Source organism: Harpia harpyja, chromosome 1, assembly GCF_026419915.1.
Source record: "Harpia harpyja isolate bHarHar1 chromosome 1, bHarHar1 primary haplotype, whole genome shotgun sequence".
NCBI classification, from domain to species: Eukaryota; Metazoa; Chordata; class Aves; order Accipitriformes; family Accipitridae; genus Harpia; species Harpia harpyja.
In genome coordinates, this window is record NC_068940.1 from 95,841,272 (window position 1) to 96,129,629 (window position 288,358).

Consider the following 288,358-nt stretch of genomic DNA (forward strand, 5'->3'; position numbering starts at 1 on the left):
TTACTGTAAAGACAGGCTGTGCTTTGGCTTTTCATTTTTTTGGGGCAGGGGCAGAAAGTGCTGAGACAAACAAAAATGTAATGAAATGCCAGTGGTTTCTTTGCTAGCCAACTGCACTTATAAGCCTACAAGCTTGCTACAGATGCAGGCCACATATGGACAAATGATTACCTAGTTTGCTTCTTAGTTAATGGTCTGAATTAATTGGTGACATGAAGGAGAATGACTTGAGCGGAGGACTTCCGTGCCAAAAACTTTTATGTGGGGACATAGTTAAACATGGCACTAATGCAAGATTTAAAAAAAAGGGGGGGAGGGGGAAAGCCTAAATGCTTCCAAGCCAATGATCTGGTTTGTGCTGACCTAGCTTTGAACTTCTGAAAGAATGAATGAATTCTGATGAGCCAACCTAGTTTTATCCTTCATCCCTGAAAACAGAGTGGGATAAATAACTATATTGATAGCTCCACAACAGTTGCATCATTACCTGAGCAGGAAAAGTGGAGCAGAATCAGCAGAGGGGGATGAGAGGCTGTTCTGCCGTGTCTAAACTTGCAGTTCCTTCTGCACCTGGAAGATCATCTCCCTCTCACTCTGAACAGAGCCTCCCACATTTTCAAATGCTTTGCCACCAAATTCCTCACCACCCAAAAAGGAGGATGATATGGAAAGATTGAAAACAATGGAAACAAATGAAGCTAGTGAAACAGGCTGTGAGAGGCAGCCCTTGCTGTGGTCTCCTCACTGTTCAGCTTCTCAGTTACATGCTTACTGCAGCCCCGGTGTCTGAGGCACTGGGTCTCAAGGGATCAGATTCTACCCTAGCTACATCCCTGACTTGCTGGATAACACTGGGTAAATCCTTTCCACATTCTCTGCCCCAATTTTCCCAACAGTTAAAAAAGGAAAAAAAACATTCATGCCTCTGGGGTTTTTTGTAAAAGGTACTGTGAGCTTGAGCTAATATGTGCTATATAAAGGCTAGGGATCAGTATTCTTTTTTGTTAGCATCACTGAGAATTTTCCATATAAAGAAACAACCAAGGACACGTTCAAGCTAGCTGAGAAGGCAGTGTTTTGTTCTGCTGAGCTAGAGAGGCAGTCCAGGTGCCAAGTTTTCTCTTTAAGCCAACAGAAAAGTTAATATGGGCATGGCAAAATAAAACCCCGGGGACAGAGGCTGACTTTCTTCTCCACAGCTCGGTTCAGCATGCTACCTGCAGGCTTAGAAAACTTCAGGTCCATATCTTCCAGTCAAGCTGAAAGCTGCTGTGATGAGATCTAAATATAATGTGAGAAAGAGGAAGAACAGTACAGGGAATCCCATGGAAAATTTGAATTCTCTGAAACACATCAAGAAGAACATTTAAGTGCAGCTATCCCTCAAGCAGGGTTATGACGGATTTTAAGGCATGACTTCAGTTTTTTCAGAACTCAGACGTTAAACCACTAACTGTGGGGTAAACTGAGCTTTGCCTTCCTAACTTGCAGACTTGCAGCCTTGAGGCTGGGAGTGGAGGAGCCCTGACGAAGGGCTCAGATTTACAACCTGGAGCTTCCACACAATCTTTGCAGATCACCAGTTCAGGACCCCAGAAAAAGCTCAGCTAGAGAAAAGCAAAGTTTCGCTTTCTGCAGATACATCTGCTTTCAGAGGCAAAGAAATAGGCCTGTCTGGATACAATCTAGTCAAACTGGGAAGCAGGTTACAATAGCCTTGCTGTCAACTCTTTCTCCAAGCAAAGTCAAACTGGCTTCAGTACAACAACAAATCTTTACAAATGTGACTGTAGAAGACATAATATTTTTCTTATTTCCTGCACAACATAAAAATGCAGTCTTTCCAGGTTGGGATCAAGCAGAATTACAGCCTAACGCCTGTCAAGCTGACAAAGTGGACAAAGTGAACATGATATGGTGACATCCTAACAATAGTCATGGAAAACAATGATAATAATATCTCATGCAGAAAGAGCAGTTGTCAGGGAGCTTTAAAATGCCATGCTTCCACTAATCCCTCACCTTTGATTTTGACCACAATGAAATAATATGCAGACTATGACAAGGATAATCTTGACCTTCACCTAACAAACAGTTATCAGCTCTATACCAAAAAAGCAGATCTGACATCTGACTGTAAGCATAGGCATGTTAAGACAAGTAACTTTTGAGATAAATTAATAAATTAATGACTAAAGTAATTAGCAAAATAGAATTATTAACCGGATAAACACCTGAAACTACTATTTCCTCACTGACTCCTTTATCTGGCCCAAATTTAATCCCCACAGCTCCTTTCTGGGCTCCTAAAATAATTTTAAAAAGAAAAAAGAAATCAGCAAGCTGGCTCATAGTTGACATATTCATATACAGCCCAACAGATTGACCTTTAAGATCAAATGTTATGGCTTACAAGGCAGGCTCTACAATTCCTGGATTCATGGTAAAAGGGACACTGTAACCACTGTAAACCGTATGTACCCCTCAGGCAGAGGGTAAATTCATAGTCAGGGCACAGAATTGCAGCTGTGATTAATTTATATTATTTGAGTAAATTACCTGACATCACCATACGTATGTGTGTGTTTATTTCTACTGCATCCTTGCCCACAAGTCAAGGAGATAAATACAAATTATACACATAAAAGATAAGGCACAAGTGCCATAGAGGGAAGAAGAAGTTGCATTTGTAAAATTTAGTTGGATCAGTCCATTTATTAGTCTCAGAGCTCAGCTCTTCTGCCTTGCTGGTGCTGTTTGTTCATGAGAGCTGATGAATCATTGAAAAAGAAGCCCACGTGCCTGTGATAACAAACTACAAGGAAAAAGGCTGAAAAGTTTAATCAAATTATCTCAATATTCAGTCAAAAGATTGTATGTCGATTTGAAAGATCTCAGTAAGAATCTAAGGCCACTGACAAAACAGGAAATATTGAAGGAAATACCCATTTAAATACCAACATCAGCAGAAAATCACTAGGAGCTGCTTGTTAAACTTAGTGTCATTTTAAACTTCAGATTCTTTCACTTGATACCCAGCAGGAGTAAAATTTCTATGTAGTTGTGAAGATACTGGTGTTTAAACAGATGTCAGAAGCTTTTTAGGTATAAATGGAAATTGAGTTACAGATTATGGTGGCTTAGGGATTTGAGTGGTGTATAATATCAAAAACTGTATCTAAGAAAGAATGCAGTGTTGAAAATGGTGATCTTCAAATTCCTGTACACGGCAACTTCTAAGTTGTCTAAAACTAGATTCTTTTACTCATGTTATTAATAATGTAGAAGATTAATAAAATGAACCAAAAAAAATCAAATATTTAATATGACATTTTCAATTTCATCTGCCTGTGTATTTTTTTTCCCATGGCCTTCCAGCATTTTGTATTTCTTTGCATTCCTCTTAATTTATACCCTCCAGAGTGTCTAATGCAATTCCTATATAAACTGAGCCTGATAAAACTTGATCCACAAACATAGCAGATAAATCAGCAGCACCACCAGCTACAAAATTAAAGTCCTATATCCCCCCCAAAAGCTAAGCTACCTGCTGGTCTCCATTCACCCTCCAAAGAATGTGAAAATAAATGACCTCGATGAGTTGTTCTGGTGGTTAATACTTTTGGGCCTTTTCCTGTCAGGGCCTAGGAATTAATTTTTATATCACAATTCCTTCCTGGTAATGGAAGTCAGGAAAGATTGCACATTAGGGCAGAAAAGGGAGCACAGGGATTATACAGTGGACTGCCACAAGGACAAGGAATTCATCTGCAAAAACTCCTATAAAGAATGCTGTGCCATGGCTTGAAACATGCTTTGAAACTTTAACATGGAACTACCTGAACTTCAGAAAGAAACACCTCAAGCAAGTAAAAATTACTAGAGCCACATTCTTTCCACTCTGCACCTGTACCCATAAAGTTCACTTCAGAAAATTCTTAGTATTGTAATATTTTATGCTACATATCATACGTTTTCAGCACCAGTGGCAGATGAAGTCTGTACATAATCAGCAGTTGAGAGGTAAAAAATTGCTTTTGCATCTACAGATTAGTTTAACACACCTCTCTGGAAGTCAGAAGACTCAGTCTGATTCGTGTTTGCACCACTTCCTATTTAGAGCTTCAACATGAATTAATAGTTACACCCTAATTAAAGGTCTTTTCCATTCTCAGACCTAGTTAAATATAAATATAAACCTACCAAATATATACATAATCAAACTTTTCCTCAAATTACTCTAAAAAAACTAAAATGCTACTAAGTATTTGAGCTTCTATTGAGCACTTCTTTGTCAAGCTGGCATGGAAACCAAGGCATTCCCTGGAGTTGAAATAAAAGTTATCAATCCAGTTATGCATCCCTAGGTCATCTTCAGAGAAGTAATTTTTTTGATCATTCTGAATGTAAATAATCTGGACCACGTCTAAAGAGAAAAGTGTCCATTATTACCCTTCATTTCTGACTAGATACGGGGTTGTATCCATCAGTCCTTCAGGAATCTGTGACAAAGGATTCAACAGGCAACAAACACTGCAGCTTTTCCCATGAATAAGATTATTCCCCTCACATAGGTACCTTTGGATCTGTTTTTGCTACTTCTCTATTTTTGCCTTGTATTTGATGCATGCATGGATCCTGTGACTTCAGAGAGAATGCTGCACAAGTGTCACAGCTGAATACAGCCTTTTGTTTAATTTTACCATGGGCCATACCATTTCTCCAGAATGAGCTCTGCTTCTTCACAGTTCTGACTGCGATTTCTGTCTTTTGAATTGTTTCCAAATACATGCCATTAATCTGACATGACTCAGGTAAACCTTCTAAGTAAACAGCCTTCCCTTTTATATGCAATATTCTGCTTTCAGCACACAGCTATACATGAGTGGGCATACTGTGTCAGACAAAAGGTACACCGATCCCAGTTGTCTCCGCTGGTGCTCAAAAGCAGATATCTGAGCAATCATACAGTCCTAGTGGAAGCGCAAACTGTTCACATTCCCAGAAGGCTCTCCTGGCTACTAGCTGAGCACAGATCATGGAACTCTTCAGCTTTGTGTCCAGTAGTCCCAGATTAATTTATTTTCCATTAGCTCATCCACTTACCCTTGTAGCCTATGAAAGCTTTTAACATCCACATCATTCTGTTGCCAGGAATTTCACAGCTTATTTGTATCTGTATGAAGAATCGTTTTCCTTGTTTTGAACCTCATGAATGCTGGTTTCACTCCATGCCACCCAGTTCTTTAAGAAAAGAGTAAACAACTGATCTCTGTTCATCCTGTCCATGCTATATCACAGGCCTTTATCATACCCACCTCAGTCGTCTCCTTTGCAGACTTAGGAGTCACAGCCTACACAGCTGCTCCTCACAGAGAAGCCATTTCACACTTATGATGATCTGTATAGCCCTTTCTGAAGCTGTCCCACAGCCTTTTTGATTTCCTGTATGTTTTATTTCAGACATAGATGGATTCACACAGTGGCGTGTATTGTCAGCATGCTGAAGTAGTTGTGGTTAGACTAAGTCCTGGTTCATTGTGCTGCTGGGGTGGCTCTGAGTTAACAGTCAGAATATGCACCTCACAGTTGAATAAAATATCCTTGTAGATAAAATCTACCCTGACATGTGACTTTGCTCAAGTCACGTTCTTTAACTTCTCAAGAATTGCCCAGCTCAATATACCTGCACGTTTATCCAAACAAATGAACAGAGTGAGAGGCAATGACATTTTGATAACAGCTTCATATCTTTGAAATTACCAGGCCCACAACATTCATAGGAATCAGAGGATCATAGGAAATTCAGGCTGGAAGGGACCTCAGAAGATCTCCAGTCTAATCTCCTCCTCAAAGCAGAGTCAACTACAAAGTCAGACCAGGTTGTTCTGGGATTTATCCAGTCAGGTCTTGAAAACCTACAAGGATGGAGACTGCACACTGGGCTACCTGCTTCACTGCCTGACTGTCCTCATTGGGAAAAGGTTTTCCTCGTACCCAGAATGTCTCTTTTCTCAACTTATGCCCATAGGCTCTCTTCAGCCCATCATGCACCACTGTGCCGAGCCCAACTCTATCTCCTCAAAGGCCTCCCCTAGGTATTGGGGAGCTAATGTTGGGCCTCCCAAAGCCCCCTTCTCCCCTAAAGGTCCTGTCTCCAGGCTGACAAGGCCCAGGTCCCTCAGCCTCTCTGCACATGGCAAGTGCTCCAGCCCCAACTACCTCAATGGCCTCTGCCAAACCTGCTTTAGTTTATCCATGTATTTCCTGCACTGGGGGGTCCAAACTGGACAAGGTATCTAGATATGGTAGAACATGTGCCGAGCAGAGGGGGACGATCCCTTCCCTCCATCTCCTGGCTGTGCCTTGTTCACACAGCTTGGGATGCAGCCATCCCTCATTGCTGCCAGGGTGCACAGCTTGCTCCTGCCCAGTTCACTGCCACCCGGGCTCCATGGCCCTTCCTGCACAGCTGCTCTGCAGCCACCATAGCCTCATCCTGTGTCACTGGAAGGAGCTGCTCCTTTCCTCGTGCATGACTGGGCTTTGGTCCTGGCTGAATTTCACATAGTTCCCATCTGTTGACTTCTCCAGCCTGTCCAGGTCCCTCTGGATGGCAGCTCTCTTCTCAGGCAATGTTCACTCTCTTTCCCTCCCCTAATCCCAGTTTGGTGTCACCTCCAAACTTGATCAGAGTTGCCACCTTCAGATCATAGATAGAGGTGTTAAACACAGTAAGTCTCAGGATAAACCCCTGCAGTACCCAACTTGTTATGGGCCTCCAGGCACAGTATAGCCCATCCAGCCAGTTTTTTACCTATCTGGTTGTCCACTGATCAAGACCAAAACATCCCTACCTGAGTACAAGAATACTGTGGGAGAGTGACAGCAACCTTCTTAAAGCCAAGTAAATCCAGTCATTTTATCTTATCATTTTTTCAAGATAGATGCAATATTTGCCTTCCTCCAACCCTTGCAGACCTCTGCCTACCCTCCATGACCTTTCCTAGATAGAAGACAGCAGCCTTGCATGGAAATTAGCCAGTTCTCTCTGCACCCTTCAATGCAGGTCACTTCAGACATCTCCACCATTTATCTTGGCTTGAAGTGCCACACTGACAGCAGGGGACAGTCAGAACTGCCCTTCCCTTGGACATCTCTCATGCAGCAAGGCTCCCAGGTGTCTCCCTGTTTGCTTTATAACCTTCCTTTTACAAGGCCAGTCAAGCCTGAGTTTGACCCTTCATTATAAACGACTATTCAATCTGAATAGCCATGTCATAAAAACACTGATTCATATCTGCTAACGCTGTGTTAGGGACATGAGCTATATATGTCACATATAGGCAGGTTTAATTCCTTTGAAACTAATGTTTCTTTCTAACAGTGCAGAGAATAAGGCCTGCTATCAGCTTCTCAGTGTACTAAGGTACACTTCTTATTCTGAGTCATTTTTTTGTTCAGGTATGCTGTAAATCACTGTATTTTAATGCAGTAACTTACATTTGCATGCTCCTGTGTATTTAGTACTACAAAAAAGATCTAGGCATCATGGTTTGGAGTTTTGCTGTTTTGGTTTGTTTTTTTTTTAAATAGTAGCAATGCCTGTAAAAATGTTTTCAGAACAATGTACTGTCCCCACAGCCCTGAATATAGATCAGTGTCTCTATGCTTTGCATCTGAGGACCACACCTACAGTCCTCTCACTTTTTCCGATCCTCTCCCAATGGCACTCAAAACAAACAGCCTGCTCAGAGCACAGAGCTCAAGCCCCAGCAAAAGGCAATTGCCTATAGCTGCATGCTAGATTACTGTTTTTCTTACTGAAAATAAAGAAAGCAAGCAATGTATGTTTGTGAGCTGCACTGATTATGCACTCAATAATCAAGTAATTATGTCATGGGATAGCTATATCTTTTATATGTAGAACGGAAGAATGAGACATGCAATGGGTGGTTGAAGGGAAAGTGAGATGTACAAAAGGCGTGATAATGAGAATGGAATCCTGCCATCCTGCTCCTTACAGCATCAGCCCTTAGCAATTATAGGACATATTCAATAGATTTTCATCAGGAAGGAATGTGGCTGTCTATTATAAACACAGTAGCCATAGCAATGTGAGGATCTACTTTCAGTTATTCAACAAATAAAAAATATTTGAAAAAGCATTGTGGCCCCAAATCTGCTCTTGGTAACACACATTCAACCCTCTTGACATTATCTAACTGAGAAAAGAATTTAGTCCAATTAATGTATTTTTTTTCTTTCAAACCTTCTCAGTGTCTACAATAGCGCTAGTGCTCTCCAAGTTGGTCACTTTCTGTCAACTAATGACAGGCCAAGCAGAGGGCTCTCAGCTACTTCTCAGGCACTCATCAGGTCATTAAATGCCAGGAAATGCCTGTTCTATCAGTCATTAATACTGAAATAGCAGTTTCTGTTAATAATAGATGAATACCCTCCTTCCAGAAGTGGTCTTTTTGCCATTTTGTACCGGACTGAACTAGACTTTCCCTTAATCTCATGCAATAATTTAAAGTCACAGACAATAGAATAATTTATGTTGGTAGAGACCTCTGAAGGTCACCTGGTCCAGCCTCGTACTCAAAGCAGAGTTAACTTAAAAGTTAGCCCAGGCTTCTCAAGGCCATGTCCAGCTGAGTTTTTAATATCTCTGAAGATGGAGATCTCACAACCTGTCTGACCAATATGCTTCCAGTGCTTAACCATTCTCACTGTTACTTTCTTTCCTGTATGCCTGGTCAGAATTTCTCTTTGTGTGACCGTTCCCCCTTGTCCTTTTGCTATACACCTCTGCGAAGAGTGAGGCTCTGTCTTGCATATAACCACCCACCAGGACAGTTGAAGACAACAATTACAGCTTTTCCTTCTCCAGCCCGAATAAACTGCACTCCCTTGGCCCCTCTGCCCAGCAAGTGCTCCAACCCCGGGTCCATTGTGGTGGACCTCTGCTGAACTCGCTTCAACATGGCACCCTGCTCCTGAGGTGGCCTTCCAAGTGTTGCGTAGAGGAAAAAAAACCTTTTCCTTCAACCTGCTGGCTACTCTTTTGCTAATACAGCCCAGCGCGCTGTAAGTCTTCATGGTTGCAAGGGCACACTGCTAATTCATGTCCAGGTGGTTGTTTATGAGGACTCCCAGGCCCTTTTTACAATGTACAGTTGCCACCTGGACAGTCAGTTCCCAGCCTGCACTGCTGCATGGGGTTGCTCCATCCCAGGTTCAGGGCTTTGTACTGTTCTTTGTTGGACTTTCTGAATTTTCTATTTACCTATTTCTCCTGCTGCTTGAGAACCCTTTGCTGTACTATCAACTCATCTCCCTGCTTTGGTGCCAATTGAAAACTTGCTGGGGCTATGTTTTGTCCCATTGTTGAGGTCACTGATGAAGATGTTAAACGGTGTTATGTGTTACATGGAAGATACCACAGTTTTCTTGCCCAGACTCTGCCTCACCTCCTCTCCCAACTGCCCACACCTCCCAGTCTGCCCCAGAAAAAAAAAAAAAAAGAAAGAAAATTGGCAGTAGAAACTACAAAAACTCCCCATTTCACATGTGAGCAGCACCAGGTGGGCTATGGCAACAACATATACAAGCGAGGAAGCTTGACTTATTTAGCTCAGCCAAACAAGGATAACTCCAAGTCAACACTAAATAGCTTTTCACAACTTGATTTTCAATTCCTTACTGTGTTTTTGTACAGTGTTCCTAACAGTAAAACATGTAGATGAAACTGTAAAGCCAGTAATAATAACAGGAGAAGGAAAGAAGCTCAGCCAAAAAGCAAGTTGTCCTTAAAAGGAGGTTAAATTCATAAATACGGACCACGTGTTAAGTGGTGAAACAAATCTAATGCTTACTGAATAGTGTCACTGATATAAAAATAGAGCTTGTTGCCTCATGCTTAATGGGCCATATCAGATTTAGAAGAAAGTTACTAGACATTTTTGTTACTTCTAAATAGCCATGTGACATAGAATGCATTCACATTGCCCTGTGTTGTTAAACAATCAGCAAAAATAGGCAGTTTTTAATGAATAACAGCAAAGTGAAATAAATGTGGTTTTAATATCAGGATGGTGATGAACTCAGTACATTTGATCTTCTCTGAGACCACGTAATACGTTCTACGTGGCAGAAAGGAGAAGCAGTACTTTCCTAGAAAGAACAATCCCACCCCAGGCCTGTCACTGACCACAGCTCTGCAGCACAGAAGAAGACAGTCTGTGAATAATTCACCACTGATTTTTAGAAGCTTCTCTGCAAGTTGTGTGAGCACTGTCAGCATCTTACCCCATTCTGCTTAGCCAGAGTGAATTATATGATGAAGCTGGTTGTGTATTCCCATGGTCTTAGCCAAGATGTGTGTCGTTCACTGACTGTTGTCAGTGCTGCTGCTCTGCACCAAATTATTTTTTTGTTAACTGATCTAATCTCTAATTAAAAATTGGTTGATTTTCAGTGAAAATTGGGAAGAAACTCCCACCCACTGACTTAATTTTAGAGGTATGCATAGGATAGGGCTAAGTAAAACTTAAACTGCCGCTCAGCTTTTCACACCACATTGAAGAAATTCTCCAGAGAATGAGTCCAAACACCCAGTATCTAATCCACTCTCCTCTCCCTTCTCCAAGAAGGTATTTAGGGAAAACCCCAACACTACCAGAAAATGCTGCCTTTACAAACCCTGGTGTAGGGCCATGTAGGAAAGATTATTTAGATGATGGGCAGCATAATAATCCACTGATAGCCTTCAGAAGCTACTATAATTTACACAAATACCGAGGTTGCCTGAGGTGTGGCCACTGACTATTTCTACTCAGAATCTCTGTAGTAAATGCTGGGTGGCTTGAACCTGGAAACTTTGCAGATTGTGAGCGATCATTCTCTGGCTTCTAATGAAAAACAAGGTCCAACATAAAATGTGATTAGTGTCAAGCGTGAGAGGTATTGGAGCCTCAGGCTCTGGTTCAGGCCTCTCTGCTACTAGTGTCACACTGTGACTGCTAACACTAGTGCCAAAAGGAGACAACAAAAGCTTGCCCTTTGTCGTAGGCTTTGAAACGGATGGTGGAGGAACATCTACTTGAGCAGTCACAACAACTTGCAGCATCTTTGGTGCAAGGAAGTAGGACTTGGTAAACTCACCAGTGTCCCAGATTTGCTCTTTTAATTCTGTTCATCATCAGTGAAATCTCCTTCATTTCCCTTTTGAAAAGGAATGTAAATCCTAAATACGTCTTCCCAAGGCACAAAGCAGCTCTGAATCTTCAGCTGAGCTATTTTCTTCAAGAAACACTAATACAAGTTGAAACCATTCATCCTGGTTCTGCGCCAGGTCACTTGGCAAATGCATGGACTTAGGCGGTTCCTTTCATCTGATTTGATGCTTTGCCAAGGTGGGTTATTTTTATTATTAACCTTCTGTCATGCCTGCTGTACAACAGTCCAGAAACCTCTTGAGTCTTTGGCAGAGCAGCAAGGGAGACTCTCTGGCAAAGGAAAAACAAGGACTCAAAACCAATGGAATTTAAACAACTATGAAGAACAATAAAACACTAAGTGACCAGATATTGCTTAAAAAATATCTTGAGGACCCTGATGCATCCAGCAGTGAGAGTTAGTGCTTGTTGACAAAGAAAGTATTTTGTTACTGTCAGGGTGGCAATCCAGGGATGAATTTGGTGTCTTGGCATCGGTTCATACAAGACAGGTGTCCCTGCTGAAACAACTACGTTCACAGTTATATTGCATCCTCTTTTTTGATGTTTCAGTAGATATCAACAACTGACTGAGCATAAAATAACTGTGCTTTCACTTAGATGAGAAAGGTCCCAGCCCCCAAATCAGGAATTTTCTGAACTTTAAGAATTCATAATCTTGCTTTTAAATACTTGTGGTCTGTTTTTACAATAGGAAGGTTGATATTATTCTCTATTGCAATTCCAAATTTTTTTTTTTTGGCTTATGTCAAGCCCCTTCTACCATAAATCTCCTCACCTGAAAGACACATAAATAGCTCCTACCTTCAGTCTAAAACACTGCAATTCATTTGTGACCCATTGCTTTGTTTGGAGTTACATAAGGAGTGCTTTTTTTTAACAAAGAAGTTGACCAAATATTTTGGATAAAATACAATTCCTTTGAGGAGATGGAGGGCAACCAATCTTTTGTAGCAAAGCTTTATGAGGATGTATGTTAAGAACTTCCTAGCCAAGCACAGCTCTGCAGAGGTAGACAACTTCCAGTTCAGAATTTGCTTTATAGACTCAAATATTCTTCATATTGTCTTCCAAAGAATCACATGGGCCTGCCCTAGAATTACCTGTCCCATGTCCTACCTTTTTCAAACAGGCAGTTCTTTTTGGCCTTCGAAACCTTGAAACCAATAGAACTACATACGTGAGAAGATCAGGCTGCATACAGTGTTTCTGAGGCACAGTAATGTAATCTGACCAGCACTTTCCCTTTTAACAGTCAGAATTTATGTTTTATTTAAGTAGAAAAATCAGCACAGGATGGTCTCAAAGCTAAAGAACTGCTTTGGCCCTTAGGAATTCAAAGTCCAAATCTTGCTATTTCATAGGAACTCTCTGGGAAGTTGTATATAGGGTGAGTATTTTAAGAGGTATTAGTCAACTAATGCCAAGTTAGGTATCTCATTAATTTTTAGTCTCTATCCTGTTAACTTTTCATAAAACAAAGTACCTGCTCTGCTGGATTAGGCCTCTTCTGTCTTAGGTTACCTTTAAAACAAGGATAATAAAATTTATGGGAAGCAGCTTATTAACAACAATATTAACTGAAAGAGGCTCACAAAGTTCACAGATTTAAAGAGTTAAGGGGAATTTATATAGGCTTCCACTTCTTTCAATTCTTCGTGGATTTTCCTAATATTTCTCTCCAAAAGACAGTCTTTATGGGGGTGGTTACCTCACACACACATTTCTCACTCTCATATTCACTGTAAAATTCAGTCAATCCTTGTCACACCACTTGGCAAATGCATTAACTGACACGACAGCAGATTAAGACCGTTAATAAAATCCGCTGCACAACCAACCTTCCAATGAGAATGTGCCCTGTGGTAATGGGGAAACTGTCAGTAGTAACTAAAAAGGAACAGCAAATCTACAAAAGGAAACTCATAACCATCTAACCTACGTAGCCTGCAGTAATGACCTCACTAAAATGATTTAACTAAACAACATGATGTTTAACTTTCCTCAGTGAGAAGAGGAAAGCAGAAAGGCAGACATGCTAAGGATTTAATTTTGGAAAGCTTGCTCAAGGGAACATGATTGTTTGATACTTTATTCTTAGTATTATGTATGGGGTTGGTAATTTGCCCTTTAACACTTTTACCTAATCGCATATCAAGGTATTTTATTTGGAGGAGGAAACAAATAAAGGTGGGATAGGAATACAGACCTCCTTATTTTTCTATTTGTTTACTAAGATCATGGTCCTTTCATGCTATGTATGCAGCCAGAACAGTTATTTCACTTTTTATCAGACAAATGGGAATGGAAAGATGGAACCAATGTGACAACATTAATTTCTGTCAGGCGGCATTTGATGGCCATCAGGCTAAGAAAAGTTTTGAGGAGAGATTTGAAAGAAGAAAAGAGGTTGAATGAGAGAGGAGGAAACACAAAGGTTTATTGGCCATACAGCCATTATTACATTGGCACTGGAAAGCCTGGACTGCAAATGCTTGAGCAACCCAAATAAAATCAACGGGACCATTTGTATGAATTAAGCTTACATTATGTGGCACAGATACTGTACACAGCTGTATGTTCTTCATGTAAGTAATCTCCTTCCTTGGTATAAATTCATGTTTGAGGAATAAGGGATACTCAATCAACAGTAAAATGGAGATAGTCTCGGTGGCTATTATCATGGAATACCAGAGGATATGGTAGTAGGAAGGAAGGAAGGAGAAAAAAGGAAAAGGAGCAGGGACAAAACATTCTTTTAGATCCCAATTTTCAGCCATAAGTCAACAGTGTTTTGCCATTGACTTTAGCAAGCATCAAATCAGGCTGAAGGATGATTGAAGGATGACGAGGGATGGGGGAGGGGTAAGTGGGCCTCTTTCTCAGAATAATGTTGATTTCTCTGTGTGTTTTTCGACCATCATTATAGTACCTGAGTTAGACACAGTGAGAGGACATAGGTAAAACAAGCATTTATTCACAGTGATATTTGATCAAATCTGTCTTCACTGATCTCCAGTTTCCTGCAACGAAGGACAGTTCTGTGATACTCAGGAAGCTCCCTGTGCAGAAAGTGTTAACCTTCAGCAGTGACCCAAAATGGGGAAATGACTAAGCAAGGTAACGGGTCTTCTCAGAAATTATAAATGTCACTCTTTAATGTGTATAAAGAATCCCTTTCTTTACCTTATTTTGCCTTTCATGATCCATTTTAGCAGCGGGTGATACTGAATTTTTCGGAAAGCAAAGGACTCCGGGGAGAGAGATGTAACAGTAACAAAAACTGCAGATAAGCCTGTGAGTCACATTTTCTGTTGATCCAAATCACTGTCGTTCCAGCTGCCTTCATCAGAGATACCATGATTTACACAGGCTGAGGATCTTGCCCTACATTTCCAGGAATTAAAAAACGGTGGATGATTCAAGATTTTGTATTAGAGTTCTTATGTTGTAGCTCTATTCTATTTTCTTAGGAGGAGGAGTACAGCTTTATGTACAGTCTGTGTATTGATATATGGTTATCATTAATCGTCTTTTGGTACGTGATGCATGTCTTATTAATAGATGAACTTCCCAGCTGTAAATGTCAAGATAAATTGATTGGCCAGCTGGTAGTTTGGAGATACAGTATTTCTCTAAAGTATCCAAAGCTTGAAGTGGGGGAGGGGAATCACTTTGTTTTAACCAGAATTCAGCATTACTTAGTACAAAAAGGACTGATAACAGAACAAATCTGATTAACACATCTAGGTTATGCAAAACAAATCAAAACAAAAAAGGCATTTTCCTTTATTTGTAGATTCTGACTTGCAAAACATTTCCTCTCCTCCTCCTCCCAGTACACACAGAGTAGATGTACTTTTGGTTTAGTTTCCCGTATTTTAGAAGAACCGCACCAGCTGAAGCAGTCCCAGGCAGGATGCCATCTGCTGGCTGCTGCTCCGCAAAATCATCTCATTAGGTCAGGCAATTGCATTAACCTGAGAGAAGTGTGCTCTACGGTGACATCGATTCAGACATTTCAGAGGTTACTATTGCAAATCAAAGTACGTTTGGAAAACCAGAACGAGAAACCAAAATGATCAAAATCTAATCTGGATACAGTCTTTAGGATATGCCCCTATTCACACTGCAATTCCTTGTCAGACTTACAGTAGTCTCAGCGATCCTAATCAAAGAACTTTGGTTTACATGCTGGAAAACAGAGGACTGAACCTGACACCATGTGCCCCTGGCAGGAATCCTTCTAAAAACTGTTTCTTCTTTTTATTTAGAAGCTGGGAGGAGAAGCGATGGGGGAAGGAGAGAGGCTGGATTTCTGAAATTCTTTCTTTGTGAATCAGCAGATAGTGCTTCTGGAGCTGGGAATGTTTCCTCTTGGACTGACTCCATCTCCTTTTTTGGTCCGCAAACCCTTGAGGTTAATGGTTGGGGTTGAAGAAGTTGGAGCACATGGTAGTGCTTTGAATATGAAAAGAGGAATTTGCACAATATGGGTGCATTAGTCATTTGCAGTTCACTAATTATCTGTTTTATGTTAATGCTAATGCTCCATGTAAGTAAAGTAAATTAACACGATAACATAAGAAAAGCAATTAATGGAATATATAACATTTGTAGCTATAATAAAACTGATTTCATTCCACACACAGAGGAAGCATCTATTTAGGTCTCTGAAATAAATGAGGAGCTTGCTGAGACCTTGCTGCTCTAAGTAACACCAAGGACAGACTCACATGACATAATATTGTTGCCATAGTAACAGAGATGTGCACCAGCGGAATCATGCCCATATATCATTAATTTAGTGCTCTGCTAAACACAAAATAATACCTCTCCTAATTATATTGTGCCTTTGATTCTTAAGAATGTAACACCACTATTACCTAGAGTCAACGGTATGAAATTTGAGGTGCGATGGCTATCAGACATACAACTTTATCAGAACATATAGCTTCTTGTACACTTTCTTCAATACGAAAAAGAAAAAAAAAAAAAACAAAAAAAGGAATCCACATCCACAAGTCTCCCGTATCTACAAGTCTCCCCTAATTCTCCTAAATATGCCACTGAGGAAGCTAATTGGATGTGTGCCATTTGGCAACATCCTTCTTTACAGTCTTCCTGAGGCTCTGTGATATCAGCCACTTCCCAAAGCTTGGAGGCTCAGCTTGATTTAGAACCACATCTGGTGCTTTTGGGAAGCACACTTGATATCAGCAATCACACTGCACACGCACAACTTCCCAAATATCACATCCATACCCAGAATACTCATATCAGCAGCCAAAAAAGGGGAAGGAAAAAAAACAAAAACCCCAGCATAAAAAGCTGTGACTAAATTTACTGATGAGAAAATGCTGATGTTGGTGAAGCCACAGGATGATTTGAAATGTTAGTAATGTTATTAAGTCACCTTAGAAGAAATCACCCTGCAGACTAATGTAAATAAAGGCTATTTTTATGACACTGAGCATTTCGTTCAGGTGATTAATAGTTTCCAGAGGATCTGTGAGTTCCAGGAGGTTGTAGGATCTCAGGCTGCTCTCAATCCTGTTACCTTACTTCTGGCACTCGCTCTAATTCAGTCAGGTATTCCAGTGCATGCAGTGGAAACACACCATGTGGTCTTGCTGAAAGCAAAACCACAACCACGTCAGTGTGAAAATGCCTTCCAGATTTGGAGTCACATTATTTTATTTTCCTATACCTTGATCCTCAAGCACATCACACTGCTTCCTTCTAAGTGGATCTGCATGATCAGCTTGCTCATTCTAAATCTTAGCTTCCTTCTGATTCGCAGAAGAAGGCTGGAGAATTGTGCTGAATGACGGGCTAATTTCACAACTCGTTTCTCTGGATGGAAGGGAAATCGCTGAGAACCTGCAACTCCCCAACACCCTCTCTTACTCTCCAGTCTGGCTGACCCATTTTGCAGGACAGCAGTCAGGTGCATCTCTCCCTGTAGCCATCTTCCGATATTCCCCAAGATACATGTATTTACATTTCGTTTGATTTTCTGCTTCTTCCACCAGGAAGGGTGGAAGGATTTTCCCCCTCCCCCTCCCCCTTAATTTCAAGCATCTTATCCTTCAAAAAAATCTAGAGAAATACTGTTTTCTTGTAGTATTCTTTTCTAATCTGAATTCAGTTTCTAGCCTCAGTTAACTGCATGGATCTCCTGAGGTGAGGACATAATAACCAGCGCGTTCCTTATATGTATTCAAGTTCTATTTTTAGTGCATTTTAAACTCACAGGGGATTTTTTTTTCCTGAAAAGACAATGTAATTTGTATGCAGTTTTCCTAGTTATTATTCTGGGGGACATTTTTCTTCAAATGATGATTACAGTCCTAACAAGGTTCAATGCCTCCCATCACTTGGCAGGCGGCAGGAGGGATTCCGAGGACCACACTGTCACCTAGCGGAACGCTGCGGTGGGGAGCCCGACACCAGCAAACGCCGGCCGGTCCGTTCTGCAGCCCCTTCCTTAGTCACCGTGCTGCCCGGGCTCCTTAGTCCCTGCTGCAATGCTGTGCAGGCTTTTGTATAGGACAGAAAATAAAATTAAAAAAAAATCACAGACTAGCTGAAGGAGGCCAGTAGGCAAAGTCTGGGGCTATCTGTTGCTGTTGCTATCTTTAGGCAACCGAAAGCATCGCTTCTGTAGTCACGTTTGGAAAATATGTTCTCTTATGCAGGGACCTGTGTCATTCACAGCACTGTAAAAGACCTATATGCATGAATGGATAGGAGACTACCTCTAGATCTCTAAATGAAAAACCACTGCAGGTAAATGTTAAATAAAATTTAGTGTAGTGTACTCCTAGTTTCGATGCCTGCTTCCATTGTATATAGTATAGAAACAGCATGTGACAGAGCAAAGTAACATGTTTTGTTTTCATCCTATTTTAAATTTGATTACTCCAGCTTTTATATTATTGAGGCATAGCAGGCATCTGATTTATAATATGATATTAAAAGGGAAATTACTCCTACCAGTAGTCTTAAGTAGCACTTACTTCTAGCCTCTGCTTCTTCCAGACAGGAGCCTTCTGACAGATCTAGGATTACAGGATGGATTTCCCTAAAATAACCTCTGATTTAATAAATCAGCAACAAGAACAATCAGCAGCAAGATTAGGACACATACTGTACTTTGGACCAGACTTTCCAATACTTGGCTAATTCCAGTGCTGTCAATAGATATACTTGGTTCCTTTGTCTAAGGATATTTCCTGACTTGGATCTCTGCTACTTTTGGCAAGGGGAGAGGGCAGGGACAGGCTGCGGCTTTATTTTCACTACTCAAATGCAGGGACTGTACATGACTCTGCCTAGCTCTTAGTAGAAGACAGATTTGCTTTCTTTGGTCCTCAAAGAGCACAGAGGAGCTGCGATGTTCAGTGTTCAGCAATGTTCCCCAAACACGCTAAAATCTCCTTAAAGTGCTCCAGCCACGCTGTAAGGCTGTTTGTGCCCAACCTCTCATAAAGTATCCTCTGGGGACCACTTTTGCCTTCTTTAAAGCCTTTTTATACTTCAAGGGTGGCAGAGAGAAGCAGTGTTATGACTGATTGTCTGTCCTTTGTCAGTCTATGCCGAGGTCCTTTGGACGTAACCTGAACAGCAGAGCACTGGGTCTCTCTGTATCTTATGGAGTCTGCTAGGGGTAATTCCGGTACAGCAAGTAAGAAATTAATGCACTGAGAAAGGCCAATATATTGCAAATAGAACAGAGCAGAATTTTATAGACTGTTTTTCATGTTTTAGAAATGCTTTATAAAGTAGTGATTAATAATGGTGTTTATTGCAGTGGTTTAGGCAAATGTGACAGCACTAGGCTCTTAGCAACAGCTCAGCCATAGCATGGAGAAGCTGAACATATTTTTTTTTCCTGGAAGAACGAGGCTAGACAAAATTAAGGGATACAAAGGGACAAGTGCCATAAATTTACAAATCTTCAAATTATGACATCTTGCATAAGTTTTGCCTTGGTGTGTGCCACTGCCAAATTTTTGCTCTCATTCTTTCAGTACACAGCAAGAACCTAACAAGGGATCACTAGGTAAAGATACCTTTCATCCTGGAGTCCAAAGTAGCTTCTGCATCTTATGTACCAGAACACTAAATCCGAAAGACGTGCAGAGTTAATGGTGGCTTTCCACCACCTCCTTTTAACATTGTGATCATCTGGGGGCAGGGGTTGTATTAGGTTAATGGAGAAAGTATGTGTCCCTGAGCATTTTGTTACTGAACAGAAACAGAGTGTTATCATCTGTACTGCTGCCAACTAGGTAACATTTCCTTTCAGAGAACCCCCAGACAGAGCCTGGAAGTGCCTGGAAGAGAGATTCACCAAATGAATTTCAGAGCAGACACTGGAGGACATCGTCATCCACTTGCAAATATTTCTGTCAACAGAAAGAAAAGCTCTATTTTTCAAATCGCATACCCTCTACAAATTACTCCCTCAACTGTAATTAGGAACATGCCCCCAAGTATAAATAAAACACACTGCAAAAAGCAGAATTTCACTCTGACATTTGACAGGGGCATTTTCTGAGAGGTTGATTAGGTTTCTTTGTACTTAAACTAAAAAATGAATTGGATCCACGCTACTACTGACTCACTGTAGCAAATTAGCCATTGGGACCTGAAGGTTTCCTATCATAACCAGCTGAATTACGCCATCATATACTGCATCTTTCCACATGAAAATTAACTGTGTGTCTCTTTTCACAACATAGTGTAGTTAACTTTATTTCACTCTACCTTTAGCCCTTCTACACAGAACACCTTTCAATTGCCATTAAAAACTGAGTATCGCTGACTCAGGACAGATTGTGCATCTCTGCTCTGTTGTGAAACATGATGGCGCTGCATGAATGCCTCTTAATGGCTCTGGTTCCCCAATATTCTTTTTAGGCCAGTTCCAGCATCCTGTAAAGTCAGTGGAAAACCTTCCTTTGATTTCAGTGGGAGTTGGATGAGATCCTTAATTTAAAAATTACAAAAGCAGCTGGAATTTGAGACAAGCCCTCAGATTGAAATCTACAGACGTCTGGGATAACTTACAACTACGGTATCTGTGGAAGGGTAACATGGGATTTTATTGCATAGTATTTCCCCTAGGAACTTACACTGAATTACTGAAATAAGACATCTGGTTTTGAACAGCTTTACATTCAGCTTTTCATATTCTGAATGTTTCTGCGTTTCAAATAAAAACAATGTGACATTAAACAGACATGATGTCTTTTACCGAAGGGTCTTACAGTGCTTTAGAAGCAGCAATTAAGCTTGCAAGGTATTTAAGTGGTGCCACAGATGGTCACTAAGGCACAAAGACATTTCCAAGGTCACTCAATAAATCAGTGACAGCAACAGAGCTAAACCCCAGGAATCCCTCCTGCCCCACTGCTGAAAACGCTGCAGCCAAATGCAGGGCCAGCCTGTGCTTCTGCTCAGTGGTCTCACTGTCCCGTGCATTGATTTTTTTTTTCTTTCTTGGAGGTTTTTGTGAGTGTTGAGTGTTCGGTTATACAAAGCAGGCAAGCTAATCTGCTGATGTAAATTGGCTGGGTTTGACTGACTTCCGTGCACTGTATCATGTGCAAGAGCAGCATTTGCATTTAGCTTTGATACAGAATGATGTGAAGTATGACAGTTTGATGCAGTTGGCTGCAGTCATCCTCGGGCCCTGCAGGTCTAATTTAAAAGACATTGTCACAGACTTCATTGGAGCTATGACAGTTGAAACCAGCTGAGGATCTGACCCAGAAATCTCATAAAACCTTTGAAAAATAAAGAAGAAGCTAGAATTTGATACAACAGGAATGACTGATATATCACAAATCATATTTGGGGACTACATACATTCAACAGGCTTTTTAACTATTTAACTGCAGTTAAAGATTTGGCATGCAAATACCAAAAAAAATTGATTGCTTCCTTTAGTCCAATGTAAATACACAAATAAACAGAAATTGAGACTTGCTGACTTCAAAGAAGCCAGGAGTAAATGATTATTTGGTACTATATGTTCCTTTTTGCTCAGTGAAACAACTGAAACCATTCTCTCAATGCCCTGCTATGAGACAATTATCATTATCCATAATAAAGGTTTAGTTTAGACCATTAGAGAACATTTGGAAGGGGGGAAACTGAGGCTGAGAGCTGATGACCTTATCTCTGGCCACAGAACAGGTCAGTAGCGGAGCAGAGTTTAGACTTTAACATTCCTCAAATCCCCATCCTGTATTCACTCCTCCAGAGCTCAGGCTCCTAATTTAGGAGGCATGTATTTAGTGACACACTGTCAAAACAAGTCATCTTTTTTCAGGGAGAGATAATGTGACTGGAATTTACGAGTACCAGAACCTTTGCCATGTTTGATCATCGGCATAAAACTCTGTCTGCCTCCTACTGCCAGATTTCCTCAAACTTGGAACTTTTCCACTAAGTATAATTGCACAGACCAGTAAGTCACCATTTCCTAGGTCAGCTCATCTGAGGCACTGACTAAACCCTCATCCACCTTCCACTTACAAAGAAGAAAGAAAATGTCTTTCTGAATTTATTACAATCATTACTCAGACATACATGTTTGTCTTTAAAATCAAACCAAAAACATTTAAAGATTGCTATTAAAAAGAGAAAGACTATGGAAAGATTATGGCCTTTCACATTCATTTAAAAGCTATAAAAATACCCTTTGTTTCTGACTCATGACCAGTATACAACATTTGGCCATATTATGAAGGGCAAGAGAGATTGTCTGGATGGTAACCAAATGTTATCTCATTCTCTGACTATTTTAAAATATTCATTAAGGTGAACCTAAGCTTGTAAAATGGAATAATTATTTTAGCACTTTTATCATAATTTATAACATGGCTGTTGCATGCTAATGAGCAAGAAATAGCCTCATTGCTGTAAAATACCTGAGGAAAACTACAGTAACTTCAAACTGAGTCATTTCAATGAAAACTTGTAAGACAGACTGGAATAAAGAAGGCATGTGATGGTTATATAAAAAAAATTCCCTTGTTGAAGATTTATATTCTATTAAAGTCATAGTTATGTTCTTAGCTCATCATTCAGAGAAAAAAGAGTGTGTTCTTCCACTCCAAAGCCCCTTGACCTCACTATAATAGGAAATTGTTTCATGTTAGAAAAACCATAAACATCTTTTAACTAATTAGCTGCTAAGTACATCTGAGCTTCTAGCATCTATAGCTGTAAGGTAGTAGACAGCAGTTAAATCTGGGAGTACATGTAGGGTTAAAAATGAAGAGGTTGTACACTAGAAAAGGATTATCCTTATGCTTATTACCATTTTACTTGAAATGTATCGCCACATTTGTAGACATGGTATGTTTTCCCAGGACAGACATGTTTTCTGAAATCAAACACCCCTTTTAATTCTCCCTTTTCATTACAGTTGTTGATTCTAGATGCTGTGGGCAAGGAATTCTTGCAGCGATTTAAGCAAGCACCCAGCACCCATGTAAACATTTATCCTCCTACAAAGGCTGATACTGGGTTTTTTACAAACATTTCCACCTCTTTTATGTTTCTTGGTGCTAGTTTATTCAGTCCCATTTGATTTTTCCCATTTTCTCTCAGGCTGCAGTCACTTTTTTTTGTAGTCAGAAGCTTCATTTGATTTGTAGGAGAAACGCTCTTAGTATTTGGGGTATCATTCTTGGATTTAGATATCACAAAATATATGCTGAACTAGGCTTATTTTATTGTCTCTGCTACAGAATTTCACCCAGTCTTAAAGGACATAATCTGCTGAAGCACCAGAGCTCCACACGTGAACTCTACCTGGAGACTTGATCTCCAAGAATTTTGGTTAAACAAGGAGTTAATTTATTTGAATAATTAAGGGAAGCTCTCTGGTTAAATCTCAGGAACTGAACTGAGAGGCTTAGCAAGGATTCTGCATATGTTTAGGAATACATTAGTGTGGGAGGAATGAAAGGTTTGAAGACTAATTTTGTTATTTGTAAGAAATATATCCTTCTGTAGAATGACCATCCCTTTAAAAGTCAAGAAGGTTTTTGCTAGGTTCTGAAGTTGAATCGTTGAATTGGGTCTATTTGGAAGATATCAATGGCTTTTCAAAATCAAGAAAAGTTGAGAAAAATCATGAACACAGACACAGACAACTGATGAAAGGCTTTAAACAGTAATTAGTCTGTGTATAATGTCAGACCTGCACTTGTTTTCTTGCAGGTTAGTCAAACAAGGGAGTAATAAATGACAACTAATCCATACCTATAATGTGAATCATGACGAACTGTGTGTTTGAAGAACCTCACTATGTACAACTTGATACTGGGGATTTTTCACTACGTCATGATAAATGTGATGCTTGTTTACCATCCCTGCTGCCTTTCACTCTATATTGACTTCACTCCGCTGGAAGTAAATTTGCATTTCGCACATGGACAATAATGAATGGTCATTAAACCTTAATTATCATCTGAATCTTAATTATCATCTGTTTATAATAAACACTTCGGGACAAGGCAGTGCCTACAGATCAGGATGTGACAATATTTCAAGTCTGACGACTTGGCTTAGATTAACAAGTGGTGATAGCTACTGCTTAGGAAATCACTGTGACAAAGTGAGTGGTAAGCCATTTTAAAGCACAATTGGGTAGCAAGGGGAAGAGAAGAGAAGAGAAGAGAAGAGAAGAGAAGAGAAGAGAAGAGAAGAGAAGAGAAGAGAAGAGAAGAGAAAAGAAAAGAAAAGAAAAGAAAAGAAAAGAAAAGAAAAGAAAAGAAAAGAAAAGAAAAGAAAAGAAAAGAAAAGAAAAGAAAAGAGAAAAGAAAAGAAAAGAAAAGAGAAAAAAGAAACATCATGGAAAGGAAGTTGGTAGTTCAGTATTTAGTAAAGAAAGAGGGACAAAGAGGAAGACACCACAATGTGGAGAAGAGGCATATCACTTCTAAAGTGATTCATGAGCTTCTGAAGGTCTTTCCATCTATTGTTCAAAAGCTTAAGGAAAATTCTGGGCAATAAGGCAAGAAAATGCTTAGAAGTTATTTTATTGCTCTAGGCTAAAGTTATGAATGACTGGTTTGGGAATGGTGCTTGTTCCAAGTGAAGAAATAGCAGACAATGAGCACTTCCCAAAAATGTGTGTCAAAAAGGCCAATGAGTACAGGAGCAGACTCAGACTGAGAAGCTAGGCCTTATGTCCTCTACTTGTCAATATCCATACTGTTTACGTCTAAGGTAGATGCTTACATCTAGTCAGATGAATCCCATCCAAGGTGCTTACTGCATGTGAGCCAAGTGTGTGAGGCCCAAGCACAGCAGTCAGTCAAGTGCCCAGAGGCAAGGGGAATGCTGCCAGGGCTGGAATAGTACAGACTGTCCATTTAAAATGTCATCTAAGTCTTAGTGCTGATAAGAGAGGGAAATAATTCATCTGCTAATTAAAATGAATAAGATCTGACTAATCCCTCTGCACTTCTTTGCAAATTCAAACCTCCATTTCCTCCCACTGTTAAACGTTTATATTATAAATCTATAAGCCATCTTCCTTGATTTTTTTTGTGTAATCCACAGAGGCGAGATTTTTTTATTTGCTCCTATCCTTGAAAATGCATGATTCATGATCTGTGTATTTCAGAATATTTCTCTGAGTTACCACAGTTTACACTCTACATTTCACTCTTTCTCCTTCAAAGGTGCCTAAGTAAATCTATCCTGCTGCTGCCTAGAAGTCCCCATGATCTCAGCTGCACCACAAGCCTCATGATCATGAGTCAGGTTATATCAGCTATAATCACCTCCCTGAGAACAGGGACAAGTGAAGGCTCAGCCCTTTCTAGTTCACTACTCACCCAGGTCCTTAGTGGTGAGGAACAAACATTAGGTATAGAGGTAAGTGCTCCTCTCGAACTTTGTACCCACCTGTAGTCTCAGCCCATGAGTTCTATAAAACTTTACATTTCTATATGAAGCTCTTCTGAGGAATACAAGGAAACACTTTGAATATCAATACTATAAGGAAAGAGCATTTTTTCTCATAGGAACATCAGCCTCATTTGCAGCCCTTTCCCAGGGAATCACCAAAAGTAGGTGATCACGTAACATACAAAAAACATCATAATACCTGCCAGACAGAGTCCAGGGTCATGACAGATAAAGACTGTTATAAACCTGTGGCATGAAGCTTATTAAATCTTTCAGAATTTATATTATCATTCACTATTGTAAATGGGGATATTCTTGGGAACTATATAAATATCCAACTACCTTTTAATCTTACTGTCTTCAGCCTTAACAGCATTCTTTGCAAAAAGTTTTAATATTTACCTGCTCTGTACAACAATATATTTCTTTATACCTACTTTGAATTTACCACCTTTGAATTTCATAAAAGTCCCCACATTCTTGTGTTATGAGACAGGGAAAACAGATGCTCCTGATCTACCTCTTCTATACTGTTTATTATTTTGCATATTTTTATCACATTCCCTTATTTGTTTTTTTTATCCCAGTGTTTTCAATTTCTGTTATGAGTTTCTCCACTGCTTTATTCATTGTATACCTGAAGATGAAAAATGAAATAATTTTAAAATACTTAAATCAGATAAAATGGCTGAAGCCTACAAAAAAATAAAATTATAAACTTTTGTGTTTTTTTTTAAAAAAAAACCTCTTCAGTGAGACCAAGGACAGAAAATATTAGTAACAAAATATGTTCTTCGAGACAAAGGCCCCAGTAAAGAAAATGAATAGGTTAAAAAAAAAATATTGTTGTTATTATGTATATAAATACAGATAAATATACAAAACCACTTACTCACATACACAGATCTAAATATATAAATGTGCATGTGTACATAGAATACATTTGACTTACCTGGGGACATTATGAGTCCTATGGCCATAGGTCAATGAAAGAGTTGAGTTAGAATTGTGGCTACAAAGATTTGCCAGTTCATGCTATACCTCAGCATGTTCCAGACACTTAAATTGATTTGCCAGATTGTTTTAAGAGAACAGACATTAATATGACAGAATTCTAGTTAAAATAAAATGTTCATAGTATTATAGAGCAAGCAACACGGTGCCTATAAACCTGTTCTGTTAGCAGGGAAATTAAAGATGGGTCTTACACCAGCTGCTGAACCCAGTCTTGCAAATATCACAAATAAGTAACTTTACTCAAATGCATTTATCGTGGCTATGTTAGCTTTCTCATCTTTAATCTAGGTCCCTGCTTCATTTGATTTATTGTAATCATTTCCCTCTTAAATCACAGCCTGAGACACCTTTTTGAGCTGAGATAGATAAATATTCTAGTTTCCTACAAGTAACGCCATATATTTATTTATTTTCTTAGTCTGCAGTTGTCCTTTTACATTACAAATGACAGTGAATGCATTGTATTTGAACAGTAAAACTGTAATTCAGTCTAGAATCTCAGCTTCCATATGAAACATGGATTATAATATGGTTTACAGTGACAGCACAATCCTTGGCTGCATTAATGTCTTAAATCACCAATAGCTTCCATCTGTCTATATTTGATCAACGCACACACAAAATGAGAGCCAAGATATAACCAGCATTTGCTGAAACTTTTTATGAACATGTCCAGTTTATTTTACACTTCAAATAGATAGAAGCAAAACCGGGAGTGAGAAACATAATCTCACTCGAGTTACTCTCAGTTTCAATTACCATTCAGGAACACACTCTGTGTCAGACCATCCGCCGCGTTGCATCAAGTTCTTCTTTGCTGAAGCAGAAATGAGCTCGGGAACCACCGTGAGTACACAGCCTGGCATTGATCATGGTGCTTCCACACAAACCTGGGAGAGTTCAGGAGGCACAAAACTCCCTTAAAGAAGACAAGTGAAGACCATATTTGCATTTATTCACCATCTTGTCTAAACCAAAGGACAGATCGATGGCTTCTGCCTGCCCCTGCTCACTTTGGAATCATTTGGGCATCCCCCCCTTGACCCAGGCATGAATACTTATGTAATCTGATGAAGTCAGGGCATCATTTCCCTGAAAAGGAAAGATCTTTTCTCTCCTGCTCTGTTCACCTGCACTACAGTCAGCCCAGTTGGATTAGTTAGCAGTATCTACCCAGCGTCTGTCCAGGCAGTAATGCAGTACAATAGCTTTGACTGGGAAAAGACAAACATGATCTTTTCATGTCCAGTGACAGTGGAGATAGGGCCAATTTCTTAAAACTGCTAGTGAAGAACAGTGGAAAACTGATACCTTTCTGCATTGCAACGGCATTTCCTTGACATATATAGCTCATTTTCCAAAGTCTGATGTAATGCATACTGAGTTTCACTCCATGATTATAGAAGATCTAAGAAGCGAGAGTGCTGAAAGGAAAAAAAAAAAAGTCAATACTATATGAATTCTGAAGACTTCTGATTGAGACCTGAAAATTTTCCTTTCCATGACAGAACAGAAAGTCAAAATTTTGGCAATTTTTAAGAATTGAGCTGTTTCATTTTGTTTTAAAAATATTACAGCAGGATACTTTTATTTTTGAAAGTTCTTCAAAATGGGAAATAGCCTGAAAGTGATTCCTTCTGCAGTTTCAGTTCTAATTCTTTAAAAAATGCTGAAAAATTCAAGTCCAATTCTGGAGATGGGAAGACTGATTTATCCCTTTCAGACAACAATTCAATTCAATTCAAGTGCAGTGTTTCAAATAGACCTTTGTATCATATCAACTTTGATGGGTGTGAATTCTTGAAACTACAGATCTAGCCTATATTTACCTCATCCACTGTTCTTGTAAGGCCAAATACTTCTGCTTGTGCAAGGAAGGGAGATGTTTGTGTGCAAGGAAACAAGTGTATGCACATCCCACAAAGATCAGTTTTCTCTTGAAGCCAGGTTGTGTCAACTTCAGTATGGGAGAAGTTGAAGATAATCAGATGTATCCTTGCTTGTAGATTTGGGGACTGCAAATTCAAGTTATGTTTGGATCCACTGGCAAGGGGATTGCCAGCTGCAACAGCGTAGCAGAAAGCCTATTTTATGACATAACAAAGAAAGCTCAACTCTAAAAAGCCAGTACTTGTGTAGCCATTTCAGATTATTTTTTTCACATGAACAATCTGCAGTAAAATTCCCTCACAGCAAGGAGCTAATTCGAATTTAACTCACCCACTCCCTTCCACAGACGCTCAGCAGAAGGGCTACCCGAAGGTCTGCTGGAAGCTCAGGGTCTGATCCAAAGTGTATTAAAGCCGGGAGGCTGTCAGTCCTCAAACCAGCATGAATCATTCATCCCGCAGCATCTTCACACTTAGGAGTTTGCTCAGTTGGTATCAACTGATCAAGACAAGCAGCCAAATATTTATCACACGTAACTCCACCCAGCCTGACCGCCTGGTTGCATAACATGTCTGTGCTGCATAAAGAAAATGCCAAAGCCTCAGAAGTTATTCGAACTCAGGTTTCCACTAACTCTGAGCTAAAACTGTTGGCAACTGTTATAATAAAACCTGACAAGATGTCACTCTGCCTACAACGAAGAGAGAAAAGCTGTGGTTCTACACAAGGACCTGTCCGAAAGAAAGAAAACAAACGTTGAAACCACACATTTAAGAGGTTGCAACAAAGAGTAACTTGGTAATTAAAAGAAATTTCTCAATTCAACCGATGATATCACTTTGAGTTTTGTCGTCAGCTGTTAAAATTCCTCAGAGGGACATTTTTAACCATGAATTTTAGTGCTTTCTGTAAGTGGCATGGCTGGGTACACAGGAGACCAAAGCACGAGGCCAGCACAAGCGGAATCAGAGCCAGCTCCCTCTAATGCCCTGCTCCCTCTTGACCAGGGCAGACAGATGACCATTAGAGATGAGAGCCTCCATGCCTATCCCACTCCTGGTCTCTCTGTCTGCTGACATTGCCAGGGGGTCGTTTTCAGATAGAGACAAGAGTGCATCACAAATGCATAAACATGTCAAAATGAGACTGTTTAAAACTCTGTTTTATTACACTGGAGCTTGCAGCAGTGATCAGGAATGAGTGATGAGTCTGGGTTTCGGGTTTGAGGATGGCCAAGTTTTCATTAATTTACATCATTTTTGGCCTTGACCATTCACTGTTATGTTTTTTAACTTTTTTGCTGGCACAGGCCTTATTGATCCCCATCCAACTACCCATCTCAAAATAGGTTTACCTCATGCTTTTCAAGGGAGGTTTTATTAGCATTGTCTAGTGGTGAGAGGAAAGCTCAAAGAGCCCAGTTTAGCTTTTAGTCAGAAAATGCCATGCTGATGATGTATTAAAAACCACTGCAGTAAGTCAATGGAACAAAAAGGGAGGAAAATAAGAAATAATAGTGATAAAAATAAGAAATTAAAGATGAGATTCTTCCATAATTAATAGATTACAGAGCTCTTCACTATTAATATAAATTCAGTTCAGATACCTTTGTGTTCTGGACCTTCTTACTCTGAGTATGCAACTGTTTTTAACTATTAGCTGTTCCATCATGTCTTTATATAAATGCTTTCTGTCAGGGACCCATCTTACTCTGTGTCTTATATAAAACACATGCTTATTCTAGGTGCTGAATGGATAATGAAGTCATCCATTACAGGCTTCTGGTCTACTCTGTCACAGAGTTACTGTTTATTTGGCAGAAAAGTGGCTTGTGGTCATAGACATGACACCCTTGCAGCCCTTCCAGTAGGAGATACAGTCCCGGCTGATGATATTTTTGACAATAAACGGCACAAGCCATGTTCCTGTAGGTGCCTCTGCACGCTGCCTGCAGGCTGCCCTCGCTACCGGCCAGCTCAGGCGAAGAATTACGCAGGCACTCCAAGAAACAGCCCCGGTACAGAAACCTGCTTATTTCCCCAGGCTGGATGGCAGTGCTCCCCACCCAGTTCAGAGTTTAGGGTCCTATTCTGTCAATCTTTTTGGAGGTACGTTTCCAGAGTGCTGTGCCCTTAAAGCTTTCCCCTGCTCCTTGCCTGGATCCTATTTAAGCTAATAGCTGGAAAATTTGTTTTGTCACAGAGGAGAGCCGGTTACTCTCCAGAGTTCTTAAAAATTACATATTCTGTGTTACAAAATCCAGACAGGAAGTCCAGCTATGGAAGAAAATGGGAAAAAGAAATTCCAGAAACTCTATAAAACACTCTCCCTTCATTGGCAGATGCAGTTTAATGCTTAGCATCAAACCAAAACTGAATGGACTTATTTTAACTTGGGAATGTCAAGAACGTTTATTTAGAAACTTTTTATTCTGCGGAAAATTTTAAGTATAATAATGGCCAAAAATTCAGATTTAAAATAAGGCTGAAATGCAGGAGCTTCCCAGAAGAAGGAAGATCTAATTTTCATTTTCTTCTAATTTCAAAGTTCACAATTAAATCTCAAGAGATTCCTGTCTGGCATAAAAATCTCCACAAAGTCTACTACAGGATGATGTATCATTGGTTTTTAACTGGTTACAAGAATTAAAAATAGCTGACAAATTCAAAGAGCTTCATAACAGAAACAGTTTCTATCACTGTAGGTTGAGAACATGATTGAAGAAAGCAAGTAAATGCATTTAGAATTTCAATTCATGTTCAGAAAAACACTTAAGTACGTGCTTAGCTTTCAGCAGGGCCAAGCGCGAGTGTTAAGTTAAATTTGGTTAATATGCTTTCTTGAACAGAGATAATTTTCTGCATCAGGTTGTTAATGAACAAATGGTAAGTGAGACTTTTTTTTTCCCTACACATACAAATGTATCATGGTAATTTCAGACCAGCAAGTAATAAAACTATATTGTGAGGAATACCTTACTAAGAAAATCTACTATGAAATGTTATATAAAAATAACAGATTGTTCTGCATTTGATTTCTCCAAATGATCTCATTTAAATGTAAATTTTAACTAAGTTATGCTTCCCTTGGTGGTATTACTGTTTAAACTAATTGCTAGCTGTTAGAACTCAAAATCGTGTGTATGCAGCTGTGAATAATGAATTTCTATCGTCTCACTAAAGAGCACAGGTTTTTCTCTCTTGATATCTCTTTGTCTTCCTGGTATTATCACAACTAGTTTTTACACCAAATAAAGTTCAAGAGAGGTAACATAAGAAATCTTAAAAACAGATTTTGTAAGAGTTTAGGTGGATCTCTTCTGGGGGAAACATCAGTAAGCTTGCACAATTTGACCTAAAAGTCACTGTAAGATCTGTTACTTCTCTCAGCACAAAATGACCTCTTGCAAATCTTTGCTGCCTTGCTTTTAATTTCTGTATACTTTGGGGTTTTTTTCTCTCATCAGAGCAGTTGATTTTTGGCAAAATTTACAATATGAGGAGTAGAATCAGCTCCACGGATTATGGATGAATGGTATTACTATGCTGTATCTCATGACTGTAATTTTTTTTCTCACAGATTCCCTTCACTTTGTAGTTGGGAAAGCTGCACGCTCATGGCCTTGTTTGGATCCCCAGGTCTGTTTGTGCCTTACAGCTGTGACCATGTGCAAAGACCACGATTTGCCCCAGAAAAATACACATGTAAGCACACTCCCTTTTGAGGTTTTGCAAAACTGTGCATATTCCACCTGTCCCCAGGGCTTAGCTTTCTCTCCCAAAGAACCACATAGCATTTCAGTGGCTCCAGTTTATGCATCCTGTCCCTCCTTAGCCATAATATGGTCAGATGAGCATGGCCTCAACCCAGCGTCAGACCCAGATTCACCTGTTTGCTACCCATCAACACATGAGATGAACTGGATGCCTAGAGTCCTGCAAAAGGGGAAAGCATGAATACACATGCTGCAAAATGTTTCCCCCAGGCAGTCTGAATGGATCAGGCAGAGATGGGGCTAAGCACACTGGAGAGATTGGAGAACAGCACAGTGGTTTGTTCCCGAAAGAGTACAGCATCTATTACTGGCATGTAGACTTGACTGGACAGGGCATGTATTCATAACAGCAGTTCGGATCCACTCTTGGGATCCAAAGTACACGCCTTCAGCCCGTACTTATCCTTCTGTATACCAAAAGCACACTGCCATCTAAGCTGATCTTGGAAGCTCTGCTGAACATCTGGGCACAAAGTTGATTCCCCATTGTCTGCCTTCCAGTCCTTTCCTTTTTACTGTGCATCTGAAACCTGCCTTGATCCTTCCCTCCTCTGAGCTTAGAAAACTTGCCAGCAGTCTTCTTGGTTCTGGTATTTTCTGCCCTCTTCTTCTCTCTTCTGCTTATAAGCAAACAGAGCAGGAAAGAGAAGCTGTTGGTCCATCGCTAATTTCTAAAAGGTTTTTAATGTTGCACAGCAGAAAGAATAAAAGAAGAATCACAATCAAGAAATGATTTGATGTAGGAATGACATAGGCAGGGAGTGGCGGGTGATATAATCTCTGATTTGATGTAGGAATGACGTAGGCAGGGAGTGGCAGGTGATATAATCCCTTTGAAATTTATGGTTTCACAACATGGGTGACCTTGGAGAATTTTTATTCTGTATTGAGATAATATATTTGCAAAATTCTGAAAAAAAATCCTAATAGGAGTACTCTAAGTGTAAAATTAAATCCTGTGAGGTGTTTAGAAGGTATGGGCACAAAAAACCCATAAATGCTGGTGTAGAAATGTAGACAGATAATGCTTCAACGAGAGTACACTCAGAAGACAAAGTGTGAATTCTGGCTACTTCTGAGAAATAGGAGACTTTGCAAGAAACCTTGTCACTTGAAAAAACAGGTGAACTGACTGGAACCCAATGTACAGTTTACATGCATTATTTAAAACCCAGACTACTTAAAAACACAGTCTTCCTTTACGAATCTCTTGCCAGCAAAGCTGAAATATTTTACTTTGTCCAGTTCCCATTTTTCTGCCAATGCTACAAAATAAATTAACTCATTCATCGTGCTGCCACTTTTCTTTAAATTAAGTTTCCGAATATTCATTTAACTTAAAATACAAGCTGCTGCTGATAAGTTTAGCCCGGAGGTGGGAGTTTTAATGATTTAGGAAACTAGCAACTGGGCAGAATCTTTCAACTTTGATTACCAGTTAAAACCTAATCAAAGTGTAACCTCTCACGGGCTAGTTATGAAATTCATTGACACCTTGCACCTCATTCCTTGAACAGGAAACCACTTTGTAACTGACACTTACTGTCTGACTTGTTGGCAATCTAAGCAGAACAAGTTAAGATTTAAGAGGTTTGGAAATTGAATCTTTTCCAAGTGTCGATGAGTGCAGAAGGTCCTTCTGCTGCTGTAGATGACGGGCTCAGCTCCCAAGCTGGAATTGCTGGGAGTCCTTCCACTTCCCACACAGGCTTCAGTTCACAAGTTAAGGCTTAACTCTAACTTTTCTCAGCAGTTGCTCTGGGACTGCTAACAACAATAGTGTCATTACTTTACCACTGTAGTTTATTAGCTGGTGGTAGGTGTGTTTTAAGGCTCCTGCACATAGTGCTAGGAAAACACTAACATGTAGTACAGAAATGGACCCTCCCTCAAAGAGCATAAGCTTTATGGTTGCCAAACTTAACACACCTATACTTAACACACCTGTAGATAGCCAAATTACACTACAATAGTTACCAGGTCACCATATAGCATCAACAAACTTAAAGTACTGCACCCTTTTTTACGTAAGTTCATGATCCCCCACATTTAGAAAAAAAAGGATAGCATTCTGCAGTTGCATTTGGAAAATGTTGATTTGTTATACTTACCGTTGGAACATAAACTGCAATCATTTCAATCAATAAAGTTACATCTGATTTAAAGAATGATTCTGTGCTCAAAATAAATGGGAACACTTCAATAACCATACGTTTTGCTCTGTTTTCTAATCTCCTAAAACAAATGGAGCTTACATGAAAGTATATCACAAAGATATAAGACGACTTTGGAAATGAATCAGGAAATATAAAACTATGGTTCTGACCACAGCCATTATATTTTCCACATTGCATAACGTAGTTGCAGCATAACTTATTTTGCTCACTTTAAATCAGGGTTAAGGCAGCTTAGATTGAAATTCTATTCATGTTAACAAAAGATACACATTGAATCTTGAGTAGCTTGGGACAAACCTAAAAGAGATTTTTCTTTTATTTGTTCTTGTTTTTTGGAAGTGAAATAACATAATTCTGACAAAAAATAGGGGCTTTCTCTTTGTCAAAGGAGAAAGACAGCATTTGTCACTTTGCAATATTGTCTCCATTGAATCAGATTTATCAGGAGAGTCAGTAATTGTTATATGATAAAATTAGAAAAAGAATGTAGAAAATCTCTTGAACAGCATAAAGCAGAATTTGTAGTGGGGAAACTGTAAATCTCAGCCCTCCTTTTGGAGAGTTGCTTGAACACTCTCCATAAATTCTAGCTGAATATCTTTTTATTTGCTTTCATGGATTGCCTATGCAGCTATGGAACATTAGTTAAATTGAACCAATACAGATATATCATTTTGTATTATTGAAGGCAATTTTCTTTAATTAGCATAATAAGAGGAAAATTACATATCTTAGTAAGGGCCACTTGTGTCGTTTCCCTGTGTATGCAGGTCTTTCCAGCTGATTGTTTTCAATCAACCCAGAAAGCACTGTGAACAAAGCTGCTGGAGTGTAGCAGTCTTACTTCCAACATTATTCATTTCATACATGACATATTTTCAAACATGGTTTCTGAGATCCAGACCACATGAAAGGATTTCTTTTGACTGTTTCAAAAAGTTTGCGGTCTATCTGTTCACTTACAGTCATCATGGAAAGACTTATTCAATGACTGTATGTTTTTAGTGGTTTGGATTTTTTTTTCCCCCCTTTTCCGTCTTGTGAGTGAAGATAAAAGAAGAACCTAATTACTCTAGGATTAAACTTCTTTATATGAAGGACATTTCGCTGTGACTTTGAACATTAATATCGCTAGAAAACAGAGAGACAATAATTCTCATTTACCATGCAGGTTCAGATGATGCAATGCACTGAATGAAAGGATGTAAAACTATAATTATATACATACGGCTTGTCAGAAAGTAAAAGGAATGTTATAATAGCTGCTAATTAACTTTTACAGAGTGAGTAAAGTTGGTTAGGAATTTTGAATTATGAGAAGGTGAAAAACCGTACTTCTGAACTGTGAAAAATAGTGATATGAGCACTTTTTCCCCAGAGACATCATTGAAAAACCAGATAAACTTGTATTTGAAACTTGGCATGTCAGTAATGACTAGTGATCGTGGTCTTTGATGCACTGTAAAAGATCTGGTTGTCAAATAATATAGGCCAAGTAGCAGCTACGGAGGCATAGCTCTGAACTTTTAAAAATGTGTTGTCATACATACACATTAAAAGTAAATTTAAGGATCTGTGACTGAAAATGCCAGTATCACTTTTCATTTGTTATAGAGTATTTTTCATTTTCATTTTCAAGAGAAAACTTCACTTTTGTTAAACATGAGAAAGGGAGCAATTTAAAGAAAATAAAATTCATTTTTAAAAGATTCCAGAAATTATAAAAATGTTTTTGTTGATATTTTAAGTTTATCATAAGATTATATAAAAAATAAAGTGATTTTTTTTTTCATTTTTGTAGTTCCTTTCTTTTTGTGTAGGTGAAAACAAGTTACATTTCTCAAACAATTACAGTGGAAAATAAAGGAACTTCTGACTTATACAATTTTTATATACATCCAAGCAGCCATGATTCACAAGCTTACAACAGTAGAAAACTAGGACATGCACACTAGGACAAGTAGCTAAACTCTATCTTTGGCTAAATGTTCTCATGTAGATAAGTCCTAATTGCTCACCTACAGCCAGCCTGATAACTTTATCTATGGTGGGCAACACCCAGCCTCACCAGAAATCTTATGAAGACACTGGAGAGATGCTGACTGAAAAGAAAAATATGAAACTCTGCCTTGCAATATGAATTCAATCAAAATCTGTATGTACCACAGACTGCATTCATTTTGAGGAATCTAAATTAGAAGAAAACTGAGAGAAAGTCTTACACGTGTCACAAAGTATTGTCCGGTGCTTCTGAGCAAAATACTGATTTTTATTTTAAAATTACTTTCCTATAAAAAGTCAGACTGTCATTAAAACAAACCAAAAAAAATCTGGTGAAAATTCCATTTGCAGAGAATTTTTGCAGCTGAAGTTTTCTTCTATTCAAGCCAAATTTTCAAATCTCAAAAATCCTTTTTGGTTTTTTTGATCCTTCCTGCCTTCACGTGAAGGACATCACTCATTGACAGTGGGATCATCTAATTTTCCACACTTCAAGCAAATCAGTTTTCTTCTTGGCATAAAAACACGCAGGATTGTCACAGCTTTGCCCTGTACCAAAGCAGTCATGACATAAAGCCCAGCATACCATGTGTCAACCATATTGCTTATGTGCCTGTAATTCTGCGGTATGATGTTTACATTGCAGTTCACAAGCCTTTGAGCCAAACCTTTCTGTTATTCATTACCTGGCTTTCCATTCTTTCCAGTCCATGTGCAAGATTGTAGCATTTGAGGAGACATGTTATTTGCTTTTTATAATAACAGATATCTACATCCCCTCCAGGTTGCATCCTTCTCAAGTAGGAGACTTACAAGGAACAAATAAATACCACTTTATGCTCCATTAATTAGCATTTCTTTTGCAATGACCAAAGGCAAGGTCATAGGGAGTTGGAAAGAAGTTGTTTTTGTAAACTTGTGCAAATTCAGCGCCCATGCTTCTCTGAGCAAATCAAACGTAAACTGCTTTTTGCCTAGAATTTTTAAATGTGAATTACCCACAAAAAGCTTCTCTGGCTTTGATTCTCCATTTGGATTACCTGCAATTGCTTGCAAGTACTTAGATGCAAATAGGCACCATTTCCTTTCAAGATCAAAGATTTATTGGATGTCAGATTTTATCTCTGACAATCACAACACTATATGTATAAGCCTAATGCTGTATGTTCATACATTCAGAGTCCCGCATTCACTGTGTTAAACAGAAAGTAGGTCATTGCCACGTAGTATGTGAATGAGCATAACAGTAAAAGAAATCTATAATTCTCTCTTGAGGGTTCAACAAGGGAAGTAGGGAAAGAGATTGGATTAATTCTACTGAAACAGTGTGGTTGGTCATTATTCTTTATGTGGATCAATATGAATTGAGTCTGGTCTATTCTAAAACGTACTGTTACTTTCCAGAAGGCAGGGAGCTATTTTGGTGGTGTGCTCAAACCATAATAGTTACATTTGTCAGATTATCCATTACACTTCACATCTCCATAAAAATTTTCAGTGCTCTGATGTGCTGTTGGAACCATCTTGGGTACTTTTACTTGGAGGTGAGATAGATAATATATCTGGACCTATTTGGGGCAATTTTTTAACCATCAACCATTCTTTAAAAAAAATTACTGAGGACAATTTGGTTGTAATTATCCCTAGCCATCTTGGCTATTTTAAAAATTCATTTACTAATCTGAGAACATCAGAATATGACAGGATTAGGCCTTCAAATATCAGATGCCACTTTATTATTACTAACAAAGTAGTTACTGCTCAGGTTTTTCTCCCTCTTCGAATTATGCAGCTTGCTTTCTTAGCACCAGAATTCCTACAGATGCCCAAGATGTATGAAATCCCAGCTGTCCCTTGGGAATACGTTTCATGGTGCCGTTGATGTCTGCTGATCTGATCCTGTAAAGGGCTGAACAACTTCTGGTATTGTTAAGTTCTTTCTTCTAAGGCCTAGGATTTTTGCTGGTATAAACTGTTACTGAAATAAGGAGAAAGACTTCAATGGATCTACAATAATTTAAATCAGCTAATATTATGCCACCACTTTCATGATTTCAGAAGGAGTTGCAGCCTTTCAACACCACATTGCAGGAGGGAGCCCTGAGGAATAAAAGTTAAAAATCCCCTTACAACCTCTATCATAAGGACTATGTGCTCAGAATGTATATTCAAGAAAGTGTTTAGAGCTGCATAATGTATGCTGTGCAAATGTCCTTCCTCCTTTTGACATTGACACAGATTGCCTCAACTTGTCGCAGAATTCTTCCTGCTTATAGCTGACTTCTTTTTCGTTTATTATCTTCACTGTATCTAATGATAGTGGGTGCAATGTGCAGTCATTTGGACCAAAGCAGTGTGCTTATATGCATCCCCAGTAAAAGGGAATGAAACAAGGATGTCCAGAAGCAAAGAAGGACTGCAAGAAAGATATGGAGGGGACTGAAAAGTCAGCTTTTTGAAGGGAATGTGTAAGGAGATTATTGTAATCATCTTTATATGAACATAAAGCACTTGACCTTTATCTACAGTGCTGCATTTAAAGGACGGGTGAAGTGTTTTGTTTTTTAATTCAAAAGACAAGAAATAAAATGTGTAAAAAAGCACCTATTTTCAGTGTTAACTATATCAAGAAAGTAAAACCTATTTTCTCATATAACGTTTAGTAGACACTGCTGCTCAATACATGTCAGTCAAAACGAGTGAAAAGAGTGGCTAAAAATCCTTTCTTCTCTCATTTGTTCAGATTTCAGCCTCTTTTCTCTTGAGATGTCATAAATTCATTGTATCTCCAGTTACCATAGCGTCTTTCAGGATGGACAAGAGCTGAATGCACATAAAAGAAGAACAAATGACTAAGTGAACAAAAGAAAACCCCATTTTTTTTCTTTTTCAAGATTACTATTAAATGAGATTTTTGTTCCTGAGAAAATAAATACAATGGATTAAATTAAAGCAATGCTGACATTGTGACATGAAAATGCAAGGTCATTATTCATTTATTACACCCCACTGAGTCACAGAATTTAGAGAACGTGCACTATCTCACAACCTCACCTAAAGTCCTTGATCCTGCTAACATGCACTTTAAACATGGAAGTAATTTCATGTGACTGTAATGGAAAAACTGGCATGCTTAAAGTTAAGAAGCTGCATAAGCCTTGGTGGGATGGAAACCCAGACGTACAAGGCAGCTGATATGAATACAGAAATTAACCCGAATTTCTGTGTATTAGCTATGGAGAAATAAATAATAAATTTACTTCTGCTGGAAATGATAGCTTAATTTTACCTTGTGGATATCATTACACAACAGGAATACAAGGAGATTAAAACAATATATTAAATTTGCAAACTCAAACCCTTTAAAGTATAGAAATTCCAGTAATAATGTTGCCTAAAGGTAACGTTACACACTTCCTCAATCTATTTGCATTCAGTCAACAGGGAGTGCAAACGTGTAAAACCCCTACGAACCAGGTCAGTTACGCAAGTGACTGAATGTGGATTTGGGATTAGGATTTTCAAACAAGTCAGATCACTCCTCTGCAACACTGTCTTCAAACCTAAGTGACTAAATTATTTAAATGTCTGAATCTTACTGGCCTTTCCTTTGATCTCTTGAAAATCCTAGCCTAGTATTGAAATCTGGGTCCCATTAAAGTCAATAACAAACCACTCATTTGATTTCAACAATGTCAGAATTTCACCTGGGACATTTCACCTCACCCACTCCAGAACAAGCATTCTCTAGGAGCTTGTTTCTTCACCCACTAATGATTTCGTTCGGAGCTAGACCAAGCCATAGAGATTAGCTTGACTGCAATTCAATCGACAGTGAACAACCTTTAAGGAAAACGACCATACGGTGACAATAAGGCATGAAAAAAATAGACCCAATAAAAATCACAAATTTCTGCAAGGAGGAGGGGGGGTGTTTATAATCCTTTTAATGGGCAGAAGCCAGTATTGCTGATCTGTGCTGCCACCCTGTGTCATTCAGCACTCTGCCTTGCAATTTCAGTTGCTAACACATGGAGTATTTTCTGTGCAGCTCAAAATCCCTTACAATATTGGCCCCTTTCCCCTTTCCTTTGTATTGCACTTCGCCCACAGAAAACACCCCACACTAGATTTCCATTCAGTGAGTGGGATATATATTCCAGTTGGACGTATTTGGTATCAGCCTGGTTCCAAACATGTACGTGCCTCAACAGTAAAAAAATAAAAGCTTTCATCATACCAAAGTCAAACTGATATTTATTTACCACTAGGGACAGACTTCATTGCATGCTAATTGTCAAAGAGGTTATGCCCTGATTTAATTGGAAAACCACAACTGAAAATGATGGATAACATTTTCATTATGTTTATTTCAAGGCATTTCTTAATCATACTTATAGTTCATGATGGGGAAATATTTTAATTGGATTTCACTCGGCCAGTCTGGGGACAAAGACTGTCCTTTCGTTTTCATGTGAGGTCCTTCAGGCAAGAAGATTTTGATCTTTAATCATGGCCTTTAAACACAACTACAATTAATAAATACGTAGTTTTTATATATATATATATATTTAGCTGTAAATTATAACTTTTAACTCTGTGCAGATGTGCAAGAGCTTGAATGGACATGGGAAAACCTAGCTGGCCATTGCCTCATAGGATAGTTAGTGCTTCCCTCTGTTGAAGGGTGAAAAGGGCAGGAACATTCATTCCTTTCAACCACAATGTTCCAGTTCTTTAAAAAAATATTGTATATAGAGAATCCTACGATCTACTTGTTAAACTTAGCTGCCAGCTCAACCACATGGTGCCCTCTCCCTTTGCAGACAGGAATAGTTTTAATTAAAGAATGATTTTTTGCACTGGGCAGTATTCACTGACCAGTGAGCACCCAAACTTTGTTTTCTTACATCTGAAGTTGAGAGGCCTCCGCTTTTCTGATTTGTTGTTCCCTTCAGATCTGTAACAGCCAGGAAGCTTTACAAAGCCTCCGCAGTCTTGGCTTTGACTCTTCAGGTAGTTTCTTCATAATTCAGTCATTTCCTTTCTGAATTACCCATTTCCCAGACTGCCGAGTAGGGCATTTCTCAGAGGTCCTGTCTCCTTTAGAGAAATACTCACTAGATACCTATCTTTGCATTATATTTCACAAAAGTAAGTTAAGAGATTTTTAACTGGTATGCAAAACCAAGCACACAGAAAATATGAGACTGAAGATCATTAGCTAATTGTTAATTAACGAATACTGTCTTTCATCACATACTATTTTTTCCACAGTGTTGTTCAGTGCCAAGAATGGATAGTACACAGTAAACTGGTATTGCTAGTAATCCTCAGGACACTCAGCGTTGCAATTTTATTTACTGTGTGCCATTGAAAGTCATAAGGGTACATGGGATATTTTACCTCTTCATGGTCCTTTGCATGGTATTCTTCATAGTCATAGCTCGGTTTTTCACAAATATTCATTAACTCTAGGTGTGTCCACAGTGAGTAGTGGAGTGCTGGACAGGCTAGTGACAAAACTAGAAGCATTTTAAATGCATCAGTGTCACATTGCATCTCGTCTGAGGGAGATGTTTTTGCCACGGTATGAGAATTACACTGTTTCTGTAACTCAGACAAGTATCTCTGCACGGGAATGCACTTTGCTGTTTAGCCATACCCAACTACTTGACACTAGCAGAGGAATCTGGAACACGGTGTTGTCTTGTATCACACAAACATGGCCTTACTTTCACTATGCTGTGAAAAAGTAGATATCGTTCTTCCTGTTTTAGGAAAAAGACTATCCACTTTTGTTCCCATCTTGAAATATCTTCAGCTTGATTTTTCAGAGCAGTCAGTGTTTTTATGGCACTTTAATGTATAGTTCCTTTTGGCTCCATTTGCAAACCCGCCAGATTTTGCTTTCAGTTTCAAGTTAAAGTAATCTCATTTCAAAGCTCTGTCATGGCATGGCCAGTTTTGTAGAAAACAATAAAACCCCAGCCTAGACCCCATATTACAAATTTTGCATTATTTCAGTGGAAATCCACATCTCAAGCCAGATGGTTTAAAAAGCAAATTATAAATTGCACATGCAATAACCGCACTCGATTTTCAGAGAAGATAGTGAATAGCATTGGAGGAGTTTTATCATTTTTGCTGCAGTGTCAGATTTTAGCTTTAGAATATAATCCTGCCTATCTAATGAGCTCTAAGTGCACGGCTTGTCTCACTGCCAACTGTGTCAACCAAAAGCTCCTTTTGGCCGGCAGCACAATCAATAAGGTGATCTGAGCGGTGAAAGGAAGGAAGCTAAAACCAGCAGTGTGACCGGCAAGAAAGCAAGGGTTAAGCTGGGGCTTTGCCATAAGAAAGGGTGATAACATCAGTTTTAAATGAGACAAGGGTAGAAGCAAATACCCTAACACAGGACAAAATCCTGCTTCCAGGAGGTTTTAAGATACAACAGGGAGCACTCGCCCTCTAGAGGATTAGTGGCCACCGGCCAGCTCTTGCTCTTCCAACCTCACGGGTCCTTTATTGCAGCTCCTGAGCAGTGCGAAATGGTTCGAGCCACCGAAATTGCCCCCGCAGCCCTTCCTCCCGCCAGCATCAGCCCTGCCGTGCTGCCCAGGCCCTGGAGAAGCCGGAGAGGAGGTGGCTAAACACTGTGCGCTTTCCCAGAAGCTGTCACGGGAAAAACTGCCGTTGGTCTAATCACTAAAGCTATCTGGAAGGCGATTCAGAAGATTCTGGAGCTATAAACTTGCAGATCATGACTTTCCCGGAACAAATCAGAGCAGGTGTCACTTTCCAATACCGTTTCTTGAGCAACAACTCTGCCACGCTCCTCAATCTCACTTAAAAACTGGTGTTATCACCCCTTCCCATGGCATAACCTCAGCTTTCCTCTTCTTCTCTTGCCCCTTCCCTGGCCAGCTTTGACTTCCCCGTGCATGGCACAAGTCTCCACCAGCTTTCTGTTGCGCTCTATAGATTTCCTTCTATCTCCTCCACAGTCTCAAAAGGCATGGAACATGGGGAAGTTTTTTAACTTTTCACTAATCCAACACATACCATCATGCAGACTGAAAATTCTCCGCTGCCAATATTAGTTCCCTAAAAACTGAGCCATTAATACGTGTGAAGAGAGCAAAATTTGCCATCCGAGGAATGCACTGGGTTTTATAAAACCTAAGTTTGGTCATGGAGGACAAAGCATTTTTTGACAGTTCCAAAGTCAGTAATCTAAAACAGTATTCCCAAGATCCTTTAAGCAAGGCTAAATGGATCATTTAAGAGAAAACTCTTAAATATGCATGGCATGTAATGGCACTTTGGAAGCAGTTTGTACTTTTATTTTTTAAATACGTGTAAATTTGACTAGGGTTCCCTAAGGTGTAAATTTTAAGGCTCAGTTGAATTTTAATTGCTTATTAACAACATTATGTAATTCTCCAATTAATCTTCTCTCAAAACAAGCTTACCCATGAGATATTATTCCAAAGCCTATTTGTGTAAAATTGTTATTTTTGAAAATGAAAGTGTATTTGATTTCCTAGCTGGAGTTAATATCTCCTATTTTGAACAATGTGTTAAGCAGGGTCAGAAAATGTAACTGTCCAGTTTTGCAAATAAATGCAGCCCTTCTTGTGATTTAATTACAAAAAGCCTCCCTCTGAAAACTGTCGATGTACCAGAAGAAGGTTTGGGGCCAACATTAGGAGAGCAGAATCTATAATCTCAAACTGGATGTGTTCTTTGCATGTGTGGTATTTTATTTAAATCATTTGCACATGTATGATACATACATGGGTGCTTGATACATTACATAGCACACAGGTAGATATTTTATCTTAGCCAAACACAGTTATTTGAAGGCAAAATGTGTGTTTGGTGAGCTTTATTATTAACAGATAAACTATTGAAAGAAAGGTATCTGTAAGCACGCCTGGGGCATGCACATTCAATGATTTTTGCATGTACAGTGATTTCGCTAATGATTGATGTTGTATCTGACATTCAGCGTATACATTATTCCGTTTATTGAAAGCTTTGTTGGTTCTGTTTTGAATGGCAAACTGCATATGCTTGAGTTATCACAATGGAAAAGCTTATCATAATAATGGCACACAAACTGCAAGAGGGCAAAAGTTTTGGCCCATAGCAGTGCTTCTGTATGCCAAGGTTAGACATTGTCTCATCCGAATGCAATTGCACCCTAAGTTACGTTTAAGAGTTGAATAAGTCAAAGTTATTATCATGTTCACTTTTATGCTCAGCTGTTGCTCTAGGGGTACAGTCTTCCGCCACTTACATGCTGCCTATCTCTAGTGTTTGTATTAGGTATTCATTTTACAGGGTGAATTGGAAAATGGTATTTGATGCTCCAGAAACAGAATGCCTCTTTCAGACTTGCTAAGCACAGAAATGTGAAGTATATACTATGGGTAAAATGAAAAATATTATACATATTTTATTGACAATAAGTGTTGACAGATTCAAGTATTCACTTTTCACAGCTACACATTTTCAATTAGACTTCCAATTTCTTTTTAATTCCCTTTTGTCATAGCCTCACAACTACATGCTGGAATTTTTCTATTTGTGACTACGTACCCCATAGTCATAGTGCAGTCCCATTCTGGGATAAAATGAAAGGACAAGCCCACATACGGAACCTTGCTGTGCTGATCTTATTTGCAGAGTGGTCCTTGATTTGATCAGCAATTTTCACATCCTCTTCATTCTCCGTTTGTTTGTGGAAGACACGTGAAATGACCTTCCAACAGATAAAAAGCTGAGTGACACATACATTCCACATACATATGGATGCAAGCCATACTGAAATATTGTTCGTTCGTTTGTTTTTTAACAGTGTAGGAGACTGAAGCTACAATGCTAATTTCATGAGTTCTTTTTACACTGGTTTTGCTATGATTTTGGTCAAAATGAGCAAAAGCAAGCTTTAGAGAATTTGCTGGTCCTGTGAAAGATTCACCCCTGAATTAGCTTTCATGCTCCCAAGAAAACTAACTTTAAGAAAAAAGAAAAACTGTCAAAATGTATAAAACCACCACAGAGGTGTCTGAGAAGTCTTTGTTCAAACTAGATCCATTTGTTCATAAAATCCATTTATGCAAAACAAGTATTTCTGAAAATTACCTTGTTTTGAAATTCATAATGAAGGATTAAGATAAACACATATTTGAATTTTAAATATATACAAATAAATTTGCACATCTGTAAAAAGCATGCCAATTCTGCAGGAACTCCAGAGGAAGTTTCACCCATATATGTCAACACATAGGTGCTACGTGATTCTGACAAAGAAATGAATCTTGTTCCAGGGTCCCATTGATTAATTAATGAAATTCTATTAGCTTATATGTAAAATAGGTAATAATAGCAATCTTAACTCATGCTTTCCTTGAGAAACTGTGAAACTGAGAGACTTGATGACTGAAGCAGATATTACAGTGATACAGAAGTCACTATTAACCTTAGCAAGGCCAGGGTTTCTTTTTGTAAGTCAGTGGCAGAGTTAAAAGATTCCTGGAGTCATGACATACAGTCTTCAGTTTTAATAACTACTAAAACCATCAAAAATAATAACTCGATTCTTTTTCATATTATTGGTGCAGGCAGCCATCCAACACTAAGCTTCTGTAGTAGGTTGCCTTCAATTATTAAGCAGTAAAAGGTGGCAGGTCTTTATCAGGAACAGAGATGAAAGAGAATACTTTGCTTTAATACAAGAAGGGAGAGACATGTTGCTGAACATAATGAACTGTATACTATGTGGAGTACATCATAATGGGCTCTTTATTTGGGTTACATGTGGAAGATGAAACAAATATGTTCATACATTCCAAAGACATCTTTTCAAAACTTCAAACCATCGCATTTCATTCACTTTGGATAATATTTTACATCTGACAAAGCATGAGATCATTCAGCAGATTAGGTCACGCTGCCTATTTGAAGACTTTATGGATTATTCAAAGGAGAAAGACTTATATGTCCTGAAAACTGTAAGCAAAAGTAAAACGTGCATGATAAAAACCCTGGCTCAGTTCTGCAGTCTGACTTAGGTAGATCTCCCAGTGACACATAGCAGAAAGCCACTGCTGCAGGAATGAGAGCTGCATGTACCCTGGCCGAAATGCAAGGGTTACACAAGCTGCAGCTGTCCATCAGCAGGCATGCTTTTCTGCCTTTCTGTGAGTGCAGGGTGGTGGTAATGGTACTTGTGCACCCCCGCTTCCAGACAGCTATCATTATAGCTACAGATAAGTAGAAAGCACCATAAAGAACAAAAGCCATGGGGCAATACTTCACTGGTGTTTACTTCATGAAATGCTGTTTCCTTCAGTATGACTGACTACACCATATGTAAGTTAGCAGAAATTGCTTGACCCATGAGACTTAAAGATTAACTGAAAAGAAGGTTGTTGAGCAAATTAAAAAATTATGCACTGTCTTCAACATTTCTGAAGTGTTTTGACTCTGAATCTTCAGAACAATGACCCGCGTTTTAAAGTTTAACTTCAGCGGTACAAAATGATGGCACGAAATGCAGACATTTAACAAGACTTACAATTGTGTCTCATGTCTAGAATGTGATTATAAGAGTTGGCCAACTGCAGCACCATGTAGACATTAACAGTGGAAGATACAGATGGTTTCTGCTTAGCATTTGTTTGTAATAATAAAGTGTAAGTCAAGTTGCATTTTGTGCTGCATTTTAAACAGCTGTGTAAGAGCCAGTACAAAATCTAAAACCAAGTATGACTTAAAATATAACACTGCTTTGCTTTTCTCAGAAACAGTCAGTGAACTGGAGAATGTTTTGATTACTTTAACTTGGTATCATGTGTACATCTTTGTTTTCTAAGAAAATTAGATTTGCAGCTCATGCTTTTGCTGTCTATCGAGTTCCCCTCTCCTCCACCAACTGACTAATTGCAATGGAACCTGATGACAGCAGAAGTCCCAGGGATATTAAATTCCATGTTTTGTTAAAAGAGACAGATGAGCAGCAGAAAAACTTAAGTGCTCAGATGAGGGAAAAGCAGGAAAAGCCCATCCATTATATGTTCAGTTTGCTGAGCAATCAGTCCGTGCATCACTCCAAATCAGCTACAGCATATGATTTTACACTGTTGGCAAGGGCAATGCAAAATCATAGTAGGGATGAGAGCATCCTGAGGGCATTGCAATACGGGGACAGATAATGGGGAATTGCTTTACTTCAATGTAATGGATGTAGCCAACAAGAAACAATATTTGGTTACACCTGCTGGTCGTGGAAGAACTTGTCTAAACACCTACCTCTTCACATAAACTTCCGATGCCTGAAGTAGTCACAGATGCAAATATGGCATTTGTACTGTCACTGCTACTTCACCATGTCAGAATACACCCAGCTGAGTACACTAAGTGTTCAAACAAGCATTCAAATAAGGAAAGCTGAAGATTAGTAGAGAATTGCTCCTCTGGCTATTGGAGTACAGACCCTGGCTACACCATCCCCTGATGGTTCAGATCACATAAATATTAATTCACTCTCAGGCTCTCTTTTGGAGTGAATAACCTAGTCCTGAAACAAAATCTGGTAAGATTATGGAGATAGTTTGCTCAAAGACCTCTTCTAAAAGGCAACTCGAACAAGACTTTACTGGGTTAGGCTGCCATCACTTTACACAACCCTCTGACTTAATCCTGGGGCTTTGCACCTCAGATTTCTTCAAGGCCCTCTTCCCACACACGGAGGGATGCTGCACAGTTTCATATCATAAAATCACTGCCCCAGTAAGCTGTATGACAGCTCTCTCACTACTTCAGGTAATTTAAACTGAAATTCCTTTCCCCTCAGCCATGTTTTAGGGCCACATAGGGACCAGAGGAGACCAAGGGCCAAGTGTGGACCTTAATTTTTATGAACCATCTCTTGCTTTGCAGTTAGACGATGCTTTTTATCATAGGGATACCCTGCTACCCTGACACAAGTATGTAAAAAATTGCAAAAAATCTGAGGGTTAAATAATTTTTCTCTCCCTTTCCCCCTCCCCCCAAAATGAAAGGTAAGAGATAACAAAAAAAAATTCTTTCCAGTGTGTAGCAGCTGAAACGTAAACAGATGCACAGCGATTTTCCAACTACTCCAGACAGCATCAGAAATGGAGTAGATCCCACCTCTTCTCAAAATATGTTTCACTTGTACTAAACCAAGGCATACATTCCATGTTTTTTCCATTACTGCAGCTCCATGGGATCTAGCATGTGGTTTTGCAGATATGGGCAGTGAGCTCACTTAAATGAAATTTTTAACTCCACATAAACTCCACAACCCCTTTATGCAGACATTGTTCTTCCCACACACAAACAGTACGCTTTGGCCTATATCTGTGCTATACGTGTATCTGCACTGTTAAAGACTTAATAAAGGCTCTCTGTCAACAGGGTGACAGGAGCAAGACTGAGGTACCTTGTTAGAGCTATGTGAGAGACCACATCTGCACAGCATTAATCTCTATTCTGGCTTGTCTCACTCTGGTGCAACAAATAAGTTAAGAAATGAAATATAACCCAACTAAGGCGAGAAGAAAATTCATAAAATGTGGATCACTGCAGTACCAAGAACTTGTTTATCCTCTTCTTGGTGTTGTGGACTATAGTTTATGAATGGGTCTGAGACAACAACAGTGGAATTTCTCAGCAGTGAGGCTTTTCTTTTTTTTCTGTTGGCAAAAATGGACTCTGATGCAACTCATGATGACCTATGTTACAGCTATCTTCCTACAGCAAGTAACATTACTAATGGTTGAAGTGGAGATATTCCCAAAGTGTTTGTAAAAAGATGAATGAAAAGACCAATAAGAATATGTAAGCCACGCAGCTGAATATTTCTGGGTATTATAAGCAACCAGCAAAGGTCCTTCCAAACAGAATCACCTTAGAAAATAAGCACGTTACAAACTTTTAAGCCATACTCTATGGAATAAGATGCTGCCACTTTGCTAATTCACTGTTTTTGCTATCCCTGGGATTCATACTCCTTTAGCTGTTATTGTTAACAAGCGACTCGTACAGAGGTTGAATAATTAAATTGCAATTTGGAGGCAGCACACAACAAGTTGTGCATGAAGTTCTGCTTAATGCCTGAGAAGCTGAGGTGTTGAGCAACTTTCCACTCCTACATTTGTGGTATTCTATAGCAACACTTTTCAGTTAGTGACAATCCTTTGTAATATCCTGTTTCGTACAAATAATATTGATGTGACTTTAGCTTTCCTCACTTATGGGTATGCATAATATTACGCAGTTTTTGTCAACCTTGACCCAACCCCTCCCCTCCCCTTTACCTTCCTCTCTCCTTCCTGTCCCTGAATTCCTCCCTGTCACACTGTTTGTTAGTAAGGGAAGCAATCAAAGTATTTAAATCTTTTAATAAAGATGCAGGAAAAAATGTCAAGGAGGGCAGTAAAATTATTTGAAATGTAAACTATTAAGCAAGATTTTCATGTTGACTGTACCCAGGTATTCTGGTCTGCTTAAGATAATCCTAAAACACAGAAGTACTTCTGATACATTACATCATCTCAGGCTTTTAGCAAGACACATAATTTTCCTTTTTTCATATCACTGGTTGGGAGCAAACCTGCTCCTAGCACTGTGCCAATGGGAGGTATCCTGTTCTCTGACAGTACAATACAAAGCAGGGTCTGCACATGCCAGCCTCAGTCCTGCGTGGGGTCACATAGCCTGGTGGAGAGTCTACTTCCACCTTGTGGGATCTCTTTGCAACAAATTGTCCAAAAATGACCACACTGAACATTGCGCTCAGTTTTTATTCCATTTTCTACTATAAAATCTTTGAGGGAAACATTTCCCTCTCTTCCATGCTACCACGTACCCCTTTAATAATCTTCCAGCTGCCACGGACAGGAGTCCTGCTAATGGACAGACAATCTCTGGGATACCCCCAAATCCTAAGTTTCAGGCTAAACAGATGCTTGTGAAGGTAGGAAGGAAGCAGAAAACCAGCAGCAGTACAGCCATCAGCTTCTGTCTCTGCCTCTTACTTGCAATCTTGTCTGGAAGAAAACATGGACAGAGTAAATTAGGAGGTCTGCTGCGGCCTGGGAAACTTTTCTCTCCACGTGGCTTTGTAAAATGCTGATTTCAGTGCCCTGCTGAACATTGTCTGACACCCATGGTGCAAAACCCTTGGCTTGCTAATGTTTTGTTATTGAAGAGAATACACTTAAAAATAGGAATGCACATAAATAATTTTGGAAACAAAATTGATACACAAGCAAAGGGTACTAGTAGGGTTCAGTGATGTTCAAGATACAGCTGAAGCTGAGGTCGTGCTTATGTCCTGTCAAAGACCTATTCTTACCAGATCCCCTCTCAGGAAGACTATGGGTGGTGATCACAGGGAAACAGGGAAGAGAAGGGCTGGCATCTGGGATGCGAAAGTTCATTATTCTCAACTCACCAGCTGCCACACTGTTGTCAGGAACTCCCTTCACAGAGTCTTTACTCATGGCCTTCAGAAAACGGTTGACAGGCAGATAGTCTCCTCATTATTTTGTCCACTGACAAAGCACAACTTCTGACATACCAACTGTATCCCCTTTGAATTTCTATCTTTCAGTAGACCTTGAGCGTAGCCTTTTTTCCTTTAACTTTTGCTGACTTTCATAAGGAGTTTTATGTTGCTTCTGACAACATGTAATACAGGGCTGTGCAGAAAATCACTGGTCTCTCTCCTGGGAGGGTGAAGCAGTCACAGAGGAAATAATTTTTAATAACTTTAGCCCTGAGAAAACCCTAGAAGAAAGGTGCAGGCACAGTCTATGCTGTGTGCAGGGAGAAATACTGAAATCGAAGCATGCTTGGTAGGGGGCACCACAAAAAATATAGTTTTCCAGCTGTAACCAGCATCTACTAAGTATTTTTCAGATATTTTAACTTGGCAAAATTTGGGCCTTATTGTCCATGAAGATAAGAAAAGACACACTTGACAAGTGGGAGGGACCAACCTCTGCTGCAGAGGATAAAGAATGAAACTTCTTAGTTAAACACAAAATAGCATTTTCATTCCTGAACAGTTTTAATTTAATTTTTTGAAATAAACAGCTTGAGCAGGCATGGGACTCTTTAGCCCAAATATTTAATTCAGATAAACTTGGAAGTGATTGAAAACAAAATCTTTTGAAGGAAAATAACACCAAGTAAAGGTATCTCTCTGGTCAAACACTAAGCATTAAATTGTCATCTCATTTCTGCCAGTGGAAAAGCACTTTGAAGTAATTGCAGTAACACAGAATTTGTCGCTAATTAACTGAAAGCAAAATCTGATCATGGTAATCCAAACAGTTTAATGCTATTTATCAAGACAAGTTGACCAAGAGAATTTTATACCTGTTATGCTTTTACATGGCAGTGAGCTTTTTCTGAATTACCCTTAAGAAGCAGAAATCATGTTTATGAAATTATATATATACACACGTCTGTGCCTGTACATTCACAAAGAATATAATGTACTACTCTTACCAGTGCAGCAGTAATCTTACACAGCAAGAAAATGAAAAAATACTGTAACATATCACTTTCTGTTCTGTTTCCCAGAAGAAAAGCTCTGATGTACGAAATACATCAGACAATAGCAGGAGAAAGAAAGAATATTTTAAAGTTGTCTAAGGGGTAGTATAAAAGACTTCCATTTTGTGATTAAATTTAAGTTTAGGAATGATGTTTGATGTCTTTTGAAACTCTGCCCACTCAGATTGGTTAAGTTTGTGAAAGGTTGCCTGTCAAATGCCATGTCACTGATATGAAAACAGACAGCCAGTAAATCATCCTTCCAATATAAACATCAACTAAAAATAAATAAATGTCTGCAGCAGAATGCCAGCCTGATGTTCCATTAAGATGAATGTTATAAACCATGAAGCAAACTAAATATTGATGACGAGATCTGTAAGAAGAGACAGTAGCTTATGGTCAAATTAGGAAACTGTTAGTAAAACTAAGGAACTGAATAGTCAACAGAAAAAACAGTACAATCTTTCAAAATAAAAATTGCTGGAAGTTAACACTGTTGTGACTAATAATAAACCATAAGTATATGAAAATATTTAGAAATACTTGAAAATTGAACCATGCAGTGTAAACTCACGGTTCTATGTGAGTCTCAGAAGTACTTTTTTCATATGTTTATTGTTCTTTGTTCATTATATGTTTGTCATTGTTTGTTTTCACCTTGAAAGAATGTAGAAGTTCCCATCAGGACTGGTTCTTCATCGTGTTAGAAACATATAGTTTCTGGAAGCATATACTGAAAAGAAACATATACGGGAAGCAGCTCCTATCAAAGTGGTGTGACTTGAATCTAATCTGAAACAAATACAGAAAAAAAGGACAAAAAACACAGGAGGTGAAATGGTAGAAGGCAGGGAGGAAATCAGGTATAACAAAAATAGGGAGCAAACAAATTGCATTCACTAGTACCCAGCATCTAAGCTATACATGAAAGTTACTGGATCTTTTCACTAGCCTTAAAAAAGATTGAAAAAGATATGTAATTAAGATAGATGACAGGTTACACAGGTTAATGCACAAAATCCAGACTTTAACTACAGCCAGCTATTGGCTTTTTTATTTAATTTAAAAATTAATGAAATGGGAAAATTACATGGAAAACACAAATGAGAAAAACAGAGGAAATGAACAGTGCTGGAGCAATGAGGAGCCACGCAACTAGCGGGGAGATGGAGGATGTGCTTCAGGGCAGTGCGCCCGGCAGCAGGGCTGGGGAGGGCAGAAGGGCAGCGAGAGTGCCGAGTCATGCAAGGATGATAAAATCCCCAAAAAGACTATCACAGGCAGCAGTGGGAGGCAGACAACTGCATGCCAGACAGCGAAGAGGAGGAAGAGGTAGAGATAAAAATTCCCAGGATACTTTAAACTCCCATTTTTTCAGTTAGCATCATAGCCAAAGAACTGAAGACAAGCAGCGTGGGATGTGCCGAGCACCTGTTGTTCACTCTGGTTTTGTTTAAAATCCCACGTAGTCTCCTCTTCTGGCATCAGGCCTCTTATGTCTAAACAGATAATTGGGCTCTTACGTTCAGGAACGAGGGACTGGTAATCTGGTGGCCGTACTTCACAGATGCTGGCCTTCTGGGAAACCTCATGAACATGGGATGAGAAATTGATTATCAAGTTACTATCTAAAAATCCTATTAGCTTGCAAAATGGAAGGAATAAAAGCCTAGGCATGTAGCAGCACTTTCCTGGTGGGTACAACGACATCCTGTGAATCTTCACTGAGGTCCCTGTTACGACACCGACTGGAAGACGTACACCTACCTCTCCGCTAGCTTACCTAAACCGTGCCCTCCCTGAGCGCAAGCCCTTGTGCAGCAGATAAAGACACAACTGCAGGATTAAATCCTGGTTTAGTTTCCCACTCACTCCTGTTCACTTTGCTCATTTTCCTCACAAAATCTTTGCATAAAAATATTGAGATGAATTGGCAAGACATGGGCAAGGAGAGATGCAGCCCTTGGAACGCATTTATCTCGGGTGTTTTGGGGTTTTTTTAAGTTGAAAAAGCAAACAATAGGCTCTACTCAAAGGTCGCTCCCCTTACAACCAACGCAGCTTTTGATTTTCCTGAGAACTTCCCGAACAGGCAAAGACTTTTCCAAGAGATTTCCCCGCCAAGGTCAATCCTTCCCAAAAAGGCTGAAGTTTTGGGGGTACGTTCCGCGCCCCCTCCCCCCCCGCCCAAAGCCCCGCCGTCCACGCGTCGGGGCCCACCGCCCCCAAGGCCGCTCCCGGCCGCGGGCCGAGCACCCGCCGCCTCCCGACCGCCCCCCGGAGCCCGGCAGCCGGATTCCGCCGCGGCCCCTCCAGCCCGGGGCGATCCCGCCGCCGCCCCCCGTCCCCGGCCGGCCGCCGCAGCGCGGGGCGGGCCGGCGGCGGGGCGGGCGGAGCCTCCCGCCGCCGCCAATGCGGGCGGGGGCCGCAGCGCCTGCGCCGGCCCGGCCGTGCGGCCTGTCCCGCTGCCGAGGCGCCGAGCCATGTGGAGCCGCTACCGGGCGGCCGGGGGGCTGCTGAGCCGCGGCCGGTGAGGACGGGGAGGGAGCTGGGCGGGCGGGGGGGGGGGGGAGCGGGTCCTTTCCCCGCCTTGGCCGGCCCCTCTGCTGGCGCTTCGCGGGGGAGGCGGCCCGCCCTCCGCTGCGCCGGGCCCCGCCGCGGGCCTGGGCGGGCTCCGCGCTGCAGCCGGCTCTTTGGCGCTCCGCCGAAGGACGGGGAACGGCGTGCCCCGTCCCTGTCCGAGAGCCGGACGGCCCCGGTGCGGGCAGGCAGGGAGTCCCCGCCGCCGGAGGGCAGCTCCTCGCTGGAGGCCGGCGGGGCCCCGGGGCTAGGCGGTGGCGTGATCCTCGTCGTCGTAGTCCCCCCCCCCCCCCCCCCCCCAGCCTCCCTCCCTCAGGGCGGGTGCGAGGGACGGTCTCCCGTTCGCTGCAGCGCTGGTGGGAGCGCGTTTGTTCTAGAGGGAAGTGTTCGTTTCAGGTCTTTGACTCGGAAGTCGTGGAGGTGGAAGAGCGTTTCCGCTAATGAAAGAGCGCTGCAGTACAGGGTAGGCGAGCAAATCCACGGGTTCACTGTAGAGCAGGTAAGCATCGCCCTTTGCGTGCCCTTCCTCAGGTTCGTATGGATAAATGGTCCCTTGGCGGGAAAGCGCCTAGTTGAGGCCAGGAGTCTGCATGCTGAACACTTGGCGTAGATGCTTTGGGTGGTCAGTTAAAAAACGATACGGTAGTTCCTCGTAGTTATCTCTCTGCAACCAGATTCTCTAGGTAACATGGTGTTCCCGTAGGGAGCTAGCTCTTCTAGAGTAAATAACGCATCCCGGAGCTGCAGAGGTTGAGTGTTCACTCTTCTAAAAGTCCTGACAGATAACTGAACTTCACTGCGTGCTGCTTTATGAAATATGTTCAAGTAATATTTTATCTCCTCAGCTGCCTTTAATACCTTTGTTAAGAACCTGCAATGGAACTAATATGTCGAATTTCTTCTCATTTTTTTTAAAGAAAAAAGCAGAAGCAGAGAGTAAAGGTAATTTGCAAAAAAGTGATTGCTAGTGACAGAGCTAGTGGTAGAACTGGTTTCCCTGATTTTTCTTTTGCTGCCCTCACTGCTGGCTTTTGAATATATGTCTTTTCTTTGTACTTCTGATCGAATTGTTCTGGTCTTGATATCTATAACAGAAGAGTATATTTCTTTGGTTGTAGTGTATTTTAAATGTTTTTTTAAACTTTATTTTCCATTTGCGTACTTCTTTTTTTTTCCCCTCACAAACCATAGGAACAAAGACTTTATTTAATACTGTATATGGCAGTATTATATACAGATCAACAAACCGATCATTGCTATATCATCCATTATGTATTTGACCTAGTTGCAGTCACACTGTAATACGGATGTTTTCTTCCAATGCAGGTGACAGCTGTTCCTGAGCTGTTCCTGACTGCAGTGAAGCTTAGTCATGACGGTACAGGAGCCAGGTATTTACATGTGGCTCGGGAGGACTCCAATAATCTGTTCAGGTAAACATTAATCTATGTATAGCACATTCCATCTCAGCATCACCTTGGGGTTTCTAAACTGTAATCCAGCTTCATAACTGGATTTTTATGTGATAACAAAGAGGGTAGTACTTCCTTTGTGGGACTTCCTTAAAGTTTTTCAGGTTGGAACAGATGTCATGAGGTCTGTTGTTCAGTCTGCTGCTCAAAGCAGGGTCAGCACTTAATTCAGGTGCAGTTCCTCAGACATTTATCCAGGGGGGCCTTGAAAACTTCCAAAGACGGAGATTATGCAACCTCTCTGGGCAACCTCTTCCCGGTGTTTGATTGTCCATATGGTGGGGTGGTTTCTTCCTTAATATCAAGTTGCAACCTGCCTTGCTTCAATTTATGAACGTGGTCTCTTGTCCTTCCATCATGCGTATGTATCTATGCAAGGAACCTGTCTTCATCATAACCTCCTTGTAGGTATTGGAAGGCAGCTATTGACTCCCCTGATGCCTTTCCTTCTTCAGGCTAAATGAGCCCAATTTCCTCAGTCTCTTTTCACAGGGCATGGTTCCAGCCATCTTAATGGCTCTCCACTAAACTACTTCAAATTTATTATCATCTCTTCTGTATTGGTGAACCGAAAACTGGACTTTCCAATAAACTGCCTTCTGGTTGCAAGTTGTAAACCAGTTCTTTTTTCCATAAGGTTCCATGAAGGTTTTTTTCTGAGCCTTTTGGGTAAAAAAGAAATGTGTTTAGTTACATGCTGAAAACTTATGTACCACCTCCAGAAGTAGAAGTGCAGAGGTTGTACACCCTCTGGAAGAGGTGGCTGAGCACTCAAGAGTCTTAAGAACTCAGTAACTCTGCATCCTGCTGTATGTCATGTTAGTTACTGGACAGTGATAATGTTCCCATAAATCACAGCTGCAGTTAAGAGGTGGGTGGACTTCTCATCACAAATAACTGCATTCCTCTCTGTGCTCTCTGTCTTGCAGTATACAATTCCGAACCACTCCAATGGACAGCACTGGGGTCCCGCATGTTCTGGAGCACACTGTGTTATGTGGTTCTCAAAAGTATCCTTGCAGAGATCCGTTCTTTAAAATGTTAAACAGGTCGCTGTCCACTTTTATGAATGCATTCACAGGTGAGCCCACAGTAAGTAATACCACTTAAAATGCTTGAGGTTTTATTGCAGTAGAGCTGTCTGTCAGCTCTCCTTAATTTCCCTTTGGAGAGCCATTATTGTTAAGTGTGAATGTTGTGAGTGAGATATTAAAAAACTAACAAGGCAAGGCAACAAAATAGGTCTTGTTCATTTGGCAGTTACAAAGTCCTGATAGAGCTAGATCTTTATAGTATACAACAATACATTTAATTATTTTTATATATATATATATATATATATATATATGGCAAAAGCAAAGTTTCCATGGTAAAATAATTGCAGTGTTAAACTTCTATGTATTCCTCTGCAAAAATCTATTTCATTTAGTACGTTTCTTCTCTTCCAGTTATTTATATGGATAAGAATTTAAAAATAAATGAGGACAAAATGCATCTTAGACTTTCTAAATTCTGATCTTTTTATGTTTCTTTATATGCAGCTAGTGATTACACGCTCTATCCATTCTCAACACAAAATCCGAAGGATTTTCAGAATCTCCTGTCAGTGTACTTGGATGCAGCTTTCTTTCCGTGTTTACGGCAACTAGATTTCTGGTAAGATGTGGACAGCCTGAGATGTATGGAAACCTCAAATTAAAAGGAAAAAAAACAGAACAAAATAAAACCAAAACCTTAAAACTCCCAACACTTCCTGTTATTAATTTTTTCAGGCAAGAAGGTTGGAGGTTAGAACATGAGAACCCAGCTGATCCTCAGACACCTCTAGTCTTCAAAGGAGTTGTTTTTAATGAAATGAAAGGGGCGTTTGTAAGTTTTGTGAATGTTTGGTTTAAGATCTTATACATGGTAAAGTGGCTTAAGCTGCAGGTTATCAATGGTGTTACTGCACCAGAGATTTCCATTCCTCTGTGAAATTTAACTCCTCAGTAAAGTCAACAATCTGTTACATGGTTATTCTTAAAGTTTGGCTGTCAAAAGTTTTTTTTACATATAAAAAAGCACCTTGTTAATGGATTGTATTGTAGAATTTTCTTTTAAATTGACATGGTAACGTAGCTAGTTTTATTAAAGTATGTGGGACTACAGAACAAAATGCTTATGTGAGGAGGAGTTTTTGTGTAAGTTAGAGCTCTGAGGTATTATTATTGAGCACCTTTTATTTTTAAAATGTGTTTTGATGATTTTTATTGAAATGTGGTGTTTTCCTCTTAAGACAGATAATGAGAGAATATTTGCACAGCACCTGCAGAATAAAATTCTCCCTGATCACACTTACGGTGTAGTATCTGGTGGAGATCCATTATGTATTCCTGATCTTACATGGGAACAGCTTAAACAGTTCCATGCCACACACTATCATCCAAGCAATTCCAGGTATCTGAAATCTGTGACTAACTTTTTAGGTTATATAGTGTGTCAGCACTCCGTTCATATTTTTGTGAAGGGAAAACCGGCAATACAGTGTTTCCGTTCACATGGCCAGCAACTTAGATAACCTGTGCCCTACAGCACCTAGGACAGCATTGAAGCAAGGAATTTGCTCTAGAAAGAGCAGTGAAGGGTGAATTGGAGGCAGGAAGGAGAGGTGGCTGATTTTCTAGAGTGCATCTGCCTGCTTGATTATGACGATTTGTTTTGAGGATTTCACAGATGTTTCACCTTGAACTTATATGGGTCGGTGGGAAATGGAACATACTAATAAGTACTCGGTGATACTATTAGGGAGTTATGATACAAATAGTGTAGATGAGTCTAGGGGTTCCTATCCTCCTTGAAGTCAACACAGATGAAGTTATAAAAAGAACTTCCAAATGAACGGCTGTTCATTTGCTCCTGAATCACACAGTACTGTATCAGGTTCTAAATAATGGATATTCATTTGAGTCGGATACTAATTCTGTCGGTACTAATAAGGTATGCAAGCTAAAAGTCAATTTGAAAGTGATATGGAGGGAAATCTATAGTATTGTTGTTTCTTCTGTACCGATTTTATGGTCAATCTGTTAGTCTGATTAATTCACATACAAAACATCAGCTTGTGTCATGATAGGGAATTTACCATCCTTTGTTTTTCTCATCATCCCAAGTATTCTACTGTACTTGTGTTTAGATTTTAATCGGGGAATAAGATTTACCTGAGACATACCTCGTGCTCATATTTAACCCAGGTGTGGGAATGTGCTTGGTAGCCTGACCTCCAGAACCCAGCCATGTTTTACAGATCAGTTAAGACATGGATCATTGTATTTTATACGTTGTGTGTGAGGACCATAAGAATTTTGTCCTCTGAAACTTTAGAGCACTGGGATTCTGGCTTCAATTACTAATGTTTTTTCTCAGAACCTTGTATATTGCTGCAACTAAACGAATTCTAGCTTTTTGTGGCCTCCGAAGCATAAACCAGAACCTGAAAAATGTGGAATTTTACCAGATCTGTGAGTTTTATGTATGTGGCAAACTCGTGGGTCTTTAACCTAGGGGCCCTACAAAGCATGTTCCATTCTAGATGCAACTGAATCGCTGAAAAACCACACGAAATTCAGAGTATAATAAAAGCTGTTACTGTAAATTTCGTGTAAAATCTGATGCTTAACCCCAGTCTTTCATTTGAAATGCAGATTTTTCACTTACGGTAATTTTCCACTGGAGCAACACCTGAAACAAATACATGAGGAAGCATTGATAAAATTTGAAAGAATTGAATCAAATACTGAAATCCCGAAACAGAAACTCTGGGAAAAGCCTGTAAGTTAAAAAAAAAAAAAAAAATTTAAAATGAAACAAACAAAAAGAAACAGTGCGCATCCAATCTTGGAACTGCAGAAACCAAATATAACACGTTAATGTTTTAGCCCAGCCTGCTGGAGTTATTTTTTTGTTTAGAAGTGTTTTTGTGTGTAAATGAGCTGAAGTATTTTTATATTTGGTTACAGTGCGGAAAAACTACATTTACTTTTGAGTTTCAGTAACGTAATGATTGCGTGCAGTTTATTTTTCTTATTTTCCAGTTTTCAAGTCCCTCATCATTTGAAGCACTGAAACATTTATTAATGGAAAGCATTTAGTGCTACTGATAGAAATATTGATACTTAGTGTCAGGAAATATGCCCTCTAATGGTACCTAAACTTCCAAACATTCGTGTCAAAAATGACTTTTTCCATGCTCTCCCTCCCTCCTCCCCCTTTTCCTCCCTGGCTTGTCGTGAAGTGTAAGCATTTCTTTGAAACACAGCTCAGAACATTAATTATGGCCAGATTTTCTTGATCCTCTCCTCTTATTGTCCACTTGTAAACATTGAGATACTGCTCATATTTTTGAAGATATCCCGTGTTTGTGTATTTACTCATGAATATTGAATTTGCTCATGAGTATCTGTAAAATTATTTGAAATCTTTGGAAGGAAGATGCTACGAAGATGCAAGCAGTCATTTTTTTTATTTGTAACTGAGTTTAGTCTGCATCAAATGTATTTATTATACTTTACAGAGAGAACACAGTGTAACATGTGGCTTAGACTCATTTGCTGCCGATCCTTCCAAGCAGACAACTGTCAGCGTCAGCTACTTGTTGACAGAGTAAGTGTATCAAAATGAAATTCTGAATCAAAGGCTCATTTTAGAACTTCAAGCAAGATGCAGGCATATTTCATGTCCCCCAATCCCTCTTCATAAATGTCATCTTTAAGGTAAATAATGCCATGGGAAAGCTAGACAAATCCTGCTTTAGTAGATGAAAATTTAATTGCTAAGCAGAATTTTTCCTGTCTCTTTTTTTTTTTTTTTTTTTAGCAGATAGACATAAGGAAAATTAGGCATTACCTTACAGAACTGTTCAGTTGATTAGACTTCTGGGAACACTGGCTTCCTGTCTTTCAATTTTGTGCCATATGCAAGATATTCTGTATGACCCTACTACTAACTGTATCTACCCTTGCAGCCTAATTTAACTTGCTTTACTGCTAGTTATAACAAGTGAAAGATGCAGAACTCTCTTAGTTCCCTAAGGTTTGGTGCAGTGTTCATAACTGACAATTATTTCTCCCTTGCTCCCTCTACATTGTTTTGTGGAAGTAATTCTTCTGAAATTAACTCAGTGATGCTGGGTGTCACATATTTGTAGCTTGATGGTTTTTAAGAACTATTAATTTTTCTTCAGTATTACAGACACTTTTGAAACGTTCACACTAAGCCTGTTGTCTTCACTGTTGGTTGATGGGCCGAATTCTCCTTTTTACAAAGCCTTGATTGAGTCTGGTGTTGGTACAGATTTTTCTCCTGACGTTGGGTAAGTGTTGCAATTTACATTTCATCACAAACAATATTAGAAAAGTTACAAACCACTATTAAGTTGGGAGAAGTCATCTCTCATACCGGCTATTTACACCAGAATAAGCTTATTTTAATACTAGAACATCTTAAGAGTTTCTACTGATGAACTATAAAGCATTCTCAAGTGTAATTTTTGGCTTGTCAAAATAACTTGATATGTTAGTTTATACAAAGTTGTACTGTTTAAAGCTTATGAACAAGAAAAATGGGTAGATAAAAACATGGTATACCTTCACTGCCCTAATTTACTTGGGGTTTTCATCTTGGCCATTTAGTATTACTCAGAAGAGTTTGCTAGCTCTTCTCTATACTGTGTTACCTTTGTTTTTTTGCTTTAATTCTGTGATTTAGTAGTAGGTAGGTTTGTCACAAATGTACTTTTGTGCAATTAGGTGCCATTAACTTACTATCGCCTCAGTACAAAAGGGTATTTCTGCCAACACTTACTTATTCAAACTGTAGCTCTTGCAGCCAGTCTTCTGAGCTCGCTCAGTGCTGCAGACTAAGGATGCGTGGATTGTCTTCACCTAACTACAGGCTCAGCTGCTCATCATAGTTTGCCTTTATTGTCAGCAGAAAGAAAGCAGCGCTTTCAGGGCATAATTCATCTGAGTGATTTTTAGACTTGAGGATGACAAAAATCACGCCTTTGTCTCCACTGACTGTCTTGGATATTTGAGTGGGAAACCTTAATATACTCATTTATGATTTTGATGTCTTAGAGACAGTTCAAGCCAGGCGGAGTACTCTATGTGAAGTCATGGGCTTCCTGCAAGTCCTGTGTCATGCATTGCCAGTGCCATGCAGACATCTTGATATTACAGAGCATGGCAGCAGAAATCCATCTTTAGACACTGAAGTAGTGATTCAGTTGTATGTTTTGTCAGCTGAACCTTTTCCAGGTTGACTATATTAATACGGTGTTGAGCCATACAGTGAGATGGCGTTAATTTGCCTTAGTGACTGTGCTGATGAATCAATCTAGAAGAACAAGTTTGAGTCCAGAGATCAGTATTCCAGAATTCAATACCTGAGTCTGTCATTGAATTCCTTCTGTGGTTTTTAGACATGGAATAGTGGATGTTTGGAGTTGATGAGCACCTATTGTTTTTTTTGTTGTTGTTGTCTTTAGTTTGAACTGCTAGGTGTTCTGTAGTTCTGCAACTGTCAGTTTGTCTCTCTAAAGATGAGTTCTTATGGTTAACCCTGCCTGACAGCTTGGACAAAATTATCTTTACTTTTTTTTTTTTTTTAAGTACCATTGAAAATAATTGCAACAAACATGGAACGCTTCATCTTCACCACTTACTTTACAAATACTGCTTTAAAACTACAAATTTGAAAGTACCATTCCAGTCACTTGCTTAAGTAGAATGTATGTGTTTGGCCTAAGAGGCAGCTAAAATTTTTACCTTAAAAAAAGAGACTTCTTTACCTGAAAGTACTTACAGATGAACGGGAAGATGAACAGAAAAGACCAGCTTTTCTTCTGTAACTGTTTTTCTTTCTCTAATATCATATGCCGTATGTTTTCTTAACAGTGGCTACTACTACTGAAATTGAACAAAGAAATGCTTTTAAGTTCCATTTTTTGCCTCTTTGGTAATTATTTTTCTTTCTATCTAGCTTTTAAAAGCCATTGTATATGGAAATGATGGGTGTTTTTCCCCTTCTGCCTTTGCTGGCAGGTTTAATGCTTAAGTTCTAGTACTTGTCACTGAGTTGAATATGTTTTATTCTAGGTTTAATGGCTCAACAAGAGAAGCTTATTTCAGCGTTGGTCTACAGGGTATTGCTGAAAGAGACGTTGATACTGTGAAACAGATAATTGCCAGAACAGTTGATGAAGTTATTGCGTGAGTAATGCTAAATTTTTGAGAATACTGTTAGTTCCTTAATACAGTCTTACAGTTAGATATTAATAATATAATAATATATAAGCATATAATAATACAGACATATATATAATAATATGCCTTAAAAATTTAGTTATATTAAAATAAATATGCCAAGGAAGCAGTGATATTGTTCAATACTCCTAAAACTTGTATCTGCTACTTCGTCTGTTGTAGCATATTCATCAGCATAACCTTCAGGAGTTTAATGATATTAGTGCAGTTTCACTGAATGACACAGCATGATAAGATTATTTCATATCAAATGTAATTCAGTGTGGAAGACATTATGTTGTAATGCTTCCTTTATCGATGTTATAATTCATTTTCATAACTTCACTGAAAGTGATTAGTGTTAATGGATATGATTTCCTTCTCTCATCACCCCTTCCCAAAGGAAAGGATTTGAGGAAGATAGGATTGAAGCTCTACTTCACAAAATTGAAATCCAGCTGAAGCATCAGTCTACGAGTTTTGGACTTGCCCTGACATCTGTAAGTCTGTATGTGTGCCCATGAGTGGTGTTTTTTTAGGAATGGATAAGGAATCTACTGTCTGCGTCTTTATGAAATGTGGGGTCATTTTGCAGGCTCTTGATACATAAAACTTTTCACTTCAGGGCTTTTCTTTTGTCATCTCATATACATCTTCCTTCTTTTCGGTAGCCTTCATACTATTGCTGGACTCTACACTGTATGACTTAATCAGGCAGTGAGCCTGTTGTCTTTGCCTGAATAGTAGCTTTGACTGCAGTAGCACTGACTACTTCTGTAAGAGAGGCGTGACGTACTGGCTCTTGGAACTGTATGTTTTGGCTAGATGCCTATGTATTTTTAAAAATTAGAGGGACTATGTTTTTCTATGCAATTTAGGGTTGTATTGCTGTAATTTAATTTCAAGATTCACAAGTGAAAATGTACACTAATTCAATTCTTCGCCTCAAATTTTGATACCAAAGCTGTATCAAAGTTTTGATCCAAAGCTGTTACAGAAAACATGTTCCGCAGCAGAATGTGGTGTCTTTGAGAAGTTTGCAAGTTGTTGTAAATTTGGGAACAAGTTAGCTGCAGTATTTGCAGTCAGTTTGGAAATCGGGGCCTCCTGCTGCCACTCGTCCTCCTGTGTCCTTCCTCTGTTTTTTTTTCTGCTCTGCAGCAACTTCAGTTGCTTCACAGCTCTTTCGCTTTCTATCTCTCAAGTGTTGTATCTTCTTCAGCATGAACAGGAGTTCATTCCTTTGGCATACAAGGTTAGGTAAAGAAGCAGAGCCCTGGATTAACATGAGACTTGTAAATGGGAGAGCCACAGCCAAGAGCTGTTTCAAATCAGATTGCCATACAGTGAAACAGACAAATTGTGGATGTTTAATTGCCTGTCATGTTTAATAGTAGAATCTGGCAAAATGTGCCTGACTTTAATAGCCAATACTTTCTAGCATGTCTTCAGATTGTGTGAGTAATTCTGATGAAATATTTACGCATATACTTTATCTTTCAACATTCTTAAGTCTTGAAGTTGATTCAACTGTTAGGACTTAATTCTAGAACAGAAAGCTCTTAAACAATTCTTGCTTTTAAAGACCAGTCGTGGCGTTTGGTGTTAATACTCCCATAGAGGAGGATTATATTTCAGTTCATTTCCCTGAGGTCATGTTTTAGAAGTTGACCTTGAAAAAGGTCTGAAAGGGACCTAGTTATAACTAAAGTAATCATAGAATGGTTTGTATTGGAAGGGACCTTTAAAGATCATCTAGTTCCAACCTCCCTGCTCTGGGCAGGGCCATCTTTCACAAGATCAAGTTGCTCAAAGCCCCATCCAACCTGACCTTGAACACTTCCAATGATGGGGCATCCACAGCTTCTCTGGGCAAGCTGTTCCAGTGTCTCACCACCCTCATTGTAAAGAATTTCTTCCCTATGTCCAATCTAAATATACCCTCTTTCAGTTTAAAACCATTGCCTTTTGTCCTGTTAGTACAGGCCATGGTAAAAAGTCTCTCTTGTGTTTCTTATAAGCCCCCTTCATATATTGAAAGGTCTTCCTGAAGCCTTCTCTTCTCCAGGCTGAACAACCCCAACTCTCTTAGCCTTTCTTCATAGGAGAGGTGTTCCAGCCCCCTGATCATTTTTGTGGCCCTCCTCAAGATCTGGTCTAACAGGTCAATGTCTGTCTTGTACTCTGGACCCCAGAGCTGGACGCAGTACTTCGGGTGGGGTCTCATGAGAGCAGAGTAGAGAGGGAGGATCACCTCTCTCAACATGCTGACCATGCTTCTTTTTATGCAGCCTGGGATATGATTAGCTTTCTGGGCTGCAAACGCACATTGCAGCCTCATAGCCAATTTTTCATCTACCAGTATCCCCAAGCCCTTCTCTGCAGGGATGCTTTCAAACCATTCATCACCCAGCTTGTACTGATTACTCATTGTTGCCCCAGCCCATGTGCAAGATCTTGCACTTGGCCTTACTGAATTTCATGAGAATCATGTGGGTCCACTCCTCAAGCCTGTCACAGTCCTTCTGGATGGCATCCCTTCCCTCAAGCGTATCAGCTGCACCACTCAGCTTAGTGTCATCTGCAAACTTGCTGAGTGTGCACTCAATCCCACTGTCTATGTCATTAATAAAGGTATTGAACAGTAGTGGTCCCCATACAGATCCCTGAGGGACAGACATCACTTGTTACTGATGTCCATTTGGATGTCGGGCCATTGAATGCAACTGTTTGCATGCAGCCATCCAGCCAATCCCTTATCCATCGAATAGTCGATCTGTCAAACTCGTATCTCTCCAATTTAGTGACAAGGATGTTGTGTGGGACTGTGTCAAAGGCCTTACAGAAGTCAGGATAGATGACATCAGCTTCTCTTCCCTTATCCATCAATGCAGTCACTCCATTGTAGAATGCCACCAGATTAGTCAGGCGTGATTTGCCTGTGAAGCAATGTTGGCTATCACAGATGACAGCCTGTGTAATTTTAAATGTCGTGTGGTAAGGATTCTCTAACTCCCATGCTGTAGTCCAGTGCTGTGCTAGCTTTACAGTTAGGAGGGCTTTCCTCTGTGTGATGTATTTATTTAAAACGCAGTACGATAGGTGAACCACTGGCTGAAGAGTGGGGCTCAAAGAGTTTTAGTAAATGGGGTAACATCTGGCTGGTGGCCTGTCACTAGTGGTGTTCCCCAGGGCTCAATTTTAGGGCCAGTTCTCTTCAATGTTTTTATCAATGACCTGGACATAGGAGTTGTGTGCACACTCAAGTATGTTTGCTGATGATACTAAATTAGGAGGAGTTGTTGATTCCCTTGAGGGTGAAGAGGCCTTACAGAGAGGTCTTCACAGATTGGAGTGCTGGGCAATCACAGACTATGAAATTTAACAAGGACAAATGTGGATTCTGCACCTGGGACGATATAATCCTGCATGTACATGTAGACTGGGGGAAAAGGCTGGAGTGCAGCCCTGCAGAAAGGGCCTGGAAACCTGGAAACATTCAAGGTCAGGTTGGACTGGGCTCTGAGCAACCTGATCTAGTTGAAGATGTCTGTGCTCATTGGAGGGGGGTTGGACTAGGTGAGCTTTAAAGGTCCCTTTCAACCCAAACTACTCTATGATTCTATGATTCAAGGGATCTGAGGGTTTTCGTGAGTTCAGTATGAGTCACGTAAAGCCAAAAACAGCCAAGCATATCCTGGGTTGCATTAAGGACAGTATAGCTAACCGATCAAAAGAAGTGTTTGTCCCACTACACTCAGCATTGGTACAGCCTCACCTCGATTACTGTGTGCAGTTTTGGGCTCCACAATATAAGGACATAATAATATTAGAACATGTCCAAAGGAGGGCAACAAAGAGCTGAAGGGACTAGAGGGCATGACTTATGAGGAGCTGCTGAGGATAACAGGTTTGTTCAGTTTAGAAAAGATGAGACTGAGGGGTGACCTCATTGCTGTCTACAACTCCTTCATGATGGGGAGCAGAGCAGGAGGTGCTGGTCTCTTCTCTCTGGTGTCTGGTGATAGGACATGAGGAAATGGCTTCCAGCTGTGTCATGGAAGTACAGATTTGGTATTAGGAAAAAGTTCCTCAAGGAGAGGGTGGTCAAGCACTGGAACAAGCTCCCCAAGTGTACTGGTTTTGGCTGGGATAGAGTTAAATCTCTTCATAGTAGCTAGTGTGGGGCTATGTTTTGGGTTTGTGCTGGAAACAGTGTTGATGATACAGGGATCTTTTCATTACTGCTGAGCAGTGCTCACACACAGAGCCAAGGCCTTCTCTGCTTCTCACCCCACCCGACCAGCGAGGAGGCTGGGGGGGCACAAGGAGTTGGGAGGGGACACAGCTGGGACAGCTGACCCCCACTGACCAAAGGGATATCCCAGACCATATGTCGTCATGCTCAGCATGTAAAGCTGGGGGAAGAAGGAGGAAGGGGGGAACGTTCGGAGTGATGGCGTTTGTCTTCCCAAGTCACCGTTAGGCATGATGGAGCCCTGCTTTCCTGGAGATGGCTGAACACCTGCCTGCCATGGGAAGTGGTGTACGAATTCCTTATTTTGTTCTGCTTGCGTGCAGCTTTTGCTTTACCTATTAAACTGTCTTTATCTCAACCCAGTTTTCTCACTTTTATTCTTCCGATTCTCCCCCTGCGTCCTGCTGAGAGGGGAGTGAGCGAGCGGCTGCATGGGGCTGAGCTGCTGGTGGGGGTTAAACCATGACACCAAGGAAGTGGTCATGGCCTCAAGCCTGTCAGGGTTCAAGAAGCATTTGGACAGTGCTGGTAGATACATGGTTGAACTTCTAGGTTGCTTACTGAGAACCAGCACTGAGTTGTTGTAATGAACCCATGGAAGCATCAAATAAGGAGTGACTAATTTTATTTCAAGAGAATTATCTTGAGCATATTCTAAAAGAATACTATTCTTTAAAACACACTAGGGAATTTCCACAGAATAGATAATAATAGTTATTACTGAAAAAGTCTGGAAGGCTTGTGATACCTACTTGTAATTAAAGAGGTAAGACAAGAGAAGGTGGTTTTGGCAGTTCCAATGCATTTGTTTTCTATATGCTTTTAAGAGCTTTTTCTTTCATATGTCTTGGGATTTTTTTATTTTCCTCTCTTGTGTTTTTTCCCCATTCACAAAGACTAGAAGTGGAGGAAATTTTGATACCTTGCCCTGTGGTGTATTGGAAGAACTTTCAATAGCAACTCGAGCAAACTTAATAGTCTCAAACTAGAGAATAAAACTAGAATAAAAATGCTTCCAAAAGAAATATCCTGTGGGTATAGCTGGTTATTTAGTATCTTCTTTCTCCAGAGTACCATCTATGTTACATGTTTGAGTTACCTTATTATTAATCATCTCAACTGACTTGATACAATAAATGGGTAGACTGTAATATTTATTTACTACTTTGTCTCTACCATCTGTTTCTTTTTTCCTTCTTTCTTGGGCTGAAAATTGAATTTATTTTAAATGAGAAGGAGGAAAGACTATTACAGTAAATTTTCAGAATACAGATATACACACCTATGCAAAAAAAAAAAGAAAAAAATAAAAGGTGGTTTGGTATGATAAAATTAGAGGAGAGAATAGAGAGAACAGCGGACAGATGATGATGGAATAGTCCTTTAACCTGAAGAAAGTTTTCAGCTTTTTTTTTTTCCACCACAAATATATTAGAACTCACATATATCTGCTATTCAAATATAAGTGATAAGATGGTTTTGGAATACAGATGCTGTCAGTCGTAGAAATGCAGATGGATTGTCCTGCTTACCTAATTATTCTTTCCCATTCAGTATATAGCATCTTGCTGGAATCAAGATGGGGATCCAGTGGAGCTTCTGAAGATTGCAGATAAAGTCTCTCGGTTCAGGCAGTGCCTTAAAGAAAATCCCACACTTCTTCAGGAAAAAGTTAAAACATATTTTAAGGTAGGCAAACTTATGGAAAAATATCTTCAGTATCAATTTTTAAATCACAATTTTGTATTTAAAATTCAACTGAAGGCTAATTTTTTTATAACCATACTGCCTATTTTTAGGCGTAGATGAACAGCAGCACTTTTGAATGAAGCATGTTAATTTTAAATAGTTGAAGTGAAAACTTTTCAAAATGGAATAATTGTCTGATTGGACATTTGGAAATACACATATTAGAACATTGATAAAATGCTAATGATGTACTGAACTGTGATGCCTGATGCTATAGAAGGGCACTGTGGGTCTTTCCTAATGAGAAGCTCAGATGTGAATAGAGAATTATAGACCTAGTTATGTGTTCCTTAGCATTGGCATAGCAAGATGTATCTCTTTTCCCTTGAAAAGACTTTGCTTGTAAGAAAGATCATTCTGGTGCTCCTCCTGTTCACTGAACTGCTGTCTGAATTTTGCTGTCAGCACCAGTTGCTTTCTGCTCTTTTTCTTGTTTTCCTCTCCATACATTCTACTGAAGTTCTTGAAGAAATAAAAACAGTAAAGGCATTATAACATTGAATAGTTCTGAAGCCCTGAATTAGCAATGCCAGAAAGAAAAAATCCAGTGATAGCAGTGCAAAAGTGGTTTTGGGGTGGTTTTTGGTGTTTGTTTTGTTGGTGGGTTTTTTTCCAATCAAATTGTTCAAGTTGTTTGAAGGGCAGATCTATTATAGGTAACTGCCAACCTGATTTAATAGTGAGTAAGTGCTGGTTCTTATATACTCAAAGGCAACAAGAGACAGTGGCATCAGCTGAAATCTGTTTTCCTAAAGGCATTATTAGTGTCTGGAAGTAGTAAGGAGCTGTTAAGGTTTTGGTTTTTTTAGGGAAGAAATAGAGGTGCAGTATTTTTGAGAATGTCCTTTACTGTGCAGTTCTGCTGAGGGGGCTAAGGCAAAAACATGACTCAGTAGGAAGTAATGAGAATAGTTGGATGTTCTTATATCGGAAGATTATGCACTGTTGTACCTTGTGCCTGGAGATAATAAAGCTGGAAGGCTAGGAGCAAGGAAGAGAATGCTGTTCATCCTGTCCATTTGACTATGCCTGGTTAATTCTGCATTTCCCTCTTCAACTCTGTAGTCAATCAGGTTTCCGTAGTCTTTCACATAAGCACAGGGGAGATAAACTCATAAAACTGAATCCGATTACATTGTCGCAAATTATTGGCAGTGTCTGTCAGTGACAGATGTTGCTGTTTGACTCCTACTTTGAAATGGGCAATTTTTGAGGTCACTATCTTTTGACTAGCCTCCCAGTATTATATGAAGTGGAAGCTGCTTGAGTAATTTTGTTATTAAAATTCCATAGTCCTGTATAAACGAAGAGCAGCTGTGTCACAACAGCATAGTTGTGTCACAACAGCAGTTGTGACACTGGCATAATGCATGGAGTTCTCTGGCAGCAAGACTGATGTAAAGCATTTCTGAGCAGGATAAGGCATGCACGTTTTACTTCATATGGGATCTCTGTGCACTCAAGCTTGGGCAGGTTGAAAGAGGTATTTAACGAAACCCTCCTGCATGTAACCAGATTCCTCATCTTAGAACATTCTCCAGATAAAACTTGTGGCATGCTGCTCTATAGCATTATGTACAGTTGTTTAACCTTGATTTAATTAAACTAATGAGTACTGTGTGCTGTTGAGGGATTCTGACTCTATACTAAAATTTCACAGAAGGTTGTTCATGCTTGTTCTTGCGGTGAGCTGCCTCTCTTCCCCACCCTTGCAGCAGACTGTTCTGTGTGAAATGAAGAGTTCAAATTGCCCGTTTGTGATACTTTTGATAATATGCAGGCCAAATGATGCACAGACTGGTTTTATCTACTGCTGCTGAAGCAATAATCTGAAGCAAAACAGGAGGCAGTTGCCCTCAAAATTAATAGTGCTTTGTTTTCGGATATGTTTCTGCAGGATAATCCACATAGATTGACTCTGTCAATGAGTCCAGAGGAAGACTACCATGATAAACAAGCAAAAATGGAAGCAGAAAAGCTGGAAAAAAAGGTCAATGCTCTTTCTGAAGAAGAAAAAACCCAAATCTTTGAAAAAGGTTAACATGCTTTTTCATATTTTTATTTGGGTTACTGCTTAAAAACACAGCTGGTGTTCTATAGAATATCTTAAATTCTCTGGCACTCTCCAGCATTTGCTCCGAAAGGGATGATTTTTTTTGTTGGAAGTTTGTGTGTATGTGTTATGGGGCTATGCAGTATGGTGTTTACACTACTCTGTGTGATTGGTATATTCCATTAGTTTTAACACTCAAAAATAGAAAGATCAATGTCTCCAGTAGGGCAGAAGAAAGGAAATTGTTTTAACATATCGATCTGCTTATTCTTTCCCATGTTAACTTGCAGTAAGTACCAAATGAATTCCACCATTTACCTTGAAGCTGTTTATTTTTGAGGTCTGCTTCATGCTCCTATAAAACTTAGAATTTGTAATTTTATTTCTAATTTTTTCTGCTTAAAAAGCCAACTATAAAAATAATGTTGTGTTTAACTTATTCTGGGCAATAACTTGGAAACCGTGGGCAGTCATCTGACTTTGTGAAAACAGTGATCTAGTCGCAGAAATCCTCCAAAAAAAGTGGTGTTAATCTTCTGAAGCTTTGGTACTAGATGGGGATAGGGGAGCAGAAAATCAGATGAGGCTTGCTACTTACAAAGGTAAATTGGAGAGTGCTTAGAGATGACCAGCTAGAATTTGAAAGGCTGAAATGTAAAATTAAACACAATAATTTAGTTGCATCAGTGTACTGACAGAGCACTCGAGTAAGAACTGGGGAGAGTGGCTTAGAAAGAAGCTTCTTAGCTGTAAGGTCTGGGTTGCCTGTGTTGGTGTTCGCAGAGCTGTGTGACAGGACAGGCTGTCAGATGTCACTTCTTCCGGGCTTAAATTGCATGTTACTGTAAACAGATTGTGAAGGGGGGATTGGAAAGAGAGTTTACAAAGATAGTGTTCTGTTTGCTGTTGCGACGTGGTAATCTACAGAATTTGTTTCAGTACAATAATTGAAAGAATTGTTGATAGAAAATCCTACTCAAACTCTTGTGTTTTTCTGATCTGTATCACCTTGGTAGGTTTTGACAGCACTTTCACTAAAAACTGAAAATGACAAACTGGTATTCTGCTCTCCTTACTAGGTTTGGAATTAATTGCTCTTCAAAGCAAACCTCAGGATACATCTTGTCTCCCAGCTCTAAAAGTGTCTGACATTGAGCCCAAAATCCCATTCACTGTGCTGGAGACAACACTCACAGGTTAGTGTAACCACTGTTCAGGTTGTTACCTAGCTGCTTGCCCAGCTGTTGCTCTTTTTTGCTCTTTGCAAAGGATATGTACTCACTGTTTGTTGTCCATAGTTACGGTCCTTTTCCTCTAGTCCGCCACCTCTGCAGTAGAGTTTGCAGTGGATTTGCAGATGCTTCTTGCCATCGCCTCTGAGGGGCAATGTGGGGCTCTTCTCAGCTCCAGCCAGCCACCCACCCTTCCCAGGGGTCTGGCAGTAGCGCTCCTGATGCGAGTTCCCTGCCGCCTGCTTACTCACCCCCTGCCCTGCAGTCAGTGGAGTCTCCAGGTAGTGTGCTCCACTGCTCTTGAGCAATCTCCCTGCTTTCCAGAGACTTAGCCAGGGTGCTGCACTACTGGCAGCTTGTACAGCAAGCCTTACGGCTTTCCCTCCCTACCCATTTTCTACAGAATATGACATACAGGAGCCATGGGGGGAAGAAAAAAAATAATACTGTCATTCTTTTTAACTTCAGTGCAAGTTTCTCCCTGTTTTGCCAGTGGCTGCCCCATGGATTGATAGGAAACAATAAATTGTAGATCTCAATTTTGTTACAGTTCTGCCAAAATCTTGCAGGTAATACTGCTCTGTAGTATATTTCTAACATACACTTCCCTGCAAAAATTGCCAGCAAATGTCAAGTACTGTATAATTTTGATGCTAAAATGACCTGGTTTTGTGAAAATTCTAATGTGTATATTCTAATGCCCTAGCTTAAGAGAGAATGTACAGTGCAGGAACCTGTTTTCCTCAACATTTGAGGTCACGAATGCAAAAAATATGGGAGAAAAACTTCTTGACTTGTTCAGAAACAAATTACCATTCCTTTATTTGAATGTTACCTCTAAAATGTGACCTCTGTCAACAGAATTCTCTCTTCACATTGTCCGGGTGCCCATTACCTTACCATGGACAGAAACAATAAAACCCCTTCAGTCCAGTATTCAGTGCAATGTGCAAAGTTTAAACAAGAAGTGGCTCTGAAGTGCCAACAGAAAATAACTCTTAATGGGAAGATCTTGTAAGAAATTGTTTTGCTTTTTATGTGTTTATAGTAGGAAGCTGTTAGTTGTTCTTTGCTTTTGTTTTTTTTTATCCCTAGCTGATGAAATTCCTGTCCAGTACTGTGCTCAGCCAACCAATGGGGTGGTTTATTTCAGAGCCGTTTCCAGCTTGAACACACTTCCTGAGGAGCTCAAACCATATGTGCCGCTCTTCTGCAACGTCATTACAAAGTGAGAGGTTTACTTTCTTAGAAGCTGAAGCAACAGGCTGTAATACACCTTACTGAAATAATACTGCTTTTAATAATTTCAGCATCTGTTCTTATTATAGAAGGGAAATGCTGATACGCTGGTGTCCTGCAGAAACAGTGGTTTTCCGTCTTCCCCACAGACTTGCCAACTCCTTTCCCCTTGTCCATCAGTCTCTGCATTGCTTTGTTCCCCAGCATCAACACAAGCACTCTATGAACAGATTGGAAAATTCATGTAAATGAAAAATAGCCTAGCAGAAATTAAAGTTTTCACTTGGATAGATTTTTGGTCTAATTTCACTATGTGGTCACAGAAACACTGACCCCATCATAGGGGAAAGAGTGGCACAGAGTGGAACAAGTGACCTGGGCTGGGAGGAATCTATTGTTTTTATTGGCGGTAACAACTTACGTGATGTTCCACGTGGATGCTGGTAGCAAGCCTGTGCATAAAGCTCACTTTTTAATACACCGTTTTGAATTAACAGGATGCTTTAATTGAAAAGCTTGGTGTGACGCTTTTATAAGGTATGAAGTATTGTGTTTGCTTGGTAATGCCCCAAACTGTTTAGTTGCTAAATTAGTATTCCCCTAAACAGTCTACTTTGCAAATGCCATATGGATCCTGGTTTTGGCGTACAGTGAAAATGGGAAATAAATCTCTCTTGTTTTTTGCAGGCTGGGATGTGGAGCCCTTGATTACAGGGAACAAGCCCAGAAAATAGAACTGAAAACAGGTGGGATGTCTGTCAGCCCACATATCATTCCAGATGATTCACACCTGGATGTGTATGAACAGGTAAATTAATCATAAATTTCAAGATGTTACTCTTGCAGTAACAGCTGTGTAGTTAAGGGTCAGTCAGGGCTTCCAGGTAGAGGGTCAGCTAGTGTGCATTGAAAACTTTGTGTATAAAAGGACTTGTGCCTTTTTGTGCAAGATATAAATTTGACAATTACAATAACTTAATATTTTTTCTTAATGGGAGTGCATGATGTGGTTATCCATTTTAAGGCAGTGCTTCACTAGCATCTGTCACCATATTTTTGAGTGCTGCAAAAAATTTTGGAAGCAGAGGGTAGAGGACAGAATGGTATCATGTTATAGATAAAGATTGCTGTTAACATGTGTATGTCACTGTTACTGTGGTTCAGAAACATGGAATGTTTGCAAGATCATTAAATGTTAGTATTGGGCATAACAGTCCTAGCAATATTTCTTAAGATTTTTTCAGACTTGCTGGTGTCTGTCGCTGTGGCCGGCTCCCCATGGATCCTGGATTTGAATTAGGGGGACTCCTTTGCAGAAAGGTGCATCCCCAGAACAGTTTTATCTGTACTTTATGTGAAAAATAAGAAATTCTGTTTCTGAACTGCTGCTTACTATTGAGAAGGAGGAATCAACAGGCTTGCTTTGTGTGAAGAACAGTTACATTTCATGTCTGCTCTGATTTTAGTAGCATAGCCTGCATTAAAGTGGTTTTGTGATGTGTAGCATTAGGTTGGCATCATTGCATCACTTTCATAAACAGTTATTGTGCATTTCTCAGGCCATTGCTTTGGTTGTCCTGTGTGAAGGGGGTTTTTTTGTGTTTTGTTTTTATTTTTTCCTTCAGGGTGTGCTCTTTTCATCTCTATGCTTGGATAGAAATCTGCCAGACATGATGCATTTATGGAGTGAAATATTTAACAAGTACAGTACACTGGGTTTTGTTTGTTTGTGTTTTTGCATGTGTTTTGGGTTTCTCTTTTTCCCTCTTCCCCCAACCATTCCCTTCTTAGAGATCCTACTTTGGGGTTTCTTTTTATAACTGTATCTTTAGTAGCTCTCAGTTTTTAAACCTAAGTAGTCCATCATTTGCATGACTATATAGTGAATTAAATGGAGAACCAACAGTTTAAAAGCTCTTTGTTGAACTTGGTATGGTGAATGATTCAGTATTATAAATTCCATTGGTGTGCTTTTGCATGAGACCTAGAGACCTGCTTCTACTCTTTTTCAGCCCCCGATTTGAGGAGGAAGAACATTTCAGAGTGCTGGTTAAGAAGACTGCACAGGAGCTGTCAAATGGGATTCCAGATTGTGGGCATTTATATGCCTCTATTAGAGCCAGCAAAAACCTTACGCCTTCTGGAGAACTGCAAGAAATGTTCAGTGGGATGGATCAGGTGAAAAGTTAACGGCGTCCTTCAGCGCAGCCAAAATCCTCAACTTTGGAATTACAGTGCTCGTTTTTGCTAATTCTTTCTATTGGCTTAATTAATCTGTAGTCTTTCTGCCTTCTCTTCCCACACAGGTGAAGTTGATGAAGAGAATAGCAGAAATGTCTGATATTAAACCAATACTACGCAAATTACCACGCATTAAGAAGTATTTATTAAATAGTGACAACATCAGGTGAGTTCCAGCTAAAAAGAAAAGGGGCATTTTGGTTAAAGAGAGGCCGTGGCCTGTGACTGCATTTCTCAGTGCACTTCATGGAATACTGGGGTTTTATGAAATGGGAGATCTGTAAAAAAACTACAAAGATATTATTAGTTTAAATTCTCCTTGCTTACAAAGTGGTAGCTATGGCTTATTTTGTTCAATTTTAACAGGTATGAGAAACTTATAGCAAATTTAATATGTAACTGTTGTACCAGAAGTGTGTTAATCGCCTGTGGGATTTTACAGATATACTCAAAGTTCTGCCTTTTTTCTTTCCTTGAAGGCGCCCATGAGATAAATACTGTTGTATTGTAACAGTAGAATACAGTTTGTTTTGGATGTTTTTCTCCTAAAAGGAAAATAGTGACATTCTGAAATCTGCTTTATGCATATATTAGAAAAAGTAAGAGGGCACTTTAAGGTGTTTAGTGTCAGACGCATTAGTTCCAAAAACAGATCCATTTGAAGTGACATAAGTTGCAAAGTTTTGTTTTGCAAAGCATGAAATGATGAATGAAATTATGGAAATATCTACTGTTCAAAACCATGGTAAGTCTGCCTGTAAAGAGGACACACAGTGCATCACTTTCTTTGTGAGACATTTATAGTTTGTGAAACTGATGTAGTCCTGTGACAGCTACTGCTAAAGTTTAGAACCAAAAGAAAAGCGATTGGACCTTGACTTTTTTGGGGGGGGCACATCAAATGCTGGATTATGAGTATTTTGCTTTTTTCTGTGATAATAATTGTCATTTGAGTGCAGATCTAACATTCTGATGATATAATAGAAAATGTTTAGGAAGACAAAGTGGTGCAAATTATAAAGGACTGTCCAAAACCACAAAAACATGTAAAAACTTGGTATGTACTTTTAACAGGTGTTCAGTGAATGCAGCACCTCAACAGATACCAGAAGCATCTAAAGAAGTAGAGAAATTTATAAAGGGCATAGCTAGAAGTAAAAAAGAGAGAAAACCTGTTCGTCCCCATGTGATTGAGGTAAGAAATTACTTCATTTGTGACTAGGGCATCAAATACAGTTGACTTGATCTTGTGTAAAGACCACTGTGCAATCAGAAGATCATCTGAACTCAGGTACTATGTCTATACAGAGATGTCTGAAGAAATTTGCAAGAGTCAGCTCTGTAATAAGCTGCTATGTGTTTTGCCACAGAGGCTGTTCTTTACCGCAATAAAATAGACAATAGTAATCCTGTAGATCAGCTGTCAAGCCTTGCCCTGAGGTTACCGCTTTTGTGTGGGATGTGGAGAAAGAAATTCTTCCTTTCTCTGTTGCATAAAACTGTAATTTCTTTTTTAGCTGAGCTTTACTTGAAATGTTGGCTAAAGGAAATAGGGCATGACGTGCAGTTCCTCAGTTGCATAGAAATTTGTTTTGTTATCTGGCTGTTCAGGACATTTGGCACAAAATGTGCTTGATTCAATAGAGTTGACAAAGGATCTGCTCTGCCAATACACAGCTCCGTCTTAATTTCTGATGAGACTGGAATAAACTCCCAGTTCCTTACCCATGAGCAAAATGATAGTCTGAAACTTCTGGGGCCTCATTTAATCTGTCTTAGTGTCTTTCACTGCCAAATTACTCTTGAAAGGAAATTTATTTGGCATTTGCTTAGAAATTCAAATATAAAGAAGTAATTGAGTAGCTTGCTTATGTTTGTGAAGACACAGTCTGATGATAGTTTCAATGAGGTTTGAGTGGTAGGGGTTGCATTTGTAGTATTCTTGGTCTAAATTGTTAAATCATCTTTTAATATGAGGGCTGGGTGTCTTGTAGAAATCTTCAGAAGTCAAACCTGTGGGAAGTGAAATGCTTACTGGTTTGCAGATCACAAGGAAACTAGTCAACGTAAGTACAGTACTGGTTGGCAATATTGGTATTACACGGCTGTTACTGATACTAATGGTCCATCTTAAGCTGTTACAGATTCTTTTAGTATTTAGAACACCACCACTGAAACATAATGTGCCCTTCAGTTCCACCCTCTGACTGGACTGTTTCCTTAAACTAGCCGTCAAACTTCTCAATCCCTCTGTGTCATCCTTTTTGTTATCTTCTCTTTGGTTCTGGCATGAAGATTGTTTAGCTAACTCCATGTCTGTGCATGCAGGCAAATACTCGCTTGTGCTGTCTCTTGTAAGTGATGCTTATTTTATTTTTAACCTGGTTTCTTTCAAAACCAGGCTCCTGTGCTGTCACTTCCTCTTCTCCCTAAATGATTCTGAATGTGAGTGACACCTGACAGAAGAGCATCAGTGACAATTAAGTAAAAATGAGAATCTGTATTTAGCTACAGGAGAGAAAAACAGCTCAGCATACCCTGAGCTCTCCTCTGAGAAGGTGGCAGGGAGAGCTCAGCCCGCGGTTTTGCTTGCTGACCAGTGATGTATATGCTGCTGTGCTTGGCCCAACCAGCCAGGGTTGTGTGAGGGGCTGGAGAACAGCTCTCTGAAGTTAAGAAAGCCTTGAGAGTATTGAAATGGGGTCATAAAAGCTACTGGAGGTGTGTAAGGCTCTGCTCATGCTTAAGCAAGTACACAAGCAGGTGTATGTGTGAAAGAGGCAAAGAAGTGAGTGCTACAGAGGCCTGGAGACATGAAGAGGACTGGAAGTTTTGAAGTGGGGTTGTAAGGAAGACTTGAGTTTATTGCAGGGGATGTTTGAGTGGAAATTCCTACAGCTGCTACTGTTCAAAAATAGTTTGCATTTTTTTGTGGGTTTCAGTTTCTGAATTTGTTTTCAATATTTAAAATTGAGTAGATGGATTGAAATATAATGTGGTGACTGTGTACTTATGTGGACATAGAAGTGGAGAGTTATGAACACTTGCTTCAATCAAAGTAAAGACATGGCAGAGGAAGCATGCCACTCAAAACTCTTTGGTAATAATACAAGATCTGCACAACTGAGAAGCTGGTGTGCAAGGATGGGTAGCTGATGTACGGTGTCCATGTACTTTAGTTTCCCAAGGTAATCCTGTGTACTGGATTGCTAATATGGGCACAAGCGAAATGTCACTGTTTGCACTGTAGGTCAAGTGGCAGCTTTAGTATTTGTGTGTCTGTATGTTTGGCAGAATTTCACAGTTCTTAAAAAAGCCAGAGTTCTCAAATGGGTGAATTGTCTAATCTCTGCTAACTGTGACAATAATGCATTTTTCTCTTAGGATCCTACTTTCAAACCATGCCAGATGAAGACCCACTTTGTACTTCCGTTCCCAGTGAACTATATTGGGGAATGCATTCGAACGGTTCCTTACACAGCTGCAGACTATGCAAGGTGGGAAAGCAGAACCAGCAGGGAGCTTCAGCATATGTTGCACAGCACAAAACAAAATGGAAGGTGCTAGGCTGACCACAGAAAATGGAGTATCGATAGAAAACGCTTTGCAGTGCATTTGTCACAAAATCTTTATGGAACATCCTTTATATTGCTAGGTCCAGAAATGCCCTGTTTTAGTAAATGCTGAGATGAAATGATGAGGGGCTGCTATCCCCTAACTTCTGAATAAACAGCCCTGCCAACTTGGATGTGTCGGAGTTGACAGTCCTATTGCGTGCAACAAAGTTTAGGAGGCTGCTCTTGTATTTCATTAAAATGAAATAAATGGAAATAGTCAAAGAATGTTCCAAGGCAATGCCGCTCTTAAAATAATGTCACATTATTCAGCTATTATTAAATATTGAGTATTGTTATCGTTACTGGGGTAGATTACAAGAAGCAATGCGTTGCAAATAGGGATCTTTGTGAACTTCAGAGGAAGTTGAGAATATTACCATTGTCCAATTCATTTAACATCTTTGCTGTTGATACTTCTCTCGTTACAGCCTTCGAATTCTTGCACGGTTGATGACAGCTAAATTCCTACATAGAGAAATCAGAGAGAAAGGAGGGGCTTATGGTGGAGGTGCTAAACTTGGTCACAATGGCATATTCACTTTCTACTCCTACAGGTAACAGTAGGTTCATTCTTTCCTGTACATGTCTAAGGGGACCACTGACTGCACTTGCATGTGTCTTATTTTTGACTTAGTTGTAGTTGTCTTTTAAGATTAAGTAAAATGAAAAGAATGAAATAACAAGAAAGTGATTCAGTGCTGATGAAGTTAAGATTAATTGCTTAAGGTATATGATGAACCCCTCCTTGCTTTCTCTGGTTTCTGTCCTTGGGAAAGCCTAACTTATCTCTGCTGGTAGCAACCACCATTGTGTCTCTGTACCTAGATGTTAACTGTCTCAGTACCAGGTTTATGTAAAACTGGCTTTCACTTGTTTCTTCCTGGGTTGAGGAGGCCCTAAAAAAGAGAATTCAAGACTATTCTAAATTTAAGACCAGGAAGTAGAACGATGTTGTTCCCTAAGTTCCCGAGTTTGAAAATACGCAGCTTCCTTTGGTGACTTGCTGGAATAATCAGAGATTCAGCAGAAATCATTGCTGGTGATGAGCTAGAACTGCTTTCTCCTTCTTTTCTTTTCCCTTCCCCCCCCCCCAGTCCAGAACAGTTACCTCATGTTGGTGTTTTACCTTGCATTGATCTTACCAAAGCACTTGCAAACTGGAGGTATTAAAGACTAGTTGTAATCCCCACTAAAAATGTCATGTGGCTAGAGTCCTGGCTTAAATCATTTTTCTAGACCAAAGGCAGCCTAGCACAGTACTTGGTCGGGATTCCTAGCTAAAATTTGAGCAGCCTTGCCTTGCTATGAAGCTTCAACATGGTAGGACTTGTCCTGGTTAGTATTTCAGTAGTTGTTAACCTGTTGCACCTGTTTTACAGAGAGCAAAAACAGGTGTAGCAGGAAAAGCAACTCAGAGAAGATATGGCATATCATAAATATTACCGGCATTGATATTAATGGCAGTTATGCTTACTAAGCTGGTGCAGCAAATTGATAGGGCATTGTAAACAGTGCTGGTTTACCATCTTTTTTAATACCAGTTCTCTGCATGCTGTCTTAGAACTACTTTTAGGCAACTGAACTTGCTGCACTTGTGTATCTAAAATTCAAAAAATGCCTGGTTCATAACACTTCGTTCTTCTGAAAAAAAAAAAGAAAAAAAAAAAAGCCCAACCCCAAAATTTCTTTTTGTACGTTAAAAGGAAGTTTTATCATTTGGTTTAATCCCCATGTATGTATGCTTGTGTGATGCATAGTAAACTATGAATGAAATGAGAACAAAGCAATTAGGTTTTCATTTTGTAAGACTTGAAGTAATTAATTCTTTTTTTTTTCTTCTAAGAGACCCGAATTCATTAGCCACCTTAAAAACATTTGAAAAAGCAATCAAATGGGCCAAATCTGGAGAATTCACACAACAAGATATCGACGAAGCTAAGCTAGCAGTATTTGCTGCTGTAGATGCACCAATAGCTCCTTCAGATAAAGGTATACTCTCAGCAGCCTCACAGTACTGCCAATATTATTTTTTTTTTATTTAAATTTACAGGCAAGAAAATAGTTTGCTAAACTGTATCATATGATAAAATTTCTACTTGGCAGATGTAAGACAATTGCAGTTTCAACAAAGCAGTCAATTCCTGTTGCTCCCTTTCAGAAACACCACATGCATTCAGTCTCTCTGCTGAAGTTTTCATATTCATACTGCTCCTTGATGTCAGATGAATACAGCCAGGAGATGGAGGCAGATTAAAGAAACAACTTTAGGCTTGGAAAGGGCATTAAATGCAAGCAAATAAAAAGAAATATTGGTCTTCTGATTCAAAAAAACCTGAAGGATTATTTTCCTGACACAAGTATGCATACTGACTATGAATGTCTCTAACCTTTTGTGCATACTTTTTTTGAAGAAGTTGAAGCATAAAAGTCTGTCTGCTACAGTGGATCATGTTATCTTCTCTACATATCTGCATACTTGTGATGGCTTGGTAGTATCTTCACATCTTTTCAAGTTGCTCACTTGTTGCTTTGCTTTCCTCGCTTTTCCCTCCCTCCCCCATTCTCAGCTTAATTTCAGTCCAAAACTTGCTGAGTTAGAATACGTTCCTTTCCTATACAAAAGGAATGATAAGGTTAAAATTAGCGTTATTTTAATATGTATGTGTATTAATGCTAACTTATTAAACAAGAAAACTTAATGAAGCTGACTTTCAGCTGATGGAACTTGGTTTTGGTCTGGGCAATTAAAAAAAAAAGTAATCAATTTTAGGTGCATACAAGTGAAATACGTGCATATTGAACGTTGGTATTTGTGAGAGTAGTGACTTACATTCTTTGATATTTGAACGCGCATCTTAACAGAACTATGGCAAATTTAGTGGAACACTGAATAGAAGAACATTGTTCAACTGGCCTAGAGGCTGTTGCAGAAATACCTGTCCCTTCATACTACTGTTATTTTGATCATTGGCCCTGGATAAGAACTTGAACAACCTTATCTAACTTGGAAGTCAGCCCTGCTTTGGGCAGGAGGTTGGACTAGTCAACAGATGTCCTCCCAAGCCACATTTTTTTCCATATGATTATTTGCATGACAAAAAGCTTTTCTATTATTATTTTGGAGCGCTCTGATTGTTCATGGACCTATAATATTAATATTAAAATACTGTAGGCAAGTATTCCAACAAAAGCATTAAAGCATTTGTATGCAGATTTCTATGTGTAGTACAAAAAGGTGATCAAACCTTTGCATTGCACATATATTACAACTGATTGCAAATTGTAGGAGTTTGTTGTTGTAAACCACAATAAAAATAGAAGCCTCATGAAATGCAGTTTGGCTAAAATGTTGTTAGAAAGTACTGAGACTCTTCAGAATTAATCATTTTTAGGTTTTCTGGACCACCATTACGTTGAGGTTTTTGACAAACTAAATCACTTGCCAGAATAGAATATGAATCTTTTTTTTTTCCTAAATAGGAAACTCCTTTTAATGTTTGATTTACAGTTATTGTCTCAGAACAATGAATGGCCTTAATGGTAGTCTCTGTTCTTCCCCTCCAGCACACGTACCTGTCTTAGTTTGCACTCGTTCATGTGCTTAGTTGTAGCTGAGATTCCAGTGCACCAGTGCAGTGCATGGTTTTGTTTTGTTTTGTTTTTTTCCTAGGAATGGATCATTTCTTATATGGGATTTCAGATGAAATGAAGCAGGTGCACAGAGAACAACTTTTTGCTGTCAACAGTGATAACCTGGTTGATGTATCAAACAAGTAAGTCTGTGCTCAATTTAGGAAAATATTTACTTGAAAAACAGAACAAAAACCTCATTTGAAGAAGAAAACAGTTTGTGAAAGTTGTCATAATGAAGTTCTTGGATATTTTCCCTTGGCCCTTTGCACTACTTTCACCGTTTGCTTTTGTAACCTAGAAAGAGAGATGTTAATTATGTCCTGCTTATGGCATTTTAGCAGATGTAACTCCCTCCTATGTTCTGAATTTGTGGGAGGTGATTGTTTTACTTTGGAAGGGTCCAGAAACTGTCTGGAGAGAGAGTACACTCAGACATCCAGCTCCTGGCTATATGAGCTGGTTCTTCTAGACTTGTAACATTTTGTGCTTCTTTAGACTTCTGAATTCACTTTTAGGCTTAAGAATTCCACTACTGAAGAATACAAGGTTAAGGAGATAGGCTAGTTAGAGCTACGTCTTAGGAGACTCTTGTATTGTGATGACTGGGGAAAAAACACTGTAAGAAGTCCAAAAGATGCTGTAAATGCAAACAAGAGGTATATATCAAAGAGCACTTTTTCCTGAGATGGGAATATTTTTAACTTGTATAGCAGAGTTACAGGTAACAGAATGCAGCAGCTTCTCATTTGTTTCTGTTTTTTTCTTGCAGGTATCTTGCAGTTGGGAAGAGCACGCGTAGTCAAGCTGTACTAGGCCCAGAAAATGCAGATATCACCAAAGATCCCTCATGGGTCAAACGATGAATTGCTGCTGAACATCTGAGCTAATATAGAACAAGCCAATCTGTGTGACTATATAATTAGGGGTTTTTAGTAACTTTTGACAGTGCTATGGTCCAACTTAAATATTCATTGCTGCTTTCAACAGTGTCCAACAAACCAGTGAAAAGCTGTCCTTGAAATAATTATGTGAAAAATTTTCTAACCATACAGTATTTGAGAGCAAGAATTATATGCTCTGTATGGCAAAGACAGACCTTAATATTTTACGGAAGCCTCACTCCTCCCATTGCCATATGAATACTATATAAATTAAATATTTTTGTATATTTAAAACTCTCAAGTTTTAAATGGTGTTTGTTTGAAATCATGTCTGCTGTTAGATATATAAAGAACTATGTCTCCCATACTGAGAGATTTCATTCTTTGGTGTGATAATGCCTTTACATAAGCCACCTACGGGTAGAGGAGCTTTTGACAGTACATTCCACCTTGCATGAAGCCCAGTTTGTAGTGAATTGCAGTGTAGTCGGCGAATCAGTAATGAGGCAGTGTATTTTAAGTAAGTTCAGCCTATCATCTTGCCAATTTGAGCAACGTTCAGTCATATTTTCATATGACAGTCTAGTATTTAGCTTTTTGTCAAGGTCCAGTTAACAGAGAAGCTGGCCTGAGGAAACATGTTTGTCAGCCTAATTTCAAAAATCAATTTTACCCTTTTTCATTATTAGTTAGTTATTTTTTTTTTTTAAAGAGTCTTGAAGAAGCTGGGAGAAAGGAAGTATGAAGCAAGGACCAGATTACACCCTTGTGAATCTCAAGTTTTTAAAGCTTCCCCTGCCTGCCCTGCCCACCCCCCACCCCCCCCAATAGTTTTATCATCCCTGTACAAGGATAAGGAATTCCACATTCCAGCCTAATCCTGAAGAAGCAGCAAAAACCAGCTTGCCCCCTGCTGTGACTACTACCTGCATGGTTAGGGAAGGAAAAGGGCCATTGCTTTTCTCCTTTACTGGAGTGTATAGAGAATCCATTATGAAGCATTAGTCCCCCCATTGTTTAAAAGCAGGTGAATACAGTTTCTGACAAGTCATGATGTTTGCAACAGTATTTTATTTCACTTCAGATACATTAAGCACATTCTGTAACTCAACACAAAGCTAGCCATCTACACTTATTTTTTGGGTGTAAGTACTCTGAAACAAAGTGCAGTAGATGAGTAACTTACAGAGTGCATAGAACAGCGTTGCACTGATTGTTAAAGGGTAGTATCAGTAAATGGTGCTTGTCCATTAGATGCTAGGGTTTGTTTCAAACATAACACAAATACGGGACAAAATCTGTGACATCTGAACATCTTGTTTCACATAAAGTGCTGGTACAATAACTTAAATGTTACAAAACAAAGCTGTAATAATTCTAAAGCATTGTTACTCACAATGTGCATCTATTACAATAATCTAAAAGTGTTGTCTTTAGATGGCTCCGGTTTCTGCTTCCTTTGGGCTGTGCATAGCAACATGCTCCAGCTGGCCTGAATCTGAAACATCGTAACTAGTCTTGTACTTGGCCAGGATTTTCATCAGTGGTCGCAACTTCAGCCACCATTGCTCCTTGGGAATCCTGTGTCTGTGTAACAGTTGGGGGTGGGGGAGGAAAAAGATAAGGTGATTCACTTAGTGGCCAAGACAAACACATTTGACAATACTAACATTAATGGCCTTCCTCATAAATAGGATCAGATATTGACATTTATGGTGGGATGTAAACAGTGACCCAAAATGGAGAGAATTAAGGACAGAATACTGAAGAAATGAACAGATTTTACTGGAAGATGTTCATTATAGGTAAGGACAATACCAAATTTGGCACAAAAATGCTGCTCCACTAAACTGTACCAGCATGTAGAGCAATTCTGGGCATTAGAACAAAGACATTACAAGAAAGTTATTTAAAAGAACAGTGGAGTTCCAGAATCTACAAGAGGCTTCCAAGTATAAGGAAGATGAAGAGAAAGCATGAAGGGAGTTGTTAGAAAAGACAAGTGAACAGAGTGAATCACTGGCTGAATGCAGGCTAACAATGAAAGTGGAGTAAACCAGTTGACAAACACTGTGTGTCAGCACTGCGGAGAAGTTGTTCATTTGATGTGGTGAAAGGAAGCCTGTGTTGAGATGTTTAAAATGTAAGCAGCGTATACATACACAAAGTCTGTTTCAGTCTTAAGCTCAGCCACAGGTTGGAAAACAAGGTTGCGTCTACGCATTCCCAGCAAACAAACTGAGTCATCAGTATTGGCAAATACTTTTCCTAAAAAGAATGAAATAATTCAGTATCTTTCTTATTCACACTTGTAAGGGTAAATACCCTTTTTCTGTAATTAAACTGAATAGGAAGCTTACAGTAGCTTAATTCCAGTTAACTGAATATTTAATGTAATGACAAAACATCAATTAGTACTTTAATAGGGTTAGGAGATCTTCACTTTTTTAATGTAGCTTTGGTGATTAGCAATGAAAATACAATGTAAATAAGTAACAATAAGACTGAATTTTAACATCCAGTTTTAAATTAGATTTTAGTAAATAGTACTTTACAAAATTCCCAAAGAAGACATATTACCTTCTTCTGTCTCCCATGTAGCCACCATGAAACAAAAAGGAAGAACAGATGTAACTATATAACCATCAATTCCTTCATGCATGAAAAACTGTAATCACACTAGCATTTTTTTTAAAGAAAGATAAGAAAAGAGCTATCTGAATTATTGACCTCACTTGAGGGGAAATCTTACAGGAGGAAGCACAGCAAGGCACTACAGAGTAATAAAAACATAACCGAGAGGGAAAGAAGTATGTTGACTAGCAAACTAATACACATTCACATGTTTGCATAGTAGAGTAGTCTTATACCAATAGCTAATCAAAGACAGTAACAAGAGATAGCACCAAATATTTCTGCACCTTTTCGGTAGGTTTCTTTCAGTTTTTTGGAAATCCATTGCATAGCTTTTGCAGAAATTTTTGTCCCGAAGTTTCTATCAAATGGTGAAGGTGCACCACCCTGTGTGAAAATTTAAGTGTGGGTTAGTGTAGTTATTGAACCAGTATTTGTGTCATCTTATTTTATCAGTCATCTCTGTTCATGGCCTGCTCTACCTCTTATTTCCATTTCCCCCACTTAGAAAAACAAATAAACAAACCAAAAACCCCACCACACAAATCAAGTTAAACATTTAAAATTTGTGTTAAACACCAGTAGAATTCTCACTGAATCAATAATACTTTTCACTTAGATAAATTTCGCCGTTTTCCCTTTCTTCCACTTCTCCTCAGTGCGATCATTAAGCGCTGCCCAGCTGTCACGCTTCCATAGGGCAACCTGGTTTCAGCATAGACCAGGAAACTATTGAAGGAGAGGTGTCAGAAGGAGCCTCAGAAACCTAAATGCTGACTCTGTAATCTAGGAAGCCTGGGAAGCATAGCGCTCTATTGCAGCTAGAACAAGGAAGGCCGGAATACTGTGTATATAATACTAGGATGAAAAAAACACGTTAGGACTTCCTAGACTAGTGTTGTTTTGTTTAGGGGTTTTTTTTTTAACCTCTCTCTCTATATTATATAATGTCTGACTTTTCTGTCTGTTTTCAATGCAGCAGATGGGACTGAAATCATAGGTGAAGTAGTTTCAGATTGGTTGACTAATGCTGGTCTTGACCTTCAAAATAAACTTTGCTAAATTTTACACAAAATACCAACCTCAGCACTGAATAATCTAAAAATATATGAGTAAGGGGAATATACATACAACTTGAAATGACTTAAAAGGAGAGAGAGTCATTTCACTACTAGTACTTGAGAAATTTGGCTGTACTTGTATTTTTTACTCTACCTCAGTCTTGGTGATTAGCGTAGCCAAATTAGAAACTTACTATTTGCCCACTAACAAGCACTATAGTGAGATAAAGAGATGCAAGGTACAAAGACCATAAGGAGTAGTTCACTACTGTCTCTTCTACAAGAACAATTCATCTGCACATATTTTCTTAATGAAATCTCATCTCTCCCAGGGTTCAGAAGCCAGATACATTACAGATGGGCAGATGAGTTTGTTCTAAGGATATATTACAGTAATAGTAAGATAGCTGTATTATCTATTAAAAAAGTATAATTGTTTATTAATACAGACAGGAGAGGAATGAAAATGAAAATCATTAAGAATCTAATGCATTTTTTTCCTGGATTTTTAAGAAGGAATTGCAGTAAAATGTAACGCTAACAAAAACTTCTGAGTTACCTATAAACAAAAATCCACGCACTTTTTTTCTTTAATCCTGAATCAGACTTGTTTGAAATGCTTGAATAGTGTTCTCTGTATGTTCTCTGTTCATACAAATTTAAGCTTGTCTGTAACTTTAAGGTCATTTTTACCTGCTGCATGTGGCCCAATACATTTTTTCGACAGTCAAACACTCCTTTTCCTTCTTCAGAATACAGCTGATAAATGAAGTCAGTTGTGTAGTTCTCATTGCAGTTCTCATTTCTGTAACAATTAAGGCCAGATACAGTTAGGAAATTTGCTATTAAGTAGTGGATGTCTTTACAACTACTGAATGACAAATATTTTCCCATTTTCTTGATACAAGTAATCATGGCCCAGGTATTTTCATCTAATCACATACGTTTACGTCCACATAACATGCTCATGATTTTGAAGTCTGCATTACTTTTACTACACTGACATCACTGGCAGGTCACTTGGAATCCATTATTGAATAAGATAGTGAAAAATACCATTTTAGGTCTGACAAGTTTGTTATGCAGAGTTAAAATTGCACTAAAACAAAGTCATTAAAACTGCCAAAAAAAGTCATTGACATCCAATGTCATCATTTTGCCCTGTATAAAAGCATGGATAATGAACAGTACCTTAGGCTGTTCCTTATTTTTTCACCCTAGTCATATAACTAGTAGAACCTGAACAAAGACAATGGTATCCTCATACAGCTTATTGGAGTATTCATTTTTCAGCCCTTCACTATTTGGCAGACTGAAAATAAATGCTCAAGAGAGAAGCTACAGCCTGATTCAGGCTGCCTAAGAAGGTATAATTTTAAAACATGTTAATCAACATGTTTTAAATGTTTTGATTTTTGAAAGGTATTTTATTCTGTGTTATCTCCTAAAATCTAAGTAGGATTTTTATGGTAAAGGCCATACTATATGTGTACACATGTATGCTAGTTTTCACACTATCTTTGGTAAGACAGTATCTACAATAACAGAAAAAGCCGATGAAAAAATAGGCTGAAAATAGGATAAAATATTAGATTATGGAGCAAATATATTTATGTAGAAAGAAGGAAGCTTTGGACTTGAGCTTCCTGACAGCTCCCAGAATTGCCTTCTGGAGCAACAGCTTTACTAAAAATCACATGCTAAAGGAATAATCAAGGAATATAGACTTGGAGTGTCTTTGCAAGTGGCCAAACAGCCTACCTGGCTGGAAGTGCTCAGCATCACTGATGCCATCTATTAAACCTACTTCTACTTACCTCAGCACTAGACCACGCTGGATACTGGTTTTCATTTTTTCAGTCAAGTGTTCCACATTAGCCTAGAAACAACAAAAGTATTTTTAACGCACCATACAGAACTCTAAACCAACTTTAACGAGCCTACATATCCTAAGAACTTCTGTAAAGTATTCCACATAAAGTATTATGTGCAAATTCAAATAATCAACAGGTTTTTGAAGATCCAGGATAATATACCATGTATGGGTATTTATTCATCTTGGGTTAAAACTAACTTCTTCCTCTACATCACAAATAATTGATTTTAATAGCAACACAAAGTTGTTTTTTGTATGCTATACTGGTACAGCACCAAAGTTGGATAACCTTGATATACATAAAAATACAGAACTTGCCACAAAAGATCACAGCTTGCCCTTACTCCCAGTCCTTGCAATGGTCCTGTTATGGATAGTGATGTACTGCTGTGCTGGTACTCCCATATATGACATGAAGAGTACATGCCACTGAGAAATGAGTGGGGAGGAATTATGATTCATTTCCCATCTCTTTTCCTTTCAGGAAATTTCTGTCTTTTTAGCTTTGTAGTTGTCCATGACCACAGCTAGCACCAACTACCTCAGAAGTGTAAAATCCTCACAGTAGACAAGTTCTGTATCAGCTTACACCCTAATCTGTAATCCATAAAGCCCGAGATCTTTATTTTAGTAACACCTCCAAATATGCTCTGAATAGTTCAGTTCCTGACCTGAATGGCTTTCTAACACAATGAGCTGAGGCAATATCATAATGGAAGAAGTATTCCTTTTTTTCTTTTTTCCCCCTATTTTTTTTTTTTTTCCTCTTTTAAAACTGCCCAGGTCTGTTTATTTACATGTAATTTGAATTTCAATCAGAAGAATAAAAATAAAACAATTTATCTAGTAGTGTTTAATGGCTAATACAATAATTTTGTCATTTAACTGAACCTGATGCCAAGAATAACTGGGTGTATATATATATTCCTTTATATAATACGACATAAGAACTGGCATTATATCAAAGCTCTACTGACAAGTGCAGCTTTTAGATACCATCTAAACTTTGTTTATTTTTTTTGTTACATGAGCAATCTACTTCAAATATACACATTATGCCATATACGTACAACAATTTTAGCATCTACTTAAAAATGAGTAAAACATTTCTAGTGCTGTATACCTGGAGCTCTCGAATATCAAACTGTTCTTCAAAGATATAAGCAGCATCAGCTCCTGCCGCAAGGGCCCCCATATTAGCCAGATAACCACAATAACCACCCATGGTCTCAATGATGAATACACGACGCTTGGTACCACTGGCTGACTGTTTGATGCGATCACATGTCTAATCAAAGACAAGATATTGTAAGTTTAAATAAAAAAATTCTGAATTTTTATGCTTTTATATGCCATGCAACTTTGCATCACTTATTGGTAAAAGGATTAAAGAATATATAAAATCCACATATTTAAAAGTTCCAAAATAGCATAACCCATTTAACTGTAATAAATACCAAATAAAGCAATTCTTATAAATCATACATTGAACATCGCAGTCAAAATAAAATGTTTTGCTGCTATCAACTCTTATTTATTTGCTTCCTGCAAATACTGAAACAAGAATTAATTTTCATTTGTGCATGGACTTAAAAGTTGTGATAGTTTTCTAACAGAGATACAAATAGATATAATGGAGCTTTTTAATCAATTCTGGTATGAGTAAGTTTCTCTTCTCTGCTTTGACTCTATTCATTACTGAAGAGTTTATTTCTTCTTAGTATTGATTTTAAAATTCATTGCATTCCCAACCATACTTAACGGCTACAATTCCTTAAACTTAAGTCTTGAGCATGTATTGCTCTATTGTTTACTTTCCAATAAGCATATCAACATCATTCTTTCAAGCACTGGGAGAGCATTTTTTTAAATGTTTTTGGTATTTTTATTAATAGATACATACTTAATACAAAAAGAGTACAATCTCCACTTGCATTCACCAGCATAAAGAATGTTCTCTACAAAGAGATCTCTTGCTTACATGCCACCAATTAACACCAATATTAGAGCTGCCTAAGAGACTTGTAAAATAACAGAAAATTTCAAGTGTAGTAGGACCTAGGAAAACATAGAAACCTAGGAACTAGGCTACTCTTGCATCTCCAGGTTTTAATACTACTCAAAAAGCTATTTGACAAACTCACTTCCTGGAATGAATTTTTCTACCATTCAGTTATTTTAAAGTCATCAGATAATGTATCTTCCTTTCAGAAAGCAAATAAGAGAAATAGTATCTTTCTATTTCCTTCTTTGTCTTAAAAATAAATAGGTTATACCACACTTGGTGACAAGAATTTTGTGAAACTGATATTCTGTCCCTACACTAGTCCTGTTTAGTAAAAACAAGAAATAAAAGTACCTGTGAAGTTCGTCATCTTGAAACCTAAATTATGATTTTAAAAAATCCCCATGCCTTACTGTTTTTCTGAATGAGTAACTGTTTCACAGATAGTTACAACCAGAACCTTCAATCAGCTAACTGAAAATACTTCAAGCTGAAATAAAGATTGTGAGCAATACAGCTTTTAAAAATATACCTAACAGACCACAGAACAAATAATGAATTGATATGTGAAAAAACTAAAAATAATAAAAGCTTAGAACTCCTAACATCATAAGGTTTAATGCACTGAAGGACTAAAACCAGTGTATGCATTTATTTAGGTCCAGCTACTAAAAGATACATGTAAATTCATTTATACAAATATTTTTATATATTGCCAGATGTGCACATTATGTGTACACACATACAAGTGCAGAATTCACATGAAATTATTCAGAATACGGATTGACATTCTGTTATCCTAAGCAGAAAGTATCTCCATGACAAACTGAGTCACAAAAGCCTGTGTTGAACTTCAATCAGTTTTTCAAAATGACAATTACTTTTAGCTGTCTTGGATTCTACAGTGTCCTCAAGCACTTTACTTTCCCCTTCCAGATGTGTTTTCATAAGAATTTTTGCAGAATACTGTCTTCTGGCATATGGCAAACAATAATAAATTTATTAAAATCCCCATTACTTTTAATCGTGGCAGGTGCGGCACTGAACCAATTTTAACTCATTTTAAAAAAGCTGCCTGGAACTGGATGGATACTATGTGTTAAGTTTGTGTTATAAAAAAAAAAAATCTTGGTTTTAGACACTGAATAAATAAATACACATGCAAAGATTTCTTTCATTTTGAGAGACCTAAAACTTTTTTAGAAAGCTTGGAGTTTACCAAAAGTTTTCCAGCTGCTGGTAGTAGAATGAGATTTTCTGCCTTTTGAGAAGCTCCAAGTTCTAAGCAAGGATGTAAATCATTAGTTGCTTTTGGGATTACCCACTTTAGATTTATTTAGAAGGATTTCTATCCTTGACTATACAAGAGACGTTAAGTAGAAACTTTCTGCTATTCTTGCTCTCTCAGAATGACTGACAGAAACACACAAATACAAAAATGGCAGAGAGAGATTTTAAAGAATCATTCATTCACATACTACTCCATAGGCTGGAAAGGCCAAAGCTCAAATGCTTGATGCAGATTTCAGAAGTTTTAAACATGAAGGCATGGTGACTCTTTCTGGAGTACTCTTTGGAATTCCATTGCTAGTTGAGCTTTCACATGAACTGAGCCAGCTTCATGAAAAATCTGATATTCAAAACTTCACCAAATCAACAGTGTTCTATTTTTAGCATAAACTAAACATTCTAACCATCATGAAATTCAATAGATACAGCCATTTTTAATTTTATTTTTTACTGAGAGCTTTATTGAAAGCTGTACAAATTGCAATTAAAATTAATAATAAAAACAGTGAAATAAGAGGAAGCAGCAATATATGCAATCCTTTTTCCTCCCATTGTTTTCATGTTTTCACTTTTACAGGTGCATCACTATTTGAAGTGATATCAGTCATAATTAGCAGACTTAGCCTGAGATTTGTAGAAGTAGGTAAGGGGGAAGCAGCTCATGGAGTGGTAAAAGTACCTGTGTCCTGCCTATGAACGTATTGCTACAATTTACCCACACTACATCTTAGGTCATCTTCACCCCAAGGTTGCTGTATTGCATCTCCCAAAGACCAGGCCATAGTATATTCTGACACAGCTCTTTCAATTACCTACTGGAGCTTTTTCACTCTATAAACACCACCATATCAGAGCAGGAAAATAAACCCGCATTTCTCAAACCCCTGCATCTCTATTCTGACTTTCTTGGACAATTACTTCCCAATTAGTTATATGGATTGATAATGAGGGGTTTGATAAAACCCAGAGCTGTTCAGAGGTTTACTCATTTGTTTGCATTAGACCTCAGCTCAGCTCCCTTTGCTGTGGCTCCAGCAGACTCAATAGGATAGTAAAGAACTTAAGGAGTTCATTTAGCAGTTGTACCCAAGGGAAAAAGCTATGGCAGACTGAAACTAGAAAACTGACTGTTCTGACTGAAATGGAAAACTCATTCATAGCAAGTTCTGGCCTCACACTGTTTAGTCAGCATCAATGACAGACTTAACTATCTATACTATGAATGCATTTATATGCACTTAATATATGTTAAGCCTAATGCAGTCTGTGGGATTATTCATGTGTTTAGTGTTAACCATGTACTTAAAATGCCCTGTTGCACTGAGCTCAGTCATTAGCTCATGCAATAAATGTGGCATTTATTTATAAAATGTGCTTTCTTCTTTCATCTAAGTAATGCTGAGGAGCTACATAAGATAAAAAAAAACAAAAATCAAAGCAAGCAAAATATTTTATTCTCAGTAAAAGTAAATGCCCTAAGAACTAATGCAGCAGTCTTGGATAACAAAACAGAAGTTAAACATACAACATAATTTTTATAAGGTTAATCTTTAATCAGTCTTGGAAAACTTCTTAACTATAAACCAGAAAGAAAAATAAAGTAACCAAATTATTTTAGAAAACTAGACATTTCAAGGTCTTTAGGTAGCCTCATCTTATGCATTTTATTGTCTTAACTTGTAACAGATATGCAGTCTTACCTCCACAATAGCATTCAAGGCAGTGTCAGCACCAATGCTAAAGTCTGTGCCTGGCACATTGTTGCTAATAGTAGCAGGCAACACACAGATAGGTACGCAAAACTCCTCAAAGCGGGAACGTGCCTCGTGTAGCTGCAGACAACTTTCATAGGCCTGAAGCAGTGGTACAAGTATGAGTGATACATTCCTTGTCTTTGGGTTGCTCTGCTAATGACTCCTTGCATGTGATGGTAAATTTGGCTGTCCATTGGCCCAAGTAAATAAAATTGGTGAGATTATTTGGGGGGGGGGGGGGGGATATCCTGTACATACCACAACAGTGCACTGGGGTTGCATTGGCACAATGCTCTTTGAAGAAAGGCAGAAGATTAGTGCAAGTTAATACAGAGTGAACATGAAGTGTGCACAGCATAGAGGTCTGAAGCAGTTGGGCAGAAAAAGAGAGCATAAAGGTAGACTGGAAATCATTCCACAAGAAACCACTTAAAGAACAAAGTTTGATACATGTTAAGGAGTTTAGAAAGTTGACTAGTAAAACACCTACAACTTGAAGGAAATGCTTAAAGAAAGCTGCTTTTTTAAAAACTATGTTATCCTATAAAGTCAAGACACACATCGATTTCCACCAAGAAAAAGGAAAAAAAGTTTTGCCTATGCCTTCCAAGACTCTATCAACATCACACATCTGCCTTTATGCACATAGGCTGGACCTAGGCCCAGAAAAATCCAGGAACATGTGCACATGGATGAGTTAATAAAAGTTTGCAAGTATAGTTCAAGGATTCTTTGAAAAACAGCTGTAGGTCCTTGGGAAGATTCCAAACACTACAAAATAAATCATCATGTGAAAAGGATTAGGTGTTCCTAATAGATGTCAAAATAATACTTAAAGGTTAAGATTTTGCAGCTGTTTTAAGTCAGTAAACATATTTTTAGTTACATTATTCCAATTCTTTCTATTCTAAACTAATCAGCATCTCTTATGATGTGTGGCAATTTTTTAAACTGCCTATGTAATGACTCTCCACAAGAAAGCCTGATTACATAGTACATTACATTCTTCTCTTTCTCCCAGAAAGGACTGATGTTCACAGAAGTCTCATCTTTTCAATTTCTCAAATCAGTTCAGAGAACCAAACTATTGCAGATCAAAATTAGATAGCTATCAAGCTATCTCCACAAATATCTATACGGTGACTGATTTAAGCAATAACTTAGGACAAAATGATGGGAAAAATATTCATGTGTGAGAGTTCTGCTTTCTAGGGTTTTGTCCTAGATAGAGCAGATCCTGTTCAGTGAGAGAACAGGCCATGTGGCAGTAGGTGCATAAGTGCAAACTGACTTTCTAAGTCTCTCTCTACTCATGTATTTCATAAGTGCAACTTTCAATTAAGCTCAGTGCTACAATGCATTTCCAGTTTAAGTCTAAAACACAGTCTAAAAGACTGCACTTTCAGACTTGTAACTCTGAGAAGCAATATAGCCAGAAGAGCAACAAATAGGGGTTTTTTTTGTTTTTTTTTTGAGTGGACAAGACTTTACTGAGAAAATTTCAGTAATTGTCTAGCCCAACTCAGCTCAGTCAGGCTGCTTTGAATTTTTATTTCTACTGAAAAATAAAGATGTACACCGAGTCACAGTGGTTTGGTAAAATCACATGGCTTCATGAAGAGCTGAAAAACATGAGTTTCTTTAAGAAGTTTTATATTGAGACTTTTGGGAAACCAAGTCGAAGGGAGATTTAGAGCAATAACTAACACGATTGGTTAGTCTGCATTTATGATATGTTAAGATGCAGTTAAGATATGTTTTACTTGCATTAAATATTGCCATTTTATTTGATGCAAGTGATTTCAGCAAACATATCAGAAGACTGTACCTTCACCAAGCACGAGCATTAGATGATTATATGCAACATCTTTGCATCACTGCAGCAAAATATGAAAATGCTTTCAATAAAGGGTCACTTAATAATTATAAAGGGTAAGTAAGTGATAGGTGGTTTTAATAATTGTTTTACAACTACTTTTTTAAAATAAGTACTACAGTAAGATCATAGAGGGATACTGTACTATGTCAATGAAATGGTTTAATCATTTCACACCTTTTTATTGTATTTGTGTTTTTAAAAATGGTATTGCCATAACCAATGATGCTTTATAAAAATACATGCAGTCAAGCAAAGACTGTGGTTTGTTGTCTTTATGTTGATCTAAATGCAAATGGCCATTGAAAGGGATGGATTTACTGCTCTACCTCCACATCCAGCTGTTGCTAGGGCTGAAGCAGATGAAAATTTTACTGGTTAGCCAGCTTGGCCAGGCTAATTTTCAGCTTCCTAGTTCAGATTAATGTGGAGCCACATATGCTAGTACCAGCACTGGAAGGGTACAGGAATCTGTGTTTTTCAAGGGAAATGCATGGAGACTCCATTAAAGCAATCTAACTGTAGCTTTCTTTGCTCCTCAGTGGCTGCTTGCTATTCTTTTTCTCACAAAACTAATTGATCAACCTGTACCCCCTTCCCTTTGATGAAAGGAAAAGGCAGATTGTCAAAAGAAACACATTACCAAGTTTTAGCCTCTTCCTTTCTCAGGTTCTATTTTTTTCCATCTCTAGCCGATACCTTTTTCTTTTCATTTCCCCATTTACTTCTACATCTCCTAAAAATATTCTTCCATGCCTTGTTCTGGTTTATTCCTCTTTCCATCACTTCCCTCTAGCCCATCAGTAGGCTTTGTTTTCAAATTAAATTTTCATCCTTTCCACTCTCTTTCCATGTTCTGTAGCTGAAAGAGTCTAACTCCTTATTCAGTCTGCTTAGTTACAGAGTAGGTTTCTGCTTTTTAGTTCCATCTGCAAGATGTATTGCTAATGCCTCTTTTTGATCAATATTAAGTAATCCAACTTTCATCTAAAAAATTTCTATCCTTCATGATTATGTAGGAAAAAACCTAACACTTCTTTGGTGTCACATTCCAGAGGTCTGCTATCTGAAATAATATTCTATTCACTTCACTGGGTTGCAACATGAAGTTGAGAATATAGGTATTTTTATTATGGTAGTTATTTTACTGATGCTTCTTTTCACAGAAAACTCAAAGTTCACGTTCTTATCCTGCAGTCCTAAACAATTTATTTTGTACATCTAGATATACAAGCCTTAAGCATACCCTTTTCAGGTACAGAAACATCCAGCTTTCCCCAGGTATTTTATATTGGAGTTTTCATTGACAATTTTTCTAATATTCTGAAAACTGAAGTGAAAAATACAGCATATCATAAATTTAAAACATTATTCAAAAAACAAACCAAATTCTACTATTCAACTGATTACAAGCCTATATTTTAAAACAAAAATGGAAAAAATGCAACATTTCAAGAGGGTTACAGAATTTGTTATAGAATCTAATTTCTAATTATTGAGAAACATACCACCCACTATCTGTGACTTAGGGAAAAGCACGCTCTTACATAACTTCTGAATGAGAGATTAGGTATCTGTTGGTCTGGGTTTTATTGTTTTCCTTTTTAAATGCAGCATCTTAACACATTTTATGTGCAAATGTCTCCAGGTACCATTTACATGCCTTGACAAGTTTTAAACAACCTAACATTGACAAGTGTCTAGTAATGCCAAACACTAACTCCGCCTCATTACCCAGTAGAAATGTACTTACCTTACTAAAAACTGTCAAGAACACAGAAGTAAGAAAAGTACCACAGAAAAACTAAGTGTGATGACATTTTGGTGTTCATAAGAGGTACTAATCTGAGAGCATTGAAAACTGATACATTTATTGACCTAATAGTGGCAATAGGAATAAAAATGCTATAAACTAGATATAATGGACATTCACGCCCATCTGCTACTTTCATTTACCACAGTCAATTGTATGACTTGTATTGAGCTTATCAGTCACACTTAAGAGGGGGCATCATCATTATGCAACCTGATCTGAACATGACACAGGAATGAAAGGATACATTTTTCATTATCAGTTTTAGTGAATCATACTCAAACCATCAGAGCAGAAAACTGAAAAGATACCAAGCAGAAATGTTGCCACAACACAAAAGTCTGCTCCTTCCCCAAAAGAGAACAAAATTTAATTTTCCATTGGATTGAATCTACATCTTGCAAAGCCATTACATTTCATATTTATTTCAGAGAAAAATCTAGGCAAAATAAAATGCAAAACCAAGACGGAAGCTATTAGTAAAAAAAATATAATTTTGAGAATTTTTCAACTACTGCATTGAAAATATGGAGATACTGACATTTTATTATCTAATGAAGGCAAATGATATCTAGAAACCTAACTATAAAGCAAAACACAGCAACAAGGAGAGAGAGACTGACTGACTACGATATATCCCCTCTACATGAAATAACCTATAAAAAGAAGTCAGTTAGGCAAACAAAGCTTATGAAGAAAAGAAAAGAAGAAAAGTAGGTGTTATGCACAATCATTTTACTCACCTTAATTTGTGATCAATCATTTTGGAGAGATATTTTTATTTACCAGAACTGGAAACAACATCCACATTTATAACCTAAGTTGTCTATAAAGAATACGATCAAGATAAATTTTAGTTATCTTACAGTCTTGTTCAAGGCAACAGTTAAGGAAACTGAAATTTGCTAACTGAAGGGTTTATTTTGCCGAAGATAAAAATATTTATGTTGCCATGGTAAGAAACAAAACAAAACAAAACAGGTGAAGTTTATATTAGTGCTTTTGAAGTTGATAGCATTTGAGGAATCCTTCAAATTTCTGAAAATAATATCATGATTAAAATCTTCAAATGTATCTGATAGAAAAAGTGACAATTAATTTTCAAAAGCAACTTGAAAATCTTTTCCTGCTTTACATGAGCACTGTGCTCGTTATTTTTCACTTTTTAAAATGTAGCTCGATATGTACAATCAGTGAAAAATTCTACATTCTTGCTCCAACATGGCTGCAGACAAAAATCAGAAAGTAAAACTTGTAATAAAATATGGTAATTTATTGTAAATCACTAAGTTATGAAATAATTCTGTTTCTTCTTTATAAGTAATAACATAAATTCAATTTTGAAGACAAATGCTTTATTAAGTCTTTGCTGTGTTTTGAACAAACTATGGACACTCTGCAACTGTATTTGCAATATGTATGTGTCTGCAGATTATGTTGAAAAAAAATTGAAGGAAGTGTAATATTACTGCTATTTTACTGTTATATTACTGTTTCACAGACAAAATTATGTCAGAATATAAACAGAATTGCTTTTCTTAGCAGAGCTGTGATGAATTAATGCTTCTTAAGTGATTCAGATGAACTGTAAATGTGCATGCTTGACAATTTAATTTGTAAGGTGTTTGACAATGCTTTCTGTCCAATTGAGTTTAGTATTAATCAATATATTTTTAATTTATAATCATATTACTGGATTTGATTTTTTAAAAAATACTTCATAATATGTCTCAACTTTTTGTTAAATCTGTTATTAGTAGAATACATGCAATTCTTATTTTTAGAGAAATATGGATCTTACATTACGTATTAGAGAAATAAAGATGTTACATAAATAAGGATCTCTTTCTGAACAGAACAACATTCACTCAGTGTTTGTTACAGCTAGGTATACTGATAGTTTACCCATAATGGGGATTTTTTTTACTCTACAGTGCATCAAATGATCATCAAGTCTTAGCTTTAGGTTTCTTTCTTCCATATACAATAGATATATGCCATCTTATTTTGTAGTTTACAAGTTTACAGGTCATTGTAGTTTCAGAGGAAACCTAATGGAAGCATTTGGGATCCTAAACCTTCTCTTTTTAAAATGGGTATTATGAATGTGGCTATATCAAGTAACTGTATCATTTTCCAAAGTTCTGGTCTATAAAAATATCCAGTTCTAGCCAATTTAGTCAGTTTAAACCAGAACTGCTTTGTTAGTAAGCGCACACACCAGAATAGACTTACATCAGTTATAGTGTTCAGAGCAGTATCTGCACCAATGCTGAAATCTGAACCCGGTACATTGTTGGATACAGTTGCAGGAACCATAACCATTGGAACACAGAATTCGTCATATTTCTCTCGGGCAGCTGACAATTCCAGAAGTCCGAGGTACGCCTGTTGGGCACAGGCATTGGGTGAAAAATTAGGATGAATAAAATAAGGGCAAAGTTGGAGTGATAAAACGGAGGGGCCACAGGGGGAGCCATTTCTACCACAGCACACTTCAGCAAGTCAAAGCATTAAGGAACCACTAAAATCTAACACAAAAAAAGAAAGCATTAAAAACAGGTATACATTTGAAAACACAATAAATAGAACAGTCATTTTCAAGGGGATATATAATTTAGACATAACAAAGTGCTTCATACAACAAAAACATACTGCAAACTAGTTCCCCAATCTTTAGGTACTGTTACTCCTGATTTAATATCTTAATATTTCTGAACTAGGGCCATGCCTAACAGGTTGGTAAAATTGGATGATTCTTTCATTATCAAGAAGCAATAAGCATGCTCTTCTTTAGGAAGAGTTGGCAAAATACTTTCCTGAATCAAGATTTCAAAAATTTATTGTTTTGGTAAAATGAAATGAACATGAAATACAGGAAAAAAAAGAAAATACTTCTCTAAATCAATTACAGATTTTGAAATGCACTATGTGAGAAAGAGTGGCTTCAATAAGGGACTAACAGTGCAATTACCACTAAAGGTCAAGAACTTCTGGAAGTATGTTCTAAGTATTGATACAGTATAGACTGGAACTTGCACTAGAGGTCATTAATTATTTTTTTTAAATACAAAAATACTATCATGCTATCTCACCTTATTTATCCATTTAGCATATCCTATTTTGCAGTTACTAGTCACTGTCTTGAATATCAGCTTTCCACAGAATCTGTGATTGACAATACTTCTGATCCTAAACACTACTTATGTTGTATATCAAATATAGTTGTAACCAAATGCACTTTGCATGACGACTGGGTAAAAATTAAAATGGACTATTCATTTTGTTAGAAATTCTACTCTACTTAGATATAATTAGACATTTTAGTGTACCTCAAATCCACCAATAACCATAAGGGCATTAATGTTGTTAGTGCGCATCTGGTCAGCGATCTTCTCCAAATATTTTGCAGGAAGAGTACTAAAAATTATTAAACCAAAAGAAAAATGAAAAAAATTTACAGACTCTGCAGCAATAAAAACCAATTACTAAGCTGAAACAGTAAACCGAGCAGGCAATGCAATATTTTTCATTTTACATTTTTATCCATACAAATAATTCTTCCTGACATCCAGTAAGGAATCATGTCAACTGTAAAGAAACTACAGGTTTGCAATCCTTTTAAGTGTAAGGACCCCAGGAAATTTTTAAGTTGAGGTCCCAACTCCCATGTCCATTCTCTCTTCAGAGCTGGTACAGTACTATAAAGATATCCAAGTTGGAACATAACAATTAAAAAAAAAAAAAAAACAACACACCACACAACAAAGAAAACCAAACCACAACATAAAATTGAGGACTTAAAACATTCTGTGGAAGGAAAAGAGCATGGAATCATACACCGGTTATATGAAATACTAGAATTCATCTCATCATATCAATTGGCAAAATATTGATGTTACCGTTTTGTACCAAGAATTGATCCTCCTTGACCAGTCCAGCCTCCGACATCTCCCCAGCTGATTTCCTTTATCTTTGAATAAAAGTAAAAATGGAGATCCTATTAAGTAATTATCCAATTACTTCTCTTGACATGCAGCAAACACCAGGTACTACTTAATGTAAAGTTGTTGGAACAAGTTGTTGGGCACTGACAGCACCAAAAATGAAGTTGGCAAAGAAAGAAAATGGCATCAAGACATTAACTTAATTTCTCTTGAATTCTTACCAATCCCTTTCCATTCTATTTGTTCTTTCTTCCTCCAGACCATGTTGAACTCTGCCTCTTTGTTTCATATAATGATCCTATTTTCACATCCTTCCCTACTGAATGTGAAACAAAAATCTAAATCTAGGTCTTTGAAGCTAGTTTTGGGACCTAAGGCTCCATCTAGGCATAGAAATCATAAGTTTGCATCCAGTTTCTCCTCAGTATACCAACTGATCCTTAACATTTAAAGCAGGGGAACAGAAGAATCTAACTCACCTGGGGATAAGCTTCCTCCCTCAACAAGCACCACTGCAAAGTTTCTTATAGCAAAGAAACACAGATGCAACAACTCATGACACAGAATCAATGATTCTTCTGTTATTCTGTGGAAAACCTATCATATGCTAAACATCAACCAAAATTTGAAGGTAGGATTCATCTGGACTAATTTTGTAGCTCTGCAGCATGTGATTAGCAATACTTAAGATAAATGAATCTATAGACTTGAATAGTTGAGAAATACAGTAACAATTTGGGTTTTATATATCTTTATGAAATAAAAAAGAGCTTACAGAATCAGTTCCCACACAGTTATGACAGAACATACCTTCTAAGAACATAAACAAAAGTGGTGGTGTGGGATGGGGTACATACTATGTAATGCACATATGTAATACTGACCTTCCCTCTAGCAAAACCTTCAAATCCATCAATGACAGCAAACATTTTATGGCCTTCAGTTATGCCAACTCTCACTGCAGCCCTCACTGCAGCATTCATTCCAGCTGCAGGGGCACCAACATTTAAAACTGCCACATTAAAATTAGTCTGCAAGAGAAAAATAATATTTAATAAGCACTTTAATTTCTACACCATGGTTAATTTTTCCATCATACACAGTTGCTAAATGTTGGAATGTAGGAAAGGAATTTCAAAGCCCCTAAAACCATCCAAAATTTGAAGTTAACTAGAAGGTACATAAACATATTTCCCCATTTGCAGAAGATCGCATATAAACAAACAGTTTAAAAAAGAATGTTTGTTTTTAAATAAGACTAACACATTTTTATTTGGTTTTCAGATTAAGTTATTCAGGTTTTTATATTATAGCTCAGCTAGGTTCCAGAAACATAAAATATCTTGCGTTATTCAACCAGTTTCATGTTATGAAAGCAGTATTTTGCAAAATCACCCAGAATAGCCAAGAAAAGAATAGGAACCAATTCTAGCACATAGCAGTTAGGTGTATATCATCAGTATCATGTAAAGTGAAACAGATGACAACTTTAAATTTAAAGTATTGTCCAGGTTTTTAGAGCAGCTGACAACATAGTAGTAAACAGGAGCACTCAGCATCTTTCACAATACCATACATTTTCAGATTATGGCAGTTTTTAAAGCATTTCCAAATGACTCAAAGTAACTGTGCTTATATACAGTGTCTCCCCAAGTTTAATGAGTATCCCAGGTGGGCAACTAATCTACTCAAATGGAAAAGTCTGAGATATCAAATATACTTTTGTAATTTAAACCACAGGCAATGTAAGAGAGAAGGTTCTATTTAAAACATAACATGAAATAATAAGTATTTTGGTATATAATGTGTATTCCATACCTATGCATTTAGTCCCCATTTATATTGCTTTGTTGTCAATTGTACTCTAGATAAAACAACTACATCTAAATGGATGTAAGCGTTACAGACTGAACACAAGTGGCCAAAATCACACAATCTAGCTACAAAATACTATTAAAAACTTCTGTCTTGTTACAACAGCCACAACTCTAAAACCACAAGAGTTTTCAAATTAAGAATACTTTCTTCAACTGAATTACTACTTTAAACTGATAAATCCAATATCATTCAGATCATGGATTCTTTCCCAGAGGAAAAAACTTCAATACTTGCATTAAAAAGGAAAATATAATAGAAAAAAACGTGCACTGTAAGGGTAAGGGTAAACAAAGCAAGAGTGCTACTGTGTGTAGAATGCTAGTAAGCATCTTTGGATTAAATTTTAACTGCAGAACATGAAATGCAGATCTTCTGTTCATGAAGTATTCCTTGAAATGGAAAGCTTATTTCCAGATAAGTCACAGGCCACTGTCTTTGATTAAGAAATGGTCAGCTAGTATAAATCGATACAGTTTCACTGACATCAATAAGTGTTGATTTACAACAGAAAAATATAATCCATTACCAAAAAATTAAGAAGGCACTACATTTTATTAATTTTGTTTTATTTTTACAGCTTCAAAATTAATACTGAGAGCAAAATGTAAGTAAAGAATTAAAACTTTACATGCCTGACCTTTGGTAAAGTTTAACCACTCTGTATTAATTTAGCAAACAGAATTTAAATGATAGCAAACTAAGTGAAATGCAAGAAAATTTGACAGCCTTAGCTTACACGCTAAAATTCATCATGCTTTAGGGTCAGCTGGATGACCTTAAATTGCTTATAACTATTAACATGACAGAAGTGTAACAATTTGGTAGTGCGGAAGAGCTAGACGTTATTAGCTTTATCCTGGAAGATGGGAATACAAAACAAAAAAACCAGAACAGTTGTTAGGTAATGATCATGGAATCTCTTTCAATCAAAAGAAAAAAAAAACAAAACAAAACAAAAAAGAGACCCAAAACAGAACATGTATGGTTTCTTTTTTAGCTCTGGCACAATCAAAGGATTGTAGAAAAATGCAAAGGAAACACAAGCAGCAAAATACGTGTGCAGCAACACTGCCAAAGCATTCAGTAGGCTCTAGTGATCTGATCAGCTTAGCCTCTTCCTCAATTCCTGTGACATGCACATTTCATCCAGTTTTTTATTCCCATCCAACCCCTTTTATTGAAGCACATAGATTTACCTAGTGTGGTCAAATCCAAGTAGTTAATAATTACAAGTGGCCTACATTTCCTTCTAATGCCATCCATCACAAAAAGATATGGCAAAACTATTTTAAAACAATACAAAATCCCAGTGCTAACAGTCCTAAATTTGCATTGGTATATATATATATATATAAAACAAAAACAAAAAAACCCCACAACACCCAAAACAAACAAACATGTGATCTGGCAAAGCAAATGTTGACTATCCACCAAAAAAATCGTGAATTCTTTGATCTCTTGAAGGTCAAACTTAGGTCCTTATTTTTGAAACAAAACCAAAACCAACCACAATAAAAAAAACCCACCCTCTTAATCATGATTACATCACCTTTCCTTCTCTCCATGTTAAGGAACAGAGGGCATAACAGTAACTATTAGGACCAGACACTATAGCAATTGGGACCAGACATACATCCAAGAGAAAAAGAAACTGTCTAGCAGGAAATTTTCTAGTTAGAAAGGTATTTCACTTTAAAAAAAAAAAGTTAGTTATTATTAGAATAAAGTTGTGTGTTGCAAGCATCTTTCTGCCATTATAATATTTAACTGATTTTATAAAATTTCCTATGACATAGGTTTGAAGAGAGTATTAAGGCAGGATGAGGGGGAGAAAAGAAGAAAAATACTATTTGTTAAGATACCCCAAAAGCAGACATGCATTGTACACTCAAAAAAACCCCCCTTACCTTTGGAAGCTCGGCATCTGGTTTTTTGTGCGACAGTAATTTGTAGGTGTTAAGGTTGTTTTCAAAGCTCCTAAATAAATAAGTAAATAAGGTAAGTAAAATAGTAAACTTTTCAACTTATTTTAAAGAAACGCTTGAATTTTTCAGAAACTTTTAAAAACAGGTGTGCAATATTAGCACCAAAGTTATTACAAATACAAAACACAATAAAAAATGGAAAAGAGAGAACACTGGAAAATACTCAATCTCGTAAGATAATAGAAAATATAAAATAACTATATAGCTGGCAAGTTAGTTTTACAGATCATGGATAAAACATTTTATTATCAAGTGACTTGAAACAGAAAATGCTCTGTTGACAAATAAGAGGGCTGAATGTCTCCCTCCAACATTACTGTTGGAAAACTACCAGCTACTTACAAACAAGGTCATGGGATTGGCCTCAAAATCTTGAATAAACAAACATATGGTTGCTACCAGTCAGCTCATACAACACAGCAGCTTTTTCTTTGTGAATAGGTAGCCTACTAGTGTCCATCACTATTCTGACACAGTACTGAATTACAGTTTTCTTTGTTTTGCATGTTTTTATGCAGATAAGAATTTCAATTATTCTACTTAAGCAACTCTTCTTCTGTCTCCTCTATTATTCTCAAATAGACAAAAACATATGGATATTAAATTATCTAAAATAAAATGTCAAGTGCCAGCAGAATAGCAAAGCAATTCAGCTTTCCTAGAGTAAAAAAATTGATACAAGTTATTGGCCATACCTTCCACGAAGCCTCACAGCCTCAACAAATCTTCCCTCATCCATGGCTTTCTGGACTTCTTGAGTCTTGAAAAAACAAGTTAATTACTCAATTTGTTTAAAAAACACAGGAAATTGATTATTTAATGTATTCCAGTAAATAGATCATTCTGAAATAGCTTTCCAAAGTGAAAAAAGAAATATTGACATTTCATTAATTTATGAGCTACCTCTTATTGTAGCATAAATTACAGTGGACAGGAGAAGAACAAACTAGAAACAGACAACTAAAGCCTTCCTGGGACCAAAAAAAAAAAAAAAAAAAAAAAGGAAATCAATGTATCTATCTAGCTTTTCTTTTTCCCCCCAGTTTAAGCTGAACCGAAACCTGACTCATGTATGATGTGTAAATGGATGCAAGCATCTGAAGAATTTGTTGTAGCAATAAAAAGAGAAGATCTGAGATGAAATTTTAAAACAAGTTAAAAATATATGTTTTTCTTGTTTGTTGATAGTTCGCGAATAAATAATAACACATAGAAAACACACATGAAATTAATTATTCCCAAATGTGGGAAAGTGCTGCACGCATTCCCATCAGTGTTTTAATGACAACAGACAATTATTGTACACAGTGGTCTGTTGTAGTTAATGAATTACTATAAATCGGCTCTTTGCCAGAAACTCACCATCTGCACACACTCCATCAAAGGCAGACGGACAGCCTGGTTTCCAGAAAGAGACACGACACAGGCAGGAGTAGCTGGAGTAGCTTCTAAAAGGGCAAGCACAGCTTCCACACCCATACGACTTGCCTGAAAATAGGTAATGTTTGAATGTTCAAGCAAGCACGTAAAAGCACAAGGATTCCAATCACAGAAATGGTCATGATTTCTCTATAATTCAAGCTGAAACCAATTATTCCTTGGTAGGTGAAAATGTTGCAGGCTGTTTAATACCCTGAAGTATGGGTAATTGTTCTTGCAACTTTGCTTTTTAGTCCTAATATAGATTCCTTTACATGAAGTGCTTCGCTATTCTGAATTTGAGCTATTCGGACAGTTAATGTGAGATAATAGTTGAATTTGTCAAGTTAATTGGGTAAAGAACCACCACACCCCCAAATAAATAATCAAAATGTAGTTGTACTATGTGGTGCCATGAGTAATTATTTTAGGTTCACTCACCAAAATTCTGTCAAAAGCTGAAGGGGTTCCACCTCTTTGCACGTGACCCAAGATAGTTACTCGGGTGTCAAAACCGAGCCGCTGAACCACAAGCTACAAAGAATTTCAAAATATAGTGGTTTTATTATCATCATTATTTTATATATGCATGTGTTAGCATTACTCTGCTTTATGTGCTACTGGAATAATTCCATGTACACTATACATTAGTATGTCAACAGTAATGAAAATACTATAAAAGCTAAGCCAGTCTTTAGTTTATTCCTAACCTAGAACTAAACTCCACGTTCCTAATCTAAAGGGACATTTTATTTAATAATGGCAAAACAGCGGCTTAGATTGCAATGCTTTAGCTACAGTTACAATGGCTTCATTATGCACAGTCCTCAGTCTTATAAAAAACAGATCTAAATATTATAATTAGAATACCTGAAAGAAGTTCAGTTACAGTGTTTTATTCAGCCCACATTTCACCTACATGCAAGATTACACATCCCAAAAGATTGTGAGTAAAACTTTAGTGAAAATGACTTTTAACCTTAATTGACAAGGCTTTTACAACTTGCAGTAAAAATTATAGTAATAAAACTATTTCATTCAGTCAGGCTTTCTTTCCATCTCCTGTTACATATCAAATCTGAAGTCACAGAAAGACATGTTTTATTAATACATCTTCAGTGAGCATGTAAGGTTAGGAATAAGTAATGGATACCATAAAGCAGAAAAAAAATTTAGAAGTTACTTACAAAATCTTCTATCCCTGGTATTTATAGTTTTTTAATGTTTTAACTGGCTGAAATTTGTAGCAAGCAAGTAGTGTTTCTTCCATAAAAGCATAATAGCTATCTGCAGCATGTAACACCACTTGGTGCTAAATTTTACTTTGTAAAACTAAAATTCTGAATTAAGAGTCAAAGATTACTCTCGAACTGACAGCTATGGAAAACAAAACTTCATAGTCACAGGACAGATAAGCCCCAGGTAAAGTCAAAGTGTCTTAGCTCCGTCCTGCCAATGACTATTTTTCAGCTTCTTTTCTAACGGGACCCTTTCCAAGAAAAGCAGAATAATTTCAGCTCAAAAGTTTTTCTTAATCTTAGACACCAATGAAATTTTTGGCAAAGCAACCATTTAGAAAAAAGTGACAAGACTTTGTCCCAAGTAGACAGTATTATTTCACTATGAAACAGACCATTATTAAAATTTTACAAGAAATATAAGGTAGAATAGGATTATAATCATTGATTTGAGCTGATTTCAGACTCTCTATCAATTAAGGCACCTATGAAGTAGGTGCTTTGGACTGTTATCTTCTATTACAAGGAAAAAAGGTTCTAATTAACAGTGACTGAAATAATTCCCCCTTAAGTGGACTATGGATTTAGATAATAAAGCACAAATATAAAACGCAACCAACAAACTGTGTGATAAACTACTTTACCGGAACAGATTCATTTTACAGGAATGTTATTGTTAGTAACAAGCCCCATCTTAAGAAAAAAAACAGAAAGTGCATCATAGGGAAGTTGACACTTACATCCTTAACCTTCTCTGATGTTATAGGTTTGTTGTGGCAGTCAATAGCTCCTTCAGCTACAATAATAATATTCAACCTTTTCTTTCGTGCACGATTCTATAATAAAAATAAAAGCACATCCATATAATAAAGAAAAAGAAAAAATTTACAGCACAATTTTATAATCAATTGCTATACATTAAGCTGCTAGGATTTGAGGAAATATTTTTTATACTTGATCACTTCGGACTTCTCACACATTTTATCTTCCTACAGGTCTTCTCATGGATGAAGTGAAATGTCTTATAACAAATTAACCAGGAGAGGTACACACACTGCTTGTATAGGAACAGTTTTATGTAATCACTAGAGTGGGTCATAATAATTCTTCAAAACAATCACAGAAAGCAGGAAAAGAGCTGTTTTCAGATCAAATAGCACTATCTGTGACATCAGAAGCAAAGACTTGCTGAAAGCCCTGATCATGTTTTTAAATCACTGTTTTCAGACAAACATCTGCAAAGACTTCAGGGAATCCCAAACATAGTAATAGATTACCTCTGAAAGCTTAACACACATTGAATCTTCCCATCCTTCTTCTGGTGGGTATTCAGGAATAAAAACCCAATCTGCACCACAGGCTAAGGCACTAACAAGAGCTAGATACCTAATAAACATAACAAATGATTAGACATTTATGGTTCAGATTTCCTGATCTTTCATAATTACATCTGTATGAGACACAAACTGCAGAAGACAATACATACCCACAGTGTCTCCCCATAACCTCCAGAACAAATGTCCTCTGATGGCTGTAAAAATAAGAAAACAAGTTAACTGTAATACTGCAACTCAAAAATCCAGTCCAAATTCTTGAAATCAGAACGTGATATCAGGAAATAGCCTGTGTTTACCATGCTTACCAAACACAGAATTCATTAGCAAAATGGAAGGCTGTATTAAACAATGTATTTAAAATTATGTATCTTCCAACACATAATTCATTTTCACTACTACTTTCATCTAAAACGTGTAAGGGCAGTTAGGAGAGAGGAGGTGAACATTTACTAGAAATGTAAGTGATGAAGAGCCATAGTTAAGAACTGTAATGATATAGCTGTATTAAAAAAAAAAAATAATCTTTTAATTGCTTAGATTTTACCTAGGGAAAGCTTATATACAAGCAGATGCTACTTTGTACCATTCAAGGTATGTCTGGATCTTCTCTAGAAGAGTATGTCTGGGAAAGACTAAAAACAAAAAAACAAAGCCTGCTCCTAAGGCTGATGCAGCCTCTACAATCAGATGCTTGAAGTCCTGCCATGACAGGAATGATGGAAAAGCAATTACTAAGAAAAAAAGAAACTGAGACACTTGAAATATGCAGCCAAAAAGAGCTTTTATTCCCACTCTAGAAATTACAAATACCAGTTACCTAACTTCTATTTAAAATTAACTTATATCCTCCACTATTGTATGGCAATAGAAAACTTAAGATTTGAAGCATAAACAACTGTATATTTGTTATAGTTTTCTATAATATGCACAATTTACCTTTGAGCAGTAGTCATGATGGCATCCACAACTTCAATGATTCTGTGCAAGGCTGAGTCAGTGCCTATGGTCATATCAGTGCCACAGAAGTCATTGTCTATGGATCCAACCATTCCCACAATGTTAAGGTAAGCATATTTCTTAACAGCCTCTTCATCAATCTTTCCTGTAAAGAAGTATCCAGAGAAAGACCTGTAAGATTTTTTTCTTTTTAAACATTTTAGACACATTGCTTGGGTGCTCTACTTTTGTAAATTAAACATATCCAAACATTAAATTATGTTTAGATATTTTAGGTAACAAGGTTAGTCAAAACTACAAACAAAAGCCAATCAAACAACCAAACAAAAGAATCCTGCACAGAACTCCTTACAGTAAGGAGGGAAACAAGAGCTTTTCAGTCCATTTCAAAGTGTCAACAGATCATCACATTTTGTAACCAACCTTAAAATTGATGGTTTGGATTTAAACAATAGCATTCAAATTGTAGTCTCAGTGTATGACGTGCAATGAAGAAGTAAAAGGATGCAACTGGATGTGATTATGGGCATATGTAAACAATCAAAAACCAGCATTAAACTTTTGGAAGGCTTCTCTTCTGCAGCACTGAAAGGCTCTGATTTCCTGATTAATAAGCAAATACAATAGAGAAGCTCCTATTCTAAGTCTTAGTCTGTGTCTCCCAAGACATCAGTGAAAACGCTGAATCATCCAAGAGTTCTAAAGGATCTCAAGGATGAAATACCATAGCTGCTTAAGTGCTTAAAACTACCTTAGTATATGTGGATGGGATGGTAGTAAATACAATGCCAAATTTTTAATATGGGATTCAAGAACTATATATCAGTGTGTTTAATGTCTATACTAGAGAAAATAGTAGACAACACAATGAAAAATATAACTAATGTCCATAAAGATAAATACACCACTCTGAAGAAGAATCAAAATGTTTTCTATGAATGTATACCATGCATTACAAACCTTTCCTAGAGTTCCAAAGGTGATTTAATAATCACATGAATAAGGGATATCTGGTTGACATATTCTACTTAGATTTCCAAAAAGCCATTGACAAGGTCTGTCGCCAAAGGATTTTGAGGAAACTAAGTATCCACAGCATAAGAGAGAAGGCTTTTTCATAGAATAAATAATGTGAAACAGAGAGTAAAAAATAAGAAACAGAGGGCAGTAGTAAATGCAAGTTCTTGTATCTGAGGAAGGTAACCAATGGAGTTCTACAGGGATCTGCATTGTTCAACATACTCGGCAATAACCTGGAAAAGGGGAATCAGCAGTAAGGTGCCGAAGTTTACTGATCAGACTGAATTATTTGGGTTCTAAAGGTATGGAGTGTCTGAGAAGAAATGAAGAAGACTAGCAAGACACAGTGAGCAGTAAAGTATCAGATGGAATTCATTGTAGATAAATGTAAATTAATACACATGAAAAGTGTACCCTAACTTCACAAATAAAATAATGGTATTTTCAGCATAATAATAATATAATGCTGTTTTCATTAATAAATCAGCTTCAATGCTCAATAGCAATCAAAAAAATCAAAATATTAGAAAATATTAGGAAAAGAATAGAGAACAAAACAAAGATCATTATACTACTGTGTAGATCCATGGTTTGCCCTCATCTTGAATACTGGGTGCAGTTGTGGTCCTCCCCACCTCAAAAAGGACATGGTAGAACTGGAAAAGGTTCAGAGAAGGGCAACAAAGATGATCAAAGGTATAGAACTTACATATAAGGAACAACTAAGCAAACTAGGACTCTTCCATCTAGAAAAGGAGATGATGAAGGGAAAATAAGACAGCTGTAAAATCTCAAGTGGCATGCAGAGAGGAAGCAGGATTGATCATTCACTGTTTGTTCTAACACAAAAATTATAGGACATCAAATGATACTAGAAGCCAGCAGGATCAAAATAACCAGAAGATTCTTCACAATCTTCATCATTCAGTGAAGCTGTAGAACTCCTTGCTATACACTGTTTTCATCAAAAATCTGTATGCTTTCAAGGAGACTGTATACATTCATGGAAGAGAAATTCATTAAGGACTGCTTAACAGCATCTGGTTCAGGAAGCCTGAAGACAGAAATGGATGGAACCTATCAGAGTATTTCTGTATTATGAATAAAATATAGCATCAACACAGCATTATTTAGGCTTGTTCTGTTCTTTTACTCTTCCCTATACATTCTCTTGAATGCTATCAAAGACAACTACTGGGCTGGATGCACTTTTAGCAAGAGCCACTTAATGTTCTGATCTTAAACAGTGACATAGAGGCAGGAAAGCATCATGATTTAATAACAACCAAGTGTGTAGCTCATTGTAGGAAAGGAATTACCATCTTAGTATGGATATGAGGGCAAAGGGCTTTTCAAGTAGAATGGTCAAAGTTCAGACCCTGAAAATGATTCATAATGGGGGAAAAAAGCCACACAGACTGTTGCCCAGTAACTTATTTGGCCTTTTTGAACCTTTATGGTATATAAGAGAGGATGTACAGAAATCAAAAACTGTTACCTTATAAAGAACAATGCAATTTCCTAGAATTTATGCATTTGATTTTTGAACTTAAGAAATATCCTCTGGATATAGTTTGTGTATGTATAGTTAGGGTACATAGCTTCCCTGGAGATTGGACTAGCAGTCTAAAGGGTCTAAACACAAACTTACCTTTCTGTGCCAGTTCTTCTAGAAGTCCACTCCATTCTTCACGGAACAGATTGGCACCAGTTAAGCTACCATCTCCGCCAATCACACAAAGATTAGTGATTCCTCTCTGAACCAAGTTGTAGGCTGCCTGGAGGCGGCCCTCCCGAGTACGAAAGGATTTGCAGCGTGCACTACCAATAACTGTACCTCCCTAGAAAAAGGAAGTATAACAGTTTTAATTTATAATCCAGTAATTTACTGTATTTTTTTAAAGACTAATTATTGATGAATGGTTATTTTGTAGTATAACCTCCATCTTTAATTTTACAGCAAGTAAAAAGGAATGAAAAACAAAGAATTATCAAACCTGTGGGGAAATTATGTTCTCAAGAGTATATACACACATCAGTGAAAAAACACTCAAAAATGACTGATAAAGAGCTACTCTTGAAGGAAAATGTTAAATGATTTGGGTTTAATTTCAGTAGCATTCCAACAAATTATCTAATTGTTACTTACATGTGATGACAATAGTAAAAGTGTAAATAGTAAAAACTACTAAGTAGTTAAGTATGTAGATAAATTTGCTTCAAAGCATGATGTTTTTTCCCCTAATATCATGAAATATATAAACAATAACAGAAAAGATGTATCCCTAAAGCTCAAAATTAGCATTTACTGTCATTCTACAGAATTATGGAAAGAACAGCATCTACATTAAGTGCCTTATAGGTCAGTCTAATGCCAAATTTTCTGGTTTAGTAATTATCAACTGTATTTATTGATATGATTTAAGGAACTTCCTCCAGAAATAGAAGTCATTATTTTCAAAAAAAGACCGAAGCATCCTGTCACTGAAAGTTGCTGGGCAACTTGCTGAAAACAAGTTATTTACACAACTTCTGTGTTTATGTTGTTCAGTGGCTGAAGAAAAGTCTAATTTTTGCCTTATTTATAGTCACAGTAAAAACTGAAATTAAGACTGCAAAATTTTTTTTTCCCTGCAAACAAATCTGGAGATGATTACCTCACTTTTGCACAAACATTTCCTTCACTTTAATTTATAATAAATCAGCCATGCCAATCTAAATTTGAGCTTCAAATCTGTAGAGGCTGTACTGATATGATTTGCCCTATCAATAGGTGTTTCAGCTCTCAAGCCAGTCCTAGGCACTATTTTACCATTTATGTTGCAATACACAACAGCTGCTAGTGGAAGGAAAAAAAAAGAAACCAAACAGTGGAATAGATGCAGTTCAGCTTTCTCCACAGGCAAAAAAGCAGAAGCATACGCATGGAGATGTTCTAAAAATAACAATCAAGCCTAAAAAACATATCTAAACTAGATATTTTCATACTTCAAAAAACATAATTGAAAGTGGAAAAGAGACTATGTATTTGAAAAAATGTACTACAACTTGTTCTGATTAAACAGAACTATACGTTGGGCTGAAAAATCTTTTTATCAAAACAACTAAACACATTCCTTAAGATGCATTCTCAGCATCACTGTTGGTCTGTTGAATTCCTAGCAATCAAGCTTAGAAAGGTGTTTTTCTTACACTATGTATGCTACACACATGTATAGGATGCCTACATCCTGCTCCTGCCTATGCTCTTGTGTGGCTTGGCCATGACATCTCAATTTTCTCTTAATCATAAGATGCGTCTGGATGATGCTCTTAGTCATATGGTTTATTTTTAGGTAGCCCTGCAAGGAGCAGGGAGTTGGACTTTATCCTTATGGGTACCTTCCAACTTGAGATATTCTATGATTCTACGATTACAGATTCTACAACATAGACAGGGGATTAAAAAAAACACAACAAAAACCCTAAGCATATGTGGACAAAATATCTAAACAGTATTCCAGGGTATTTGTTTGTTTAAAAAAAAAAAACAAACCATCTATTTGTCTCTCTGCTGACGGCTTTATGTTTATTATATTAGCTTTACAGAAAGCTCCAAAGAAACCCACGCTTCACCTGGATGTAGTTTTCAGAAAGCTTGGCAAGCAGTAAGGCCTCTTCGCCAAACATAGCATCTGCTCTGGAAGAGGTAACAATATTACCATGCTGAGGAAAAATGTCAGGAGATCCAAATGGCCACCTTGCAGAATGTTGTAATATAAATGTACAAAGTCACTGGTATTATTTGAGCTCCGGAGAACTGTACTGTAATTACACCCATTACTATAATTCTAAATCCACTTATACAGAAAGCCAACAGGGTTTCGTAAGAAAACACTTGCCTTTCAAAACACAGTTGTTTCATATTTTGGCCCTATAATATCTTTGTATTAAACATAGCCTTGTCAATGTGGCTTTAGGAGGCTAATAACATGTAATGTTGAAAATCTAGGACAAAGGTTTTCAAGATTATTTCTGAGAACCAAATAAAAGACCACACAAAGATCTTTAGAAAGTGTCAAACGTCCATACTGTAGAAATGAGGCTCTGCTAAAAGTGGTGTGTGCTGGTCACTCACTCATCACAGAATCTGAATCCATAATACAGTGGTTGCCTGGATCTAGAATTTTGGTTCCCTGTTTAAAGAGAGAGGGTTTGGATCCCACCCCCTAACACTTACCACTTGCAGGATACTTGAAACACTTTCCCATGAAACTTCTACAATATTATCACCTCCATCAACCATTCCCTGGTAACCCTGAAAGAGAAAAAGTATTTCAGAAGTCTGATTTGATAAACTCTGTAATATTTGCACTGCAGTAATACTCACCTTGTATATTTTAATGCAACTTTAAGTAATTAAAAACACTGAATACAAAAATACTCAATTTAAATGAAACAAGATTCAAGCAGGTATCACGGGGGGGGGGGGGGGGGGGGGGGGGGAGCAAAACAACCCCTCTCCCTAAAAGATCAGTTCCAAAGACAACTTCAAGATAAAGTAATACTTTACACAGATTACACAACTTATGAACTAGAATGGCAATTTTCAGGGGTTTTTTTAAAACTACAAAGAAGAACTTTGAAAAGCATTATAAAATGTGTTTCCTAAAAACACAACCTCAGCCTGAAGTCATGATCTTAGGAAAAAAAATAAAACTACCTTTGTAACACTTTGTACACTTTTTCTCCCAAGGTAGATATAAGCAAAACAAAATAAAGAGCAACAACCAAAAAATTTTCATAAACAAAGAAGAGATCAGGTCACACAATCTTTATTCTTTTTGGAGGCAGTTACACAATAAATAGATGAAAGAAATTTAGTAGAAAAATACAATTCTTAGTGATGCATTTAAGAAAACCTTAAAAACCTTAACTCAAACAGTATTCAGAAGCCAATGCATGCTGTAATATGGAAAGAACTACACTTTGAAAGAAGGAAACTATCCAGGGAGCAGCTGAAGGGTTTTGTTATGCCTGGCTTTATTAACTCTCTGCATAAATACTAGCAGAAAGATATTGACAATTACAGACTATTTTTCATTAGGTGATATTGTGAAAACTAAATTTAAAAAAAAAAAAAAAAAAAAAAACCACAGCAAAGTTCTAACCTGAAAAAAACTAATTTATACAGACACCAGAATAAAACTGGGGTTACCATTCAAATTTTTGACATTTATTTAAATCCAAAGGAAAAAAAAAACAAAAAACCAAACACACTACGTTAAAGAAAACAAACAAAAAGCCACTAAGCAAAAATAAAAATGACAATGTTTATGTCTCCATTTTTAAATAATGTGTACATATGGATAATCATGCTGAGGAACAATTAGTTAATCTTTCTTCTGTATGCAGTTCTTGCAAGATTGTACATACTTAGTTTTAGGGTTCTGAATAAGAAATCCAGTGGAACTAGGAATAGAAGGAAGTTTAGAAGACAGCAAAACTGACATTATAAACTGGAGACGCTTACTTTGGCACAGTCCAGAGTATATGTAGATTTTATCCAGTAAGCAATAACTTGGAAATGTACTAAGCCTACACTGGCTTAAAAAGCCATATATATTACATGAATATTACATCGTACTTGGAATCCCTCACTAGCATGATAGGATAAGAATATAAAGATAACCTGGACTCAGCAAAAGTATGAGTTACTCAAATTAAGCTTTCTAGGATTCTAGTACAGATTCCAAGGCAAAAGCATAGAAGTTTCTGCTCAGTAAGACTTGACTAATAATTTACATAAGGTAATCAAGAAACAGTAAAGAAACAGCTAGATGGAAAACGACCTATGTCTCTAACTTCTGTCATTCAACAGATCTTTTCCATATTTTGTACACTCTCCAGATAACTTTGAAATGTATCTAATGTATACACATACTGTCTTGTATATTAATGTATACACATCTGTCTTGAAGCTAAGACATTATTTGCACAATTCCTTCAAAATTAGAGCAAGCTGGAAAAGAAATAATGCTTAATCTCCATATCAACTTAAAAAAAAACAACTCTCAGATAAAGTGCAAAGATCCTCAGACAGAAACATTCCAGTGGATCCAACTGAGCTTGATGAAGGTTAATTACTAAGTTCATTTACCACAGGCTTGCCGTTTTGTTTTGTTTTGTTGTTTGGGTTTTTTTTAAAGCAAAGAACATGATGTTCCTTATATCACTTGGTAATGGATTGAAAGCTTTTCTTATTGGTGTTCCTATTGGCAACTACAGTAACACAAAGATTCATAGGCAACAAATCCTGAAAGAATAGCCTGACATTGCATCCTTATGCATTTTGTAACACTGACTATAGTAAGCTGCACTATAAGCTGACAGAAACATGCACCCTACATTTTTACTTGAGAGGAAAAATAAAGAAAGTGTAGCCAAAAAAGTATTATATAAATATATACATAATTATATACATATCATGAGACTCATTGATGAAAATTCCCTATTCGTATTTTATTAACAAATCTAAAACACAGGAAAAAGCAAATGGATACACTACTATTTGAAATTGTCTGTAACATTTGAAAGACCTTATAGTTAGGCTAAGGATGAGCTATGACCGACTCCTGCATCATGCATCTTTAAAGTAGAAAGAACTCATGCATTCTGGTGAGGAGTCCACATCAGCTCTACTTTCTCTGTGTAGAGAAGCAAGAACAGGGGCTGTATTAACAATTCCTCCCACTACAAGGTAAGATAGGGAGCTTTTTGAACAGGTCTGATCCATTTTAACTGTTATATTCACTTTTCCTAACTCAGTTCTGCTTGCCAAGTAGTGTATGTAAGCTAGCTCTGAACAATGTAGCTAAAATTTCCTCACTGTTATTCCATACCATTAAGAGATACAAAAGGCATAGAATTAAAACAGGTTTCTAGAAAAGCTATAGGGAAAAAAAGATGACTAATTATATTGAAGTACTAATAACGATCAAGATTTCCATTTATCATTTTCGTTATTTAAACACTGATGCTAATTTGGGGAGTGGGCAATCCATTTTAAAGGTGGAATTTAACTTGAAATATTTTATCAAATAATTCAACACTGTTACAATTGCCTGGTTACTGATACAGACCTTAATAAAAAGAGGGTGGGAACCTGTCAATTTACATTTAAAAAAACCCCAAAACTTATTTAGATTCTAAAAACAGTAGCTTGAGTTTTAAGATACTAAAACTATAGGGCAAGAATGGAAAAAAGTAAATGGTCAAAAAAAATACAGCAAGCACTACACTTGAAAAATCAACCCCATTTTATGCCTATTCCTTCCTCTACCCAAAATCTGAATATTGAAAGATGAACAAGAGGAATTTCCCTGTGGGTCATATGTTCACAGGGTACACACATATGCACTGTAACTCCTGGAGAGAGTGGCAGAGACAGCAAAACTTACTTCCAGTCTTAACCATAAAAACAAAAGCTTTTTAAAAAACCCAAGCCATCTTCTGATACGTTACGTATGAGACATTTGGGGCTTTAACAGTTATTTAAGTTTACTTACTGAGCTTTTTTAGCTATTGCTCGACAACGTAAAATACTAGCATCACTGAGTGCACAAACCACCACATAAAAGACATGAAGTTTTCCTCACGGAAATCCGTGACTGCCGTACCATTGCATTTCCAATGCTGGCCTCTTGAGAAAAAGACTCTTAATCAAGATGAAGAATCTAAAAGTTCCATAGCTTAGTAGTAAGAACACGCATCCACTGGGAACTATGTGCTTCAATCCTGGAAAAAGGGCAGGTTATTTGTATAAATATTTAAGACCTCAGTTTCTAAAATGAATTGCCATAAATGAGAGGCATCACTTTCTCTTCTCATTCTCAATTAAAAAGAAGGAAAAAAAAAAACCAAACAACCCCCCAAAACCACCACAAAACCAACTTAAATAACTTCTGATTAGTGAAAAAATTTAAACTAGCCTCTTAGAGCAGCCTGGTACTTTTACATGTACTTCCATCTCCTAGATTTTCACAGCATGAGTAAAGTAAGTCCATGGGTATTCAAATTTTAATTCAGATTGAGGTAGACTTGAGGAATAATGTGATACTAGTCAGTGATGGTGACTACAGACTGTTTATATACTAAAATTAAATACTAAAAGTTGTTAACATGAATAAAATATGAAATTAGAGCAACTGTATAGAGTAAGCATTGTTTCCACGGATCAATAGCAAAATTTTCAAATGTGCTAATTTCAATGAATTAAGATACAACTTTTTTATTTTGTATCTATAAAATTATAGTTTTTTATAAACTATATAAATTATTTATACATATAAATATAATATAGTTTTTATATGAACTATTTTATAGTTTTAAATTTTCACGAGGCTTGTGTTTTTGTTTTGTTTTTTTTTTCCCTTTTGGAAACCAAAGTATGTCCAAATAGCCCATGAATTCCAATATCTAACTGTTTCTTTCTTTGGGCTTTGGCAAACCCAACTTAAAAAATGCTAGAAATTTACTTATATCTAGTTCATTGCCAATTATTATTTATTTATCTTGGTAATCTCTCTCATCACAAAATGAAGCAAAATGGAGTTAGGAAACAAAAGGAAAATAGGGTTACTGTTTTACTTAGAATATGGAACTAATTTTGGCCACAGCTGTAGGAGACAGGTGGTTTTACAGTGCAAAGAACGTTCTTATGACAGAGAAAGTTACAGGAGAAAAAGAGTGTACAACTAGAGCTAAGTAGGCTTGAAAAGGCTGAGACCTTTAACTCCATTTTTGGCTCCAAATAAGAAAACATTTTTCACCTTTCAGATGTTGCCACTTCAATTTTTTTCTTCACTTTTTCAGAGCAGCTTCAACACAAGTATCACTTCACTTCGTCATACATGTGTCTAGCTAAAATGACTACTCAAAAATGTAAGCTAAAATTATACTATTCTCATTGCTTAACACACTGAATTCTGCATTTGATAAACTGTAATTTAGAAGGACCTTATTAAAAGTATTAAATAACTTCAAGAATATACAAAAATACATCTCCTCTGTATATATTATGCAAAGGCTTACAATAGGCATCATCAGTAACAAGTCTTACCCTAAGATTTTTACCTTCCACTACACTTGTCACCTGTACCTGTTTCCTATTTCAAGGTGCTGAAATTAAATAGTTGTTTCATTTCAAAGCTTGCAACAGTGTTTCTCTGAAGCACTTATATGCATTGTGAAAGAAAACTGACTTCATATTTTAATTGACAGAGTCAGAGAGGAAAAAAACCTTAGCATTCAGTACTTCCTGAAACAGAACTGAATGGACTAATCTAGAAGCAAAGATCTCTTTCAGAGCTATTACCCATACCTTCAGTGAAATATATGTTTTTCTCCCAGACTACACTGTTACAGTGAAGATAGAATGACAATATATAATGGAAACTCAAAACTCCAACACTGACTTGATTTTTACAATCGATTTTCATTCAGAAATATCTGTGACTTCACATTGGCAAACTCTAGCAATTAACAGAGGAACACAATAATTTAAATAGTGTAATTTTGCCAAGTTCAGAAAAACAGAAATATCCAAATTTCTCTGGAAATTTATCATTGAATACACTGTGTGATACAAAACAGTTTTTAAAAGGTGGCAAAAGTAAACATACTGTAAAATGAACTACAGAGATGATAACTCTTAAGTTAAACATAAATTAAAAAAAAAAAAATTCCAAGTTCTGGCCTTCAAAGACAGCCAAAACCCCCTCATTTCCACAAAAGTATCTGACCCATTTCAGCAAGCCTGCAAAACAGCCGTAACACTGAAGGAATTCTAGAGATTGGCCATGTAATTAGCACACACTAAGTATTCAGAGCTACTTGCTGTAGCACTGTAGTACAAAAGAATTTTGGAGCACAGTGCTCTGCTTATTTGCATTTCAATATACTTCACATCTCTTTAGTAAATAAACTATAGGAATAAGCAGACAGAAAGAAAATGGATAAATAGCTACCCTTTAAAGCTAAATTGTATATTTTGCATGCGGAAAACTAAAACCAAAGTACTTTCCTAGCACTTCTATGAATTCTAGTACTACGCATTTTTATATTAAACATTAAAATTACATTTTGCTAGGAATATAGCCTACCAAGTTTTGCCCCATATCAAACGTTTATTATGATTTGTCATCATCTCAAACTTCTAAGGAGTTGTACAGGAATTCCACTGTGAACAGAATGATTTCTTGCTAAATCTATTTACTGTATTGTTTAATCCTCAAATTTTATAAAAAACTGTAAGTGTCCTTCAGGCGGAAGTCTAACTATAACTTAGTCTAGTCTTCCAGTAAGACATAGCATTTACATTAAACTTGTCTCATCATTTTTTCGTATCAAATAATTGTTACAGAAGTTTTCAGTATTCATGCACATGCAGTCATAAGCTTCAACCACAAAATTCTGATGTCTAGACACACTACTAAAGGTGCAGGGTTTTTTGGTGGGGTCTTTTTAATTTGTTGGTTGGAGGTTTTTCAGTTACAGCTTTCTACCTATAAGCCAGGAAAGATGGCACCAGCCTGACAGTACTGTTGACCAAAAAAAAGTTGTGTAATCTGTGAAATGAAAGTGATGGCACATCCTTATTGTACCCTAGGAAAATGGACTGGGGGAAAGTCAGAGGTTTAAGAATTAGTAGTTTAACTAGGTTTAGAAAGGTATTTATAAAGTACAATATTTGAGGCCAAACATCTAACAAGTACACAAATACATAGCTCACTGCTAGGTGACAACCATTTCTCTTTTTCTCAGTATTTTCAAGCTTCTGGTGGTACATGAAGAATCCCATATATTTGAAAAATTACTTTTAAATGAAATAGTTTTAGCATATACCTTGTAAAAAGTACTTTCCACAAAAATAAAAAAATATGAAATAAAACATTGATATGATGAAAGGGAATGACATCTATAACATTTTTTAATTTATACTATTCACTCTCCATGAAGTTTGTGCAAAAACTCAAGTATAGTCAGAAGACAAATACAGAATGAATAAAACAAAAACTAACCTCATAAACAAAATACACTTTGGCTTTTACATAGATTCCCATGCGTACTACTGCGCGCACAGCAGCATTCATACCTGGGAAAAAAAAAGCAAAATCCCATTGTTATAGGTTATCCAGTATTTTTTATATACTATAAATTTTCAGTGTCTTCAAAAAAAAAAAAAAAAAACCAACAAAAACCAGAACATTAATTAATTCCCAAAGAAAGGCAATGATCAGCATCTATTAAAACAGAAATTTGCTTAATGACAGTGCAATCAGTCCATGAATATGAAGGGTGCAGAACTATTTGCTTTGTTATAATAATTATGTGGATGCCAGTATGCGTGTTAATCGGAGATTAAATTGCTGCTGATTGTAAAACACCATTGTAAAAGTAACAGCTACTAAACCAGAAACAGAAAGTAAATTCATTTCACAATAATGATTAGTTTTCTATCTGAAATGTAAAACATTCAGCCAGTTAAAATTTAGCTTCTTCAAAGGAGAAATTACATTGTAACAGTTCTTGTTCCTGAGCTTTCCAAAGTAACACAGGCATATACACAGTACTTTCTAGGGACCACAGCCAAAGCTCCTGACATGGACAGGTGCCCACTTAAAAAGACAGACATAACAGTAAATTAACACAAGAAACACTGCATGGACTCATTTGACAGAAAAGTGCCTAAATGCCACTTTGCTTCCCAGAACTGCAAATTCACATTGACATTCTCTACTCATAGACATCTGACAAATTATACTAACGTAAAATCTTCAATTTAAGTCCAGCAGTCAAACACGTAACCCCCTGAGCAACAGTGAAAGTTCCACTGGTCCCCTGACACAGGTCAAATGAATTTCTGTTATAACCCAACTCTTTACATATTGTGTTACCTTACTTATTATTCAGGAAGTTCCCAAAAGTAATAAACTAATTGCTTTCATACCACTTAAACAGACTCAAGAGATTATGCAAAGCATGAGGACAGAAAAAGTAGTTAGGCTACACTGAAAGAAATAGCCTCAGCACATCAGTTGAAAAGGGATGCCAGAAACATGACAATCCAAAATATTGGGCACTGATTCTCCAAATCAGTTGCACTAAATATCAAAATAGCGAAGTAGTAGGTCAGCTCTGCTATTTGACATAGGTGTTAAGTGTTCACCTATCTGGGGATATAAAAAGTCAGTAACTAGAATATATAAACCCACAACACAGTAAGCCATAAAGATCTATTCCTACAATATCCACCATTATTGGACAAAATGCTGAGCTATAAAAGCTTACCTGTCTGAATAAAGAATGAGACTGAGGTTTTCTCAAAGATTTATTACTTAGGAACATACCAGAAAGTCCCTGAAGTTTCCCAATGCAAAACAAAAAATTAAGTTTGCCTAAATCAAAAGTTGCTTTGTTGTTCGTATAGATGTCACTTAGCCTTAAGATTAAAATCACAAGTAACAGTGTTTTCACATCAATTCTGTATTAGGAAATAACAGCAAGAATTCTCTCAGCCAGAGTCAGCCTTGTGGCAGAGCTGGAAAATGTTCTTAAATGCCAAGACAGCTAAAAGCACAGCTTTGGACTATGAACTGGATGATGCCAAAGAAAAGCAGAGAATCTCATCTGACAAGCTGTACTGAAAAGAAAGTTAACATGCTAAGCCTCAGATCAAAACAGATCTACTACACAGAGAAAAGTTATCCCCTCAGTGAAATGGTTTTCGTAACAAAATGAACACACCCACCCACCCCACCCCCCTCACACACAATGTTCCCTGGAAAGCAGAGACAAAGACCTTTAACTTTATAAAACTTAACAGTTCTTCACAGCACTGCCATTTTCCTCAAACAGGGGAGACATAAGCACAAGCTACTCCTTTCATGGAAGTCCACAGCTTGCTTCTATCAATGCACAACATGTGTGGGAGGGGTTTTTTTTGTTATTGTTGGTTGGTAGCAAGGTTTTTTGGTATCTTGGGTTTTGGGTTTGTTGGTTTGGTTTTTGAGGTTCAACTTTGTCACCTCTCCCATTTGGCATCTGAGAAGAAACACTGTTTCGGGTGTCTAATATATGTTCATTTACAAAGGCTCTGGTGTCTCATTCAGCAGTAGTCTCTGTATTCCAAGTGTCTAATTAGAATAAAGAAAAAGCATCCGTGATCCAAACAGGCTAAAGCAGAATAGTTTTGTCAGCAAAAGTAAATATTTAATAAAATAGGAAGAAATTAAATATAAACATTCACATGTCTACCAAAGACACATACTTGTCTTTTATCTGTTTCTTGCTCATACTTCTGCTTTATTGATCATGTATCCTAGCTTTTTATCTTTAGCATGTACCTCTTTTAACCAGCGTATTTTAAAGAAGGGTAGTAACTCTGGCCTCATTACAAATGCTCCAGATCTGCCATACCTTCATTATGTATAAATTAGCCTACAAATGTTGATTTGGCTTAATGTTCATACTCCTTCTAAAAGAGAGTAAAATATAAGCATTTATTTCTCAAAATGACAAATTCATTAATTCTTTCCATGTGAATATATTCATAATACAGCCACATACTTTCTTAGCAAATATTTTCCAGTTTCCATGTGTCTTACATGAAAAATTGATAAAATTCATAATTTATCTGCTGCAAGAAAGGGCAAAAGCCCAGGAAAAAAAACCCACAAATTAGAGACAGAAAGCATCTTCTCAGTACCACCACTGTAACTTTATAAGTTTATGCAACATACATTTTATTATTATTTGGCGATGTATACTTTATCTCTTTATACAGAAAAAGGACTTGGGTGTTTATTAGCAAGCTCCTAAAGAAGTGGCTTACATTGCAGAAAGGCTGAGGACTGAAGGATATTATAATTTGATATTTACAAAATACAGTTAAAACACTGAAGCTTTAGACTTTTACATGTTGGCTATCTAAATCTGAATACACTACTTGCGGTGATTCAAGTATGTAAATACAGATTATTTCATGAAGTGTCTGTAGAACTTGTCTAACAAAATGTTGCTGTATTTGATTATTTGTGGAGTCTTACAATAGGATTTGTGAATTACCATAATAACTATGAAATGTAATTATATGCTTATTACTGAAAAAGAGATTTACCGGGTTAAACATGGATTTAGTCCTGAATAATAAATATAGCCTGATACACATAGGATTAGAATAGCAGCTTCAAAAGAAAGTCACAAGTAAAACCAGTATTTTTTTATAACGTAAGAATTATTCAAAATCTTTCTGAATTACCACTTGCTTTTGCATTAAAGCCTTTGACAGAGCAAAAGATTTATTTTGCTCTTTTGGACTCACTTACATGGCTTTACATAATGTCTGAAAATAATTTAAGAGTTGATAATTTACTGTCCTTCTTGATATTGTCTATTCAATTGTCTTTGAAAGCAATAATTTTCATAGCAGGGTTACAAACAGTACTACAGAAATCTTTAAATTATTTTAAAGGCACTCCTTTCCCCCCAAAGAATATTCCTCTCCCGTGCCTACATCCTGTTCCACATACATATGCACCACTACAACAGAGGAGTTTGAGTAAAATTAAAACACTATTTTGTGTTTAAGCCAAGTTTTCCTCACTTTAGTCAGCTAGACAGGCCTTTAAATAAATAACTGTAATACTAACCATATGAATGAAAAATCAAAACTATGCATCTTGGACAAGCATCTTAAGTACCACAAATTTTAAAGATAAACACTGGCCTGAATGCAGAGTATTATAAAAGACTATATAGCAAAACATAGAAACTAAGGAAAATGTCTAAATATTACCAAACAGAAAGAATTTATTCAAGTATAGAAATCGATGTATCAGTAATGATGTAAAAGCCTATAATCATCAAAAGGAAAGATGAGAAGAAGCAGTCAAATACAAGAACTGAACAAATGATTAAGAAAGCAATTTGGGTTTCTTCCACTTACTTTTAATTACCTAACAGGTTTCACTGCATATAATCACAATAATGATTCTGGATACCTGAAGAAAATACTGTACAATTTTTCTAAACAGTAACACTGTATTAGATCAGAACATTCTACTGCTCAAATAGATACAATAGCATAACATCTAGACTACATACATATCTCCTTCTTCAAAATTAAAACAAAATCTTAAGAAACTAGTTTCAATCATAGAATCCACTAATTATAGAAGCAGTTCCTCCAAAATACTAAATGCATTGACATAGTTACACTCATCTATTAATAACTACATTCCTTAATTTTACATAAAAATTATATTTATATTATATAGATGGACACATATGTATGCGTGTTATATTCATGTCTATACACACACCATTATTTGCTGGAAAAGGTGCCTTTTTGGGGGGCTAGAATTTGAAAATTCCTTGTGACTGTCTTCAAATTACTTAAGTGTTAACAAATAAACTTTGTAATTTGGACAACATAAAAGGAGTGTGGGTTGTTTTGGTTTGGGGTTTTTTTGTGTGGTTTTTTTTTTTTATTTATTTTATTTGTTCAGTGGCAGAATTTCTTTTTCCATCATATGCTAGCAGGACAAGATCAGTACATCTGCGCTACCATATTAAATATGTTTTGTGATGTTTCTTAGAAGCCTGTAATGCTTCAAGAGTAGAAATATGTAGATCTTTGCTTCTACAGTCATGGTCTGTGGTATTCCAAAACTCTGAAATCCAAGAGGCTACAGGGTTCTTTTTAGCTGTTTCTAAATTCAGTATTTGCTGAAGGAGTGGATTTTTTTTATTTGTTCAGTAGAAGAATTTTTTCTTCCAATATAAATTACCAGGACAAGAACAGTACATCTGGACTACTATATTAAATATGCCTCAAAATGTTGGGAAACCTGTAGTGCTTCAAACGTAGAGACATGTAGATCTTTACTTCAGCAGTCCTGGTCTCTAATATTCCAGACCATTACCATGTAATCCGTAAGTCTCTCTACTTATGCTGCCTTCCACAACACTAAATCTTTGAGTTTATCTCAAAAATAACACGGTCATATTCAAAGACAATAATCTTGAGCCAGTAAATTGGGCAACAGCTCTAAGTAGCCACAAACATATAATTCCCCAACAGTACACAATCACCTCCTGTCAGAAGCTTTCAGATGACATTGTTCCTGCTGCTGAGCCATACCTATCATGGTCCTAGAATAAGCAGCCAGATTGGAGGTTGTACGAACATAAGTGACCTACGGCGGCCAAAATTGTCTGTGGCAGCCACTGGCAACCAGCCTAAAATACAACCAGTGTACTTCATGACCTGAAGCAGACCATGGCTAGAGAGTCCCACAAAGCGAAGACAGAAGCATGACTTAGTCATTAGTCCACCGTTTATTGGTCCATCTTTGAACTGCAACCGCTACTGTTTAGAAATAGCCCAGAAACAGAACTAACACTTAAATTTTGAGAATCAGTTGTCGAAACTTCTTTTGCCTCTCAAGGTACTTGTGATTATGGTGGAAAGTACTTGTTTTAGTTCACAATTTAACAGCTGGCTGGCTAACATGATGGACTGCAACGTTTAGTACTTACAAACTTTAAGCGTGCAAAATACACATCTTTTTTCTGTGAAATAAATCGCTGATAAATTCTTTAACTCCACCAAACAAAATAATATACCTGTGTTTAAAATATGGTGACTAAACCATAATAGTTCCAGTATGACATATACACATTCTCTAGTCCTTAATGTTGCATGGGTAGTAAAAAGGACAAACAAAAAAAAAAACCTTGCAAGGAAATACCACAAATGTGGGGGAAGTAATTTAAACCTTAACATGTCCTATACATAGAAAGGCTTGTGTAATTTACCTAATACTACTTCTAAATTATTAAAAAGTACAATAACAGCAAAGGCAGTAACTTCTATTTTAAAACAATTTCAAGCATATTTTGTTCTAGGCTAAGATTTACAGCCCAATCTAAATCAAGGCACCTATTGATATGAAGATTACATGTTTAGTGCAACACTAATGGGTGTTCTTTCCACTCAAATTCCTATGAGTTCAGTTTGCATTACAGATATTCTGAAGATTTCCAGTGTCTAACAAATCTAAAAAAAAACCCCAAACCAAACAAAACCAAACCAAAACAAGAGACTGGAACTCTTTTTTTTTTTTTTTTATATTAGTACTTTTTTGCCTACTTCAGAGTTAGTAGTTTTGTCTCATGTACAGTTTGCTTAAACATATATTTTCAAACAGCTCTGCAGTAATAGCAGCATATTTTCTTCTGCTTATACTTCACAACTTCACTTCTCTCGAAAATTTGCCCCACAAAGGGCAAATGACCTTGACTGGGCATGACTCATTCTGTCCCTTATTTAACCCCTAAACTAGCACGCAAACAGACTTGAGGTTGCATATTTTACACATCTATACTGCTACCAAGATAAAAAGGGTGATGAACCTCAAATGTGTTGTGTGACTCAGTTGCAACTATCAAGTTCTAAATTTTTTTTTTTTTCCTTGTTCTTCTAAGTTAGGACAACAACACTGCCTACAAAACCTGGAAGGCATCCAGTTTACTTTGGTCTTTGTGACAACCTCACTCCTGAGACAGCAACTTTCAGAGGCTGTTACTCTTTATCCCTCCACATAAACATGCCACAGTTGCAATTTGCCAGATAATAAAGTCTAGATATTACCCATGGATTCTGCAAGTCCTTTAAATGCTTTAATTCACATAGTAGCAAGTGCAGATTAATGCTTTATAAGAGAGATACATCTGCTGCTGCATTATATAATCTCCAGCCATGCGGAAGCAAGTAGCAGGGCTCAGCCTCTCACTGAACACGCTACTGCTGCTTGAGGCAATGCCCCGTCACACTTTAAAATTAAAATGGCGATTTGGCGACCAGACCATTAAAACAGAGATGCCTTGATTCACAGTCCCTCCTAGAATCATTTGGCAGTGGAATTGATGACACAGAGCAAACTGTGGATAAAACTTGAACAAGTGTAACCCCACGAGGGGCAAAAGATAAACCATCTAAGGGCGTCAATTTGCTTTTTCTCCGGAAACTCCAACATTTTCCTCTCCTTTTGGTATCAAATCCCTTCCAGCCCTGATTAGTTTCAGGTAAACCCGGGGGCTCCCCGTTATTCCGGCGGGCAGAGGGAGGGAGGATGCTTCTCCCAGCCCAGATGACGCAAAGAGGCGGAATCTGCAGCGACTCGCAGCGGATCACGTACACACCGGCGGCGGGGAGGGAGCGCAGAGACACTGGTCCATGCAAGCTACCACCACCTCATGGACGCGCTGGGAGGGAGGGGAAGGGAGTGGGCTGCTGCCTGCAGCCGCTCGCCTCTTGGGAAATGGGACCGAAGGCTCCAGCCGCGGGGGCGGGCGGGTCCCTGCACGTCCCCCTGTAAAAAGCTGGGGAAACTGGTCATTAAAGTACCGAGCCCACGCAAAAAAAGAAAGAGAGGCTTTCCCCCCCAGTCTCTTCGCAAACGAACGCAAAGTACGTTCGAGACACTCCCGGCAAAAAAAAAAAAAAAAACAAAAAAACCAAACAAAACAAAAAAAAAACAACCTCGTAATTTAAGGGAAGGAGCTAAAAGCAATCATCACTAAACAACTCCCCCGGCAGAAGCAGACCAAGAGTCCTCTCAAATAGCACGGAGCATTGCACATTTGAAATCTTTATTAACGGAAACTTCAAACTATTAATATAGATTAGATTATCTGCTAGAAAAGGGGAAACGAAACTGTAGGAAAACATGACTTCATGGCTAAGTATATTGCGATCAAGCCTCTTTTCTTTCCCTTCCCTTTTAATGTCTATAGGTCTTTTGTTCGCCCTGTCCTGTAGCGAGGACTCGCTCCACACTTGCGAGATTCAGGAGGTGAAACACGTTTCCAACGTGCTCCTACGGGGCTAGAGAGTAAACTACGATCTGAGCGTTCTAAACCGTGGGTAGGAACGTAAAATTGTTCCTGGTGCCGAAACGAAGTGAAAACCAGATGAGGCGAGGGCTGGCAGAGCCCCAGCAGCGCAGACAGCCTCCCACCCGCCGTGCAAGGCGGCACGACCTCCTCCCCCGCTCACATCAGCCATCCGCTCTCCCTCCTCGCTCTCCTCTCCCCACCACCTCCCGAGGGGTGAAGACATTTTGCTGGTAAAAGTTATTGGCGCGTTTCTACCCTCTTCCCTGCCAAGGCAGGCTCAGAGGAAATGTGATGGGAAAGGGAGGGAGGAGGCAGGATGAGGGTATGTTTGCGAGCTCAGGCGCCCGGGCCGCGCAGAAGTGATTTCTCTTTTAAATGATCTTAGCAAGAGGGACAGCTCGAAGGCCAGGACGGAGAGAGGAACCCGAGAACCACGGCAATCTCGTGTGCCCCGCTCCCAGACCCCCACCTCTCTCTCCACTACCTCCACGTGCCCCTGCCGCCGCGGCCGCCCGCAGCCGCCCCCGAGGCAGCCCGTGCTTCCTGCTCCCTCCTTGTAGGCGCTGTTACACCCACCGGCTCCTTCCCCGGCCTCCCGCATGGGCGCCCTGCCTGCCCGGGAGGCCCTTCGCGCTCCTGCCTGCCTCCCTCCCTCATACCGTCCCCCAAGGGGCTCCCCACCGGTGCCCCAGGCCCCACCGTCTCCGCAGGCCCCACCGTCTCCGCAGGCCCCACCGTCTCCGCAGGCCCCACCGTCTCCGCAGGCCCCACCGTCTCCGCAGGCCCCACCGTCTCCGCAGGCCCCCTCCCGCCCATCCTCTGCCTCTCCTTTCCTTCGCTCCCGGCGTGAACAGCTACCTTGGGCATCGCCGCCGCTGGTCAGCACCCCGATGGCCTTCCCGGTGCCCGACAGGTTCTCGAAGAACTTCGGCTGGTGATCCATGGCGCTGCGGGGGCGGCACCGGCGGGCGAGACGGAGCGAGGTCGCTGAGGGAGCCCCTGGCCGCGGGGCTCTGCCCTGCTACCCGGGGTGCACGCTCCGCTGGATCAAATATTTGGCCTCTGCGGAAAAAGAACCCGAAAAAACCCGGTGTAGGCGTGTACTCGCAGACAGGTGTATTTCTATAGAAAAAACGAGGGGAGGGGGCGGCTGTGTGAGAAAGCCTGGGGGGGAAGAGAGAAAAAGAAAAAAAAAAAAAAAAAGGTGAGGAGAGAGCGGAGGAGAGAGGCAGTTCTCACATCGCAGCCAGCCAGCCGCCCGCCTCTTCCCCGACCGCGCCCGCCACCGCCGCTTCCTCTCCCCGCTCCCGCTGACAGCCCTACGCGGCGCGGCCCGGCACCGCCCTCCAACGGCTCTTCAGGAGCGGCGGCTGACGGGCGGGCCAGGGAGCCAATGAGAAGGCGAGCTGCCGCCTCGAGCGGCGGCCGTTTGCGGCGGGCGGGGCGGGGCGGTTACGTTCCAAGGGAGCTGGCAGGTGGGGGCGGGGGTGGCGCGAGGCTGAGGGAGCGGTCGGCGGCGGGGGAGGGGCTGCAGGTGGGGGCGGGAGTCCCCGCGGCGCCATTCCCTTCCCTTCCCCACCCCCCCCGGCGCCTGAGGTGGGGGCGATGCGGGGAACATGGCTGGCGTCTTGGGAGGGCGGCAGCTGAGTGGGAGGGAGTTGTGTCGACCGGAGTTAACACATCCTCTCCGCGGTAGCGACTGAGCCCCCGTCGCGCGTGTGGAGCCGCGGGAGCGGGCTGCCCGGGCAGCCCCTTCCACGGGAGCTCTCCGCCGGCCAGAGCCTTGCTGGGGCGGCCGTCGGGGTCCCGCGTTGCGGGGCTCGGCTCTCCGGGGTGAGCCTAGGTGTGCCTTGCGCCGGTCGGGAGCGTCCGGCCTGGCCGTCCCGTGTGAGCGGTGCTGCAGGCCCGGCGGGCGGCTGGGGCTGCTGGAGTGGGAGCGCCCACGCGCCTCTGCCAGAGGCTCGAGTGGGAAATCTGCCTCCAGCGTGTCGGGTGCTCGCTGCCCGCTCCTTGTAAGGCGGCTTGGCCTGCCCTCTCACGCTCAGCTGTTGCTCAGAAGACTCGCATCAGTGAGCGAAGAACGCGGCGCCTGCTGTGAATGCAGCGTAAGCAAAGGGAGTTTCTCGTCCGGCAGGGTTTGTGTCACAGGGTCTGGTCCAGGTCTGCCTTGCCAGGCAGGGAAGCCCAAAGGCCTAGAGCTCCGTTCATTCTCTTTTTGCCTCTTTCATCCCTTCTCAGGTATGTCTTGCTGCTCTGGCATCCTGAAACCGCAGCTGATGTTCAGGTGCATGTAGGAAAAGGAAGTTACTTCCCGTAAGTATTTACAGCTTAGAGACAAAGGTTGAGTCTAAGGGACCAACAGAGGCCAAGCAGGTGAGAGAAATTACTCTAGGTAGGAATCCCAGTCTTTCTGCCTTCCCTTTTGTTCTGTTGTGCACTGATGCATTTTCTTGGGGAGTGCTTAGTACTGGTAGAGAAGCACCCTCTTAAACTTGCTGTATTGTAACACCGCACTGGAGTACAACAGAATAATTCTGTTGATCGTAACAGTGTGCATAGTCACAGAAACAGCTTAAGACCCCAGTTTTTAAGTAAATAAAGCTGAATTATCCCCCATACAGTTCTTTGCGGTACTTGGCACAAGTAAAAGCATTTGTAGAAACAGGGGCTAAGTTACTTGTGCAAAATCATAAAGCAAGTGAGGGAGAGTCAGGAACAGCAGCAAAATGCTGACTCAAGTTTTATATTTTAATTGCTCTAATAATTATTGTTTTATTCAACGTCTTCATCACATCTTAGACTTAACTCACTTTGTAAAAATACACGTGGTCATCTTGTCAACTTTCACACAGACACACGCAGAAGTACAGTCATTTGAGTAGTTCAGTCAAAATTACTCATAGATAAACGTTCAAAGAAACCATACCTGCAAATATATATCTATACCTAGTATGTGGGCAGCTCGCGTTTGCAAATCTACTGAGAGACTAGAATGAGTGTGTGATTTGACAATGGAAAAGACACATTGCCGAATTGTTTGCATACCATGAGCAACAGTGGTTCTACAGGGAATTTACTGTATTCTTTCCTGAATCTCAAGAGAGCTCTGAGTCATAGATTATAATAAAGGTGAACTTTTGTTACAGAAATGTATAAATTGCCATAAAGTCCCACTCTGTTCAAAGGGTTCTGGTTTGAATTGGAATCACAGTAGTTTCTTGGAGAGTAGCTCTGCAAACGCTAAATTAAGGTCTTTGAGTGATGTGGGGCTTGATCCAAAGTCTGTAAAATCAGTAGGAAGGCCTTTGGCTAATATGAACTATTAGGACTACTTTAAGATAGTGGACCAATGATAGTTTGTCCTCTGAGTAACACTTCTGAGGAAGCTTTGCATTGGTTGTTTGCTTTGGTGCAGGTACTTAGCCATTCTTTGGAATTGGTTTACTTTGTTTTATTCAGTGTAGCTAAAGCATTCACACTTTGTCTGGAAGTAGACTTCTCCCTCTTGCTTCCAAATACAGCCTTGAATGCTAAGGAGCTATTATTTTCTGAAGCTATTTTTTCTCCAATTGCCTTACGGTACATAATGAACTTAGAAGTGATGTTTTTTTTTTTCACCCTTGTCTGAAAGTATTTTTTTCTCCAATTGCCTTATGGTACATAGTGAATTTAGAAGTGATGTCTTTCTTTTTCACCCTTGTCTAACTAGGAAGCTGCCTATAATTTCACTGTTTTCATCATTTATTATAGCTACTCATTGTTCTTCAGCAGAGCTCTTGGGGAAGAATTGTATTTTGTCTGTGTCAAGTCATTAAAGTAGAGGTGGGAGGAGAGGAAAGAATGTGGAACTGTTTGTTCCTGAGGCTGTCTTGATATACTTGTATATCTTCCAGCAATACAATTGCATATAATCCTAAAAGGAGTGAATTCTTGGCTTAAGTATTGAAGGTTGTTGGGGGAAACAGTCTTATTTAACCTTGTGGGATTTAGTTGCAATGCAGCTAGGTACATGTATATAAATCATACTGACACTAAGAGAACAGGCTTTTTTGAGATATGCAAACTGATAATAAAGAAACTGCATATTTGAATAAACCCTCAGCAGGTAATTTGCACACTACATTAGGTGCTCTAATTGTCCTCTTACTGTAATACTAAATAGAATCAGTTTACATGGGATAGGGAGAGAACAGGTGGGTTTTGACTCTTTCCTGATACTGACCATTGCAGATGCTCTGCTGCATCCTTTTCCCATTGCCTGTTTGTTCCCTGTGCCATCTAGATCAAGCCTATCTGTCCATCTTTAAATCTTATCACTACCTAAGAAATCCTGATTGACCCTTTAAAAATACTTTGGATTGCTACCCACCTCAACTTACTGTGCCAGTATCGTTACGCATGCTGCCTTTAAACTGTAAAACAATTCATATCATGGTTGTAATGTCGCCAATGAATCCAGTATTTCATTTGGCACACCTTCCATTGAAATTAAGTTAAACTATGAAGAACAAGTCATGTCCAAAAAGAACAAGATTATTGGATAAGTTACAGAGCTGAATGAATGATTTCCAGCCAACTGAAACTGCAGCTAGACCTTCTTTCATATGTGGATTCTCTGGCATCTAGTGGTACCTGAGCCTATGCTTCAAGTTTGTGAGAGGCGCTTATAGGAGGCATTTCTTCTGTCCAGCTGTCGTTTTTTCATAAGACTCGTGAATCATGAAGACAATTAATTTTTGCATATTCAACTTTTTAATATTATTAAAAAACAGGCAGAGAACAGAGAATGAGATGGAAGGATTTGCAGAAATTCCATCACTTTGAAAGGAAACAGGCTTAGTCATGGAATGCACAGATTAGCATGAAAAGAAGGAAAGAATAAGTCATCGAGATATCATTTCTGGGCAGATGGTGACAGTGGTTTCTTTAAGAGAACTGACTGCTTTCTTCTGTTAATACTACAACATTCCCTGGCCCTATGTGGTGCATATAAACTCTTGTACTACTTGGTCTCTCTCCTATTTGTTTTCACCCTTCAATTGTGTCATTCTAACAGTAAAAATTTTGTAGTACAGGGGCTGGATTCTATGGGTTTGGGGTTTTTTTTCATTTCTTTCTTGCATAATGACAGTCCTAGTGACACTAACATACACAAGGTTTTCTTTATGCTAGAAATATAGGGTGTAAATGAGAGGAAATCTAGAACTAGTATGAGACGAGATACAGGAAAATCTCCAGGAGATTTTAATAAGGGACTTGCTATTACGGTAGGATGAGGAAGGAAGGGAGATGAGAGCAATGGAAAGCTCACGCAGATTTGAGAAGGGGACATGACTGTATCCAGAATAGGTTAAGTCTTTTAATAAATATTCAAACAAGATTTTCTAATGTATTTTTCTTGTTTTCATCTCCAGTTGGTATTGATTTTGTTAGGGAGAGAGCAGCAATTAACATAGCTTTGGAGAGGAATTTACTTAAAACTCTGGCCAATGCAGACATTATGGAAAAGGTGATCAAAATATTAATCTGTTACTCCCCAGTAGTCATATAAAATGCATCAAAATCATTTTCACTGTAAAGATACATAATATCCTGAGTCATTGTAATATCAGCTTTTAAAAGAGAGGGAGTTGTATCACTGGTCTGTGAATATGCCCATCTTACACAGGGACAAAAATACTTAGTAACATACTGTAGCAAGCGTAAGCTGTTGAAACTGCCCAAGTCAGCACAAGAAGTGGGAAAGTATGTCAGCTATAAAGGATGTTTATTATTTTCAGTGAGGGATGATAGGGTAAATTGTCACCATTTTCATTGTGAAAGAAAATCACTTACTGAACATCAGCTACAACTTTAATGTTAAATGGCTGTTGCTTTGAATTTGCTGTACCTGACTTATCAATTGAGAGTTTAGGTACTAATCTAAGGCTTTAATGAAATTCCCACTAAAATCAAATGGCAGGACTTTTTGATTGTACTTGAATCAGGCCATGTATAAAAGAAAAGCACAAATCTAATCCCTGAGTTTACTTAACTATAAATGTTCTATATTAAAAAAAGAAAAGAAAAAGACAATGATTGAGCAGTATTTTTCTAGATGTTATTTCCTCCACAATGTTTTTGTTTAACTCAGAATCTAAATGTAAATAATGATTAAGCAACAGCACATTAATTCCTAGCAAAAATATTTTGACTGGGAATGTTGTTCTATAACTTCAAAACCAAGAAGTATTGTTCAGCTCTTAGTACCTTTGAAGCCTCCACATTTTTATGGAGAATGTTCTATAAATAGTTATGTGAAAGATGTGTCAATGTGGTTTTTAGGCTTGATAGTTATTTCTTCCATGGTAAATTCATGTATCTTTTCTTAAGTGACATGTACAAAAATTTCTAATTTGTGCTCAGCAGGTTCATTATGTGGCATTGTTTTTTCTTCCTCCTGCTGCTAGCTGCTAATTTCAGTGTTCAGTGCCACCATTGAACAAATATTATTAACATGCTATGTATTGCTAGGTTATCTAACTTTCAAACTTTGATTCTTGGGGAAAAAAAAAAAAGTTCTAAGCCCCTAAAAATCCATATTTCTGTAGTTTGACATGACCTGGAGTCCACTTCTTAATTTCAAAGTATGTTTTTCTTGTTTTATTGGGTAGGAAAATTCATGACTGAGCTAAGCACCACCCAAAAATATTGCAGATCAAAGAGGATTTGTGTTATTGTGAAAGATATGTTATGTCAGATATACTAGGTCTGGAATAATTGAGCCATGCTAGTCATACATGTATCATAATTGCTCAGAGGTTTAAAAAACTCAGAAACAGAAAAAACTGCCTAAGACACTTCATTAAAAGGAAACTTTGTGCTAATTAAATGGTTAATGAATCATACAATTGACTAAGTTATTTCTCCTGGTTTGGGGGAGAATACTTAAGCCTTTCTTTCTCACCTAGAAAACTTCCCCAGTGAGCCGTCATTTGGCGCCACAGGATAATTTGTAAGCTTGCTGTACTGTGAGCCACAAAAGGTATATGTCTCGTTGGGAAATGGGTAGGGCCATGTACACATGTTCATAGTCCGCATTAAAAGGATATAGACTAATCATGGTATTCTCAGAATGTAATACTTCTGCAGCTTTCTCTTAAGCAGTGCAAATAATCTTAAGATATCGAGAATTCTTACTATTTATGTGATGTGAAATATGTTTGTTTAATGCTCAGTATAAAAATATGATCAATAACCTTAGAACATTGTCTAGAACACAGAACTTTCTTGTAGATGAGTGCCCTAACTACTTGATTATTAGATGGTATTATCCTTTGTACAGTACTTCTGAATTAGTGAATCCTTGTAACAACTTCAGCAGGAGTGTCCTCATCCAGAAAAATACCCTCCTGACTGATAGGGTAGATTGTGGAGGAAGGCTTCAACGTACCTGGGCAAAATTGATCTCAGGAGTGTCACTTTCTGGTCATATGCTGTAATTGTTAGGCTATATTGTATAAAAGGTGAGCACTGTGGAATTTTACATGGAGGACACTTCTGTTGAAGAGTGGATGATACTAAGGAGTTCTCTGAAGATTCGTTGTATCATATTCCTCATCAGAGTTTGATTGGAATAATGCTTAGTCTTTTGTTTCCGAAAAGGCATGAATGCAGGACACATCAAACTAAGTGCTTATGTGGATTGGGGCCAAATGGACAACTTGGCCTGAAGCCGTCTCTGATTTCTTCCCTCAGCAGAATTGATGGAAATAACAGCAAGGGAAAAAATTCTGAAAGAACTAGGAGAGATAAAGAAGAATTTACATGATTTGTGTAACTTACTGTTGCTTAAGAAAAAAGTAACCCCTTCCCCTATTTTATGACCTTGGGGATCATTTTATGTGGAAAAGAAAAACAACAAAAAACCCACAGAAATGTTTTTCTCCTTAAAATTATATATCCTTAATTATACTTCAAGAAATGGTACCACTACTAATGGTCTAATCTAATATAATTCAATTGGTTTGGTAAGTGTAACTTTATTTCTAAATGTAAGCTCTGATGTTCTACAAATATCACAATGGTGTTCCCTTCCACAAAGTCTTGAATTTTATAATCCAGAATTAACATGACCGTATAATTAAGGTGATATAAATGTAGTTACACAGTTACTGATATGATGAATTAAAAATGCAGTGCCCCCAAATATTTGTATATGCAGCAGTTCTCCCAAATATGCAGCAGTTCCCATGAAACTGGAGAATTTTAGTTTATGTAAAATTAAACTAATTGAAACTGTGGTTTATGTTTTGCAATCTTTACATGTTTTATAATACATGAGAGAAACAAGTGAACTTGTTCTCCATTACATTGTAAATACTCAACTTCCCACTTACTGTATGTTTCTGCATAAGTTATAGTATTTATATTATTAATACTGATAAACAATGGATTTGATACATATTTCTCATGGGATCCTTTTCCCTTTGAGGATAAATTTCACTCTTTACAATAGAGGTTATGCATATTTTCTTTGCAGTTTTGTGGCTTACCTGAAAATGGAAGCTCCAGCAGTGCTTAAATAATCTAGGTGGTTGTGGAGACTTCAGGCAGCTGTTAGTGATGGGTTGCTCAGACATATAAAATGATACATGACTGGACTTTTTATTGTAGCTGCTATGACCCTAGTCCTTCAAAGACTCTTGTTATTCAGTGTGGTGTCTTACTACTGGATGGAAAGAGGATTCAGTATTCAAAAGGCCTGAATCTAATAGAAACATTAATTTTGGGGGGATGTGAGATGGGGGGGAGAGCATAAATGGTCAAAATGGAATGTATTGCAGAGTGTACAAGCCGTCTTTGTCTCCTCCACAAACTATCTAGGGAGTACAGTGCCACAAAGTTGTCTTTCTGCAGGACTGAGGAGAATAGAAAAACAATTTTGGTAGTAAAGCAGATAGTGGGGCCATCACTAGAGCTTGTGTATTAGCAGCCAGCAGTTTCTGAGAGAGATTACAAGTACTTAGAGAAAGCAATAAAGTTAAGTATTTGGTCTGAAGAATTTGCACTTCAAGAAGCAGTCTTTACCTTTGATTTTTTTGTTATTGTATTCTGTTATGGTGTCATGAATAATATATAACAGCAAAGATTGTTTCTTCAAGAGGACATATTTATTTTTACTTATACTCTTTGCTGGTCAGTCAATACCTCTTATTTCCTGGCATGCGCTTGCTCTCTCACTCTTTCTTCTCCCCACTCCAGCCTTCCTTTTCATCTTTTCAGTTATTTTTCTACTGTCTATTTTCCCTTGCTCCTCCTTGCTTTCACTACTTGCAGCTTCCTTCCCATCTCTTTCTTCCTTTCTTCTTAACGCTGGAGATAAGAAGAACGTCAGGAGTTTTCTCACTCCCGTTGATAGTTTTAGTATGGTAGTTAACTGGTACAAATTTCATATTCTTGCTTCTAAATATTTTTTATGACATTGATTTGAGATCATTACTAATGATGAAAAATATGGAATGTTTCCATTTGTGGAATAAAAAAAATAGCCTTTAATGACTAGCAGAGTCATTTTCATTTGCAAGAAGCCAGTCTGGATGCCTTAAGCAATGTGGTCTGGTTTCTTCCTGTGAACGGAATTAATAACATCTTCTCATTTCTTCTGGCCTGTGAAATTTAAATAGTTAGCAGAGATATATTTAATATTGATTTCTTGTAAAAATGTATATGCATGCGTCCTTTGCTCAGAGTGACGCCAGAAAAAGTCTTATCTCACATTCTGTAGCACAACACCCCCACCCTCCCCAAACAAAGAAACTCAAACAAAAAACATGTTGCGTATACCAGAACCTATAGTTTAGAAATACTTGGACAGGCATAACTGAGAAGTTAAGTAACATATTAAACTGTGGAACAGAGCTGAGGAAAAAAAACGAAAAAAAACCACCAGATTGTTTTTGCTTTTATTTACAGAGTTAGAATGTTGTAAACTTATATGGACTGTAGTATTTAAGAGTATGTGCTAGTGCTAAGAGCATATTAAATATCTGGCTTCTCACATATTTGTTTTTTTCTGGACTTGCGTTATAATTCCTTGGAATTCCTTAGAATTCTGATAAAGAAAAATTGATTTCTTGATTGTTTATGCACATGACCAAAGTCCTTTTATGATATGTTTGAGTAATACCATTAGGATCATTATGTGAAAATAATCGGTATGTTATGAATAAAATGAATGGTGATTGTTGTGATCAGACATAGATGGAGCATGTTTAATGTTTACAGTCTTAGGCTCACCATTTCCATTCCAGGAAGGCAGGGTTTCTTTGGTGTTGAATGCCTCTGTTTGCTGCTGAGACTGAATGCTTCACACAATATCTTGTCTTTAAAATATGAATGTTGTGTATTAAATAGTTGCTTTAAAAAAAAAAAGTAAACAACTGCTGAAGGAACAATAACAACAGCTCACTGGAGACATTAAAAAGAAAACCTTCTTACCACAAAGGAGAACGAATATTCTACATAGATGAAAAATTAACTCATTAATTAACATGATGTAAGAGGTTATCTGTCATGGTATTTACTCTTTGTTATTGCTTTTGTGACTTCAGAACTTCATCAAATTAGATTTTACTATCAAAACCAGAGGCAAGTTAGCTCACATCAGCAGCTATCTCAGTTTTGTGACATGCTGGAATGAATTCTAAAGGAGTAGACAGCAGTGGGAAAGGTCGTTGGGAATTTGGGAAATAATGTGTGGTGAGCTAGAAGGGCATCCACTGAGTTCCAGGCAGGATGAGCCCCACAGAGTTAGTAGTATTTTAGCTACTTCTGGGAATCTGTGGTCTAGATCTTCTAGTCTTCCTCCCTGATACACTTGTTCATAGCCAGTCTAATTTCTCCATGAGGTCAAGATCTGCTCCTGTGAAGCTTTGTTCTGTTTTAGTGGCACAAGGTGATGCTCACCAAGCCTGAACCAGACACCTGTGGCAAAGTGCTTCCATTTTGCTAGGTGACTGAGAGGGATAGGAGTTCCCATCCCACCCTTGAAACAATTCTGCTGCAATGCCATTGTCCTTATCTTGGGATCCACAAGTCCTTAAGGATTACACATGTACCATACATATAAAGCAAGCGGCTGCCTTAGGAAACCCTGATACTTTCCAGTATGTAGGGCCAGACTAGGGTGGATTACTGAAAGTTAAATAAGCAGAACAGAGGACAAAATTAATCACATAAGGATAAGTAAGACAGGAACAGAGACAGTGGAGATAATGTCTGCTAGGGAAAACATTTTAATGCCTTCTTAACCTTCATATTGCCACCAATAAAAATAATTTATCAACAATCACAAAAGAATGTGAGCTGCTATGATGAATATTCACTTTTCTTACAACTTCTACCTTGGAAGTTTCCAATTCTGGACAAAGCCCAGAATTCAGTGTTAGCCCTGCTTTGAGCAGGAGGTTTAATTTAGGTCTTTTGAGGTCCCTTTCAACCTAAAGTATTCTATGATTCTATAATTCTAAATTTTACACAATTTTGTACATTACTAAGAGGATGAATGTGTGTAATACCTTCTTAGCCATATGGGTTAGAAGGCAAGTATTCATATATCTTTAAGTGCTTTTACAAATAATTTGAAAGATAAAAGCTTTGGTTACTAAAAGTATTCAGAAGCTATTGTTTTCTTCTTGTTTCCAAAGTTCCTTGTATCCAAGTGCTAGTATGAAGAAGTAGCTGTAAAAAAAAACAGTGGTGCAGAAAATTCTTTCCAAGACAAGCAGAAAACTACTGCTCATAGTTGTGTTCTTATACTTCTTGTCATTTGTTCTTTCTTTCTGAAAATAGTTTTCTTTTATTATTGTTTCACTGGGCTTCAGTCTGTAGCTGTCACTGGACTCAATGCTTTCACAGAAAAATTTAAATAAAAATTTATTGTCAGAAGCAAATAAATAAAGTCCCCAGTCCTATACACAAGATAATTAAGTACTGCTTTGTGTCTGTAAAAGTCAGAAACATGGTTCTAGTAGTTTTCCTTAGCAGTAATGTCTAGTGCCATGAATCAAGGCCTGTGCCGCAACCCTGTAGCACAGAGAAACCTCCTCTAGGACAACACAGGAAGAGGTTGGTCCCCTAGCAGTGTCACAGATTTGGGGTAGTGAAGCTCTGATTTCTTTTTTATTTTTTTCTGATGAGGGAAGGTTGGAACAGGTTTCATAACATTGCTTTCACAAGTGTTATGGTACAGCTACCTTCAACCTTTTTCCCCAGGGAACTGGAAGGTCCATGTGACTGACCTCTTCCTCTGTGTCTCAGTGTAGGATGTGACAGTACTTTGGGGTATGGTATAGCGTCTTGCATGAAAAGAAGAGTGTCAATTACAGGCTAAAAACATCTGAAGGAGGTTATACGCAAGGTTAGACTGCCAGCTGAGTTGCAGCTGCTCTGAAAATATTTTTGTTTTAAGAAAGAACCAATGTAGTTTTAGAAACTTGGGATCCTGAGAGGAAACTCTTACTGTGCAGCTGACAGGGTGAGTTGCATGAGTCAGTGCAAGATCGTGATTAATGAGGAGACAGGGAGCACTTCATAGTTTGAAGAGAGCCAAACCCAGGGGGGTGCCTAGATATCCAGGTTAAAGAATTGTTAGAAGCATGGAGAGGCCAAAATAACTGAAATTGCAGTCATTTTCTTTGTAATTGTTAGGGCCAGAATTTGCCCAAAAGCCATGCACACTGGCAAGAGGCCACAGTCTGTGCTGCTGTAGATGATATGATCAAGTGATAGGATGTTGCTACAGAGTCAGGGCAGCAGTGAAAATGAAAGTGAAGACAACTTGCAGAGTAGGGCTGACAGTAGGCAGCAGATTCAGGAGCAGCAGTGCCTGACATGGTACCCTCGAGTAGCCATCAGTCAGCAAACACTTGGAGAAAGTGTAATGACTGTCCTTAATAGGAAGAATGTAATATGGGTGTTGGAGGGAGAGACAACCGACACATGTCCAGTACAAGGTTCACATTAAGAGGGCATATGGGGAGAGATTTGTACTCTGTTCTTTATACTGGAGCTAATTCAGTTTTACAACCATTCCAGCCTTGTAATGAGTTGGCATGGTGTCACGACCCAGACTGGACAGACCAGGGAGTCGTGTTTAATTCGAAATTCCCCTGGGCTAAATTAAGGTGAAATGACACCAAAGGATCAGTTAAAGATTTTATTCATGACAGAAGCAGAGCGAACTGGGGAGTTGTGGTAGTATGTGGCAGGGTTTCTCACAACAGGAACTGGCATAAGACTACTTCTGTAAGCCAGGTAACCTAAGGTAACCATATACATCAATTCAGGGAATAAGGAGATCCCTCCCGTTGAGTCATGAGGTTCAGAGCAGACCCCCTTGCTTTCTGGACTCCTCAGAGAAGGGCCCAGGGGTGGCTGGATCCACTCTTAGTCCCAGGCTTGGTCAATGGTTTTATGTCTTAAAGGGATGAGGTGTAGGGATTGTGGAAAAGGAAAGAGGGAAGAAGACAGAGAGAGAAAAAGGAAGAGAGAAAGTCTTCACCGATCCTGGGTCCAGCGTTGGTTCAGTCAGCCGAGGCGTTCAGTTCCAGCGGGCTTGCGCACCCGGGGCTTCAGTTGGTGTCCTTTTATCATCCTTGCCCCTCCTTCGGGCGGGCACCCGAACTCGTCAGGTTAATGAGCAGTTTGTGAGCCTTTGGGCTTGGGGGTCGTTTGTGGAGTAACTTCTCCTTCCCTGCAGACAGGGCCATTGTTTGATCTCTGTACCTTAGCTTATCAGAACAGGGAGCTGCGCACCCTCCAGCACGCCCTGCCCCTCCTGTTGCTGATGTCTGAGCTGATGGGCTTTTCACCTTGGTTCCTTGCTGTGCAGGGTTTGTCTTTAAGCAGAACTTGCCCCACCACAATGGCTGAGACATTAACTCTTTCAGTCTCTCACACATGGTCACGTTTGCAGCACAGGCTCCGCTCTGTTGTGGGTTAGGTCTTCAAGTTAAACATCATTTGCATGAGATAACAGGCAGTTCCTGAAAGTTATAAAATATTTCTTATTTCCTTTTCCCCTATGGCACTCAGAATGGAAGTTCAGTTTAATAAGATCATAGAAGGTTGAGGTAAAACGGCTGTTGTTAATACTCAGATGTATTGGCATAATAATGCTACCACAACTCAGTTTACAAATGCCTACATGTTAAGGAATAAAACTATATATATATATAGTTTTGACTATATTGAAGGGAACACGTTGTAAAGGTAAGGGTAAGAGAATTTAATTTTTTTTTAAATTTTCTTTTTAGTATTTAATGCCATCAGTATATATAATGTGCTTACACTGGCAATGTACATTTTATGATGGAAAGGTTGGATCCATATCCAAACTGCTGTAATATATATCAATATCTGCCTTAGAATGTGGTAGATGCAAAAGCACTTCCTCAGTTCAAAGATGTGGGAATTTTGTTTAGTTATTTATTATTTGTCTTAGTTGAATTCATTCATTGAAGAAGTTTGATTCTTGTATTGATAACTGTGTGACTTCAAGGGGTTATTTTTTCTGCTGGAACACTGTCTGCACTCTCTTTGCACATTGATCTGTGACACAGGTCTCAGCTGAGTGAACAGCTTCTGATTGAGATGATGCGTGAATAAGACAGTGTAATGAATATGCCATAAAAGGTGATCAAAACCTCAGAGCTGTGTTTGTTCTTAAATTTGGTGACAAAGTGGTAGATCTAAAAGGGTTAGTACTGGTTACCTGGTTATTGTCATTTTCTTTGTAAAAGATAAGGGTTTTTTCCCAAGCCATTTTTGAAAGAATTGCTGAGGAGATCTTGGGGATTTGGGAAAGTCATATTGAAATGAGTTGCGAGGTTGCTTGTGAAGACTTGCACCAGATTTAAAAAAAAGAATAGTTCGAGAATGGTAAGGAAATGAGACAGATATGGTATTACAAATATTTTTACCCTTTTCATCCTTGTGCAATCTAAATTAAGTATGAATATTAGAATCTTCTGCAAAGTCTCCTGATTTGTTTTAACATCTGTGTTTCTCTGAAGAGGCAGGTTGAAAACCAGTGCCTAGAAATCTCACTGCCAAAAGATGTTACAAAACACTGTTCATTCACAGTATCCCTCTTTCTCTTCTTCAAAACTGTCAGTTTCATAGATGTTATCTTCTTTTATAGGATTTCAAATAATCAGTGAGCTGTTTGGAAAAACGTGCCGGTATGCAGTGCTGCCAATGCCTGTTAAATACTATGTGAGCATTTAAAGGTGTTTTGCTATTTAGGGTCTTGTCTGTCTAATGGAATGCAGAGGTTTTTGTTTGTTTGGTTTGTTGTTGTGTTTTTATAGATACATAATTTACATATGGATGATCAAACTGAAATCTCAGAATTCTTCATGAATGACCTAGAAGCCTGGCAGAATAGCATTGTGGAAACAGGCATATCTTTTCACACATGAATGGCTGGTTAGCCTTGTAACTGCAGTGGTAAAAGTGCAGCAGTGCAAATGTGTGGTATGAGATGTGCATTGGAAAAGCATTAGGCTGTCAAAGGTTCATATACCTATAACTTGATGAATGTACTGTGAAATCAAGTAGTGTAACTGATATGCTCGCTTTTTAGCCTGAACACAAGATTTGGAGGGTTGTATCCATGATATCTATTTTATGAAAAATGGACCTCCCCCTTTTTTTTTTTGTAAAACAAATAAACATGAACATATTTACATGCTGGTTTGCATCCTTTTTATTAAGGCTAAATTTATTATAGTAGTTTAGAAAAAATATCTTGACAAAAATAAGTTAAGCCATTTATAGTTTTAAATAGGAACTATGTGTATACTACTTCCTTTAATTTTTCGAAAAATAGGATAATTTATCTTGACATGATAGTAGATCCTCAAAGTGATGGAAGCTACTTTGCTAATGTGTTGCTCTTCTCCTGAAAGAGTAGTTTTCAATTCTTTGAAGTATCTCTCTGGATTGTGCATGGATCTCTTGCCAAGTGCAGTGATCATTTGACTGTGAAGAAAAGATTATTAAGAAGTGTTTATTCACTGTTTTATAAAAAATCCAATATTATGGCAAGCAAAATGTCAATTGAGAACAAGCAAGTAAAAATTTATTTCAAAGAAATTTAAGGAAAAAATAAGAATAATTTTAGGAAGTGTAGTTAAGATTCAAACGTTCTTTGGTATATAAAATGATCATGGCTTTTCCAGGTGAAATTGATATCATCAGATGCACAGCTAATCCTGACCCATGTGATGTAAAGTGTTTCTAAAAAGGCACAGACTGCAATGGGGTTTGGTGCTGAATTAAAATCAAATGTTTTTTAAAAGCCTGTGATGATACATTGACCTTGAAATGGATGTGGGCCAAAAGATTTTGTGTGAGTGAAAATCCATAGTGCTTGGTAATGTCGCACAATCCCACAGATTCATACAGCTTTGATCAGCAGTGGGACTGCTTGTATAGGAAGCTCTTCTGTATCTTTAAAATTACTTAAAGTGAGCTGGAAGTAAAGAAACAGCCTACTTACCTTGGCCACAAATTTATCCATTTTTTGGAAGCAGTCTTTCACTATAGACTCATGGGTAATGTTAAGTCTGGACTGCAGCTGTTATTTTAGTGGAAAAGAAAAGAAACTGTTAGTTTGAACAGTGAGAAGTAAATAGAAGTTCAACATGACTCAGTAAAACAGTACCTTCTGATAGACATGGTCATGACTGACAGCATTGTAGTGCTTCTGTTGTATGCAAGCCTGCCGAATGTGTTAATATTAAAGGTAGTGTAGCACACAACTGCTATGTCTACAAAGAGATCAGGAAATGACTATATCGGTGTTCAAAGCAAGGTAAGGGGTCTATGGATTTTTTTGTTCTGTAACAATACTGGTTTTGTTTCTGTATACTGTCTCTGAAGGAAACTGATTTCAGAATAACTGGTGGTCATTTGACATACAATGTCATGGATGTAATATGAGATTATGTTCATTCATTAAAAAAAAAAAAGTGCTTAACTAAGCAGTAGTTATTATCCTTTGTCACACACATTTTGTCCTGGGGTCTGGCCTGATGAGAAGCAGCAGTGTGGTTTTCGAGCTCAATGTTTATATGCTACTGCCCAGGCATATCTCTAGTGTGTCCTGCAGAAAAGTGTAGTGGGTTCCCTCCACGACAGCATGGAAGGGTATATAAGGTGTACCTTGTATGCCTAGGTTTGTTCTCCTGCAGGTTTGTTAGCAAATCTTGTGCCTGGTATAGATGTTAGTTGCAAGGCAAGCTATAATAAATATTTGTCCTCTCTGAATAGTTCTTAAGCTGACCCCAACTGAATGAACCATTTGTGCATATGTTTAAGTAATTTACTCAGCTGAAATAGGCTGAATGCAGATCTAAATATTTTCCTGAAGTGTTCTGCATACAATTTGCATGTAACTCTTTATGTTAGCTTATCTTGACAGAAGTCATAAGTAGTTGAAGAAAAGCACATGAAATTGATATGTAGTGAGAATAGTAAGTACTGTGTAGAACTAGTGCAGTTTTTAAGGAGAAGCAAGTTAAATACCGGCTTAGCCACATTTTTAGGCATCACATCTCAAAGTAAGCCCACAAATATATATGTGTGAATTTAAAACTACCTGTATCATACAGGTTAGTAAAAGTGCTGAAAGGTGCCTGTCATTACTTGCATACAGATGTTTTAGGTGCCATTAATTGAAAATGTAGTCTTTAAAGTTTTCTATTGCATTTTCAGCATACATATTATCAGTTTTATTCACCATTGATATCTGACTTGAATATCATGCAGTGTAAAAAAAAAATTATACTTACACAAGTCTTGAGCTGAGCATGAGTTTCATACATTCCTCTTAGAAAAACGTTCTTATTTTGAAAAGGAGTGTCTGCTCTCTTGAAAAACTCAGCAATTTCGTGCACTATATGAACAATGGCTGCATTATCATATTTAACCTGTGATGACAAAAACCAAACAAACATAGACAAATTTGGTTTTTGAAGTTTGCACTTAAGTTTCAGTTAATGGTACATTTTTCAACAGCCTGAGTCTGGTTATCATAAGTTCTTAAACAATTTTCACCACTTTCTTGTGCTCTTCTAAATTTTTTAGTACAAAAGTTATAGAAAGTAATATGCATTGCAAAGATGCTATTTATTTGAAAATCGGGAATTGTATGTGTAATTTCCAGTTGCAATTTTTCCTTTCATAAGGTGGACCCCATTTTGTAATGTAAATATATCTTGCATTTTTGGACTGCATTGATATTCTTGGATATATACAATGTATGAGGAGTAGTCAGCAAGAAGCCAAGAGTCAAAAGCAGATCTTCTGAATTCAGACCCAGGACAATAGACTGAGTATGCAGCTCTTTCCTCACAAGCACAGTACACATCTGATGAAGGGGAGCTCCCTCTGTCTCAGAGAAGATGGAAATACAAGAGAGACTGATAATGCTGTCTGTCCCTTTTGTTCCCTGGTCGCGTTTTAGAAGCTCCATTGAAGAGATGAGCTGGAAGTGGGCTGAATGAATTGCTTTGGTGCAGTAGCACGCTCTCAGACAAGTACCTTCTTATTTTGTGGCATTGCCGACCCGGACTGAAAGTGAACTGTGCACGTGAAGTTCATGCGTGTGCTGACTAGTACATAAAATTACCCCTGTGCCACTTTTATGGGGTCTGCTTCTGACTGAAACTGAAGTCGGCATGCCATACTGGTAGTATCCAGGCTACCAGACTGATTCTGACTAATTTTCCACTTTAAACAGCAGGACTGACAGAAAAAAAAGCATCTAACCCTTTTCTTGTAAAAGTGGTATTGTAACTTAAATAATCGGAAAAGCAAAAAAAAAATGATGATTTCCGTAAGTAACCTCTCAGGGAAAAGAATTTGGACCGAAAAGTCAACAGTCAGATTTATAATATAAACCTGTAATTTAGAATGTCAAATTTCTAATATAAAAGTCTCATGACAAGGTGCATATGCTGCGTGAGGTAGAGCTCTTCCAATGAGATAGTCTCAAGTACATATCTTTTTCTACTTACTGCTTTTAGCAGCTGCTCGGGGAAACACAAATCTTCGTTGCTCACTTCCTCACACTCCAAAGAAAAGCCTCTTTTGTTCTTAAAGAAAACATCAGTGTAGAAATTTTAAGCATGTGCAAAACCAGGTTTATCATGGAAACAATTCATAGAAGAGTTCACTTATCGGTTGGTATCTTAACAATGAAGTGTATGAATGACTACATCAGTGGAGGACACTATATATCTCATGAGGTTGTGTGAAGAAGATTCATTTGCTTATATGTTCCCAAGCCTATCTAAAATGGAAGAAATAGCTGATTGTTACCTATTTCACCTTTTCTCAAATGTTCCAGGAAGCTCAGTCTGTATAGCGTTGAGGAAAGGGCAGGCTACAAAAGAAACCAAATTAGGAAAGGAAACATGCTTTCCATATAGCTGATTTCCAAAACCACCTTCAGACAGTATTTGTACCAAAAACTTTGTGACTGTGGATGCCCTTTTTTTGAGTGGGGTTATATCATGGTAAAGTAAATTATGGTGTTATAGTTTCAGGTGATGCCAGTTAGCAGGAATCCCAGATGACTCTGTACTCTGCAATATGTGACTTCTGTGTGGAGGATGTGGAGCTCTTCTTGGGAAGACACGCAAATGTCATATAGTCAACAGGATGAGTTTGAATTAAAAAATCTAAATTTAAGATTTTTGGCTTTGTAGAGAATGAACATGTGGCTCATAATTTTTGAAAAACCTAAAAAAATTGTAATCAGGCAATTATTACACATTTGAGAATTCCTTACACCGAAACTGAAGAAAGGTTGAAAACAACATCTATAAATTGTGACAATATTTTATACTTTGACTTACCAGTTTCTCCATCTCCTTTAAAAGCTCACTCCACTGCACGCTTTCAAAGCACTGATGACTGTTGCTTTTGTGATTACCAAGGGATGTAGCAGTAAGGCAGACAGTTAAGAGGAAGAAGCAGCTCCTGGGGCAATACATTATCTCGTTCTGGAACAATAGGAAGACAGAAGGCTTAATAGAATCAGGATGGTTTTACAGTTTTGTGAAGTCACACAAGCAGAGTTGATCATTTGCTCCTGCTTGTTTACTTTTATTCTGTATTTACTGCTCTGCTGTGATAGGCCTAATGACTTCAGATTTTAGGGTGGAACATTTTAAAGTTAAATATGTTTATACAATGTATAAAGAGAAAAAAAAACATATAACAAAACCTTTTTTATACTGTTCATATAATATGTAAATGGTTATATGTGTTTTTTAAAAATCCTATTCTGATTTTTGAAATACTTATTTTCCCACTGTTTCTGTATGGATAACCACATACAGTATCTAGAAAACTGGCATTATTTGCTGTAGTAAATTTGACTGAATGTAAACTATTGCCTACTAAATCATGAATTAAAAAATAGATATTTTTTTCCCCAGCAGTTTGCTGTGTAGTAATACCTGTAAGCTTGTTACCTGTAACTCATAACATTATTTAAAGCAATTGCTTCTAAATGTAAGGTTATATTTTAGTCAGATTTTGGCATTACAGTAGTAAAGTAAAAAGGAAAAGTGAAATGAGTAAATTAATCTCATCTAGAAAAATCAGCAATAAAATCAAAGAAACCTACCTTGTGGATAATATTGAGCTCCTGATTGTGCTCTTCTGTAGGGCTCCTGGGGTACCATTCTGTCAGCTATCTCAGTCCCTTTTAAATGCTCTTCTCCCACTTTTACAAATCTCTGACCACCTCCACTCAGCAGATGATGCAGAGTGAAACTTCCTTCTTTCAGTATTCCATCTCTTCAGGTATGCTGATTTCCAGGCAATAGAGAGGCTATACGTGGGTGGCATAGAGGCCACCTTTTACAGTTTTTATTTAAACAGAAAAAACCTAGATGGCTGAAGTCTGTAGAACAAAATGATGATGTTTATTTTACTTGATTTTACAACAACTTTACAGTTAACAGTTTGTAAATATTAACATACAGGTGATAAAATATAAAACACTTTTTCAATATGAACAAATACTGTCTTCTGTATTTACATTATGAATGTAGAATTTTATATAACTTCATGTGATTTATACTTGTATAAGTAATATTGAACGTAACAGTAAAGTTTAACTATATTTATTCTATGTGAACATCTAACTTTATAGTTCTATAAGTATTATATTTACTTTCAAATGTAAAATACAAACTCATATGCACACACATATAACGTACATGTCGCACACATATACGTACATTTCACACACATGCACATACATATATATACACATATGTTACTTCCCCAAGTTAAACCAAGTACTATGAAGTAATCAGCGTAAGTTTTTCATTGACTATAGGTTGGAAGTACTGAAAAGAATTAACTTCCAAGAGAGCTAATCCCTACCAAATTAGAAAATTTCTTAATAATAATATTATATTTTCATTAAATTTTCTCCCTGGGGCTTTTATATCCCATTAAAACTCAAAGCAACTCTAGCATCCAAATGTGTTCTTCTTGGTATTTCATACCTGTCTGAGCCCCTTCATCTTGCTCCTAAAGTTTCTCTGTGATAGTTTGTCCAAATGTTAAGCACTGCATTACTGCAGACAGGAAGGATTTTGCACAAGGTTTTTAAAGGTTTTTTTAGATGGATTGGCTTGTAGTTTTAAAAGTCCTTAGATATCTAACATCCAACTTCTGGAAAGCTCATTAAGATCATATTTGTATCTTTCATCTGTAACATTTTGTCAATTTGTCCCTTTACAGAATACCTCCCCATCTTTAATAATTTTACTTTACTAATGCTAGTGTATGTCTGTTCTCTATGTGCCAGTCATAACTGCAGGAATTGTAATAAGAAACCTAACATCTGGAATTAAGGGCAATTTTTGCCACTTTTCTGAGAATAAGTGGCTAGATGGGTGTGGTAAGACAGGCCTCATTTTATCTTGTCTTGGAGATGTTTCATGAACATCTTTTCAGCAGAGGATTCTGGATACAGGACTTAAATATTTACCATAAGATACATGAAGCCACTAGGGAAGGGTAAAATTCAGGGTACTGCTGTCTTAGCATAATGCCATGTCAGGATTGAATAGAAAGCAGTGCTAATAGGGCAAAGACGACATCAGGAACAGTATAGTGCTGGAAGTTGGAGCATTTTTGGACTTGATTGCCCATTTCAGTGTGATCACACCTTTCAGTGTGAGCCACCGGGCTACCTAACTTGATGCTACAGATGTGGACCTAAATCTTAGGGATTCATTTATGTTCAGATGTGTTGACTTTTCAATGCCTAACAAAAAATAAGAAAGGTAATAATTTACTAATTACTTATTTAAATTTCAAGAATGAAATTTTAGACCACTGAAGTTGCGTGCAAACCTCACTGTGCATTTCTTAGCATTCAGCGCAGGAAATTGCGTACTAGTTGGATACTCAGCTTCAACAACCAGCCATATGAAGGAACAGTTCTGAAATTCCAAAATGGTGGATCCTGTTTGTAAGGTTGAAAATATTGGTTTCCCTTTGAACTGAGTAACTTTGTAAAATGTTTTAAATAGACTGGATGGTGCTAAATATCTATTACTCCGCATGTAGGGAACCGTGCTGGTTAAGTTCTACGTTCTAACATGCATGTTATGTATGTTAATGTAAATATCTTTGAACAGTGGTACCCTAAATTTTTCATGCGATATTTAGTCTCAGGTTTGCTTTTGATTCAACGTCAGTAAAAATTGGAAAATATACGTTATATAGTACATCTTCAATGGACTTTCCATAGGAAAAATTTAGAGAAGCATTTTGGGGGAGGAGGAGAGTTGCATGAAAATTGCCTACACTCTTTATCTTTGTCTTCTCATTTCTTCCTTTTCCCACTGTGGCTTCTTGAGAGATCAAGACTACGGAATAGAAGATGCACAATTATTGCTGTGTAGTATCTCATGCCTAAATCATAACTATTCTTCTATAATTTTATTGTACCTACAATAAAATTTGGTTGGACCACTTCGGAGAGAATATTCAAAGAAGGAGTGCTGTGGGACTGCAGCTAAAAGAAGTCAGCTTTCAAAAGATATTTCTTTATGTTATGTTTGCTAATAGAGGTTATTTCTCAGAAGACTGATGAAGTAACCATGTTGTGAGCCTGCAATTCACCTCTGAATGTTTGTAATCATTTGTCTGACACAGGAATTCAAATATGTTCTTTTGAAGGAAAAAACCAACACAAAAATGAAAAGAGGAAACATCATTTTTTTTCTAGCTGTGTAAATAATCTTATTTGACCGTACAAATCTTTCAATACCAGATTTTTTAAAATGTATTTCTCTTTAAAATTAGACTATCTTAGTGAGAAAAGCATAGGTATTACTTGTTTGTTGTTAGAGTGATAGACTTTTCTTGGTCTGAAAGATGACTGACAGGTATCTGTGTTTGAAAATTTGCCACTTCATTTTTTCCACCCTGCTTAGCTTTCAGCATTAGGCTTCACACTTCAGGGTAATGTTGTCATTTCCTTTTGTGCATTGGAACTCCATGAGTTACCAGGGCTAGGCATCTAAAATACTTCAGCTTTTTTCCTTTACTGTTTTCTCCCTCTATTGTGGTTTTCCTTTATACAAGATGCTCAGCAGCAATGTGGTAAAACTTTTGCTCTGCTGTGTTTCTAATTAAAAAATTTGCAAACAAACAAACAAAAACACCTGTAACAGAATTAACTAAAGAAAAATATTTCACAGAATATTTATTGAACATAAGAACCATAGTCTTTGTTGTGTTTTTGGCCCCTTTCTACTGTTTTGCCAGAGGAAACAGCACCTCGTTTTCTCAACGTGAGGTAATTGAATAGTGTCATTATCGCTATGTAACTATAAAAATTCCTTGTGCTGGAAGATCCCGTTCTGTTTGGGACTGATGTGTGTGGGAGAGGTGTTTCTGTTCCACCCCGCCCCCTTTTTTTTTTCAAGTGGATGTGAACTAGTTTTTTTGAAAAGGCACACCTTACTGTATAAAGTGTATCTGCAGAAAGTGAAAGCCACACCTGGAAGAAAGTAATTTCCTGCTGATCAGGAAAAGTAATCCAAAAAGTTTGGAAATTAAACATCTAACCTCACTGCTTAGAATTTCAAACTAAAGTCCTGTAAATGAAATGATAGCATTGTAGCTCTCAAAAAAATTTACTTTCACTAGTTTGAGAAGGTGGATAGTGAGGAAATTATTAACCTTTGTTAGGCCTGGTATAAATATAGGTTATAAATCATCTTTAAGGCACCAAAATGGAACTTGGAAGATCTGGACATCCAGGCTTTTTATTTTGGTGACCTTTGTGCAATCACTTTTTTCTTTAGTACTTTAATTCTTACCTCTAGAAGAGTGTCCACTGGGAAATTTAGGATTGTGTTGACTTGGAAGAGTTTAACAGAAGGCTTGCTGTCTGCAGCAAGCGGCCTAAATATTGTTACAAAGTAAAGCAGAAAAACCTAGGCGAGAGCTTGTATTAGTAGCATAGCCAAGAACAGCAAGCTCTCTGGAGACTCAGCAATGTGAACATGGATAGACTCTTTCCTATCATAATTTAACCATTCGTACCATTCTTAGCGGGGGCAGCTGCAGCATGATGTAAACCATGGACATATTTACATGGTATACATTTTTCTTTCTGGCTTCCATAAGGTAGTTGTCCTGCAAAGTCATCACAGCTTAGAATGACAAATCCTAAAACTAAAATATTTACCAGGAGGGGAGAGAATACTAGTATTTTGTGACAGCTATAGGTCCTTGACACTTCATGGGTAATAAATTTGGGTTGCTTAAAAAAAAAAAATATTAAATTGTCTCACTTTTTAACTTAACTGAAATTTTGTAACAAGTTGTTATATTTTTGTGACTATTAGGACATTAAATATATAAGAATACAGAGGATGAATGGAGAAGACCAATGGTGATTTAATAACCTGCCATTAAGATTATGGGGTTTTAATTCTATTTTATTTGACCATCAGTATTGTCTTGATTCAGCATGCTACGTTTTAGTATAGAGGAAAAGGCAAATGTGATTAAATTTGGACTGCATACCAATGTTTTATTTGTTTTGAAAGCAAGGTATTGTTTGAATACTGAAGCTCGGAGTACGTGGCATCACTAGGTGGCGGGGGTAAGTTATGGAGAGTGACAGTTATGGACATGGCCTGAAGATGTCACTCCTCAGATCTCAAGTTAGGTGCCTTCATATTTGTAGGAAGCTGAAGGAACCTCCCTGTATTTAGAGAAATAGTGCAGAGGACTGATGGTTTCCTGATTTCATTAGGGCCAGGTCTTCCAGGATACTTAGCACAGCTGTTTTGCGAGATACTCCACTATAGAGGGACCATTTTAAACATGTCAATATTTAATTGTTGTTCTGAAAGTTCCCAATCTCTGGTGCTCTTGGATTCTGGAACATCTTTCTAATTGGAGTAGTGGTAAAGTATATTTTGTATTAACATACAAGCTTTTTAAGTTGGTGAAAAGTATAATGTAATCCAACATGTGCCAGAGCTGGAGGGTGGATTTGGTGATTTTAGAAGTTTCTTCGTATTTTTTTTTAAAGGTGTGGGCTAGAATAAACATCCTTCAGAATGTGTTAACTCAGCCAGAGTTTCTGGTTGGGCCTGAACCTCGTTTAAGAATGGTTAATCCTTACCACTTTTGGTATCATTTCCTTCCATAGCATTTAATATTCATTGCTTTCTATTCCTGAAGTTTATGGACCTGCTTTAGAATTCTCACCCATTTCTTTCTGTGTACAATTTTTCATGCAATGACCAAGCTCTATGTGCCAGATATTCCTGAGTTCATGTTTGAAAGAACTTGGTGGTTTATATAATCTCTTTACCAATATTGTAATATGAAGCATTTTAGTTGCCATAATTTTGGCATCCAGATGGAGGCATTATCAAAAGGCCTGGCTTCCTGGAAGTGCTGATCACCCAGCCTCTGAAAATAATGCTTTTAATAATTAAAATATAAAAAAATATCAGTTATTTTGAAAATCATGGCCATGTCTAATCTTGCACTTTTTCTTAAAACTTACTTTGAACTCACCCTGTTTCTACGAAAACATGCATGAATGTAAGCCCTGCTAGCACTTAATTTTTATTAATTAACTCAATTCTGTCAAAAAATAATACAAAAATATTTTTGGAAAATCTGTTAGCTGTACAGTTCAGCTGTTCAGTGGAGTGTGACAGTTCATTCAAAATTTAAAATTAAGATCATGATCAATTAACTGTTTAATTCCCATCAAATTCCATAGGATTTCTCACTTATTTAAAGGTAAATGCAATTAAAACATGGATGGATTTATCCATGTCCTTCAATGTTGAAAACATAAATGACTGACATTTATGACAAGATACATGAAAAACCTATACTGCCATAAAGGAGTATAAAAATGGTGGAAAAACACTAAATTCTCATCAGAAGACCTCATGTTTTGTGATTGGCAGATGAAATTCCTGCTTTGGGAAAGAATTAATAAAAGAGCAGAAAGGCCAATAAAATACGGAAACAGAAGTAAAACAGGGAAAGCTATTAATAGGAAAACTCTACCAATTTTCAAATCTCCACAAACTTCTTAAGCCTCGTCATATTCTTTATCTTTACATGATTCCTAATGTGAAGTCTGGGCTCCTGAGCTGGGTACAAAGGTTCCAGAAATGTTAGCTGGAAAAATCAGCTGCTTTAAAGCAGATTTGAAACACTAGGTGCACTGAGAGACTAAGCTATAAAGGAAATTTGTGCATTCTTCCTTGAGATGCGTAGTGTCTGCTACTTACTGAGCTGTGCTTTTACTCCTGCAGTTGGAGGACAGGTGTCACTTGCATGTGCAACAAGATTCACAGACACACAGCAAGTTCCCTTGCTTTCTATTGAATAAAGAAAGAAATAGGTTAATATAAATTGAAAAGAGGTAGTTTTAAAAATCTGTGTGAAGTATTGTGAAGGCTTGGTAGATGGAGGGGAGCAATGGATCTTGTCTACCTAAACTTCAGTTAGGCTTTCAACACCATCTGCCATAATATCCTCATAGAGAAGCTGTTGATGTATGGGCTGGATGACCAGACAGTGAGGTGGGTTCAAAGCTGGCTGAACGGCCAGTCCCAGAGGGTGCTGATCAGTGGCACAAAGTTTAATCATAGGCCAGTAACTAGCAGAGTGCTCCAGGGGTCAATACTGGCTCCAGTCCTGTTCAACATCTTTTTTAATGATCTGGATGATGGGACAGAGTGTAACCTCAAGAGGTTTGCAGATGACACCAACCTGGGAGGAGCACTGATGCACCAGAGGGTCATGCTGCCATCCAAAGGGACCTTAACAGGCTGCAGAAATGGGCCAACAGGAACCTTGTGAAGTTCAGCAAGGGGAAGTGCAAAGTCCTGCATCTGGGGAGGAACAACCCCATGCACGAGTATATGCCAGGGGCCACCCAGCTGGAAAGCAGCTTTGCAGAAAAGGACCTGGGGGTCCTGGTGGACACCAAGTTGAACATGAGCCAGCAATGTGCCCTTGCAGCAAAGGCGGCTAACGGTATCCTGGGCTGCATTAGGAACAGTATTGCCAGCAGGTCAAAGGAGGTGTCTAGTCAGCACTGGTAAGGCCACATCTGGAGTACTGTGTCCAGTGCTGGGGTCCCCAGTACAAGAGAGACATGGACTTACTGGAGAGAGTCCAGCAAAGGGCCACTAAGATATTTAAGGGATTGGAGCATCTCTACTATGAGGAAAGGCTGAGAGAGCTGGAACGGTTTAGCCTAGAGAAGACGGCGGCTCAGGGGGGATCTTATTAATGTATATAAATAGCTGAAGGGAGGGTGCAAAGAGGATGGAGCCAGGCTCTTTTCAGTGGTGCCCAGTGGCAGGACCAAAGGCAATGGACACAAACTGAAACACAGGAGGTTCCCTCTGAACATCAGGAAACACATTTTACTGTGAAAGTGACCAAGCACTGGCACAGGTTGCCCAGAGAGACTGTGGAGTCTCCATCCTTGGAGATATTCAAAAGCCATCTGGACACAGTCCCGGGCAACCGGCTCTAGGTGATGCTGCTTGAGCAGGGGTATGGACCAGGTGACCTCCAGAGATCCCTTCCAACCTCAACCGTTCTATGATTCTGTGTTTGAATACAAGGGCAAAGAACAATTATTTTGCTCTACAGTGTAGTTCATAAAACTAAAAGGCCTACGTGGGCAGGCATCATTTGTCTTTTTCATCATCTTCTCTCACTCGTCATTGGTACACTTGTATTCTGTTGATGCATGCTGGTGCTGATCTCAGACATCTCCTGAGACTACCACATCCACGTGGAGAGGAGAGTGAAGGTTTACTACTTGTTCTGTCATCTGCTGGCTGGTTGACGTGTTCACATTAATTGACATCTCTCATTCATTGTGGTTTCATTGTTATAAATGCTGTTCTGTGTGCCTATGCAGTGAAGGCCCTGCAGAAGCACGTCGTATGTAGGGCACAGGACAATGAGGGTTGGCAGATAGTGTGGGGCCTTAAGTCATTACATACGACTGTGGGATGTGATTTGGTGGATTAAGAAGACCTAAGGCAGAGTCCTTCACAGAGTGGGCTGTCAGCATTGCTTATGAGCTCCCTTTGCCAAATGCTAGAAAAGCTCAGTGTTCCTGAACATTCCCCTGTAGTAGATCAACCCAGGACCTGAGACGGTTACACAGTAGGGACACTCGGAAAACCTGACCTGGAGTAAACTGTTGGAGATGCTATAACAGAACTTCACCCACATCCAAGACAAATGCTAACTGTTATGTTAAATTGATATCTCTATTCCAAAGAAATGTATGTGTACAGAGGAACAGCCAGAAACATGGGTCTTGTTCCTTAGTTTAGACTAAACTATAACCTGGTGATTAAGGAAGGCTGTACCAACTCGGGATGAACATAATAACCATCCAACTTGTGTTAACTGTTACGTTTAGTTAAGTCTTGTGTCTGCCCCAACTGCTTACTAAGGCAGTTACAGGCAATGTGAGAGACGTATAGTGTTCCAGTTCAAGAATAAGAAGTGTTTCATTTATTATCATACAAAGGGGAAAAGGCACTACTGTTCTTCCCCAGATTTGCTTTAAAAGCAAACTTCATTGACTTCTCTAGAGAGCCCATCCATTTTGTCTTCCCAAAGTATTAGATTGGCTCCCTTGAGAGTTTCAGACACTGGATCCGTGCCATGCTTAAACATGAGATAGATGCTGGACAGGCTCGTAGAGTAGTGGAGAAGAACATTAAATGGCTGGAATAAATGAATGTCAAAAAGCTGAGATTCTGTTAAATTCAGGCATCTCTAAGGCTTCCAGAATCGAAGTTTTGAACATAAGTGTATAATGCATGAATCCAGTATTAATTCAATCCTTTCTGGAATTGTTCCAAAAGAATCCTTTTTATGGAAGCAGACATTACTGCCTACTGTTATAGACACTTTTTCCCCCCTCGAAATATACATGTAATGTACACTGTAATAGCTAATCAAAATGCATTAACCTATAACTTGAAAAAACTCCATTATTCACAAGATTCCACCCACCTGCAGGAAAATTTCATTACATGAGTTCTGACATTTAAACAGTGAATGAAACTAGAAATGTCCAGGGGCCTTTCAGCCTTTTAGAAGCTGGTAGTTAATTAAAAATTATTGCATGGAAAAGCTTGAGGATTAAAAATGAAAGGGGGCAACCAGGAAGAATGGATAATACAATATAAAAAGAAACGTTTTTTTCCAGTGAAAATTTAATGTCCTCAGTTCTCAAGTACATCTCTAGAAATGAGTTTTTTTTAATCTATAAAAATATAGCAGAATAATATGGACAAATCTGAAATGGTTTCTGTTACAGTGACTGCTGCTTCTGTTTTCCATTCTTATCTGTAGATTTGACAAACTAGCTGAGTGTGTGGTAAAAAACAAATGCCTCATTTTTTCTGCCATACAGTGTAACTGGAAGTCTCCAGAGACTAAGCACCTTTGTTTTGTTTTTTTGGGAAAACTTAGGAGGATTCATTTCTTTAAAAATTCATAGCAAGTCACTCATACTTATGTAAAGCCCAGTGAATAAACCTGCAGCCTGAATGTAGGAGACCTAAGGTCAGAACTCTGCTCTGCTTAACACAGTGCGGCCTCATACTCCAGACAGTGCCAGCCTCATTTGTAATAAAATATTTTAGGTTTATGGCACTTCTGCAGGTAAGCTTAAATTAAGGAGTGATGCACACAAGGCAAGCACATTAGTATAATAAACCAGATTTTTCACAATGTGGTAAGTGAACCAGGGTAGTTTGGGAACTGTTAATACAGGGTTTTGGACTACCTATGCCCATTGATTGTATAACAAGACTGAATTAAATTAATGAGATTTTCATAAACATTAATGTTGTTAATCATTTGCAGATGGAAAAATTATAAAAGATAATTTTTAAATTGCTATATATATTAAGCACTCTGCAGTTTCTGTTTCCTTGCAGTCATTGTACTTTAGGAAAGCTTAACTTCAGTGCAAAATGAATGGGAAGAGGAGGTAACAAATGTGGAGAGAATAAAGCCAGTTTATTTTCAGTTCCCAGAAATGAATTTTTAGAAGATATGTATGGTCTACTTAATCTTTTAGATTGTCAGTACTAAGGAGCTCTGTCTTGACTTGCAGTAACAATCACAAGTTTGAGTGTCGTCTTTTTTTTTTTTTTTTTTAACTGGGTACTTATGGGAAAATGCACCATCATTATAAAGGCATTTTATAAAGTCTGGCCTTAGAAATCTATGCCTGACTTATCACACAACCTAGAAACTTAAAAGTATGAAACTTTTATTTCTGAATAGAAAATATATAACAAATCTACTTTCAATGAGTTTAAATTTTTAGCACAAAGTTGTTTATGTTTTTTAGAAGAGGTATTTGAAATAGAATTTAATTATTATTATATTATAAAGCTTTATGATTTTCATAGTTTACTACAAATAATACAGTTCTCCCCAAATCCCAGAATCTTTCAAAGCAGCATAAAGTAGCAGATTTACCCATTTCTTAATTGAAGATAAAATCAGATATATTTATTTTCATTCTTGCTGTTATCAGAATTCAGGAAGATATTTTAAATGGTGAATATACAATTGTAAGATATTCTAAACTGGTGTGTATGTATATAAATATACACACATACATAAAAATATTAGTTGCACTGTCGATTTACTACACAGAAAAAATAAGTACTTTGCAAGAAGATTTGAGAATGGCATTTGTTATAATTTTTTAAATCAAACTTTTATAGTGATTGGGTTTTTTGAACTACAGAGAAAAATGAGACCTTGAAAGTTGTTAAGTCATAACTTGTTGATAAATACAGCCTGAAGCTGGTAAGAAAACCAATAAACAAGGTTGAAAAAGCTACCAGTTTTTTTAAAAAATCCTTAATTCTGAGTACGAAAACTTATGTCTGTGTAATAAATGTTTATTCAGCTTTACCATGGGCTTTGAAAGCAGTGTCACTAGCATGACATGGATAGTTATATACAATCTTCCTATATATACATAGCTAAAACATTTTATATAGCAAACTTTCTAATTTCTTATGCTTTAGATTGTTCCAGTTGCCTAACGGACTTTATTTTTTCACTGTACAAAATCATGATGTTCAATTCCTAGCTTTCATTTTTCTTGTTCAGAGTAGAACTGAATGGTTTCACTTTACTCCTAACTGGTGGCTGGAAAATAGTCTCCACCCTTCCTACAAATTAGACACCTCATTTTACAATAACTTGCAGAAGCTTTTTAATGCCCAACTCAGTTTTTGTTTTGTTTTATAGTTCCATTTCATGAAATGGACAATTGTTTTTCCACTGCATTCCTGCCAATTCCAGATTGGGTTGATTTCTTTTTTTAATTCACTGAATTCCGTTAGTGGGTTTCCTGGCAATAAGTGAAACTTCTCTGACCATGATTTAACAGTGAGACTTGGGGAATTTCACAGCTACCCCACACTTCATGACTCTGTATTGAGATAAAGTCTGACACATCTACTTTCCTCTCCTTCCAGTCTACCCCTGGCCGTTTCCTTGCTATATACTGTCGTGGTTTAACCCCAGCCAGCAACTAAACACCACGCAGCCGCTCACTCACTCCCCCCCCCCCCCCCAGTGGGATGGGGGAGAAAATTGGGAAAAGAAGCAAAACCCGTGGGTTGAGATAAGAACGGTTTAATAGAACAGAAAAGAAGAAACTAATAATGATAATGATAACACTAATAAAATGACAACAGCAATAATGAAAGGATTGGAATGTACAAATGATACGCAGTGCAATTGCTCACCACCCGCCGACCGACACCCAGCCAGTCCCCCGAGCGGCGAATCCCTGCCCCCCCACTTCCCCGTTTCTGTACTGGATGGGACGTCCCATGGTATGGAATACACCGTTGGCCAGTTTGGGTCAGGTGCCCTGGCTGTGTCCTGTGCCAACTTCTTGTGCCCCTCCAGCTTTCTCACTGGCTGGGCATGAGAAGCTGAAAAATCCTTGACATTAGTCTAAACACTACTGAGCAACAACTGAAAACATCAGTGTTATCAACATTCTTCGCTCTGAACTCAAAACATAGCACTGTACCAGCTACTAGGAAGACAGTTAACTCTATCCCAGCTGAAACCAGGACAATACCAAGTTCAATAGGTAGGACTGGGCTTTGTAGCCTGGAAGAAAGCCTTGTAACCCTTAGACCAGCTGCCTAATTTGGTCTGTGAGGGGTTCAGGACCCCAGAGAATATCTTTTGAATAGTGGCAAGGTGTGGCATTACAAGGTACTCATAATTTCTACTGATCATCTCAACTTGGTTTCAAGGCTGCATTTCAAAATGCAATGTTTCATGTAGGACTGATGTGTTTGTCACTTGTTGATCTTGGGGGATCTTGCAAGTTGCAATTGATGGCTATTCTTCATATTCCTGGTATATAACTGAGCTGAAAATGTAAGTCACTTACTTAAGTTTTACTTTACTAAGGCACAGGACTTTGCATAACCTTCTCACTGGCCTAGTAGTTCGACAGAAAAACTCTTACAATGTTTAGCACCATTGCTGTGTATACTTTCCACTAGATACTAAAAGTAGCAAAAAAAAACGTTTTTAAATTGTGTCATGCCAGGTTAAAATGATAATGTCACCTGACAAAACCTCGTACAACTTTATTAAGTGGAGTTATTCTGTTTTATTATACAAATTTATGTTACAGTGAAGGTAAAAGGAACACCAGAACTTGAATAAACCTTGAAAAATGAAGCAAACAATAACAAAAATATAAGCAATAATTTAAATATAAACATACAACAAAGTCATATGGAAATGAATTATTAAATCCATTACCAGTGAGTTCTGCCCCCATCTGTTCCCTGTGTACCACCATTGAGATTTCCAGTAGGTAAAATTATTTTGATTCAGTCATTTCATTTATCACTCACTTTCATCTGAATTGTATACCAGGAGTCTGTGACTTTTGAAACTCTGTTTCAAGTCTGGTAGGCCTGATTGACTGGTCCTCCCTGAAGTGAAGCTTAATCACCTGTCTAACAGTTCATTAGAATCATTTTCATGTCTACAAGACAGGATGTCACTGAAGAGCGTGGGGAGCTAGAGAAGATCATAGTCTTCTGCACTGTCAGTCATAGGAAAGTTACTTTGGCTTCAAATTCCCTGTAAAGTGGGAGACAGGACAACTAAACTCTTGAGAGGAAAAAAAGAAAAAATACTGCTTCCCCAAGGGCCCTCTGGGAAGGAAATATCTCTTAAAGCCCACGTTAATATGACATTCATGGGAATCTTCCAAATGTCAGTAGAAGGCCTCTGTACATCCCGTAATATTTACAGATAAAAATTTTTATGTCAGTGTTTCTTCTTTTAAGTCAATGAATGAAGACAAATTCTAAATCACAAAATTGATTGAGAGCTTCAGTGACATCCGATTCTGAAAACTACAAGGTAAGCTGTACCCTCATAGTGAAATAAATGAGTAGTCTTAAACATGAATGAGTTGTTAGTGACTGGATTCCTAAAATGAGATTAATCTCTGTTAAACATACTGGTCTAAAATTCAGTCATGGGCTATGTCTTCATTAGAAAATGATGCAAGCAATAGGAATGAATCTGTAGAACCAAAACAATTGATTCTGAGGAGTGGAGATCTACACTATGCAAGTTTTGGAGCGGTTATTCCTGATTAACTCTAGTCTCATTCTGTCAAATAATGAGCAAAGAAGTATTCAGTTGTGATCCTGGAATGCATCTTCTGGTTTACTTTCTTCTCAAAGGAATTCAGTTCACATGCTGCAAGGTGACCCTGTGATGCAGATGAAAGCACTGTCCGCACTTACGATCAGGAGATTTGTTTTGGAAACACACTCCTGACCCAAAACACTAATATGCCCTTACTCTGAGTTAGTCATCTGAGGTTTCTTTAACAATCAATGAAGGTAAATAGGCAACTCCAGAGTGTGATTTAATGGCACTTAGACACTCTCTCAGGATTGATGTCTTGAAATGTTTATTTGTTTATCAATATAAAAAGAATCTACAATGAGTAGCTCAGGCTTTGATGTCTAACAGCTAAAATTGTAGCTTTGGGCTGGGATCCAACCTCACTAATACATAAATGATATCAGTCTGCTTATATTATCTTATTTAGTTGCTCCAAAAAAAGATCACCTTAACAGTTAAAATAAATCTATTATTCTCAAATTGATCAACATAATTTTCTTTGATCAATCTCAGCAGTCAAGTCTCTGAGGTTTTTAGCCAAAGCCATCTCCTAATGGATCTATTCAAAAGCTTAAGTGTCTAAAGAAATCATTGTTGAGCATTGTTGAGTAGTTCTGTAACACATTTATAATTTCTGGTATATAGACTAAGGAGTTAGCTTGTGATTTTTTTTTTAGCATATGGATTTGTATATCTAAAATGCATTTTATATACAAGAAAGTATATTTTTATAGAATTATTGCTACTTCATTTTCTTAATCTTCATACTTCTCATCTAAGGATTAGTTTGTTTTTCTCCAGGATTTCTCTTTTAAGTTAGAGTCTTTTTTAACAATAGATTGTTCTGGGCATGAAATAACTAACAAACTAGTTGTGTAGGGTTTTTTTATGAGCAATTTCCTGGATGAAGAATACTAAAGGATGAATTTATTTTGTGTAATACTTGCCATCTACAAGTTAGCAGTTATATAAGCAGTCTTCTATGCTGCTTCTCTAGTCAATGAAGAGAGAGGGCATTAGGGTAAGTCACTGCATCCTAGAAGAGATAGAATAAATTGACCTATAGGGAAATCTATCTTCTTAACAGAATAAAATAGATGGGAAAGGACCTCTGAAGGTCATCTGGTCCAACTCCCTGCTCAAAGTAGGGCCAGCCTTAGGGCAGGTTTCACAGGGGTGTGTCCAGCTGAGTTTTGAATATCCCCAGTATGAAGAGATACAGCCTCTCTGGACATCCTTTTTCAATTTTTGATTACCCTCATTGTGAATGTTTTTTTCTTACTACTCAGAATTTCCCTTATTGCAATATGTGTCCATTGCCAATTGTACTATCACTCTGCACTTCTAAGAGGAATCTGACTCTATCTTCTCTATACCCTCTCTTTAAGCAGATGTAGAGCTCCCTTTAGATTTCTTTCTTTCAGACTTAAACCCCCAGTTCTCTCAGCTTCTAATCATGTCTTGTGCTCCAGCCCCCTAATCATCTTGGTGACCCTGTTGCTGAACTTACTCCAGTATGAAAGTATCTTTTTTGTGCTGGGAAGCTCAAAACTGGACACAGTACTCCAGGTGAGTTCTCACAAGCACTGAATAGATGAGTACAATAATTTCCCTGACCTGCTTGCCAACTCTTGCTAATAGAGGCCAGTATGTTTTCTTCACTGGAAGGGTGCAATGTTGACTCATTTTCATGCCCACCAGGACCACAAGTCCATTTTGCAAAGCTGCTTCCTAGCCAGTAGAACTCAGTGTGTGGAGTTGAGTGGCATTATTCCACCTAAAGTAGAGGACTTTCCATTTGCCTTCGCTGAACTTGAGATCAGTCCATATATCTACTCTGTTGAAATTCCTCTGAATGAAATTCCTCCACCCCTCAGTGTACTGACCCCTTCCACCCAGTTTCATATTCTCTACAACCTGCTGGGAGTATGTTCACTTCCATTGTTCAGGTCATTAAAAAAGACATTGAAAGTACTGGCCCCAGCAGAGACTCCTGAGGAATGCTGTTGGGAACTCACTATCAGTTGCCCTTTATGCTCTTGATTGCAACCCTTGGAGCCTGCCCAGCCAATTTTCCACTCATCTTATAGCCCATGTGTCAAAACCGTATTTCACCAATTTGACTAAAGGCTACCCTGGAACACATGTCAAAAGCCTTGCTAAGAATTAAAATTAGTTGAATGAGTTGCAAAAGCATGGAGAAGCAGGTTTCAGTCAAAGGTTTGGGAATCTGCAAGCCCAACAGTGTAATCAGAGTGCTACAGAATATGAGGTCAAATGTCTAACTTTGAATGCAACTAGCCAGAGTCTGAAACTATCACATGGTCATTGTATTTTTTGCCATATGAGTGCTCTAGATAAATGTGAATACAATTACAAAGGTTCAACAAAACATTCCTGATGATTCATCTTCATACTTGTCTCATCTTGCAGCTCCCAATATTTGCTCTGAGTGTTATACCCTTTTGTATAATAGCTGATTTTCCTTCTCTGAATATGTTAAAAGTGGAATATGCATTCCAGGCAGGTACACAGTAGTTTCAGTCAGGAAACAATTTTCTTTTATATTTGGATCTAGTGAATTAGGGCTTGAATCTCACCATGCTGGGATATTCTTATATTTAATTAGTTAAAAACATAATAATGTCCCATATGTTTCAGTAAAGGTCCTCAGATTAACTCGGACTACAAGACTGAATTTACAAGCAAAAGCTTTAGTATTTACAAGGCCTATACTATACTTCAAGTGGATAAATTTTCCATGGAACTTGTGCTCTTGTTTCTCTTAGGCTGTGTTCAGATACCTCGGAGTAATTACTTGCTATTGCCTCTTAGTGCATGCCCTAACCATGTTGGAACAAGAAGTGAATCTGGGCTGGGATGAGGCAACACGATTTCCCTTCCTGTTTCTGTACTCTCGTTCCCATCTGAAGAAAGTGCATTCACAGAAGCCAAGACAGTATTAAAGGCCAGCTGAGGATCCAGCATGCCTCAAAACTGCTTTCATTTGCCCTATTGGTGCATTGACATTAGCAGACCCCATGTGACCGATGGTTTATTGTGGCAGAGCATCTCTCCTGCTCTTACTTGACATTTTTAACCCTAGAAGGCCAAGATCTGAAAATTTTCTTTCCCTGTCTAGGAAGACATACCAACCCTGTTGTACACAGCTGCAAATTAACATATGTAACCACTAAGCTATAAGAAAGATCAAATATATTTTTCCCTAAAGTAGTACTTAAAACTTAGTTTGCCCTATCTTTTAGGGGTTTGTTTGTTTTGTTTTATTTTTTGACTGTTTGGTTGGTTTTTTTTTAAAATAACTTTAGGAATGTTTCTGTTTGGGTCTAGTAAAGAATGTATTTTGCTTAATAAGTTGGAGTGCACTGTAATATGAAATAGTCTTTCTGAATATTGCAAAACTCATACATATGTGGGAAAAGAAGTAACTCGCAGTAAACCTCAGCAGGTACACTGATAATAGTCCAGATAAAAACTGCCCAGCAAACAGTCAAGACTGTTTCTGCAGTATGTTCCTTTTGACATTTTGTGTAATGCTTCAGGAAATAAGGTTTCTTATTCTCTAAACTAGTCCTGTCTTGCACACCCTGGACGTAGCATGTACTGACCTAAAACCTTTTCCAAGGTATTTTTTGCTACAAAGAATCCAACTTAAGTACAAATCTTTTCTCTAGCTGGCCTAGACTGAAAAGGAAAAATGGAACAGAGTACATTTTCTTGCTGAATAGGAACCAGGCAAAATCTTTTTTTTTGAAACAACAGGCTATGCTTAAATGGCATTTTCTCAAGGATTTAGTCACCAGCAGCAGAATAGAGCTATTCCCCACATGCACCGTGACTCCTAGAAACAAACCTCTGTTAGCAACAGGTGGATGTGAAGTTAACAACTCCATAAAAAGACATTGAAGTGGTAGTGAATTACAGTGTTAAGTCCAGACCTTCAGTGAGGGCATTTCATTTGCATCCAGCAGGTTTTCTGTTCATCTCTTCTTTCCACTTTGTCTCTCTTGCATAAATTGTGCAAGCTGAAATAAATAAAACATTCAACATCCAACAGGAAATGACACCTTGTAAGATATTTCATCATGCTTGCTACAATACATAGAAAACCACAAATTGTTTCTGAAGGAGAACAGGTTATCCCTGAAATGACATGATAAAATGAGGAAAATGAAACTCAAGCTGTTGTACTTATATGGAATGAGCTGTATGTACAAAGGAAAAACCTCAGCCTAGTATGTTGAAACATGCAGGTGAAATCTCACGTTCCTATTACAGTGAAAATTCATTAAGAATACACAATCTGCTCTAGATCAGTAGGTTTTTGTGGAGAAGCACTTCAGGAACTATCACTATCTGGAAGAACTCAGATATACACAGAACAGTTTAAAGAATTCCTCTTGATTCTTTGCTTCAAATGCATACTTTCTCATTTTTTCATTCAATGTATACTTTCAGGTACTTGTCAGTGCTAGCAATGGACCCTTACTACAGGGAGTCAGTCGATTCTGTGCTGTATGTGTGTTACTCTTAGACATTGGACAGCATACGCTGTAGTGGTTGGGCACCTCAGCTTTTCTGGATCTGTTGCTAGTGTATTCCTGACTGTTACCAGAAAGTACAAGATACCTTCCCCTTCAGGCCTCTGAAGTCCATAGTTTGGCTAATTCCATAAACTAATTTATTATTTATAAATAATCTTATTTACTCGACTACTTTTGTTTATTCTTTCTAGTATATCTTCTTGCGTCCCATCATGATACAATTCTGAGCAGAATTGCTCTATTTGGTAGCATTATGGGCAGGATATCTCTCTGCTTCTATTTTCAGTCCTGCATGTAGCACTATGCCAGGAGAATCTCTTTTACAATTCTGCTGAGAAAATAATTTTTACACAGATTGGCTTTACCCATGTTGCCTTACTTTGCTTATTTTATATTTTTTCTGAAGATTGCATGTTCTTACACATCTGTGTTCCCATTATGATTGCTATTTGACCATTTAATACTTTCCTAAGTTTCTTCCATCTTATTGTCAGAACTGTTTGGTTTGGCATGGTAATGTTGAAATTCCATCTGGGATTAAGATTTTGAGTGATTTGAAAGGATACTTTGCAGCTGAGCCTGTTTTTCTGTATAGGCTTTTGTAACACACTGAAAAACTAAATACTAAATCTCAGACTGGCATATATTCAGTGCTCAGCTAGCATGGATTCCTTGAAAATGATAGCTTAGAAGTATTACAACTTGTATGCTACTTGTATATTACAACTTTTCCTGAAGTTGAAATCTAGATGCCTCTACAATAGCTTAAATGTACATGAATGTGGCTCATACCTTTTCCTTAGATACAGCTGTGATACCGTTTATTGTCTTCCATACCAGTGCACATTACAACAACCTAAGAATTACTGTAATTAGACTAACAGAAGTTTTAATTTCTTTCCCACATGCTTCAGAAACAGTTTGAACTGTGCATTGTGAACTCTTGTGTGCATTTTATCTCAGGACTGGAATAACATAAAATTCCAGCAGAGGGACCCCTCATACCTTATAAAACATATTTTGTGTTTGAGTCTCTTGTTCCTGGATGAGTATTTTGTTCTTGCAGAAATTTTTGACTTTTCAGTCTACATATAAAATAAAGTGTAAAATACTGGACTTCAAAATAGCATGTAACTTGTAAAAAAAGTGTTCAGGGTTTTTCCTTGTCTTAGGACAAATTGAAAATACCAGAAAACAAAGGGTATTGTACTAGGGAAATATAATTTCTAGCATCAAAAAATTCTCAAAGAAAAGCTATCAGTTCTATAAATAAAATATAAAACCTACTTCTTCTTGCTAAATTTTTCAATAAACATCACATAATTCTTTCGGACAATATCCAGCTTGCCACAGAATATTAATTTACAAGTACTCTTTTTAGTGTAGTTCATGCTCAATTCAATACCATATAATTTTTCAATAGAAACAGTATAACTCGAAGTGTTATATGTACCCACTGGTCAGACCATTCTTCTTTTTTTGCATGTTTTCATGTTTGAAATCTAGAGCCTACGTTTTAAGTGTCAATTTTAAAAGAAGGCCCTAAGAATTTATATTGGTCACACCTCTTCCAACTGTGATAGACTGAATGTTTGGTTTTAGCACTAAGCTGAGTCAAGTTGTCTAGGCAACAACCTATTCCCATAGCTTTACTGAGCATATTTTAAGCTGAGCATATTTTTCTTACACTATTTCAAACCTTTTCTAATCAGATCAAAGTAGAGCCTGTGGAGACACTAAAGATATTGCTATAAACCTGAAGTATGTAACGTCTTTCTATTGATTTATGCGTAGTTTTAGTAACTCTCTACAAGCTTCTTTTTATACTGCATTTTGACTACACTGGTGCTTATGTTCACCGCAGGAAAAGACTAACGTGAGGCCTATAGGACTCTCAGACATTTTACGGCTGTTTTTTGCTGTTTCACCAGTACAGTTAAACCCTAAATAAGCTGGATCCATCACTGGAATTCTTCCATTCTTGCTGTCAACTGCATAATCCTTGGGCCTGTCCAGATGCTGACCTTATATTTGCTAGGTGGTCCAGCCCGAAGTTCAGTAGCAGAGCATGTGCACATGCACACACAAGCATATGCATGCACACACATGCACAGAATAGAAAGCATGCTTGCGCAGAAAATAGGTAGAAATAGAGTTTAATGGAGAGGCCGGGTACAGGGCTTGGCCACACAACAGTACTGACCTGCAGCCAGCTTACCTGTGACATGCCCTCTTTTAGTCCCTCCTCCCCTTCAATTTTCCATGCCTGCTCCTCCCCAATCCGCCTTGATCCCTGCCACTACCTTTGTCCTTTTCCCTAAAAATCCCATAGTAAGCTCTGCACATTCCTGACCCTTTCGGCAGCTGACCGGATGGGTCCCAGATGGCCCATTGTGCAGTGAGAGTTCTGGTCCTTGCTATAGTCCCAGTTATCTGCTGCTTGTTAGTGTTTGTGTACCTCTGTCTTCAATTTATAACTTTTTCTGTTTCTTGTCTTTGTCTCTTACACTGAATAGCCATTAAGTAAATACCTTTTTGAATCAGGTATCCTTAGAATCCAGATAACCTTATATTGTGCATTTCAGCTATACATGCACTGCAGAAGAATCTCTCTGACTAAATTCTTTCTCTGTGTCATCATTTGAAGGAGGATGCTTAGAGTCTCAAAGAAATCATAAAAATTCTACAGTCCATCAGGTCCTATGAAACAAAATTAAGAAATGATACATCCAGGGGTAGTTGGTTGATTTTGGCATTCACAGAAGCATTACCTGCTGCTTTTCACTCGGTAAGATAGTTCCTGTATCTGGCACTGTCGGTTTGCATGTTCTTTTGCATTCTGTGCCACAAAACAAAAAACTTCTAGCCTTAGTCTGAGACACAGCAACAGAAGAAAAAGTGTGAACTAGGAAATAAATGTTAATGCATTATGTATAAAATTACCTGAGAAAATAGAGCAGAAAGAGGACTGAAGAGGCCGTCTGTTCCATCCCGCTGCCCCAACTCAGGCTTGACTCCATTTGAACTATTCATTTCGCAGTAGCCTGGTTAACTTGTAATTAAAAAGCTCAAATTACAAAGCTTTTCTACAACATCCACATCTAATCTGTTCCAATCTCAACTATTCTTCTTGTATGAAAGTTTCTCTTACATTCTGAAGTAAATCTCCCTTAATTCAGTTTTAAATAAATTATAATAACCCATCAGCCTTTTATTCTGTTGCTGAATTTGTGCTGCTAGTTAGATTGGTGATGTGTAAGTATCCACACTGATGCTGTGAAAGGAAGGCTTAGCTCTTGTAATTTTTGATAAAAGACTTAAGTAGCAGAGAGTTGTATCAAGACCCCCCCCAAAAAAGAAGATAGAAGAGAGTGCATTCTACCCTGTTGATGCAATTGGATTTCAATTGTAAGCCTGGCATCTAAAGAAAGAGAGTTTATGTAATCATTGTACTCATTTGTCTGTCACTGCTAAATTCAAAATCCTGTAATGCAAAAAAGAAACACACCTCATAAGTAAAGCCAAGAATTTATTGTTGGTATAATTGAAATCTCAACAGAATAATCAAAGGAATTGTTATACCTAATTAATGCAGAAAAAAAGGAAAAAAATAAAGAAAAGAATATTACTACAGCTAGGTCTCAGTAGTAATAATATGCTTTAAATTGTTATGCATACCCATACACTGCCCTTCTGGGTCCTGGATCAGTGGGTCCAGCCTTTCTCACAAAGAAAGCAGGGAGCAGGGGCTTGCAGAAAGTTTCAGCATCCCATGTTCTTTGCTGGGAGGAGTGATGTTGATGGTGGGGTTTCTTCCCCTTTGCCAGGGAAGTATCATGTTGATGATTTCTTCTTCACTCTGGGTTCACTTTGGGCTGTTTTCATGTTTTCTGACACAGGCTTGCACCCTGTTCTTTGTTAATGTCTGCAACATCGTATTACATCCAAATTTTGTATGGAAACTGTTTTACAAATATTAGATGCTTTTTCTTTGCTCTCTTTGTGACCCCTAAAGCCAGTTTTGTCCAGCTCGATATGTCCATTTCTTTAACTTACCATTGATGAATTGTCTGCATCCCTGAGGACTCCAGTGCTACCTTGTGGCCTCTTTCTTACCACCCCCATGCCTGTACTCCTCTACACTGTATCCTGTGTTCCCAGTGCTATCATACCATCCCTGTGCTGCTCTACCTCTACATCGTTATGCTGGAGTGGTAAATACTTCACTCTACACAGAGGAGTTACTTGTTTATCTATAGAAAAGTTATGGTTGTACCATCGAAAGGCAAGCACAAATAAAATTATTTAGGCATAGCAACCTGTTCAAGTAGAAAAAATGCTGTTACTTCTAAGCAAGCTAAAACAAAAGTCCAGGCAGGCCAAGTTCAAACAAAGACTGCTAAGCCTCATTCCTGGGACCTTGAAAAGCCAGTTCAAGGCCTGTAGCCTGTTACGAGCAATGGCAGTGACATATTTATGGGGCTGCTGGGCCACAAGGACCTTCCCTTACTAGCTTTTGAATTTCAACTTGAAGGTTAGAAATTCACAAACATGACAAGAGAGAAGAGTACCAATAATACCCAGTGAGAAAAGGATTATGTAGGAGGTACAAAAGTATGTGTCCTCCTTAGCCTGCCAGGTGACCACCCTGCCCATGTGTGCTTCCCAGGCATTCGATGTGTGCACAGCTCTAAACCAGCCTCTGGGTTCATAGATGCCAGCGGGACACAGAAGAAAGCTAGTGCTTTGTGTAGATGTCAGTACGGCTTTGGAGAACCAGAGGTTACTTGAGCTACTGCAACGAGAAAGGGACATAGGGAATGAGACACTTATCATCAGGAAACTGGGCTAGAATGGCTTTTTTTGCAAGCATGTACAGTGTGAGACTGAGACTCAGATCACCTCCTGCCTGAGGAAACCCAACAGCAGCTTTAAAAAATAATTTTTTACAGAGAACGTCTTTCACAGTTCTTTGTTGCTTGCCTCTGGAGTGGCTACATCAGTCATCACAAATACAATTTAAGGGACTGATTACAGCAGTATCTGATTGCTTCATCATCATCAACATACTTTTTTTTTACAGAATCCCTGTGATAGACAGAAATGCTATTATTGTAACTTTAGGGATGGGTATCTTAATCTTGGCTCCTTAAAGATACCGCAGGAGTAGAACTAGCTGCCATTCTAAAGGAAATAGATACCTAGAGACTTTTGACTTGTCCAAAGTCATCTGGAAACTGAACCCGGATTCTACATCCCATGTTAAGCACTAAACCTCTTCTTCCCACATACGTAGACCTCTCTCATTATGTTCTTTTCATTTTCAGAGGAGCTGTACTTCTTGGGCCTTCTCCTGTCCTTGATTGCATGGACACTGCTAGGGGAAGGAAATTTCACATCTCCATACAAAGGATAATAAAAGTAATAGCTGTTGAATCTATTCTTGTATAATGGACTTCATGAGGCTTGGTTTGGTACATTCCTAATTTTTTTTTTCTCAAGACTATGGACCCCCCCCCCTTTGTTCAGTTAAGGAAGAAGTAAGAATGACACTAGAAGCTGCATCCTCCATTGAGCCTTCCTCTGAAATTAGCAAATTGCTAATGAGTTGTTCCATGAGCAGCAGATTTAAGGAAACATGATCTTTTACAGATTTTTGCATTTTCTTTTTCATAATTTCTCTGAGTTCTTTCATGACACTTATCACTTTCTTGCCAATGTTCTGTAGTACCTCCAGTTTCTGCCATATCTCTAGTTGCCCACATTGCTGCTGTCTAGGCACTGTCTAGGCATACATGCCGTCTTTAACTCTGGGTTGCACATGTGGATTGTTTGAAGATATATTTTGAGCTCATGATCTGATGCATCTCATGCATGAAGTCTTTCCTTCTACAAGGATATTCAGTTTTTCTCTCTTCCTTTTCAAGCCACTAATTTTTTATAAAGCTTGCAAGTTCTTCATATCTTCTAGGCCTCTTCTCCCTTATTAGCTGAAATTAGCTTGAAATGATTATCAGAGGACTGCCACATGGACAGGTGGACTGACACATGGTACAGTCGCATAAGCCTTATTTTCCGAGGTGAGGAAGAAACAAGTGATGCTTTAAAAAAAAGTCACTCCCCCCCCAAGAACATCCATAGGAAAAGAGCAGTAGGTTTTTTACAGCTTTTCACCTAGCACACCTTGCACTGTGCTGTGGATAGAAAGATAATGTTTATAAAGGTAGCTGAAACTAGTTCTGCAAAAATTCTGTTCTGAATCCTCCTAAGCCTGCAGTGGTATTTCTAAAACTCAGTTGAATCATTAAGAAGCAAAACCTTTCGCTAAAGTTGTAAACTCTCTTTTCCCCTTATTTACTCCATCTTTTACAGCATTATACCCTTGAGCAGATAAAACTTAGGTACTTGAACCGGGACTTGAAATTCCTTGCCTCTTATTACCCATTTTTACCATTTTTCAGCTGCAATGGCATTTGTGGTTTATGAAGCTCTGAAACTTTGCTATTTCAGCAAGTACAGGAAAATACTGACTTCATAAAATTCCCAGACTAGTACACAAAGAAACAGGAAAGGCCAGTAAGACAGTAATGTGTTACCTAAAGGCAAGTCGGATTTTCAAAGACATTCTCTCTCTCTCTCTTTCGCACACACACATCCACACATGCTTTCATCACAAACTTGGTATCTGTAAACTATGACTATGAAGGAGCACTATGATATAAAGAACCTCAGTACGCTGGCTGAAAACTCCTGGGAGGCTAAATAATCATTAACATAAAAGAGGTTATAATACATATGGCTATTGAGAGGGTTGTAGTATTCAAGTGCACAAGTGTATTTTGCCAAAGCAAATTTTGGAGCTGAAAATTATAATTTTACACAGTTGAAATTTTCTGCTAGGGAAAAAGTATTCATTTCCAGATACCTTTTATTTTCTAAAGGGAAAATGCAAATGTAATAATTTGCTTTGACTTTGTTGATCTGATTCAGAATATTTTTCAGCTTGTTGAACTGAGCCAATGCATTTAATTATGAGTTGATTCAAGAAAACAATTGCAAAATACATGAATCAATTACATTGCTCTGTCAGCAAACTGCCTTTGAGCTGCTATAGACTGTGCTTCCATACTGGCTCTGTTGGTTAGTCTTTCTGGAGAGTGATAGCTGAAATAATGCACACAGATATCATTCTGAGTTGCATGATGCTTAATACAAGAGGTAAATAAGCATAGGAAAAAGTGGGACATGGAACTTCCAAGTAAAGTTTAGATAAAACAAAGTGCCAATATAGAGCAAATAATTTTGTTATGTAACTGACTCAAAATGAAGTATTCCAGGTCGATTCAATAAACTGAAATAAAGCTTTTTTTTTTTTTTTTTTTTTTTTTTCCCTGAAGCTGTGTAATACAGATTTGCCTAGGGAGATAGTCAATCAGGAGAAATGAAAATCAGTCTGCTACTTTGGTTAGCATGGCTGTTTAATAATCTGGCCACTTAACTGTGCTATATAAAGTTGCCTATGATGTTAATTGTATATATAACTGCATACTAAATGATCTCTACAAACTTAGTATAAAAGAATTAAGGGAGATGTCACCCATCTGGCTGGCATCACTAAAATAATATGGAGTAAAAAAAAAGGAAGCAAAATGATTAAAAAACAAAGAGAAGAGATGAATAATAGTTATTAAATTTTGATATAATAACTAAGATATGAGAAGGGAAAAATATTACATTACAATTTGGTGGGTGAAGAATTTAATCTATGAAACTGATCCTATGTTATCTTCACCTAGAGCCTCAGTCTGAGATATTGAGTAAAATGAGTATGTAACCACCACTGAAAATTGACCTAACTCAATTCATACCCACTGGTTTTAAAGATTGAGTGTATGTGATGTATGTGGACACTAGAGGGAAGCACTTAACTGAGCTATAGCAGTTTATAGCACTAAAGAGAAAACTAGAACAGCCACTGTACTGATGGACTCTTTTTCATTTAATGGCAACATTAAAATTTTTCAGGGAGAAAACAATTAGTGGAATAAGGAAATGAATGTAGGTTATGAGGCTTATTCTTTCTGTAATGGATATAAATGTACTCTAAAACTTCAGTTACTGTTACGAAGCATGGACAACTGAGCAAATTATATATTAAAATGATTGTAGGTAATGCTTATATGTCACGGTTTCATCTTTTCTTCCTTTCTCCTGCAATTGATGTTTCCTAATTTAAACGTGTTCCTCCTTTAGTACAGATAAAAGGAAAAAATCTTTAGGGTCTGATTCACCACCTTCTGTGGTTTTTGGTTTTGGCCTGACATGGTAAAGGAAAGTCTTGTCTAAAGAAGCTTTTTTACTTTGTACCAGAGTTAATGACTATAAGATATTAGATGTCATGCACAATTCATGACAGCTGGTTTAGTATTAAGCAGGTGCATAGAATGGCTGGAGCTGTTCACCTGCTCTCCCTGATGGAGGCAAAATGCTGCCGTGATTTCTAACAAGAAGAAACTGGAGGAATGAATCAGGGAGATGAAATATATAATATATACATAAACATGGCTTAAAAAGCATTGTAAATGATTTGTACATAGCTAGTAAAATACCTTTCTCTAGTGGCAGGCTAATCTTCTAGTCAATGCTAAAACACAAGACTAGATTGTCATCCTGTTGGCAGCCCTCTGAAGCAAATTAGGACTCGATCCTTCTGCCAGTGGAATCATTGGCAGGCAATCACATGCACAATATGCTGCTTCAAATGAAATCACAGAAATATGCATTTGACTTAACTGGGTAAAACTCTTCACTTGATAATCACTTGCTAACTTATAATCACTTGATAACTTGTCAATTCTCTAACTAATTTTCTTGTAGTATGTAGAAAGAAATTCTAGCAAAGTAAGATTTTTTTATCCCCATGCTTACTGAAAATAGATTTTGGTCTGTTGGTTCCAGTAGCCTTCAAAACTGCTATCAGAATTGGTTTTCTTTTAAACTGATCTTATTATAGAGTTATTGCATTTATAGGAATGAAATTATTTTCTTCCAAAATTAATATTGACAGGCATTTAGCATTCCTAAATGCTGCAAGCCCGTATAAAGTGCTCAGTCACTATTTCCTGTTTAGTTTCTCATTTCAGCTTTTTAGCTTTTGCCCTGCTGAGGAAATATATTAACAGAGAAAAGTAGGCCTAAGTACTCGGAGTAAATATGGCTTGCTTAGACTAGAAGTATAACTTTTAGATGCTAATATTAAGCAGAATTCCATTCCGCAAAGAAGGCTCAGGGGGGATCTTATCAATGTGCATAAATACCTGAAGGTAGGGTGTAAAGAAGATGCAGCTAGGCCCAGTGACAGGACCAGAGGCAATGAGCACCAACTGAAACACAGGAGGTTCCTTCTGAACCTCAGGAAACACTTTTTCACTGTGAGGGTGACTGAATACTAGTGCAGGTTGCCCAGGGAGGTGGTGGAGTCTCCATCCTTGGAGACAGTCAAAAGCTGTCCGCACATGGTCCTGAGCAACCTGCTCTGGCTGACCGTCTGATGAGTAGCGGGGTTGGACTGCACACTCGTGAAAGGTCCCTACCAACCTCAACTTTACTGTGATTCTGAGATTCTGTGAAATGTACTATCTGTAATAAATTATCACCTAGAAACTATTTATAGGTATATTTATATAAGTAAAATGCACATTATTGTAAAATGTTATATATATATAAGTAATATTAGAGAATGATAAATTTTAGTAGCAAATAGCTAATTATTCCTTCTCAAATTTCACATAAAAGTGGTTTGCATAGTATAAAAATTTTCAAAAATGTTATACTCTATTTGCGATAAATTTTGAAACTCTTGCTATAGGTTAGTAGAGTCTTTTCATCAGACTCAAGTTTTTATGATGACTTAGTCTCCCTGACTACCAGATAGTCATTCCAAACTTTCCTGACAGATAAAATATAGAAGCTAATTCACCCATCAGTGTCTAAATAGTTCTATGCCACTGGTTTCACAGAAACTTGCATTTGGTGCCGTCAGTTATTTAAAATGAGCAAGTAGATCAAAAGATTCACATACCATCCATCAGCCACATTACAGAAACTATTTAAAAGCTACTAGGTAAGTTTTTTATCTGTCTGGATTATGCATTGATATAGCTTTGCCAGCTAAGACTTGGTATTGTGCAATAGGTGATGCTACAGATCTATAGAGGTGTGCAGAGTCTTCCAGAGGGTACAGATTTGTACAGAGAATCGTATGCTGTACATGTGCTGCTATACTGACAGCTGGAGAGGTATCAGAAAAGGTAGAAGGAGATAGAAGTTTCTCACAAGAGAAGACACTATTTATTGGAAAGTCTAATGGATCCAGGGGATGGCAAAGCATTGTTACAGCAACATCTAGACATATTTAATACAGAAGGCAGAATATACACACTGGTGGTCATTTGTGGTAGATCTAACTTAATCTTTGTGATCTACATAAGTCCCACATACAGCAGGACATATTAATAACATTACTACTGTGACCATGACTTCCATTATCTCTGCATCATATTCCTGGCCCACAAAAAAGGTGTGAAAGGACAAGATGATATCACCAAATTGCAGGTTCTGAGCAAGTCCTGAAATCTTTATTTCAGATTACGGCTTCATCTCCTTTCCTATCAATTTAACTTCTAATTCCATGTTACTGTTCTTCCATCTCTTAGTTTCCTTCTGTACAATAAGAACTTAGCCAACCAAACACATGCAGCTGTATTACTGTTTGCTGTGACCAGTCTGGTACCCTGAAAGTAAGTCCTGGGCAGCCTGGCCTGTTGTGAAAGAGTAAGAAGGAATTTACAGTGTTTTCTACAGCCAGGAGAATAAAGGACTAGCTTAAATGTCAGGCTCTGGTTTATGCACCAAATGTTTTAGGAGACTATGTCTCACCTAGTGGAAACTAACCTTTAGGCAGGAAAGGGTGTTTTATTTCCCTGCTTTTTGTTTGTCTTTCTCTTGATATCCTGTGCATAAACCAAGCTTCAAGTTTGAGGTTTCAAATTGAGATTGGAATGAATAACCATTGAGTACTCGATTCTTTCTTGTGCTCTATATGGCAATCAAATCAAGGGAATAAATTAAGAAAGTAGCATTTCAATCCATGAAGACTGAAATTTCGAAGCCTAGATAACAGAGTGATAGTACTGGACTTATATTAGGGATCACCCAACTACTGGTCCTGAGACTGCATTGCACAGGCAACACTGTGCTCATATTATGCTGAGGAAAATTCTATGGATAGCCTAACATAATTATCCAAAAGTAGCTGCCTGTTTTAGGGTTGACTGAATAGATCTTTAGGTTTCACTAAATTCATCTGATTAGATCTCTCTTGATCGTGATGGGAGCTTAGCTTGCATCTAAACATCCAAATATAGATGTCTAAATCTGTGATCTGTACCTCTCAGGATGACTATATTGTTATAAAAAGACACCCAAGATAGCTTTAAACTATCCAGCGTGGGTAAGTCCAATCTAATTTCACAGCAACATAGAATTTAGCTCAGAATAATATCCTGCCATGAAGGGTGACTACAGTATAGGCTGTTTTGGAGACCTGCAGTAATTTACTTTGGGTAATAAAAGTTTTAGCATTGGCTTAAATGGGATGTTATTTGGTAACCAAGCTGTTTACCAAGCAGTGCTACGCAACCTTGATGCAAAAAGTATTTATTCCTTGTGCATTAGTGCTAGGCATATAGAATGAATTCAGCTGGTGAAATCCTGGCCACTTTGAGGAAAGAATGACATACTATAATGACATTATAATAATCTTTATTTCTTTTTTTATTGTGTAATATTGCTTCATTTGCTTGCATGGACAATGAACTTGACTGAGGTCATGCAGTGACACATAGCTCATTACCATGGCTGGCTTCTGTGAAATAATAATTTATAGTACATTCAAATAGTCAAAGTTATTCTTGCCTTAAATGTGCAACATTACAGTTGCTGCCACAACATTTCTTCTGCCACCATGCTTGTTTTTGGTAACCTTTCTGAATACCTTTTTGAATAACTTTTCTTTATAATCTTCTCTAGTATTAATTAAGAGAAAGCTCTGGGGACACCTTATTGCAGCCTTTCAATACTTCAAGGGGGCTTATAAGAAAGATGGAGGGAGACTTTTTACCAGGGTCTGTAGTGCCAGGACAAGGGTTAAGGGCTTTAAACTGGAAGAGTGTAGATTTAGATTAGATCTAATGAAGAAGTTCTTCTCTGTGAGGGTGGTGAGGCACTGGAAGAGGTTGCCCAGAGAGGTTGTGGATGCCCCATCCCTGGAAGTGTTCAAGGCCAGGTTGGATGGGGCTTTGAGCAACCTGGTCTAGTGGAAGGTGTCCCTGCCCGTGGCAGGGGGCTTGGAATGACTCTGTGACTCTATGATTCTACAAATATGTTTATATTTGAATTCTAAATCTTTAATAATGTAAAATGTTTTAGTGATGCAAAACTGTAGGCAGTTTTGAAAATTGACTAAATATCCCTCTGTCCTTATTTTTTGCTCTGTAACAAAACTGCTTTCTCTTTTATTCAGGGATTTTTCCCTGGAGATTAATTTGGCCTTTCATTGGACTAATAAAGGTAAAAGCATTCTTGTAAGGTGTCACAGAAATTAAAAAGTAACCAATTTCCAGATATGCTTCTTCAGTGATCCTCAGTCAGTCTTTTTGTCTTTTATAGTTGCAATAACCATCTTCAGGTAACTCCTAAATGTAATAATTCATATTTTCTTTACTTTCTTGCAAATGAATTAAAAATAGACACTTCTTAATCTTTTTTAAGATATGATCTTAAAAGCAGCTTTTTTGGCTAGGACATCATTTAGATTAATTTGGAATTCTCCAAATTTTACTTTCATTAGGTTCTTATATGTTCTGTTACTGATGATAGGATCACACTACACTCCCAGGCTTCACTGGAGGGACCATAGGTGGCCACTGTTAGCGGACAGTTATGCAAAATGGTTGCAGAATTCTGACACTGGGTAAGCACGAGAGGCCGGGAAGAGTGTGCACAGAGCAGGCTATCCCTGTGCTATTGTCTGAGGCTATCATTTGCAACCTAGAGTGGTATTCTGCCTCTTGAATTTTCAAATTTTCTGGACAGTATTACCAGTGACCAGCTAGTAATTAGTGACTAAATTAAGCTTCTATTAAAAAAGGTTATGGTTCAATCTAAAATGACCTCTGTTTTTCCACTGTGGGTTTGGTTTTTTTTTTTATAAATGTAGCAATCCACTTCAGAATATTCTTTTCCAAGTGTAAGTTTAGGCAGGGTTTTTATATTATTCCTTTTTATGTTATCCTCAGGTAACCTGCCCATGAAATTTATATTCACTGTCACCTCCCTAGTACAGCTGGGGATATGCTGTGAGGCATTGAATTTTTCTTTTATACCACTGTGAAGAATAATTTGGATTTTTTTTAAATCCCATGGCCTATTCACATTAGCTGGTAAGAAAAATTTTCTAACCTCAGATGATGCCAGCAACAGTTAAAATTCATTACTAACTACCTGTGTGGTCTTATGCCAAGAGGCACATCTGATACTGAGGTTCCATCCTGTTACATCCTGTATGCAAAAGTGACAGTTCTTGTTTAAAGATTACACAGTAAATATACAAAACAGCCAGAATGGGAGGCAGAACACAGGTACAAAAAGATGAAAGGTGGGAGCCACCGTGAGTAAACATAGATGTTTGAAAGGTACAGATATTGCCTAACAGATGTCATTAATAGAGTAATGAAGTCTAAAATAGCATTCTTGATTTTTTTTTATAGCATTTAGACTTCCAGAACCATACAGCAGGTTAGGAGGAGAGCCAAGAGCAGATTCTAGGTATAATAGTCACCTCATCTTCCTTAGACATATGTAACATAGACAGCTATTTCTGTACCTCCCTTTATATTCATTGCAGAGAAATAGAACTTTTTAGGATTTAATCCATCTGATGTATTAAAAATGTCTCTTTTAGATTTAGAGGAATTCTGTCTTAGACTTCATAGTCTATAGTGACTAGATTTCTACTGATTATACGTGGAGACAGGGGTGACTCAGATAAAGAGCAGGCCTCTGCATTTAGTCAGATGAATTCCACCCTAAATCTTTTGACTAAAGGAACAGTGCTTTTCTCTCTGGACCATGAAATCATTCTGAATAAGAAGATAGAGCAAATCTAAGTAACTGCTGTGCATTCCAGAATAAGTTCAAATAAACCTTCTCTTCACTTAGTTATGCCAAATATGCCTGCTTTGAAATTCTGGAGATACCTGGCTCAACTGACTGTTTTGTATACTCATCATCAATACTGTTCTGTATTCTGCCACCTTATTATCCCAGACAAGGCACAGGATTTCAGAGTGGACCATCACACAAGTACATTATTTACAGTCTCACATTACCTTATTTGCATATAAACTACCCCAGTAAACCACTGTCTAGTGAAGGAGGTCCCAAAATATCAGACATATGCATAGTTTCAGTTACTGGCTTCTTACAAAAATCCCTTCAACCAGAAAAGAGTTCCAGGGATTCTAACTTGTAATTTGTATTCCCATTATATTTAATAACTCTTTATACAATCCATCTAGGTCAGTTTAAATGAATGCCTTGTTGCTACTTAGATGATTATGGGTTGCAATTCAGTTAACGTGCCCAATGATTCATGTTTAATTTATTGAATTTAATGCAGTTTCTGAGTGACCTATGCATGTGTAGTACTTTAAATGCATGCATACTGGCACATACAGCCCTCTGCAGTATTTTGCTTAAGTAATCAGCTTATCAATGTGTTAGAGTTTGAGATATTGTGTGACTCTTTATGCCACTCTTTAATTTAATGCTGCTTGCAGTAATGAGTTTGGGTTGACTGGCTACCTCTCAGGAGCTGCATGGCTTTTAGTGGTTCAAGATGTTTCCAGTTCTATGATTTGTTACCTGGGCATCTGGCATGAGCCACTGACTTGTGTTTGCATCTCATTGTATTTTTGTGTTGGGAAACTAATTAATGAGTGCCCTTTGTTTACAGCTGGAGGTATGAATCTTCCTTCAATACCTGACAAGTCAAATGGCATTTACAAGTAATAACATCTTTTGTAGAAATGATCTTTCTGTATGATAAGGCTCTGTATGGTATACCTGGATGATTCCCTGAGTCTTTTGTAGTGAAGTTTTTCATTAATGTGAAGAGAGTGGAGACTCCCTCAGGGAAATTTAAGCTCTCTTAAAATCCAGAAGTTCAGGTCATTACTTTTGGCAGACCTATATTTTTATGCTACCTATTAGCCTATTCTGTGTTCTGTTCCTGATATAACACTGTGCTTTCAGTTCTCATCATGACACTGAATCCTTGCAAGACAGGGCCAATTAAATTATTGAGGAAAAATGCTGGTGGCCTGATGAAATCCACATTATCAGCAATGGTTTTTATCTTAACTACAATCCATTCGTATCTCTAAATCACAGTACCCAAGCTGGTGCTTGATATCTGTGATATCAAGTAGGGGGAAATTCATATGGCATTCTTATCACCCAGTTCCAGAATTTTTTCTTTCCTCTGTCTCCATGACCAAATTCTGCTTTTAGTATTTACCAAATCCTGTGACTTTTTTGTTATATGCATTTTCCTGGGTTTTAAGAAGTCCTCATAGTAGGATAACTGAGAAGGAGGACCTCACTGTAATCAGCTTTATTTCTGACTTCTGTTGAAGTACCTCAGAAAAAGAGTTCAGAAACTAGTTATCTGCAAGATTTATATGTTTCATCTGCTAAATATTTGGATTCTGAACAGTGAAATATAGTTCAGCATACTCTTTCTTGCCAAATAGTTCCCACGTAAACAACAATGTGCACTGTAGTGACAACTGAGATGTGCTAGTTTTAACTTCCTGTTAACAAAGAGACTCCAAATCCCCAAGGAGCAATGGTAATTCCATACTCAGTTTTACACAATTTACACTAAATTATACCCTGTAGTGGATCAGAAAATGTTAAAGGCAAAGTAATATTGTTGACTGTCAGCACATCAAAAACATTCAAATGTAGCCCAGTAAGTTGAATAGCAGAGGCATCTGGCAGAAAGATCCTAGATCAGAGTTTCTTTTTTTAAGAAAATGTAAATTTAGTGCAAATGCCTTTATTGGCCCCATAAACATTTAGAGCTTATAAAGCTAAGCTATCAACTTTATAAGAGAAAAAATTGCTGGCATAGCAAACTTTTGCACTGAGTGCTAGTTTATTTCCAGAATCCTCAGAACAGTTCTCTAGCAGAGGTAAAATGGCATAGTTCCATCACTGAAGTTATGATTTATGTCAACTGATATGCCAACCGTTGACTTGTATTTATTTCTGTTGATATCCATTTGTTTTAAAAACATTTCAAATGCTTTACACATTCATCTAAAATCAAACTGAAGCAACATAAACCCATAACCAACCACCCACACATAATCCAAGTTTGAAATGACTCTCTGGTCTTTAGCTGTAAGAAAAGAAAAAAGTGGGTTGCTTAGTAGAAAACCCCTAAGAGATAAAAAAGAGTTCTGTTGCTTTAAACATATAATGTATTTAAAAGACGAGAGGGTAACAGCCAAATTTAGTGTCGTTAATGCCCTTGTGGGACTGAGAATTCCTCCTTCGACATTATAATTGATAGTAAAATGAGAAACATGTCCCTGTGAAAGTTGATTTTGATGCCATTTTGCAATCTTATTAATTTCTCTCAAGGAAAGACGGGTTTATGGTCACATATCTCCAGGGCATGTCTCTTGCCCACCTTATGCAGATTTGTTGGCTGGTCCTCTACAACATCTTGCTGACTCTCCTGTCATTCCCAAATCTGGGTTCTGCAGATTTTGCTGTTCCATGTAAATATAGGGAAGGATTTAGGCAAATCCTTAATTACAGTAACAGTGAGCTAGATACTATAGCAATTGACTGGGCAAATTCAGTAATTTCTTCACTATTTTTCCGTGCTTTAAGGTCTATGAAGTTGAGCTAATCAGTACTCTAACCATAATGAATTTGCATCTACTCTTTGTAGACTGTCATCCAAAGACTAACATTAAAATGCTTTTGGATGCGAAGCATCCTATCTAAAATCTGAAATAAGTGGCTCCGTTTCAGTTGTGATGATCATACCTCTTTTTGGCCCTAGTAAAACAAGTTTGGATAGTCCTAGATGGTAGATCTTCTTCCTGCAAGACTGAGAAATAGAATAGTTCTGTAATGAATGTAATAACGCCCTATAGCCCATATACAGATGGTTCACTGATGTATTGGGTTTGCATAGCAAGGTTTTGGTAGCCAGGGGGCTACAGGGGTGACTTCTGTGAGAAGCTGCTAGGAGCTTCCCCTGTGTCCGATAGTGCCAATGCCAGCCGGCTCCAAGATGGACCAACCACCGGCCAAGGCCGAGCCCATCAGCGACAGCGGCAGCAACTCTGGGATAACGTATTTAAGAAGGGGGAAAAAAAACCCCTGTGCAGCTCCAGCAGCAGTCAGGAGAGAGGTGAGTGAGAACATGTAAGAGAACCAGCCCTGCAGACCCCAGGTCAGTGCAGAAGGAGGGGAGGAGGTGCTCCAGGCGCCAGAGCAGAGATTCCCCTGCAGCCCGTGGGGAAGACCATGGTGAGGCAGGCTGTCCCCCTGCAGCCCAGGAAGGACCCCACGCTGGAGCAGGTGGATGCCCAAAGGAGGCTGTGACCCCGTGGGAAGCCCACACTAGAGCAGGTATTCTGGCAGGACTTGTGACCCTGCGGGGGACCCACGCTGGAGCATTCTGTGCCTGAAGGACTGCACCCCATGGGAGGGACCCACGTGGGAGCAGTTTGTGAAGAACTGCAGCCCATAGGAAGGACTCATGTTGGAGAAGTTCGTGGAGGACTGTCTCCCACGGGAGGGACACCACGCTGGAGCAGGGGAAGAGTGAGGAGTCCTGCCCCTGAGGAGGAAGGAGCGGCAGAGACAACGTGTGATGAACTGACCACAACCCCCATTCCCCGTCCCCCTGTGTCACTGGCAGGGAGGAGATAGAGAATTCAGGAGTGAAGCTGTGCCCAGGAAGAAGGGAGAGGTGTGGGGAAGGTGTTTTAAGATTTGGGTTTATTTCTTATTACCCTACTCTGGTTTGATTGGCAATAAATTAAGTTAATTTTCCCCAAGTCGAGTCTGTTTTTTCCCGTGATGGTAATTGGTTAAGTGATCTCTCCCTGTCCTTATCTCGACCCGTGAGCCCTTTGTTATATTTTCTCTCCCCTGTCCAGTTGAGGAGGGCGGTGAGTGAGTGGCTGCATGGTTGGGGTTAAACCACAACAACTGACAAGCAAACAGGGACTAGAGTCCAGCACCTATCCAGAAACTAGAGTACTAAATTGCTACCTAACCATCTGGATAACATCACTTGTTATTCTGTAGACTTCATGTAGTGTCTAGAACAAGTTCCTTAATTAACTGATATTTATTTTACTTTTATAAAGTGAAGACAATAGTTGTAATGGTATTGGGAAATAAATGCATTACAGATTTTCTATGTCTCAGCTACTATGGTAATAGAAGCAATATAATTTCCATAGAGGATCGATTTTTGCTTTATTTTGCAATATGATTTATGACAAATCCATGAATGAACCTGATCTTTAGTAATATCTTTGAAGCATATTGTACCATTTTTTTCTGCCAGCTCTTGTGAGAATCCTGGGTTAGTTACATTCTGCCTGTATTGCAGCTAATGGAGACTTTATTGTCTTAAATGCATCTTCACTGGCAACAAGGCTTCCAGTCTGAGTTTTCTGGCAGCAGCCTGCTGATTTCAGAAATGATATATTTCTATTGGTGGAAGAGATGCTCCTCTAATTGCCTTTTTTGATAATGTCAATATATATATTACATGTAGCTGTTAAATTGCTCAGCAACTTTTAGTAATATATATCCTGTGAGATGTCACTTTCATTTCATGCTACACAGCTTTTCTTTCTTCCTTTAACTCTGTACAATAGCTTAGTTCCCTGTTCGCCTCTATGTGCTGAGGTTGTGTGATCAGAACAACAGTAGATGCAATCAAACTCACAATTAGACTGTGATTCACATTATGTAAAAGATTCATCATGCCAATTGATGTGAAATGACATGCGGTCTCTAGGCAGTGATTGCACAAGGCTTTAATCTCTCCACACGCTGAACCCTGTACCTATAGTGGTTCAGCAAAGCTTAGTTGTAATCATTTTTGGACTAATGCCTTTCCACGATTTCATTATGAAGAGTATAACGAGGCCTTTTTCTGCTGGCTCTTTTAAATGCCAGGGTGTGCTGATTACACAGTTAGCATCCTGCATGTAGTTGACCTTTTGCATAGAAACGGTATGAGACTAGTGTTTTTTACCATTCAGGGGTTAGGTGTCTTACTGAAGACAGATGACAATTTTTTATTCTTTATCCTAACATTCCTCTCTCTCTTCATGGCCCACTGGGTCAATAATCTGGAAACTTTTCAAAGACAAGTGCATATGGGTCTCTTGTAGGAGCTCGATCCAAAAAGCAGGCATTTTTGTAATTTCTAAGATGAACAAGGATCTTAGATGAGATGACTCTTCTAAATGTTGATTTTCAGGAAAAGTGACTTCTAACCATAGCCTACATCTTCATGTAATTTATTGTAGATATTGAAAATTAGACTCTTTATATGGGCATCTCAGAAAGACAGCAAGTATCACTCCAGATCTCTGACCCGAGCAGTGAATGACCGGGGTGTGTGTGTAGATCAAGAGGGAGATGTGGAGGAAAAGCATAACTCCACATAATGGTTACTGATTGGAAACTGTGCAGTGACTGGATGGGCAGGGGTTTTCCAGCCTTGAATTCTAAGCAGAAGTGGATTTGTCGTTAATGTCTGTAAATGACAAGGAATACATATATGCTAATGCGCATGACTAAACTCTCTTTCAAAGAACTGAGTATGACTGAGTGGCACTCATTTTTCATTTGTGAATAACTTATCTAGATGAAAAATCCTTTGAGACATGTATATCAAAATAAAAAATCAGAAATATGTAAATTGTTATGTCTTTGGTCAATAATTGAAAACATTCATTTCCAGAACTGTAAAAAATTAGTCTTTGGCTATTTTGGAATTCACGCTGTGTCCTATTTCATTAAGCAGGAAATGCTGCTTAAGGATGATGATTAAGGATCAGCCATAAGCTGTAGTCATTGACTTCTGATAGAATACTTTGAACCTATTTGTGCTCAGAGTTCTTTTAATTAACTACTTTTTCTACAGCATCAAAGACAACTGGAGCCAAAACCCACTGAAAGCACGAGATCAGATAAAGCTTAAGCAAAAAATTATATTCTGTGGCTGGAAATCCCATTTTTCTATTCACACACATGCTGTAGCACAAAAGTTATGTTTCCCGAGCAGAGTTACGACCCCATGAAAGATGTTCTGGAGACTTCCTGAAGTCCAATAGAGACGTTGGTGCTGTTATGGTTTCTAACACTGCTGAAAACTGTGTTCAGCTGCTGTAAATATGGAGGGCATTATAAAACTATAATGTGGATGAATTTTTCATGAGATAAAGTTGTGGTTTGTTTTTTTTTTACAGAAGCAAATCATGTGCTTGTATGGATCAAATATATTGCACCAGATTATGATCTCTGTCTGATGAAGATTTGGATTCCATTCCACATTCTTGTGATTTGATTCCAGTTTGTGCACTGCTAATAAAGCCTCTCAAATCATGGCATACCAAAGATGTCTTTATATGTAGCCACTCTGAAATTCTTAATTCATAAAAGCAGTGCATGTTCTATAATCTAAGTGGACTGATGGAGAAAGGTCAAATCATTTTGTCCACGTTAAGGAAAATTGTTGACTCAGTTGTTAAAGCTCTTACCTAAAATAGGTGATCTCTATACTTTTACATTTTGTCTTACAGTCCTCACTATTGATAGGAGGAATTAAAACTCGCCAATCTTCATGGACCTTCAGTGCCTTTAAAAACACTGTGCCATACTATGTGAGTATAGTCACCCATTACTATGCGAGTAATACGGAAAGTCTCTGGCATAGCTGAGCCTTACATAAAGGCATTTTCAGTTCCTAACCAAACATATAGCAAAAAAGAGTCCTCTTCAATTTCTAAAACTTCATAGTCGTGACTCATTCCTTCAAGTTCTAGTCTTCTGAGCAACCGGAGTAAAAAGTGGTATTTACTAGGCCAAATCTATATATTTCTTGTTGATTTGAGGAAATTTAGTGTATGTATGGGAAGAAATAATAAAAATCAGTCATTGCTCACTCAAAAATCTCAGTATTTGGTTTCTAGAAATTTTCTGTTTATTTGTCTACCAATACAGCTGTTTGATTTATTACCTAAGACTTGGACAACAAGGCCAAGGAAAACAGCAGTGGTTCCCTGAGCAAATCTGGTGCACTGATTCAATAATTCACAAAAAACCAGTGGTCTGGTTTCTCAGCAGTTGTAAATATGTAGAAATACTCACGTATACCTTCATTTATTATTTTGTTGTTTTCAGATAATGTAGCTATACAAGAAATTGGACTTTTTTCATTACTTTTGTTCATTGCATTTGGAAACTGTTTAATTGGATAATGTGTGATTTTAATTAATAGAAACACTAAAAGTCAATGAGGAGCTGAACATTCTCTGAAGCACTTTTGCAGAGAAATATCTAGATGGTTTAACTTTAAGTGTCATATTGCCATTTTTTATTCTGCCATAACTAGACTCACAACAAAACATTGTGTGCAAAAATAGAAATGGGAAGAGATGTCTTAGGGGGAAGGCAGGTGATTGTTAGAAATCTGTGACTTGGCAGGTTGCTTCTGGTCTACATTCCATGTGGAAATGGTGGGCTAGACTCAAAGTCTTTTAGATATAAACATCTTCCTCCTAATGCTCCATCCTGTCATATTTTATTAGCTTATTACTTCTAGCTTCTTGACAGAGGCTGTATAGGCATATGTGCTGGTTTTGGCTGGGATAGAGTTAACTTTCTTCATAGTAGCTCGTATGGGGCTGTGTTTTGGATTTGTGCTGGAAACAGTGTTGATAATGCTGAGATGTTTTTGTTATTGCTGAGCAGTGCTCACACACAGAGCCAAGACCTTTTCTGCTTCTCACCCCACCCCACCAGCGAGGAGGCTGGGGGGGCACAAGGAGTTGGGAGGGGACACAGATGGGGCAGCTGACCCCCACTGACCAAAGGGATATCCCAGACCATATGACGTCATGTGCAGTATATAAAGCTGGGGGAAGAAGAAGGAAGGGGGGGACGTTCGGAGTGATGGTGTTTGTCTTCCCAAGTCACCATTATGTGTGATAGAGCCCTGCTTTCCTGGAGATGGCTGAACACCTGCCTGCCCATGGGAAGTAGTGAACAAATTCCTTGGTTTGCTTTGCTTGTGTGCACAGCTTTTGCTTTACCTATTAAACTGTCTTCACCTCAACCCATGAGTTTTCTCACTTTTACTCTTCCAATTCTCTCCCCCATCCCACCAGTGGGGAGTGAGTGAGCAGCTGGGTGGTGCTTAGTTGCTGGCTGGGGTTAAACCACAACAGCATAAGAAATATAGGGTTCAAAAAAAGGAGAGAAAATAATAATAAAAAAATCAGTACTTATATAGTACAAGTAAGTCTGATCAAAATATTTTCTCTCCTTGCCTTCTTGAAACAAAAATCAGATGTATTCAGAAGCTATATATTTTGTAACATTTTGTACTTAACACACACTATAGACTTGGTGTTGCCTGAATCTTGACCCCTAATGACATGGGGTGTTGAGCGTACAGAAAATCAGCTCATCTGCCCTGGAGAGAGTCTTAAGATCCAATTCAGAAAAACACTTAAGCACATGCTCAACTTAAGCATTAGTTACAACTATTGAAGTCTATGAAACTAATCTGGTAACATGCACTTAAGTGTTTTATTTATTTGGATAAGAAGCACAGAGAAGATGAGCAGAAAGCTAAAAGGAGTAATTTTGGAGACCTTCACTAATATCTAGAGAGTGATCCTCAAAAAACCCTCAGCATTTGCCTGCTGCAGAATCTCTGGTTTGGCTTCCTAAATGCTGTGCAATGTCACATAAAAAATCTGTATTATGTGTCCTGTTGTGAGCTGAAAGTAGCATAGCTTCATAAGCTCAATGCTGTTCCCAGGCTTATATATTTCCTTTTCCAATTCTGGTCTTCAGTAAGGGAGAAATAGGATAACTGCTGACATAGACAGACTTAGGAGGGACCACTCAATCTATTTAACATATGTAGATATTTCACTGGTAACATTTAAATGGCCAAAATCTATCCCAAAGGCCTTTTACAAGAAAACGTTCAGCTGGCCATTCGATTTTGATAGATGTAATTTTTTTTCTAAATGAGCTTGACATTCATTATAATAGAAACATATGTCGACGGTAACAGTGCTGAGGGCCATGTGCCAACCCTCCTTTGTTGCTCCTGATTGAACACTGGAACTCTGGCTATGCTCAGGTTGTTTCCAGCTAGGACTGCAGATGTTGATTTTGCTTTTCTACTCATCGAGCGATAGGCATATCCAATTACACCTATCACTAACTAGAGTCTTTATGCACCTGTAATTTATTTCTTAATCAAAACAAATCTACAGGTGGAAATTGAGATTAGAGAATATTTTTTCAGATGTGAACATATAAAATTAATTATTATTTTCCCATCTCTATCTGCCTGTGATTTGCCCTTTCTTCTCTCTTGAGGATTGTTGTTGATTCACAGTGTTGCACCATCACTTTGCAAGGGTCTCTCTCTAGATACATAGCATTACCAATAAATAAACTTTTCTTGACATTCCTTCAGGAAGAATTTAGAGGTATACATTTAGAAATTTAAATTTAAATTTAGAAATGCTGTAATTCAGTAAGGGTCTGTGTAGCAGAGTAATGTCTTCAGAGTTTTGGCATAACTCAATAGGATGCTTTCACCAACTTTTGCCTCTAACCCTAGCAGGTGTAATGCTGCTGAAGTCAGTAGACCACTTCAAAGAGTATCAGCTGGTGGTGTGGGAGCCCCTGGGGCATCACTCACAGTTGCCTCCAAATAGCACCTTAGGAACCAAGTGGGTCTTAGATAGTGACACTTGTTGAACTTGGAGTATGATACCCAGCAGCAGGAGTTTCAGGATTTGTGCCATGGCCCTGAGTGCACTAACATTCCCCACTCCTAGCAGTTTAGCTGACAGTCTTCAAGGCCTTCTCGGATATGGTGCCACTGTGTAAACTTGGATCAGACTTTTGTGAAATGAGCTGTGTGAGAAGGATCTGTGAGAAGGATCTGCAAGAAGTCTCTTCTGGGATCTTCACCCATGCAACACCTGCCCTTGGCTCAGGAGCTGCATTAAGCTCAGGCTTGGTGCTTGCCTGGGCTATGCCAGAGGTATGGCTGCGCCTGGCCTAGTACCTTGCTGATCCTAAACTTGCCTTGCCGACTTGCCTTGTCTTGACTGCAGGCCTGCCTCATCCCTAAGGACTTGTCTGGAGATCACTGACTGGTTGATGATGCTGATTGTCATCAGACCTGCTGCTCTTCTTGTTTGGGTCTTGTAGGACACTACTCCTGCCTGGTTCTCCGTCACCTTTGGCTTCTAGCTCACCTTCCCTTTGGAGCAGCCCACACTTGCTGCTAAGTGACAATATAAGATTAATAAAATGTATTTCAATGAACCTAAATTAGCCCCTCCTAACTGTTAATTCTCTGATGTATATTTTATAATTTCAGATTATTTAGATGTTTTACTCTCTTCTGTACAGAGCTCTTCCTTGTTTTGCCTTCACTCATTTAAATGACTTGGAGGTTTAGGTGGACATTTTTAAATACATAAATAATGAACATCACATCAGTGGTTTGCAAATTCCTTGTGCTCTCACTAGCTGCAGCGTCTCATTCCTGTTTTGTCCCTTGTTGCTGGTAGGCCTTTCCACCTTAGCAAACACCAAAACTTACCACAATGGCATAGAAGAAATACCATGTAGCAGCTGTAGCTTGCAATTCCCTTTTTTGTTCTACTTTAGAAGTGGGCAAAATAGCAGTTGCATGTATTTAATTAGATTAATTTTGGTCAGAAGATGCTGATTCATCAAAATATGCTTGTCATTAACAGTTGGTTTTGCTGATTCTCTTCACTATAAGCTTTTAAAACTGAGTGTTTGCTATTGATTGCATGTAAGATGATTATTAATGGAAACAGAGCTGAAGAAAGTACTACAATATGACAGCAAGTAAAGCACAAAGGAAAAAACAGAAGAAGGAAAAATGAAAGAAATTAAGGAAAATGAATGAAAATCAAATGAAGGAAATTCTAATTAGTGCTTGCTTGAGGCGACTTTAGTAATGTTGCAAATTCATGGCAGAGCCTTGTTAGTATAAAACAGCTTCATAGAAATCCATTTCCTAACAGCTGCACCCAGCTGAGATGCAGCAATCCCTATAAAAGGGCTGAGATTCATGTGAAATTTCTGCATTCTGCATCATAAGGTTGGAATATTTAGATTTTCAGATTTTCTTTTTGTCAATGTTAAAATATTTCTCCCAAATTAGTCTATTCCTTCCAGAATTTAACTGAAATTCTGAAAACAGAAAATAGCAGGTTTTGTTTCTTAAGAATAAGTTGATGCTATTTGTAAAAAAAACACCTCAAGAAAGACAAAAAACTGAACTTGTATAGGAAAAGAATATTTTTTTATGTTTGCCTCTGGCTGGGATGAGAGAAATTGTTCTACCAGCTTATTAAGGTTTTAATAACGTGAAATGAAGAGAGAGAATATTAGCTTTGTTTTATCAAAGAGTTAACATTAGATGCTACCCATACATCCTTCTCTAAAACAAAGTAGGTAATAAATTTCCCTTGTGCTAGTGGTATACCTGCGTGTAATGAGTGAATGAAAGATGAAGGGAGGTGTTTGGAAAGGAAGGTTCACTTTGGTTTGTGGGTATCACATCACGAATCTATCTGTCTGTTCTTTACACTTTGTCAGACTATCTGAACACTGAAATACACTATATGAGCATTTGAAAACAGCATGTAACAATCTGCTTGCTGGAGTTGCAAACTGGATGTTCTACAGACGGCTGGATGTTAGAAAACCCAAGCAAACAAACAAGATCCAAATATTTTTGCTAATGAACAACCCAAAATCTCAAACTTTGGTTGTGCATTGCTCTCACTTTCCCACTTTTCTTATTCTCCTTTACTGATCTATATTTAATTTGCTTTTCCTACACTTCAAATTTGTCCATCTTACAGCCTTTATATTTAATTTCATGGATTTCTAATGTTGGTCTTAAATTGGATCATACCCTTTACTTGACCAAATTTTGAAACTAAATCCAGACCAATGCTGATTTGATGTCAATATTCAGCTGCTAACTTTATAGGCTTATATTTAGATATAATTGTGTGTGTTTAACCAATGGCAATTTCAACTATTTCTGCCATATGTACACAAAACTGCCAATCTGAGCTGTGCATAAATAAGTAATCAACTATGCAGAAAGCACAGACTACAGTGTAGACACGTTCTCTGGATCCAATCTGTGAAAGGAATGAGAGGGATTTTTTTCTTAAAAATAAATAGTATTTTCTCTCAAAATACTATTATATGTCTTCTTATGTATATATCTAGGTTTAACATTTAAGGGAGAGAGAGATATTTTGAAACTTCCTCTAAGGGCTATGGTAAAAGGCCTTTAAAAAATTTTATTTCTGTCTTTCAAGTCAGCTGTCTATACTCACACATCTGCCACAGGTTTTCTCCCTAAGAGAGCTGGCAGGAAGGAGTCAGTATGTGTGCCTCAGGGCCTTTCCACTCTGGCATCATAGCATAGACCCTTGATAAAGGTGGGATTGAACAAAGGCATCTGACTTTGTGCTAGAGCTCCTGCAGCTCAGACACATACTTTCTTCTGATGACTCTGCAATTAGGATAGTGTCCTCCAGGATAGCTTTGGAACAGACATGGGTGGTAATTTCTTAAACTGTTGCAACAAGAGTCACTAGAGTTCATTTTCCACATTATTAAATATTAATTATATACATATACACACAGAGATATGCACACAAAGTTAATTCATCCCTTGTGTAATGCTGTATGTTTAAAAGACAAAGCAGCAGCATTGGTTTTCTGTTTCTAGTAAATCAACATCTTTGTCCTTAGAGACAGCTATTTTGTGTATTATAATAGCATCAAACATTGTTTATAGTCACTCTTTTTTATTTCACTCAGATAGATATCCATTTGCATGAAAGAATTTAGATTTTGATGTCATGCCAATTATATATGCATATACAAAACTTTTGTGAATCAATCAGGCAGCTAGCTCAAAAAATATTTCCACCTATGGCTAAGCAAGTATTGTTTATAACAATACTTATTACTCTGTGTGTGCCTACCATGGGCACAGGTGCTTTCAAGGAAAAAAAATCTGAATTTTGATGATATAAGTAGCAGCAAGGCAGAATATTACTATGACCCTCTGATGCCTTTAGCTTTTTTATTTTTTCTTCAAAACAATTCTTTTCAGAACAACTGAGTTCATTTGATTATGTTTGTAAAATATTTTTGTGTTACTATCCATACTGGATAATTTTGAAATGGAATATTATGAGTTAAATGATGTGAAAAAGTACTAAATGTTTCATAAACAAAAGAGAGGGGAAAGAGATTTTCTTCTTTTCCTAGTTTAATAAGAATTGTACCAAATAATTAAACCAAAAAATTGATAGCAGATTTGCTATTACTGCTGTCTTCTACATAACACATACATTACTGTACTGCTTTCTCCCTGCTTTTGTCTGTTCTAAGAGCTAAGATAAACAATTTACATTTTACTTTTTTTAAAAAAAGAACAGCTTTGATTGATAGTTTCATCCTGATACAATACTGCAAAACACCAAAGCCACTTTTTTATTGAACACTGGCTTTTCATTAATGAGTCATTTAAATTTTTTTTCCTTTATTTTATATTTTATTTGAATATTTTAATTTATTTTAAGTGTTTGAGTAAATGAGGGGCTGACAAAGCTGCTGACAGATAAGCAGAAGGAAAGCAAGACACCTTACTGGGTCTTGACAGTGCTATTCTAGCTCCTTTCCACCCTGCAAGCCCTCTGGCTCTGCAGGTCCTGGGCCTCCCTTAAACTGACCGTTTCTGATTCATCCATGAAGGAATCGCCTGCAAAAAATCAATATACAGAGAATGTATTGATATGCATTTAACTGCTATAGTGCCAATTCTTCTTTCAGTTTTTATGCTGTGTTATGGTGTGTCAACAAATACAGGGCTTATAGGATTTCTGAAGTCTAAGCCTGCCCTGCACAGTGGTGTGTTGTTATAGATAGTTATTTTCCCTAAATAAGGTTTCCTAGGAAGCAGCTAGATGGTACATAAAAATTTCTTGACAACAGAGTGTCAGAGGGGAACCTCCTTCTCCGGTGTGTCCTCCCTGACATTCCCTTCTAATGAACTAGTTGTTGCACCCGAGCAAGTAAAACCTATACTAATAGACCATTGTGTGAATGCTGCTTGTGGGATTTCCTGACTTAGACTGGTTGAGCCTACCCAATGCTGTGTTGTGCCATGTGTTCATAACAGTCCACATCTTTCCACTGCTTCATTCCATGACATAGATATTTCCTTGTTAAATATCATTCAGGTGTCCAAAACTCCATTGGACAACTGGGCTTTCATAATACTGATTCACAAAGCACCTAGTATTAGGAGTGCACAGATAGAGATCTACCACTGAAATATGATTAAATAGATCTTCCATGCCCTCTTTGTAAAGTAGGTGATCAAAGAGTGAGTCTGGAGGCAAAATCTGGTTGGCTTGATAAATAAGGATTGAAGAAGGAAGGACAACAGAGGGCAAGGAGTTACAATTTGATCCAGTCTTCCTAAAGGAATGTCATGGTCCTCTGTCAGTCACAGGTCCAATACAGGTAGAGGGTTTTTCACCCTGACAGTTGATTTTTGGAAGTGCAAAGATCTAATGAATTAGTTACCATGACCCCTGGTGCTTTTAGATGGGTTTTTTCCTTTGAAAGATTTTAATTTTTTCAGAACAGTTCATTTTATGAACTATTTGGTATTCAAATATCAGATTGTAGAAAGCTTTGCTTTACTTGCAAAACTGGTTGATTCACAGGGCTCTGATTCTGATATCATCTTCCACTTGTTCCTGATAGTAGGACATTGCTAGAACAACTAAGATAAAGATTCTAAATTATGTAGTTGTTCAAACTGAATAAGTACTTCGGCAAAATATTCATTTTTATATTTTTCCTAGCATGACCTCTCTCTTTTAGTTCTCTTAATTTTTCTTGTTGACAGAGCTTTATCATTTAGGAACATGGAATAAATTAAATTGTTGGCCAACATCCAACCAATAAATTGAAGCTTATACTAGGTATGAAGACTACTGAAGTCCACCTGTCAAGCCTACCTGATTGTTAATAAGGACAGAGTAACCTAATCCTGAATTAAGAAGAGACTTTGAAACTAGCAACCTTGATTCTAGTAATGATGGACATCACTTGAATGAAACAACTTTTATTGTGTTTTCTGTTTGGTTGCACAAGTCAGCAAAGTTGCACAAGGTAGTTTAACACAAAGTTGGTACCACTGGTGAAATCCTGCTGACATCTTTGATCATAACCCCACAGCTTTCAAGCAGCAATTTAGCCCAGAAGACTATGAAATAAAATGTGTTTTAGCTTTCCCGGGTAGCAGAAGGTGACAGTATTCTTAAAAGTTGCAACAGTTTAGCAGTTTACTGGCCTTACTATACTTCATGGGTGGTGTACCAGCTTACCTGAAGTATAGTGGGTGTTTTTTTGCACCCGATAGCTGATTAATCAGGAAGCACAACATAGAAATAGAGATTTGCTTAGACTTTCATTGCCATAGGGGAAAGCATATAGTGGGGCTACAGCACTGTTACACACTTCCTAAGAAGTAATTTTTATCTAGTTCTTGGTTTTTACAAACTACTGTGATCTGATCAGTTCCCCAGAGTAGGGATTTTTTCTTCTCTTTTTTTTCTGTCTTCACTAGACAGATGCATCAACAAACAGTAGGAGGGCTGGCTCATCTCCACTGATAATAGCATGCAGGATAATTTTGCCATGTGACTCACTTTCTTCTTTGACTCTAAAAGACATTTGAAAAAAGAGTGGCATTAATTTAAATAGATTTCCCATAAACAGGATTTACTAAAAAAAATAAAATCCTTGCTTTAATCTCATCTTTAAAAAGTACAGGAAAGAAAAAGTCTACTATGATGTTCCAGCATTTTAAAATGTTATTGAAGAATGAGAATATTCTCTTTAGTGAGTAAATGGAACGTATTTGGGGAAATGTATTTGCAGTGAAGAATTTTTACCTCCGTGCACATCACTGCTTTATTAGTCTGTCAAGGAAAAATAAAGCTTTTTGCTGCCTCCTGGTCTTTTATAGCTAGACCCTCATCTAACCTTGACCAGGGTCATGGCATGGAATGAATTGATAAGACATACTTCATTTAGGATTAAATAACAATGAGACTGACAGAGCCTAGAGGGGCATGCAATCCTAATGGAGGGTTTATCAGCACTCTTATGGAGGAAAAACAATATGACTTGGATTAGTTGCTTCCTATGTGCGGTCACACAAGACAAACGTACCCAGCAGGCTAATCTAATGTGCTCTCCCAACATTTTAAAGAACATCAAAGGTGTTAAGTATGTGAAACAGAGAAGTATTCTTAGCTGATTCGTACTGGAATACATGTTACTCCACTTTCTGAGCTCCCTTTCTTTGCTGTTCATTTGCTGTGGTATAGGAAACTTCATTCAGTTTCCCTTCTAGCAGCCTAGCTCCAAATTGAGTATCTTATTGTATGTGGCGTAAACAGTTTGTTGGAGATACATTTCAGGAGGTCAGTAAGATGCTGGATCCCATTTTGAGTGTTGGAAAGGAAAGAGAAAGTCTAAGATCTGACTGGCACCCTATGTCAGAAGATTTTGCTGTAAATGGAAAGCAAAATCTTGAACACAAATAATGCAAGTGGCTACATGGAACCGTGCAGTTTTGGTGTTTATCTGTTTTCTTAAAATGCTGAGGCCAGTTTAAATTTGCACTCTAGAAACAAGCTCAGGAATATACCCAATTTAGTTTTGTCCACCAGCAGCATAAGTTGCTGATTACTGTTAATATCACTATTTATACATATTATATCAGATTAAAAGCAAAAACAAAAATAAAAGCCAACCTAAAAACTGTGGCTAAAAATAATTTATGAGTCAGAATAATGTCTATTGATGAATCTCCATGAATCACCATGCTACAGAGTTACCTGTCTGTGATCTCTCTCTCCTGACTTGTGTCCATGCATTGCCTTGCAGAGCACCAGTTAGTGCAGGCCAAAACCAAGCCAGGAAGCATACTAGCAGTTTAAAACTACTGATGATAACCTGTCCATGCATTAATGTTCTGGTCTTGTCCAGTTTACTGGTATAGATGGAGCCTACAAATTTTTCTTTCGTTGCCTTATGCTGATTTCTTCCTAAAGGAGAGATGCAATTCAGACTTGGTACTCAGGGCCTTTTATAGAGCAGGGAGAGAAAGGAATATATCCTTTAGACCAAAGGCCAAGAATGTACTGGAAATAGTTCTGTTCTGCACATAGTCAGTAAAACCAGATGTAAAATGATACCTTTTGCTATACCACCTTTAAAACTTGCCTTCAGAAAATTTAACCTGCTAACTACTTTCTAGTTAAGATCTTGAACCTGTATAAGAAATTGAAGTCTACCAACAATAGGTTTTCTTCCATTAGTTTTTCACAGACCATGAAGAAATATTTCATAAATCTTATCCATAAAAGGGTGTATACGATTACCTCCAGCAGCTGGATTTAATCATGGGTGGTGTCAGCATCCATGAAATCCTGTCTCCAGGTACCTCCAGAACTTTGCAATCCAAATATGATACTAATACCATTTAGATGTCTAAAAAGGTGAATGTTGCTGCAGAGCTGATTTCATTAATATTCTTCTGTGATTTGGGGACCTGACTTCTGCCATCTTCTTCTCAAACACTTATTGGATTTCTTAAAAATCCAAACATAGCTCATAACTCATTCAATGAGTTTTTCTTCTATTAGCCATAACTAATAATTTCCTCCCTCCTCCATTTTTACTGGCTGTGGCAGTGCCTTATTTTATTTTCCAGGACTTCTTTTGGTTTGCACGTATGTTTTTGGTAACACACATGTAACTGTATGTTACAGTTTAGCCTAAATTTTCAAATGTGAATAACAAAAAGAAGGGACCTGTACTGGAGGTTAACATCACTTCCAAATTCTAGACAACTCTGTTTTGAAAATAGGTCCTTTTAAAGAATTTTCCCTTGCATGTCCTTGCTGTAACAAATGGCTGCCTCTGTGTTTCATTATGTGACGTAGGTGACTTGTGAGCATTCAGTCTAAAAGCCTTGACCTAGAATTTTCTCAGATTTTAGGAGATAAAAAATGTCACTTGTTAGTTGGATAGCTAAAACTGATCTTTTTCTTCAGATAAAAAAGTAATCGTCTTTTGACTTCTGAGTTGTAAAAGTTGAAGTGTTACATGACTATTTCTCTAAAATAGTTTTAACAGGCATTTATGCTAGGAATTGGAGGATGTCAGTTATAGCAGCATACCAACACCAAGAGCCAGGGGAATACACCATGATTGTATATATATTCATTTTGATTTTATGCACTGTACGTTACATGAAAATTTTAAGGGATATATTATAAACTGTGGCACTTATTTTAGAAGCAGCACACCTGTTAAACAATTTCATAACAATCAGTTCTCCACTGTGAGCGCCTATGAACAGTTTTCTTTTAACAAGCAGTCTTAGAACTACTTGTGCCCTTATCCATTATTTAGATTGCAACTTCAATACATGGCAATGAAACTGTTCTCTAGCAATGTGTGAAATTAAGAGAGTATGTTTTTAATGGTGGACTTTTCAGCAGACTGATCTAAATCCTATCGAGCTCAGTAGGAATACTTCCTTTATTCTTACTCAGGGCAGAACTGCAATGTGGAAGGTATTTACTATTATAAAATGAGTTACCTGTATAACACTTTTGTAATAAACTGTAACAAAAGATTCATTTTAATGATTCTTATGAATTTATGATAAAATTCCTAGCTTTGCCACAGATATCTTTTGCAACATTGAATAAATCATTCAAACTGCCTATTTTATTCCCCTATCTGTAAAATGGGGAAAACGATTCCTTTGTCCCAAGTTTATAACATCTTGTTTATTAATTCTTCATATTCTTCAAGTCCATGATGTGTTTGTACAGGACCTAGAGTAATGGAGTTTCACTAGTAATTGTGACTTCCACACACATTCATAACTGAAATATATAAGAGAAACAACAGGTCTATTCTCTAGCCTAGATGGCATTTCAATATAGTAACCCCTTTTCTTACATGCCTATCATATAACTGAAAATGATGAGCCTTTCCAAATATTTATACTCGTAGATTTCAGTGGGTTAGCTCTGCTAAGATCTTCACAAGCCCTTCCACAGACGATGTATCTATCTCCTTCATTTAATTTTCCAGACATGTACATTCTATGGTGATGAACTCATAACCAAGATTAAATGACTTGAGCTTGACTGAATAAAGTCACAGTTCTACCTTTCAGAACTCCAGAGCTCCCAGGATTTCTGCATACTCAGTTTTCATTAATTCTAATATAGCTGTTCCTGTTAATGCAGTTTTGCTGACCGCTTCCTAAAGAACTTGATCACTCACCTACTTCTTTATTTTCTGTCACGGTATTTTTCATGGAACTGTGCTTAATAACATAAAGTAAATCTTCAGTGCCTTTCCCTTTTTCTGCTGACCTACAAATGGATTAGGTGAGCATGTAGGATGTATATTTTGATTGATCTTTCCTCTCATAGATCTTGCAGGGTAATCTTTGTGATATAAACATGGAAGTGAATGTACGCTGACGGGCAATTCTCTGTTAGGGTGAATTTAACAATGTGTTTTGGCTGATCTAACAGCTTGCTGCTGTGCCAGTGCCTGGCTACTGCCCTCTCCCCTACTCTTAGGCACAGACTTCCACTTCTTCCCTTGCACCATTCCTGGTGCTTGTCAGGTTCCTGGAGGAGCTGAGTCTGCCCACTAAGCCGGCAGAAAACCAACATGTGGCTTAAATTGCTTAAGTAGTCATTTTGGTGTACCTGCTTACTAAAAGATCAGCCAAATTATTGTACTAAACAGTGGTGAGCTATTAGATCATCACAGTAATGCAATGAATACCTTCAGAAAATTGTGACATAGATTTTCCTCATAATTTTTTAGGCAAGAGTAGGAGGGACATCCTGGCCAACAGTATGTAGTTGTGGCCACAACACTAAAACTGTTATCTTCAGTTTATTTGAAGTCTCACCCTAAAGGCTGAAAACTGATGGTGTAAAAGTCATTCTTTCAATTTAAATGATTGCCCACCATGAAGCTGAAATATGTAAATGTGAATAAAATACATTTTTTTTTGCTTTCTCTCAGTGTCTTGTGGGTAAATAGAGGTACATTTCCCAATGTAATAACTATAACAGTGCTTGTTGGAAGAGGTATGAGCTCAAATCAAAAGTAAATTATTTCCTTCATTCTAACTAGTCTTCAGCTGGATTTAAAAAATTTCAGATATTTATTGTTAGTCATAAATATAACAAGTTCCTAATTCAACAACAATTAGCAATATGTTTAAAGTTTCTGTTGCTCATAACTGTCAGTGGTTTAGTGATATTTAGTCATCTGTTTATGATATTTTCCTAGAGAAAAAAAAATTAGGCAACAGCTTGAATGCTTTGTAGAATAGGGCCTATCCACCACAATCAAGTAAAAGTAATGTACTGACTGTTTCTCTTAAAGAAAGCTTTGCTAAACACTGAAATGGAGTTTTAGTCAGAGCTCAAAACTATTCACCCTTCTAATGTCGGTATGTAAAATACTTTCTCAATGACCTGCCAATTAGTGATGAAAGTTAATTTTGAAGTGTTTTGTGAATCAGTGAGAAGGAAAAAAGAAATGATGGCAAGTTTGCTCTGATATTTTAAACCTTAAAAGTGGTTCTGATTGTTAAAGCTAATTCTCTGGTAATTTTCATTTACAAAAATCCCTTGACATTCTGCAATTTTGACCTGTGTTTCTGAAGGATATTAATGATTCATCTGAGCAAACAAGTGGGATGAATACTGATAGGTAAGCTAATAAACAGAATGTTAAAAATACCATGTTTTTTCTAATTCTTATGAAACAGAAATAAAGATAAGTATAGTATAAAATGAAAAGAACAAAACTGTATCTTTGGGAAGGTTTCTCCCTGATTAGCTGGAAAGAACTCATATTATTTTCTTGAGGAAACCAGACCTAAATAAGAGGCTATTCTATTGGTTAAGGGGGGGTGGGGGGTGGTTGTGTGTGTGTACAAAGCTTCTAAGCTTCTTTAAAACAATTTTTATTTCAGCTGTGTATGAAGTTACAAAAGGTACCAAAATGTATCTTGGCTGTCTTTACAGTTAAGGAAATAAATGTTTGGAGGAGTTGTAATGCTTCCTATTTCCATCAGAGGGTACTATAAACATGCCTAAAACTTACTTCTTTGGCTTCACCTGCAAAGAAATGGATGTTTCTTTCAGTTTGGAATTTCCTGATCATTTTTGGTGTTTATAAATTCTGTGTACCATCAGATATATTTGCCTTGCTGAAAACCTGAGTGGTTTATGTAGCCTCATTAAAAACATTTGAAAAAAAGTTTAGCAAACATTCTCTCTTCATTGTAAATATTCACTGGATATTCCCTTTTAAAAGGAGTCTTGTTCCAAAACCTCTGTGTGTAAAATGCCAGCGTGGATGGAGGTAAAAAATGCTCCTTATGTACCGAACATCTTACACATCTTGGCATTTAAAATATACTTTCTTTCTCTGTAGATACAGAAAGCAATTCTGTCAGCAGAGACAGAGCTTGAGAACCTGAAGTGGTATACTCAATATATCTTGTACAAACATGTTTTATACAAAAGCAGCAGTCACCTGCCAGCGACCGGCTGCCCTTGGGACAGATGCTCTTCGGTACGTGAGCTGCTGGCCCGTGGGTGCTGCTCCTGCACCGGCGCCGCGCTCCTCCATGGAGCGGGTGCTCTGGTACACTTCAAAGAGCTGTTCGGGTTCAAACACCTGGGTTGCTCTTCTTTGTACTTATTTTCACAACGGCTTTTTATTCATGTGACTACTTCAGGTCAGGTGACTCTCTGTGTGGACAGTGGCCATCTGTACACCAAAGGCATTATTCGTGTGCAAGAAGGACATAGTTAATATTTGTTTTCTCCCTTTTTTAATGACAAACTTTGTTCTCTTTACAGTTTGTCATCCGGGCACGAAGGTGTAGTGATGCCATGCACCTTTGATGGCCACAAATAAGAAGTAACAAGAAGCGAGCACTTCTTCAGCAACGCGTGGGGAGAAATGTGTTCGCAGGGCCTGGCAGGCAGGGCCTGTCCCACTCCCAGCCAGGAGCAGGGCAGCTGGGGCGGACAGCGGCGGCAGCCCCAGCCCTGGGCATGGGGCATCTCCTCGGGGATGGGGCCAGGCCAGCCCGGGCCGGGCCGTTGTCCCCCAGGCCGGCTCAGCTCGGCAGGGCCCGTGGCCAGGCAGGGCAGGGCTGTGGGGACCTGGAGACCGGCAGCAGGGACTGACAGCCCTGGGGGGCTGAAACGGGTCCCGGGCAATGGGCAGGGTGGGGGAGGCCTCAGGGGGCTGGGCAGGGACAGGGAGGCCCGTGGGCGCCCTCAGCCCTGACAGTCAACAGCAAACAAATTCATAGATTCTGATACAGAAAGGGCTAAGCCAAAATAGGATAGTAGCTTCAGGATGTGTGTTTGAGATGGTTGCTGAGGGTACAGCTCAGACCTTCTCTCATCTCCAACCGTCCTCCTCTTCTCCTTGGGCAACAGTGTCCACTCTGGCTGAGTTGTGTTGGCAGCTTGCAAACAAGCCGGTGCTCAGTAGTAAAATAAATACAATTTTAGGGTCCGAGATTAACACACGTAACTGCATGAGTATTCACGTGGTAAGAGTTCAGTTTATTCAGAGGTGTTAATAAGAAAATGTTCACTTTTTATCAGAAGAACGTGGGTGAGATTAAGTAGTAGTCTGTCCACACTATTATAATTTTGTGGAAAATAAGGAACTATTTGTTGTTCCACAATGAACATAAAATGAGCATAAACTCTGGCTCTATGTGGTCTGGCTAATTTAACAGAAACAGTCTTCTGCCCACTCTTGACTGAGATAAAATCTGGACCCATATGTAATTCTGCATCAGAAAACCCCGGGATTAAAGATCATTGACTGTATATCAAATGTTCAGATTGTAACATAGATATTCTTATAACATTGTGCTCTGCTAATAATCCATTGTAGTGAGACCATTTATAGGGTAAGGTGTTATTTGGCTTATGGATATTGGAATCAGCACATAGAAATCAAACTATATTTGCATGGTTCATGAAAAACGCAAAACTTCTTGCATAGGTTATGGAAAACCAATCAGACAAGAAACCTATCAGCAGGAAGTAGTGATTCAGTCTGATTTTGTTCACATTTTAAAATCATACATTCAGTTCTTATTTGCATTAGTTTCATATACACTACATGTGGTTTATGCATAATCACCCCAACAACCTTCTAATGTCTCCTAAACTAAAGCTTATACACCTCTGCAGGTGATATAAGGGGAAGTTTATTTTAGAACACATTTTTCTGCATATTCAGCCACCATGAATTTGGGAGAGGGGCTCTGAAGTAAGCTTAGCCTTATATTCCCTGGATACTTCCCAATTCCTGCATACCTGACTGCTGAAATGGAGGAGACCCTGCTTCCACAAACCAATTTTGCACATCTTTCTCAACAAAGCATCCCTCCCTCATTTTCTGAAACTCCATACACATATTTCTTCTAAGTCCAGCAGCTATCTTCCTGCATAAAACTCACATCCTCAGAAAGCTGTGTAATTTGACTACTAATTTCACGAGGGGTAGGTTATGCGTTGCGGACTGTATGCAGGAAAATGCAATATAGCACTGGTTGGTAATATCATCCTGATGTTGAGATGATGAAATAAAATCATTCCAATCATCTTCCTACTTCCAATCCCACAAACATCTCCTGTACACATTAACACACTAGTAATAGCAACAATATAGAATATACAAACATCAGAGACCCAAATTTTGTGTTTGTGACTAATTTTTTTTTTTGCTTGGTTTTTTTTTTGTTTTTTGGGGGGGTGTTGTTATTCAAAATTCTGTTTTGCCTAGATTTTTAGAAGCTGTGGTTTGGTTCACTTCTTGTTGACTGTGGAGTTTCTTTTTGACTTGTAAATAAAACCCACTGAAAGTGGCTGGAGCTCATTTGATTTCATGTCAGATTTTAGGATTATTAAGAGAAATAGGTACCTCTGGAGCACACCTTTATTCACCTAACCAGTCTTTGCTATCATCTTTGGCTATAATGAATTGCCTGTTTCTCTCCAGGAAGTGAATCTTGGTGACTAGCTTTGACTTTGATAACTTGACACTTAAGTGACAGTAGATGTATTCCATCCAAAAAACCAACAAAGGTATTTGTTTTCATTCAGTGCTATGAATCACACTAGACAGACTGATTTTGAAATAACATCACAACATCACAGAATGGCTGAGGTTGGCAGGGACCTCAGGAGATTGTCTAGTCCAATGCCCCAGCTCCAGGCAAGGTCAACTAGAGTGGGTTGCTCAGGACCTTGTCTGGATGGGTTTTGAGTATCTCTAAGGTTGGAGACTCCAGAACCTTTCTGAGCATCCAGCTCGAAAACTCAATTACTCTTAACAGTAAAAAAGTTTTTCCTTGTGTTTAAATGTAGTTTCCTGTATTTCAGGAAATACACCTAGAGGTAGAAATCTTAAGGAGCAGCTAAACAAAACTAGACTGGTTTACTAACTGGAAAAATAACACTACCCCTTTCTAGTGCCATATTATTCATACATGCTTCTATCATAATTTTGTGAAGAAACATTAAAGCCAGTGTTTTAATTGAAATGCAGTATCAATTTGCATTAAAACAAAAAATGAGTCATACAGTGGTAATTGAAAGTTGATAGAATACTTATAAAGAAGAATTTAAAATTGTCCATTGCTTAGTAATATTTTATTTGTTGATTTCTTAGGTTGAATTTTTAAAATGACATACAGACAGGACTAAAAAGCGCTTTAAGTTCAAATTGTTTTGTATTGTACTTTAGCCCTCTCTAATACATTTTCCCTCCCTGGATTTGACCAAAATCATTCAAACAATGTGGAATAGGAATTGCTGCTCACTCATTGCCTGCTTACATATTTTATGAATTATTAAATTGTTAAAATATTCATTTAGATCTGGAAACTAACATCTTCCTATAGCTAGAACATGCTCATTTATAAAATACTGCCAATGAGTCTATCACAGGTTAAAAGGCTTGAAAGGTGGGCAGCATGTATAAAACAACTTCATTTTCAATATGTAGTTTATGTGTATGTATAGAACTATATATATAAATATAAAGCTATATGTGTGTATATATGTAATTTTGTAAATGTAAATATATGCAACATTATGCATTTTTTTAAAGGTAGGTAAAACTATTTACTTTAGTGAAGTCATTCTTGGGAATGACTTACTAAATGGAAGAAAAATCAGAATCTGGTTCATTTGATAAAAAGCCCCAATGCCTAAGTATTTTTGCTTCGTTTAGATTTTTAAACTGTAGAGATAAAGGAAAAAGTGCTATAAAAACTTACCAAATCTCAATACGTGAGCATTAGAGGCATTGGCACTGAATGTCTTTTTAACCTTCGTATCTGGGTGTACTGAACTTAGTATAGTATAGAACTCTCTGTGCTATATTCTGATTCCGCTGAGGTAAATAACAAAACTCTCATTGTACTCAGTGGTACAGGATTAGTCCCTCTATTTTTTACTGGGGCAGAGGCTTTTTCATTACTTTTATTGTATCTTCATATAAATATAGCAGCATTATTGAAAGCCTGAAGCTTCACACCATTGCTTTGCTCATCTTCTTAAATTCAGTACCACATGGCAGATTTCTGTGGAGCCTTATCTCTCAAACCAAAAAGAAAAGTATGATCACAATAGTCAGCTTGGCTTTTCTTCTCATCTCTATATGCACTTCAGTGCAGGAGAAGTTCAGACACCACAGAGCTTCAAATGGTTTCTTTCAAAGGCATTAAGAAAAGAAAGGGAAACAAATATTGAGCTGTTACAAAGAAGTTTTCAGCCAGTGCATGTTTATTAAGCTTACTTTATTCTATCCAGCATATTCAAAGACATCTGATTAAACTGTCCCAAATAAAAAGGACAAAGCTTTCTTCAATCTGTGCAGCACAGATAAATAATTTTGTGGGAGATTTTTATCATCTCTCAGGCTCTGTACTGGAGACTTGTTGAGACATTTCAAACAGGCTATGCGCATTGCCAAATACAGTCCTGTTCAGAATATGCTAAAATATTGTATCTGGCTAATTGGAGATAGAAAAGATTGTTTCTAATCACTACATGACATACTTTGCAATTCTTACAGATACTCAGTCGTACTTCTTGCTTCACATGTATTTTCAGTGGAATTACTGGAACAAGTCACAAGAATAAGGGTGGGCCAATATAGCAGCAGAAATTGCTGTATGGCACAGCACACAATGACCTTGTTGTCACCCTTGTTTGGGTGTCCTGCTTTAATCTTTGTATTCTCTAATGTTTCAGCACTGTGATAACTTACTTTTTTTTACAGGTAGCTGATATTTTTGGAAGGGACCATTCAAAGGCAAAAAGGAATATTGAATGACATCATATTCATTAAAATGGAGACAGAACAGGACTTTTTCACCCAGATCCTTAGCTGTAAGTTCTCTTGAAGTCAACATCTAACACTGTCTGAGGATCTGTTATTTTATCTTCACGATTTATTTCATGTTTTCAATAAAAAGGAATCTCCTCCCTACAAGAAAAGTTGATTCTTATTGAGTTAGGGAATTTAACCGCTCTTTTTTTCTGCTGTTGTTCAGTATGAAAATCAATAGGCTCAATTGCTTTTTGTTTCTTCATCTGCTTACACTTCCTTTTAAACTAGTGATTAGTGAACAAAGAGTGCGACATTCGAACTATGTGACTAAACCAAACAGTACTGTTACTTCCAATCTCTACTTCTCGTCTATTCATAAAGTTCATCTTTATTTGAGTTCATCTAAGAGACAGGCCAGATAATACTTTAGCTTCAGTTTTATGCAAACCACTATTGTCACCATAGTTACACATCATGCTCTTTTGCTTCGAGATCAAGACTTAGAGGAAGTTGCAAGAGGAGACTGGAACATTACACCTACAATAATAAAAGAAAACTTACTGTAATCGCCTTTGAAAAATGAAGTTAATGATACTTTTGATAATATTTTTCTTATTTTGAAATGACACATATGATGGAACCTCCACCACTGAGTTTAGGAAACACCCACATACATTAATGAAAGGGGTACTTTGCGTGTACATATATATCAATCAGCATGCACATGAACATGCAACAAAGAGTTTTGACCAGCAAAAAAACCTTACCAATAAGTATTTTAAACTTGTCAATTATTTAATTTCTTTCCATGAGTCCTCTTTTATGTATTTTCCTGTTCTAAGCATTGTCCTTTCCTCCTGCTGTTTACACCAATGATTAACTGATAAAAGTAATGGCTACTTACCTGCTTCATCCACTTTAATCGCACTGATTGACTGTCTCTCCTTTGAATGTCTTGTGCATAGGTATCAATAGCATTGTGCCTTTTGCAATGAATTTGTGACCAACAGCACAGCCTGTGGAAATTGGCTTTCTCATTTGTAATATTTCCTTTTCATTCTGTTTGTTAATAGGCCAAAACAGTTCCCAAAAATGTTACCACCCACCACTGTCTTCACTGGAGGAGATACAAAGCAAATCCCACTGAAGGAAGATTATTTTGAAGATGATGTCTTCACTGAAGAATAATTACTTTAAAATGTAGTAAGTGGATCCCAAATCCACAGTTTACTTTTGCTCCTTCCTAGTCAGCACTACCTGTGACTGTCACTCTTCTCCACTGCCACTAGTTAATGCAGCTTGCAGCAATATGAGCGAGCACGACACAGTTTATGGCTGATTCAAGCTCACTGAGGCAGCAGTTATCAGGTTGTATTGCTCCCTGTATACATGCAAATGCCTTTTTAACTGGAGGTGCCCACATTTTTCTAACCCTTTCATCCTGTCTCTAGGAGACAGATAATAAAATTAATTAAAGTAGGTTTTATTGCACATTTGGGAAAGTGATGGGCCTTTGTAGCTCTGGATCAGCAGTCTCTGATTTCATATTTGCATGAAGCTAATAAAGAAAACAAGACAATTGATATAATACCCTCTGCAGACAAGATTTCTGTAACTGATGGCATAACCTTCATGACCACAATACTGCAATACACGAACTTACCACTGGAACTTACCACTGATACTTACCTCTTTAATGATAGTTTTGGGAGACTTAATGTTAAACTGCTTTGTACACATCCATATCATCTCCATCCTCAGCTAGAACTAAATCTGGCCACTATCGTAAGGGACAACAAAAAATGTTTTTACAAATATGTTAACAGTAAAAAGAATCCCAAGGAGAATATCTTTCCTTTAATGGATACAGAAGGGAACGTAGCAACCAGTGAAGAGGAATAGGCCGAGCTACTTAATGCCTTCTTTGCCTCAGTCTTTAATAGTGAGTCTAGTTATCCCCAGGGTTCTCCACCCCTTGAGCTGGAAGGTAAGGATGAAGAGCATAACATACCCCCCTTAATCCAGGAGGAAATAGTTAGGGACCTACTACGCCATCTGGACACTCAGAAATCTATGGGACCTGATGGGATCCATCCAAGAGTACTGAGGGAACTGGCAGAGGTCCTTGCCAAGCCACTCTCTATCATCTATCAGCGTTCCTGGTCAACAGGGGAGGTCCCAGAGGACTGGAGGCTTGCCAATGTGACTCCCATTTATAAGAAGGGTCGGAGGGAGGATCTGGGGAACTACAGGCCTGTCAGCCTGACCTCGGTACCGGGGAAGATTATGAGGCGGTTTGTCTTGAAAGCACTCACATGGCAAGTCCAGGATAAGAAGGGTATCAGGCCCAGTCAGCGTGGGTTTACGAAAGGCAGGTCCTGCTTGACCAACCTGATCTCCTTCTATGACCAGGTGACCTGCCTAGTGGATGAGGGAAAGGCTGTGGATGTTATCTTCCTTGACACTGTCTCTCATGGCATACTCCTTGAGAAACTGGCGTCTCGTGGCCTGGATAAACATTTCCTGGGGCGGAAAGAGGGGAATGTTCCACTGGTCTTCCCTTGCAGAAGCAATCTGGCTAATTTTAAGGTCTGTTTTGGAAACATGCCTTAAAAGACCCCAAATATCATAAATTTTAGAAGAATAGTACTTCACAAATATAATTATTAATTATCATGCTAAGTTAATGTAACATTGGTACAGCATTTGGGGATCTTGACAACACTCAGTAAAGCTGTATGGTTTATAACTAGTGCTTGCAAAGGAGATAAGGTATTTGTCGGGGGAAGGGTTCTGTGAATGGTTAAAACTGTCTGGAAAGTAATTGTGTTATTTCAGTTTTCTTAGAGAAATTACAGTTGTTTCATTAGCAAGAGTGAGAATCTGTGTAAGACTACAGTTGTTCTTATTATTAAATGATGATAATACATGTGGCCTTATGGGAAGCCAGAATACAGTGACTTTGTCACAGCATTCTAGGTGTGAAATTCAAAGTTGCTGAGTGCCATAAATAATTGAAATAGTCTGTAAAAATGATCTGCGCGTATGGGAAATTTTTTCACTATTGTTGCTTATTTTCATGTAAAAAATATAGCTTTCCATTGCAAGAAGTCCAAAATTAAACTAATTTTCTTCTTTCTTTTAGCCAACTGGCAATTGAAGGGGTTGCTATTGTTTTCTGTTTGTTGAGTTTCTTTACATTGCAGCTCTATTGCAGCAGGCCTGTACAGCCATAGTGGGGCTCACAAGACTGAGGGTGCCTTCCCTCTGACTCCATCCTCCTCACTCACATCTCTTCCTGCAGATTCCTTACGTTGAAGGTGCCAGGCTTGCAGATGGGGGGACAAAGGGTCCAACTCTAGGCACTCCAGTCCACTTGCTTGACTCTCAGGCTTTCTACCTTCACTAGCACACACGTTCATACAGATATAAATGGATCCGTGCAAGAAGGGAACTGCTTCTGTCTTTCAGTGGGCCTATTTCCTAGTGGGATAAGTGAGTTCCCAGGCAAGCTATTTAAATGTGAGAAGTGTAACTTGTACCCTCCCTAAATGTGCTCCTTTCACCTTAGTAGTCCTGTAGATATGTAGTCACTTTATGAGGCAAAATATAGATTGTATCGTGAACAGCTTGCAACTCTCCTCTGCCAAGCAAAGCTCCACTTTGTACAATACGGTTTGTAATTTGGGTTGTAAAAACTGCTCAGTTCTTTACCCTTAATATTGGAGCAGCAGATTGTGACAAGCTTCTACATGAATGACTGGATGAGAAATGCGAACCTTGTGTGTGGGATACTCATTTACTCTCACGCTAGACATTGTTGTCTCTCTCGCATCCAAGAGACTTTTCCTCACTGTGGTCCGAAGCACTTGCAGTGCTGCAGACAGAGAAACCGAGTGTCGACTTCCTCCTGGATGCACTGGCCAGCGAGAATGGGCCAGCTGAACAGGAGACAAGCAGACCGTCAGAGTGCATGGTCGTCCCAGTGCTGAGCTTCTACAAAGATAGATTATACCGCATACTGCAAAATCCCCTTATTAAAGCAGTAGCCAAATCAGTTTGGCATTTGGGGTTCTTTTTTGCTCCTAGCAAAGTCAATTGGAGCTCTGCAGCAGACTTCAATGAGAAAAGGATAAGGCACTAAATAACATGCTGCACAGCTTTTGTGTTACTTGAAAGGAATCCAAGCAGACCTTTGCCAGAGTGATTGTGAATGTGGTACTTTTCCAGAAGAGTTTGGAGGGCCTCAGGCTTGGCCAAAGGAGTACAAATGAGTTCAAACCTAAAATTGTGCTAAGTTTTCCAAAACGTAAATGACAGACAACAAAAAAGCATGAGAAACATGGAAGCTATAATTCAAGTTAACATCTGAGCGGAGTACAAAAGAGAGATGCAGCTGGTTAAGTGAACTTTTTTTCTAAAGAAACTTCAGTTGTAATTTTTTTCATATTGAATTTTAAAAATAGTCTCCACTTTACCCTTTAAGTGAACTGGAAAAGAACAAATGACAATAGCATAGTAATTTGGGGGCCAATTTTCCTTAAATACATGTTCTGTTCGATATTGAACCCTTTTGATATTTGGAAGCTTCAGGACTCAGTTCTCTGAAAGAAGCTGCATAAATTGAGGAATTCTGACAATACTGTTAGGCCTAATAGCTACTTGATCATGATTCCTCAGTGGATCCCACTGTTCTGGCTGATTGGAAGGCTCTCAGTTGCATACAGTAATGCTGAAATGCCAGTCAAACTGCCATGGGAAGGGTTTTGCATGCATTGTCCTTGTTAAGCCCTATTGTCAGGGTCTTTGTAATCTGGCTGTAAAATCATTCTTAGCTGAGGGTACGTGTACAAGCCTGGAAGCACATCCACTTGACTATTTTTGCATATTTTTCAAATTGCTTATTCTCTTTTAGCACCTTTTCTTTTTTTTTAGTCTTTTTTCTTTTAACAAGAAGAAAAATGAAAATCTTTCTCCCCAAAATCTAATGCGCAAAGTTGGGATAAGGTGGTGTTTTTTCAGGGAAGTTCATTTTTCTTCTGGTGCTGCTGCTAGACTAACCCTTACCAAAGGGTGCTTTTAGTCCTTCCTCCTAAAGAAATGTCTTGAGAACACTTAGCGGCTCCTGTCATGTTTGAAGCCACACTCTGCCAGACCTTTCAGAATGAGTTTGCAGTTGATATGGCTGTGGCATTTCCTTGATGTTAGTTTCAAACTAGTTAACACCCACTTGTTCTGCACTGACTCGCTCTGGATAGTGCCATGTTGCAATAGTTATTCCATTGAAATCATTTGGCATTGCTGGTATAGTAATCTATGAGAAAGGGTACTCTAACAGGTTCTTCTAGAAATAACTGAAATTTAGCTAAGAGAAATTTGAAGTTGTTGTGCTGTAGTTTTTCTTGCTTATTTAAAGTTTTTTCTTTTCTTTTGTAAGAACTGAGGGGTTTATATACTGCTTGTCTGTCACATTATCTAATTGCATTGAATGTTGGGCCTTTTCTTTGCAGAGGGGAAGGAGAAGAGAGTTTCTTATAAAGTGTGTGCTGTATATGAGCAAATACATGCAGATCTCAAAAAAAAGAAAAAAAGCACCACTCCTTCTCCTTTCTCCCTTTATAGGTTTCATGTTACTTTTGCTCTCTTTGTTTCTTTATCTACCTGGTCTGTCTTGGTACTTGTACTGTGTTCCACTAGCTGATTCAGAAATATTATTCAAACTCAGTATTATGGAACAATTTGTATCCTTTCACATTGACCTTGTGATTGAATTATATATAAAGGTTCCATTTAAAAATAATTTAAAGATGTTTTAATAAAAAAAACATTGGAAACTAACAATTCAGCAGTTTGATTAAAGCAATATTTACACTGATTCTAAAAATAGCCTTGAGATTCTTGATTACCTGTCATATAAAGATGAATTGGTTATTAGCCCATTACCTTACAATGTATTGATCAAGTTGTTCTTTAACTGTGGTAAAATTATGCTAAAAATAATAAATAAAACTTGTTTTGTTTGCAAATGGCAACATTCATCATTTTTCTCAACACTGCCAATAACAGAGTTACAAAGACATGGGATCAGAAAGCCCTAGCCCATTATATTAAAAGTCTCTTTGTCTTGACAACTCCAGGGCAGGTCCGTGTCTCAAGAGACCGAGATACACCTCTGTCTTGGGTCAGACACATGGAAGGACTTAAATGTCAGGTAGGTTTGAATGCCAGGACCCACGACCCAGAATGGGTGCTGGGGATGTGGGCTGCTGCTCCCCAACTGCTGCACCCTTTCCTTCCAGGAAGGTGGTGAAGTGCCTTGTTGCTGTTATGGTGTGCATGCAACAGCATAGGAAAAGTAAATGTAGTATGCTTCAGTGTCAGCTTGTAGTCACTTCACTTTCACTTGCGTTTCTCACCTACCACTCAGCTTTTCTTCCCTTCCTCTTAGTGCATCTCTACACAGTAGCAGAAAACTGCTTCTGACTACCTGTGCTCTCAGTCTGCCTTTATAACCACGCTGGGTCTATGCTGTTTCTGTAAGTCATGTGAATGTGTCTTGCAGTCAGCCTGAGGATGTCTGCATGCCCACGATACAGCATGATTAGCAGCCTCCGGAGATCACCACCTGAAAACCAGGCATGTTACAAATCGGAGACCTTCCTGGAAGAAGTCAGAGAAATTTATCCAGTACCTGTTGGCAATTTGCCTGGCTTCAGCCAAAGATATTGATTGTTAGATGCATTAATTTTAGGAAGCAGACTTTCTCCATTTTTTTTTTTTCCAAAGAGCCAATACACAGCTGTGACATAATTTAGCTGACTTAACTAAGATTATTTGACAAGGAGAACAGTTGTATTAATATAAACAAGCATGTCTTTGTTTAATTGCCTTCCTCTTTCAAACAACCCTGGTTGTTATGACCAAAGGGAATGATCCTAAAACATTGTTATTACTACCTTAGCACTCCCACAGAGGAAAGATGTCAGGCAAAGTAGTAAAAATATCTTAAATTGGCTCAGTATTAGCAAGAAAGCCTCTTCTTCTCAGGCTGTCTCTATTAGTGTTTTTTTTTTCCTTCCAAGTCCTCTCTACAGGCTTTGTTGCTCGTTTTTGTTTTTTAAAATTGTCTGTCTCTCCTCCTTCACACTTTCCTCAGTTAGACATTTGACTTTTCAAACTAGCACCTGCTTTCACTATTGACTTTGCAAGAAATTTGTATCTTTGAAAAGAGAGGACTGTCTTCTTGGTGACCTCTGCAGGCCCCTAAACAGCTGAGGCACAGCTTAAATGGTACCTCAAAATGACAATGAAAATAAAAAATAAGAATAATAATACTGTTAGAACAAAGCAGGTAGCAAAACAGAAGCTTGAGTTCAAATCCCCTTGAAGGCAGATGGAATTTAAATAGGTGCATATATGCATGCTAAGGAGGCAGTAGTGCCTCTTACAGCACTGTTTGGCGCAGCCAATGCTCTCCAGGTCAAATGACAGCAAAGAACCTTTAGAGTGGGACAACACTACTTTTTCCTCCCAACATTATGGCTGCATCCAGTTTTTAATCCATGTGTCTGAAGCCACCTCTCGTTCAATATTTTGATTTAGCGTTTGGATGAAAATCTAGAAATGGTTACAGTTCTACTCTGACTGCTGTTGAAGTCCCTGCACATTTGTGCAATGTCAGCTCTATCAAACCTTTAACCTAAATGAGAGCCTTTATTGCATTTCCCATCTGAAATTCAAAACTTCACTGTTTTACAACTGTCCTGGATCTGAATATCTGCTTCTTCAACCTATTTCTGAATGTCCTAAAATGAGCAGCATGATTTTTCAAGGGATTTCTTTTATGAATTCATCTACAACTCATAGTATCTGGGTGCAAGGAATATACTTTGAATGTACAAGAAATACACTTCAGTGTGTTGTTCATACCCTTGGGATTCCCGCTATTGAAATTTGTCCCTTTCTTATCTTTCCCCTTCCCCTTTTCCAATTGTTTTCCAACCTGTTTAGCTTAAAAATAAATAAATAAATAAAATAATCTACTGTCACAGAAATACCTAATAGAAAGGAGTCAAAGATATGGGCTGTATTATCAGTCTCATAAAATGGCACTCGATAAAGTGTCACATAAAAGACTTACCAGAAAGTAAGGATTTATGAATTACATGGAAAAAAGAAGTGATATAAAAATGCAGTAGAGAAGAGAGACTGGGGAGAGATGATTTGTCATTGTGACTGACAGTCAAAAAATAGTATTCCTGATTCTGGTAGTGAGTAGTGATATCCTCTGAGACTCACTTTTAAGACTAGTTGTCTGCTATATTCAGTACAGCTTATTGATGGAAACTTGAGGAGGAGCAGCCTTATAATAGACCTTGGGAATATTCCAAAGTAAGAGAGGAGTCTACTGAATTATAAAATCTTGTTCCACATGACACTGTTGAAACGGCCAAGCCACCAGGTTGTTGACTTCAAGTTCATCTTCTCCAGTAGCTCATCCATGGGTTCTTACACAGCTACCTTGTGGCAGAAATATGTAGAGTTCAAGGAGTTCAAGGTAGTTAATTCCTATAGTGTAGCTAATGAAGCATAGTGAAAAAATGCCAAAGGGCCAGTTGCAAACCTAGGTAAAAGCAATGACCAACAATGAGAGCCAAAACCCACCACCACTTGAAGAGAACTGAAGACAGCCATAAAACATCTTGTGTTTGGAAAAAAATCAACGGATTTGAATTTTTCCTAAAATATTTCTCACTTACATTCTTATAGTTTTATTTCTGCAAAATTAAATTATTTCATCATCTTCTTCTTGGGAATGAAATAGAGAATGTTCTGCCTTTTGCTCTTCTTCAGGCTTCGATGGATTTAATATTGCAATATGTCCATGCTGTATACTAATTAATTAATTAGATTTGGTCTGGAGCCTTGTTTTCAATATTACGACACATAATGTTATTAAAATGTCCTAAATTATGAATGCAAACATTTGAAGAAGTAATAGCATTCAATTAGGAAAGGAAAGGTTGCTTTAGCTAAGGTCAAGGAAGGTCTTCAGTCTGTTCCAGACTAAAGTTCTAAAAACTTGTGATCAAGCTAGAGTAGAAATAGTGTTTTGCAGTGTGACAAGAAGTGGCCTCAGATGCATGTGTAACACCACCTCAACAGAGAATACACAGAAATTATGTTTTAGATAAAAAATCTTTGTGCTTTCCTGTAAAATTCCTGTAAGTTTTCATATATAAAAATCCCAAGGTAGTAAAAAAATGCTTTTTGCAAACATGGACTGTGCGTGTATTAAGGTCAATATCAATCTGATGTTCATGTCCTTGGATATTAATATGATTGGCAGACAAGCTGTCTGCAATTTAGCTAGTGCCTCTCAACAAATGACTAGGTAGCTCAAGTTCCAGTCAACAACCGCTGGAGAGTTAAACATTCATTCTTCTGCAGAAATCCCCAAACTCTCGAGTACTCTATAATTATTTACAAATCCTTCTTAATGAAAAAGAATTAACAACCTTGAAAAGCACAAAAAGGATATGTAGAAAATAAATGGTAACACACTTCTTGTCCAGATAGTTTCACAATTGTCCATTTAATTCCCTTCCCATTTTATGAAAAACAATGTCCCATAATGTGTCCTTTCTGCTCTTTGACATGAAAGTAGCAACAGTTTCACGTGAATAGTGAGATTGTACAATTTGGATATCTGTCCTTGAAATATCTGTCAAATTTTCCCAGGAGGACCAATGCCTTACTAAGCTTTGGGGTTAAGGGGTTGATAGAAAGGTCCATAAGTTTCCATTCAGCTCTGTTCTTGTCCTTTACATCTGTTTTCAGGAAAGTCCCTTACACCAATAGAAGGGATTGTTGAACAACGTACAGCTCTTAGAAAGTTTCCTTTTTTGCACATTATTGTTTCATCTCCTCCTCAAGTTTCCCAGAGAAAATCTTTCCCATCCAAAAGTCCAACTTTTTGTAGGCTTATAAGGATCTCTTAAGACTCACTAGATAAAATGCAGGTAGGCTACAGTTGCATGAAAGGCTAGAGTAACTACTTTTTGCTTCTCGTTAATAAAGGAAGGGGAGGGATTTGTTTGCTTGCTTGCTTATTTTTCCAAGTGTAAATTTTCTATGGCTATTAATAGCAGCCCAAAGTTAACCCTACTTAAATTTTGCCATTGTTTTTTCAAGGGCCTACGATTCTACTAGAAAGAAAGAGATTAAAAAAAAAAAAAAAGCTTCTTGTTCTTTGCTCCTGTGTACTATATACACATACATTTGGTGACTGTTGCTTTTGTAATGCAAAAAAAAAAAAAAAGCAAACAATCAAAAAAATTCAACCCTCCAGAAACCCCCCTGTACTATAGAATATTTATGGTCAGAAAATCCAGGCTGGCCATTTTAAATATATGAGAAAAACTGGAAGTTCCCTAGTTCAGTAAGATCATCAGGCAGAAAAAAAGTCACAAGCAAAAAAGAGCAGTGATGTTGACAAAGAAATATTGTGAACATTTAATGGCAGTTCCAGTAGCTGCACAATGTATTGTAGTTAAATAGTTTTGTCAGCTGCTTTTCTTGTAACCATTGGCCATGCCATAGTTCTGTATAAACCTTTGCAGGAGACAGAATCAGCTTTAATGAAATTTGAGTAGCTGACATATTAGGCAATGCATTATACTGGAAGAAATGCTCCTTGGTATTTTTCCAAAGGACTGTCTCTCAACTGTAATCACTTTTTCCTTACATGAATGATGTCACCAAAGACTTTAAAGAAACTAATTATTTTGACATTGACTGTAAAATAAATAGTTTAAGAGCATCTGAGGCTCTTTAGAAATTGTTTCCTTTATCCTATATTGATAAACACTCTAAGCAACAGCATGCAGCAGAAGTTGATTTCATCAGGCCTGCTAGCTGCTAGGCCAGTGAACCGGATCCCATGCAATAGAAAATCTTGCTCATTTTGCTGCTCTAACAACTTTGAACTCCATCATGGAAAAATTATTTTAGAAGACAGCAACTTACAAAGCAAATTTATTCATAGATATTTTTAAAAGAATCTATTTAAACCTGGTGATTTTAGTTAATGAAAATCAGTTCAAATGGTTTAAATGCCAGATGCAGAAGTTATTTCAGCCCAAAGGAAAACAATCATAGTCTGTGCTTTAGTACCTGAATTTAGGAATCTCAATACCCAAAAATTCAGCCCCAGCAAGTTGACTCAGAACATCTGAGTTACTTACCCATACTTTCAGACTCAATGGAAAGAGATAAATGCAGTCAAAAACAAGCTGGAAAGCCTAGATGGTGAGCAGAAGTTTCTTAAAGCTATCAGTGGGAAATGCATGCCAAGTTTCAGCCTGCCTTTGAAGCAGAGATACTTAATTCAAGACTGCATATTTGGTGCTTCTTCCCATTCCTAGTCCCAGTTAGGCAGCCTACCAAGTGTGGACTCATCCTGTTTTTTAAAAAAAATGTTTGTTGAAGAAGTTTTTGCTGCCTGTCTTTGGCTTAATAGCTTTTGTACTTGCCCAGGCTATTTTAGAGCTCAGCTCAATTTCCTCTTCAGTCTGAGATGGATCAGACTTCTGTTTACCACTTTATAAGAGAATACCCTCACTACCAGATTATAAAGTAGGTGCGGGGAAGGAAGGAAAAGGAGCAAAGGGAGCAATACACTTAAACTTTTTTATTAAGATCGATCACCAAGGGCCAAAGGCAAACAAAAAAAGCAAGAAGAACATGTCTCTGCAGTTCAGTGTTCATGCTGAGGAGCAGGAACTCTTACTGAACCAAGGGAAAGGAGGTCACAGCTTTAATTATTTGAAGAACGTGTTCTTTTATTTGGAATTTATTGTTACTCTCCTTTAATATGAATAAAAATTTGGCTGCCTGGTTATCTACATCTAACTTTTTTTTTTTTTAATCCTATTTTCCTTCCAAACTATTAAAGAACTATTCCACTTCATCTGAAACAAGAATTTCTCTTAATTCTTCTGTATCCTTGACTAAAGAATGTGATGACAATATTTGCTGTTCTGTATGAGGAAGGTTTCCATTCTTTCTAACTGCCAACTTCATATTCTCAGATCTGATTACGACTGTTGTAAAGTCTATGTTACAGCTGGAAGAATTTCTGTATTGTCTTTGAGTTAGCACTTCTGTCTTAAATGGGATGGGTTCAATGGAGTTGCGCCAAATTTCAGCATCCGAAAATCTGGTTCAGCATTTCAGTTTGCAATTGGGAATGTGAAGTGACAGCAGTTTTACAGAGAGCTTGGCTAGCCTTGTCAGGCCTTGCATTGCAGATACAAGTGTTTCAGATGCTTTGTTTACATTATAATTACTTTATTTTGGCTGTGTTTATACCTTATTCATTGTCACTTTCCAGCTTGACAACCTATCTGTGCTGGTATGAAGAAAGTGAATTTCACAGCTTCATGTAGGATCCTGAAAAGAAACCACATTTTTACATTTGGAAATATAAATATTGATAGTGCTTATATATGTCAATAGGGGAATACCAACACCACCAGCTGATGTGATCTGTCATCATCAACCAGCAATCTTGAACAGAGAATTTTCTAATAGCCCTTTGCACTCATCTTTCCAGTACTTCAGTGCAATCAGTGCCAATCAGCATGTATCTATAGAAAGCAGGTCTTACCAAATGGACTTCAAATAAGTTATTGGAAAGATTCAAGTTTGGTTGATAGGATACTGTCAGGCTTCTGCAAGGCTTTGGAGATTGTGCTGCACAAAGAAACCAGAACAGTACTAAATCAACACAGGCTATTCGTAAACTGCATGGATTAATTGCTAACCAGTCACACAATAGGGAGTTATCATACTGGTGTGGTTTTGCAGTTTACAGAGTAATTGGGTTTTGACCCTACTCCTTTTTGTTATTAAGTATATTTTGTTTAACCTGTGACATATAAAAACCCATAAAGTCCTCAGCAGCAGCAACTGTAGCTGACACAAAAATAGGTTAAGTGGCAAATAACAGAGAAGATGTCATCGATACTTGCTTGTTAGACAGCATAAACAAATTATATGCATTTCAGTATATGCAAACATAATGTTGTATTAAAACAGCAAGTGGCATTCATATCCCCTGAATGTAGGACTCCTTCCTGGAAAACTGTTACTCTAAAAAACAGGACTCGGGGACTGTGAGAGCAAGCCAGTTGAACATAAATTCCTAATCTGAAACAGTGGTAGAGAGATGTATGTGGTCCTTAGAAGAGGAATCCAGAGCAGGAGTAGAAAACTGTCTTTGTTTTCTTCTGATGTTCCACAGAAGAGCCTCGAGAATGGTCAGAGGAATAGAAAACATGCCTTATAGTAAGGTCCTTAAGCAGTCCATTTTGTTCAGTAAATGATAGAGAATTTCAAGGATAACAAAAGCACAATTTGTAAGTACTTTGAACTAGAGCAAGAAATAAACTTCTGCCAAGAGGTTAATTAGCTATTGATGGCAGCAACTCATCATGGATGATGGGAGACCCTCACTGAGGACTTTAAAGTCAAATCTGAATATTTTTCTAAAGTGAGTACTCTGATTCAAACAGCATTACTGAGCTGAAAGGAGGAATGAAATAAATCATAGAAGTCCAATGGCCTGTGTCATGCAGAAGCTCAGACTACGATCACAGGAGTCCATTTTGGCTTTAAAATTTCTGTGATGCTGGCTTGCATATTAATATCACAGTCAATATTCATTTATCCACATAATGTGCTTGCCAAATATATGTTTTATTTTACCTCTCTTTTATAGATGATAGACTGAGACAAATATATTTGTCAGAAACATACAATCCAGTTTATTCCTGCCTAATGCCACAAGTATTCCAGTGTCTTCCACACTGTAAGTTTTTGCCTAAAGGAGTAACTCCTGTAAAAGTGTGTCCCCTCCCACTGCCAGTACAAACCAGAACAGCTGCCTGTAGCTGTTCCTACGTGAACACCAAGATTTCTAAGTCATTTTCAGCTAAATGGTTGACTGAGAATAAAAGGGTTCAGAGTTAGCAGCAAATGTCTAGATCCTCCTTGCAAACATGCGCGTGGAGACCAGTTTTTCACTGTGTGTTTGTCATTTTCAGAGAAACAAATATGCATTAAAAATCCAAAACCACATAATTTTCATAGCTAAAAATGCACAGTTTCGGCCTAAATAAGCCAATGTAAAAAATGTAGCCTGAATTTATTAACTTTTTTTCAGGATATCACTATACTCCTGTCACTCATTCCCTCTACTTATCTTAAAGTTTTCCTGATCTTAGAAATCTCCAGGGCTTGTACTTTGCCACAGTACTTGTTACAAAAAAAAGGCAAGATGGAAAATTCATGAATTGCCTTAAGCTGACTTCTTCTAAATTCAGTTTTTTACAGTATCCTGTACCAGTGTGTATGGTGCAAAATGACTCATGTTTAATTTCCTTCCACAAAGATACTGCCCTTCTAGTCTGATGTAAGCCAAGACAGGGAGAGGATACCAGTGTAAAATTTCATGACCAACAATGAGATTGAGTTCTCTAGAGCTCAACAACCCAATTTATATTTTTGTGATAGGGTTTCCTTTTGATTACGCAGTCATGGTAATTGTCAATGTTAGTGCTTTTTTATTAAAGCTAATTTCAGAGTAAAATGCTACATATATATCTATGTACATATGCATATATTATGTGATATCATATCAAAAGGTGTGCACCTTCACTTCTGGCATGTCTCTGAATTTTGATAACGCATAGGTCACTGTTATAATATAATTTCAAAAAATAGTAATGAATAAAAATAAAAATAAACAACCTACTTAAAATATTTTCATTGTAATTAAGGCTCCTGGAAATGCATCTGCTATCAGCAAAGTACTAACAGTCATACCTTCTTTTCTTTTAGATCTTCATGTAAAATTTCTTTAGTCTGTGCATTGTCTACAATGTAGTTCATATCCTCCGAATTCTCTCAGTTTGGAACGCAAAGTGCCACAGCTTTTGTCCACATGCTTGCCTTGACAGTAAGCAGGGAAGTCTGGTCTTTGGTTTCTTAGGCTGCTGGCGCTTGTTCTCCTTCCGTTTTCTGGTCACACAGAAAAATCTTGCTTATAGCTATGTTTTTCCTCTTGATTTTGGGGGGATTTTTGAGCTTCTGCAGACTTTCACTATTTTTTCTGATAAGGCCACTTATAGGAAATGTATCAGTTTACTGATACTCATCTGGATGACCTTTTTCTACCTTTTGTTTCCTAAACTAAGAAAGAATCATTTAAAGCAGTTAGCTCAAGGCAATAGGTGTTATTTCATAGACTTTTCTCTGACTAGGATAGCATAAGCTTTCTTTCTAGCATTCCCTCTAGGTTCATAAGATACATCAAAAAGGACCATGCATTAGGCTAGATTCTTTCTGTGGTTAAACATTTCTTTCTTCAGGGGATGAGTCGAGGAGGGCAAAAGGTGATGATATGACAGATTTTTATGCACACATTCCAGTTTTGGGGCAGCCTGAGGCTGTTTCAGCTCCTTTCACAACTAGGAAGAGCCTTATATCTGACAAGAGGTCCTTCAGACTGTAGTCAGATGCACTCAGAGACCTTAAAAGGGTTTCACTCACTCAACTAGACTATTTAAATCTAGGACCGGATCAAAAAACATGCAGTTTGCAAAAAGGCAGAAAATTCTGCCCACGGAACAATATTATGGAACTGAGCTTATGCAAGTACTTTACTTTTCTTAACAAAGACACAGTGCTTTAAACTGCTGTGGTCAGTAACCCATTGCTTTAGGTTGCAAGTCATCTGGTCTTACATCAGCATTTTTTCTCTCTTTGGAGTCCAGTTATTCCACAACTGCTGCAGATGGGTACTTGAACTGGAAAGCCCAAAGGGTACTTCCACAACTTTGGTTCCACAACTTTAGTAGCTTAGAGTCATGATTTCACTGCCTATTGCCCATTTCAGGCTTGTAGCCATTAGAGGGCAGACCATAACAAATTGTTGCTGAATAGTCATGTATTTAGTCTCACCAGTGTTATTTTTGCCAACTAGAAATCTTGAGAGACTTATTTTCAGCTCTACTTTGAAGTGAGTAAGTCACAGCAGCAATGCAAAAGACTGGTGGTAGAGATTGCATCTCCAGGATTTTTTTTTTTTTCAGCTCTTCTGTGAGCCCTGGTGGAGGCCCATCTGTTAAAAAGTATAAAATTTGTCTTTCATTGTGCTACTGTTATAACAACTGAACTCTGTTGCACCGGGGACCTCTTTGGAAGGATGTACTGGGTTTTGCTGGCATAGATTTAAAATTGTTCATAGTAGCTAGTATGGGGCTATGTTTTGGATTTGTGCTGAAAACAGTGTTGATAACACAGGGATGTTTTGGTTACTGAGCAGTGCTTACCCAGAGCCAAGGCCTTCTCTGCTTCTCACCCCACCCCACCAGCGAGGAGGCTGGGGGGGGCACAAAGAGTTGGGAGGGGCACAGCTGGGACAGCTGACCCCCACTGACCAAAGGGATATCCCAGACCATATGGCGTCATGCTCAGCATGTAAAGCTGGGGGAAGAAGAAGGAAGGGGGGACGTTCGGAGTGATGGCGTTTGTCTTCCCAAGTCACCGTTAGGCGTGATGGAGCCCTGCTGTCCTGGAGATGGCTGAACACCTGCCTGCCCATGGGAAGTAGTGAACGAATTCCTTGTTTTGCTTTGCTTGCATGCACAGCTTTTTCTTTACCTATTAAACTGTCTTCACCTCAACCCATGAGTTTTCTCACTTTTACTCTTCCAATTCTCTCCCCCATCTCACTTGGGGGGGGGAGTGAACAAGCAGCTGGGTGGGGCTGGCCAGGGTTAAACCGTGACAAAAGGTTAATGTGCATTCAGATCATCTGTCATTTATCTCTCTTTTGATTAGGGAAAATGGCTGGGTGAGACACTGAAGGAGTTATGAACATCATCCATTAGTGAATGTAAGGAACAGAAATTAAACAGGCAGGAAAAGGATGGATAATAATGACTTACAAGTGAACAACAGCACAATTCTGTTATCTACATGTGTAGATAATGCACAATACAGATGTGCACACTGGCACCCTTATATACACCACCCTCCACCTCACCCTCCCCCAAAGACAACAACCCTCTCTCCCACCCCCAAATTCCTTAGTCTAAAAGGCCTGGAATTATTCTAGAACATTTTTAAGAGTAACACGATACTCCATAATAGATACAGGAGTGGTTTATGACTACATATCCCCAGTAACTGAAGGATTCTAAATCTTAAATTTTACCTGGATGAATGGAAAAGAAAATTAGCGCTATTGTTCTTATTTTTATATTCTGACCATCTAAGGAGAGGAAAAAAAAAACCCAGGAAAATTTGATTTTTTAAAATGTATTAATCTCTGAGAACTGTGGGTCTTCAGAGTTAAGGCCCACAGAGGAGTACTTTAAGTTCTCTCAACTGAGATAATCCTAGAATACTTGTCCATAAGGCTGGTTTGAAGGTTGATGTGAATAAACTTTTGAAAAAGCTAGACAGTAGGAAATGAATACATTAGAGAAATTACAGCACACAGAGCTATCCAGACCCTCAAGTAAACTATCCAAATGAAAACTATTTCTGAATTATTTTTATATTTGGTCTGTCAAAGGCCAGTAGAATTATAATGGCAAAAGAAGGGACTTAAATAGGTTAACCTGTCACCCTTTTTCTGTCCATTGGAAACAGTAGCTGCAGACACTAGAAATAGGAGTAAATCATCTTTTACTGGACTTCTGAGAGTCACTATGATGACAACTATGTCTTTACAACTGCAGAAAGCCAGTTCTGTCTCTATCAGATCCCCTCATTGCAGTTTTTAGGACTAGTGGGGTTAAAGAAATGGGTGACAGCTGAGACAACAGGTCTTCTTGGCTTCCTAAATAAAAATCTGGGCATCACCAACACCCCTGGCATCTTTTAGTTAACCTGAAGTTATGAATCATGTTAGCTGGAACGAAATATCCTAGAGGAAGCCTGTACCACAATCAAGGATCTAAAGCAGCATTTACTCTTTCCATTATGCACTGAGCCAAATTTGAAAATTTTCTTCCCCCTGAATCTCCTGGATCTCTAAAGGATGCTGGTGACAATATTATTTCTATTTATCTTCACATTATAGAAACAGGCTTTCTACAGCCTAACATTCTTTTCATTGTTATTTCTATATTTTCTTAAAAAATTCTTTGTTGACAAGAAATCTTGCAATATTTAGCCTCATAATATTTCCACAAAACTTTCCTTCCTGTCATGTATGAACTTAAATCACCTTCCTGAAAAGCATTCAAAAATCAGTTGGGTGATACTAAGCTTCCGGAGCAAAATTTCTCTCACAGTCTGGGGGTAATTTCTGCCCCTCTTTGCTCTGTAGCTCCTGATTCTGTTGGCCAGATTAAATCCAAAGTCCAAAGTCCTATTCATACACAGAAATTTTCAAATTGTGTGGCTCTGCTCAGGTCCTGTCTGGAGAGCCTAAAATATGCACCATTTGAACAGTATTTTGATTCTGAATTTCCTGAAGGATTATGATTCACACTCTTGTCTTTCTTTCTTTCTCTCTCTTTTATCCTGTAGTTCAATTAGGGGATTATCCTACTTTCATTTTACCCTTCAGCATCTTTTGAAACTTCCCTTCTTGTTAGTAAGCAAAGTGCTAAGAGATCACAGAGGGTTCCCTCACTCATACTGAATCTTATTTATTCCCTTTGAAATCCATTTCTTAATTCTTTTCTGCTGTAGGCAAGTCCTTTATTTCCACCATAATTCTTTGCATGAGAACAGATCAGCAGTTTCCTCTAAAGTGAAAAACTTTGTACAGCAATGGGTGAAAGATGCGTGCTCTTTTTTCCCAAGCACAAACTCTGTTGCTGCGACAACTTGTTTTGTTTCCAGTTAACACCACAGAGGCAGACACACCGACAGTGGATTTGCTGGAGAATGGAGAAAGAGCTGTTTACTTTTAAAAGCTGTTTACGCTTAACTTTAAAACATGCACTTTTATCCTGTAGTACTTAATCTTCTGGCAAGACACTGTTTTTTTCTGGATATTTTGGCCTTGTTTTTCAGTAACTCTAAGACTTTTTTATTCCATTCTGAAATCTAAAAACAGGCTTAATTGGCCCTCGGAGAATAACCCATGTGTAACATAAAGCTAACCTAAGGGTTACAATACTTCTGCTCCCTACCACTAGCCCAGGGCTATCACCAAAGAGCACCACACAGTAGCACTCTTTTTACAGAAGCTTGCAGGCCATCAGGGGAAGCATAAGATAAAACTGGTAATAAATCAAGGGCTGACCTGCATGGAGAGGGTGAACATAACTTATCACCATGTTTGCCTCTGTTATCCTTATCCAGGGAACGACAGTGGCGAGAACTTAACCTAAATCTCTAAGCCAGTATGCCAAAGTAGCCAATTAGTCAAGTCTTGTCTAGAACTTGTACTTGGTGTTTGTGTGATGTGTACTCCACGGCAGAAGGTTTTTATTAGAACATCCAATTTTTGTTGGATGGCTGCTGCAATACCTCAGACAGGGAAAGCTTTCCCTCAGAACGAGCGAACAAGCTTTATGCACCCAAAAATCACTCTTGCATATACCTTTTCACTTTCTGAGCTTGCCTTCAAGAGTCAACACTGCCCTTCTCTCCAGTTATTGTGTTTGCCAGCTTATATTACAGCCAGTTAATGGGAGTCTCTTATCTCACTTCTGAAGGAATTCTTTGTTAAAGACGTTTACGTACAACATTAATTTTTTCAACCCTGCAACAATCTTTTCTGCGTCCTTTAGTTCTTTTTATTGCTGTTTATGTAGAATAATCAAGCTCTTAGCTTTTATTCTTCACCTTGCAGGAATAAAAATAAGTGGCAAGGGGTGTATCTTGTTTCCTATTTTAATATCCATTTTTATCTAGATTTCTTTTGAACAGAAGTTATATTTTTATTATTTTCTGACTTTTTTTTTAATAGGGGAATGTACTAAATTTTCCTTTAGTTTCACTTTTGCTCAGGTTCAATATTTCAACTACATTCATATCTTTGATATATAGCATTTGGCTGGCAGAGAGTATAAGAAGCAATATATTATTTTCCTCTAAAGAAGAATGGGAATCTGATCTGGAGATTACCCACTAAGCGGTTGTGAGGATTTATTTCAATTCCCCTAAGAACCTGTTAGTATATAATTTGTTGTGTAGGATTTATTACCCTCCCAAGAGATTTTATTCAACGTGTACAAACATTTCCCTGATGTACCCAAGATGTGTGATTGTGGATGGGTTTTCTTGTTAATATGATACAGAGTTGCCCCACTACTTCTTGGGACATTTTCAGTCTTGGCATTACTTGTCTCCATTAGCTCTTCCAAAGTAAGATCAATATGCTGTATCCCTTTGCTTTGATTACACTGTCATATACAGATTTATCTTTATTAAAAATGCAGCCAAAGTCATCAGTAGTACCACTTGTGGTCACAAATCTTTAAACTTGTCTTCTTTAACGGATAAAGTCCCAATATCGTACTCTTAGGTCACTGTATTTTCAAAAACCTTCTTATTCCCATATTCTTAGCCACTGTTAGCATTCCGTGTGGACACTAAAATCTTCTTATCTGTACAGTGTAATAATTAGTGTAGTTTTATAGAGTAATTATTTAAAAAGCACTTTGAATTTCTAAACCAACATATATATGACACCAAACTTTAGGGTAACTGGAGCTGTGCATATGTTCAGGACGTTCATAACTGCATCCATTACCTTTTGAAATCAATGTAAAAAACTTCCTATGAATTCAGTGAATATCAGTTCAAGGAGATATTTTTTAAAATTATGCCGAAGGAGTTTATTCTACATGGTCCTATGTCATTGGACCTAAATCCTTCATTAGGCAGCTTATTCCCTCTTCTGCAAAGACAGCACATAAAACACCAAGCTCTTTTCCTTTTGAAGGAGAACTTGAGATTACAGGAGATTTAAAGGAGCTAGGGTTAGGAAAAAATATGTCATGAGTGTTATAGGTGTATAGCATCCTTAGTAGATGGGCAATTGACACTTGGATGGTTGCATAATGTTTCTTCCAACTCTACTTTTTAATAACTATGATTATTATTGAAATTATTTAAAACCCTATACTTTGTTATCAAGTTCAGTGCTACAGTTCTGTTAAAACAGAAGTGCTACATCAGATGCTAAGTGATGTTTTTGAAGAAGACTTGGATTTGTCATACTAAATATGTACACATATTATGAAGAAAGGACTTCAGGCATGGAATCATAGAAACATAGGTTCCAAGGAACTTCCAGATATCTAATGTAGCATGCCATTTGAAGTAGGACTATTGCCAACACCAGGCTGGTCAGCCAATAGGTTTGTCTTGGCAAGTTGTGAGAAATTCCAAGGACAGAAATTTCACACCTCTCTAAAACACTTGTTCCAGTGCTACTATAGCCTAAAAATGATTCCTTTCTCCTAATTTTCAAACTAAACCTCTCAAAACATACTTTGTGGTCATTTTTAGAGTTTTTATAGGATTGAAATTCAGACCCAAATGTATCTTGGAAATGATAAAAAACTACTTAAAAGCCAAAGTCAGGAACATGTGTGCAGAAAGCATGACCAAAGATGTCCAAGGATGCCTGACCACCTTTGATAATGCACCCTCCTCCACTCACCTTTCTGTTGTCCATACACATGTTCTAATCTGTGGAGGATGTTGTGCCTTGAAGTTATTCCTAGTATGATTTTTTTTTTTTCAAAAGCAAAATTTCTTTTTTCCTGCTTCAGTGTGTTTCCCACAAGTATTTTTATAATGAGCAATGGTTTCAATGAGTGACAGAATTGATTGAAACAGCAACATTTCTAAGAGATAAAAGAAATCTCAGCTGTCAAAATAATTAACCTATCTGTAGCCTCAATTGGTCCATTCTTCAGAGATGATTAAGAACTAGCCAAGTTTGTCTTTGACTAGTAATGCCAGAATGAACTAATCCCGTGACAGAGAATAGTCTTGGGAAGGGAGTTTGGTCATCACAAAAAAGGCAAACAGAGATGCAAACAAGAGGTGAAAAAATAGCATGACATGGTTGGAGCTGATCTTGTTTTCTTGAGCAGATTAGAAAGCCAATACAGAAAACTATTTGAAGGAAAGCACTCCTATGACAGTTGGACTCTTTATAGAAGGATACTTATATTGCTCAAATGCATCAGGGCAAAAGGAAAAGCTGCTTAATTTTTCCACAAAAATATTTTTCTCAGTGTAATTGCAGTGACAACTGTTAATAAAATAAAGCTATTCATCCCTGTCATCGTAGCACAGATTAAATGGCCCTAAAATCACTGAAACAGCATTTCTGTGATTAGGTTGATGGGTATTTACAGTCCTTAATGAAACATTATATAGTCATTTGTGCAAAGCATGAGCATATTGTGTTCTGAAATTGTCACATAGCCAAGTTAAAATTATCCTGAATACAGATAGCATCTCGGCAGCATGCCATGCTATGCAAAAAAACCCCAAACCAAAACAACCAAAAAACAAACCCTGCAAAAAAATTCATAATTTATAACTTTTGTCATTATCTTTTTTATCTATATACCTGTATAAAATATATTTAAATCATATTTAATAACAGCCTTACAGATTTTGGTTATTATTATGTTACCTTTTATGTAAAATGTTTCACCAACAAGAAAAAAAATCTACATCTGTTTGAAATCAACACAGCACTATTTACTTCAGTACCTCTTTATGCCAGGTGAGGATCAGACCATTGGAACTAGCTGCTGTTGAATGTGAAGCCTTGAACCACAGCTCTGCTGTGGGATGCTCTTGGGCCAGTCTTAAATGAGACTCTGATGGCCGCACTTGTGGAGTTCTGTGTACATGGTCAGAACCAAAATCTTCATGCCAAATTTAATATAGGTTGAAGTCAGTTGCTTTTTAAACACTGTTCGTGTGTAACCTCCATGCCTTCTATTGCAAAAGCTACAGACTCCTGTGGGAAGACAGTGTAGATCACTAGACTGTGCATATGTATACTTACATAGTCAGTAAATAGGTGTTACATGATTCATGCAATTTTCTTCAATACAGAGAACAAAAGCAGTGTTTGAAATCTGAAATTATTATCAGAATTCTGTAACAGCTCATCTTCACTACGGTAAACTACTGTAACATCCTGATTTTCTGTATTCAGAGGTAGTAGCACTGACAAATCATGCGAGTTTATCACTGGGACCCTCTGTTTTCCAGTTTGCCAGACAGTGCATTTTTCATTTTCTAGGTGCTATATGATTATTACAAGCTTTATAATTTCTTTGGGGCATGAGTAAGACCACTTTTTCTCTACCATCTGGAATGCTCCTACTATTTTTTGCTGAATGCATAATTACAACTTTTTCTACACAGTGACTGAACTGTGGATACCAAAACACTCAGCTTTGGGGAGGATGGAGAGCTGGCTGTTGCATTTTTCATTTTATTTTTATTAAATAGCAGAATGTTAAGATTGTTCATTTTCTTTCCCTGTAGCCTTGGTTTTCTAGTTTCTCTTCAGCTGCGGTGCAGTAACTCTGCTTTCTTAGTTCTGTCCTGATCCTGCCATTGGTTGTTTGAGTTCAAAATTAGGATTCAGATTCAGGTAAAGATACCCAAATATAAGTGTCAAACTTTGAACTACATGTCTAAGCTAGTATAGTGAAAGGAGTCACTACTGTCAATGAAGCCTAGGTAATGTTCCAGGTCACCCTAGAGTAAATACCTGTTTGATTTATTGAGGTGAATCCCTCCCCACTGTCTGCATTACCCACCAGCCAAAGCATGGTATACATTTTCATGTGTCCAGACTAAGGAGTTTGGACATTGCCACTTGATTCTTGGCCTTAAGTCTTGAGCTCAAGCTATGAGGACTTATGTATTCAGTGCAAGAAGGTCTTAATTCTGTGTTTGATAATACCTAAGATGTAATCATTCTACCTACAATTGCACAGAAGACAGCCAGCTGACAGGAGATTTCTCTCCTTTTGATTTCTGTACAATTGCCCAGCATAGTGAAGCCATTACTGTTTAGGCTTTCAAATCCTAACTCAAATCCTAATGCTTTGAGGTTTTCTATAGGTACGAATGCTGGCTGTAAAACTAATATATAAAAGGCGTATAATTTTTTTTTTTTTTTTTTCTGTTTCACCACTACCTTACCTCCTTGGAATAAAATGCTTTTTCTGAAAGCTTTTGATATATTACAGCTGATAAACATTTGTCTGAGAAGATTCTGGTCATGTCTCCAGTTGGTTAGTTTTCCCAGATATTCTAAGAATTAGAGCCATCATAGTGTGTTAACTGAGAATAGAAATGCCCAAGAAAAACCTTTTGAAATCTTTTGGACAGTTCCAACCAAAACCAGCATGTATGTAGCTGTATAAACGAAATTCCATAATTTGTTGATTCAGAGAAAACTGTCAGCAAATTTTCAAATCTGTATGAACTAATTGAAAATATACAACTGTAAAATCCTGAAATAAGTCCTTAGCTACTGTAAATCAATTTTGTTATATTGAGTTCAGTGGTCCACTCTTTACAGCTGCTGAGATCTAGCCAGAAGAAAAGACCAAAACAGTGATCTGAGGTTATATCTTGTTTATAGTCAGAGCAGTTTACAGCTCAAACAGCTTGCATATGAGTTGCGGAGTTTGCAATAAGCTAATTCCCAGATTGACCACAGGTTAACAAAGCCAACATTGCTTCAAGAAAAGCACAACAGTCAGCACTGTGCTCCCTGAAGTTATTTTACAAGTATCTAAAAAAAACCCCACAACAACAACCCGTGTGTAGTGAGCTGCCTGTCTGAGATTTCATAAAGAATCCTAAATAAAAGTTTTGCCAGACCCTTAGTTTTGTTAGCATATCAGTGCAAATTAAACCTCCTGCTTCTCTAGACTGAGTGCTTCAGTGCAGCACTTTAAGACTTGAACTGCTTGTTTAATGGGCTGTGAGATCTTTCCCATTTTCTCTTCACAGGGAAAAAAAAGGCTTGTTGTTAAAATAAAAAAAAAAAAAAAGCTTATTCTAGCTAAATTTCTGGGTACGTTGAAAATTAGGAAATTGTCAGTACCATAATCTATCCTTAGGAATATGCAAAGGTGAAACATTCCGATATTTCAATAGAAGATGTGCCACAGGAAAAAAGTGGCTTCTTCTCATTAGGAAGTAAAGGCCTGGTGTCATTGCATGTCTTGTAGGTTTAATAGAAGGTAAACAGAATTTCTGGGAACTGAAGTGTAACTTCCATACAAGGCAGGACAACATACATCCTGCTGATTTTGAAGAAAGGCTGCAGGAGAAAGAAAAGTGAAAATCAAGGGGAAGGTTCACAAGGAACCATCAAGACTACCCAGCAAAGCCACAGTGGGGTTTTTAAATCCAGTGTTGTAGGATGTACACAATAAAGTGAGATAACTGAAAGAAATATATGGTGTATTGGGTTTGTGTGGCAAGGTTTTGGTAGCGAGGGAGTTACAGGGGTGGCTTCTGTGAGAAGCTGCTGGAAGCTTCCCCTGTGTCCGACAGAGCCAATGCCAGCCAGCTCCAAGACTGCTGGCCAAGGCCGAGCCCATCAGCAACGGGGGTAGCACCTCTGGGATAACAGATTTAAGAAGGGAAAAAAATTTGCAGGGGGCACAGAAACAGCAGCCAGAGAGAGGAGGGAGAACATGTGAGAGAACCAACCTTGCAGACCCCCAGGTCAGTGCAGAAGGAGGGGGAGGAGGTGCTCCAGGCGCCGGAGCAGAGATTCCCCTGCAGCCCGTGGGGAAGACCACAGTGAGGCAGGCTGTCCCCCTGCAGCCCAGGGAGGTCCATGGTGGAGCAGATCTCCACCTGCAGCCCAGGGAGGACCCCACGCTGGAGCAGGTGGATGCCCAAAGGAGGCTGTGACCCCGTGGGAAGCCCGCGCTGGAGCAGGCTCCTGGCAGGACCTGTGGCCCCATGGAGAGAGGAGCCCACACTGGAGCAGGTTTTCTGGCAGGACTTGTGACCCCGCAGGGGACCCACGCTGGAGCAGTGTGCTCCTGAAGGACTGCACGCCGTGGAAAGGACCCATGCTGGAGCAGTTTGTGAAGAACTGCAGCCCATGGGAAGGACCCACGTTGGAGAACTTCATGGACAACTGTCTCCCGTGGGAGGGACCCCATGCTGGAGCAGGGGAAGAGGGTGAGGAGTCCTGCCCCTGAGGAGGAAGGGGCAGCAGAGACAATGTGTGATGAACTGACTGTAACCCCCGTTCCTCGTTCCCCTGCACCACTGGGGGCAGGTAGGTAGAGAATTTGGGAGTGAAGCTGTGCCCAGGAAGAAGGGAGGGGTAGGGGGGAAGGTGTTCTGAGATTTGGGTTTATTTCTCATTACCCTATTCTGCTTGATTGACAATAAACTAAGTTAATTTTCCCCAAGTCGAGTCTGTTTTGCCCGTGATGGTAATTGGTGAGTGATCTCTCCCTGTCCTTATCTTGACCCACAAGCCCTTTGTTATATTTTCTCTCCCCTGTCCAGCTGAAGGGGGGAGTGATAGAACGGCTTTTGGTGGGCTTTGGAGGAAGGAGCGACAGAGACGACGTGTGATGAACAGACCCCAACCCCCATTCCCCCTCCCCCTGTGCCACTGGTGGGGAGGAGGTAGAGAAAACCAGGAGTGGAATTGAGCCTGGGAAGGAGGAAGGGGTGGGGGGAAGGTGTTCTAAGGTTTGGTTTTACATCTCATTATCCTTGTTTTGATTTGATTGGTAGTAAATTAAATTGATTTTGTTTCCTCCCCAAGTTGAGCCTGTCTTTTGCCTGTGACCATAAGTGGTGAGTGATCCCTCCCTGTCCTTGTCTCAACCCAGGAACTTTTCTTTATATTTTTTCCTCCTCATCCCACCACAGCCAGCGGGGAGGAGTGAGCGAGCGGCTTTGTGGTGCCTTCTTACCGGCTGGGCTTAAACTGCGACATACGGGCAGAGCAGGTCCTAAGCAGTTAATCCTGCATAGCTCTTTGTAGTATATTCCAGTAAATTGGTAACATGTGTGACTAAATGTTTTGTTGGCACTACACATATCATTTGCACTTTGTTCTCTGATTAAATCTTTATCATCTTCTATTCGCTTGTCCCTATTTCTTTGAAAAGAACTGAGAAAAACAGTTCTTTAAAACTTAATATTTACATCTTTTTGGCATAAAAATAAGTCCTTTCTGTTACTGAGTAAGGCCTGAAATTGTTCCACTATTTCTGGATCCTAGAGGATATAAAAAAAATAGGCATGCTATAGCAGAAACCAAGTCGGTGGTTCTGATCAGGTAGCAAGGATATACTGGGGGTTTTCTTCAATATCTCTTATTAAAACTTATTTTAAAAAGTGGGCTTTTTTTGGGGGGTGGCTATTACAATGAGGGAAATGAGAATTACAGGTAGTCCTTAACCTCTGGCACACAGGGAATCAAATTCCAGGTATGATTTACTGAGACTGAAGGTCTTCACTTTTCCTTGGGACCTCAAGTGTTCGGCGGGCTAGAGGGTTGCTCTCCAAGACCAGGATTCCATGTGGCTTGGAGCATATTCTACAATACTGTGGAGTCATCGGCTCCTGCTGTCAAGCTGCATTGGAGGCGTTCGTTACATGATAATGGATGATTGGGTGTCTGCAGGGCCCAGCTTGGTGACAGCATGTGGAAGAGCAATGATTCACTCTGCTGCAAGTCACCATGGGGATATTGTAATAGGGCCTCTGTTGCAATTAAAGTATGGGCTCATTTAAAAACCTATGCTTCGAGACATCCATATTCACATTTACAGTTATGATATCTGTCCCAGTTCTTCACGGAAATGTCCTTTCCCATCTTGCCTGGCAACTGTTTGCAGTCTAGTGCAAAAGTGACATACCAGTGACATACCCTGCACTCTGGTTTCAGGCAGAGATATCTTCTGGCCAGTGGTAAGGTCACAGTAGGGCCAGCAGTCAGCATGGATATATTTCTCAAATGAGCCAAATCCTCTATAAATCTGACATATTTGCATATTTTATATAAATAGGCTTTGAACCAGCACTGAGATGGACAGAACAGATTAACAAGCTTTCCATTATTTTAAAACTTTAGATCATGACTGTGTGTTTGCCTGGTGAGTTCAGAAATGTGGAACAGTGACAAATATCCTATGTTATTTAGAACCTACTTATTGGGTAAGTGTTGGATGCTCTCTCTCTTTTTTAGCTTGTCATTCAGTAAAATCTCAAGTTTTGAAATAGATAATGAGCTCAAATACTCTACAAATATTAGCTACATAAACCTTAGTAAACCCCCCAACCCTTAGAGGTAATTACATAACATTGCAGATGGCAAAATGGGTGCATAAAGAAGTAATTTGCTAGAAGGCACTTATCAATTTAGTAATACAGTCTGCGAGTGTTCATTCTTTATTCAAACTGGAAGAACACTGCCAATTTTTTGTGTAACCATGTACTGCCAATGTCCTATATAATGACATGGTTTTGTTTTGTATTGTGGACTTCTCTATCACTTGTCTTTCCCATTATCCACATGTTGCCTGCCAATGGCAGAGGCAGAGCCAGAGCTAAGACTGAACACTATATTTATCACCCAGTTCAGAGGGGGGTTTTTTGTTGGTTTTGTTGTTGTTGTTGTTTTTTAACATAGTTAAAACTTACCACAGAGTTATGCAGCTAGAGTTGCAGACTGTGAAAGAATGGAAGTGAGAAGAAAAAGTGTTAAATTCCTTTTTCTACTCTGGGAGAGTATAGCAATTTAAAGTGCTCTTATAGCATCATAATGTTAATTTCCCCCCCAGTGCTTTCTGGCATCTGGCTCTATTCCCCCATGCAAAGGAGCTTTACAGAGTAATTTGTTTCATTAGAATTTTTGTTCATGAAATATGAAAGGAAAATAAATGTTATACATAGTGTCTGACCAAATGTACTGCTGTACATAAATACATCAATAGACAGATATAAGATTATTTCATAGGGTCAAGTACATTAAAAAAGTTTTGATTCCAAAATTTAACTCAGAAAGTGAGAAGTTGCAGCACCTCAGGTCAGCCTCCTTGTGTATAACTGTTATGATTCAGTCTTGCAGGAAGCTGGAGAAACAAGAATAGGATCTCTTGAAAAATGTGATGCTTTATGGATGAAGGATGAAGGACATCTTACAGACTGGATATTACTGTCTTTTTCACTTCCTGAAATAAAGTCAACTGGTGAAAGACGTTCTTAAATGTGGAGTGAAACTGCTGAAGCTGCTTTAGTTAGAAACTGCATCTAAAGAAAAAAGCAACAAAAATGTCAAGTTTTTCTGTATTTTTATTTTGGTACAGCAATTGCAGACAACTGCTGAAAATACTAAATATATTACTATACTAGGGAAATATGTAATCTACATGCTCTTGAACTGTACTGGATCCACAGGATCTGCCATAATCTGCCAGTATGTGAAATACTATAGGTATTGCTCAATGTGACTTCATGATCTGTGACAGATGCCGAACAATGACAGCCACCAGTTTTCTCTGTGTCCTTTGATAGGACACGTTAATGAGTTGCTGAGAAGGACTATCCTGTGTATGCTGGGGTTTTCTATATGTAGTCCATTGCATTTTAGAAGTTGTCCCTTGATATTAAACCCTCTGCATTTAAATTATAGTTATTCTATGAATAACAGCATTCTGAAACATTTAGAGAAAGTGTGTCTGTATATGCATGCTTTTTGAATGGCAACAACAGGCAGTAACCTTACTCTCTTCAGGTACCACCTAAAAAAAAAAAAAATAGAAAGCATGAAAAATAGGGAGGAAAGAAGGCAAAATAAATCTTCCCAATATCCCCTAGTAGTTTTCAAACAGTGAAGATTTTTAATATTTCTGACAAATTTGGTTAAAGAAAAAATAGTTCTAAATTATGTTACCTATCATCTGTTGTAATTCTTGAAATTGCCTTACATCAGAAAGAGCATTAAAGATCCCTAGCTGTGTTTGATATAATCAGAGCAGAGTTATTTAAAGGTCTCAGTGGACTGCTAGCCTATCTAGATAGAATTATATTTTGCAATCCCAGAAGAACAAAAGTCCATCAAGTACTTAAAAAGCTAGAGATGAAGGACTATACTTCAGTTAGGGCAAGTGTAAGCTAAAAATGGCTAAACATAGGCATTTGGGAAATGTGTCACTCCTGACAGCTCAAAAATAGAAATAATTATGTAAATCTTGGCTCCAAACCAGAAAGCGCGTGCGTTAGAAAGGTTGTTAAGTATGGTCACATACTTCAGTAAATTAATTCAATCTCCTGACAGAGATTAGAGATCCCTTATGAAGGTGCTAAAAAGATAGATTGCTGAGTGGCAATTTGGGTCAGACCAACTTAACTTGTTCAGTCCTGGGAAAGTGCTGGGTAGAACTCTCTGTTCCAAATGTCTAAGCACCCGGGCAGGCAATTACAACCTCTGAAGAGCATCAAGAGCAGCGAGGCGCGGCTACTTCCCTAGACCTAATCACAATGAACAAAATGCTCACCTTTAAAACAGCTCAGGTTGCACATGAAAAGAGACTGAGTAAATTGGAAAAGGGAAATGGAAGGACTACGACATGGATGTCCATTTTTTTCTGTAATGGTGTAAATTTATGTCGTTTATGGACAAAGGTTTACTTGTGGGACTTCCAGTGGTTCCCACCACAGAAGGTTAGAAAATTAAATCTGAGACCAGTAGGAAAGAAAAAAATACAATCTTTCCTGCTTTGTATGATTTCATCAATATTGCTGCTTCTGAGCAAATGCTGATCCCACCATTGGGATCCAACATCCAGGGCTGTGACAAAGTGATCTTATCAAGAAAAGGGTGAGTGGAGACAATATCTGTGGCATTTTATAGACATGGCATTTATAAGCTGTATTCCACCTATCAGGTGTCTGAAATAAAGCCTTAGTTATGTTCTTCAGAAGGGACCTTTCAACGGAATCACTCCAGTTTCTGAATAGCTAATAGAGCACTGTGTCCAGTTTTGGGCTCCCCAGTACAAGGAAGATATTCACATACTGGAGTGAGTCCAGTGGAAGCCAAGATAGTCAGGGTGGCAGACAATACGATGTGCAACGGCGGGCTGAGAGAAATGGGTCTGTTCAGCCTGGAGAAGAGAAAGCTCAGAGGCAGGTATTGCCACCTACAGCTACCTGAACAGAGGTTGTAGAAAAGATGGAGGCAGACTCTTGTCAGAGGTTTACAGAGCCTTAGGACGAGAGGCAAGAACACAAATTGGAACATGGAAAATTCTGATTAAGTCTAAGGACATTTTTATCTACCATGGGGGTGGCCAAACACTGGAGGACGTTGCCCAGAGAGGCTGTAGAATCTCCTTCCATGGAAGTTTTCAAGACTTGACTGGGCATGGGCAACCTGATTGGATTAAATGTGCTTTGTGAGGGGGATTAGATTAGATGACATCTAGAGGTCCTTTCTGATCAAAATTATTTATGGCTCTGTGCTTCCATGGCATGCTAAAAATGTATTATTTTTAGAACTAAAATTGTGATGTGTGGCCTGTGGATCACCAATAGTGATACACTGAAAGAAGTGCTTTGTAAATCTGATCTCATGTTCTGTTGGCAATGCTGGCTACCATTAGGAGCTACAGAAATGTTCCAGGAAGTGATTGGCTTTATAGCTGGCAATTTTGACACCCAAACAAGTGGGCTTAAGTACTCATCACAGTTATAATGAGTTATGCAAAATAGATGAAGATACCTCCCCCCCCCCAAAAAAAAAGAAAGAAAAAACCCTATACAGAATAAATAAGAAGTTAGGACTTGGAATTTGAAAGAGTAGGACAACAGCAATTTATACCTTACCTGCCTGGGCTATGGCTAGTGATAAACTAGAAGGGCATATGCCTGAGCACTGGCATATGATTGCCTATACTGTTAATTTGTTAGTGGCTGTTAGTGTCTGACCTAGTTTGTCAGCCATTAGTCTCCTGTACACTTGGCAGGATGGTCTGAGAATTAACGTGGGCCACTGGTCGTTCTCAATAGGTAGTTTGGCCATGGCCAGTCTGTTTTGGGAAATATGAGAGTTTATTTGTGTGGAGGTGAGCTGTACTTGCACCATTTGATCTCAGTGTCAGAGGAGAATCCCTGTTTCATTTACCAGCATAGATATCACTGGTATTTGAAATACTTGTCCAGCTAGCAGGATGTTAGGTACTGTGGGGAAAAGTACTGTCTTGCTGTGATGAAAAAAATTTTAAAGTTCTTCCTCTATTTGGAAGGACAGTTTTTAAGCCTTCTAAAATTTTGTTGGATGGGAGACCAGTTTGAGTACTTCTGGGGCACTGAAATTCCATTCTCTGCTGCTGCTGTTTGGGTCTTGTCTCCTGCTAAGGAGATAGGAACCCTTCAAAGTGAATGTCTCCCATGGGTAGGTCATTCCCAAGAGATGAAATAAAGCTATGCTTTTTTTCTCCCTCTTATGCCTCTTCTGATGACAGCGAAATTCAGTTTTTATTTCTAAATTTTACACAGTAGCCTCCAGCTCTTAAGAAAGAGGTGAGATGATTGAAAAATTCTTCACAGGAAAAAAAGTTCCTCTTTTTTAACTGTGTGTGATGGGTTGGCCTTGGCTTGCCACTGGGTACCTGCTAAGCTGCTCTCTCACTCCCCCTCGTCAACTGGACAGGAAAGAAAATAAGAAAAAAGCTCATGGGTTGAGATAAGGACAGAGATCACTCACCAATTACCATAACAGGCAAAACAGACTTGACTTGGGAAGATTAATTTAATTTGTGGCCAATTAAAAATATAGTAGGATAGTGAGAAACAGAAACAAAACTGAAAGCACTTTCTTCCCACCCCTCCCTTTTTCCCAGGCTCAACTTCACTCCCAACTCTTCTACCTCCTCCCTCCTGAGCAGCTCAAGGCGATGGGGAATGGGTGTTGCGGTCAGTTCATAACTCATTGTCTCTGTCGCTCCTTCCTCCTCACACTCTTCCCCAGCTCCAGCATGGGGTCCCTCCCATGGGATACAGTCCTTCTCCAACATGGGTCCTTCCCACTGGCTGCAGTTCTTCACGAACTGCTCCAGTGTGGGTCCCTTCCATGGGCTACAGTCCTTCAGGCACAGACTGCTCCAGCGTGGGTCCCTTCCATGGGCTACAGTCCTTCAGGCACAGACTGCTCCAGCGTGGGTCCCCCGCGAGGTCACAAGTCCTGCCAGAAAACCTGCTCCAGCGTGGGCTCCTCTCTCCATGGGGCCACAGGTCTTGCCAGAAGCCTGCTCCAGCGCGGGCTTCCCACGGGGTCACAGCCTCCTTCGGGAACCCACCTGCTCCAGTGTGGGGTCCTCCCCGGGCTGCAGGTGGAGATCTGCTCCACCGTGGACCTCCCTGGGCTGCAGGGGGACAGCCTGCCTCACCGTGGTCTTCCCCACGGGCTGCAGGGGAATCTCTGCTCCGGCGCCTGGAGCATCTCCTCCCGCTCCTTCTGCACTGACCTGGGGGTCTGCAGGGTTGGTTCTCTTACGTGTTCTCACTCCTCTCTCACAGCTGCTGTGCAGCGTTTTTCACCCTTTATTAAATATGTCATCACAGAGGTGTCACCAGCACTGCTGACAGGCTCAGCTTTGGGCAGTGGTGAGTCCATTTTGGAGTGGGCTGAAACTGCCTGTGTATGACACGGGCGCCGCTTCTGGCACTTTCTCACAGAAGCCACCCCTGTAACTCCCCCTGCTACCAAAACCTTGCCACATAAACCCAATATACTCTGTATCATCAAACCAAACTCCAGTGTTCAGACTACGGCAAAAAACATTTAACTGTGTTTACCATGCTATAAGCTTTTTCCAGTAAAAAAAAAAAAAAAAAAAAAAAAGCAGCTGCAAAGAGGTAGTTCTCAGATGCAATGGGATGTGTCTTGGAAGTGGAGCATTTAATCATGGGCTTGTCTCTGTATTACTTCCAGACAAATAGCATTAGTTTTCACAGGTCTAATAAGTTGTCATTATGAAGCTAGTAAGGGTCTATCACTCAGAGCTGCCTCGGTAAGAAGAGATGAAGTAGCAAACTCTGCCTCTACGCTATTAAGTGGAGTTGTTAGCAAATGCCTACTGTTCTAATATGCAAGAATAACGTAAAATAAACGAAGACCTCCTGGAAAGTATTATAAAAATATTTCATGGAACCACCAGCTAAACTGGTAAACAGAATAAGTTTAACAGAAATGGATATAAGATGGATGGAATTTTTTTTTTTTTAATTTTCAAATGTTTAATTAAACTATAAGATTTAAAGATAGCTATGCAAGATCCCATAACAAAATGAAAGAAGTCAACAACTCTTAATTCTGTGATGCAAGTATTCTAATAAATAAAACTGTAAAAAATTCATTTTTTGTAAATAGTTTCTTTCTGTAGTGCAAAAGTGATGTTTTCACACTGACAAGTATGGAAAAGGTTTAAAACAATAAATTAAAAAAAGTGAAATACTTTTTTTTTTTTTTGCTTATAAGCAGAAGCAATTAATGGTCTATGCTCTATTAATGTAAAAACATATAAAGCCTTTTGGAGTCTGGAGACAAAACACAACATCATCATAGCACTCGAATGTATCCCCCAAACCTGGAAATTCTCACACATACTCTTTCCTTTTATTCTTCTTTCCTTTTATTCTTCTTTCCTTTTTTTTTAAATAGTCTCTTTGCTCTTATTTTGCTTGCCTCTCACAGGTTACATCCATCAGGCTTTTTAAGTACTAGCCCTAGACAAACTAAATTGGCCCTCCTGTTGATATAGATTAAAGGTAGAGCAGTATGAATTGCTTTGCCATAATCCTACTATATGCAGAACCAGAAGCTCAGAGCAGAGCAGTTTATGTTTTCAGACTTGATCAAAAAACATAACCTGAAAATTGTTCCTGCATTACTAAACATCCTAGCAGTCCTTACTGGAAAACATGAGAAAATAAAAGTGGTGTTCATTAAAATGCTAATTTTTTAAAAAATCATTAGTACTATTTAAGTATTCACTAATTTATTAATTTATCACCAATATGTTAGTGCTACATTGGAAAGCAAGGCAACTGAAGTGTATTTGAAGAACTTGAAGCTCTGATTTTTTTTCTTGCTGACAAAGGAGTGCCCAGGAACAGTGAATAAGGCTATTTTGGGATCAGTCAGGCTGGAGAAGAGGCAAAATGGCTGCATGATATTGTTCATTCAAGTTTCATTTTTTCCATCATTTTTGTTCATCTTCCTTTTTCAGTTTACTGGCTTCTCGTCTGCTGGCATTGTTTTGCAGGCAGATATTTAGAGGTAGTGCTTCATGAGAAGGTATTGAAAGAAAGCATGGACCACAGATTAGGTCAAGGAATTTGGAGAGCTGGAGGTGTATGGAAAGACACTGAAGACAATGAAGCAAAGGGTGTAAAGGAGATTGAAGTTAGGGTAAGTGGGAGGAAGAAATCCAAGTAGCAGAAAAGAATCAGAGATGAAACTGGTAAGGGCCTGAAGAAAAAAAAAAAAAAAAAGGCCAGGAATGTGAATCTAAAATGGAAAAGGGGAAATAGCTAGTAGCGTTTCTGAAGAAAATTTGCTCATGAAAAGCAACTAGGCAGCTGGGTGCTAAATTAGAGCATGTGGAGTGTTATCTATCCCTTCATGAAAATCAATAGGAAGAGATGAGAGAATTCCTCTTCAGTTACTCTTTTTGCCCGGAGCAGTTTTGCCATTTCACACTCACTGTATGTTTTTCCTAATGGGACGGCTCCAGTGAAGTGAGATTCACAGAGAGTGCCGTCATTGCAGAGGAGTCTGTTCTGCATAATGCACAATGGAAACTTTCTTTGGGGAAATCCAGGCATCTCTGTGTTTGTGATGGGGAGGGCAGATGCCTCACTTAGACTATGCATGCTACTCCTTGTTTATTTAGTGACCAGTCCTTTCCATGATATTTGTCCCAGGTTCAAGGTAGCGGTCCACAGGGTAAAAAAGGCAGAGCTATGAAAAAGAGATTCCTGTCTAACTTCGTTCTATACAAGACTGCTATTTTATGTGATAGGTCACCTCTGAGGCAAAGCCTAAGTGGCCCAATCTGCCTTCTCTCATTTTTCTGTCATTAACTTTAATTCATAAGAATTCAGCTGCTTGTAAATATACTTATTCAAGCTGATTTTAATACTGTTATCTTTAGCATAATGAGGGAACCTGAAGAAAATGGATGCTGTGAATTGTATGCCATGGGGGAGCCCCTTAAGTTCCACCAAAAAATAGGTGAATGTCCACATCAAGTCTCACTCAGTCCTAGCACAGTGTACTTACATGCAGTATGAGGCCTGGCACCTGGTCTGGTGACTCAAAATCTTGCTCGCTGGGAAAATTGTTTGTATTTTTCCAATTTATTTTCTATTCTTCTTCTCCTTTCCCCGAATGTATAAAGCCCCAAGAAAAGTTTGGTTTATCCAAGATAATATCTACTAGAATTCCAGAAGGAGCTGCACTGGACTGTTCAGCAGTTTCAAAATCTAAGTAACAGTTGTACTGGAGGACTTGTCTTGAATCCTTTTTCAACTCTGTTAAATTTCTGAATTCCATAATACTTAGGAATGTGTTTCACAAGTTAAATATGTAAATAATAGCATATTAAGAACAGTTAATTTGTCTTTTATTGTCACGTCTTTGTTGTCTCTTTCTAAATTAAAGTTTAAGTAGTTTCTGTCCATCCTTACACAGAAATCTCTCCATGGCACTTACCATTTTCCTTTTTCAAGTCTGGGTAGTTTTAATGCTCATGGACTATTTTAATGATAAGATGACTGCAACTGAAAAGGGAATTCCAAGTGAGAGTTCATCACCCTTTTCTATACTAGGAAAATAATAGTTTTCATATTATTTTGTATCCTGTTCCTGTTGTTTTCATTTCACCCCTCTAAGTTTTTACAGTTCATCCATAGTTCATCAAGAGCGCTTTCAAATGATTTTATCCAATGAGCATTGCTGTGCATTTCTCAACAGTGAATTTATCTGCCATTATGTTACCCATTCACCTGCCTGTCTAGGATTCCTCTAAACGTCTCAGTCTTGTCTTGATTTTAGCGAGATGAAATATTTTAGGTTAAGTATGTATTTTCTGATCTTCCTTAACCCTTTAATTAATAGCTAGCCAATAAATAATAATGAATAACACAGTCGTTAATGTGTCAGTTCTTAAATTCCAGGCAGACTAGAATTTTTGCCACTCTTTTTAAACTTTATGTGAATTTTTAGAGTTAATGGAATAAAATATGTAAAGCAAACTTTTTGTGTGTGTGTGCATATGCTTACATATGCAAGGAGTTTCCTTCCTTGAAGTGACTCAAAACCCAGCTGAACATGATCAACCTGCTCTAACTGGCCCTGAGTGGAGCAGGAGGTTGGGCTAGATGACCTCCAGAGGTCCTTGGTGACATGAACTATTTTATAGAATAGAATCACAGAATCATTTAGGTTGGAAAATACCCTTAAGATCATTGAGTCCAACCATAAACCATTCTGTGAATTTCATTGTTCAAAGTGACTTTCCAACACAAATTTAATATTAATTTTTGCTAGAAGGAGAAAGTTTGGCAAAAAGTGGAGGGTGAAATCAAAACATTGTAATTAACCACAAAGTCCTTATTAGATTTTTGAATTAATGTCATATCTTTTTATCGCAGCTTTTAACTTTTTAATCTTAACACTTTGACTTGTCTAGAACTTTTATCAAAATCTCAAAGTCTACATTACTTTTTACACAGTTCTCCTTTTTCATTCCAATTACAACTGAAGTAGCTTTTAATAGTTTGTGACTTTCACTGAAATTCTTTTCCCTCTTTGCCTGCAGCTTGTTTTCCAGGTCCTTTAAATCTGACAGGGACAACCAGCCTTAGTCCTACAGGGGGAATTTTGCAAGTGTTTGCTGCTGGCTGAATTATTTAAAGAAATGTAAACTGGGTTGAAAAGTTAAAAATAATTTTATATACAGCTCACTTTCTAAAATTTTATTCTAATACTTTGCTCTCATTTATATGCCCATTCATCAGATTAATTTAAACTGATATTTTAAAGATATTACAGGGTGATTCTTTTAAGATCTTCTCAGAAAAAACAATTTTGTGGGTCAACCCTGCTAGGCAGCCCCACACAGCTGCTCGCTCACCACCCCGCAGTGGGGTGGGGGAGACAATCAGAAGGGCAAAAGTGAGAAAACTTGTGGGTTGAGATAAAGACAGTTTGGTAAAAGAGGAAAAGAAAAAAACAAAATTAAAAAAAAAACCAAACAAATGAGGAGAAACAAGTGAGGCAGAAAGCAATTGCTCACCACCAGCTGACTGATGCCCAGTCAGTCCCCAAGCCATGGCAGCCCTGGCCAATATTTAGAAGCTTTGTGAGAAATTATTCTTTTGAGCCAGGAAATCATCTCAGAAAAAGAGACCAGTCCTAATACAGTTAGGAAGTTACCTTACACAACATTCAGCCCCAATTCTAGACCAGAGTATATTTTTATTCTGGAGTAGAGGTATGTGTTTGCCTAAGATCACTAGCAAATAAACCTGTCCTTCCATCACCCTATTTTGAACAAACACTGACAGAAAGATGTGCAAGGGAGTGTCAGCGTAATTAGAAACAAGATATTGGTCATTTAGAGGGACCTTATGGGAGGGAAACACTTGGTAATGAAACTGGAACTATTTGCTTTTATGACCTAGAAGCTAAGAGCTGTAGGAAAGAAAAACTTGAAAACCAACTCTTAAGAAAAGTGCAAGGCTGCAGAGCAGAGCTTTTATTTATATTTTGGAAGTGGTCTGTGCCTCTAAATTTAAGGTTCCAGTGACTGTGCTTTCACAGTATTTTCTTATCCTAAACAGAGTAGTATGTTATGGAAATAGGGGTACCATGGGCGATAATTACCTTTGTGGAGAACTGTAGAGAGAACACTGGTCCCCAAGCTAATGTGAAGAGATGCGTTTGACTCCATGGTGTGTAGAGCTAGGAGTAGTCTGGTAAGAAAGTCTGGGGCTGGCTGGAATCATGTTGGAAGATAGTCCTGGCATGAGGCTGGTGGTGTGTAACCATGCTGCCAGCCAAAAGCAGAGCAAGCTGACATGCACACTGTGGGCTCTCAAATGACCAGGACCTGGAGTGAAGCAGGGACTGACAGACAGCACCTGCTAGACAGACAGAAGTGACGGAGAATATTCATGTAATCTTAACAAAGAACAACTCAGTGCATATATTATCCATAACTTATGTCCTTTTTTCCTGCACCGAGGGATTTTACTGCTGAGATGATGCTGGATGCTTCTGGATGCTGCTGATACTTGAACATAAAATGTGGCATGAACGTGACATACCAGTATGGATTAATGAAACCTGTCCCAAGCACCGTCTTGCCAGTAGGCTGCATTTTGCCCTATTATTTAGGCTCAGCATTATTATGATTGATTGTAATAATTTCACTCGAAGTGTGGAATCAAATTTTCTATGAGTAAGGATGTCACAATAATACAATAGACTTGGATCTAGTGAAACAAATAGAAGGCTTCCTTCTACTGCCATCCAAGCAGGAAAGAAAAGTAATTTTAAATCATCTTATGTAGAAAGAAGAAGAATAAATGAAACAATGAAATCCAGCTCACAAATGCCCTATTGAAATCAATGGCATGGAGTTTAAAAGTCACTTACCTGGACTTAGTGGCCTCAACCTTCTTTTGAATTGCTGATTTCTCACAGCAGATGTAGTCTGGGAACCACTAACAGAAAAGATCACCTATTTCATAGTGATAAAATGCTACAGAGGCAGCCACTGCACATCTGACCTGAAGGGCAATCAGTTACAAAGGGCAGAGTGTTTTGTGCTGGGCACCATTTCTCCCCATGCCTTCAGCCATCCTGAGGAAGGCAAACTACTTCCCCCAGCCCATGATCAGGTCAGGAGAGCAGGCAGAACTAGGCACTGGCGATGGGATCTGGTTGTGAATCAGCTTTGATTATTAACAACATTACAACTGTACTACTTGTTTTGGTACAAGGTAATTTATGGGCCTTTTGTAATATTATCCAAACACTGGAAAAAAAGACACAAGTAAGTTTTGCACATACAGCAACAAAAGACCAAAAGGAGCAAATGTCTCTTCTTTCACTAACACCAGTTAACAGTGATTCACATTCATATGAACAGGATCATGAAAGACCAAACCAGGCCCCATGATGTAACCTTGTTTTGCCACCTCTCCAGTGAATAAAGTAAACTGCTACATGTCAAACTGAATGCCATTGCCAGGACATAGAACATCGTAAGCAATTATTCGGTAATGAAACCCTCCCTACCTAATTTTATGATGGCACCTGAATAATGGTACGACAGAGCAGTGACAAAAACTGAACAATTTCATGCACTGTAGTTATGGCTGCTTGTAAATTCCTGATGTAGGTATCCTCTCTCGAGCTTTGCCCAGTCCCTTCCCTCCCTGCATTTTAGGGAGTTAACCTTGCATTCCTTAGGAAAGAAAATACAAAAGAAGGTGAAAATCCCACCCCTAATTAAATAGTAAGAGAATTTTAAAAATAGACATAGTTGCAATTATGTTCACTGAGACATTCACAGAGATGCTGCGGTAACAGTAATAGACTCCCCTTAAACTGCACATGCAGTTACCGCTAATATACAGGTTTTGAATGCTCCATAGCATGAGACAGGGATTAGCCTAATTGGTGAAAAGAGAAACTGTAGAAGGCTCCATAGTTTGCATGCAAGTCTCAGATGTGTTAATGAACCGGTTGGTTAAAATTAGGTAGAATGTGGTTCTTCATACAGGTTAAACTGTACTTTGGGGAATTTGGTGGATTATCATTGAAGCCAAAAGTCCCCGTTTTACACATTATTAGCATACTAATTCTCCTATGTATAAGAAGCCAAAATGGTGTTCTTTGACAGTATTCTATCATGCACAAAAGGTGTATTCACTGTATATACTTTGTTAATATCAAGAATCTGTGTTTCTTTGGGATGATGATAGTGACAATACATGAAAATCCAAGTAATAAACATATTGCATCTTACTTCCAATCCTGTTAAAAAAATGTTTTGAAAATCACAAACTGGAACTTTGTGACCTGTTGACTTATACACAGAGACATGTATGTGTCTGGATCTGCTTTGTCTTGCTCTGCTTTTACAGCTTGGTGCACCTTTGTACATCTGACACTGCTGCTAAGGGAACTGAGACTGGACCAAGACGTGGAGGAATGAATGGTGGACTGAGTCGGTGTGGTTCAGCCGCAAATTAAGCAGAGACCAAATAAGTGATAGTGAACTGCAGAATGTAGGAATAAAACCTTTGCAAACAAATTACATAGGACAAGGGGTAAAGGTTTTAAACTAAAAGAGGGTAGATTCAGACTAGATATAAGGAAGAAATTTTTTACAGTGAGGGTGGTGAAACACTGGAGCCAGTTGCCCAGAGAGGTGGTAGATGCCCCATCCCTGGAAACATTCAAGGTCAGACTGGATGGGGCTCTGAGCAACCTGATCTAGTTGAAGATGTCCCCGCTCATTGCGGGGGGTGGTGGGGTGGTGGTGGACTAGATGACCTGTAAAGGTCCCTTCCAACCCAAACCATTCTATGATTCTATGAAATTCTCCTTTAGAAGATATTTGAGATGACAGGAGTCCCCAGTACCTCAGTTAATTCTACTTCACGAAGGTGACTAATTACTAAAAGCTGTTGCTACTTCAAGTGACTATACTCATTATATGAGAACTTAAAACATCCTCAAAAACTAACTTGGTATATTCATGAAATTCCTAAGCCCCTAATTTTTTTTCATTAATTCTCCCTAGGTTTCTCCTTGCAGGAAAGTACAAAATCACAGGTGTCGATGTTGCTCAGTTTTCTGCATCTGAAGATGTATAATTAGACTAAATATCCCTCTATGTATTTTGCTGATAGAGCCTGACCTGGTAGAAACACTCAGAGCACGTTTCACAGATTAGACATCTGGAAAACATTAAATAAAATTGTGGCTATCTGTAGTCTCCACTATGGTAGGGTGTGATATGAAAGTCCAGGACTTGATTTCTTTTTTAACCTGTTGGGAAAAAAGAGTTCAAACCATGGTCTCTCAGGGTACCCCTATATTGAAAAATAAGGCTCAGGAAGCAATCATTGCTTCCAAGAGACAAGACCAAATGGCACAGAGTGAGTATAATGCTAAAGGATAATTCCATCTAGAGCAGACTGGCCTTATCCACGCTGTGTGTCGCTTGGCTTTGCTCTCCCTCAGTGTCGTTCGTACATTGGTCCTAAAATGTAACTATCGGTTTTGTACATTTTAAGTTCAAAGTGTCTGAAATAATGGGAAGCTGTGTTGCAACCTTCCAGAATAGTGTTTTCATAACACAATGCTGAAAGAAGTTATACACCCTGGGATATGTCAGGATGATGTTGTAGGTGTTTGAGGATGTCACGCTGTTAGGATAGCACTGAAACATTGTGTAAAACAGAAAAAGCCAAACTGGTAATGTCATTTACACAGACTTTTGCCTGAAGACAGACTCTGGGCAAGGGTGAAGGTGTGCATTTTAGCTCTGGGAGTTCTAACTTGGATGAACGATTAATTGTTTAGGAGGCAATCCCCTGTACAAGAACTATTGCAGAAATTCTTCAAAGGGGAATTCTGTGTCTGCTTGGTCCTTTGTCCTTGGTTGCTCTTCTCAAAAATTACAGCCTTTCTCCAGACACTAATAAGGAAGTAAACTGCTTAAGTTCGAGGGAATGATAGTGAATAACAAAACAGCAATGAGTGAATTTCCCCTCTGGAAGGGGCAATAAAAAGAACTAAAGATCGTTTTACTTATATTTTTTTTTTATTTTGAATATTCTTAATTTTTAGAGGAATTTTACAAAACATCTTCAGTTATTCAACACCTCTGTCAAGGTTTTTTGGTCACCTCTGTCAGGGAGGTGGGGTGACAGTGCTCAACCCCTCTAGGAAAGAGCTCAGGATCTGCCTCCCCAGCTACCTTAGGTTCCTTGAATGCTCATGACAGAGAACCAAAGAAATTCTGCAATCCTTAACTTCGTACTGGGTCTCACAGCTGTTGAACAAGGCTGGCTATTCATAAATAAAATTGCAGGCCCTGGACAAACTCCCAATGTAATCCCTTTCATTTAAACAAAATAGAAAAATATCACTAATGAGGTGCCAAATTAAGGCAGAGAGTGCTCATATACATTCCAGGCAGCTGATTATCTCTCATCAAGGTGGCTAAGTAATACAGTCCTCATAATGAACTAATGGATTTGCAGGTCCAGTTAACACAAAAGTTCAACCTCAGACAAGTTAAAGTTAATCAAGTACAAAAAGGATTAAATTAGTACATTTAAATTCAACTGACAGAGGCATTAGAGCTGTGCTGTATTCCCTTATTTTCTGCTTTGGTGTTAAGTGTTGGGAAGAGAATGGCAGTTGAAGTATCCCAGTCTTTGGGGACTTCATGCTTCAGTTCCTTACCACCCATGCATATGGAGTCGCTAATGACAGAGCAGCTACCCATCAGGGAATGCAATTCCACGTAGACATTTTCACCAAAATGGATTATTTCAGCCTCGTTGGTCACAGATTCTGTAGTTTTCCAGTGATTCATCTTACTATTAATAATGTCAGAGAATTTTAGGCCCTTGAATTAAATAATGATAAATAGGAGCCACTGAACGAGCTCGGCAGAAGCAGTGCTGTTTATTTCAGTGTGAAGCTCTGTCAGGCCTGATAAATCGGATCCCTGAAATAGTTTATAAAGTACTGAATTGATGTGGTGGTTGGTGAGGGAGAGAATTAATGTTACAAAATAGGCCTGCAACCTAGATTTGATGAAAGCTGAGGAAAGCCTTTTATATAAATTCTGTGTCTGTGTAGGAAATGGTTGCAGTGAGAGGTGAAAGAGCTGCACAGGGAAATAATGTGCTTCTGTAATCTCTGCGGGCTACAGGTCAGGGAAAGAGGCACTGTGCAGGCGCCGGTGGTGCTGGAGCTCTGCCGTGCTACACGAGAGCTCTGCCGAGTGGAGGGGTGGTCACAGGCGGCTCGTTTATAATGCCAACACTGAGGACACACCGCACAAAAGAAAAATGAAAGCCTGCTTAAGGGTGTAGAAGAGGCTTTCAAGTTCCACATGGCTGTCTTTGCCAGGCTGCTGGGGAGAAAGAGATCCTTGATGTTGCCCTGAGTAGTGCAGTCACTATTGCTAATCTCTCTGGCTGAATTAATAGTTTCCTCTTCAGATGACGTCACAAAAATCCCCTGGAAAATGCATGCTAAAATCATCTTCCGTCCAGTTCATAATTCTAGGCAGGTGCTTTCAAATTACAGCAACCAGGAAGGATTGCTAAGAACAGTGGCCAGTAACATGAAGCAAAGCTGGAAGGTAGCTCAGCTTTCAGGAAAAGCATGCTGCACACATAAATGGGAATTTTTCAAAGCTGCTTATTGATGGAATTGGACACATAATTGCTGTTAAGGTTAGCGAGACCTGGTGAAACCAGGGTCTTGCAAGTGATCAGCAATGTAGGGGCAATATTTCTGGACCACCAGACCAAGTTGAGGGGGGAAGTGACAACAATGTTTCTCCAGCTGTTCCAGATGTGTCAACACACCATTGGACGAACACCTTACTTACATGTTTTAATTATTGCTAGGGATTTAATATTTTAACCTATGTCCTTAAATAGGAAATTCCCTTCTGAGGTCCTGATGCATAATGTGGATGGGGTTCTTGATGTTCACTCCCCATGCAAATCCAGTCTGCTACACTACTTTTCAGTTTCATATTTGCTTTTGAAGACACCCAAGAAGGAAGGAAAGGAGGAAGGGCTTTGTTGATGTCACTCCCTCACCATAGGAGCCTTTTCTGACATTGTACTGCATTTACTAAAGGCCAGAGCAATTGCTATTCATGTGGTTCACAGACTTCAAACCAGCTTTTAACCACAGGATGAGGCTGTCAGATTGGGGCTGACTGATAGTTTTAACAATTCTATATCTGCTTCTTCCTACAAGGTAGCAAAGGGAGGGGAAGATGGTAGAGGATTATCACCCTCAAAGGCAACTCCCAGGTCTCTTCTCTATCCCTTTTTTTCCCATTAAATGGGTCATTCTTCATACAGATGTTTACCATGCATATTTAACAAAGCTACATCATGGTCAAGACCTGAAAACAAAAGCCAGAGCTACTCCTACACAGTTCATTCAGCAGGAAATCTGATCAAGCTAACAGGGGAATCAGTGGGTTAAAATCTAAAATATAATGCTTACATGCAACTGTAATGTATAAAATCGGAACTTTATAAATGGTTAGATAATATTTAGCATTTGGACTGAGTTTTGGGAAGATCTTTGGCATTTCTTTTTTTCCCATCAGGTTTATCTCATCTCTAAGAACCACCATAAAATTACTCTGTAAATTGCATAAGTGCATGCAGTATCAAAACAGTGAGAACACCATCATGAGAAAAAAATAAATATACTTTTCCTCTAGATGTATTATTTACAAGTGATGTGCATGGAAATGTCTTGGTACTTATTTTCTATCTCTGTAGTCTTGTGTCCTTCCTTGATCTCTGAAAAGCACAAGATCTGATTACAAGCGCCTTGTCCAAGGAGGAAGAATGGAACAGGCTAGATTAAACAGTCTTCTAATTACCTTTATATGGACAACTTAACATCTTCATCTTCAGTATCACAGGGGTAGGGGGAGATTGTAAAACATAACGTAAAAGCAAGGGAAGATATTAGGAAAGTTCTGCTTGATACTGATACAAAAATATATATTTAGAAATGAGGTGATAATACCATTTTTCTCCAACCTACTTAATCTTTTTTGCCCTTCTAATTCTGTTTGAAATAAGAACGAGTTTTTGAATATCAAATAGCTTGCAGGAGCCTAAAAAAATGCACTGAAAACAGTGGAAAGACTCCCAGACACTCAGCTCACCCAACTTTCTACATTTGCAATGCACATGCCAGCATCTGAGCTAGTTGCTCTGGTCTGCCTTTACAATCAGTGGACACAAACAACCACTTTTACTGCCCTATGTCATCATAAGAAGGATTTATCCTTTTAAATATATCTTTCTTCTCTGAGTATAAAGGTGTTTGTAGGGTGACTATCTTATATGTGTGCATTGTAAATGTCTACGCTGGTCATATGTATCCTGTCTCTGGCAGGTTCAATATGTTTGAACCAAGACATTGCTTCTTGGTGTAAGTGATGGGTAAATATATGAGTTGCATCCAAACTTACATTTATGAAATGCAAGGAGACTCCATTCAGTTCCTGTTTCTCCAGTCATTCATACCAGCACACAAAGGACAGTCCCACGTTGTGCACACTTCTTTGTTTGGAAAACAGCATTCTGAAATGAGGAAAGTTTTGGGGGAGAGGACTAATCTCTCTCTTGGTCCCACCTCAATATATAGCAGGACACTCCAGCACCAGAGAAGCGGAGTTTGCTCCTGGATGGGAATGGCAGATTTGGTCCAGACATAGTCCCTAGTTCCCTGTCCTATATTAAATAAGAAGTGTTTTATTATATTCCCCCCCAAATGTCTTTCAATAAATTATTGCTAGAAAAGTCCAGCTCTATTTGAGTAATTTATATGTTGTGGGGTTTTTTTTGTTTGCTTTTAATCTGCTTTAGTATTTGAGTTGCATAAGGCTCTGTATTACTATCACCTTATTTCCCTGCCTCCACCTGATTTAAGTTGTAGTAATTCTTAAGAGTGCTTTTCACAGCGTAGCCTGGGTCCAGTTAGGGTCTAGCCTTAAAAAAGCTGTGTTATGAGATACAGCTCCTTTAGGGACAGGTGTCTGGGTGGGGGTAAAGCAGGTTGTAAAACCAGCTGGGAAGGGATTCAGGATAATAATAACAATGGCTGAAGCTCTTCTCAAGGAAAAGAGGTACACGTAGCAGAGAATTCCCTTTGAGAGTTTGGGATAGCTGGATGAGAAAAAATTAGGATGGAAACCTGTATTTTCTATAAAAAACATTTCAGAGAGAAAGCTCTTATATGAAATCTGCTTAGAAAGTATCTGGGAAGGGGAAGAGGACTTGATACTGAGTTTCTTACTTTTTGGACTGGCAAGACTATCATTCACTGAATGATATCCTCACAAAAGGCCCCTAAACCAGGCTCCAGATGTCACATTTAAGTCTTTCTGTAGGGGGAAAGCTTAGTGACATTTCCAGTTTAAAGATGCTTAATAGTTTTAGTAACAATTACAGTGCACATTAGCAATGAATGTGGGTAGCTCTGTGACCGCTGATGAAGCATCAGCTTCAAAATTTCTAGTGATATGTTGGGACTGGTAAATAATTTAGGTGAAACTACACAAAAACTTAAAAAATCAAAGGTCTTTTTTGTAATTGTTTATGGCAATTTTATGGAAACTGATAAAATCAGACTATCTGCAGTTCATCCAATATGAGTTTTAAAAAAAAGCTTCTCTGCTATATATTTTTCTGCTGGATCACTAAACCAGACAGTTGAGTTTCTGGACACGGAAAGTAAATTACAGGTCTCCCCTTCAGGATGAGGAGCTAAAGTTTTGTTTTAACCAAAGCAACATTATTATAGGTAAAGTTGGTATTTTTGGGCCCCAGCCTTCAATTTGTATGGATCTGTATCACACTACCATTGTAGCGTAGCTGTATGTTATACACCAGTATGAAGCAGAATGTATATTCTTCAAAGTAGTTTTCTCATCCCCTTTTTTTCCTCCCAACATTACTCATCTGAAGGTGAGAGGGCTAAGAGCCAGGCATTTTCAAGCTGTAAAATAAACTCTATAGAAGAGACAGCGAGAGTTGCTGTGTCTGCTTGAAATTAATGTTCTGTGTTCCCTAAAACTGGCTTTCACAGCCTTTCTGCATTGGAACCGCAGACATCTTGAGGTCACACATGACCTCCCTTCAGGTAGCAAAAAAATTCATCCCCTACTAGAACTGAGCTAGATGTACTTGATTCTATCATGTACATCCAATAGCTTATCCATACTCACTTAACCTGCCCCATGCAATAACATAACATCAGGATAGAAGTTCATTGAAAGTTGCTCTCTCTTAATGCAAATGAAATGAAAGGCTGGAGAAGCTTCCTTAACCTCCCATCAAATATGTGTTCATATTATGTAATTTTCCTAACCTGCTTTCTCAGTGTCCTCAATGTATCCTGACAGCATAGGAAAATATCCAGTAGGTGTCCCTGAGTGTGAGTGTATTCCATTCTGTCTGCGTGAATCCCAAAATAATTTAGGTTTTATAATGCTTGTAACATATTAGGTTTTATAATCCTTGTAACATACATTTGTGATATCTTGCCAACGAGTAGAACCAACACTGCAGCGTAGCACTCACCTGTAAGAGGTACAGCTGGTCTCTAACCATCAACTGGAGATATCCTAAACACTGAATGGAAACGCATCTGCTGGAGAAGCATCTCTGCCCCTCTTTCCTCCAACTCAACAGCAATGATCCCTCCCCACCCAAGGTGGGTGCTGCAGTATTAACTTCAAATGTAAAAAAACCCCCAAGATCCTTGAATAGTCTAATATTGCTGCTAGAGGACTATAATCCCCTTAATCTCCTCATTTTGACGTAGAGAATTGAGCCACAGTTTCCCTGTAACAGGATGCGTCATTGGCTTTATGTTGTTGCAGATCTGAAAGCATGGTGAAAGATGGAAGAACACCACATTTAAAAATTGTATTTCCTGGCCTCTGGGACTTCGGCTTGATATCACTGAAAAGCTTGCTATCTGGGATAGGAATCAGTATGCAGGTGGCTTTGTCCACATAAACTGAAATAAATTTAGTTGCCTACAGGGTTAGGCAGATTCAGGCTAGTTATTACAAAGATAGACTTGGATGAAATCTTTTGAAGATTAAGACATAAATATTTTCTTTTGAATCAGTACATAAAAAAGCTACTAGTTCCTCGTTTTCCTATCATGGATCTGTCCGCCTGTATCACTTCAATTTTAATTCTCTTATTCAACCCAGTTTAATATTTTCCCATAATTGACTTCATGGTAAGAGTTTGTACAGAAAGGTTATATCAAGTACAGCTTTTCAGATCTGGCTGTAGCTTCCCATATACTGTGATTAAGAATGTTCTAAATTAGTCTATTGTCATGGAAACCCAGGAAATAAATACAAAGAAATTTGTGGGACTCCAAAATATGCATGTCACTTATAAAACAGCAGTAACAGAACAGGCATGAAGAAAACTCAGCAGTGTTTTTTAAAATCACTTTAGAGCTAATTTTATGGAGAGAACAGTTACAAAATCCCAATAAACTCTGCAGTTTAATAATAGTAATAATCAAGTTACCTGAGGGAATAAATTGAAATTAGAATGTATGGTTTGCTATCAATATCCACAGCAGTAAATGTTACCATATTAACCTTTTCAATTTAGCACTGGAATCATAAATCCAATTAAGAGGGGTTTTTTTTAAATAAATAGTTCTCTTTGAAAGCGCATTTCTTAAATAGGAAAACTCCTAATTGTTCTGTTCTTAGCTGTCCAGAGTCTATTCTCAGAATCTTCAGAACTTCACCCTTTTGCTATCACCATAGAAACACCAACAGCTAAAGTCAGTGCAGTTTATTAACAAGTTATCCAAATCCCTTCACTAGTAAGCAAAACAATTCTAAGCTGTTGTCTATGTCCATCAGTGGATGGAATTCAGATCAGTTTTCATCCTTCCTTCTTTCCCAGTGGTATTTTAAGTCTTCCTGGAGAATTTTGCTTCTGCATGCCATATAAAGGATGCAGGTTATACTGGATGGGGTGACACTATTCACGTATATTAATATCCTTATTTTCATGAGTTTCATGATTAGATACTTGGAGGCACACTCACTTTTCTCTTGCTCTAGCACCTTACTGTTGTGATACAGCTTCACTCCAGATCTGAGTTACAGCTGGAAGGCAAGGTCCTGGGGTGGAAAGGGCAGGTTGGGGCAGTCAGAGGAGAGACAGCAAATGTGGCTGTTTCTTACGCTGGACCTGCCTGGAAGGAATGTTTCCCAGGAGCTTTCCTAGTATCTAATACTGTGACCCCAACAAACTGAGCATCTTCCACCTGCTTGACATATGGATGCTTTGCTTCTGCTTTAGGTATATTAAGAGATTTGTATCCTCTAGCTTGTCTTCTGAAAGAAATTGGAATTAATTTGCTTACTAGTGAAGAGAGTTGCATAACTTGTTAATGAACTGTACTGGACTTTGGGCTTTAAAATACCTTCTTTTTTTTTTTTTTTTCCCCCAACAAAAAACTCTAGAAAAATGTTATTGAGTTGAATTATATAGACGCCTTAGTAATTATCATTAAATCATACATTTGCCTCCATATTACTCTCTTTTTTCTGTAAAGATTGCCCTTGAGAGCTAAAATTTGTGTGGAACTTCTTGGGTTTTTTCAGAGATAGCTGCTGAATTGTTTTCACAAATATTTCTGATTAGCAGGTTATTGGCATACTTGGCATTCAAAATTAAAGACATTTAAATGGCAACAAGTGTCACACAGGTTTTTGTTCCCTGGTTGCATAAGATGTATAATTTTAGAATCTGAGCTGTATTGCTAAGTAGTTCTCCATCTCAAACATGCTTCTCTAAATGCTCCTTAATATTCACGTGATTTTTCACCTTCAACATTTGTGTCAACAAAATTGTTAGACAGAATATTTAAAGGAAGAAAAACAAAAGGGATTCCAAAGTATAGAAATGTAACCTCAGACATATGCAAATACATGGCTGCATATTCTGAGAAATGTACTGCTATCTTGCATGCATGTATGAAGAAGCACAATTTTCAATACAAATTGTGAGCTACAATCATTATCTTTAGGCAGACACTGCTGAAAGGAACAAATGTCTTTCCTCAATATATTTAGCAAGCCATAATGTTACAAGGTAAGGATGTGACAATAATCTAAATGTCTTTAATTTCCATCTGAAATTTGACTTTAATGTACAGGTATTCAGCCGCATGACCTCAGCCTTCATTTATAGTAACTGTAGAAGCTGAGAACTAGATCATTGTCCCCTTTGTGTGGCCATCTCCCTACATTCTGTTGTTAAATAAATATTTATCCCCCCCCCCCCCCAAAAAAAAAAGAAAAATAAAAGGTAAATTAAATAAAAATTAGTGAGGAGGTCAAGTTAAACCCTGAAATGTTAGGAAGACTTAAAGCAGCTGTCTAGTCCCACTTCAGCCCATTGAGTGTATCATGAGATAAGCTATAATTAGAAGATCATGATTTTTTTTCAAAGAATGCTTGATTGGCACATCGCACTGGATGTATTGTTCATGCTATTCATGCTATTCACTACTTTATTTTTTCTTCTTTGGTTGATGGGATGACCCCGTCATAACACCAGCCTTTCTTTGTCATACACTGTTTAGACTACACAGAGTTAGTATAGTATTCATATTTTTCCCATAGGAATTTTTCAAATATCTGAGAGATTCACAAGTACTTCTTAATTTATTTTCACAACAGCACTTTAAAAATTATTCAAATTTTTTAGAGGTGAAGAACTGAAATACCCAGACAAGAAGGTCAAAAATTAATGTTCAGTTTTGACAGAATCTATATGCTTTAAACATTTTGAAGTCCAGCTCCTACTAATTTCCTACTAATTAAACTGTAAATGATAAACCATTATTCAAATCAGTTGCCAAAAATCTCAGGCCAGGCACCAGAAAGGTGACCACTTGTGAAAACATTTTGGTCTTGCTTTGTTTCATGATTTTAATTACCCCATGAAAGCTAAGAGCCATCCTTTCTTTTTCTATAATCCTCAACCTAGCCCTTGCTTGCCTTCCAACTTCTGTAACATTAGCAATACATGAGAGGTCTTCATTAGATGGGTCTCTGTAAGTTGGCTCTTTGAGCAAGTTCCTCCTCTGTCCTGAATGAAGCCAGGGGAGTTGTGGAAGATGTACGCTTTGATCAAACAACTATGACTGCCAAATCCGTTCAAAATGCCTGCTATTCTTGCCTGGTAATCTCCTTTAAGTTCAAGGCAAATATGGACAATTTCCAGAAAGGAAAATGTTTGAGCAAATGAATAAAATTTGGTAGCGTTCTCTACATAACTGAAATGGTTTGTATCAATGGGGTAAAGTGAATTGTACATGTTCATGCACAGACACCATCCGTTGTATGCTAAACACTTGTTCTCTCAAATAGGAAGCACTGGGCAATGCAAGTACTAAGGGGTGTTACCAATCCCACCTCTAATTAACAGAACTAAAGGGCATTATTTCAGTGGTAATGGAAAAGACTGTGATTCCTCAAAGTGGAACTGAAGCAAATCAGTCTGAGCCCATTGGACCCAATCCAATTAAAAAAGAGCTAATCTGTTTTCAGAGAGAGAAACATGGCCTACAAGGAAGACATTATGATAACTAAAAAAAAGTGAAGAATTATGATTAATTCAGTTTTCATTTTGCACAGTTGCTCTGATAATTTTTTCTGTGTACTTAATAGTTTATTTTTACATACGATCAAAATAGATGGAGCTTGTTTATCAGTAGCATCACTTGTATTTACAGTGTTAATCTAAAGAAAAACTCCAGAGAATAAACACTTATTTTTCACCTCACAGTCTTGTAGTTCAGACTGCCTTTCACATTCCAACTATTCATTAGCTATTCTAAAGGCTATCCTAAATAGTTATAATGGAATATATATGCTATTTAATTCAACAAAAAAAGTAGATGTTTACCACTTCTTGATTTCTTATCATTTGATGTAATGTTGTTCAAAACCAGCTTTGCTTTGAAAGCTGGAGACACTGTGATGATTTAGAGGTAAGCACAAAGATAGCTGCAAAGTGACTATGAGTTACTACCAGCCGTAACTAGGAACATATCCCATTATTATTTAATCCATTCTGTGATCTCATGCAACAAGAGATTATAACGGATGCTGTGGCTATGAGCCTGGACTACCTGCAGCAGGAGAAGAGGATCACTAAATCTTATGTCACCAAATCTTCCAGTTCAGATCCATCGCAAGAGACTTTTAATAGTTCTGCTACAGAGTTTTGGATTCAAGAAATGTCAAAAAGATTATTCAAAGTAAAACACCGAATTGCTTGAGTATGCAGATTTACAGAGAGCAGGCTTTTTGCTCTTGGCACTGACAACTATTTTCTAGTACAAACTGCAGCGCGAATGTCATAAACTAATGTTTCTCAGCAGAAAACTTAAAAATGGACCAAGACTCACTCTGTTTGGAGCCTATCTGGTATGAATAAGCCAGCAGCAGGGGTTCACCTCCATTTGATCTGGTCCTCTGACTACCATTTTAATCAGTAGAGAGCAATAAACCCCCTAAAGCATGGGCCAGGTGATCCTAAATAGAACAGACAAAAAGCATCAGTCCTCTTTCTCATTACTGTTTATAAAGGAATAGGAGGGTGACTTACTGCAGACACCCAAAATGAGGTGAGATGAATCCCCCACCCCACCACTTCAGGCAGGAAACTTGATTTTCAAGTTTTGTTGTACACATCTTGAATGCATTTGCATACTTCTGCTAGCATTTCTCTACACTTCTCTTGCCTTTTGTATAGGATAGGGGATAATATTTCTTCATCTGAAGAGTAAATGGTAAGGCTTAATTGTGTGCTGTACTAATATCACCATTCACTGGACATATCCTAGATGAATGGGTGGAAAAAGAAAGACAGACAGATGCACAGATGATATTATTTTTTGTTAAATTCTTTCAGCTCTTGATATGTAAGGCTATATATCCTCAATATATTACTGTTTTAGTATTTTACTTGAACTGGTTTATTCATCCATAGTTTAGAGGATTTTAAGGATAGCCCAGGCTCCTGTCAGATAAACCTCCTCCGTTTTGCAGCTAAAAAAGGAACTGAACTAGATTTATGACTGCTAATACCTTTTTTCTTTAAAGGGGAAAATTGATAGACACCTTCCCATGAGACTTCCTATAGATGTGGTTACTGCCCTAATGATTATTCCATATCAAGCCCACTCCTCTAAAGAGGTACTAAATTAAAAGGCTGCTGTTTGAAGCAAAAGCTACAAACTGAATTTCAAACATCTAATAAGATACTGAAAATTACCTCAAGCTTTCAAATGTCACATACTGTAAAAATACAAATTAGACTGTAAAATTCAGCCTAGCCGTAATTAACACTATGATGTGTTCAAATAATCAAACATTATCCTCAGAGGAGTCTATTGAAGGAGATTATTATGAGCGGTAGTTCACTAATCATTATATGACAACTATTTTTATGTCATTGATCTAGACTGCCTTGTCTATTTTGTCAGTGTCACTTGGCATCTTTGAAAAAAGGTGATGTTTTCCCCCACACAGAGACAGCTCGTCCTACAGCTCCAATTGATGTCAACCTTTGCTCACAGTTATCATCTGCACACAGCCAGGCTTCATTTTAAATCAGAGAAGCAGGGATAAATAAAACTGGATAGCTTTCAGTTCCAATCACATCCTGTTTTACCTTGCATCAGCCAAAAAGTTATCATGAAATGATGGATTTTTTATCTGTGAAAGTGAAAAAGTAAGCTTAAGATTTTCAAATTTTGTAAAAAATATTCTCTTAGATCTCTTATATGTTTTGAAGAAAGGTTTCTTCTTTGCTTGGAAGATGAAAAAATCTGAAGGTTATTATTATTTTTAATAATAGAAAGGAATTATTTCAGGAAAAGAAAATATCAGATGTTTTTGTAGAAAGGAAAATGAGACCGTCACTATATTTCATATTATTAGATAGTCAGCACAGATTCCCAAATTTTGCAAAGCATAGTAATTGAATTTCACAGCTCCATTCCTCATCTTCACCCTTGCAAAATTTTCTCCAATCCATAAAGCATGACACAGATGTAAACTCAAAGGAGCTAAAGGGTTCAACCTCCTTGTATATTCCTCCTTAGTATCGAGTATCTATGTAAAAAAGTGAAGTTTCTGCAATTTGACCTTTTTTTAAATGTGTTTCTCCATTGCATATCTCCAAGCACAGCAGTATGAAAGAATAAAAATTCTCACCTACCCTCTATGCGTGGTTTAGTCTAATCCTTGAAAATAAAAATAAAAAGCCATGAATAAGAACTGGGGCTAGCCATGTGTGTAATATGCTGCACTAACAACACTCACTAGGGAGTAAATCACCTATGACTTAGCTTCCAGAACACACACACTATTAAGGAAAAAAATTTACACTGTGTGATATCCTTATACAATATAATGCAATGACAGTCAACTCTAACCTTAGTCTGGAACTCAAACACAACCTCTCCAGAATTATTTATAAGGTTAGACAGAGTTGCACTTGACTTATTAAAAATATTTTTGTTGGTTTTACTAGTGTCAAAAGAGACCATGCGAAAACATCATTGGAGAGGATAGTCTTAAGAACTGCAAGTGCTGTTGCGCTTCTCTGAGAACTTTAAACAGATTGTGGCTGATTAGGAAAAATGCACTCTAAGGTTCATCTCCTCTCAAAAACCACAGTATGTGTCTATAGCAAGAGTATGTAGGAGGTCTGAATTTGGTTCCCATCTCTACCTTAAATCTCTGTGCAGAGTTGGCAACATTGTTCAGTCTCTCTGCACTTCATTTCCCCGTCTATAAAGTGGATATATTGCATTTTTCTTTCTACTGTTTTTCAATTTCTTTTCTTTACTTCAGCCCTTCAGGAGATGGGTTGTCTTTTCCACACTATGTTGAAAGGGTAGCCACAAAAAAAGAAAACAGTGGAAGTATCACCAGTAAATAAAATACAGGATCTGATATTGTGATGGCCTGGCTAATCATCAACCACTTGGGATAGAACAATAGTAACTTCAGAATGGCTGTAAATAGCCTATCCTGTAAATATTTAAGTATATTTAATGTAACTTCATTATGACAAGTTGAAATGCAATAGCTAAGTGTTTTCATGATTGGGAGCTAACAATATTGAGGACTAAAACCATGAAGCTCCCCTGCGATATTTCAAAATAGTGTGCCACATGACATAAATTTAATTCTCTAGAAAGAAGACACTGTTTTTGCTCCTGCTCTTGCACCTGTCCTTCCTTTGAGTAGGCTCGTTCGTTCTTAAGCAGCAAACTAATTTTAAAGGCAGGAGAGCAAGCGCACTGGCAAGCCCCTGAAGGAAAAAACAATTCCCCCCTCAACAATTACAGTCTTACTGGGCTGTAGAAAGGGTGATATGCTTTTGGTGTCAGAAGCAACCTGCACGGTGGTGAGGGGAAGGATTTTGGCAATGAAGGGCTCAAGCAGACGGAAAGCTGGGTCTGACAGCCGTTTCTCATACGCCTTCAGTTCACGTTGACGCGGTGACGGTGCGAGGTGTTGGCGGCGCAGGGACGGTGCTGCCGCGGCTGTGCCGCAGCCGGACACTGCAGGAAGGAGCAGGAACTTGGCAAGCGCCAACTGGGAAAGCTGAGCTGCACCTTCTGGGCTGGAAAAAAGGAAGAATCTGTTAAATAGCAGAGAGAAGCTATTGGAAGTGGCACTTTTTAAAGTGCAGTTAAAAAAAAAAAAAGAGGTCCGCTTCTTTTTGAGAAATATCTTTTTTGGGCGCTTTTTGAGGCCTGCTACAACTTCTGGAAACTGGGGGGAAGAATCCCCTTGTGAGGAATGGAAAAGAAGACAGAACACAGGGTACTGTAATTTTTTTTTTTTTCCAAATTGAAATTAAAATACCTGGTAATGAGGATTTCTGTTCACTGAATGTTTCACAGTAACATTTGGTGCAAGTACTGATACAGCGGTGCTGTTAAATCCCAGAAGCTGACATTTCAAATCTGCCAGCAGACCTTTACTCAGGAAAGAGCAAGGCTCTGACTTCCCTGTCTCTTCTTAGTTATCTTCATAGTTTTTTCTTGACATTCAATGATAATTGTTTTCCTTGTTTCAAGTACTCTTCAATGATAGATTTTTTTTCTCATTGGCCAAAAAATTTATCCTTTTGTATAAACTGTGGCATGTGGTTGTGGAACATAATCTTTTTAATTTTAACTTCATTTCCATCTTTCTTTCTGGTTAATTTTAGAAATAAAGAAATTATTGATTCTTTTACATTTTAACATTTGTTATAAAATAAGTCCACTTGGCACCTTGCATCCTTTATGAGGCTTTTGCTCTTAGAAGAATTCATATATTTTTTTATTATTTTAGATTTTTTTAACTTCCACATACATATGGTAGATATCACATTTGTATTAAAGGTTTATAGATTGATCTCTCATTTGTGGGTTTTTAAAGATGAGATATTACAGCTGGTGAATGCAGAAGCTGCATAATCCATTTTGACTTCTTTTCCTCTCAGGATTCTTATTATCCTTTTTTTACCCCTCTTATCAAGTAATTAGCTAAATTTCTTTTAGTGCTGCTGGATCAATTTACAGTCGTGGAGCTATTCAGTGCCTGCACTGTATCTGTCTTCACTTATTTTCATGCCAAGCACTGTCTAGCCAGTTTACCCATTCATTCAAGTCTACTTTTACTTTCCCTGAGCAAACAGCAAATTGGTATCGGTTGACAGTGACATTTTCCACTGATACACTTTAGCATACCGCAACATTCCATAGCAAACTTGTATGGTAAATCTTACATTTATGTGTGATCATTACCAGTTATCTGTTTGATTATTTCCAGAATGAAAATCAGACAGTTAGTGATTCCCATTGAAAAAAGCTATAACTACCCACTGACTGAAGTGGGTACCTCACAAATTTTCCCTGATGTTTTTTTCAGTAGCTCAACCTTATTGCCATACTGTAAATCCAGAATGATTTTCTAGAAAAACAACAACATGACTGAGAGATTTGGACATTTTAAGTAACGGTCTTACCACAATGTTCTGAGCATCTTTGATATATTTACTATGATACTTCTTCATGACAAGAAAAAAAGAATTATGTTATCTTTGGAATAGGAAATATGCATAGAAATGTTTACCCTAAATCAGACATGAGTTCTGAGGTCCCTTGGTTATTTTGCCTAAATTTCCATTGAGTATAACGGGACCATAAGCACGTAGCAGAAGGTGCCTGCATTTAGATACCTACATCTATATGCCTAAATGTTGGCTGGAGCTTATCTAGGATGTTTAAGTCACAGATAAAGTAAGGGTATTTTTTATTTGCTACCTCATGCTAGTGAGAAACGGTTATTTTAAAAAGAGGGACTTTAACGTTGATCTATAGGAAGGCAAAGTTTCATGGCTTTTATACTTCATCATGAGGTAGCACAGAGCAGCACGTAGGTGAAAAGCTGGGACTGCCTATTGCAGTAAGTGCTGCGAATGCTCTGACTCCAGTGCTGACAGCAGGTTCCTGTCTGCGCTCTGCAGATCACCACTGCTTTTTTTATTCACTTCTTCCTCATTTCTTTATTCAATACACAGGAAAAAAGAACTTTCTCTGAACAGAAAGCATACTTGACACAAGCGCTTTTACCATAAATGTTATTTAATCAGCTAGTAGTTACTTGAAGAGTAGTTTTTGATTTGTTCCTATCTTGTTTTGTTTTTCTGGCGATTATTGAGTTCAACCTGGTCCAAGTTTGTACTGAATCATGGCCATCTCCAATCACAAAACATGTAGCTCTCTCATTCAGGATACTCTAGGGCAGCAAAGAGCCACAGGGCAGCAAAGAGCTATATTCCAACTGCCTACTGTCTTAGCCAGCATCCTGAAAAATGAAATCAGCAACTGTTGGTATGCCCTCTGAGGGGACTGGATTGTGTGGGATGCCCTTCTCAAGCCAGCTGTTACCATTGCCACTGCTCCTGAGAAAAGGCAAGCCAGTACCTGAGGCCCTCCACAGCTCTTTGTCTTAGTTTCATGATTTGCTTTGGCCTTTTCCATTCCTGGGACAGCCCATCTTCTAGTTCTTGGGGAACTGAGGTCAATTTTTGCTGTTTCTGAGATGGTATGAATTAGCAGAACTGTCTAATAATTGCATTTTCCTGCCGGGCCTGCATATCTTCCTATTTAATTTTTTTTGAATCTGTGAAAAAGGCGACGCAGGCTGAAGTACTGCATTTAGAGCAAGGTAACCTCTTTCCTTGGCATCAGCTCTAAATCAACTGTTTTGTAACAGGCTGATTCTCAAGATCTGCTTCTCTTTTCCATCACGCTGAAGAGCAATCCCCCTTGTTTCATCCCCCTGCACTGGGAAAATTGTGTTTGTTCTGAGTTTGAAGTGGATTAAAACAAAAACTTACTGACATTTTGAAGTCATTGTTCAGGTTGTTCCAAACATTAAATGAATCATAAAAGAGTTTCCAGATATATTTTTATGAACCATATCTTAAGCCAAAACTGATGGGCTGGAAGAAAGGGAAAAAAAAAAAACAACTGAGAAAGAGAGGCAGAAAACTTGCCTGGGCTTGGAGACCAACTTATTAATTTACTTGTAAGTAAAACTTGAGATGAGCTCTTTGCTTCGTAAAATCATTATATTGTCTTGCCTGCTATAATTTTTATTGCATGGTTGCAGCTTACTCCGATTTCTAATATGCACCTTGCTAAAACCCTTCATCATGTCTATTCTGGTCCAGGTTCCAAAGCAATATAGTAAGGTCTGAGAGCTCGTAAGCTTCTCGTATATCCCTTAAATCTGTGATATCCAAAAGCTAGTAATTTTCCTTGCTGTGCATACACTGAAAATCATATTTTTCTTCGTGTTCAAACACAAGTTCTGTGCTGCATGTAGGGGCTTTTTTGTAAAATGATGAAGAAAATTGGCTAGATTTTCTGGTGGTTTAAACTCGGTGCAGCTCATTTGAAGCTGATGGGATGATACTGATTTATCCTAGTTGAGGGTATGGCCTTATATAATATAATATTCTGGAAAAGACCTCTGAGCAAAGTAATGATCAAGTAAATATCAGGGGACATTTATTTTAAAGCACAGTTCAATGTATGCATCAATATTTAACAATAGGTATATGATTCTATGTACTTTATTTTTATAAGCTTTAATAATCTGTAATCCCTAGCCATTACAAACTTTAGATAATTAGTGTCTTTAAAGCATTTTTGAGAGCCTCGTATCATTGGTGCTGCATAGGTACATCTAATTTTTTTTCTGTCTGGTTTCTTTGAATACTCTTTTCCTTTCAGTGGTTTGGAAAATTCCCTTTGATTGTCTGCCATACCAGCCATGCAGCTAATGGCAAACCTACAAGAACAATTGTAAAGCAGAAGTGAGAGACCGCATTGGTATGCACACAAAGAAGTACTCGGCCTCTAAATATGCAATGAAACTGGTGACAATTTTTTGACAAATTCTAAAATAAACTTTAAGAAATTTTCTTTTTCTTGGCCATTGCTTATCCTTTTCTAACACTTAAGTTTTGAGGGAAATGGCAGCTTTGTGGACAAACATTTGAAAACAGAGTTTTGTTTTGCCTTGTCAGCAAAATGTCTTTCTCCAGAGTAACTAAACTTACAGTGAAGACACTTTCAAGTTTCCAAAGAAAGGTAATGCTTATATTTTCATGTTTTAACTTTTTTATTAATGTCACACTTATCTTGCTGTGTTGTATTTGAGGGTGAGATTTGTGAAGCAAAGTATATGTAGATGAAGGATATAAAATCTGTATTTATCTGTAAGAATTTTTCAAAGTGCCAGCAAGTTAGGCTGAAATGAAACCCCAGTGGAGTATAGAAAAGATATGCAACTAGTGAATATTTTAACTACATCACAGTTTTGCTGTGAAAAGGATTTTTCAGTGAGCTCGTAGACATTGAGAGTGTGAATGGAAATTCATGAACTCAGTATGCTTAGGAATTCAGCCTAGTTTAGTGAGTTTATACAAAAAAATATCTCTTTTTTTTTTTAATAAGGAGATACAATCTTTGGAATAAGAGACTTTGCAGACTGATTTAGACAAACATCTGCCAAGAAGAGCTTGGGGAGAGCTGATTCAGGGTTGGAGCATGGGTGTGGATTAGCCTGCCTCTTGGGGTCCTTTCCAGCCATGTTTTTTGTTGGTGTATTTCTTGGAATGATGCAGATTGTGGTAACAAACTCAAATTTCTGTCCTGAGTTAAGTGATGGCAGGACTGAGAGTAAACAATTGCCTCAAGTTCTGGATTTCTAGTTCCTACATTCCTGTAATTTAAAGACTAGTTACAGGTTGCCATATGTATTAGAATTTTGGATTTTACTGTTTGGTAGAATTATAATAAAAGTGAAATTAGTGCTTCTCAGAAGTTTCCAAGTTCTTAATAAATTCAGTTGGAGTATTAAAAACCTGAAAAAGTAGCAAGTATGGAAATGATCAATACAGAATTAGGATGCAGTAGACATCCATATCCATAAAAACTGGTCTCTTCTGTGACACATCTATTTTGTTGATGATCTGTATCATTCTAACTGGGAAGAGATTTAGTTTTGTTTCTCCAATAAGCAGTAGATTTGTTTTCCAGACACTTGCTACTCTAATTCTAAATTCTTCTAATACTTCTAATTCTAAACAACAGAGGAATTTAAAAATGAGCAATCTAATTATTTTGAAAATCAGCAAATCCCACTGTCGATTTTTCAAATGATAACTTTATGCAAGATTCACCTCTAATAATTATTGGAAAGAAAGTTCTAAAATTTTCCCCTACTAGAAAGCCTTTTGTTTGTTTGGGTTTGTTTGTTTGTTTGTTTTAATTTTGTTGCATTATCTTGGCAGTAGCGTATTTTGCTTGGTTTATACCAATATATTCATTGACAGAATTTGGTCTATTTCTCATTAGCAGAGAGAAAATTGTATCTGTAAAGGTAAAAATTCACTGATGTCTGTGACTTCTGCTGGGGTCATAAACCATGTATTTCTAACTGGTAACTGCTAAGCAATTTCTCTGAGCCATTGCATGAGTTTTTCAGAATTTGCGGTCTACAGGTGAAGAGGAAAGACTGTCCTTTTGCCTGTCATGTCAACATTCACATTTGAGCAACTTACAACCACAGACTCAATACCTCACTGTTTTTTTTCTTTTTTCCTCCCACACAACTACCTCTTTGAAAGCATAAGGGTCATTTAATGTCTGTGCTTTACTAATAATGGGTTTTGTGAAAAACAAAAATTGTCAAGGTAAAGAGTATGACCTCCTTTATTCTCTCTTTAGTCCTGTGTTGCAGCACTGTGCTTCATTTGTTACCTTACTGCACTTCACTGCAAAAGCTAATTACAGTTAAAATTAAACTCTATAGAGTGTGTCCCACTGCCTTTTAGCTGCTAGACACGAAGAAGAGGTTGATTCCTGTGTATTCACCTCTTGTTTAGAAGATTCATGTTTATCTAATGTGAAGTCAATATTATTGTCCTGAAAAGAGTTAGAGTATTGCTAACAATCCATCAGGGAGTGCTTCTTTATAGCACTGATGCTGTGCTCTAGTGGCTCAGAAACCATTTAACAGTGCTAAGATTCTGATCTACCTTGGTGCATTAACATTCAAACCATCATTTATCTCTTCTTAAATGCTTAACAATAAAATAGTTCATCGTGTTTAACAGTCAGATATTTTGCAAGTGGAGGGAAGGGAAAGAATGAAGCACCAATGGAAGCGATGGAAAAATACAGAAGAACATGAACCAAACTCCCCAGGTCTCCCTTTATGCAACACACATATATATATATATATAACATTTATTCATATATATTCATATATAGCATAGGAGTCAGAAGGTCTGGGTAGGTCCATATCACCTAACTTTAAGTGTATAAATTTATCTATGGCTGAACTGGAAGCCCTATGCTTCTTTTATAGTGGATAGAGAGAATTAGACCTCCAGAAAGTGACTTGTTTTAGGATGAGATGAAAGCTGCTTTAAATGGCTCTTTTTTTCTCCATTAGCCATAAGAGGAACTTAGGCTGAGTAGCTGTGATTCCACAATTTAACTTCTAGGTATCCAGGTTAGGACAGGTGAATCAAAGTCTGGATGTGTATTGCTTGCTCTGTTTTTTTGAGTATGGACAAGTCACTTTTAATTTTCTTTGTGTAATGTGTAGTCTGGTGTATAGCCATTATCTTTGTATTATTCTGTCAATGATACTGATATTCTCCCCTCTAAATAATTTATGAAATGTTATATGTATAAAAGTGTGAGTGTGTGTATATATATATATTTGCAAAAAAAAAAATAGGGAGGGAGACGGTAGGACATTGTGTATTGGAAGAAAACAAGTTTTATATTAATACTGATATGTCTATATGCAGAAGAAGACCTATAGAAATGTTTTCTGTGCTTTGTTGTACATAATAAAGTGAGGCTGAAGATATAAAGGCCGTTTCAAAGGATTACTCACTCTATGCTGCAGAGTTTGGCAGAGCGCAAGAGATATGCATGCTAGGTCCAGGAGCAGGTACGTCTCACAGCACAGCATGGTGCCATTATGGCTTGATGGAGTGGCCATGCCCTGACCTGCCCATCTCACATCTGCAGGTGCCTGCTTTGGTCATCAGTCTTTTGAAGAAACATTGGAGAAACAGAGATATTCCTCTAGTGGTGGCCAGCACAGTTCTGCCTCTTTATACAAGTTCAGTTTTTCCACATCTGTAGATGTTGTGCAGTTGTGAAGGGAGTCTGTATTAAAATTTACTGCACGTAAAAGATGCAGATATTTTAAAATTAGCTCAACACTAATTTCTAATTACTTCTGCCCTTGTGATACCATTCATTAATAGATTTTTTTTACAATGTACAATAAAAGTATCTCTGTCCTTTCTCCAAATTAGCAAGGAGAATTGAAATGATGTTTGGTGGTTTTGTTTGTTTGTTTGTTTGTTTGTTTGTTTAAATACAGCCGGATTTTTTTTCCTTGCTGTCTCAGTTCCAGTACAAGAAACCCAGGAAGATATGAGGAAATAAGGCTTTGACTGTGATCTCATTTCTGCCATTGCACCTCCTTCAGGATCATTAGAATTACTCCTGTTTTACTGGAACTGGTTTGTGTGAGATTAGAGTCAGGCTTCACTGCTTTGTTTTAGACTATCATTTTTTTTTAGAGATTTTAACTTTACACTGTTTATTTTTGCTGTCTCCCCATTTGTTTGTTCATCTTTCAATCTACTGTTTAAAAGATTTGACTAGAGTGGGAAGAGAAAAAATTACAATCAGCACACAAGCTGCTCACGCTCTGCTGAGGAACAGAAAACAAGACTATTTTTGGTAGCAAAAGAACTGTTACAAATAGAGAGATATTTTGTCTTTTTCCTGTTAGCAATGCATTAGTTTTTCTTTTAGTAGATAATACTGTCGCATTTATTCTTTGATTTTAACAATGTCACATTCACAAGACAAGGTCATTTAACCTGTGTTTAGTAGGCAAACACATAAAGCTGCAAGATAGCATGTAATGCAAACTATTTTCAAATTGGGTTCGGGAATTAGAATGACAGAATGAATGAACTCCAGATTTGAAGAGCAAACATTTAATGTGGCATGTTCAGCATTGGCCAACTTGATTAGATTAAATGCCATATTTTCATGCAAGGTGTAAATATTGAACTATAGCTCTATGCTGTTGATCAAAGCTGTTTGCTTGACTGAGATGATTAAATAAGGGTTAATAAATATAACCTCTGTTAAATCTTCTATAACCAAATTTATCTCTCAGCTTCACCTACCGTAGAATTAATAACTAAAGCTGGCAATTGTGAGCCAGAACATTTAGGCACAATATCTCTTGAGCGGAGTGTTTGATATTTGCTCAGAGTGAGGGTTGTAATTGATTGACAGTCACAGCAAATGAACTAGTTCTCATTTGCTCATCTGGACAGAGAAAGGCACAAGGACGGTCTGACCATCTCATTCGTGGTATGCCAAAATGTGATATGCCGATTGCTAGTTATGGGTCATCTTCTGCTACAATGTGTTGTATAAAAAGGTACAGGACATTGGCAGATACATCGGTGTCTTTGATCCAGTAGTACCTGAAGAAGGAGGCTCTCACGTTTTCTGGAGCAGAAGACCCAATGAGGATTAAAGCGTGAGAATGAGGGGAAAGGCAACATGACTGTGTATACCCACATGACACTGTGCGTGGAACAAGGCACAGTGTCACCCAGGACTAATAGACTGGGATTTTTTTCTGTGATCATGGGGAAGTTTCAGTTGACAAATGGAAGTTAAATTACACTGTGTATCACACCAAATGACGGGTTTACCTCTTACAGCTTCTGAGGCTATTTGACCTTAACTGTAAAAGTTGACCACATCTTACTAAGGAAGATCTGTTTGGAGGACTTTCTTATTCTTGAGCTGCATAATTAAGACAATTTAACTTGTCTCATTTAGCAGGCAATAAGCATCAATAGACAGGGAGTGACAAAGCTGAAAGCTCATGTGCAGCGTCCTCTGCTTTTTGCTCTGTGCCCAGCTATGTTCCTTGAGCCCATATTGTGGTCAGTTTGGCCCTCTTTGTCTTCAATGTACAAGATAAGACTTCTGGAATTTCTGTTTACCTATCAGCAGGCTTTAAAAAGCCCTTTCTGTCTCTATTTTAGAGTGTGGAAATCTAATCATACTCTACCAATCTTGACAGAATTTATCATAACAGAAATAATGACATTAGAATGATGGATGGACTGTATCAAAGAAGATGATAAGCAAGTGCACACTAGTGCTGCCTGAGATAGGCAAAGATGCCTATCTCAGCCCCAGATTATGGGATAAAAGAAAGAAGATGAATTCTATAGGATAAACCAGCTTATCCAGAGTTTTACAAAGTTTGTTTCAGAATTTGCATTTCACTGCTTCAATTGGTGTCTGGTACTAACACTAAATTTTCTAAAAAATCCTGTGCAAGCTATATTTCATCCTCGAGGAGGGGACAAGTAAAACAATCCAAGAGGGTACACTTTATCCCAAAATCTTCAAAGACCTTCTAGCAGTATTAAAAACTGGATTACTATACTAGAACAACTTCAACACAGAATTTTTCTTTCCTGTTCATGCAAGATATTTTGGGGGAATAATACTGGATGTTTGAAAATCACAAAAATGAAACAAACAAAATATTCAAAATCTTAAAAAGTAGTGAATAAAAGAATCCTGCCTGACAAGTAAGGAACACTTATCTAAAAATCAAAAGAATGCAGCAAAAATAAAAACAGATTTTTGCTCAAGTCATGTTGGAAACATGCGACGTTAGACCCTGCCATGGAAAGTATGGTAAAGTATGATGGTGAGGACTGTAAACATCTAGTAAACAAGCTGTGTAATGTTATGTCATGATAGATAATGTATGAAAATAGCCTTATACACAGGGGTTGCTCTAACATTTTTAGCTGGTGAGAACCCCTCCAGCCGCACCTACTGTGGAGCCTCAGTGCACTTCTTGTTCCAGCATGTACCTGTTGCTCCAGTTAGCACGTGCTGCCCTGGTGTGTTTTGGTACCAGGGTTGGTGCCAGCATGTGTGCCATTACGCTTAGTGCTGGAGGGAATAATGCTTAGGAAAATGTTACTAAGGGTGAGAAAGTTTTCCTGAACGTGAGAGCTGCCCCTGGTTACCTAATTTGTGTAGAAAACACAGTTTTGGTTTTGTAAGTGTGGATTGTTTTCTATTTAACAAACCATAGATAATTGAAACATATAGTCATGTCATGAGATGGAGGTACTGCTAACTTAATCTCTATGAAAGGATCAAAAATGGCTCCCCAGCCCTAGAGGATTTCTGAAACCCAGCCCTGGATAAGGACATGAGGAGAAAATCAGTAGAAAAGATGCCCTCCCACCCATTGCAATCTTCTTAAGTCTCTAAAAAATGGTCTGAGTTTGAAAAGTGACAGAGTATTAGATCCTTGCTTAAAGAATCTCCTAAGCCAGAAAAAATGCAGAATATCAGACTCTTCCTGCAAGTGTTAGATATTCTGGCTTTACCTGGGAATGGTATTAGAACAATTATTATGACTAATAATTATTATGGTATAATAAGTATTATATGGGAAAAGCAGTGTAACTGTGAGATAAGTGAGTTCTGTTATTATAGCAAGTTGCTTCTTACATCCTGCTGCTGTCTTTGATGATGTTGAAGGCGGCATTAGGGATATGTTGCTTTGCTCTCTCAGACTGAGTTTAGATTATAAACCTACCCATCACGAGTAAAAAATATTTATTGGGTTTTAGGTAGGAGAATATATTCCATGTCTTGCTTCTCTTTTCTGCATAAAATCCTGTTTGGAATATTGTCTGTGCACGTGCTGTGTGATTCAGCTATGACAAGCCTGGAAGGGAGAGAGGGGGAGATGAGGCACAAAGGTTTAATGGCTCCGCGGGAACTCAGCAGCTTGTTAAGGCAATGATGTGTAGCATGGGCATGTAAAGCTAGCCAGGCACAGCACAAAGCATGCGTCGTAAAGCCAGAATTTTGATTGGGAAGATCTGGCATCCAGGACATGGCATTACTCCCAGAAAGACAAGCAATTACAATGCGAAAGGCCTGCAACAAAAGCTTTATTTCCTGCAGCCAGGACAGCCTGCTTAGAATTTGACAAATGAACCAACGTACATCGGTCTGAGCCTGCATGGGGAAGACGACATTGCAGGGATAGCTGGGGCTGGGATTCTGGAGCTGCAGGACTGAAAGCGGACAAGTGGAAAGGCCAAGGAACTAAGTTAAGGAAATGCATTCAGAGCAGCACACACAGCCACCAAGCTGTGCAAACTCTGCTGTGGTGGCAGCAAAGTTGCTTGACAGACAGGCTACCGCCCTCGTACTGGCAAACAAGGTACAAGTTTAGTACTAATAGTACTTTTGATCCACCCTAAACTAAATCAATGAACATGACAAAAAGATCAGGATTGGGGAATCAAGATTTGTGTTAATCAAAAAAGGGAGGGAATGGCCAACAAAATACCACAATTCTTTACGTTGTAGGAAGTTTTCATAAGATTTTTTATCCTAAAAGAACAAGTTGCAGAATGGCACAGTATTTCTGTATGCATAAGAAGGAAATATCAAAGAAATAGGAAGAGGAAATATCTTTTCTTATAATTCTTTTAAAAAAGGAGGTTAGTGATTATATTTACAAAAGAGCTGTTTTCAGTGCACACAAATTCAAAAGGACAGGAAGGAAGTCTTAGCAGTGAGCCTGTGTTATTTTAATGAAATGCAAAAGACTATTTTTAACATATGCACCTAATAACTCAGAGGGTGTTGTCTTTGATGAGACCTTCAGGGCAATTTCACAGGAAAGGTGGAATATTTTTGTCACGTAAGAGGACTTCATCTGCACTTCATTCACTGAAAAAATATAGAGATGAAAAACTATCCTGCAAAGAAAGGAAGATAAAAGATTTAGATAATGGAACTAAAGCTTGTGGGTTGCCAGAGAGACTAGATTCTTTATGAAAAGGATTGCAGTTAATTCCTCCAGGCATAGTTCATTTTCCTGGCAAAGACAGCCAAACATAATGGGTGCATAAGTGTAGATGAAAGTGCAACTGGACGTGATACAGACACGCACATGGCCACACACAAACGCACATGAGCACCTGTGATAAACAGACTATATAAATATGTACTGTAACAATGTGATATTTTAGTGGGTTTTTGCTAAATTCTGATCATGGTTCTAAATCTATCACAGAGGATTAACAAAATCAGTCTAAGAGTCTTTTTTTTTACAGCAGGATATGTTCTGTATTCACTGTCTAAATTAAAAATTAATATTATGACTTTGTGTTTATGCAGAAATTTAACCGAAGATAACAGGATCTGTGAAAATACAGGTTTCCTGAAGCCATGGGAGGTCTTCCCATGACCTTCCCTTTCCACCGAGATCATGCAGATAACGTTCACCAGGATTGAATCCTTTGTGAATCCTGATATTTGGCACTGCTGACACTGTTAGTGGAGCAGACTGACTCTGTATAGCCTTACACAGGAGGACTCAACTCTAGAGACTCCTGAGCTGGTCTCAGCTTTTAGGTACCCTGAAGGCTGCCACTGCCCTGTTTTCTTTGGACTTTTACCTGTGACAAAGGAGTCTCCCTCCCATTTAGGTATGTTTGAATCACTTTAAAAGTAGGAAATAAAAAGTTTTATTCTAGCAAAGCAAAGGGTTCAGGATTTTTTTCATGCCTGGATACAAATTTAAAGCCTATACCTGACAGGGAGACCTTGTGTGGCAGTCATTAATGCAGGATGCGTCTGAGGTATCATTCAGCGCTGGAAACTATGGAGCCAGTTCAACTGCTGGTCCATCCACTGTGAAGATGAGATATTCATGAATAGGTCTTTCGCCCACTACTGGGGCTACCAAAATTTTACTGCATCTTTCCCTTCACACTAGCACCTTTCCTCCTTATACTTTTTATTTACAGAGACATACAGTACTGTGTCTTTGATTAGAACTGCACATTTGTGAGATTGTAGATGAAAGATTTGGGGGGATTGTGTATGGTTTTTTTCAAGAAATAAAAAGTATTTGATGTGTGGATTCTTCCTTTTAAGTTTTCCTTTTTGACTGTGCAGTAAACTGAATTACAGTGTAACTTCACTCCTCTGCCTTCCAAAAGGTGAGGTGATGTGTGCCGCTGGCTTTCTTCATAGTTTTATTCTACCTTAGAATTATAATAAGTAGCAACTTTACAACATTTCTAATAGGCACTTGTTACTTACTCTCTGCAGAAGGCAGGGACAGTATATGAAAAAGCAGGTGACAAATTTGACATTTAGAATGCTTTTTCCAAATCAGATCACTTCTTTGCCCTTTGCCAGCTTGGGGTATTCTGGCTGTCACAGGCCAGCTAAAGAGATAAGCAAATCTCTCACTAACTGGAAAGAAAAAGAAAAAAAAAAGAAAAAAAAAAGACAATGATAACAGGTATAACAGATAGTATCATATTTTATTATTAAATTAGAAGCAGCGCAATTTGAATCAATTCCATATTGTTGCTTCCTCTGTTCTGTATATGACATTTAGCTTCACAAGAAAGAAAATAAAATGATTTAAAAAATCAATGTTTCATATTTAATGGACTAAAAATTTGCTAAGTGATTATTTTTGAGGTATATTGTAAAAATTTCATATAATAATATAAATGTAAATAGGGAACTGTTAATAAGCAGTGTATTCCCAGAGATTTATTTTTCACCTTATTCAAACTTTATCAATGATTTAGGAGAAAACAGGAAAACAGTTTGCATAAACAAGTATATAACAAATATATAACAAAAGGTAAGCAAATAAGAACAAAACTGATACTGATGCCTATGGTATAAGGAGATTTGGTATTGGGGATAGTAACTTCGAAAGGAATTGAAAATCATTCATCCTACCCAATTGCAGGGGATTGGAGATGATGCTTTCCTGAGGTTGCTTTCAGCTTTGTATGACTTTGATTCTACAGGAAGGGATGATTTTACAGAAAGAGCTCCCAGTTCAACACTGTAGCTACAAGACCTATGTTCTTCAAATAATTTAATAGGGAAATACTTTACTACAATATAAAGTAATATTACAATATTATAATAGTGTTCCAATATAAACAATGCAAAAATGTTGTTGATAACTTTGAGACATTTTGAAGAAGCAGCAGCATGAAAATCATCACAGCATTGTAAAACGTGCTTTTAGTAAAAGATGTATTGGCCAATATGGATATTTTAGAGCTGACTATCGCTTGAGTATTTTGAACAAGCACACACTTTGGAATACATCCTTAAAAAGTCTTTGTATTGCTTGTAGTATATTGGTTATCTACTGTTTTATGATAAGCTAATTATTCAGTATTTCTTTTATGGTAGATCCCAAAGACTTGGAACATATATATGTACATTTATATATATATATACACACTACACTATAGTAAAAGCTGTGCAATCAAATACCCTGAATTCTTTCTCAGTCTGAAGGGTGAATCTGGGTCTATTGAAATCAATGGCAATTTTGCCTTTGACTTCTGTGGAATTGGGATTCCCTTCCCAAGAAAACCTGCATGTATTTTTTGAATGAGTTAGAGTAATCGTGCTTTTTGTAAGTGCCTTGTGCAGCTGCATTGACTACTAATTTGACAATCTTATAACAGACCTGCTAGCTCATACACTTGCTATAATGTTGGGTTTGGGGTTTGGTTTAGTGTCTTTTTTTAATGAGTTCTTTAACAAATGAAGACCAATCAAAACGTACATGTCTAAGGCTTACACGTTCATGGGTTTGGTGATAGTGCCAATTTACACCATCCCCTTTTCCCAGCTGCTTACACCCAACTCCACCGAGATCTTGAAAGAAAGGTTTATGCAACCACGCAATGAACCAGAGCAGGGCACTGGTCTAACAAATGCATATTTCTTTTTCCAGGAAAAGCAGGATCTGAACAAGCAGATGGGGAGTGAGGGGACTGCTTGAGCTAGCCTCACACAACCAGTATTATTTCCAAAGGTACAGCCTCACCTCTAAGACACTCGAAATGATCTTTGATTTTCTGTTAGAGTGTGACTCACACTTTTAAGAAAAGGAAACAATGTGGGGCTGAGCTTAATGGCAGGGCAAAAGGTCAGCCTGGATCCAGTTTGAGAGATAGGACATGTATTGAATGAATACATAGTTAGGATTTTTTACATCTGAAGGAACACATTTGCGAAAAAAAGAAAGGGGATAGGGGCATGCTGCTATTATGGGGAATATGATTTTGTATATGATCCAACATGTTGACTGTCACACAGACTGACTATTAACCTCATTGCAGTCTACAGCTTCCTCAAGAGGGGCAGTGGAGGGGGAGGTGCTGATCTCCTCTCTCTGGTGACCAGCGATAGGACACGAGGAAATGGAGTGAAACTGCTTCAGGGGGAGTTCAGGCTGGACATTAGGAAAAGGTTCTTCACTGAGAGGGTGGTCGGCCACTGGAACAGGCTCCTCAGGGAAGTGGTCATGGCACCGAGCCTGTCAGAGTTCAAGGAGCCTCTGGACGATGCTCTTAGTGATATGGTTTAGTTTTAGGTAGTCCCGTGAGGAGCAGGGATTTGGACTCAATAATCCTTATGGGTCCCTTCCAACTTGAGATATTCTATGATTCTAATTGTTTTCAAAGGCACAAATATGTGAATGAAAATGGGAGGTAGAAGCCTTCAGGAGGTGCACGGAACAGTAGAACAACTTTTTAAGGGACGAGAGGTTGAAAGCAGATGCAAATACCTCTTTATAACTATTTTTCAAAGAGAATTTGCTGCAGAATTCTGTTATCCAGCTTTGTACCTGAGCACTTTCCACCCAAGTATTGCATACAAGAAAATAGCAACTGTGGCTCCTCTGGTTAATAATCTGAGAGGCAGATTCCTCAGGCACCTAGGTCTGCAGATGCTATGTGAGGACTGTGTACAGGGTTCCCTAGGGAAGGGCGGACATTTTATTCTATCACCCTGGTCTTATGACATTATGCAAAGGAAAAGCAATCCTAGCTTGTTAATGGGTTTTCAAAGGCGCCGTTGAGCTTTGCTGTCTTCTCAACCAACACCAACTTCTGTTCAGTTCAGTTGCATCCCTGCCATTTCTTACATTCAGGACAGGAATGAATTACTTAGAGCTTACAAATCCATAGAGTTTAGGACAGAAGAGGAAAAATGGAAGTGCAAAGGAAAGAACCCTTTCATTGTTACCTCTGTAGTATAATTTTTTATATTAATTCCCTCTTTACCTCTCTCCCCCCTTCTTTAAAACACATGGTAAGGGCCATTATCAAGTATGAAAAACTGATTAAATGGTATATTTGGTGCACCATTCTAGCACAATGTTGTACAGTAACACATATTTTCTAAACTGCAGCAATATGAATTGCACTCCGCAGCTTATCATAGATTGATTTCATTTGTTATTTTTCCAAGATTCTCTTCCAAAAGAAATAAAATCTTAGAAGCATTACTTGTAATTGCTATTTAAGAATTTTAAATTGACACCATATTTCTAACTGAGACAATTAGTTGTGTGGAGTAAAACTTCAGTAGATGTAGACATAATTCCATTGGCTTCACTGGAGCTGCAACAGTGATAACTAGCTGAAGATCTGTCTCATAAATCTATAAAATTTCAAATAATTATTTTTATGAACTCTGTAGTGAAGCTTATCCACGTTTTGTTTTTTTTCCAGAGAAGTTCTGCTTCTGCTGCTAATTTCTCATGTATCTTTTACATAATATTTTCTGACAAGTCTCCGTGGATAAGGTGACAAGTGTTTGACAAAAGGTAAGCCAGTGAAGACAGTTTTTAAGGCTGAATAGGTGATGTTCTGTATAATAAGCACATTAATAAAAATATTTAATCATTGAAACTGTGTGGAAATTCAGAAAACCAAAGGTATATATTAACACAGTGATAGTGCAGTTTTTTTCTCAAGCTTTGGATAAATCCTTTTCTTATTAACCCTAGTACAATGCAGCTGTTTGTGCCATCATGACGCACAGGATTAGGAAAGCATTAACAGGATGGTCTGGAGAAAAATGACAACAGAATGAGTCTGATGTTTTTCAGCGGCCTTGCAGGGATCAGTACAGACTGGCCTTATAGCCCAGTTAATACAAGGGTGCCATTGTTTACAGCAGGAATGCACATAACACCAGGGAAAGCAGAAGATATTGGAAAGTTTGTGTACACCTCACTTTAACTGAATGAATTTTGAACTGTAAGCATTCATATCATTGCTAGTTGTCTAAAAAAAATTATTCAGTTAGACTAAGACTAGCAAGATTAGGCTAATAATAAATTCTTGGCTTTTCATACAAGGTTTGTTCCTTTTGCCTATAGCAAGATTTTGAGTGCAATAACTTCTTGCGGATTCAGGAAACTTATCCTCTAATTTAGATGCAAGAAATTGATAACACAATACACCACGTAGGGTTTTATTTTTTTTTTATTTTCTTTCCTGCAAACAGTTAAGATTAACTTTCATTTGGTTTGGAGTGAGAAAAATTACAGAATTAGTGCAATAGTTCCAGATTTGTAAAGGAGAGAGACAAATCAACAAGTCACAAAAATTGCATGCATTACATATAGAATTAATTTTTTGCACACATTTTAAAGAGAGGAAAGTTAGAGTCTTACGTTATTTCTTCACTTGTAATTTTTGATGGCAAATACCAAGAGATGTTGTTAAACATATGTTTAGCTCTTTGTACTCTGAACTATTCTACAGCTTTCTTCTACCTGAGAGGCTCATCTTCAGTGTCACTGAACTTTTGTCCTCCAGTACTCTTTTCAATCAGCTTTTTTTACTTTTTTTATCTCTGTTTTTCCTTTTGAAACCTTAAGCCACTAATTGTTGTTGTCTTCATAAAGAAATTTTTGTCTGTCTTTACTTTCCTTCCCTTGTGAGGGTCTAGCTTACATGCTTTCTTACACCTTGACAACATCTTTCTCAGTTTTCTCCAGCCTGCTCTACTTCCCTGGGCTCAGGGTTTGTGAGCATTGTCCTTCAACCCATTTGTGCTGAATGCCAAGATGTAGGCTCAAATATCTCTCTTGCTTTGTTGGACTCGAAGCTATGCCTTCTTGTCTCTTCTGTGAGACATATGTATTGATGAAGCAGCATGTATAGAAATAACTCCTCCCTCTTTGGTTTTTGAAGCCTAATTCTGGGAGAAGATCCAGGCTGTGAAACCTGGCTGAAGGCAGCACCTTTCTTCAAAGCTAGGCATGTTATTATTCTTTTTGACATTTCCTACTGTTGAGCTCAGGCCATCCATTGCTCGAGTCACTGACCTCTGAGAGTCACATCTGGAGGCTGGGCAGGCACAAGTGCGTTGTAGGCAGAGCCCCCATGCCCAGCCCGCCTTGGGATCCCAGTAGGCAGCAACACCCAGCAACACTGAACACAGCAACCCACCATCCTTCCCTTGAGAATCTAACCCTGAACTAAGTACACAATTCACTAAATGGGCATGTTAGTAATCATTTGGGTGTGGAACGGCCTGGCTTTTGGCATGGCAATATAGAAAATGCATATACGTGTGTTTTGACACACACATTTTATAGCATGTTATGCATGTGTGCCTGCACACCTTAATGATTTGGTCCATTGTTAGCTGTGCTACATCACAGTGATAATAAAGAAATACCTCAGGAAACAGCAGGAGGTTTCCAATTCAAACTAAATTACAATTATAAGCCTGCCATGATCTTTGTGGAGCTTGGGCTGCTTTATTAAGTACCCACTTAAACTTACACCAGGCTAATAATGTATTTGCTCAGCTTGAGATTCTCCACAATGAGGAAAAAATGTATTACAAAAATCTTTGTTTTAATTTACTTTAACAATTTTCAGAAACTGCTGGAATCTCACAGGTGTGATCCAGAATACATTGCTGGGGCTGCCACTGCTAATAATGCACTGGAAACACACTTAAATATAGATTTAATTTAGGGTCTCAGTTGGCCACTACACAATTTTAATTCTTTGGGTTAAAAAGAAGGACTAAAGACCATACTGTTACTGAGAAGAGTTACGTGAGCAGCCTCTTCTGTGTTCATTAGGACTCATGCATGTGAAGTAATAAAACACTATCACTGGGCTGCCAGAGATGGGAAGGGCTGCCATAGTCTGATATGTTAGACCCTGGTGTGTTGGGCAAGGAAAAGAAGATCTTCCTCCAAAGCTGCTAGATATGGACTATATTTTTTGGAAGAAGTTGGTTTTGCCTTTGTTGACAAGAAAAATTGCTTTTGGGTAAGGCTTTTCAAGACTTGAAAATTTGAAAACAGTGGTGTAAAAGCTCTGAAATTTTCAAGGAGAATGATATAATTACTAGGGTTGGGGAATATACTTTAGTCCTCTTGCAATTTTATTACATTTGGGAATGTAGGATAAATGTAGGATAACTTCCTTACAAAGAGTATGACGTTTAAAATAAAAATCTGAAATTATTTAAATTATTTTATTTTATTTGGATTATTTGGGATTTTTTTTCACAATGTTTTTTAATTTTTGAATCTTTCATCCTGGTTTGGGATCATAGATGGTTTTAGAATCCTCTAACTTTTCTACGTGATTCTTCTTTTAGCTGTTGTTACTATGGCATGTGAACATATCTCCTTTTTTATTAGTGTCTGTTACCTATTTCATATGACTTTAAAGGATGGTCAGCTGATTTCTGTTCCATGAAAAGTTTTCCTTCATTAGGACTTCATTTTAAAGAAGGACTTTCTACACTCATATATATAAACTGAATGAAGTCAAAAGCTCCTTGACAAGGCACCCAGAGGGGAAAAAATAAGTGGGAAAGCAAGGGAGGGAGAAAATGAAATTCAATAAGGCAGAGTACAAAGTCATGCACTAATAGGAACTAGGGACTAATAGGAATTACTGCTGTACGCTGGTAGCTTATCTTTTGGAAACAATATAGAAAGTGAGTTGATCGGTGGATCATTGTACAGAGATACAGGTGTATTAAAGTCATTGTTCAAGGCACCAATGAGACCTCACATTGATGTTGGGTACAACCGTCACTGCTAGCACTCAGGAAGGATGAGTTCTAACCTGAGAAGGTTGAGGAAGAACTACAAGGGTGATCAGAATAGAGATGACACTGAAATAGCTTTTTTAATTTAGCAAAATGAAAAATATACTGGGGTTAGAGCTGGGTATTGGTTTATCAAAGAAGTGAGCACTACATGGCAATAAGAGCTCTTTGAGTTAAAGGACAGAAGAACAAATGTGCCTAAACTGTCTATGAATAAATTAAACCTGGACTTCCGAAACTTTTCTCACCATCAGGGAACTAAAGGCCTGGAGTAGTGTCTCACTCTGTGATGTTCTTAAATGGAGCTCAATATAAGGAAGCAGGACTGTGTAATTTTGTTGCTTGTTCAGCAGGAAAATGAACTTCGATCCAGGATTTGCTATGCCAAAACTACTGCAATTGTTCTTATGCTAAAGAACAATTTACAACCATAAACTCTAAATTTCTGAGTATCATGAATCAGTTATTAACACATCATGGCATTTCCTTGATTACAGAGAGATGTGTCAGATCCTTTCAAGATCTCCTCAAGAAGCTAGTAGCACTTTGTCTTTAATGAAAAATAAGTTTCCACTGTAATGTCCTGTCTAGTCCTTTCACAGTGACAGAGAATTTTGTCTCTTTCCAGACTCAGCCCCTTTGCCCTACCTCAAAGCAGGACTTTTCCTCAGTCCCTAATAGGTTTGTAGGGGACTGATTTGCCAGCCACCTGCTTAAACCTCTCTCCTGGTCCTTAATACAGGCTTTGCTTTGGTCTATATTTTATTGCAGTGACAACACATATATATTCTCTACTTGCAGTGACAACATATATATATATATATATGAGTGTGTGTGTGTATATATGTTTTCTCTTCCTGCAGTCACATTGCATCTTCATAAATGCCTTCACCTT

The 288,358-nt window shown here is 38.1% G+C and overlaps 2 protein-coding genes and 1 long non-coding RNA gene across 6 annotated transcripts; 2 read left to right on the forward strand and 1 right to left on the reverse strand.

The window, feature by feature from the left end:
- The first annotated feature begins 54,052 nt into the window (after positions 1-54,052).
- PITRM1 (pitrilysin metallopeptidase 1) lies at positions 54,053-84,255 on the forward strand. 2 transcript variants are annotated; one of them, XM_052806271.1, is made up of 27 exons: positions 54,053-54,183; positions 54,630-54,732; positions 55,560-55,666; positions 56,635-56,786; positions 57,247-57,361; positions 57,478-57,574; positions 57,981-58,141; positions 59,386-59,512; positions 60,255-60,343; positions 60,924-61,052; positions 62,839-62,952; positions 63,389-63,485; positions 68,798-68,932; positions 70,890-71,028; positions 72,125-72,241; positions 73,373-73,505; positions 74,204-74,324; positions 75,142-75,218; positions 75,529-75,694; positions 75,823-75,923; positions 76,832-76,952; positions 77,752-77,823; positions 79,142-79,254; positions 79,803-79,928; positions 81,218-81,363; positions 83,045-83,147; positions 83,777-84,255. In XM_052806271.1, the coding sequence occupies exons 1-27, from the start codon at positions 54,137-54,139 to the stop codon at positions 83,868-83,870; spliced, it is 3,102 nt and encodes a 1,033-aa protein (XP_052662231.1). In that variant the 5' UTR covers positions 54,053-54,136; the 3' UTR covers positions 83,871-84,255. The 2 variants fall into 2 exon arrangements, with proteins under 2 accessions (XP_052662231.1, XP_052662240.1); XM_052806280.1 differs by lacking the exon at positions 54,053-54,183 and adding an exon at positions 55,151-55,175 and having other exon boundaries at positions 54,624-54,732.
- Positions 84,256-84,939: 684 nt separating this feature from the next.
- On the reverse strand, positions 84,940-132,090 carry PFKP (phosphofructokinase, platelet). 3 transcript variants are annotated; one of them, XM_052806306.1, is made up of 23 exons: positions 131,779-132,090; positions 123,039-123,112; positions 116,198-116,275; positions 113,630-113,819; positions 110,938-111,103; positions 110,151-110,195; positions 109,942-110,050; positions 109,405-109,500; positions 107,868-107,960; positions 107,370-107,495; positions 106,703-106,767; positions 105,930-105,999; positions 103,029-103,175; positions 102,100-102,170; positions 101,530-101,617; positions 100,433-100,585; positions 94,455-94,607; positions 90,583-90,747; positions 89,401-89,462; positions 88,277-88,388; positions 86,810-86,909; positions 86,051-86,156; positions 84,940-85,475 (listed from the first exon to the last, which is right to left on the reverse strand). In XM_052806306.1, exons 1-23 carry the CDS (start codon positions 131,861-131,863, stop codon positions 85,322-85,324), a joined length of 2,508 nt encoding a protein of 835 aa, XP_052662266.1. In that variant the 5' UTR covers positions 131,864-132,090; the 3' UTR covers positions 84,940-85,321. The 3 variants fall into 3 exon arrangements, with proteins under 3 accessions (XP_052662266.1, XP_052662259.1, XP_052662252.1); XM_052806299.1 differs by lacking the exon at positions 100,433-100,585; XM_052806292.1 differs by lacking the exon at positions 94,455-94,607 and having other exon boundaries at positions 131,779-132,088.
- A 394-nt stretch (positions 132,091-132,484) lies between these two features.
- Positions 132,485-212,583, forward strand: LOC128150261 (uncharacterized). The gene is made up of 3 exons (XR_008238003.1): positions 132,485-133,233; positions 210,804-210,913; positions 211,928-212,583. It is a non-coding gene; the product is annotated as an uncharacterized LOC128150261 (long non-coding RNA).
- The last annotated feature ends 75,775 nt before the right edge of the window (positions 212,584-288,358 follow it).

Bases quoted from the DNA above. Each gene is read 5' to 3' on its own strand.
- PITRM1 (XM_052806271.1), top strand. From the start codon at position 54,137: ATGTGGAGCCGCTACCGGGCGGCCGGGGGGCTGCTGAGCCGCGGCCG. The intron at 54,184-54,629 runs GTGAGGACGGGG...TGTTCGTTTCAG, and splicing joins GGGCTGCTGAGCCGCGGCCG to GTCTTTGACTCGGAAGTCGT. The intron at 83,148-83,776 runs GTAAGTCTGTGC...TTTTTCTTGCAG, and splicing joins CTGGTTGATGTATCAAACAA to GTATCTTGCAGTTGGGAAGA.
- PFKP (XM_052806306.1), bottom strand. From the start codon at position 131,863: ATGGATCACCAGCCGAAGTTCTTCGAGAACCTGTCGGGCACCGGGAAG. The intron at 106,000-106,702 runs GTATGGCCAATA...TTATTTATTTAG, and splicing joins GCTGTGAGGCTTCGTGGAAG to GAGCTTTGAAAACAACCTTA. The intron at 94,608-100,432 runs GTAAGTCTATTC...CCACTGCTTCAG, and splicing joins CTCTGAACACTATAACTGAT to GCCTATGAAAGTTGTCTGCA.